Genomic DNA, 288,358 nt, shown 5'->3' on the forward strand with positions numbered 1-288,358 from the left:
GAGGACCGCAGAGGGAAGAGAATGCCAAAAGATACCCTCTTGCCTTTTCATCTCTCGCTTTCCGATTAATTACCCAAAACCCTCCTTCTGTCACATTGGAGGGAGGTATATGTGAGCAGATGGAGAGGCCGGAGGGTTGTTTGTATCTATGTTCTAATCTGCAGTCCTGTTTTAGATTTGCTAATTCATAGTGACCAATGGAAGCTCTGTTTTTGAAGCAAAAAAAGTTATATCGAGATGTAAATACGTGTCTATTTATAGATGTGTCTGGGTGTTGTATACTTTTTATATAATCTTATTCTTCAGATCTCAAATATTTTCTCAGAGAGAAATTTAGTGAATATTCATTCTAATCATGGCTCCTCACAATTAATTTCTGTCCTTTATCTTCAAGGAACCTATCAAAATTGCTGTCTGTTTAACACATAGAGTAAAGATGCAATAAATGTTTGTTGAATAAGTGAATAAAACTAATAAATATAAGTTAAATAAGTGAATATCTGGTGTGAAATTAATGAAGATGTCTAGAAATAATAGAATTCTAATAAAATTGAATTATGGGCTCCAACAGTGTGATGGAGAAGAGGATGTACATGAAAAGGAAATTTATACTGAGTTTTTGTATATTACTAATTAGGGAGTGGGAGAAAAAAAAGGGAAAAAAATGCATTAATTTTACTATTAAAAGTCTCAAGAAATAGTTTGCCAGTGTTAGGTGTTGGATAGGGCCAAAATGTGTGGACTGTAGGCCCTACAACAGTAATGTGAATATTCCTCTTTTAAAAGCTTTGAATTTGACTTAGTTGCAGCTTATCTCACTGCGATGGGCAGGAGAAAGTTATAATTGTGCCAAAGAAACTTGGAAAAATATTAGAAATTGAAAGCAGAAATAATTAAGTTTTTGGTAATGAATGAAATGATTAAAGAACAGAGAGAGAAGTCAGAATGTACAAAACCACTGGCAACCCCTTTGTTTGGGGGTAAAGATGGAATTTGTGTTACTTGTGAAGAACACAGACAGGAATAGGTCAAGGATTCTGATGGATTACATGGGCTAATGGAGATTTTTTTAAAAGGCAACAATAGCATCAAAAATACTGGATATTGTTTGATTAAAAATAATCAGTCAAAACATTTTAAAACTTGCATCATTAACTCCTCTGAGAGAATTTTTAGTAATCCAGAATACAAAGTCATATTATGTGGGATTACTCTAGGAAAGAGCTGGCAAATACATTGAGACAATGAAAACAGATTTCTCTTAAGCTGCGATGGAAAGGAGATGCATTGTCAGTTTAAGTAGGGGCAATGGAACTACGTTCCAAGTGCTTATTTGAATTAAATTTGCCTGAAAGCCCAATGGAATGAGCAGGTAGAGTATGAAAGACAGGGTGTTATTGGTAGCTCAGCTGTGCTCTGCATGTTTCATACTAGTGCATGTTAAACAGACGGCCACATTCAGAGTAGAATTTTTAACATAAAAGTCAGTTTTAAACTGTTAAATTGTGGTTTCTCTGGACATATCCAGGTCTTATTTTAGTGATCTGTGTTTTAAGGTTGGCTCCTCTCATATTAGGTAGTTTACAATTAGAAAAATGAATCCTTTTTTCTAAGTGGTGGCATAACCTGATGTTCTCCATCCTAGTATCCCCCCACAGACATTTATCTTTAGAGCTTATCTTTCAAACAATTTCTGTGACATTTTTAGCAATTGCTCCACTGACCTGGTTGGAAATCCCACGTGTACCCTTCCTGTTTCATAGGAGCATTTCATTTTGAAACAGAGAATTCGGGGTTACAGGGGGAAAGTGCTAAAGAGACTGAAAATGGGGTTGCATATTTCCCTGGAGAAGAAAAAAGCAAGCAAAACAAAACAAAACAAAAACAAAAAAAGAAAGAAAGAAATGCTGGGTTCAATTGTTTTAAAAATACAGGGGAAGTGGCTGCCGTAGCAGAACTGGCAGTGTATGTGTATATTTGCCTGCTTTTCAGTCTGGTATGTCACTTGGGTGGAAAATGGTAGATGTTTTAAATTACCAGTTTTATATTTTGCCCTTTATCCCATACTCCATAAAAAAAACACCCACAATAACAAACAAAATACACAAAAAATCAAACAACAGCAAACAAACAAAAACCTCCCTCCCCTTTGATGTGCTTTGTATTCACAGTGTGTGCTTCCATTCAAATGGCCAGCCACTTTTGTTTCCTAGAGAAAATGACATTATTTGAGGGCGCCTCATTCTGTGTGACGGCCCCCAGGTGCCTGTTTACAGGACTGGTGCACACACTTGGTTTTGGTTAGCACCCAATTTTAGCAGGAGATTCTTGGCAGAGTAGCTCTGCACACCACTCTGCTAACACAATCCTGCTCGCCACCCCTGGGTCCCTACATGCGTTGGATTGCTCTGACCCTGATGAAAGGAAAAGTTGTGAACAGATATGAGGGAACAGGTTTGTATGAAAGAATGCCTGTGAGCCAGCTGGCCCTGTGTTTGCTCATCACGACAGGGTTAGGAACCTTGTATGGTCTTAATAAGTAGAATCAACCAGCTTCATATGTATTTTGGCACTAATCTGTGGCCTATGGCCCCATTTCCTGGGGTTTAGTACAATATTAATAAAAAGGGCTATCCAGATTAGGCACAAGTCAATGAGGTATTATAAAACAGTTTTAATTTTTGCTAAAAAAGGAAAATGAAATAGGGTCACTGCCGTTTATAACATTGACTTGAATATCTCTACAACTAGTATAAATTGAGATTTGCTTGATTTTATGTTGCTATTTGTTTATGTTTACTACTTTAAGAATGCATTTTTTTTCTTAGAAATATAAGTTGAATATAGTGCATGCCTGCAGTAAATCTAGGTTTAGCCCTTGGCTTTGAAACACACTGAATTCATTACATTTGTTTGTGTAGCCTCTCTTAATCTGTTGTGACAACAATTTAGACTCTGATTTAAATGAAAGAAAATTGCAAAATAATTAGAAATGTTTTTCTTTCCTTTTCCCCCTTTCCTTCTCCAAACTAACTTTCATGAGATAATCTGTATATAAATTGGACAATCTGAAGAATGTACTCTTCCTTTCATTAAGGATTATCTTTGGGAAAACTGAATAAAACAACATCTTGTTAAGTTATGATCAGAGTAAAATAAAATATCTACTAAAATAAATAAAAACAATATTCCTTTTTATCAGAATTTTTTTTTCACTTGTGTTCCCCATTGTGATATTTACTGGTTTGTCTGTATTTTGAAGTGGCATTGGAGTAAGATGCATCGTAGTCAATAACTTTGTATAATACAGTGTGATAGCAACAAAAAGCCAGCAAGGCAAGTTGTTCCCCTGTATTTAAAATGTAAATTTTTCTTGAGTTTTCTACTTCAAAATTTATTTATTTTCTATTATAAATTTATTTAACACATTTAAAATTTGTTCTTAAATGCTCTATCTAATTAAGGTTTAAAAATGAAACTAGTGATATAGGTCATGCTATAGGAGCAAGTTCTGGAGCCCCATCACCTAAAATGCTTCACAAATCCCATCCCCAACCTCCTATTCCCCTCACCCCCACCCTGATCCCTCCCTTAACCACCACCCCAGTGCCAGCTCTGCCTGTTGAAGCCTGAGCAGGAAAGCAGCCTTTAATGGTGGCCTGGAGGAACACTTAATCAAGGAGTCAAATTTTGGAAGCAAGTGTTCATCCTTTTCTTTGAGACCCATTCGCAGCACCTTCCAGACAAGCAGGGAATATTTTGCCAGCAATCAAATTGAAAAGAGGTTTTTGGGTAAAATAGGAATTTCGGGGGATTAAAAAGGCAGGTTTAGGAAATTTTAAAAAGTAAGGTGTCCATGGAAAAAACACAGGGCTACAGAGTTGCAAAAGGGAACATTTCCATAAGAGAAGGGAGCAGGGAGCAGCAGAAGTTATATTTCCATAAGATAAGAGAACTGGGAGTAGCAAAAGGTCTATATTTACAAAATAAAGAAGGAGGAAGAAAGCCCAAAGGGAATAGGAAAACAATAAGAGAGGAGGGGAGGAGGGCCTCACCTATCCCTTGTGAGGTTTGACCTTTGAGCTCAGGAGTTGCTATAGTGACCAAATCAAAGGGGAATAGCAACAAGTCAGAGGGGATATTGAGCCACAAAAAAACTGCAGCCTTTATAAACCTTGGAAAAAGGAACTCGGTGGGATCATTTCCCCCACTTGGGAGTCTGTACTTGTTCTTCAATAAATTTCCACCTTTACTATACCATCTTCCATCCATGATTTCATTCTTAGACTCCACCAGACAAAGAGCCTGGGACAAGCCATCCTGACCAGGGGAACACCGTGCATTCCAGTCCAACATTTCCCGTATCAGAGTTGTCCTTGGGACACACCAAATGGATGAACAAATTCACTCACAGCAACAAATGTTCAATTCCCCAAAAGGGAGGCTCAGCTTGGTGTCTGAAGGAAGCAAGAAAGAATAATTTGGAGATTTCAGCTCAGACACTAGGAAAATCAAAATCAAAATGAGGATGAATGATAAGCAATCAGGACTCTTCACACACACAAGCCCCTTGCATTTTGCTAAAAAACTGGAGTCAAATGCCAAGCTTCTGAAACCCTTTTAACTTGCTCTGGGTATTAAGTGATATAGTATTCCTTGGCCCAGGGCAGGGCCAGTAAATATTAATGAATATTATTCCAAGAAGGCTGAAGCTTTGAAAAACAGTTCACACACATGCACAAATGCACATATACAAATAAAATCTCCAAATAAAAGGAAAAATAAAACACAGTTTTTATTAGTATAATATTTTTCACAATAAAATGTTAAAATCTATATATTGAACTTTCACATTAAACAAAAATAATTCTCTGAGAATGAAACTCAATAGTACTTCAGGCACCTATAAATGATAATGTGTAACGGCTGAGGGTAATAAGTAATAGACAAAAAATAAGTCCATTTATTCCACATACAAGGGAAATTATGTACCGTAGATGAGGAGGAGAATAAAGCTAGTCACAGGGCTCCTGAATAGTCTACACTAGAGTTTATTCACCATAAATGTCTGGTTCAAAACCATTATGTAACAGAGAAAAACCAATGATGTAACGGAACAGTTCTCAACTAATGAAAATTACACAATCATATAAAGAGCCACCCACTCCACACTAATTATTTAATATTAATATGTTAGCAATTATTTAATTATTATACAGAAATCTGCACACTGCAGAAATATTAGTCTCTAAAATATGTTAAAATGGACCACCATTTTCATTGTGTAGATGGGTCTAATTTCACAAAATACATCATTTTCCCATAAAGAATTGTAAGCATGAATAGGTGGGCACAAGAAAAAAAAAAAGACAACAATGGCTTGTATACCAAATTAAGAAAGTTCACAAGGGCGGGGGAAAAAAAGAAAAGAAAAGGACACATATGTAATACCCTTTGTAATACTTTAAGCAATAAAAAAAAAAAGAAAGTTCAGAGTGCATCTGAGTAAAACCCTTAGCTTTGCATGGAAACACATTTAGAAAACTCTTTTAAAGAAAGTTAGTGAAGATGATAGCAGACCACTAAGTTCCTGGAGTTCGTCTGTTTAATTAACTTGTCTTAATTTAGAATGTCTGTGCACACCAGAAGGTGAAATGTATTCCTGAAATATAAACACATTAAGACTTCATTGAATTTTATTCCTGGTTTCCTGAACCAAAAGATAAATGCAATTTTGCTTGTAATAAGAGGATTAGCAGAAAAATGATTATCACATCTTTATTAAAAGGCTGTCCCTTTCTCTGCTATCTTTCAAGACTTACACATTTTAAGTACTCAAGAATAAGAGGGATATGTATATTTACATAAAAATGAAGTCATTTGAAAAATAAGTGGAGGAATACATTTTTGCTTCAATTTCACTCTTTTCATTTTCATTTGGACTTTTGTAAGAGGTCTTAGTTTTATTTTAAAACTAGAGGCCCAATGCATGAATTCATGCATGGGTGGGGTTTGTCTGGCCTGCCCCGATCAGGGCCACTCAGGCTGGCTGGTCGGCCAGGGGGGAGGGGACACAGGAGGTTGGCCAGCCAGACCCAACCCCTGGTCGAACTCCCTGCCGAGGGGATAATTTGCATATTAGCCCTTTATTATATAGGATTACATGAGGAAATTTGTCATTTTTGACTATTAGATACTAGAAGCCAGTTGCACGAAGATTTGTGCAATAGGACTTCCTTCTCCTGGCTGCTGGCACCGGTTTTCCTCCGGCACCCAGGACCCAGGCCGTTGGTCAGGCCACAGCGTAGCTTGGCTTCTCCACTGAGGAGGCAGCAGAGAAGCCAAGCCTCTTCAGTATTAACTCGCGCTGGAGCCTGTAGTCTTCACTCCGCACCTGCATATGCAAATTAACTGCCATCTCTGTTGGGTTAATTTTCAAAGTTGCTCTGATTGGCTGATGGGGGTAGCGGAGTGACACAAATTTGCATGTTTCTCTTTTATTAGTGTAGATGAGTTTTACTTTCTAATAGTCATTGTGCAAAAGGCATCTTTTTACAGAAAATAATCAACATGTTAATATCAACTGCAACACATACAGAAATGAACATGTGCAAGAAGCCTAGGATAACACTTTACCTTTTTGTCCCACAAAACATAAATCATCCTATCTAATAAAAGAGAAACATGGTAATTAGCGTATGACCGCTACCCTTCCCATTGGCTAATCAGGGCAATATGAAAATTAACTGCCAGCCAAGATGGCAGCCGGCAGCCAGGCAGCTTAAAGTGAACATGAGGCTTCCTTGCTTTAGTGACGGAGGACTCCAACGTTCCCCGCCTACCACTGCAGTCCTCTGAGCTGCAACTCTAAGCAACTATGTAACAACTATAGAAGCAAAACAAAACCCCAGAAACCTGCTTTAGTCCGTAGGGCTTCAGCCAGGAGGATCGCAACATTGTTTCAAATAAAGAAGGTAAACAAAGGCCAGAAACCTGCTTTCAGCAGTGGAAGCCTCAAAGCTAAAGCTGGTCCAGAATAAAAAAAAAAGAAAAAAAGGAGCGGTTGGGAGCTTCAGTCACTTGCCAGCCTGAAAACAGCCCTCAGCCCCTCACCCAGACTGGCCAGGCACCCCAGTGGGGACCCCCAACCTGAAGAGTGTGTGACCAGCTGCAAACAGCCATCATCCCCTCATCCAGGCTGGCCAGGAACCCCAGTGGCGACCCCCACCCTGATCCAGGACACCCTTCAGGGCAAACCAGCTGGCCCCCACCCATGCACCAGGCCTCTATTCTATATAGTAAAAGGGTAATATGCCTCCCAGCACCGGGTCAGCAGAGCTGAGAGGCCTCCCAGTACTGAGATCAGTGTGACAGGGGTCAGTGCCCAAACACCCTGATCACCCTGCAGCTCTGTGTGTGACAGGGGGCGGGGCCAAAACCTCCCTATCTGCCCTGCTCTGTTCGTGACAGGCTAAGGCGCCCCAACCCCCTGATCAGCCCTGCTCTGTGCTTGATAGGGGGAGCTCCCCAACCCCATGATCGCCCTGCAGCTCTGTGTGTGACAGGGGGCAGTGGCCCAACTCCCCTATCAGCCCTACTCTGTGAGTGACAGCGGGGAGCTCCCCAACCCCCTGATGGGCCCTGCTCTGTGCGTGACAGGGTACGGAGCCCCAACCCCCCTGATCAGCCCTGCTCTGCACGTGACAGGGGGTGGCACCGCAACCTCCCCATCGAACCTGCCTTGAGTGTGACAGGGGGCGGTGCCCCAACCCTCCAATCGGCCCTACCCTGAGCATGACTGAGGGTGGTATCGCAACCTCCTGATCCGCCCTGCTCTGTGCATGACAGGGGGTGGCACCCCAACCCCCCAATTGGCCCTGCTCTGAGCCCGACCAGGGGCTGCACCTAGAGATTGGGCCTGCCCTCTGCCACCCGGGAGCAGGCCTAAGCCAGCAGGTCGTTATCTCCCGAGGGGTCCCAGACTGCGAGGGGGCATAGTCCGGGCTGAGGGATCCCACCTCTCCCCCGAGTGCACAAATTTTTGTGCACCGGGCCTCCAGTCCTATCTAATAAAAGAGAAACATGATAATTAGCCATACATCTGCTACCCTTCCCATTGGCTAATCAGGGAGATATGCAAATTAACTGTCAGCCAAGATGGCAGCCGGCAGCCAGGCAGCTTGAAGCTAACATGAGGCTTGCTTGCTTCAGTGACGAAGGACTCCAACGTTCCCCGCCTGCCTTGCGGGCCTCTGAGCTTGCAGTTTGAAACATAGTTACAAATATAGAAGCTAAACAAAGCCCCAGTAACCTGCTTTCAGCCAGTGGGATCTCAGAGCTGGAGTTGATACAGTGTTTCAATTATAGAACCCAAACAAACCAGATACCTGCTTTCAGCAGCAGAGGCCTCAGAGCTGGAGCCAGAGTAAAACTGGCCCAGAATTAAAAAAAAAAAGAAAAGAAGGAGCAGTTGGGAGCTTCAGTCACCCACCATCCTGAAAACAGCCCTCAGCGCCTCACCCAGGCAGGCCAGGCACCCAGTGGGGACCCCCACCCTGTTCCAGGACACCCTTCAGGGCAAACCAGCTGGCCCCCACCTGTGCACCAGGCCTATATCCTGTATAGTAAAAGGCTAATATGCCTCCCAGCACCGGGATCAGCAGAGCCACGAGGCCTCCCAAACCCGGGATCAGTGTGACGGGGGCAGCGCCCATACCCCCTGATCACCCTGCGGCTCTGTGTGTTACAGGGGGCGGGGCCACAACCTCCCTCTCTGCCCTGCTCTGATCGTGACAGGGGAAGGTGCCCCAATCCCCTGATCAGCTCTGCTCTGTGCCTGATTATGGGGAGCTCCCCAACCCCCTGATCGCTCTGCGGCTCTGTGTGTGACGGGGTGCCGCGCTCCAACCCCCCCACCCCACGGGCCTTGCTCTGTGTGTGATGGGGTAGAGCCATAACCTCCCCATCAGCCCTGCCCTGAGTGTGACAGTGGCGGCGCCCCAACCCCCTGATGGGCCCTGCTCTGTGCGTGACAGGGGGGAGCTCCCCAATCCCCTTATTGACCCTGCTCTGTGCATGACAGCGTACGGAGCCCCACCCCCATGATTGGCTCTGTTCTGTGTGTGACAAAGGTTGGCGCCGCAACCTCCCCATCGACCCTGCCTTGAGTGTGAAAGGGGGTGGTGCCCCAACTCCCCAATCGGCCCTGCACTAAGCCTGACCAGGGGCTGCACCTAGGGATTGGGCCTACCCTCTGCCACCTGGGAGCAGGCCTAAGCCAGCAGGTCGGACCTCCCTAGGGGTCCCAGACTGCGAGAGGGCACAGGCCGGGCCCCCTCCCCCTCGAGTGCACAAATTTTTGTGCACCGGGCCTCTAGTATACAATAAAAGGCTAATATGCAAATCGACCAAATGCGGAACAACCAGTTGCTATGACGCACACTGACCAACAGGGGGCAGATGCTCAACACAGGAGCTGCCCTCTGGTGGTCAGTGCGCTCCCACATGGGGAGCAGGCCTAAGCTGTCAGTCGGACATCCCCTGAGGGCTCCCCAGACTGTGAGAGGGAGCAGGCCAGGCCAAGGGACCTCCTCCTCGAGTGCACGAATTTTGTGCAGTGAGCCTCTACTTTAGATATAATAGAAAACAATGCTATGTAATGATTTTCTTCCTGTTTTCTCTCTCTTTTTTTTTATAGATAGATTTTGTAAAGGATGAATAGTTTTAAATCAATACATCTATATTTGGGAAATATTATCATATGGCATTGTTGCCTGAGCTTGTGTAGTTTTATTACCCACTAGGGGCCCAGTGCATGAATTCATGCACCTTGGAAAGGAACTTTGATCCATGAGGCTATGGTGGGCACAGGGGCAGGTCTTGGCCCAACCTCCACACCCCCACTCTGCCCCTTCCACCACAGCTCCAGTCCCCTGTCTGATGGCAGCCTTGATCCTGCCACCACTGCTCCCATGCACTGCCTGCATTGGCCCCGCTTGCACCCTCTGATGGCACGGAGTGATTAGGGCCAATGCGACCAGAGGGTGCAAAGAGGGCTGGCACAATGGGTGCAAGCAACAGCTACTGCTCCGATCACCCCTCAGGAGCTGGGGGAGGTGGAGAAGCCCTGAGGGGTGATTGGCACTGGCAGCTGTCGCTCACACCCACTAATGGCGCTGAGCAATTCGAGACCAGTGCCAGGTGCCAGCAGTGGGTGGGAGCACCCAGCAGGACTGCAGTGTGCAGGAGCAAAGAATTTTCCGAAACCACCAGAGGCTAGTCCCGATAACAGCGACTGGTGCCCAGCCTTGGTCTGGCATCCTGCTCACCTGCTTCTCCATCCCGCCATGGCCGATGTCCACCATGTTCCGTGCTCTGCCACCTGCTGCCAATGCCCACCATGTTCTGCTCATGCCCCCTGATGGTCAGTGCAGGTCATAGTGACTGGTTGTTTGGTTGTTCAGTTGTTTCACCGTTTGGTCTATTTGCATATTAAGGTTTCTATTTGCATATTAGGGTTTTATATATCCTACTAGAGGTCTGATGCACAAAATTTGTGCACTGGAGGAGGGTGTCCCTAAGCCCAGCCTGCACCCTTTCCAATCTGGGACCCATCAGGGGATGTGCAACTGCCAGTTTACACAGGCCTGTGGGATAAGGCCTAAACCGGCAGTCAGACATCACTCTCACAATCTGGGACTGCTGGCTTAACCTCTCACCTGCTTGCCTGTCTGCCTGATTGCCCCTAAACGCTTCTGCCTACCAGCATGATCACCCCCTAACCACTCTCCTGCCAGCCTGATCAATGCCTAACTGATCCTGTGTCAGCCTGGTCACCCCCACTGCACTCCCCTGCTTGCTTGGTCACCCCCAACTTCCCTCCCCTACCGGCCTGGTCACCACCAACTGCCCTCCCCTGCCGGCCTTGTCACTCACAACTGCCCTACCCCACCAGCCATCTTGTGGTGGCCCTCTTGTGACAATATGGGGGCAACGATCTTTAACCACATTGGGCAGCAATCTTGTGTGAGGGTGTGATGGTCAATTTGCACATTACCTCTTTATTATATACTAGTAGCCCTGCACATGATTCCATGCACCAGTAGGTTGCTGCTGCCCTCCTGTAGCTCTCTGCCCACTGCCCCGCCCTCCTATAGCTCCCCCCTGTCCCCTTCCTCCTCCCCCCCATAGCTTGCTGCCCTGCCCCCTCCTGTAGCTCTCCACAGCCCGCTTGTACCTCGCTGGACCACCCTCCTGCTGATCTGTCACCTGGTTGTGATGCGCTTGGTTGTTATACCTCAGGGCATAAAGGCTAATTAGCATATTTCTCTCTTATTATATAGGATATTATAAAAGCCTAATATGAAAATTTACCAAATTACTGGTTGCTATGATACTCAACACGCAGCTGCCCCCAGCCTGCAGGCCCCAACCGACAGGGGGTGGGGTTGGTGAGTAGGCGGCTGCAGGCCAGCCAAGGCGGGTGCAAGCAGGAGTCCCGATTGCTTCGCCAGTCACCCCACAGACTGGCTCTGATCGCTGGCCAGGCCTAGGGAGCCTACCTGTGCATGAATTCATGCAGTAGGCCTCTAGTATATAGATAATTGGAATTACTGTTCAGTGATAACTCATTTAAAACAAGATATCTTTCTTGAATTAACACTATAAAAACAATAAAGTCCTGAGGATTTGAAATGTCAAGACATTAGCTTTGGGCTCTGAATTAGCATATCCCTAATAAGGCAATGTTAGTCATTGTCCCTAAAAGGGTAGGAAGTACCCCTCCACACCATTGGGAAAGGTTCACAAGGAGCCCAGTCTTCGCAGGGAACAATTCCCAGCCCCTATTCCATCTACAATTACTTGAAGGCAATTCCATAGTTAGTTTGCTTGAAACAGAGCTCAGCCTCTACATTCATTTCCCTTCAACATGAGGAAGCTCCATGAGAGAGGAATCTTTTAGTTTCTTCATATGCTCTGTTATTCCCAACATGGACTTAGCTCAGATGTCCTCTTGCTTAGTCTAGACTTCCTCTCATCTGAACTCCATATCTCTTTATGTGGACCTATGAGTACCAATGATATTTTCTCCCAGGAACTCAGAAATCCATAGGGGACAAGATCACATGCTTATCAGGCATTTTATGTTATTACCCTTTCTATCTCTCCATAGAAGCTGTCACTACACTCCAAATTCAGTTACTTGTATTAAAAAATATATATATATTGTCACCAATCTTGATGTTCACAAATGTTCCCAGAATTTAAAGGAATAATTTTAGCTTTCTCATCAGGTTTCTCTTATATGGAGACATTAGATTGTCTGCAGGTCCCATCATTCTGTCTTCTCCTTTTCCTGGGGTGGCAGGGAGCATGAAGCATCCAATTTATGCCAAATAAGCACATCCACTCTGTGTAGCTCTTGCAGTGAATGGAGCCACTTGATCAGACTGAAATCTTGCTAGATATTTAAACACATGGCAAAGGGTGTTTTCCTAAAGCCACAATAATGGTTCCCATATCTACAAGGCACATTGGAATGGAAGGCCCACATCTGACATATGTGTCCACAGTGATGAGGCACCACCAGCATTCATGGTGACTAGCTGTCCAATGCAGTAGTCAGGTTGATAAACTCAGGTGGGGCTGATGCCCTGCCTGCTGTGGCCCAGATCACCACATTGTACTGCCTGGGCTCTGGACAGGAGTACCAAAACTATGTCTCTTCTTTGGCTTTATTTTTTTTTTCTAAGGGACGCCTCATGATCCGGCCCATTCTTGTATCTGGTGTGCACTTCCATGCCCCATCAGTGATGGACCCAATGTAGTAATGTAGTGATTTGCTGAGCACATACTTGATCAAGTTTTAAGTTCCATCCATGCTCTCTTTCAGATGGTATCATTCTCATTTTAAAGCTATTTCCATAGTTCTTGTCCTGACACAGGGAGCCATTAATGGTTCAGTCACAACTCTGACTCTGTAAATAAGTAGCAAGAAGTGGTATTGGAATAGGGTTTACAGCTAGCACTACAACACAGAGCTAGCTCATGGGGCAGAGTATTCTTGTCTGCTCTTATTTAAAAGGTGGCTGTCCTTGGAGCAGATGGTTGCAGTGGCCCATTGGGCTCCATCTTCTTTGAGTTTCATGGATCCATCTGTGAACCAAACCATATCATCAGCTGGACCATTTTTAAACCATGGGTCCCACTTAGCTAAGAGAGGGCAGGAGCACCTGCTAAAGGTCATTTAGTTTCATCCAGCAAGACAGTACTTATTCAGCTGAGTCAATGGGTCAGGCTTGATCTTAGATATGCCTGTTCCATTTAATGGTAGAGCTTTTCAAGACCAGCTCTATCTTATCAGTGGGATTAGTGAGTACCCTCTTGCGGATAGGCAGCTCAGGCATCTCATTATTTAATTCATAGTTGTCCACTGTCAGCCAGCCAGACTTGGCAGTTAAGCTGTGATTATGTGGTGTATAACCCTCCTGCCTGCAGCAAATCCTGAATTAGCAAAGTGATATCTTTTTCTCTACCTGATAGATAGTTCTGCATTTGTTGAAGAACTCATCAGGGCTCGAGCAATTTAAATGGTGGGCGAGAGTGGATTAACCCTACCGGTATGGCTTCAATCCTTTGTTATGAGTGGGCATATTTCCTGAGTTTATAGGGATGTTTTGTGCTGCAAGCTGTCAAAAATTGTCAATACTTATAATGTATTCAGCTGTGGGGACCACCATCACAGGCACCAGAAGTGACTTGAAGATCCCCACCCATAAACGTCTGACATGGGTGATCACATTTGTCCAAAACGCCCCCAATGACAACAACTTACCTCTGTAGGGGCCTTGGATTATTGTCACTTGTACACCAGTGAGCAACAGCCCCAGCAAAGTCTGAATCCCTACGTTTTGCTTTGCTCCCTTCACAGGAGCAAAAGCCAACCTGGAAGACCTTAGCTTGGTCCCACACTTAACTGTTGTTTCTACAGGGGAGCCTTGGCCACTCAAACTGCTCATTCCCTGCACAGTAGTCAGGGACTCTGAGAGCTTCTCTAATGTTTCTTTGTTTGCCAAGGTTATGACTACAGTATTAAGTCTTCCAATCTATGAGTACAGAATGTCTTTCCACTTATTGATGTCTTGATTTCTTTCAAGAAAATTTTGCAGTTTTCAGTGTATAAATCTTGCATTTTCCCCCCAATTATTTTATTGTTTTGGATGTTGGTGTTAGAATAGTCAGAATTATCTGCATTTAAGATCATATTTCTATCTGCAAATGGAGATACTTTTAATTATTTCTTTCTGATGTGGATACTTTTTATCTTTCTCTTGCCTAATTGCCCTGGCTAAGGTTCCCAGTACAATATTGAATAGAGTGGGAGAAAAGATATCCTTGTCTTGTTATTAGTCTTAGTGGGAAATCTTTGTTTTACACTATTAACTATTATGTAAACTGTGAGATTTTCATAAGATGTCCTTTATAAAAGTTGAGAAAGTTGCTGAAACCGGTTTGGCTCAGTGGATAGAGCGTCGGCCTGCGGACTGAAAGGTCCCAGGTTCGATTCCGGTCAAGGGCATGTACCTGGGTTGCGGGCACATCCCCAGTAGGAGATGTGCTGGAGGCAGCTGATCGATGTTTCTCTCTCATCGATGTTTCTAACTCTCTATCTCTCTCCCTTCCTCTCTGTAAAAAATCAATAAAATATATTAAAAAAAAAAAGTTGAGAAAGTTACTTTCTATTCTTAATTCTATCCTTAGTTTCTATTTATAGTTGCTATTCCTCGAGGTATTTTTTTTTTAAATTATGAAAGGGTGTTAGATTTTGTCAAATGATTTTCCTGCATCAATTGAGATGATCATTTAATTTTTAAAATTATGTTAATATTATATATTGCATGAATTGATTTTTGTATGTCAAACCAACCTTGCATTCCTGGAATAAATTCTACTTGGCCATGGTGTATAATCCTTTCAATACGTTCCTGGATTTGTTTTACTAGTATTTTGTTGAGGATTTTTTCCATGTATATTTATGATAGATGGTGTATATTTTTTGTTTGTTTGTTTTTTTCTTATGACATCTTTACCTGGCTTTGATAGTTTGATAATACTGGTTTAAGGGAATAACTTTAAAAAAGGCACTCAGTTTTTGCAGAGGGGCTCTGTGTTTGGGATAAGACACATCTTCAACACCCAGCCAGATCATTGAAAACTCTCCCTTAGCCTTTACGCCAGTCCTCCATTGTGAGTTTCAATGTCAACCAGAGGTGAGCATTTATGATTTTCTCAGGTCTTTCTTGAGCACATCTATAGCAAGGGCATGTGTGTGGCCTTCATGATTTCAAGTAATGAGTTGGAGCTTTGCAAAGGCCCTTTTCTCTAAAGCATCTCTTCCCCAACCTTTCCCCCAAAGGAAAGTCTATTTGTTCAGTCTTTTGTTTGTTCCATCTGTTATCAATTGCCTCGGGCAGCAGTGAGTAAAACATTTTTCCTCTACATATTTTGGACAAATGCTCACAGGTAGCAGCATTTTAGCATTTGGTATTCTGAGTTAAGTGAGATGAAGAGAAACCTGTTGAGCCAGTTCTCCAGGGAGTCAATAAACCAAACACATACATATAAAACAAATAAATATAAAGACACAGGATTATTTGCAAATGAGGTCAGTTCTGCTCCCTCCTGTACCTGTAATGGAATTCAGGCTGTCATTTTCAAGGCTACCACCAAGCTGGGATTTGGCACTTGGAACTAGGGTAAGTTAAAATGACACATAACTCTGTTCTTGCCAAGATGCAGACACTTTCTTGAATGAATTCTCCCTCTTTGCTGAAAGCTTTTGGATAGTTTTCAGAGTTCTGGGAAAGTTGATTCTCACATCCTCCCTCCATCCCCCATTATTTCATTACTTTTATGGAGAGGCAAACTTTAGAGTTCCTTGATTTATTATTTTTGTTACCTTTTAAGAATTTAACCACCCAATTTTGTATTAGCATCAGTGTTCATCTCAAATGGAAACAAGCCAATTTACTTAATTTGTAAAAGCCTGAAAAGATGTAATCCATATGTATATATACATGTAGATTTATGAATACTACTTTCATCAATTTCTTTTAGCAATTTTACTTATATTATGTATGGAGGTTATCTGCTTTATTTAGTCTTTATTTTTCTTAAATTAGACTTTTTGGAGTGTACTGCAAATCATAACACAAAAAATTAAATAAACATTAAAGCTATAAAGTTGGAAAAAAAAACCTCTCTATTTTCATCCACAGTAATTCAGAGAAAATCAAGGCATGTCTATTTGGGATTTTAGGATTCATGCATCAAAGTGACAGAGTGGAAAGTTAGGAAATGATGTTCTATTCCCTAAAGCCTGCCCCCAGGTTGGGACCAGATGGCCCTTGTTCTCTCCTCTGTAAGCAATTGGAGTGCTTCTGACTACAGCTGTACCATGGAGGGAAATGTCCATAGAATAGAGTCTAGAAATTAAAACCTAAAGAAAGCTAATCTTAGCAAGTTTAGACAGGTCCTACCTCTGACCTATAAGCAAAATAAAAGCAAACAAAACATAACACACACAAAAATAACTATGGTCTGTAAATTATCTAGTATTGACTTGTATGTTAGCATAGTTTGCATTGTTGATATTACAACTAGGTGACATATACACTATCAAATCTATAATGGGTTATAAAATTACTATACTGTCAAATAAAGCATAGAGCACTCATTGCTAACTCCTCCAAATGAATATATTAAATCAGTGAATGTATTACAAATTTCTTGAAGAAATAAGTAACATTCTATGTAATAAAACCCTAATATACAAATCGACTGAACAGCAGAATGACCAGTCACTATGATATGCACTGACTACCAGGGGTTGCTCCCCCTGGTGGTCAGTGTGCTATCACAGGGGGAGCACCACTCAGCAAGAAGCTGGGCTCACGGCTGGCGAGTGCAGTGGCTCCTGCCTCTAAGGCAGTACTAAGGACCCCTCAGGGAATGTCTGCTGAGGGGTCCTAGACTGCCAGAGGGCGCAGGACAGGCTGAGGGACCCCCCACGCTCGTGCACGAATGTTGTGCACTGGGCCTCTAGTTTTACAATAATCCATTTGCTGATTTGTATTGTTAAATGTGTATTGAATAACTAATATGTGGTAAGCATATTTCAAGAGCTATCAATTAAGGTTGCAAATAAAATATAAGATGTCCAGTTAAGTTTGAATTTCAGATGGCACACCCATTTTTAATGTATGTTTAAATATTGGGACATACAAACACATTTTAAAAAATGTAAACTTGAACTTGAAATGGGAATCCTCTATATTTATTTGCTAAATCTTTCAGTATTTCTGGGGATGCAACTGCAAGCAACAAATGAATACTGGCAGCTCTTATTATCAAGTATTGAGAGGAGTAATTAAATAGCTAGATATAATATAGAGAAATTAATGCAATAATGGTGGAGTGGAGGATATAAAACCCCCTTTTAGGGTGTTCAGAGAAGCTTTCTGGAAATATTGATATAGTGTCTAAGCCAAAATTAAAATATAAATCACAGGGGGAGGGTAAAAGGAAGAATGATTTAGTCAGAAGGAAGAGCTTTTATAAGCTCTAAGTGCGTAAATGAACTCATTGAGGAATTATAATTAATTTACATTTCCAGAGCATTAAACAGCAGGTAGAAACTTGATATATGGATCTTAAAACCCCATACAGACAAGATAAGTAGGTCTATGTAGGCCAAGGTTAAAGAGATGTTGTAGAAGAGCACTTTATGGGATCATTATGGAGAAAGTTCACTTTGTCTACAGTCGGGGATAAATTTGGTGGGTCAGGCCTGAACCAAGGAATAATGTTAGCAGTCTACTGTCATGCCTGAGGGTTGTTTAGACCAGAGAAATGGGAATAGAGATGGAGAAAACAGAATGCATTTATGAACAATCAATGCAAACTACTGACTGATGAAATATGGGGAAATGAATTAAAGAAAGGGGTCAAAAATGACATTTAAGTTTCTACCTTTGGCAACTGGATGTATATGCTGACCTATACTGAAACAGTGAATACCAGAGGCAATAAAGTTTTGGAAGAGTTTAATTTAGACAAGTTACAAGGGACATCAAAGACAAAACGCTCGGATATCAGCATAAATTATATATATATATATATATATATATATATATACACACACATTTATACATATGTAAATATATGCACATACCCATGCATACAATTATACTAAATATTTGCTGTGTGTGCAAAAAGTGTTCATATATTTATATACCAGAGAATATATGTATGAATCATCAGCCTGTTGATGATACTTGAAGCTTTTGGAATGGACCTGCTCACCCAGGGAAACACAGAGAAAAAGAAAAGTAGGACCCTGAGGACTCATAACCAATGTGTAATAAAGTGGCAAATGAGATATCTTACAATGTTAGAGATCTATATGCTGATGGAATATTCAAAAGAATAATGATTTAATTAAGGGGGAGCAATAAAGAGTATCAATATAAACATTCAGATAAACTAAGAAAGACACAGATGAATAAAGAATCCACTGACTTACATATCATTAAGTAAATTGGTGGCTGATATCTAGAATTTACTAGCTTACTTCAGCTACTTTCTTTTAGATTTAGGCAGAAAAATTATCTCACATTGAAATCAATTTAATTTTATATTTAATTTAGTATTTTGATTAATTTATTTCCATTATAATTATTACTATTTTGCCTAATTTTTTTCAGTAGAATTTTTTTTTTTAACAAACACCACATATCTTCCATACCTGAGGTGTGCATAAGTCATGGTCACAACTTCCAGGCTGTGACTTTATCAGGCAAATTTTCACAATTTATTTTTATTATCCAGGAGACTGTTTTTTACTTCTTTGGAAAAATAAAAGCTTATTTTATAGATGAAACATAATTTATATGTTAAGATTAGAAAAAAAATATTGTTTATTTTCTTCATCAAATTTAAGGCATTGTTTCTCCCTACCTGCCTCTTTAGAGATGAGCTCATGGGTCATATGAAGTCAGACAGCTGAGGTTGCTTCCATTGATTAAGGGTTGCTTAAGCAACTGTCTGGGAGAGGCAGGCAATATTTCCAGTTTACTGCCATTGCTGAGAGCTACAGTGAAATGAGAATCATGGAATCATTACACGTTAGATCTGGAAGGACCCCAGAGAAATCTTATGCCTCATTTTCAGTTGAAGAAACTGTAGCTTTGAGCAGTTTATTGATTTCTCCCAAGTCCCATGCTAGCTCCTGCCAAAATCAGAACTAGTCCTTCTTTCTTCAGACCTCTGCTCTTATGCTTCGCTGTATTTCATTTCTTGTCCAGATTTGCCCCAATCTCAGGATGACCGGGGCTGCAATGGCAAATTTTGGAAGCTGCCTAATGACAAAAGCAACTGAGAAATGGGGGGAAAGATAAGATCGGGGGGCAGTGGACAGATGAGCTCAGTACTGTGGAAGGTGGGGCACAGCAGTACCACATCCAGAAAGACAGGAACTACGGCCAGGAAACATGCGGCATCAGGAACAACCAAAAGGCTTCATGAAAGCTCAAAACCACACACAAACTGGGCAGAGCCCCAGGAACGACAGCTGTATGGAAACTGTATCCGAGACACACAGAAATATGGAAATGCGTGGCCGTAAGAGAGAAGATCACTAATAAACTGGAAGCATACTGAGTAGATAGGCTCAATTTTTCATTTAGTGGCTGAAGACCTGAGGCTTTAGCTGGCTGTAAACATCCCTCTGAAACCTCTTGGGCCTGCTCTTCCTGACTGAGGAGAGGGTAGTTCCATCTGAGCAGAGTGAGAAAGAGGCAGATGTGTCCTACCCTTATGGATCAACCTCCATGAGCATGGATTAGACCCTACATTAATTCTAATAAAAAATTTGGCACCATTTAAATTATTATCTCCATTTCACAGGAGGCTTAAAGATATTTAGTATTTTGTCCAAGGTTACATGTTTATAAATGAAAGAGATGGTACTCAAATCTAAGCTTGGTTAAAGGCAAATTTCAGGCATCTTCTATTTGGCGTGGTGAGTCAAACCTGAGAGGGAGAGACTGGAATTGAGCTGTCAGTGCTGCATGATAGAGGCAAACTTGCTGGATGGTAGGGAATTTAGAGGTAGAGTTTGATCTAGTTTTTAAGAAATTTTGGCTGAGGATGAAACTGGGGGTTTGAGTGAGTAGCCAATGTACATGGAAAGCATAAATTCTTAAGGATGGAACCTATTTCAGAGCACAGCATCAGAATGTGTTTACAACTGGAACCAGCTCATATGTGCTTGTAAGAGATGATGGGTAAACTTATAGGAATTTTTTAATCTTTTTTTTTAAACACAGCCATTATTACAAATTACATTATAAATAAATCTGCAAATAAGTTAATTTTACCAAAACAAAGGTTTTCAAAACTCACTATTTCCTAATCATTTCACTATATTTTCTGTTCTATGCTATTAGAATTATTGATAACTACTTTTTGCAGTGGAGATGAGGTGCTCCTTACGTGTGATGCCTCCCAGCTCTGTGTTCAGTGACGTTACATTGGTAGCATGACAGTGGACTTAATAGGAGTACTTATACAACAGAAATTGGCGAGTGCTACAAAATGAGAATTCAGTTTTTGTTTTGTGAGACTTCTGAGGCTTACAAGATTGATAAAGAGAAAAGTAAATAAGGCACAGTAAACTTAAAAGTGTGCTATGTTTCTCACTAGTTTGTAAAGAGCCCAAAATGTTGTCAAATCATGGCCAAATTGCAATCATGGGTTGGCTATGGACACAAGATCCAAGAACTTGACAAAACTAATAAATACTAGCATTCTGTGGAAATCAATTGTTTTATAGAATTTACAACAAAGGTATTGTAGATTTTGTTAGCACTTGTAAATTATTTGCCATAAATTTTACATCAATAAAATGCAAACTTACACACACACACACATTTTATTTTTTGTCTGTATAGCCAGGTCTTAAACATTCCCAGTCCACCACAGAGTGAAGGGGATGAAATTGATAAAGTAAGCTGAACAGGCTTGTACCAGTCAACATACAAAAACTCAGAACTGGAACATAGTAGATAAAGCAGAAGCCAACAGCACTATTAATAAAACAGTGGAATTAACCCTTGAAAAGATGCTGCATCAATCATGATGGTCCTCTCAATATAGCCTTTTAGTTAGAATATTGCTCAATGCCATGGATACATATTCAGGAAAAACACAACAGATATTTAAAGCTGGGGAGATCCAGTAATGCTTATGCAAAATCCATGCAAAACTTTAGAGGAAAAGGAGACACGGAAATTAAACTATGAAAATCCATGCTTTATTTGCCTGGAGTTGGACAATTATAGAGATAAAAGTCACCTGCCTTCAAATTATTAAAATTCAGAACTCTGTCAAATAGATATTTTCAAGTTCTTTTCCTCATCATTTGTCAATCCTAGCCAATATAAGTCGATGGGAAGTTGATTTTCTAGATACGATGCACCTCAGTTGAATTATGTCTGCATGTATTTTTCATTAAACTCTTCAACTTCTTAGGAAAGAGTTTGTTTGTAAATAAAATTTCTCATACAGTTTTATTAAAAATTTGGCTCCTTTGTTCATTTATCTATAGAGTGATATTGCAGAAAACTGTCATTTAAAAATAATTCTACCACTATATAAACTCCAGGAACTTTTTATATTGTACACTGCATACTTCTGCCCCAGTCATCTTAGGAACCTTCCCTCATTTGATCCTATGTCATTTCATTTTCTATTATGGGTGTAGCATTTCTGGAAGGTTTATATTTTTCCGTAAGATGTAAGAATTTTATTTACAAAGTTAGGAGATATTTCATAAATTTTTTTAAACCTTTTTTTTTTTTTTTGCTACTTTAAGACAATTGTTTTCATTCAATATCAGTTCTCTTAAGGAGAAAACTTTTTTTTTCCACTTTCCACATAAAAGTAAACCACTCATTTTATTTTCTTCTGCAAGGTTTTGAGAGAACAAGAAATACGAAGTTGTTTAAGTGCTTTTTTCTTTTTTCAATAAAATGAAGTTAACTGCAAAGAGGGAGCTGAAGCAATGATAACAAGTGCATTTTCTCTGGTTAAAAAAATCAACAGTGGTGAAACCATCCAATTACTATTTTATGGTTTCCCTAAATAATTGGATCACAGGGTTTTATCCTTATTTTTATGTGAGACTAACTATAAAACAAACACCACAAATTATGAGGAGCTCACAAATTAAATATGGAGTGGTGATATACTCACTGACATGAAGATATTAAATATAACACAAAATTGGGTTATATGACAGCAGAACTATTAATCAAAAACATTGAATTAAGCCTGATTCCTGTTACAGGGCAGTCATTTTCATAAATTTAACTGCTTAAAAGTACATACTGGTAAAATATTTAGTGAATTTATAATTGGTTAGAGTTTTATAATCCAACAGCACTATTATCATTTGGCACTTATTACATACTGGAGGCCCCATGCACGAAATTTGTGCAAGGGTGGGGGGGCATCCCTCAGCCTGGCCTGCACGCTCTCCAATCTGGGAATCATTGGGGGATGTCTGACTGCCAGTAGTCAGGCATACCTCTTGCAATCTGGGACCACTGACTCCTAACGAGTCGCCTGCCTGCCTGCCTGATTGCCCCTAACCACCTCTGCCTGCCAGCCTGATTGCCCCCTAACTGCCCTCCCCTGGTGGCTTGATCACCCCTAACTGCCCTCCCCTGCCAGCCTGATCACCCCTAAATGCCCTCCCCTGCTGGCCTGATCACCCTAACCACCTCTGCCTTGGCTCCCACCACTGTGGCTTTGTCCAGAAGGACATCCGGAAGATGTCCAGTCTAATTAGCATATTACCCTTTTATTAATATATAGATGCCTTTATTTGGGGTTGAGGACTCATCATTCCTATCCTATATAATAAAAGCCTAGTATGCTAAGTGTCTGGTCGTCCAGTCATCTGTTCAACCAATCAAAGCGTAATATGTTAATTATATACTAAGGCTGTTCAACCGCTCACTATGATGTGCCCACAAGGGGGCAGACAGTTGACTGGTAAACCAGTCGCTATGACATGCACTGACCACTAGGGGCAGATGTTAAATGCAGGAGCTGCCCCCTGGTGGTCAGTGTGCTCCCACAGGGAGACTGAGGCTCAGCCAGAAGCCAGGCTCATGGCTGGTGAGTGCAGTGGCAGTGGCGGGAGCCTCTCCCACCTCTGCGGCAGTGCTAAGAATGTCTGAATGACAGCTTAAGCCCGCTCCCCATGGGGGTGGGCCTAAACTGTCATTCAGACATCCCCCAAGGGTGATGCGAGAGGGCGCAGGCTGGGCTGAGACCCCCACCCCTACCCCCAGTGCAGGAATTTCATGCACTGGGCTTCTAGCAAGACTATAAAGCTCATTAGGTCAAAGGGGTTTTTCTTAAATGTCATTATAGTTTTTGCATATTACATGTCACCTGGCTCATGTTACCAGGAAGAATGATATTTAATTGTAAGATTAGTACCAAAAAGTCTTTTGAATAAAGTAATGTGAATGGATACATATAACATAAATTTTAAAGTATTCTTTTCATCTTTATTGGCCGAAATCAGAGTAGTGACTTCAGTTCTAGGCTAAAGAGGGGCCTGTGCAATTGCAAAAGGATCACACTAGTCACAATGTAATTTAAGGACAACATTCAGCAGAAAGTATCAAAAAACAAGGCACTTTTAGTGAAGGTGTGTACTTCTTGTGATTAAAGAGCTGTTCCCTTTGTTCTGGAAAGCAGAACAAGCGGGCTGATGATTTGAATTAAGTATGAGAAAGTAATATAATATCTTTTATTCCTAAGCTAATCAAATGATGCCATTATTTGAGATGAGAAGGCTCTCTTTGCATAGACTATTTTGGCAAGTGACTATAGCCTATTTCATAATAGCAAGGAAATCCAACTCTTTCTTGTATTCATGGAAGCTTGAAATTACACTAGTGATATTGTTTCTCTCTGTGTTAAATATAAGCCACTGCCCGTCACAACCCTTTAAAACTTAAATGATCTTATGCAATGTAATTTATATCTTGAAATCAGCTAATGCATTTTTTGTTTGTTTGTTTGTTGTTGTTTTGTGTGTTTTTTTTACTAGATTGACACCTTTTTACCTTCTGATGGGAGAAGCAGCTTGTTAGGGTGTGTGTGGTGTTGATGCATCAGAAGAGAGAACTCTAAAGAAGAAAAAAAAAATCAAAGAATAGAAAAGAATAGAAGGGCAAATATTACAATAAATAAAAAATAACTTATATTAAAGTAATTATTGTTTTACTTATGGGGCTAAAATTAAATTTATGTACTTTTACTTTTATTATTCTAGAGCTTGATGAAGTTCTTTTGGAATGAGTTATTTTATAAGATAAAAAAGCTTTCTTGCTCTTCTGCAAAAGATAAGTTAATGAGAAATGGGTTATTAAATCTTTTTAATTGTTCAGCAATGATTAGTAGCTGTAAATAATTATGGTGGTGATATTAACTGATGCAATCACAGAACAATAAATTTATACAGGGCTTTGTAAAAACAATCCCAAATATGTCTCAGTAGTAAAACACTGGCTTCTGGACAATTCATTTTGTCATTAAAGAAAAATACCCTAAACAAGTTTAATTAAAATCAGAACTTTCACTTTTATAGATGCATTATTTTTTTCCTCATTAGATCTTTTTAAGTATCTGTCTAAGATTATTGACTTACTTTATTTAGAACTTAAATGAATATTGTAACCTATTATTGATAACATTTGTGTCATTAGCCTAATTGTAGAAAGTAATATTATATAAAAGGATATATATTTAGTATTTACTTTTCATTTATTTATTTTTGATTGGCTGATCCAGCCCACAATCTGGGCATGTGCTCTGACTGAGAATCAAACCATGACCTTCTGGTTCCTAGGATGATGCTCAATCACGCAGGTCGGTCACTTTCATTTTATTTTTTAAATTTATTTTTAAATCATTTATTGGGGTGGCATTGGTTAGTAAGATTATACAAGTTTCAAAGTATACATTTCTATGATACATGGTCTGTATAAGTATTGCTTCATGTGCCCAGCACAGTCAAAGCATCTTCCATTGCAACACTATTCACAGGGGTCAAAACATGGTAATAACCAAAGTGTCCTTTGATAGATAATTGGATAAAGAAGATATGGTATGTATATACTGTGGAATACGACTCAGCCAGAAGAAAAAAATGAAGTACTGCTATTTGCAACAACATAAATGGGCCTTGAAAATATCATGCTAAGCAAAATAAGTCAGACAGAAAAAGCTTAGAATCATATGATTCTACGTATATGTTGGATATAAAACTAAAACTCATAGACAGAGACAATAGTATGATCGTAACCAAAGGGAAGGGTGTAGGCAAGTAGTAAGGGTAAAGGGGGCCAAATATATAGTGATGGAATACATACTTAGTATCTTAATTATTTTTATATTTTTTAGAGTCTATAATAAACATTTAGCTTACTTAAGAAGCCATCCCATATTACATTTAAAAACACTTCCGCAGAAATAATTTATTTATTAATGCACTTCTCCATTTATTCAACAAAGATTTATTTCATGCTTGCTATGCACCACTTGTGTGCTAGATATTATAAGGAACCGATATATATATATATATATATATATATATATTTATTTATATAACTAGAGGCCCGGTGCACAAAAATTTGTGCACTCAGGGGGGAGGAAGGGTCCCTCAGCCCGGCCTGTGCCCTCTCGCAGTCTGGGACCCCTCGGGAGATAACAACCTGTTGGCTTAGGCCTGCTCCCGGGTGGCAGAGGGAAGGCCCAATCCCTAGGTGCAGCCCCTGGTCGGGCTCAGAGCAGGGCCAATTGGGGAGCTGGGGCGCCGCCCCCTGTCATGCACAGAGCAGGGCAGATTGGGAGGTGGCAATGCCACCCTCAGTCAGGCTCAGGGCAGGGCCGATTGGGGGGTTGGGGCACCGTCCCCTGTCACACTCAAGGCAGGGTCGATGGGGAGGTTGCTGCACCACCCTCGGTCACGCACAGAGCAGGGCCAATCAGGCGGGTTGGGCCTCTGTACCCCATCACACACAGAGCAGGGCCCATCAGGGGGTTGGGGCACCGCGACTCTCACACTCAGGGCAGGGCCGATGGGGAGATTATGGCTCTACCCCATCACACACAGAGCAGGGCCCGTGGGGGGGAGGGTTGGGGAGCTCCTCCCTATCAGGCACAGAGCAGGGCTGATCAGGGGGTTGGGGCGCCTTCCCCTGTCATGAACAGAGCAGGATGGATAGGGAGGTTGTGGCCCCGCCCCCTGTCACACACAGAGCCGCAGGGCGATCAGGGGGTTTGGGCGCTGCCCCCTGTCACGCTTATCCCGGTGCCGGGAGGCATATTACCCTTTTACTATATAGGGTAGAGGCCTGGTGCAAGGGTGGGGCTGGCTGATTTGCCCTGAAGGGTGTCCTGGATCAGGGTGGGGGTCCCCACTGGGGTGCCTGGCCAGTCTGGGTGAGGGGCTGAGGGCTGTTTTCAGGCTGGGAGTGACTGAAGCTCCCAACTGCTCCTTTTTTTCTTTTTATTCTGGGCCAGCTTTAGCTTTGAGGCTTGGCTCCAGCTCTTAGGCCTCGGCTGAAAGTAGGTTTCTGGCCTTTGCTTACAATGTTGCGAATCTGCTGGCTGAAGTCCGGCGGTATTTGTTACAGAGTTTCTTAAACTGCCTGGTCAGAGGCCTGCAGCTGCAGGCGGGGATCGTTGGTTTCCTCCGTCACTGAGGCAACCAAGCCTCATGTTAGTTTCAAGCTGCCTGGCTGCCGGCTGCCATCTTGGCTGACAGTTAATTTGCATATCTTGCTGATTAGCCAATGAAAAGGGTAGCGGTCGTACGCCAATTACCATGTTTCTCTTTTATTAGTGTAGATAGCTTAGCCCTGACCGGTTTGGCTCAGTGGATAGAGCGTCGCCTGCGAACTGAAGGGTCCTGGGTTCGATTCTGGTCAAGGGCATGTACCTTGGTTGTGGCACATCCCCAGTGGGAGGTGTGCAGGAGGCAGCTGATCAATATTTCTCTCTCATCGATGTTTCTAACTCTCTATCCCTCTCCCTTTCTCTCTGTAAAAAATCAATAAAATATATGAAAAACATAATAGCTTAGTAGAGGAGACAAAGAATTTAAAAAATAGGCAAAAATGATAAGAATATGAAGAGAATGTGATGAGAGAAAGATGGAAGCAAGTTCTTAGATAAATGATCTGAGAAGGTTTACCAAGGATTTAATATTTGAACTGAAAACTGAAACAGCCAGCCAGGAAGAGCTAGGGAAGAAGCAGATGGAAGAGCCTATACAAAGCCTCCTACACAATCACAACCACCTTTCCTCCTAGAATCCTCAGTGTAGCAGCACATGGTCTAATAATGACCCATTGGCTATGGGGTGAGAAAGAGGGGAAATCAATAGCAACTCAATTTCAATAAAAAATATTTTTTAAGGAGAACCAAGATGGCGGCATAGGTTAACGCCAGAGTTTGCTGCCTTGAACAACTACTTCAAAAGTGAAACTAAAAGATGGAACGGACATCACCCAGAACCACAGGAACGCTGGCTGAGTGGAAGTCCTACGAGTAGGAGGAAAGAGAAACCCATGCGGACACTCAGAGGAGGCGCAGTGCTGAAGTCAAATTCTGAGGTGCGGAGTGCGCGGAGTGGGCTGGCGGCGGAGGGTGCGGTTGGCGTTTTCAATCGGGAGGGAGTCACAGACTCTGAACTCCAGATCCGGGCTAGTCTTTAGGGACCCAGACTCAAACTGGAGAAGCGGGACTGTCTGGCTTCCGTCAGAGTGAGTGCAACTTTCTCTCCGAGGTTTGCAGCAGTTGCTGGGACTCAGAGAGGCAGAGCCCCTGGGGACAGGACTGAGAGCCGCCATAACTGCTCTCTCCGGCCCACCCCGTTGATCCTGTGCGGCCCGCCCCGCCCAAGCCCTGAACAGAGGCATTTGCCAGATAGCCTCAGGCAAACGCCAGATTAGCACCTCCCTGGAGGACAGAAGTTCTCTCACTGCAGACACAGCTGATTCTCACAGCCACTTGGCCTGGAGGTCAAACCCTCCCTGGTATTAGCTACAACAATCAAGGCTTAACTACAAGACTCCGTACAAAGACCACTAGGGGGTGCACCAAGAAAGCATAACAAAATGCGGAGACAAAGAAACAGGACAAAATTGTCAATGGAAGATATAGAGTTCAGAACCACACTTTTAAGGTCTCTCAAGAACTGTTTAGAAGCCGCCAATAAACTTAATGAGATCTACAAGAAAACTAATGAGACCTTCGATGTTATGATGGGGAACCAACTAGAAATTAAGCATACACGGACTGAAATAACGAATATTATACAGACTCCCAACAGCAGACCAGAGGAGCGCAAGAATCAAGTCAATGATTTGAAATGCGAGGAAGCAAAAAACACCCAACCGGAGGGGCGGAATGAAAAAAGAATCCAAAAATGCCAGGATAGTGTAAGGAGCCTCTGGGACAGCTTCAAGCGTACCAACATCAGAATTATAGGGGTGCCAGAAGATGAGAGAGAGCAAGATATTGAAAACCTATTTGAAGAAATAATGACAGAAAACTTCCCCCACCTAGTGAAAGAAATAGATTTACAGGTCCAGGAAGCACAGAGAACCCCAAACAAAAGGAATCCAAAGAGGACCACACCAAGACACATCATCATTAAAATGCCTAGAGCAAAAGATAAAGAGAGAATCTTAAAAGCAGCAAGAGAAAGAAACTCAGTTACCTACAAGGGAATACCCATACGACTGTCAGCTGATTTCTCAACAGAAACTTTGCAGGCCAGAAGGGAGTGGCAAGAAATATTCAAAGTGATGAATACCAAGAACCTACAACCAAGATTACTTTATCCAGCAAAGCTATCATTCAGAATTGAAGGTCAGATAAAGAGCTTCACAGATAAGGAAAAGCTAAAGGAGTTCATCACCACCAAACCAGGATTATATGAAATGCTGAAAGGTATCCTTTAAGAAGAGGAAGAAGAAGAAAAAGGTAAAGTTACAAATTATGAACAAATACGCATCTATCACCAAGTGAATCTAAGAATCAAGTGAATAAATAATCTGGTGATCATAATAGAATCAGGGACATAGAAAGGGAATGGACTGACTATTCTTGGGGGGAAAAGGGTGTGGGAGATGCGGGAAGAGACTGGACAAAAATTGTGCATCTATGGATGAGGACAGTGGGTGGGGAGTGAGGGCGGAGGGTGGGGCAGGAACTGGGAGGAGGGGAGTTATGGGGGGAAAAAAGAGGAACATATGTAATAATCTGAACAATAAAGATTTAATTAAAAAAAGAAAAAAAATATTTTTTAAGAAATATATTTGGGGGAAAGAGAATGTGTTTTATTTGAAATTTTTCAATTTATGTAACATTTTAATGAGAAAACAAATTGGAACTCAGGAGACTAACTGAGCTGGATATATAAAGCTTGTCATCATCAGTATATTTGTGGCTATGAAACCTCAGGGAGAGTTGACATCATTGAGGCAGAGAAGGAGTTCAGATGCCCAGCCTGAGGGAGCCAGGAAATTGTGCAAAGAGCATGGAGACAGGAATAATGGGACATGGAAGAGATGTGGGAGTGCAAAAAGCATATATCTTGCTATTAAAGGCAGTTGAACATTTCAGAAGTGTGAACTACCTATGATCTCTTATTTTATTGGGTGCGGTTTTATAATACAAGATATAAATCAAATGTGGGCTGAAGGAAAGGACCCTACATAATACAATATTGTTATGTATAAAAGAGGTCACCAAAGAAAGAGTGTATAGCATCTCAAGTTCATGGTAAGTTATTACATTTTGATCACAGCATATTTTATTTTTTTTCCTTTTCACGTAGAAATGATCATAAATCAATGAGGTTATTATCACATGATGTTGACTTTTTTCTTTTTCTTTTTTTTCAATGTAGTAGAGGCAGGTGCATCAGCTTTTAAAGTGCTAGAAGTGGTAATGTTGCCAGATTTAGCAAATACAAAGCAGGATTCCCAGCAAAGTTTGAACTTCAGATGGCAATGAGACATATTTTAGTATATGTATGCCTCATGCAATATATGGAAGAATGTATCTCTATAATGAGTGGGAGGAGCTTGGGAAATGAGGGAATGTCTGTAGTAGATACTGTAGAGTGCAGAAGACAAGACTTCCTAAAAATACTAGTATACAGTAGGAGCAACAAACGTCATGTGTGTGTCCATATCAGTGACAATGAATGTAGAACTGGTTTCAGGTATCCTTAATTGAGATGGGATTCTAGGACCTTATGTGCATGCCACCAACATTAGCTGTGTATAAATTGTATCTCTTTATTTCTGTTTTTCTATAACACTAGTTGAGAGAGAGAGAGAGAGAGAGAGAGAGAGAGAGAGAGGATACTTGTTAGATAGAAATACGAGAAAATGATAAGATCTTGAAACTTCTGTATACCATTGTCAATACTTGAAGGTTCAGTGTGAATAAGATTTCAACCAGCCATTGGAAGGTTTTGAATAGAGGAGTGATTTTATTAAAAAATCTCTGTAGCAGTTGGATGGGGAATCGGCTCTTAATGGAAGAGCAAGTCTGGCAACAGGGGACTGATTGCAGGCTATTGCAGTAATAAAATCGAAAGTAATTGTGGTTTATCAGGTCATAGCTGGGAGGAAGTCACAAATAGTCAAATTCTGGACATAATTTGAGGGTGAATCTAACGCTATTTGTTGATGGATTAGATATAGGGCATAGAAGAACCTGTGCTAAATAGTTGACAAAAGTTATAACAATTTTTCAAATGGTGATCTTTAATATATTTTTATTAATATTTACTTTAGACTCATAAGACATATTTATCACCTATATAATATTATGTATAAAGGTGCACTGACTTTTCTAAAGCCAAAGAAAGGAATTAATGTCCAAGCAAAACAAACTTGGCAGGTGTAATGAAGATTAGGAATTGTTTACAAAAGACTGAGATGGTAAATGCTGACAATATTATCAGTTCTTCTCTATTCAACTTCTCATGCCAACACAATTGCCATGTTCCTTGGAGTGACTCTCATTTTAAAGAGATCTTTTCTAATGGCATGGTATAACCACTAGCTGATGTGATTTTTCACAGTGATTTCAGCTCCTAAATTTCTAAGACTAAAATTCTCATACCCTGCTTTAAAAAGCATCTTACTTAACAAACAACACTTCACTCTTTTTGAAAAATATATGAAATATTCCAGAAGAAGCGAACTTAATGTAACTTGATTTAATATCTGTGTTGGCAATGTGTTTTGGTATATTCTTATACATAGATGATCTACTTAAAATATACATGCCCCTTATGCAAGTGTTCATATATTTAGATGGGGAGATTTTAAAACTATATGTGTACCTTTTTTATTCCTGCTCTAATTAAAAATATAGTGTTTTTGTAACCCATGATTCCTCAGTAGCATAAATTTCTGTGGTATAGAAATTACCTTTAGCATGTTATCTCAATTTATTATCACAGCTACTTTAAACAATGTAGGTTGTTATAATTATGGTATTTGGGGAAATTAAAAGACTAAATGATTAATACATATAAGTTCCCCAGTTAGTATCAGTTTATTTAGGTCATTAGATTCCACATATGAGTGAGATGAGTGAGATCATGTGTTATTTATCTTCCTCTGACTGACTTATTTCACTTAGCATAATACTCTCCCGGTCCCTCCATGATGTTGCAAAGAGTTAGAGATCCTTCTTCTTTACAATTGCATAGTATTCCATGGTGTAAATATATCATAGCTTTTTTATTCACTCATCCACTGATGGGCACCTGGGCTGTTTCCAGACTCACTTCTATGAAACTTAATTAAGTTGCACAAATAGCATTTAAGTAGTTCATAAAGGCTCTGAAAAAAATGTATATATATATATATATATATATATATATATATATATATATATATATATATATATATATATATATTACATCCACAGATATAATAGAAGAACAGAGTCTTGGTGAAACATGATTTTCAACAGGTATGCCATGGCACTCACAAGAGACACACCTGTATGCTGCAAGAATTTTTGAAACATGCAATACCTGGCAATTTAGTTGGGGGCACTGACCTATTTTTCCTTGGACTGTCAAATTTTAAAAAATATGACAACAGCCAATAAAAAAATAGAAGTCCGGTGTGAATAAATCAAAATTATACCTATATTTCTGTCAGATGGGCAAAACTGTAATATATTTTTAGGTGTGCTGCAGAATTTTAGTAACTAGTTTATGTATGCCATGAGGTGAAAAAAGTTGAAAATCTCTGATGTACAGTCACAGATATTCTGCCATCAATGGATTTTAAATGGTGAAATAATGAAGACCTGGGTAAAGTGGGAATAAATGTTCCTTTTTTTACATTGCTATTTATCAGAATGCTCTGTACATTTGAGAGGATTACATAGACCTTGGTGAAATACACACTACAGCAATGCAAATCATTACAAGACAGAGCACAGAATCTATGGGGCCTGGTTAAGGAAAGTGCCATTGATAAGGGTGTGGATGGTAGGAGAGAAAATTCTAAGATTACTCCCATGCATGTAAAGAAGAATGTGAGGCTATTTTCTCATTTTGTACTAAATTTGGGAGGGGGCAGTTTAAAGGTTTGAAATAAGAAAATATAATTTCCCACTAGATATAATAGTTCAAGGACTGAGAAAGGTAAAGATCTCATTTGTTTGTGGTATCATTTTGTGGTATAAATCACAATAGAAAAAAAATGGTGTGGGAGAAAACTGTCGATGTTATTGTTTTTTAATTTGTCACCAATAGGGTGGTGAGTATACTAGTAAAGAACAGGCTTTAGCTCTCACTTTTTCATATACTATGAAGTCTCATGTGTCATTGCCCAAAGCTATTATATTTATATAGACGTTTTAAAATCAGCTTTTAGGCTTTGATTCCCCCCCCCCCCTTTGCAGAGATTATTTCTTTGTTTAGAGCAGTTTGAAGTTCATGGCAAAACTAGAGTGGAAGGTAGAGAGGTTTCACATATACTCTTTGCCTCCACACATCACAGGCTGCTCATTATTAAACTCCCACCCCCGGGTTGGACATGCATTGCAATCCAGGAACCTACATGGACACACCAATATCATGAACGCACCATTACCAACCAAAGCCATAGCTTACATTAGGGTTTATTCTTGATGTTGGACAGTCTATGAGACATGATCCTTTTATGAAGCATGAAACTCCTTCCTGCAAGTACAACAGGTGAGAGAAAAGTATGTCTTGCTTAGACCAGGGCTTAACTCAGGCCCCTTAGTCTTACCAGAGGCTTGGGAAACCTTCCAACAATGACGCCAGTTTTAAAAACACTTTTAGGAGAAAGAGAACTAAATTTAGAGTTGGACAGATCTAGGTGGTAATCCTCTCTCTAGATCTTTGGCTTTGAATAATTTAATCTAATTTTTATTGATTTATTTATCTCATCTTAAAGATGAAAATAATATTGAAATTCACAGGTTTCTGAGAAAGAATTAAATGATGTCACATATAAGAAATACTTACATAACACCTGGCATAATTAGTCATTCAGTAAATGGTAGCTTTTCCTAAATTTTCTAAATCATATTTTACTCAAGACTAATGTCATTAATGCCAGCGCTAACTTCTTTTTTTATTATTATTATTTTTTTTATTGATTTTTTACAGAGAGGAAGGGAGAGAGATAGAGAGTTAGAAACATCGATGAGAGAGAAACATCGATCAGCTGCCTCCTGCACATCTCCTACTGGGGATATGCCCGCAACCCAGGTACAAGCCCTTGACCGGAATCGAACCTGGGACCCTTCAGTCCGCAGGCCGACGCTCTATCCACTGAGCCAAACCGGTTTCGGCACCAGCTCTAACTTCTTAGAATAATGGTGAATGTATATTGACAAGCTTTAAAAAATGCAGTGTAATACATTATTACTAGAGGCCCGGTGCATGAAATTCGTTCACAGGGGCCTCCCTCAGCCTGGCCTGAAGCCTCTCCAATCCTGGACCTCTAGGGGGATATCCGACTGTCGGTTTAGGCCAGGGGTGGGCAAACTTTTTGACTCGAGGGCCACAATGGGTTCTTAAACTGGACCGGAGGGCCAGAACAAAAGCATGGATGGAGTGTTTGTGTGAACTAATATAAATTCAAAGTAAACATCATTACATAAAAGGGTACGGTCTTTTTTTTCAATAGTTTTATTCATTTCAAAAGGGGCCGGATCCGGCCCGTGGGCCGTAGTTTGCCCATGGCTGGTTTAGGCCCTGGGGGATAGAGCCTACACCAGCAGTCAGACATCCCTCTCGCAATACAGTACTGTTGGTTCCTAACCTCTTGCCTATCTGCCTGCCTGATCGCCCCTAAACACCTCTGCCTGCTGGCCTGATGCCCCTAACTGCTCTCCCATGCCAGCCTGATTGCCCCCTAACTGCCTCTGTCTCTGCCCCCACCAATGTGGATTTGTCCGGAAGGACATCAAGAAGATGTCCGGTCTAATTAGCATATTACCCTTTTATTAGTATAGATTATTCACAGAAATCATGAAGTATTATCAGATGCCAACCTCAAAAACAGGTTAACTTTGGCATGAGGTAGATGTGCTAATAAAACATGAACAATTTATGGAAATGTTCTGAAAACTGACCTTTGCATTATTGTGCCATATAGAAAATTAACTGTTTCAAATAAGAACCTAAATTTACCACCTTGTTCCATGCTTAACTTACTTACATGTGACTTTGAACTATATGGGAAAAAATAGAGAAGGCAAAAATGAGATACACTCTCTGATAATTCATTTTTGCTTCATGGGAATAAGGAGAAATTTAATATATAAAAGAAATTTATTTAATAATTAGTTTATAACACATTAGCATTTTTTTCTGAAAATTTAACATTGGAATCCAAAGTTTATGCCTATATTTTGACTATTCTTCTATTATTTAACTGAATAATTTTGAACTATATCTCTTTCTTTTGATTTTTATTTGTATTTTTCCACTTATCAAAGGAACCTTTTTTTCTACATTCCCATCCACTTTACATGAACATAAAGAGATAGAAGATTTAGTGATTATGAATGATGTTCAAATTCATGACTGTGTTGTAGTACATATCTTCTCATTATCCTTTGTTTAGATTTGCAGGATTAAACAATAAATTATGTTATTTTACTTGGCCTTCAGTTAATTATATTAGAAGCTGAGCTTATAATTTACAATGAAGTAAATTAATGTGTGAGTGTTTTGTTGTCACTGTTGCTACCATAAATAATTACCTCTATATTTTCTAATGTTGACTTCTCATTAAAGATTAACATAGAATTAGTGACAAAATGGGATTCTCACCAAATACAAAATCCCATAAAAATTAATGCTTCCCAAGCTGTAACTTGAAAATCCAAAAAGCACTTTGATTAAAATCTGTTCATTCTCATTATAAAACTTATATTTCTGCTTCAAACACACACATGAAAACACAGACACATTTTGTATAAAAGCAAGAAGTGTGAGGAAATGTCTTAATCAAGTGTAATAAACTGTTTATGATAATGCATTCAGAGATATTTTGTGTTAACACAAATCATGGGACTATCAAACTAGTATGAATCTGGGTACCTCTCTAATATTAAACCACCCTGATGTTCCAGGGGGGTCTTCTAAAGATAGCCAGGTAACTGCACATCATGTAAGGTGATTTGGAAAGTATAATACAAATAAAATACATTATTTTGAGAATTCTTGGCTTGGAAATCATTTAATCAAGAGGTCCGCATGAATGCATTTTTGCCACAAAAGTTATAAATTATACATAACACAGCATAACATTAAAGCATTAGCATAACTTAATAGCAAGGGTCTATCACTGGTTAAATAAAAAAGCTCGGAAGGCCTCCCTTCTGACAGATCTGACTTTGTTATCATATTGCTTGTATGCTAGCACAAATTGGTTGTTAAAAGCATCTCAATACTATGAATCCTAACTTTCACTTTTTGTCAATTAGGCGAGGAAATATTTGATGTATCAGCATGTTCAGGTAGTTTACATGTTGTTAACATCAACCGAACCTCACCTTTGTTCTCTATATGGTGATAAAGTTTTGTGCCAAGACATGCTTGTTCTCAAAACAGTAAAATATAACTATCTCAGGGTGAAGAATGTCATTTGTTTTGCATTTTCCCTGTGGTTTATACAACATCTTACATTTTATAAAGTGGAGTGCTACAAAACTGTCTTTTCTATAAAACTTTCTGGAAAAGCATTTACCATTTTACTATAGGTTAGCCTGGTTCATAGAAAAAAGAAAAGAATATTTTTCATACTTTCCATACCACGCCATTACAATCCATTTGCTAAGAATGCTCTAGGGCATGCAGTACCACCTTGTGTTGTGGTGCTTTAGACTGAGGACCATATGTGGTGCTATCCCAGGAAACAGCAGGGTTCAGCTCCAAGGTTGGATGCTTTCTTTTTTCCTTATCCTAACAGGCCATGCATTTATACATTGCTTTCATCAGTGCTATTTATTTAGTATAATTAGCATACTTTTGGTGCATTTGTTAAGAATACTATGTAGGACATTATTTACATGAATCTTGATAATCACAGCATTGTAATTAAAATGCAGTATTCTGCATTATATAGCTAGGTTACTCACAAGGACATTTGATCATCAACCAAATCTGATCTGGAAAAGCTGAAAATTATTTTACTGCACAAGTTGTCTTCCACCTAAAAGGTGTAAGATGAGGACACACCAGGCTTCGTTGGATACATTGATGAATGCGTATTTGAGGCAAGTGTTTATAATCCACTAGACCTGTAATGAAAATGTCCATGGTATCTTGGCCTATAAATTATGAGATTACTCTAAAAGTATTTAGTTTATTCCTGATATATGTATTTAAATTGATTTTTTTAAAATATTTTTTATTGTTGATAATATTACAAATATCTCCCATTTACCCCCCTTTACCTCCCTCCTCCCAGCTCCTGCCCACTCCCACACCCAGGTCTACACTACCCTATTGGCCGTGACCATGGGCTATGCATATAAGTATATAAGTTCTTTGGTTTATCTCTTCTCGTCCCCTCTACACCACATTGAGGTATGTCATCTGTTTCATGCCTTCACGCTTTGGGCCTTATTTTGTTGGTCAATTAATTTTGTTCATTATATCCCACAAATAAGCCAATCTGAGAAAGGCAAATATCACATGCTCTCACTTATTTAAATTTATTTGAATATATAATTCAGAATTATATATTCTGAAATTATTATACAATCTATAAATTAATACAACAATTAATTTATGTAACAAGGAATTAGGTTTCCTGCTTCCTCAGAATCAGAATCTCAGAAAACAATACCAATTTCTTTGTATTTGATTTGGATTTTGGTAACTATTTTAAATTATCTCAAATCATTTTCCATAATGAAGTGCTACTCTCCAGAAGAAAGGAACTTAGCTGAGTCTTGTGTCACCGAGGGGAAGGAATACCCTGACTCTAACACCCTATGGCCTACCTGTATAACCTAAGAAAGAAAAATAAAAACAACTAAGAAATACTTGCAAAGGTCACAGCCCATAGACTCAAATTAACTAAAAGACTGAGATTTAACCAAATATTGTAGAAAATTCACCCACTACTACCACCACCTGCTACCAAGCCAATATATTCCAGTGTAAATAGTGGTTACAACTGAAGAGGCTGTAAAACAGAGTCTTTCTCTAAAGAGAAGTTTTTAGGAAAGTCCAAAGAAAACAGGGGGGGTGGGAAGAGGGAAATAAATCTGTTAGAAATCTCTGGGTCCAACAGTTAAGACAAGCAATAAATACAATAAAAATCTTAACCAGATTACCTTGAAAACTCACAGTAAAAGCTTAATTTACCTCAGTTTCCATATATTATCTCCAGTTTTTAATAAAAATTACAATGTGTGCCAAGAAACAAGGAAAAAAACAAAACACTAAAAGCCTAAAGAAACAGAGAAAACATCAGAACCATCCTCAAATATGACACAGATGTTGTAATTGTAAGACCATGTATTTAAAAAAACAGTGACATACCTTCAACCTCAGTGATTATTTCCTTGTCTGTGTCTAGTCTACTGATGAGATCATCAAAGGGATTCTTTATTTATGTCACAATTCTTTTTTTTTCATTACTTGCATTTTATTTTTATTACATTTTAGTAATTCTATTACTTAGCTTCTCTTCCTTTTCTATTCTAGTATATTTTCCGACTTATCCATTAGAGTTCTCATGAACATAGATGCAAAAATCCTCAACAAGATATTAAAAAATTAAAGTAAGCAATGTACAAATACATTAAATATCACATTTAAGTAAAATATATTTCACATATTCAAGGCTGGCTTACCATTTGAAAGTCAATCAATTTATTCCACCACATCTACAAGAAAAATGAGAAAATTTATATGATTATAACATATGTGGAAAATATTTGACAAATTAAAACATCCATTCTTGATAACTACTCTCAACATATTAGAAATAGTATAGAACTTCCCTGACTTGATAGAAACATTTGCAAAAATGTACAATTATCTAAGATCAAGTGGAACACAAATATATGGTCTCAGCACTCGGCTTTAATTTTGTACTAGAAATCTTACCTAATTTCATCTATACTAATAATAGAGGAATATGCAAATTTTCTGGGACACTGTCACAGTAACAGTAATGACCAAACAGCAGGCTGCGTGGGGTGACCAGGCTGGCAGGGGGGTTAGTGAGGAACAACCAAATGACTGAACAGCAGGCTGTGTGGGGTGAACAGGCCAGCAGGGGGCGCTGTTGGGGGTGACCAGGCCGGCAGGCAGAGGTGCTTAGGGGTGATCAGGCTGGCAGAGGGGGGCAGTTAGGGTGATCAGGCAGGCAGACAGGTAAGCAGGGAAGAGCCAGCACTCCCAGATTGGAGAGGGAGCAGGCTGGGCTGAGTGGACGCCCCCCCCCCCCCACCAGTGCATGAATTTCATACACCGGGCCTCTAGTAAGACAATAAAGGCAATAAATCTCTATATATACAGATTGGCAAGTATGAGGAAATATGAATGAAATACTAGGGATTACCTAATCCATATATGAAATAGAGTGAATATTGTGTATCGAGGTATCTGAAATTCACACTTTGATTATATGTGTGTGCATTTGTGTATCTATATACATACAATCATGCAAAGTATGATATAATATAACATACAGTGTGCCATTTTCTTCCTTATAGTAGTTAATTTAGAGGAAGTAAAGCATGTATTTGTATTTTTCTTATAATTTTACATATCAAAACTTCCAGGGCTAATAAATAATACAGTTGAAAAATAATAACTAACGTTTTCTTGTTGAAGGAAGTAATTAAAATCTTGTGAACCATATAATTTATGATGAGTATGTATTTCTGTACTAGTTAATTAAAACTCCCATCACTTTTTATGAGTATAACTTTGAAATAAGTATAAAGATTTAAATGTTGGAAAATGCTATATATATAGTTATTGCCTCAAAGTAATTTTCATAGATTATAGTATCCAGAGAATGAGGCTCAGTAGTGAAATGAGTAAGATGAATCTTTTATAAGATATTTTACTGGATGCTTTTTTCCCCCTCAAAAAGAGTATTTCACACAAAGATAAATGAGGAACTTTATTTATTTTAAATTTCCACTAGAACTTTTCTATTTAATTTCCACCTTAAATTTTCTAAAATCATTGTCATATATCCCCATAAAAATCATATGCAAACAAAAATGAGAACAATCTATAATAGGCTTAAATGCATGTGTTAGTTCATTTCTAGGCTCAAGCAACAACTATTTCTGAGATAAAACATTATGAGACTTCAGCTGGGATATTGACAGTCTTGACACGAAGTTAAGTCCAGTAAAGGCTCTTTCTCAAGTGCAATAGAAACATAGGAGAGCATTTGGGAAATGTGATTTTCACATACTTAGGTAACATATAATAAATATTTAATATATTTTGATATTTCCTCTACATTTCCAATACTGTTAATATTGCTTCGTGCATTTTCCAAGAAAAATCCTGTCTCTGGGTAAGGGACAACCTTAGCTACGCAGTATCTTCTTTCTTCCTAAAAGTTTCCTCCCAGATCATTTCTTCCTGTTGATACCATTGAACTTCTCATAGACATACATCACCCCTCTTGCTGTTAGCAGATAAGGTAGATCTTTTGGATGTACCTTCCTCTACTTACTTTCTGCATTCAGGAGGAATTGGAGTCCAAACCGTGTTCTCTAGAAGCAAAGAACATAGTGCTCACTTCTATGAGAAGGCAAATTGCAAGTATTTGCAGATATTACTATGCTACTTGAAAATTATAAATGCTACAAAAATAAATAGAAGTGGAAAATGTTTATTTATTTATATAATGTATGCATAAGTATACATTATTGCAGATGTTTCCAGTGTGTAAATATAATATATAATTACAGAGTAACCATTTTTTATGTATTTGTGTACATTGCTGTCTTACTCTTCCTTGTCTGGCAGTCCTTATTAATACAGTTATAATGTTGAGGCTCTATCAGATGTAACTGTGATGTGGAAAATATTGAATCACTGCTTGGCTGACCCGTGAATAGCTATCATACTCATAAATATAACACATAATGCATAATTTTATGCTTCCACACAGAGGGGAGTAACAAGTTTAGAATGATTAATGTCAGTATTGACAAAATCACCTACAATAATGTTACCTGTGATTCTTATGTTTTCTTAATAGTGAGTTTTAGAGAAAATGCCATGTATTAGTTTTTTGTTGAGCATATTACAATAGATAATGAAACCATTACATATACTGTTTCTAACATTATATCATTAAAGATAAATGATAAACAGTATTATCATGTTCATAATAAAGGGCTAAATCTCCCCATATTATCCCCACAAGCTAAATATTCAATCAACTTAATCCTTAGTTCATAATAGATGCAGGAACGGTTTCAACTACTGAGAAATCTCCTCAGCATTAAAATACATTAGAGGGACATGTGTAGTACTTTCAAAAAATTTTTTAAATTAAAAAAATAAAACATTTTAGAAAAACAGGGCTTGAATGTATATGGATCCCTCACATAAACGCATAGCCTTCTATGGAAATCCAGATTTAATTGAAGTGATAATAATACAAAGTATAAATGTAGAGACCAGGATTTATTTATTTATTTATTTTTAATATATTTTATTGATTTTTTACAGAGAGGAAGGGAGAGAGATAGAGAGTTAGAAACATCGATGAGAGAGAAACATCGATCAGCTGCCTCCTGCACACCTCCCACTGGGGATGTGCCCGCAACCAAGGCACATGCCCTTGACCAGAATCGAACCTGGGACCCTTCAGTCCACAGGCCAATGCTCTATCCACTGAGCCAAACCAGTTAGGGCCAGGATTTATTTTATAATGAACTAAACCTACCTACATAGGAAATCTCTCAGCAATATGTCCCTTTCTGTTTTCAATTATAAATCAACAAACAGGAATTTAAGTCACACATAATATTTAAAAAATTAATGTATAAATGCCTGTATTATAAAAAAATTAAGTATAACTTTTAAATTTCCTTATTTAAACATAGTTTGAAAAGTGACTAAGAACTTTAATGTTGGTTTTGAACTTCAACAGAGTGAAACACACATATACAGCCTAGTCAGAGGAAATGGGTCAAACAAAATATTACCAGGTGAGACTGATACCTGTATTCTACTTTGGAGAAAAAGTGACATCTCCAGGATATGAACTTGTCCCAGGGACTCTCAGAGTCTCCCCAGTTGTTATCTGCATTTAACTCCTGTAGCACCTGTAAGTGTTTATGCCATTCTCTGAATGGCCCCTGTTCCTAAATTGAATGCATATTACTTTTATAGCTATAAACATATCTTTAAAATATGTCCAAGTAAACTTTCAATTTATCCGTCTATATCCAGATTGAATTTTATCACTTCCTGATGCCTTCCTTGTATTCTTCTGTATATATTTTTATGAAAGTTCACGTCCAAAGAATTGTCTATCTTATATTATCTTACCTAATACTAGACAAACATGTAAATTGACTGTCCCTTCGCTATGCTCACCAGCCAATCAGGAGACTATGCAAATTAATCCAACAAAGATGGCAGTTAATTTGCATACATAGGTGCCCAGCGACCTGGGTCCTGGGAACATTATTGGCACCCAGGTCACTCTGAAGTAGGCCTGTGTGGACCCTGAGCAGCATAGGAAGGGCCTGAGCCAGGGGGCTCCTGGGAAGGGGTGGAGCTGGCCATCGGAGCTGCGGGGGGGTTCTCGGCCAGAGGCATTAGGCCTGGGCAGGGGGTGGAGCCGGCGATCAGGGGGAGATGGGGGTCCCCTGCCCAGGCCTGATGCCTGGGCCAGAGGCGTGAGGCCTGGGTGAGCAGCCGATCCAGCGATTAGAGGGTGATGGGGGTCAAAGCCTCTGACCAAGGGGTCAGGCCTGGGTGGGGGGCCCAGGCGGGGATCGGAGTGAACTACAGAGGAAACACCTTTTCTGACTGCTCATTGGCTAAGATCCCTGTATGCCACTGGTAATATTCTTAGTAACTTGGGTAATAAGAATCCAAAAAGGTGATCTAGGGTTTTTCACCACACTCCTGGCAAAAAAAAATGAAGATCTGCTGCTGGAGGGCTAAGAAATGTCATATCCTGCACTAGCCGGTTTGGCTCAGTGGATAGAGCCTCGTCCTGCCGACTTCAGGGTCTGAGTTCAGTTCTGACCAACGGGATGTACCTAGGTTGCAGGCTCCTCCCTGGCCGGCGCCCAAGTCAGGGCTCATGCAGGAGGCAACCAATCAAAGTGTTCCTCTCACTTTGATGTTTCTCTCTGTCTTTCCCTTTCTCTTCCACATTCTCTAAAAGTCAATGAAAACATATCCTCAGGTGAAAATAAAAAAATAATAATAATAAAGAAATGTCATATCCTATGAAAGACACATCTTGAAAATGCCTAAAGAAAGTTGTCATTTTTTCATGGTGAAGGGACTGGAGTCTGTGTTGATGAAAACACCTTGGTGGCTGTTGTGACTGGCAGTGGCTGCAGCAGCGGGGTGATGGGCTGATGCCTTCCCCTGATCAGCCATGTCGCCTCCCACAAAGGGAGGCCAGACTGTAGCTTAGGCCCGCTCCCCAGGGCAGCAGGGAGCAGGCCTAAGCTGTCACTAGGACATCCCCTGAGGGTTCCCAGTATGTGAGAGGGGGCAAGCTGGGGTGAGGGGACCCCCCCGCCCAGTGCACAAATTTTGTGCACCGGGCCCCTAGTTATGTATACATGTCCTGAGTACCTTGTACAACATCAAGTGATTGAAGCCTATGAATTGTCTAAGCATCTTTATGCTTCCCACAGGATCTAGAAAAGTGTCACTTTTCAAAAATGTTAATTCTACTGAAATTAAAAATAGTACTCCAGATTGTTTTATCACATGTAATAGGCATTTTTTCATATTTAGTGCATAGAGACACTGGGGTTATGCTGGCTCTATTCAATTGCATTGAAAATACACAAACAAGGGGTCCATTTTTTCTGAGTCTTCTTTGCAAATCTCTGATTGCTACTTTACATCAGAGCCTTCTAAGAGCCGGATGTTATAGGCAAGGCACCGGTGTTATTTGGATTTATGGGAGATTTGAGAGAAGGTGGACTGCTGAAATAAAAACATAAAACTCTAGGTGCCTTGTGTGCAGGTGTGCTTGTAGGCCTACTTGGAAGGCTCTGTATTATACTGATAATCAAGACTCTTCGCTGGGGTTTGGTACCATATTGAATAATGTCAATACAGGAAGTTCTGCTTGACAATGTGTTTGTCATTGTGAAAATGAGCAATGGAAAACTGTTCTGAAACTGTTTCAGATCATGAAATGTGGACCCTTGACATATCTCCAAGATCAGTGAAAATTATAAGTGAATAAATGCATGTCATTACAACTGGTACACTCTTGTTGCCTAAAGAGAGGCTCAATTTATTTGAGATTGCACAAAGTTAAAAATGTCTTTTAGCTTGTTTGTCAGGGACAGCTCTAACTTTTTTTCTTATTTTTGTTATGTCATTATGTCTTTGAGATTAAATATTTTAAAAGCTAGGAAAAATAGTATATGAATGGATATGTGCTTCACTTCTTTATCAAATGTTATAATTTAGTCATATTTGTGTCAGTATGTAAAATGTAGGTTACAGTTCATGTAGTCTTTCTTTTCAAAAAAATTAATAGTTTAATTCGCTATTTATCTTTAATTAAATTGTTAAACAAGTATATATAAAATTTTCACATTTTATGTAAAAAGTATTACATATTATACATTATTATTCATCTTTTTCTTTCCTTAGATATTTATAAAATATGTATCTACATTGATGTACATGTCCCTGGGCTCATTCTATCTCACAGGTGAAAATCTGTCCATCATTACTCAGTGGGTTACCTCTTCAGATACTGATGGGAGTTCATGTGTTTTGAAAATTTCTATCCCTGAACATTCTTGCCTAAGAAATTAAGATTTTTTTTCCCCTCAATCTCAATGGCCTGGAATAATAACTTGTTTTCATTTTAATTCTCATTTCATTAAATATAGTTAGCTTTGTCATATTTTTAAATATTTGTTTTGCCATTCAATTTTCTCTTATCTGAAATACTTGTTTAGATAACTTAGCATTTTTGTATTGGGTAGTCTCGCTGCTTGTATATTTGTTTTATTGGCTTTTTAAAAAATTTTGAATATAAATCACAGTTTGATTCAATATAATTCAAATACCATTTTTGAAAACTATCTTTTTACTATGTTCAGGGATATTTTATTGAATGTAGTTTTAAATTTTGATGTCAAATTTATTGATTATATACTTAATTATTTCTGATCTAAGATAATCTACCTTACTATGAAATAATTAAGATTTTAAAAATTATTTTCTAGAGGTTTTAACAATTATTTGTCTAGAATAAATACATTTTAATGAAATAAGATAGGGGAAATTACATATTTTTTAGTAATTTTTTACAAAATACCTTATTTTTTTCACCAATTCACAATAACTTTGAGTCTATTGGTTCATTTTAATCTCTGGGCTAATACCACAGTTTCCTGTCATTTATGATATTAATTTTATTCTTAATCTTTAAGTTTATCTAAATTATTTTCAGTCCTTTAACTTTTCATCTAACTGTAGCCCAATTTTTCAAATGTATTTTTAAAATCTTTTTGGTATTTAAAACACTAAATATATAGATTAGCTTTGGGAAAAGTGGCATCTCATATTTGTAAGCATATTATAGTTCTTATTTTGGTGTATTTTTTTACATTCTTTAGTGAAATTTAGTAATATTTCTATGAATATCCCCACATATTGGTCAGTATGGTATCTTACAGTTTTGTTACTAAGGTGAATAAATCCTTTTCTTTCCTACTACAGTTTCCGTGTGTGTGTTCTGTGTGTGTGTGTGTGTGTGTGTGTGTGTGTAGATGAAATGTTTTGGGGAAGGTGGGGATCAATCTTCACTAACTACATATGGCTGATGAATTTGTAGTATTTATATTTCTTGAAATATCCATTAGTCCAAAGCAGTTTAATAGGCTCAAATAATTGGAAGATAGGCTGAATCTCTTTTGGCATTCTTTTTTTCTAAATCTTTATTATTGAAAGTATTACATATGTTCCCTTTCCCCCATTGACCTCTCTCAGCCCACATCCGCCCCCCACCCCAGGCCTTCAGCACCCTATTGTTTGTGTCCATGGGTTATGCATATATGCATAGAAGTTCATTGGTTGATCTCTTCCTACCTGCCCACTCTCCCCTGCCTTCCTTCTGAGATTTGACAGCCTGTTTGATGCTTCTATTTCTCTGGATCTATTTTTGTTCATCAGTTTATGTTGTTCATTAGATTTCACATATGAGAGAGATCATGTGACACATCTTTCTCTGACTGGCTTATTTGACTTAGCATAATACTCTCCAGGTCCATCCATGCTGTTGCAGATGGTAAGAGTTTTCTATTTTTACAGCTGTGTAGTATTCCGTTGTGCAAATGTACCATAGCTTTTTGATCCACTCATTTGCTGATGGACACTTAGGCATGATTTGGACACTCTATAAATGAGTTGGTCTGCATTTAATTCTTAGGTACATCTTTAAGGTTGAGTTAGATAAGTAAAAATGAACTTAATCCAAATAGAATATGCAAGACCCAAATTAGTATACAAATTCAGATGCAGCTGGTTTTCATAAATGCTTCTTGAATGCTTACATGGGCCAGTCATTGCTTCTACATGCCCAATATTTCAGTAATTAAATACATCCTGAAGAAGAGGTTATCTTTATTCTACTTTATTTTAGAAGAAAACTGAGGCTCATAAATCCAATCACCTTCATGGGTCATATCGTAAACGGCAGAGCTTGGCTATAAAACTAGGTTCCTTGTCTCCAAACCTAGTGCTCTTCTTATTATAACACATCTGCTGTTATGAAAATACCAACCCCAATATTCATTTTTGATATTTCTACTGCCTCTTGTTTTAGTATTAGTTACTTTCTAATGAAAATCCAATTACAGAATTTTCTTTCTTTATACTATTGTGAGAATACTTTCTCAGAAAAAAGACTCTTCTGAGTCATTGTGTTTTCTCAAAGTAGGGAACAACTACATTAAATTGTTCATTGATTTAGCAGGTCCCTGAGAAGAGCATGACTAGGTAACTTAAGGGTAGAAGGAAAGGATCAAAGATAAGGTAGAAGATCACCAAAGGCAAACGGAGGCAACTGCAGCTTAGATTTCCTACCACCGTGTAGCACAACTACCAAGGGAAAGAATAACCAAGGGACAATTTGCCCCTTACCAAAATGCCCACGAATGTCCATTACTGTGTTCTTCAGCAGGGCAGGGCTGAGTTGTTTCTGAAGTGAGGATGCGTGCTCTCAGTTACTGTAGGCTGCCAACATGGAAGAGAACTCATCAAAGGTTGCAAATGTCTTTCTAATCCTCAGAACCAAACTAAAGTCTCCTGACACTCTTCCTCTAGTGAACTCAAGGTGTGTTTTATTTTATTTGTTGCTTTTCCATCCTTAGGGAAATACTTTCACTGAGGATCCCTATCAAACACTACTGTACGTTTGCATTGTTCACTTGATTGTAAAAGCTCCGTAACATGTAAACTTTTAAAATACACATAAGATATGGCTGCATATATGAATAAACTTCCATAGATGTTGACATTTTCATTTTATTTTATGGAGAGAGAGGGGAGTACAATGGACTTAAAAACACAATATACTGCCCTAACTGGTTTAGCTCAGTGGATAGAGTGTCAGCCTGCGGACTCAAGGGTCCCAGGTTTGATTCTGGTCAAGGGCATGTACCCTGGTTGCGGGCACATCCCCTGTAGGGGGTGTGCAGGAGGCAACTGATCAATGTTTCTCTCTCATCGATGTTTCTAACTCTCTATCCCTCTCCCTTCTTCTCTGTAAAAATCAATGAAATATATTAAACACACACACACACACAATATACTCATGCTTTGACTAAAAATGTTACAAACTCTGCTTATTAATACAGTCTAAAAGCATTTATAGTTGGAGTAGCATGGAAAATCAAATCCTGCAAATGTTTATACACTTCAGTTTCCAATTTCCCCAATGACTTGGAAATTAATTGTTGAGTTTATCTGACTAAAATTGTCAGGAGTTTCTAAGCCACAGGGATAGTTAAAAATGGTTCACCTGTACATTGAAATTGATGTCATCCAACTAAATGTGAGTGGGTGGCCAGACCTAAGTCTGAGATGATAAATTTGTAGTTTCCTTTCAGCTAGCTAGACTTCCCAAATATCCATACTGACCTTTGCCCTTGGGCCGCCTGGGACTTCAGGATTGTGGTCAGAAATCTGGTATCCATGTTGAACTTCTTTCTGCTGACATGTTTCTCTTTAATTATTTTTTCTTGGATAAGGTTTTAGAATAGGATAACTTTTTAGAATGGATTACATTCTTTGAAACTACGTTAAAAAACAAAATATGCAATTTTCTATCACAAAGGACAAAACTTATAGACTTAACAGATTCGCTTGTTTACTAATGATCTCTATTTGAGATAATGGAAGTCCTATCAGGTTGTTACCTATTAAATTTCAGTAAAAAGAAGAACTTGGATAGACTGACTTAATAGGTATTATTATTATTATTATTATTATTTTATCATTTCCTATTTAATTCAGTCCAATATCTCATTATTATAAACATCAAAAGAGTATTAGAAATGGTTCAATCCTAATTTAAACTTATTTCTAAAGGCTTTCAGTATTCATATGATATAGAACAGTGATTTTTTTTCACTTAATACATGTAAATTTCAATTGCTTGATAGAATTTGTAGATAGATGTGTGAAAGGTGACTAAAATATTGACATGCCAAATCCATCATTACAAGAATGAACTATTTCCTCTGTAGCACACAGTTCTCCATGAAAAGGGACCTAAGATTATCACCTCATCTCTGCATGACTCAGTTGCTATATCTGTAAAATGAAGTGAAATAGATGGGCGATCTTGAAAATCCTTTTTAGCTTGCACAGTCTACAAAAGGTACTCAAAACCAAGGAATACATTTTCCCAAAGCCTCACATTATTCTCAGTGCTGTCATATAAAGTCATACAAAATGAAGAAGAAAAACATTGAAAAGCCAAAATAATAAAGGTCATCATCAGTGTATAACTTCTCTGTTTTGTACATTTTATATTTTTGTGATAATTACAAGTTTGATTCAGGAACAGGAGCAGAAACTTGTCTTTTTATCTCTATCATAGAACTATCTCAGGCCCTGACCTTCCTTACATTGCGCTATTTTAATTTCTTCTCTGAGTTAATCTTATCTCAATTATCTTTGGTCAATCACTCAATAAAATTAAGCTATACTTTTGCATATCTGTAGCTGGCAAATGTGATCTAAAATTGCTCATAAATAGCAAAAGTCAAGAAATATGTGCAATGTTATCCATGCCGCCTGAATTTTTTTTACACTAAATGGGTGGCTATTTTCAAGTTCGTTTTGCACTCAGACCTTTACTGTTGCTAAATGAGAGTACAAATCTCTTGGAACAAAGGGAAACATCAATTCTGAGGCAGGGCAAAGCCGTTGGGCGGAGCTGCCTTCTCTTCCCCAGGGTGGAGTGCCTCTCCTGTTCTCACTACATCTGGCAGCACAGATGGCAAGAAAATTAATAGGAGGGAGGAAGCTTTGACCTCATGTGGATATAAACAAGTCCTGAGACTACACAGGCAGGCAAATTCGATAATAGCCTTAAAAGAGACCTTGAAAGTTCATTGAGTTCAGCTCCCTGCTGCTGATAGAGCTGTACTTGACAAAGTCTGATGTCCTGGGCCAGCATCCTTGAGGTAATATGCGTAGAGATACCGGAATAGGACAGCCATGCAATGCATCTCCTTAGGTAAGTGTGGAAGTAGGATAGGAACATCTGTTTTAGGTTAGTATATCGTGATGGAGATAGGAGAGGAGGAAAATGACTTTAAGCTCTTCCTATCCCATTGATTCAACACATTAGAATCCTCAGAGACAAAGAGCCTATAAACAGATGTTCAACTCTAAACAGATTTATAGGGTTAAACCAACTAGCTTTTTCAAGAACATGGTGGTAGTTGACATTAGTCACTAAACAAATACAGAACCATTGATTACAGAACCATTGATCTGAAAAGTCATCTGGATTTTGCACATGTTGTTTGTAGCAGCCTTGAACTGACTATTCAGATGCTGTTGACGGGAGAGTGCAGAAGTATTTCCACCCTCATCGCCCTCACCATCTTCCATTAAAGGTGGCTATATGTTCCAATAAGCCTTAACCAGTGGCCATTTGGAGGGTTTTAAAGAAAGATTTGTGCCCTAACCGGTTTGGCTCAGTGGATAGAGCATCAGCCTGCGAACTGAAAGGTCCCAGGTTTGATTCCGGTCAAGGGCATGTACCTTGGTTGCGGGCACATCCCCAGTAGGGGGTGTGCAGGAGGCAGCTGATCGATGTTTCTCTCTCATCGATGTTTCTAACTCTCTATCTCTCTCCCTTCCTCTCTTAAAAAATCAATTAAAAAAAAAGAGCTTTTCTGATTCGAAGGACAAATGAATCTTATGCAGTACTTTCTCCCTTTCCACTTTTCTTGAACATGGGCTTGGTATATTGCAGTCATGGAAGCAAGCAAGAGAATTGCAAATTACCTACATTGTTCCAGCAACTTTCCTGGCAATGCATTTTTGTTACATGAAAATAATTAACTCCCATTATTATGCCAGGTTTTCTTCATTTACTCAATTTGAAAACACACCTAAAAGATGTAATTAATTGTGTCTGAATTTTTCTTTACAATATCTTAACTCCAAAAGACTATGCCAAGGTAGGCAGAGTAATATTAATTCAACTCTTATTTCAACATATTACTTCAACTATTATTATCCTACCTAATAAAAGAGAAACATGGTAATTGGCGTACGACCGCTACCTTTCCCATTGGCTAATCAGCGAGATATGCAAATTAACTGCCAGCCAAGATGGCGGCCGGCAGCCAGGCAGCTTGAAACTAACATGAGGCTTGCTTGCTTCAGTGACGGAGGAAACCAACGTTCCCCGCCTGCTTTGCCGGCCTCTGAGCCTGCAGTTTAAGAAACATTGTAATGAATATAGAAGCTAAACAAAACCCCAGAAACCTGCTTTCAGCGAGGCCGGGATCTCAGAGCTGGAGTTATACAGTGTTTCGGTTATAGAACCAAAACAAACCAGATACCTGCTTTCAGCAGCAGAAGCCTCAGAGCTGGAGCCAGAGCTAAAGCTGGCCCAGAATAAAAAAAAGAAAAAGAAAAAAAAGGAGCAGTTGGGAGCTTCAGTCGGCCTGAAAACAGCCCTCAGCCCCTCACCCAGACTGGCAAGGCACCCCAGTGGTGACCCCCACCCTGAAGGGTGTGTGACCAGCTGCAAACAGCCATCATCCCCTCACCTAGGCTGGCCAGGCACCCCAGTGGGGACCCCCACCCTGATCCAGGACACCCTTCAGGGCAAACCAGCCAGCCCCACCCATGCACCAGGCCTCTATCTTATATAGTAAAAGGGTAATATGCCTCCCAGCACCGGGATCAGCATGACAGGGGGCAGCGCCCAAACCCCCTGATCGCCCTGCAGCTCTGTGTGTGACAGGGGGCGGGGCCACAACCTCCCTATTGGCCCTGCTCTGTTCATGACAGGGGAAGGCACCCCAACCTCCTGATCAGCCCTGCTCTGTGCCTGATAGGGGGGAGCTCCCCAACCCCCTGCTCAGCCCTGCTCTGTGTGTGACAGGGTGTGGCGCCCCAACCCCCCCCCTCCCCTCCCATGGGCCCTGCTCTGTGTGTGACAGGGTAGAGCCATAACCTCCCAATCGGCCCTGCCCTGCGTGTGAGAATGGCGGCGCCCCAATCACCTGATCGGCCCTGTTTTGTGGGTGATAGAGGGCCGCGCCCCAACCGCCCCCCCCACGGGCCCTGCTCTGCATGTGATGGGGTAGAGCAATAACCTCCCCATCGGCCCTGTCCTGCGTGTGAGAATGGCGGCGCCCCAATCACCTGATTGGCACTGCTCTGTGGGTGATAGAGGGCGGCGCCCCAACCCCCTGATCCGCCCTGCCCTGAGTGATAGAGGGTGATAGGGGGCGGTGCCCCAACTCCCCTATCGGCCCTACTCAGTGAGTGACGGGGGGAGCTCCTCAACCCCCTGATTGGCCCTGCTCTGTGCTTAACAGGGGGTGGCCCCGCAACCTCCCCATCAACCCTGCCTTGAGTGTGATGGGGCGGTGCCCCAACCCCCCAATTGGCCCTACCCTGAGCGTGACTGAGGATGGCATCGCAACCTCCCAATCTGCCCTGCTCTGTGCATGACAGGGAAAGGCGCCCCAACTCCCCAATTGGCCCTGTTCTGAGCCAGACCAGGGGCTGCACCTAGGGATTGGGCCTGCCCTCTGCCACCTGGGAGCAGGCCTAAGCCAGCAGGGTGTTATCTCCTGAGGGGTCCCAGACTGCGAGAGGGCACAGGCCGGGCTGAGGGACCCCCCCGCCCCCCCCCGAGTGCACAAATTTTTGTGCACCGGGCCTCTAGTTATTATATAATATAGAGGTTTATAATCTAGAAATATTTCTCAAACACTATATCACCAAAATCCTTTTCCTTACCCTCAACAATTTTTTCTCCAGTTACTTTACATTTCGTCTCAATTAAATGAACCTCTCCACTACATATTAAAAACACAAACTTTCCATTTAAAATTAAATATGGAAAAATACTAGGTGGATACAGTTGTGTATATCTAAACCCTCTTACAAAATGAAACCTAAGAAGCATTATTTTATATGAGGGGTACTTGAAAACTACAAATGCATATATATCCATGAATCTATATATGACCAATGATTAAGAGATTGTGTTAAATTTGAATATCCAAAATATTTTACAAATAGATCCAAATACTGGTGCCCCCAAATTGCATTACCCTGTGGTTCTGTAGCATGCATACAGGTAATCTAGACAACTTGTTAAAAACCACATTCAAATATTGATCCAGTAGGTCGAGTTGTAGAGTCCAGCAATTTACATTTTTTAAACAGGTTCCAGAGGACCCTGATATTGATGGTCTGAGAACCAAATTTTCAGTAGCACAGACAGAAAAATATCTTAACTAATCTTCATTAATAACACTATTATACATGTACTTCTTCAATACGAGAGAGAGCAATTGTCTTTGGCAAAGGTGTTGCCCTATGCTCTTCAAAACCATGTTTCTATTTACTATGACCATTGCATATTATTAGCAAAGTTTTAGTGGATATTTAGATTGACAGCCAGATTTCCCAGATACATACTTAAGCTTAGGCAAATCCATGCAAATAAGTGGTCTCTACTCCAATTCTAATAACTCTTGTTTTAATGGGTCTTCACTATTTATGTCTTTGGTATTTATTATGATACATCCCAGGTACTATAGTGTGAGAATAATCTTCAAAAATATGGTAATGCCTTTTTTAATATATAGTTTTAATTGATTTCAGAGAGGAAGGGAGAGGGAGTGAGAAATAGAAATATCAATGATGAGGGCAAATCATTGATCGGCTGCTCCCTGCACACCCCACACTGGGTATTGAGCCCACAACTCAGGCATGTGCCCTGACCAGGAATGAAACCATGACCTCCTGGTTCATAGGTCGATGCTCAACCACTGAGCCACTCTGGCCAGGCAAAAATATGTTAATACTTTAATAAAAGCTCATATGGAATCCAAAATTCACAGAAAAACACATGAGCATGTTATGATGCAATAATCACATTTTCAGTTTTTTAAATCCCACTTAAATAAGGAAGAAATTGTGTTACTAATCAGTATTCTTTTCTTCTGTTTCTGATTTTAATCACACACATGCACACTGGCACATTTTGTTCATCGGATAATGCAGGGAAGATGCTACTTTGCACTTGACGGAGAGGACAGGCTGCTGTGATGAGTCTCATGCAGCAGGTGTCTGATGCACTATCATTTAATCTCTGCTTTGGGAAAGAGCAATCAAATGGTAGCTGTTGGTATTTGTTTAATAAAAACTCCAGATGTTGACAATGTTTCCCCATGGCCATTGATATATAATGATTTGCACACAGCTGCTAACAAACTATCAAGCCCAACTACTTTATGATTATCACTGGAAATAATTCTTTTTCCTTTGTGTGTTTTATGCACAGTCCTTATGGCATGACTCAAATATTTTTCAAGTGTTAAATTGAGCTAGCTAAATAAGATTTACTCACATTTTCTTTCTCATAGTTCTATGAAGAAGGCTGTCACATGTTAATGGGGTATTTTGATATGACAATAGAATGTCATCATTTTGAGTGTCGAGTTAACCTGGAAATGCAATGAGCTATGTATCTTTACATCAGGTCTTATTTTGACAAATTTTTCTTGTAAAATTATACATTTAAACTTCAAACACAGGTAAAGAGAGTAAATGAAGCAGATTATGTTGATTTGTTAAAGGACAATTTAAATCTGGACTCTCCCAGTATTTATATTTTTTCTAAAGTTAAAAATATTGTCTTTATTTTTATTTTTTGCAGTCAGCTACATAAAAGGGAGGCATCTTAAATTGTTCCACATCCACAGTAATATTTTCAGAATGATTTCTCAGTTGCTTCAGGACCGGTAGAAGATTGGTCTCCCCCCAGGGAGAAAAGACTAGTTCTCCCTGGATTTTATATGACACATATGAGGGTGATGAGCCTACAGGAATGATAATGTTAACATCAACACTTGTCACATACATTTCTTTTTTTCTCTCTCAGTTCCTTCATGATGGCTTTTTAAAAAAAGAAGATGGGGGTGATCCTTATGGGCTGTTTTAGGAGATGAGACTATGGCGTAAGGTGCAATAGCAAAGCAGATCTGTGACAATGTTCTGTAACTAAATGTGGTCCACAGATTGACAGGAAGTGAAGTTTCTGATGTATTCAGTCATCAGATGAAGGAGAGATTCAGCCCTGATTGTGGCCCTGATCTTCCCTGTCCTCTTATGTCCTCTCTCCATTACAGCAGAGTTGGCGTCTTTATCTCCACCTCTATATACCTCACTATTTGAATATGAAGGTCTACAGCTTCATAAATCAATACTGAAATCACTCACAATGTATGATGAGTGATTATAGAATATTGTGTTAGGTTGTTATTGCTGCTATAACTAATAATGTGAACTTATTACCTTAACACAAATTTATTTTCTTATAGTTCTGGAGGTCTGATTTATAAAATAGGCTTAACAAGGTAGAAATTAAGGTGTCATTTAGAGCTGTGATCCTTCTGTAGACTCCAGGGAAAATTCCATTTCCTTGCTTTTTCCAGCATCTGAAAGGCATTCCTTGGCTTTTGGCACCTTCCTCCAACTTCAACTCAATCCAGCAGAGCAGCATTTTCAAATCTCTCTCAAACACCGGCCTCCACTTTCTTTGCTACACCTCCTTTTCTCTGACTCTCCTTCCTCCCTCTTATAAAGGTCATTGTGATTACATTGAGTTAACCTGATAATTCCATCCCTTGTATAATCTCCCATTACAAGATTGTTAATTTAATCGTGTCTACAAAGATAAAGATGACATATTCATAGGTCCCATGAATTATAATATTGACACCTTGTGGGGGATTATTCTGTCTACCATAATTGCTACAAAAATTACATACCTTCCTTATAAATTTCAGATTGTTTGGGGCAGAAATGGAATAGTAGAGACTAGCTATAGTTATAAGAACTATTAATCATGCTCTGTTAAACATGATTGTTTTGTTCTGATTAAAGAAAGCATATTCTAATCTGTCTGGGAGTTGTACACCTGGAATCTAGAAGTTAACCTTGGAATGTGGTCCATTCTCCTTATCTGAGAAATGCCTATCATGGAAAGATTAACAACCTTGTTGTCCAAACAATGGAGTCCTGGAGGCACCCCCCCTTTGCAACCCCCAGCCCACATTGTAACCATTTTACCCATTATTATCCCTTTTGCTTACTTCCCTACATTATCTTTGTCCTTCTACCCAATATAAGCATCTGACTTATGGTGGAGGGGGGCGGGGTGCAGAGCAGATTTCATGGATGACCTGCTGCTCTCTCATACTTCCAGCATTATTAGAATAAATGCTCTGACATGATTCAGCCCCATTTCTGCTTAATTGGCTCAAGCAGTAACAGGTAGCCCAAACCCATTGATTGTTCGGTTTTAAGATGAGATCATTTCGTTCACCCAGGCTTTTTAGCATTAATTTTGGGGTCATTGCCAGTTTAAAAACAAAAACAAACACAAAACACCTATGACTTATGAAAAGTTTCAGTGTTTTCTTTCAAAAACATATTTTTAAGTAGTTAAATGTTGCAAAAGCCTAAGTCTTATTACAAAGAGCATATAAGATATAAGATAGTTATTTTGGGCTAGTTAAACTATACTAATTACTGCCTGATAATTAACTGATTATGATATCAAGACTAGAATATTAATACATATAATTTAACATAAACTTATTCTTAATAAAGAATATGTAATAGAACAGGTGTGATTGACATGTTTTCTTTTTTTTTTTTACTCCCTGGAGCTAATTTATGTCTTTTTTGACTTGATGGTAAAGGATAATATGATTGGGAAAGCAACGTAGGGAAGAACAGAATGTAGTGAGGGTAAAATATGGAGCATAAAGTTATTTAGGTTATCCTATGATGAGAGGGAGAGCGAAGGACATCAGGAAATAAGTAAAGGTAAATTCATGTGTGTGTGATTAATTTTCTGAGTTTCTATGTTTAAGGTGAGCGTTTTAAAATAAACATGGCATAAAGATTGGGAGAGGGGGTGACATAAACAGAGGGTCTGCCAGAAATCAAATGTAACGAGCTGTATTAGTGGAAGGTAATTATAAAATTGAGTCACCTACTAGCTGCAGTGGAGGATCCCCTGCTATCAGACCTTGGGGAGGCTACTGGACACTGATAGATCTGTGTCTGGGTTCCCAGTGAGCCTATCCACATGGAACACCCTTCAATGTATTCTCTATAACACTGAATGTGGTTTTCAAGAAATCTTCCCATACATGGCCACCCGAAGCTCTTTTTCTCCTCCGTGGAGTGACATACAGCTCTATGACTTTCCCAAATTCCAATGGTTGTGAAGATTAAAAAACATGCGTAGTAAAATATGCAACTCTTTATTTTAAAATAAGCACTATGAAGAAACAACATTTCAATGATTTTAGAACAGTAGTAAAACCATTTTAATGTGCCTCCCAGGTTCCCATCTGTTATAAAACCCTTAGGATTGAACATTCCTCTTTAGATCCTGCCTATCTGTCTTCTTTCCTTACCTCATCTATCATTGACTCCTTAACTCACAAATAATAGTTTTGAAAAACACTGTCAAAATTTAAAAATTGTTTTTGTTCCTTAAACCAATGGATTTTTATTCTCCAATTTTACTGTAATCTACAGCAACTGTGAACATACTTGACCCATCTTTATTTTTTCAAATATATTTTTGGTGCAGATGACACACACTATCTTGGATTTTCTACTAAAATTTTGCCTCCTGTTTATCAATTTCTTCACTAGTCTGTCAACTTCTATACAACCTAAAGCACCATTTTGATCTCTCAAAAGTCTCTTCTACTCTCATAGCTTCAAATATTAACGATGTACTATTGGTAGCCACATATATATCCCTTTCTCTTTCAAATTTCAGATGTCAGATTTTATATATATACATATATATATATATATACTAATAAAAGGGAAAAATGGTAATTGGCGTACGACGATACCCTTTTCATTGGCTAATCAGGGCTATATGCAAATTAACTGCCAACTAAGATTGGCAGTTAACTGCCAACAAGATGGCGGTTAATTTGCATATGTAGGCACAATGCAGGGAGGTGAAAGGGAAAGCAGGAAGAAGCCCCCTGCCACTGACAGTGATCGGAAACCCAGGGGGGAGCTAAGAGCTGGGGGGCAGGGCAAAGGCAGCCCTGCCCCCCAGCCATGATCAGAGAATCAGGTGCCTTTTCCACCCTGGCCAGTGATAGCAGGAAGTAGGGGTGGAGCCAGCGATGGGAGCTGGGCACGGTCAAAGCTGGCAGTCCCGGGAGCTAGGGGTCCCTTGCCTGGGCCTAAAGCGAAGACCAAGATCGCGGGGCGCTGCAGCTGTGGGTCCCCACTGCCCGGGCCGGACGCCTCAGCCAGAGGCTTCCTGCAGGGGCAGGGGCGGAGCCCGCGCAATCACAGCACCCCCCGCTGCCACTACAGGTCCCCGCTGCCCGGGCCGGACGCCTAGGCCAGAGGTGTCAGGCCTGGACAAGGGGCCGATCCTGCGATTGGAGGGTGATGGGGGTCAACACCTGAGGGCTTCCCAGTATGTGAGAGGGGGCAGGCTGGGCTGAGGGACACTCCCCCCCCGCCCCCCCCCCCACACCCAGTGCATGAGTTTCGTGCACCAGGCCCCTAATATATATATATATATATATATATATATATATAGATAGATATATATATATATATATATATATATATATATATATATATATATATCACATAGTTAAAATTCTACACTTATTTTAAACTAAACATGTTCTAAACTAATAGATTTTTGCCCCAAACTGGCTTCTCCAATAACATCACCCTAGTGCAAGCCAATCACATCTCTCTAGCACAGCACCTCCTAATTATTCTGCTCTCACCTCTCTCTCTAAACCAATTCGCCACTCAAGAACCTCAGTGATTAAACAAAGCAAATATAGTCTTCAAGGCTCTTTGTGGTTTGTATTCTGTTCTTTGCTCTATTCTCCAGACAACATTCATACTCCCAGACCCCTGCATCATTACTCTCCAGCCATAGTGGTCTTCTTTCTATTTCTTGAATGGTACAAAACTCTTTTCTATTTTAGGCATTTGTACTTCCCAGTCTCTGCCAGGAATATTCTGCTCACCCACCACTTTTCAAAGTACATTTTTCTGGTCTTGCAGAGTATGTGTGGCATGTTCTTCTACTCACATCATACCCTTCCTGTGTGTACATTTCAATTTGCATTGCATGATTATTTTATGTACTATGACCCAGTACATTTCCCTATTGCTCCATCCAATCACCAATACTTTTCTTTACACGTATTACTTCATGAAAAAAAGTTTAGTACATGCATATTTTGTGAGTATATAAAATTATTAAACCTTCCAAAGGCAGAGCCAATTTTGTGGTTTCCACATAATTCCCTACTAAGAATATATGTTTAATAAAAGTTAGCTGTATTCATGACACCATACAGAAGAAACAAGAGTATACTCCCAGCTTCTGGAAATAAATTGGCTATATTGCTGCTACAACTTCTTAGTCATATTAGCCATATTACTATAGTAGAATTGATACAACTGTAAAATGTCTTATATTTCTTCAATGTCTGTGGTTAGCTAATAATATGCAGCCAGGTTTGAAAACAAGTTCTCTAATTTTTGAAAATGTACCCAACAAGTTAAGGATAAGTAAAGTACTAAGTGCCTCTGATAGTGTCATAAGTCTATTCAGGGGTCTAGACCCTTGCTCTACTAGTGTGGTCCATAGAGGAATAGCTTCAGTATCACCTTAAAGTTGTTTAGAAATGCAAAATTACAGACACCTTGTTGGACCTATCTAATCAGAGAATTTATTAACAAGATTTCCAAATGATTTATATATGCATTCAAATTTGAAAGGCACAGCTAAAAACTATTAATTAGGCTATATTCAAGTACTTTCCTGAGAAAACACTTAAGCATCTAATAATGAAAATATATCAATCATTGGTCCATTTTCTAAAACAAAACAAGTATAATGAAAAACAAAACACTTTTATTAAAAATCACTTTCATAAAGATCACTTCTGTCTGATTTAACTGAAAACAGAAAAGTAAGATTATCATGAATCTTTCAACAGCCTTATTTTACATCTAATTTTCAATCCCACAATTTCACATCAATTATCCAAGGCTATATATGAGGTTAGAAACCCCAAAATTTTCTTGAGAAACAAGGGGCAGAAGACATGAGCACTGGATTCCATGGATAGATTTGGGTCCAGACATTGATTGGCTTTTGATTCTGACAAAATATCTCCATGACCTGAGAAAAAATTAATGAGCATGGCTATGCCTTAGTTTCCTAATCTGGAAAAGGAAACTACTACTCAAACATTTTTGTTTTTTTGTGAGACAAGTGAGTACATGGAAGAGAGAATTTTCTCAGTAAATTAATCCCCTCCATGATACCGTTTTTCAAATCTTACCTCTTTCAGCAGGTAAGGTTTCCTGCCAAGGATAGTTAGCTGTGACTATTTTTACACTCAACTTTCTCTACAAATACTTGATACCACAGTTTATTTTATACTTTGATTTTCTCCCGTTTTCTTTTTCTTTTCTTTTTTTGTGAAGACTTAATTCTACAGTATCTTTCTTCTGATCTCTACAATGAAAGCTTTGTTACAAACTAAAGAATATCAGAAATTTGTCTGTGAAAAATGTTTCATGTTGAGTTTTGACAAAAAGATTAGAAAACTGGAATGGATTCAGATGAAGCTATACTTTCCTGATGAACCTGCTTAATTTTACTAAAATGTAGTGGGAGTGCATGCATTTGATAATCAATAATTTCCAAGCATGTGGATTAAATATTTTAAATGAATCAATATTATGTTTAGATGCTATAAGAAAACATAAGACAGAATAAAAATTATGTATATTTTAATAATAATGATAATGCTAATGAGAAAAATATGATTATAATTAGGAACCACAAATACGATTTATAATTCAAAGCCATATGAATATCATTGAAGGCTGACCATTATTTCAGATCATACAGTATTTGAGATCCCTTCGGTTATTTGGCAAGCTTTAGCTCAAGGCTTGCATATTAAATGTTGAGATATTTCACATTCTATGAGTAATTCAAAGGTGGAAATATGGTGCCCGATTTTATTTTGTTAAATTATCGTCTCTTATATTTCTGCAGTGTATTGTTGTTATTCTTTATGTGATAAGTCTGTGTCCCTTAAAAAGAAAGCTGCAAAAGAAGCACTGGCTTCATCAGAAAAATGAAAGAAAAAAAATTGTAACTTTGTTAAAATTCCAGCTCTATGTTTTCTATCAACAAAAACAACAACAAAAATATAGAATTCAAATACGGTTGTTCCTAAGTGGATATTATCAATAAAGTCCTATGAGTAAATACAGGAAGCAAATATTTTAAATGCCTACTTAAATTTCTGTTTAGCTCCAACAGATAAGGAGATTAGAACTTTTCACTCTCATTCTTATAAGAAAAACCCTGGAAAACAAACTGAAAAATCAATGGCTTTACTTGACTCCATCAGAGATTGAGGTAGCAGGGCAAATTGCCACCCCAAAATCTGAAGAGACAGGCAAATAAAGAAAAATACCGATATCTCACCTGCAGCAGAAGCCACTGGAGTCATAAACTATTGGAAATGCTTAAATGGAAACTTTGAAGGATTGTTGGATCCAGAGCATGGACTCACATGAGAATGAGAAAATTCTAGGAGCCAAAGACTTACATTTTCATGGACTTCAATTCCAGGAATCCTATCAGGTTCTCATAAAAAGGAGTCCAGGATTTAAAAAAAAAAATCAAAAAAAAAATCTGAGTTTCTGGCAATGATTGTGGGTGTAAGCCCTGTTGTTCTCCTAGACAAAGGCCTGAGACTTTATCAGAAGCTGATCCTACCTGGAAGGAATTATGCAACTACAGAGCACTCAGACCCTTCCTGCTTCACTTAGGACAGTGGTTGGCAAACTCATTAGTCAACAGTGCCAAATATCAACAGTACAATGATTGAAATTTCTTTTGAGAGCCAAATTTTTTAAAGTTAAGCTATATAGGTAAGTACATTGTTATTAACTTAATTAGGGTACTCCTAAGCTGGCCTTTGCTAAAAACGTCCTCAATCTGATTGAGGTACATTGAGGTACCGTTCACTGAAGTCGACCCCTTCCAACTCTTCCATCCTCAACTTGTGCATGAATCGCGCTCGCCTCCCCCACGCTGCATATCCCGCGCCCCTGCCTGCTCCACATCTCCCATCGCCCAACCGACCGACCGACACCCCCCACTTCTTCTAATGCCACTTCTTCAAAATAGACTCACCCAGGCCGAAAACCGACTTCTGCCCATGGGCCATGAAGTTTCAATCGCACTGTACGTGCGTACCCGCCCATGGTATTTTGGAAGAGCCACACTCAAGGGGCCAAAGAGCCGCATGTGGCTCGCAAGCTGCGGTTTGCCGACCACTGACCTAGGGGGTTGGAAAGAAGGTGAGAAACTATAGTAAAGTTCATAACGAAGGCACACAAAAACACTAAAAGATTTACCTTTATTCATTAGATTTCAGGATATTTCTTCTACCCCTCATACCTTACCATCACACCAACTGGCTTGGCAAGCAGGGAGTGCAGTCTGAGTTTCCCCAGTGGAATGAGCCTGGGCCAGGGTGACACCTCGGGCTTGGCAGACAGGGAACACAGACGCTCATCTGCCGGACACACAAGGCCAGAGCTGACTCTGTGGTCTTGGTGGGCAGGGAGCACAGTCTGAGGCTCTCTGGCGGGACACATGGGGCCCTGGGCCCATGCTGCAGGTTTGGTGGGTGGGGAGCATAGTTTGAGACTCATGGGGTGGGGGTTTGGGGGGGGCCCTTAGTGCCTGGAACTGACACAATGAGCTGGCAGGAGAGGAAAGGGTGCACACTCCAGGATGCACAGGAGCCCGTGTCTGGGGAGGCTAGAGTCCAGCTGTCCCTTGATCTGCAGCTCAGGTATCAGTTCTTTGGCCTGAGTGCCTGTAGGGTCCTGGGTAGTGCCTAAGGCCAGTCTGGGTGGTGGTGAGACTGGGCCCTCGTCACAGCAGCTCTCCTTTCAAGACAGCGTGGTTTCCGTCAGAGCCAGCTGCCCAGTGTGATTTCACTGGTAATAGGGGCTCTCCATATAGGAGAGCTCCGTCCACCAGCCCCCCAAAGTGAGTGTCCTGCAGGATCTAACTGTCTCTCTCTCTCTCTCTCTCTCTCTCTCTCTCACACACACACACACACACACACACACACACACACACATCCACACGCTCCCCTTTTGCTCCCTCCCTCACACTCTCTTCCTCACTGCCATCCTGCCAGCTGCCAACTTCTCTCCACTTCAATGTATTAATTCAATGTCTTATAATATTCTGAGTACATGTCTTTTAAGTCCTTGGTTCAATTTATTCCTAAGTGGTTTTTGTTTTGTTTGTTTGTTTTGATGCAATTATAAATGGGATTTTTTTTCTTAGTTTCCTTTTCTGATAGTTCATTATTGGTATAATATAAATACAACTGGTCTTGGGATATTTATTTATTTTTTATCCAGAATTCATTTATCAGTTCTAGTAGGTTTTTTGTGTGGAACCTTTAGGGTTTTATATATATAGTAATATGTCCCCTATAAATAATAACAGTTTTGCTTCTGTCTTTCCAATTTGGATGCCTTTTACTTCTTGTCTGATTGCTGTAGCTAGGACTTACAGTACTATGTTAAATAAGAGTGGTGAAAGTGGATATCCCTGTCTTGTTCCTGATCTTAAGGGAAACACTTTTAGTTTTTGCCCATTAAATATGATGTTTCCTGTTGGTTTATCATATATATCTTTTAGTTTGTTAAGATTAATTCCCTCTATTCCCACTTTGCTGAGAGTTTTTATCATAAATGAGTTCTGGATTTTATCAAATATTTTTTTCCATATGTATCCATTTGATAATGCAAATTTTATTCTTCACTTTGTTTATGTGGTGTATCACATTGATTGACTTATATATATATTATACCAAACTTGCATTCCTGGATAGTCACACTCGATCATGGTGTGTGATTTTGTGAATGTATTCCTGGATCCAGTTTGCTAATATTTTGTTGAGGATTTTCACATTTATGTTCATCAGGGATATTGGCCTATAATTTTATTTCTTTTAGTGTATTTAAAAGACACTCTTAATATAATTAAAAGCCAAGTCAGAGGCTAAGAGACTATATTTTCATACCATATATTTGATGAAGAACTTGTGTTCAAAATACACTAAGAGAATTTAAGAAAACTAAGAATTGGGCATGTTTCTGAAGACACCTCACCGAATAAGATAAACAGTTTGACAAATAAACATATGAAAAATATTCAACATTATTTGTCTAGAAGGAATTGAAACCATAATGAGATACCACTACAAAGCTATTAGAAGGGTTGAAATCCAAAAACCCAGTAGCAAGTGCTAATGAGGATGTGGAGCAGCAGGAACTCTAATCAACTGCTAGTGAAAACATAAAATAGTACAGCCACTTTGGAAGACTATTTGGTAGTTTCTCCCATAGTTAAATGTTGTCTTACTATGCAATGCAACAATTGTGCTTCAAAATAGTTCTCCAATTGATTTGAAAACTATGTCTACACAAAACCTTCACATGAATATTTATGGCAGCTTTGTTCATATTTGGCCCAAACTGGAAGCAACCAAGATAGTCTTTAATAACTGAATGGATATGCAAGCTGTGTACATTCATACAATGGAATGTTATTCAGTGATAAAGAGAAATAAACTATCTAGCAACAAAGAGACATGGAGGAAACTTAAAGGGATATTGCTATGTTAAAGAAGCCAGTATGGAAAGGCTATCTACTATGTGATTCCAATAAGGCCTTCTGAAAAAGGCAAGAATATAAGACAGTAAAATAATCACTGGTTGCCAGAGATTCATTGTGAACCATGTTTGATGAATAAGAAAAGTATAGGACATTTTTAGGCTATTAGAACTATATTTATAACACTGCAATAAAGGATACATTACATTATGCATGTGTCAATACTTATGTAACTTTACTGCATAAAAAGTGAATTTTAATACATGCAAATTTATTTTGAATTAAAAAAAAATTACTCAAGAGGTCCTGTGATCTCAGGAAGAAATACAGACTGTAGCAAATAAATAGAACAAAAACAAAATCTCCAACTATATTATAAACATATAAAACAGCTCCTGAAGAGAGTTGGTTGGTGGGGGGGGGAGGAGGAGGGTGGTATGAGGGGAGACTGTGGTCCTTGAAAAAAAAGAACTTTTCAAATGACTGAAAGACTAAAAGTCAAAGGAATTAAAAATTAGGACTGTACTTTAGTTGATAAAGTTTAACCAATTTGAGCATCAGTTAACCATTCTGATACATGTTCACTGAAATAAAACAATTAAGTAAATAAAATGAATAAATGGCATATGGTGAGTGCCAGGTTCCTCACTTTTGGAAGTTTTTCATGTAAGCCTGGAAAGGAGTCTAGAATAATTCACATGAAACACTGGAGAAATTATTAACTTGTGTTTTGTTTAAAATAGACACAGATGGTTCTATATGGAAATATTTATAGACTAGAGGCCCGGAGCACAAAATTCAGAGCATGGAGGAGGGTTCCTTCAACCTGGCCTGCACCATCTCACAATCTGGGACCACTGGCTCCTAACTGCTCACCTGCCTGCCTGCCTGGTTACCCTTAATCACTCTGCCTGCCTGACTGATCACCCCTAATCGCTCATCTGCCTGCCTGATTGCCCCTAACTACCTCTACCTCAGCCCCACCATCACAGCTTTGTCCTGAAGGACGTCTGGAATGACGTCTGGAAGGTTGTTCAGCTCTACAGTCTAATTAGCATGTTACACTTTTATTATTATAGATATGTGTATAGACATATGGTGGTCTGTCAGCTGAAAGTTCCTAAAAGAAATGCTAGAATTAATATATCTTATTTTCTAATGCAATTTTTCAATAATAGTCACCAGGGCTACTTGAAAAAATGGCTAATTCTAGGACTGGGACACAGGTACACAGGCTGAGCCTAGAGCAGTGATGGTGAACCTATGACACGTGTCAGAGGTGACACAAGAACTCATTTTTTTGGTTGATTTTTCTTTGTTAAATGGCATTTAAATATATAAAACAAATATCAAAAATATAAATCTTTGTTTTGCTATGGTTGCAAATATCAAAAAATTTCTATATGTGACACGGCACCAGAGTGAAGTTAGGGTTTTTCAAAATGTTGACATGCCAAGCTCAAAAGGTTTGCCATCACTGGCCTAGAGCATGATGTAGGGCCAGAAATTAAGAAAGTGCTCAACAGAAACCAAGATGGCAGCATAGGTAAACACCGGAAATTGCTGCCTTGCACAACCACTTCAAAAATACAAAACGGACATCATCCAGGACCACAGGAAGGCTGGCTGAGTGGAAATTCTACAACTAGAAGGAAAGAGAAAAGCACATTGAGACTCAGAGGAGGTGTGGAAGTAAAGTGCATAAGTATGGAGGCGCATGTGGAAAGGGCTGGCAACTGAGGGCACGGTTGGCCTTTTCAATCGGGAGGGAGTCTCAAGCTCCTGACTGCTCTGAACTCCAGTTCCAGGAGAGTCTCTTGGGACCCAGACTTATATGGGGAGAAACTGGACTGTCTGGCTTCGGTCAAAACTTGAGGGTGGTTTTCTCTCAGAGGTGCTTGCAGGGATTACCAGGACACTGAGACTCGGGGCCTTTTAGGGTAGGACCGAGGAGCAGCCATCGCTGCTTGCTCCACCCTGTTGATCGCCTGAGACCCCACACCACCCAAGCTGTGTGCAGAGGCTTTTGCATATGAAAGGTCTGGCCCTTTGCAATCTGAAAATTACCTAACAAACTGCAGCTGGGTCAGAGAGACCCAGAACTTCCAAAAGAAGGCCCAAGGCCCCACAGAAGCTTGCATTGCTTCACAGCTGGGCCTCATCTGGGCACCACCAAACCCCAAACAAAGAAGAGGAATCTGCAGATCTCTCCATAGCTCTTGCTGGGTAGCCTCAGGCAGAGGCTAAATTACCACCTCCTTAGACATCCAAGAACCAGTGTACCCAGTGGTCAGAGTGGGACCATCCAGATTACAACTCCTCAGATCCATAAGGGACACACTCAGAGCGCAGACTCAGTGAGCACCAAAGCCCCACTGAAGCAAGTCTTGCCCCATAAGGGTGTTTCCAGGACAGAAGTTCTTCCACTGCAGACACTGCTGATTCTCACAGCCAATTGGCCTAGATGTCAATTCCTCCCAGTAATACCTACAACAATCAAGGCTTAACTACAACAAGACTGTGCACAAAGCCCACAAAGGGGTGTACCAAGAGTGTCCACCTCAGGTAATTGGGGAGGCTGAGCCACTGGGCCCTATAGGATACCTAGCACAGAAAGGCACTCTATCAACACAGGGAAGCATAAAAAATGCTGAGACAAAGAAACAGGTCACAAATTACAGATATGGAGGAAAGCAAACTACTGGATATAGAGTTTGAAACCACACTTATAAGGTTTTTTAAGAATTTTCTAGAAACAGCTGATAAATTTAGTGAGACCCTCAAGAAATCTAGTGAGACCCTCGAGGTTATGAAAAGGGACCAACTAGAAATGCCCTAACTGGTTTGGCTCAGTGGAAAAAGGACCAACTAGAAATTAAGCATACACTGACTGAAATAAAGAATATTATACAGACTCCCAACAGAAGACCAGAGGGTCGCAAGAATCAAGTCAAAGATTTGAAATAGAAGAAGCAAAAATCACCCAACTGGAAAAACAAAAAGAAAAAAGAATCCAAAAATATGAAGATAGTGTAAGGAGCCTCTGGGATAGTTTCAAGCATACCAACATCTGAATTATGGGGGTGCCAGAAGAAGAGAGAGAGCAAGATATTGAAAACCTATTTGAAGAAATAATGACAGAAAACTTTCCCCTACCTGGTGAAAGAAATAGACTTCCAAGTCCAAGAAGCACAGAGAGCCCCAAACAAAAGGAATCCAAAGAGGACTACATCAAGACACATCATAATTAAAATGCCAAGAGCAAAAGACAAAGAGAGAATCTTAAAAGCAGCAAGAGAAAAACAGTCAGTTACCTACAAGGGAGTACCCATACAGCTGATTTCTCAACAGAAACTATGCAGGCCAGAAGGAAGTGGCAAGAAATATTCAAAGTGGTGAATATCCAGGACCTACAACCAAGATTACTTTACCCAGCAAAGCTATCATTCAGAATTGAAGGTCAGATAAAGAGCTTCACAGATAAGAAAAAGCTAAAGGAGTTCATCACCACCAAACCAGTATTATATGAAACTAGGGGCCTGGTGCATGAAATTCATGCACTGGGTGTGTGTGGGGGGTGGGGGTGGGGGGAGTGTCCCTCAGCCCAGCCTGCCCCCTCTCACATACTGGGAGCCCTCAGGCGTTGACCCCCATCACCCTCCAATCGCAGGATCGGCCCCTTGCCCAGGCCCAGAGGCATCAGGCCTGGGCAGGGGACCCTCATTTCTCCCCATCACTGGTTCTTCCCCCAGCCCAGGCCTGATGCCTCTGGCCCAGCTATCAGGCCTGGGCAGGGGACCCCCAGACCCCTCTGATTGCTGGCTCTTCTCATTGCCCAGGCCTGATGCCTCGGCCAGAGGCGTAGACCCCCATCACACTCCGATCGCCTGATCAGCCCCTTGCCCAGGCCTGACGCCTCCGCCAAAGGTGTCAGGCTTGGACAGGGGACCCCCATCTCCCCCCGATCACTGGCTCTGGCCCCTGCCCAGGCCTGAGGCCTCTGGCCCAGGAATCATTCCTGGGCAGGGGACCCCCATCTCCCTCTGATCGCTTGCTCCACCCCCCGCCCAAGCCTGATGCCTCTGACCCAGGCTTCAGGCCTGGGTAAGGGGACCATCATATCCCCCCAATCCTCGGCTCCGCCCCCCACCCAGGCCTGATGCCTCTGGCCCTGGCATCAGGTCTGGGCAGGGGACCCCCAGCCCCCCGCCGAGGCCTGATGCCGCGGCCAGAGGAGTTGACCCTCAATCACTGGATCGGTCTCTTGACCAGGCCTGAGGCCTCCGGCAGAGGTGTCAGGCCTGGGCAGGGGACCCCAGCTCCCCGCGGTTGCAGGCTTCGACCGTGCCCAGCTCCCATCGCTGGCTCCACCCCTACTTCCTGCTATCACTGGCCAGGGCAGAAAAGGCACCTGATTCTCTGATCATGGCTGGGGGGCCGCCTTTGCCCTGCCTCCCAGCTCTTAGCTGCCCCCTGGGTTTCCGATCACTGTCAGTGGCAGGGGGCTTCTTCCTGCTTTCCCTTTCGCCTCCCTGCATTGTGCCTACATATGCAAATTAACCACCATCTTGTTGGCAGTTAACTGCCAATCTTAGTTGGCAGTTAATTTGCATATAGCCCTGATTAGCCAATGAAAAGGGTAGCGTCGTACGCCAATTATCATTTTTCTCTTTTATTAGTGTAGATGCTAAAAGATATCCTTTAAGAAGAGGAAGAAGAAGAAGAAAAAGGTAAAGATGCAAATATGAACAACAAATACACATCAATCAACAAGTGCATCTAAAAACCAAGTGACTAAATAACCTGATGAACAGAATAAACTGGTGATTATAATAGAATCAGGGGCATAGAAAGGGAGTGGACTGGCTATTCTTGGGGGGGAAAGGTGTGGGGGATGCGCGAAGATACTGGACAAAAATCATACACCTATGGATGATGACAGTGGCGGGGGGGTGCGGGGGAGAAGGCAGAGGGTAGGGTGGGAACCGGGTGGAGGGGAGCTATGGGGAGAAAAAAGAGGAGCAACTGTAATAATCTGAACAATAAAGATTTAATTTTAAAAAAAAAGGAGAAACCAATATGGCGGCATAGGTTAACGCCGGAGATTGCTGCCTCGAACAACCACTTCAGAGATATAACTAAAGGACAGAACAGACATCATCCAGAACCACAGGAAGGCTGGCTGAGTGGAAATTCTACAACTAGGAGGAAAAAGAATATCATACCCAGACTCAGAGGAGGCGCAGTGCTAAATTGAAATACTCAGGTGCAGAGTGCGCTCGCAGAGCGGGCTGGCGGCGGAGGGCACGGTTGTTGTTTTCAATTGGGAGGGAGTTTCAGACTCTGAGCTCCAGATCCGGGCAAGTCTCTGGGGACCCAGACTCAAACGGGAGAAGCGGGACTGTCTGGCTTCGGTCAGAACTCGAAGGCAGCTTTCTCTCCGAGATTTGCAGCAGTTGCTGGGACTCTGAGAGGCAGAGCCCCTAGGGACGGAACTGAGAGCAGCCATAACTGCTCGCTCCGCCCGTCCTGTAGATCCCCTGGGACCCACCCAGCACAAGCCCTGCGCAGAGCCATTTGCCGGATAGCCTCAGACAAAGGCTAGATTAGCACCGCCCTAGAGATCCAGAACAGAAGCTCTCCCACTGCAGACACAGCTTACTCTCATAGCCAGTTAGCCTGGAGGTCAAATCACCCCTGGTATTACCGACAACAATCAAGGCTTAACTACAAGACTGCGCACAAAGACCACTAGGGGGCGCACCAAGAAAAGATAAAAAAAATGCGGAGACAAAGAAACAGGACGCAAATGTCAGAAATGGAAGATATAGAGCTCAAAACCACACTTTTAAGGTCTCTCAATAACTGTCTAGAAGCTGCCGATAAATTTAGTAAGGCCCTCGAAAAGACTGGTGAGACCGCCAATAAATGTAGTGAGATCCTCAAGAAATCTAATGAGACCCTCGATGTTGTGATAAAGAACCAACTAGAAATTAAGCATACACTGACTGCAATAAAGAATATTATACAGCCGAAACCGGTTTGGCTCAGTGGATAGAACGTCGGCCTGTGGACTGAAAGGTCCCAGGTTCGATTCCGGTCAAGGGCATGTACCTGGGTTGCGGGCACATCCCCAGTAGGAGATGTGCAGGAGGCAGCTGATCGATGTTTCTCTCTCATCGATGTTTCTAACTCTCTATCTCTCTCCCTTCCTCTCTGTAAAAAATCAATAAAATATATTAAAAAAAAAAGAATATTATACAGACACCCAACAGCATACCAGAGGAGTGCAAGAATCAACTCAAAGATTCAAAACGCGAAGAAGCAAAAATCACCCAACTGGAAAAGCAAAATGAAAAAAGAATCCGAAAATACGAAGATAGTGTAAGGAGCCTCTGGGACAGCTTCAAGCATACCAACATCAGAATTATAGGGGTGCCAGAAGATGAGAGAGAGCAAGATATTGAAAACCTATTTGAAGAAATAATGACAGAAAACTTCCCCCACCTGGTGAAAGAAATAGACTTACAAGTCCAGGAAGCGCAGAGAACCCCAAACAAAAGGAATCCAAAGAGGACCACACCAAGACACATCATCATTAAAATGCCAAGAGCAAAAGACAAAGAGAGAATCTTAAAAGCAGCAAGAGAAAGAAACCCAGTTACCTACAAGGGAATACCCATACGACTGTCAGCTGATTTCTCAACAGAAACTTTGCAGGCCAGAAGGGAGTGGCAAGAAATATTCAAAGTGATGAATACCAAGAACCTACAACCAAGATTACTTTATCCAGCAAAGCTATCATTCAGAACTGAAGGTCAGATAAAGAGCTTCACAGATAAGGAAAAGCTAAAGGAGTTCGTCACCACCAAACCAGTATTCTATGAAATGCTGAAAGGTATCCTTTAAGAAGAGGAAGAAGAAGAAAAAGGTAAAGATACAAATTATGAACAACATGTATGCATCTATCAACAAGTGAATCTAAGAATCAAGTGAATAAATAATCTGGTGATCATAATAGAATCAGGGACATAGAAAGGGAATGGACTGACTATTCTTGGGGGGGAAAGGGGTGTGGGAGATGCGGAGAGAGACTGGACAAAAATTGTGCACCTATGGAAGAGGACAGTGGGTGGGGAGTGAGGGCGGAGGGTGGGGCGGGAACTGGGAGGAGGGGAGTTATGGGGGAAACAAAGAGGAACAAATGTAATAATCTGAACAATAAAGATTTAATTAAAAAAGAAAAGAAAAAAAAAAAGAAAAGAATGTGCTCAAAAAATTTAAAAATTCCAGTGTATAGGTATGCCTTTCCCAAAAAATACTTTGCTTACATTGAGTCAGTGCTAGCTACTTGCATTCATTTTTCTCTTTCAATCATTTTAATCAACAATGTTCAGGTATGCAAATTAGATAATTTACCTGGATCATTACAAGATACTTTACAGGTTAGAGAGCTAAATCATAGTTCAGGTAAGTTACAGAGCTAGGAATTAGACAAAAAGCTGTCTATCTCCCAATTTCACTTTTCTTTCCAAATAAAACCCAAGGCTTCTATGTTAGGATATCACACTCCGAATTATTAAGATAGGCCTGTGATAGTCACAAAAACATGGAAACCTATATGTGCAGGTAGTATAATAAATATTTTTAAGCTAAAATAAAATTTTACTGTGACTTTGAGTTGAAGGTTCCCTATTATTTTGAAGACAGGTTCCACAATTTTGGCAATTCCAGATGGACTGCCTTTTAACAAAATTTATCATATAATAAATTATGCCATGATACTGAAGTAGAAAAACAATAACTATTACATCATAATAAAGAAGTATCTTTGGCACTGAACAAATGTACTTATTCATCCTGAGAGGCAATTGTTCCTGATTCCCTATAGGATTTCATCTTATATATAACACTGAAAACAATGAACAGAAGACAAGAGCTCTGTAATCCATGAGCTGTGTTCACTGATGCTTCCTCATAGAGAATCAAGCAATTTTATTCACAAATGGGTACTTGCTCATGCAAATTAATGATAATTACAAAATAAAGCACATAAGCATCCAAGAAAACCCTATACTCTTCCAATCATATCTAATACATTCTCAATTGTTAGTTGATAGTGATTTTCAAAATATCATGAAATACTTTTTTTGTATAAAACTTTACCTTAATATTTTAAATACTGTAGCTCTTATTTATTCGCATTTTTTTTAAAGATGGTGAATATAGAATGGGGAAAGAACCATGAGAGCAACTTCTGCACAATTGCGTATCAACAGAGACAGCTGTTTGTCACTGGTTTTATGCCACCTATACAATTTTAGCAATACTTTTAGCAACACTTTTAAGCATTGATGCTGGAGGCAAAATAAAACATGGAGATCAGAGTTTCATGCAGATTCACATGAGCATATTAGATACTGTTTGTCAACAGCAATCTTCCATTTTTCATTTGAAATTTTTCTTTTTAATAATCAGTATAGGGAAAACATCTATTAACATTTAATTATTCTGTCTTTTACCATTAGTTTGGTGCATTCACTTGAATTTTATTTTCAAAAACCTAAAAGTAAAGATGAAGTAATACAAAACTCTTCTTATTAATCACAATTGCAAAATGGAATTCTGTGGTACTTCTCCCTACTTTTTGGGTTAGTGATATAATTTAATATGAGACTATTCGCTTTTTCTTCTCCTTTTGTAAAATCTTAATTTCTAAAATTATTGAACTATTTTATTTCCTTTGGTTAATTTAATTTTTCTTTTTTATTGACCTTAATGTGGTGACACTGGTTAGCAAAATTATATGTTTCAGATGCACAATTCCACAACACACCATCTGTACACTGTATTGTATGCTCACCAACACATTATGCATAATGATATATCATATGATAATTTCTTCTCTTTCTGTAGTGCAAAGGATGAAAATATCAAGCACAAGTCTAAATAATGCCAGATGCAATATTCACATGGACCTAATTCTGTTCATTTGAATTTTCTCATTATCATCATCATCCCTCTTTCAAATAATTTGTGTGGCTATTTATTACTTAAAATGTAGACTATCTTCTTTAGAATATATATATATATATATATATATATATATATATATATATATATATATATATATATATATATATAGAGAGAGAGAGAGAGAGAGAGAGAGAGAGAGAGTCATATATATATATGACCATTTCCTTTTCCATGGATTTAGAATTAGAGTTTTGCATAAATATGCTCAGTTGTTAAAAGGGAATTGTCTTTGGCCACCAATCCATAATGCTTGGAATGTTTCCAGGTGCCACACTGATTTCAACTGTTCTGCTACACAATGTAGATTGTTTTAGGGCTGTCATTGGGACACTTCCAGAGATAAAATTGCTTTAAACCATTTGGCCTGTCTTATCTTTTGTTTCTCATTATTTTAAATCTCTACCACAGCACTAACAGGAGTTTCCTATAGAAAAAAAAAAAAAAAAAAGAAGAAGAAGAAGAAGAAAAAAAAAAGCAAAAACACACACACACACACACAAAAAATACCCCATATAGACTCATATTTCTAGCAAGGTTCTCTTTCCAAGGAATGTTATCTTTTTTGCTAAATGTACTTTTGTGCTTCTAAAAAGTTTGAAATTTGATAAGAGTGAAAAAGAACTGTTACGTTTATCCTTAAAACTAACAGTAGGTGAACTATAGTTTTTCTGATGTTGACCTAAGACTAAGTCCAAAAATTAGAGTTAGAACATAAATTTAAAATTCATAGATCTTTATCTTGTAGTTAAAAAACAAATAGACAAGTGAACTTTTTAAATTCTATTTTAATACTAGGAAGAATGTTTATTTCAATTGATATCTAAGTGTTCTTTCTTTGTGGCTGTATGAAGTTCATTAATCCACTTATACAAACACTGATATAGCTATTCTTCACTATAATTTTTTTTGTTAAATACCCAGCTCAAATACAAAAGCACAACTCATAAAGAAAAAGAATCCATGTAGTAATTTTGTAAGTAATCTGAACTTACAAAAACAGAACAGAGCTCACCAATGTTCTAGCCCACAAATGATTTTCAGCTCCTTAGTCATTTATTTCATTTCCTGGTTATTAAATTATTAGGAGCCCAGTGCAAAAATTCATGCACCTTGAAAGGAACTGTGAGCCCTGAGGCTGCAGTGGGCACAGGGTGGGTCTCGGCCCATCCTCCTTACCCCAGCCCGGCTCCTCCCACCGCGGTCCCCGGTGCCCTCTCTGTGGACAGCCTGACTCCCGCTGCCACAGCTCCCACAGGCAGACAGCACTGGCCCCGCTTGCACCCACTAATGGCGGGGAGCAAATGGGGCTGGCACCAGCAGCCAATGCGAGTGGGGCAGGCGCCATCAGTGGGTCCAAACAGCTGCTGCTACCCCAATCGCCCCTCAGGAACAAGGGGAGGTGGAGAAGACCTCAGGGGCAATTGGGGCCAGCAGCCACTGCTAGCACCTCCTGATGGCACCAAGTGATTGCGACCAGCACCAGCTGGCGTGCTGGCAGCGGGTGCAAGTGGCGGCTCCAGTGCCTGCAGCAGGTGCAAGTGGTGGTGCTGGCTGCGGGTGCAAGTGGGGCTAGTGCTGGCAGTGGGTGCAAGAGATAGCTAACAGCCCTGATCACCCATGAAGAGCAGGGGGTGGTGAAGAAGTCCTCATGGGCTATCAGGGCTGGCAGCCACTGCTCACAAACCCTGACGGCACTGAGTGATTGTGTCAGCGCTGGGCGCCAGCAGCACGTGCAAGTGCCGGGTGGGACCATGGCACGCAGAAGCAAAGAATTTTCAGTCACCACCAGGGACTTGCCCCTGATGACAGCAACCAGCGCCCTGCCTTGGTTTGGCACCCCTGCTCCACCATCCAGCAGTGGCTGATGCCCCCCATGTTTCGTGCTCTGCCACCTGCTGCCAACACCCACCATGTTCCATGTGTGCCCCCTGGTGGTCAGTGCACATCATACTGACCGGTTGTACTGCCATTCAGTCCATTTGCATATTAGGGCTTTATATATATACTAGAGGCCCGGTGCACAAAAATTTGTGCACTCGGGGGGAAGAGGTGGGTCCCTCAGCCCGGCCTGTGTCCTCTAGCAGTCTGGGACCCCTCGGGAGATAACGACCTGCTGGTTTAGGCCTGCTCCCAGGTGGCAGAGGGCAGGCCCAATCCCTAGGTGCAGGCCCTGGTCAGGCTCAGAGCAGGGCCGATTGGGGAGTTGGGGTGCCACCCCCTGTCATGCACAGAGCAGGGCCGATAGGGAGTTGGGGCGCCACCCCCTGTCATGCACAGAGCAGGGCGAATCTGGAGGTTGCGATGCTACCCCTAGTCACGCTCAGGGTAGGGCCGATCAGGGGGTTGGGGCTCTGCCACTCTCACACTCAGGGCAGGGCCAATGGGGAGGTTATGGCTCTACCCCGTCACACACAGAGCAGGGCCCATGGGGGGGGAGGGGTTGGGGCGCCGCACCCTGTCACACACAGAGCCGCAGGGTGATCAGGAGGTTAGGGAGCTCCCCCCTATCAGGCACAGAGCAGGGCTGATCAGGGGGTTGGGGCGCCTTCCCCTGTCAGGAACAGAGCAGGGTGGATAGGGAGGTTGTGGCCCCGCCCCCTGTCACACACAGAGCCACAGGGCAATCAGGGGGTTTGGGCGCTGCCCCCTGTCATGCTGATCCCGGTGCCGGGAGACCTCGCGGCTCCACTGATCCCGGTGCTGGGAGGCATATTACCCTTTTACTATATAGAATAGAGGCCTGGTGCATGGGTGGGGGCTGGCTGGTTTGCCCTGAAGGGTGTCCTGGATCAGGGTGGGGGTCCCCACTGGGGTGCCTGGCCAGTCTGGATGAGGAGATGATGGCTGTTTGCAGCTGGTCACACACCCTTCAGTGTGGGGGTCCCCACGGGGATGCCTGGCCAGCCTGGGTGAGGGGCTGAGGGCTGTTTTCAGGCTGGAACTAAAGCTCCCAACTGCTCCTTTTTTCTTTTTTTTTTCTTTTTATTCTGAGCCAGCTTTAGCTGTGAGGCTCCAGCTCTTAGGCCTCCGCTCCTGAAAGCAGGTATCTGGTTTGTTTCGATTCTACAATCGAAACTCTGTATCAACTCCAGGTCTGAGATCCCGGCTAGCTGAAAGCTGGTTTCTGGGGTTTTGTTTAGCTTCTATTTTTGTAACTATGTTTCAAACTGCCAGCTCAGAGGCCTGCAGAGGCAGGCGGGGAACGTTGGAGTCATGCATCACTGAAGCAAGCAAGCCTCATGTTAGTTTCAAGCTGCCTGGCTGCCGGCCGCCATCTTGGCTTACAGTTAATTTGCATATCGCCCTGATCATCCAATGGGAAGGGTAGCGGATGTACACTAATTACCATGTTTCTCTTTTATTAGATAGGATAGACCAGATCATAAGAATTCTTAAAGAAACTATGCACTATTTACAGGTGGAGTCCCACTTGATCCAGAACAGTTATTCAACTATAAAGAGATGTAGGTATATTCAATTATTCAATAATAATAAAAAGTAGCAAAATGATTTTTAATTCAACTCGGGGACCAAGTGATGAAGAAAAATTACAAATGTTAACTGTTAACACTTTCTATATAAGCTATTAAGTTCTCAGACAAAATTGTTAGAATTTAAGACTGAAAAGATTCAGACAGATATCAGAATATAATAGTCAACTTGGAGACTAGAATGTGATGCTTCTAATGAGAATGTTTCTTAAAAAAATTAATAGTACCTGAATGATACTAGAAAAGGTTTCCTTCTGTCATGTTTGAACAGATGATAAAGGGAAAACAGGTTAATATGTAAAAGAAATATTTGAAGGAACTGGGCCATCAAATATATTAAACCATCGAGGCTTTATGTTTCTTGAAACCAGTAAAAAGTAACATCTTATAAATCAAAAAACTAATTACAAAAAGAAAATTACAAAATATAACAGGAGAGCTACTTGTGATTTATTTGGAATTTCTTCTTTGATTTAGATAAAGGTTTCCTTTGTAGTTCAGATTAAGCATCACAAGATTAATGGCACACTTAGATAAGTACTTGAACATTTTTCCAGTTACTTTCTTTGGAGATCTGGCCTTAGCAGTGCACACATAAATTGCCTATGACTTATTACAGTTACATAACCACTTAATAAATGCCGACACAGAGAATCTTCTCTCACAGATTTTTTTTTCTTCTTTCTCACTACAAACATCTAATTTCATCTCTTCAGAGAGTTTTGGGTGCTACCAGTGACTGGCAACTACAATTCTAATCCCAAATTTATATCCTTCAAATAAATTACCTTTTCTTCTTCTTCACATAACTCCCAACAACTTTTATATTGAGCTTGATTATTAATATCTAAAGAGTGCTATTGTAAACTTTTCAGATTAATTTTTGCTATAATTCCTAAACTATCTCTATTTTAAATTAATATCTAGTCAAATTAATTTTGGCTCTTGATTATATAAGATCTTGAGAACATACTAAAATGATTAAATCAGACACTTTAAATGGGTGAATTGTACATGAATTGTATCCCAATAAAGATGGTAAAAAATAAAATAGACTCCCATTTCAAGCAAATCAAAATGAGCTTAAGGACAAAGATAATTACCTAACAACAAGAATTTGTGGTTAATTGAAGTATTGTAGACTGTGTTGGGGAATCACATCAGAGGGGGCCTTTAAGATGAGGGTCAGCTAGTGAGGAGTTGAATGAATTTGAAAGGGTTTTCAAAGAAATGACAACAGGGCAAAAACCTCTAAGAATGAAGGAGGGCCCAGCATGAAAGGAATTGGAAAATGGAATTCTAGTGAGTAGGAGACATCTTACCAGAGACAGTTTTGTTCCCGAAAGATCTTGAAGCAAGAAGAAGCTAAATAAACACATGTCAATTGCTCGACATCTGATCTTTGCAAGACTTGTTGAAATAAAGTAGAAAGCAATTAGAAAATATATGTTCTAAATCGAGTTAATTTTTAAGTGTATTTAATTGATTTTAGAGTATAAAGGCACCTCTTATTAATCACAAATTTTCATATATTCATGTCTCAGAGACTTTAAGATAACCTAAATGAAAAATTATACCTTTAAAAATCTTATTTTAAATCTTGCACCAATCACATTTAGAGTCATATGAAATTTATCTGAATATACTAGTCTTCTCAGGGAACTTATGAAACATACAACAGACTGTTCTTCAAAAAAATAGCCTAAGCACATTTTGAAAAGATGAGTGAGTGCAGCTTCCTCCTTAGGCTTGAATTGAAATTAAAAATTATGCCACCTTAAGGCTAAGTTTTGGTTGTAAGAGCCAATGAGGCACTCACTCTGTAAGAGAACTCACAGAATTTGATGAATGCTAGTATTTTAATATAAATATTGTATATCAACACGTGTTTGTGGTATATTATTATGACATGTGTTTATAGTAGATGAATGCCTTCAGTAAAAAGTGAAATATTTTAATAAAAAAATAAATATAAAAATATCATAAGTTCAGTAACTTTATTTTAAAATGTATATGAGAGAGTCATGGTGCAGGAAGAGGAAGACATTCGGGACTACTATTTGAATGAGAAACAGAAGGTGACCAAGGCCAAGTATCCTCCAGTCAATCAGAAGTACCAGTATTTGGATCATACAGCGGATGTCCAGCTCCAGCCGTGGGCAAACTACGGCCCGCGGGCCGGATCCGGCCCGTTTGAAATGAATAAAACTAAAAAAAAAAAAGACCGTACCCTTTTATGTAATGATGTTTACTTTGAATTTATATTAGTTCACACAAACACTCCATCCATGCTTTTGTTCCGGCCCTTCGGTCCAGTTTAAGAACCCATTGTGGCCCTCGAGTCAAAAAGTTTGCCCACCCCTACACCCATGGGGAGATACCCTGAAGGAAGCTTTCGAGCAATGGGCGATGGCCATGTTTGGTTACATGACAGATACTGAAATACGGTGGACCCTCTCCAAGCAATAGAAGTAGAAACACAGGGAGATGATTTACAGTCTCTTCTGTTTCACTTTTTGGATGAGTGGCTTTGTAAGTTCAGTGCTGATGAATACCCCAGGAAGTGAAAGTACTTAGTCTTGATCAAATACATTTCAAATTACGGTCAATTGAGTGGAGAGAAGAATTCTCATTGTCCAAGCATCTTCAGGGAACTGAAGTCAAGGCAATAATATATTCAAACATGCAGATCCATATTGAAGAGAAACCAGACATTTTTGTGATCATTGAGATTTAAGATAAAGAAAAAACTCCTCTGAAGAATGTTTTTTTTCTCTTCCCTTTGAGACGATACCATGATATAAATTCTACAGTCTCTGATGATATATGATGATGATTTGCAGAACAGAAATTTTTGATGTAAAGTACGACTTTTCCACAAATGGGAAATCAAGGCATAGCCTTGGTCTGTATTAACCAGATATTCAAATGTCAAAGAATTCTTTAGGTAGCAAGAATGGTTCCTTATTTATTAATTCATTGCTGTAGCAACAGGTCCCTCACACCCTTCCAATGGAATGCCAGCTCTCCAGCCTCGTTCTAAGAGGGATCATTAATGTAAACAGCAGCCAAGAGATTCTGAAGCCTTCACATCTTATTGAATCCAATTTGGGAGAAAAAAATGATAATTTGAGAAATTTTACAATCAAGATTTTGCTTTCCCTACAAATTGGTTAAGACATATATTTTCTTTGTATATTTTAAGAGAGGTTGTATTTTAGAATGCTGTAGGACAGAACCATCCTACATTCCAGTTGGATATCTTAGAAGAAATAATTATAGTTGAACAATAGATACTTCTCTAGAAAGAGTCCTGATTACCTAAATCACTTTTTTTTAAAGCAGTGATGTATTGATATTTTCTTGTTTTCCCACAAGAAAAATTTAATGCTCTTAAAAATGGGCCCTTTTATCATATAATTTTATATTAAAGCCAATATATTTATTCAGTTAGGGAAAAAGGATAATTTTTAATTTTTTTAATTTTTTAAACTCTTAATTTCTGAGAAGATAGGAGGCCAGGAAAACAACTAAAATTATCTGAACTTTTGTCAAGCCACAGTAGATCAGTGGTTGAGTGTCTACCTATGAACCAGGAGGTCACAGTTAGATCCCAGTCTGGGCATATTGCCTGGGTTGTGAGCTCAATGCCCAGTAGGTGCATGAAGAAGGCAGCTAATCAATGATTCTCATCATTGATGTTTCTATCACTCCCTCCCCCTCTCTGAAATCAATAAAAATATATTTAAAATGTAAAATAAAATTATCTGAACTTTTCAAAGTAGATAACTTCTAAAAAATAAAATATATATGAGAGAAAGCATAGAACAAAAATCAAGAACCTAAGTTTTACAGTTACACTAATTTGATTTTGACATTTTATTCTAGCTGTATCTAACTATGGATATTGAAACAAATTACTTAGTCTTTCTCTGACTATTTCTTCATTTATTAGATGGAAGTATCAAAATATCTAGCCATAGCATTATAGTGAAAAAAGAAGATAATGACAAGTGCTTTTTCAGCAAAAAAGATACTTTCTAATCTAATTTTAATTTAGCTATAATTTTTATTTCTGGAACTTACTCAGTAGGCAAAATAACCAAATGACAGAAAGGTTTGGATATTTTTTCTGTTTTAATAAATATATGGTAGCAGAGAGATTGAGAATATTTGCTGATAGCAGAATGATGAAACTTGAATATGAGCTGGTATCAAGCCCTTTAAATTCCCTGAACAACAGTTTGTTATCTGTAAAATGGTTAAATATTTAAGTATACTTTTATTGATTTCAGAGAGGAAGGGGAAGTTGAGAGAGAAATAGAAACATCAATGATGAGAGAGAATCATTGATTGGCTGCTTCCTGCATGCCCCTACTGGGGATTGAGCCCACAACCTGGGCATGTGCCTTGACTGGGAATAAAACCATGACCTCTTGGTTCATAGGTTTACACTGAACCACTGAGTCACACTGGCTGGCTAAATATTTAATTATAGTGGTAGAGATTGGTAAAAAAATAAAAAATGTAAATGTAATATGGAAAACTACCCAACACTAGTATGTGGTCTACAAATGTAAATTTTTATAACTGCCTATACCACAGCATCATGATTAGCAATAAATTTTGCATAAATGCCCATCAAGAGAGACTAGACATAATAGAAACAGACATGTAATAATTCCCAATGTGGGTTGTTCTTTCAGACACAAGCTTTAAAATATCTACACTAGTTAAATTCAAGAAGAAAAATATACAAATTAAAAGTTTAGAACTATCCAAAATGGTGGCAGAGTATGTGGGAGCAACACTCACCTCCTCTCAGTACCAAACTGGAATTACAACTAGATTATAGAAAAATCATCCTGAATAATCAACTGCAGACTGTATGAAGAGAAGTCTTATAAACAAGGATTTATAGAAGAAGCCACATGGAGACTGGTAGGAAGGATAAAAAATCCAAAAAGGTTGGTCCTGCTCCCCACAGGCAGCAGTTGAGGTTTCATGGCATATTTCCTGAACTAGAACAAATAAATCAAAATTTATATGAAACCACAAGATACCTCAAATGACAACAGCAATCTTAAGAAAGAAGAACAAAGTCGAAGAAATCACACCACCAAATATCAAACTATACTACAAGGCCATTGTAATTAAAACAGCACAATGCTGTCATAAAAATATACACACAGATGAGTAGAAAAAAATAGAAAGCCCAGAAATAAACCCACGCTTTTATAGTCAATTAATATTTGACAAAGGAGGAAAAACATACAATGGGGTAAAGATAGTCTTTTCAATGAATGGTGTTGGAAGAATTGGTCGAAGAGGTGAAAAAAAGAATGAAAGAAAGGAAAGGAAAGAAAGAAAGGAACTAGACCACCTTCTTATACCATACACACAAATAAACTCAAAATGCACTAAAGACATAAAGTTTAGACTTGAAACCATAAAAAATTGAGAAGAAAACAGTATTCAGTAACAAGTTCTACCATATGGATATTGGAGTCCCTGGAGGAGAAGGCAGAGAAAAATGGGAAGGCAAAGCAATGTTTGAAGGGATAATGGCAGATTTTTAAAATGTTATGAAAGAAATCAATTTACAGATTCAAGAAGCCATATAAAATCCAAAAATATGGATTTTTTTTTTTTAGAAAAAGGAGAAGAAAAAAAAGCCACATCTAATCATATGGTAAAACAAACAACAAAGCTATAAGATATGAAATCTGACAGCTGGTTATTATGCAACAAAAATATGTAAGATAAAAGATAATAGAATTATGTATTTCATGTATTAAAGTAAACCTGTACTATATCTAAAATTTCCTACCTCAAATTTAATGTTAATTAAGATATTTATTTGACAAACAAAAACTGAGCAGGAAGAATTTATCACTAGCAGACCCATACTAAATGAAGAAACATCATGGGTGTTTTTAGGCTGAGAGAAAAGAACCCCAGATGGAGGGCTGGAGATAGAGGAAAGAATGAAGAACAATGAAATGGTAAATTTGATAAAATATAAATAGCTAAAACATAAAAACAATTTTATTATATTAATTAATAATGACAATTTAAATATGCCATCATATATACAGTAATTTAGGCTTGCTATTTTTTGAACTTTATATAAATTGAATAATATGTTACATTTTATTTTACGTCTGACATTTTAATTTTACTAAACACTAATTTTTGAGAATTATTTATTTTGTTATAAGTAGTTGTAGCTCATTAATTTTCATTACTGAGAGAATTTATTTGTAAGAATATACCATAAATGATTTATTTCAATATTGTTGGGCATTTTTATTTTTTCCAGTTTTGTTTATTAGCTATTGTAATGGGGGAAGCACAATTTTGAGGTATTTCACATTGAATCATTATATTTCAAGGAAACATGAATGTACACAAAAAAAGGTTGGCACTATTTTAATATTAGTGTAAAAATATAGATGAACTTCCATAGCTCCACTTTTTACAATAAGGAAATTACAAAAACGTTGGCAGAATCTTTCTCATCTCAAACACTGATTGATTTCTGTGGTTGATCAGGAAATTCTGAGGACATACTAAACTATTAAACCCTTCCTATTGTCTGATTTATTCAGATGGGAAAACAGGATTTAAAAAATCAGCCATTTTCTTCTCTGTTGACTCACTATGTTTGTCTGAAAGGGGTAAGCAGGTATATGGTGAAAGGTTATAGCTTACTGAAGCGATATGCTGTCCTGAGAGAATAAAATGTCAGCACTTTTCACCATGAAACTTAAGAGAATCCAGAATCACAAAATAGCATGCTTGGTATCTGTCTGAGCGAAAGTTTCTAAATACTATGGATATAATCACAAAAATCAACAGCAGAGGGAGAATTTAAGTGAACATAGCAAAAATGATATATAAAGAGTGAAATTATAAAGGGTGCACACCATGTGGAAAGTAGTAGGCAACTTGAGGGTAGCAATATACAATCTGGAAAAGTGTAACTGTTTTTTCTCTTTGTCTTGTCTCTTTAGCATAATGGTACTTTGGTCTTTCAAATATATATATATACTGTTCCCCACTGATCAATTGATAATCTACTAAATTATACATTTCACCCATCTCTTGCTACAAACCATAGCTAATACTGTCATAAACACAGGATAACTCAAACATTAAAATTGCTTCTATTTTTGCTTAAAAGGAAAATACTGTGGATCATTTCATACATTTTAGGGAAGTTACAACTCATGCTTTTTTATAATCCTAAAGTAAAAGGATCAGGTGAGCACTTAACCATAAATTTCATGAGGACAGGTGTCATATGTGTGTTTTTACCCACCATGATATATACAGATCCTGGTATACTGCTGACATATATTAGGCACTTAATGTGCTGAGTAAAAGAATAAGCATGTTTCTGAAGTATTCAGTCAAATTATAGATGAATTTTGTCAAGGTTAATTAGCAGAGGCTAGGCTATACTACTATAATAAGCATTTCAATATTGTTTTGGCTTTGAACAAAAAGGTTTATTTATTGCTCATGCTTTATGTTTCTTGCTGGTTGGCTGAGTGAAGCTACTATCATTTCCTGTGAACAGAGGCTTCACCATCTTATTATGTGTCTCAGTGACAGCATGCAAGGTTTGCCAGAGCAAGGAAAGCACCACGAAGGAAAACACCTCAGTTCTGTGAAATGCTTCCAGTTCAAGATGATGTGTTCTCATATCACACAATTCTACTTAATTTCAAAAGGGTGGAAAAGTCAAATTCTCCAAAAACCACCGAAGGAAAGAAGAACTTAAAACATTGATAAGCTAAAGTAATATCTGTCTTACCAAGAAACTATAATTACCATATGTGTTTCAGAAATGTTCTATTTAGGACTCTCTAATACACATTAGCATAGTATAATTAATTTTAATGGAAATGCCCCTGGGGAATATTATGGGATACTGGAGGCCCTGTGCATGACATTCATGCACTGGTGGTGGGGGGCGGGGCGGGATCCTCACCCTAGCCTGCACCCTCTCACAGTAGGGAACCCTTGGGGGATGTCCAACTTCAGGCTAAGGCCTGCTCCGGAGGTGGGAGAGGCTCCCGCCACCACTGCTGCAATCGCCAACCGTGAGCCCAGTTTCTGGCTGAGCAGCGCTCCCACTGTGGGAGCACACTGACCACCAAGCTGCAGCTCCTGCATTTGAGCATCTGCCCCCTAGTGGTCAGTGTGTATCATAGCAACCTGTCATTTCCCTATTTGGTCAATTTGCATAGTAGGGTTTTCTAATAAAGGATATGGAGTTTTATGGGCTGTATATATACACACACACATTCACACGCATACACACACACACACACACACACACACACACACACACACACTCCTACGTATCCTAACACATCAACAGTTTTATTGGAAAGAGTTCAAAGATCTAGATTAGAATTCTTGCTCTCATCTGCTGAGTGCCTTGAAGATATCATTTAATTTCTTAAAGTCCTCTCCAGGAATTGAGCAAAGTATAACTAAAAACCCAAGTATCTTCAGTTTGTGAAATTTGTATTTTAAATCTGAAATTGACAGCTAATTCCTCAAAAGCTATCAGTGACACTTATAAACATTTGAAACTGTAAAATGGAGATCAAGTATATATTGAATAGTCACTGTAGTCTTAAATAAAATGTTACATGTGCTTTGCCAGGTGTTCTGAATTTATAAGTTATTACCATATATTAGGAATTACACTCACTTCACAAGATTATCTAAGGTTACAATATGTCGATATAGAATATATTACTAAGGCAGCCTTTGGCATTACTAAGAACTATCTTCAGTGATCATATATTCTAGCAGCACCTTCACATGTACTCTGTAAGTGGTTGATTAATTTCTGATTGACTCAGTAATGAAGAACCTATGGGAAAGCCAATCACTCCATATCAAAGAGGCAAAATATAAATTACAAAACAAGGAGCATACTCCATAGCCAGGTGGCTCAGTTGGTTGGATCATTGTTTCATACATCAGAAAGATTGTGGCTTCAATTCCCAGTCAGAGCTCATACCTAAATTGTGGGTTCAATCCCCAGTTGAGGTGTGTGGTCTGTCTCTCTCACATTGATGTCTCTCTCTCTCCCCCTTTTCTCTCTCTCTCTAAAAATCAATGCAAACATAACCTTGGGTGAGGATTAAACAATAAATAAATAAGTAAATACATAAATAAATAAATGAATGAATGAATAAATAAATAAATAAACAAATAAATGCCTTCAAAAAAGAAAGGGAAAAAAAACACATAGATTATACCTATTTTATTTTCTAAACCAAGAAAAAGCACTAATATAAATGATACATATTCACACTAAGATATTCTTTAATTTAATATATTATCATAAGTCATGCCTAATAAAAAGAGAAAATAAATATGAAGAATGCTGTAAAATCACCTTGAATCCTTTCACACTATGGTAATCATGATTAGATTCCTTGATGCATGATTTTCAAGTTATTTATTCTTCTGTTCATAATAGCTTTTAAATAAAAGTGTGAAAATACTATATATGTTGTTATAAAACCTTTTTAAACCTTAAAACTTTTTGTGAAAATATATATGCATCAATAAATATATTTCTATCCCATTATGCTAGTAGTTTTTAGTGTGTTTTTTAAGCTGTTAGTTCATTCTAAGATTCAGAAATATATCTATACTATTCATTTGTGATAGTTCAATCTTAGTCTCTCTTCTCTTCTCTCAACTATACTGGTTAATCTTTAGTTTCTCTTTTACCATTTGAACTAGAGAACTCAAACAATAAAATATTTTTTGCCTTATTGGTTTTCATTCCATACAGATATAGGAAAGAGTTTATAGATAATGATTGAAGAGTGAAAATTGTGTAGCAAGTCTCTCACAGTGTTTGTAAATTTCAATATATGAACATCACTCTTCTAAGCACATAGCCACATATAAGAAGAAATAATATTTTCTATACTAGAAGCCCAGTGCAAGGAATTCGTGCACGGGAGGGTGTCCCTCAGCCCAGCCTGCACCCTCTCCAATCTGGGACCCCTCAGGGGATGTCTGACTGCCTGTGGATTCGGGCCTAAACTGGCAGTCAGACATTCCTCTTGCAATCCAGGACCACTGGCTTCTAATCGCTCACCTGCCTGCCTGCCTAATGTCCCCAACTGACCTCCCCTGTTGACCCGGTTGCCCCCAGTTGCCCTCCCCTGCCAGCCTGGTCACCCCCAACTGCCCTCCTGGCCTGATTGCCCCTAATCCCCTGCCAGCCTGATCTCACCCCTAACTGTCTCTGCCTTGGCCCCCACCATGGCTTTATCCAGAAGGAAGTCAGATGTCCAAAAGATGGCCAGTTCCCCTGTCTAATTAGCATATTACCCTTTTATTAGTATAGATTAGTCTTTACTCTTCTACTTGCCAGATTGCTTTGAGTCTTCTAAGGAGGTTAATTTTGTAGCTTCTCTGCCCAACATGTCTGTTTGTTCAGTATATGCTTTCTGCTCAACTGCTCAGCCTTTTTGCTATAGCCACATAGGAACTGAGGAATGACTTGAAAGAAAATTCTGAGTCAGTTACTCCACAATGAGCTTCCTAGACTTCTAGATCTTGGTTCCCCAAGCCCTATCAACTTTAGTTATTCTCCAGTGCCTCCAACCAGATCTTCTAAAATCTATTTATTTATTTTTTCTAGTTCTTCTCAGTGGGAGATCCTATTAGCTGCAATATAATCTACTTTTATAGAAAGAATTGGTATTTTGGGGTACAATTTTATTCATTCTCATGGCAACTCTCTCAATCAGAATTTATTACTTATGAGATAAATGAGAGGTTCTCTGTTTAATTGATTTGCTTGCCCAATTTAAATAATTACAAGGAATAACTGGAGTTTGGATTTACTGTGTTCTGTGTTCAATGCAAATACCCATTCCATTGTCTTATTCCCAGAGTTATATGCTTGATTAATATGACAAAGAAACTAGCATCTTTTCCATGATACACAATGATTCTTTGAATTAAAAGTTCATTAAGAAAAGATCATTGTTGCCAAAACCGGTTTGGCTCAGTGGATAGAGCGTCGGCCTGCGGACTGAAGGGTCCCAGGTTCGATTCTGGTCAAGGGCATGTACCTGGGTTGTGGGCACATCCCCAGTGGGAGATGTGCAGGAGGCAGCTGATCTATGTTTCTCTCTCATCGATGTTTCTAACTTTCTATCTCTCTCCCTTCCTCTCTGTGAAAAATCAATAACATATATTTTTTAAAAAAAAGAAAAGATCATTGTTATAGCATCCATGTCAAATTTATTACTCAGAGTTATTGAGTGATAAAATAGTGAGAACTTATTGGCAATCAATTATATTATTGTGTATCTAGTCTCCTTTGCTTGCTTTAAAAAAAATAACATAGACTTGGTGGCTTATAAACAACGGATGTTTATTTCTCAGAGAACTCCAAGATCAAGGCACTGGCAGATTCAGTGTCTGATGAGAGACCCACTTTCTGTTTCATAGTATTGCATGCTAGCATGGGCAGGTGAGGGCTCTCTTCCAGGTTGCAGATGCCTTACATGCTGCCAGGGAGAAGGAGAGCTCTCTAGAGCAGTGATGATGAACCTATGACACGCATGTCAGAGGTGACACAGGAACTCATTTTTTTGGTTGATTTTTCTTTGTTAAATGGCATTTAAATATATAAAATAAATATCAAAAATATAAGTCTTTGTTTTACTATGGTTGCAGATATCAAAAAATTTCTATATGTGACACGACACCAGAGTTAAGATAGGGTTTTTCAAAATGCCTACACTCCGAGCTCAAAAGATTCACCATCACTGCTCTAGAGTCTCTTTAATAAGGACAGTAATCCCATTTATGAGGGCTTCTTCCATGATCTAATCACTTATTAAAGGCCTCACCACAAAATACCATCATGTTGGAGATTAGGATTTCAACACATGAATTTCGTAAAGATACAAACATTCTGTGTGCTTTAACAACCTTTCAAATATAAGTAGACTTAATTCAAAAAGTGCCTAATATCAAACATAAACAGAAGTGCACAGAAAAGTGAAATAAAATAACAGGTAATACAGTTTAATGCTAACCCATATGTCTAAAATGAAACCAAATGTAAATTTCTAGTTCTTCCATCAAGTTGATCCCTGAAGAATAATATGCAGACAAACCAAATGGAGTTAGTATGATGACCAAGAATGATCTGGGCATCCTATCTAATAAAACAGTAATATGCAAATTAACCATCACTCCATCACAAAGATGGCAGCGGCCATGCAGCTGGAGTGAGCAGGAGGCTTGAGTTGCCCCAGAGATGGAGGAAGCCTAGCTTCCCACCTGCCTGGCTGGCCCTGAGCTCTGCTCAAGGCTACAAAGTTTCAATTATAGAATACTAGAGGCCAGGTGCACAAAAATTTGTGCACTCAGGGGGGTCCCTCAGCCCGGCCTGTGCCCTCTCGCAGTCTGGGACCCCTTGGGGGATGACCACCTGCTGGCTTAGGCCCACTCTCCAAGGGATTGGGTCTAAGCTGGCAGTCAGACAACCCTCTGGCAGCCCGGGAGCCATTGGGGAATGTCCACTTACCAGCAGGGAGCAGGCCTAAGTTGCAGTCAGACATATAGGATAAATAAACCCCAGATATCTACTTCCAGCCTGCCTGGCCTCCATTCAAGGAGAAGCTGGGAACGTGGGTTGCCAGGGGCAACCCAGACTTTGAGCTGGACCAAGGCAACAAAGTTTCAATTATAGAAGTTAAATAAATCCCAGATACCTGCTTCCAGCCCGCAGCCATGGCCAGCCTGAAAACGGCCATCAGCCCCTCACCCAGGCTGGACAGGCACCCCAGCGGGACCTCCACCCTGATCTGGGACACACTTAAGGGCAAACCATCTGGCCTCCACCTGTGCACTAGGCCTCTATCCTATATAATAAAAGGGTACTATGCAAACTGACCCTAACAGCAGAATGACTGGGAATGACTGGTCACTATGACACACACTGACCACCAGGGGACAGACGCTCAATGCAGGAGATGCCCCCTGGTGGTCAGTGCACTCCCACAGTGGGAGCTCTGCTCAGCCACAAGCCAGGCTGACGGCTGCCAGCACAGCAGTGGTGGCCGGAGCCTCTCCCGCCTCCTCAGCAGCGCTAAGGATGTCCAACTGCAGCTTAGGTCTGCTCCCTGCTGGCAAGTGGACATCCCCCAAGGGTTCCCTGCTGCCAGCGGGATGTCTGACTGCCATCTTAGGCCCAATCCCCAGGGGAGCAGGCCTACGCCAGCAGGTGGACATCCCCTGAGGGATCCCAGAGTGTGAGAGGGCACAGGCTGGGCTGAGGGATGCCCCCACCCCCCGAGTACACAAAATTTTGTGCACCGGGCATCTCGTGTATCATAAAATGATATGTTAAAATAAATCACTTTCAAAGTTATTGACACATTATTCAAAAGGCATAGATTTACAAACCTAATTTTTCCATCCACAGGACTTTCCCAGGGGTGGTATAGATGAGATTATTAAAAGTTCAAAGCTTAGTAGAGTCCACCGAGGGGGAAAAAAAAAAGGAAGAATGGCTTTTAAGTTTTGCATTAGTTCATGATTCTTAACACTCCTGCTTAAAATCTGGCCTACTGCAATTTTATTGTCAACTTGCTGACGATACAGTGCTTGTAGGTCAGCCTTTCCTTGTTTGTTGATGAATACATTAGTAGAGAAAAATCACAAAATAGAAAAGACAAAATTCAATCTCCTAGTGTCCGTGAGTCTGTGATTATTTATACAAGGTGGTTTGCCCTTAGCATTGGCAATGGTTTACCAAGCCAGATAATTAGAAATTGAAATCAAGAAGGATCTTTAACTTTATGAAAGGACCATGATTATAATTCTAATAACCATCTACACTTATAAAAGAGAAACATGGTAATTGGCATACGACTGCTACCCTTTTCATTGGCTAATCAGCGAGATATGCAAATTAACTGTCAGCCAAGATGGCGGCCGGCAGCCAGGCAGCTTCAAACTAACATGAGGCTTGCTTGCCTCAGTGACGGAGGAAACCAATGTTCCCCGCCTGCGGCTGCAGGCCTCTGAGCCTGCAGTTTTAAACATTGTAACAAATACCGCCCAACTTCAGCCAGCAGATTCGCGACATTGTATGCAAAGGCCAGAAACCTACTTTCAGGAGCGGAGGCCTAAGAGCTGGAGCCAAGCCTCAAGGTAAAGCTGTCCCAGAATAAAAAAAAAAAAAAAAGGAAAAAAGGAGCGTTTGGGAGTTCAGTCACCGCCAGCTTGAAAACAGCCCTCAGCCCCTCACCCAGACTGGCCAGGCACCCCAGTGGGGACCCCCACCCTGATCCAGGACACCCTTCAGGGCAAATGAGCTGGCACCCACCCATGCACCAGGCCTCTACCCTATATAGTAAAAGGGTAATATGCCTTCCAGCACTGGGATCAGCGGAGCCGAGAGGCCTCCCGGCACCGGGATCAGCGTGACAGGGGGCAGCGCCCCAACCCCCTGATCGGCCCTGCTCTGTGGGTGATAGAGGGCGGAGCCCCAATCCACTGATCCACCCTGCTCTGTGTGTGACAGGGGGCGGTGCCCCAACTCCCCTATCGGCCCTGCTCTGTGAGTGACAGGGGGGAGCTCCTCAACCCCCAGATGGGCCCCGCTCTGTGCGTGACAGGAGGGAGCTCCCCAACCCCCTGATGGGCCCTGCTCTGTGTGTGACAGGGGGCAGCACCCCAACCCCCAGATTGGCCCTGCTCTGTGCGTGACAGGGGGTGGTGCCGCAACCCCCCAATCGGCCCTGCTCTGAGCCCGACCAGGGGCTGCACCTAGGGATTGGGCCTGCCCTCTGCCACCCGGGAGCAGGCCTAAGCCAGCAGGGCATTATCTCCCGAGAGGTCCCAGACTGCGAGAGGGCACAGGCCGGGCTGAGGGACCCCCCTCCCCCCCGAGTGCACAAATTTTTGTGCACCAGGCATCTAGTAACAAATAAGAAAAGCTAGCATCTCAGAAATGTCAGTAAGAGAGAGGTCAGAGGAGACAGAGGAATGCAGAGTAAAATAGAATCACAATGGGATAAAGGAATGAAGTAGGAAACCTAGAGTTTGAGTGCACAATACTCCCCTTGACTATGCTATTGAAAAGAAAGTGATAGCTTTTCATTCTGAAATTAAGAACAGTGAAATAAAATTAAAATGATAAATTATTACTTTGAGAGGTGTCTTTATATGTATAAATGGGATCCAGCACATTATTCTGAACTGTGGAAGGGAATTCAAAAATGGATATAATTCACTATAATGAATAAAAAACAGTTTTGATAGCCAGAGTGGAGAAGGTAAGGGAATATGTTTCAGAAACATCCCCAGTTTATTGTGATAAGAAGAAATACCTGAAGAAAATCACAGACAAGTTAGTGATCTCAGGAAGAAGGATACTTTATGAGAAGTTTATTCATAACAATTGTCTGCATTTAGGCTTAGAGACAAGGCTGCCAAAGGTAAGAGTCACTTCCCAATAGAAATGTGCTTCATAAATATATATGATAACAGTAAATAAGAAACATCATTTTAGGGAGGAACAAGTGTTCGTGTATAAAGTTAGGCAAACCCTCTTTAAAAAATCCTGCTTTTTTATTTTTAAACCTTCTGGACATCTCTTAATGCTGCTTTCTTCTCAATATGTGAGGCACACTTGTTGACACTCAGAAGGCTTAATGGAATACCTTTGAATGTATAACACTCAGGCTCAGTAACCTCTTATTATACTATCACTGAAATACAGACCTGAAGAAATCAGTGTACAGAGGGTTTCACTAAGCCCTGTTACCACTTGGTCTAACATGGACCTGCATTTTTGCCATTTCTTTGGGAATAAGCAAAGTCCTGCAAGATGTGGGGGGAATGCTTAGTTCTAGCAAAATGGGGGGAGTGAGGAGAAATTCTTCATCCCCATGGATGCCACATGACTGAGAGTCCAAGTCTTAATAATGAATCTCACTCTCTTAGCTGCAATTCAAAGCCTCAGCAGGCATGCAACTCAGAATGACTTTGAGTTTAGAAAGTACATTAATAACTATTGATCTGTTCAAAATACCAAGCATCGTCAGACCCCAGGAGAAATGTCAAAACTATAGTTGGTAACAAATTTGAGGGAAACTTTGTTTTTAGGAACATGGAAAACATTTGGGACATTAAAGGGGGTTCGGTATAGGTCAGTTTATGTGTATAAAGATAGACAAATCATTAGGACAAACTCCTCCGAACATGTTTATGCATGCATGTGAGCAGCTGTTTGTTCAATAAGAATGACAAAATGAAATATGTTGTGATAATTTTGTTTTATTAACAGCAAATCTAAAAGCTATTAAGCATTCAAAAGAATGATGAAAGTTAAACATTTAACAGTAAGTTACACATTATAAAACACTAATGGCCTGGTGCACAGATTCTTGCATATCAAAAGGAAATTAATTAGAAGAAATATTTTAATATCACTATTTGTCCTTTCTCTATAATAGAAGTGTCAACCAAATTCATGATCTACAATGACAGATCGAAACACACACGTGCAATTGGCACCAGCAAGAACTTTATATGTATCGCGCATATATGAGTCAATGTAGTCTTTTATGTATATAGAATAAACTTGCTTAATTAGACCTGCTTCCTGATATAGCTAAACTTTTTCCAGCCCACTGAAGCACCCCAACTTCTCTTTTAGGTAATTGTCAGTAACACAGCAGTAAATATCAACATGAAGCAGATTATTGTCGATCACACAGGGAGAACAAAGGGTAAAATATTTAACTACATCAGTGTTTGACTATATTCTGTGCAGTGACAAAACCTAAAGCCATTTACAACGTCCACCATTTCTTACTTCTTTTTAGTTGGGTCAAGTATCTAAACTTTCTAAATCTGTTTTCTGGCTAATGCAAATAAAATAGAATGCCATCCAGTCTCATGTCTACCTGCTCCAAAACTTCTGTGAGGATCAAATGAGATGAGGCCTGGAAAAGACTTCACAGTCATTAGGTTAAAGTATGAAATGTTTGCACCTGGCTATAAAGCAAGGTGTGTTCCTGGGCTGAAGAAACTGCAAGGAGGCCAGTTATCACTAGGGAAAGGAAGTTGGGCATTGCTACGTGATGTCATTACCTGGCACCCACTGCCACCATTTCTGGGCTGGGCTGGGCTGTAGGCCGCATTTTGCACCACGGGGTCTCAGCAGCGTTGGCTGCAATTTGGTGGGGTGTTGCTCCAGGGTGGTGGCGGGGCCTGTGTCCCACTTGGGGGAAGCCGAGTGTTGATTCATGGGAACCAGGTCCGTGATGCCAGTGCGCATCACGACAGCTCCTGTGTTGACCGTCTGCCCCCTGGTGGTCAGTGCTTGTCATAGTGGCCAGTTGGATTGTCAGATACTTAGCATATTAGCCTTTTATATATATATATATATATATATATATATATATATATATATATATATATATATATATATATATATAAATTGTACAAAAAAGTGTACCACTCTCAATAATATTGTTGGAATTCAATATCTAAGGGTAAAAGGGGGATGTGAGAAAGTTAGGTAATATTTCCTCATGAATAAGTTATTCAAAATTTAATAAAAATAGTCAATTTTACTCTCAGTTGTCTATTCAAAGTTGGTGCAGATACTAAATGAAAATCAAACTCAGCTATTTTGTGCTGTTGTATTTGGAATATGTAAAAATGGCAATCTTTCTCAATGGACACATTCTAATCACAAATGAGTTTACTTAGGTCATCTGGACTTGTACAAACCAGCTTTATAAACATTGCTTACATTCTATATAATAAAACCCTAATATGTAAATTGTGCAAATTGACTGAATGGTGGAATGACTGGTTGCTATGATGCTCACTAACCACCAGAGAACAGACACTCAATGCAGGAGCCGTCCCCTGGCGGTCAGTGCACTCCCACAGGGGGAGCGCCATTCAGCCAGAAGCCGGGATCAAGGCTGGCGTGGTGGCAGGAGCCTCTCCCACTTCCATGGCAGCACTAAGGCCTTAAGCAGGGAGCGAGCCTAAGCCGCAGGTGGACATCCCCCGAGGGGTCCTGGACTATGAGAGGGTGCAGGCCAGGCTGATGTACCTCCCCACCCCCACTCCCCCCAGTCTATGAATGTTGTGCACTGACCAGGCCTCTAGTGTAACAATAAAAAGTTGTGTGCACATCCGATTTTGTGATTTGATGGATCATGTAACACCAGTTCATATTGAGTAGTTAGTTGCATAGTGATTTGATTACATGTCATGGGGTCAGATGGTCAGTTTTAGGAATTGCTTTTGAATTGGAGAATAATTATCAGCAGAAGCAGTTCAGTACTGGAATTCTTACACTGGGACTTTTCAGAGGATCTATAGAGCTTTCTTATCTGCCATTGACACTTCTGGGTCACAGAAGTAGGCCCCTTAGAGTATATCCTGGAACTCCTGGGGAGTTCTTTCTGAGTCAGGCTCCACTTAAATGTGTCAGCCTAACAAGTTTTGATCAGTGGGTCAGAGCAACCTACCAAAATATGCTTCTTTCTTTATGATAGGCAGTACAAGGTACAGAAAATTATCTCTCAGGATAGTCTTGAATTTCCCAGATCATTGAACTTGTAGGAACCTCTTTAATTTGTCATGGCTGTGGGCTTACATAGAATTTGTATATTTTATCTCCCATACATTCTTACTAAGGTTCACTGTAACCTCACCTGGTCCAATTAGCATAATATCATTATGAATGGACAGTAGGATGTTCTATGTGCTATTTAAAAATGATTACATATTTGAAATCTGCCTTGTTTCAGAAAACAGGAGAGTTTATATTATTCTGATATAAGAAAGGGCAGTTAGACTGATGTCCATGTATTATGAGTCAACATGTCTGAGTATCCATGTTAAAGGGAGTTGAAAAGAAAGTATGGTGCAAGGTCAAAAGTTGTAAGCCAGATGCCAAAAACTATCTTTATTTGATCCAGTAGAAATAACACTCCTGCAATCACAATAGGAACTGATAGTATCACTCAATTATGCTTTTAATAATTCTTAAAGACCCACCTGGCTTTTTAAAACATCATATAGAGATATGTGAGGAAAACCTCTGTACCCCTGAAGGCTTTGATGATGGCACCTAGTTCTTTTGTGCCCTCTTAGATAAAACAGTGCTTTCAGTTTGCTCTCCTGGTGTATGAGGGTGAAAGAAGACAGTTTTAGTACTTCCACTTGACCCTTCCTAACATGATAACTCTTACAGATCTGGTAACCAATGTGAAGATTCTGTATGTTCCTAAGTATACCTTGTCTCACTACACACTCTAAAATTTGGACAATGTCTATACACCAATAGTGAACTTTCAGAAAGAGAGATTATAAAAACAATCCCGTTTACCATTGCACCGAAAAAACTAAGCTACCTAGGAATAAACTTAACTAAAGAGGTAAAAGACCTCTACTCAGAAAACTACAGGACGTTGAAAAAAGACATAGAGGAAGACATAAACAGATGGAAGAACATACCGTGTTCATGGATTGGTAGAATCAACATCATCAAAATGTCCATACTACCCAAAACAATCTATAAATTCAACGCACTTCCCATTAAAGTACCAACAGCATACTTCAGAGATCTAGAACGAACTTTCCAAAAATTCATCTGGAATAAAAAAAGACCCTGAATAGCTGCAGCAATCCTGAAAAAGAACAAAGTAGGTGGGATCTCAATACCAGATATCAAGTTGTATTACAAAGCCACTGTTCTCAAAACTGCCTGGTACTGGCACAAGAATAGGCATATAGATCAATGGAATAGAATAGAGAGCCCAGAAATCGGCCCGAACCAATATGCTCAATTAATATTTGACAAAGGAGGCAAGAACATACAATGGAGCCAAGATAGTCTCTTCAATAAATGGTGTTGGGAAAATTGGACAGATATATGCAAGAAAATGAAACTAGACCACCAACTTACACCATACACAAAAATAAACTCAAAATGGATAAAGGACTTAAATGTACGACAGGATACCATAAAAATTCTAGAAGAATCCAAAGGCAAGAAAATCTCAGACATATGCCGAAGCAATTTCTTCACTGATACAGCTCCTAGGGCACTTGAAACTAAAGAAAAAATGAACAAATGGGACTACATCAAAATAAAAAGCTTCTGCACAGCAAAAGAAACCATCAACAAGACAACGAGAAAACCCACTGTGTGGGAAAACATATTTGCCAATGACATATCTGATAAGGGCCTAATCTCCAAAATTTATAGGGAACTCATACAACTTAACAAAAGAAAGATAAACAATCCAATCAAAAAATGGGCAAAGGACCTAAATAGACACCTTTTAAAAGAGGACATTCAGAAAGCCAAGAGACATATGAAAACATGCTCAAAGTCACTAATCATCCGAGAGACGCAAATCAAAACAGCAATGAGGTACCATCTCACACCTGTCAGACTGGCTATCATCAACAAATCAACAAACGACAAGTGCTGGAGAGGATGTGGAGAAAAAGGAACACTTGTGCACTGCTGGTGGGAATGCAGACTGGTGCAGCCACTATGGAAGACAGTATGGAGTTTCCTTAAAAAACTGAAAATGGAACTCCCATTTGACCCTGTGATCCCACTTCTAGGAATATATCCCAAGAAACCAGAAACACCAATCAGAAAGGATATATGCACCCCTATGTTCATAGCAGCACAATTCACCATAGCTAAGATCTGGAAACAGCCTAAGTGCCCATCAGTAGATGAATGGATTAGAAAACTGTGGTACATCTACACGATGGAATACTATGCTGCTGTAAAAAGGAAGGAACTCTTACCATTTGCAACGTCATGGATGGAACTGGAGAGCATTATGCTAAGTGAAATAAGCCAGTCAATAAAGGAAAAATACCACATGATCTCACTCATTCGTGGACAATAGAGACCATTATAAACTTTTGAACAATAATAGATACAGAGGCAGAGCTGCCTCAAACAGATTGTCGAGCTGCAGCGGGAAGGCCGGGGAGGGTTGGGGGGCAGGAGGTAGGGGGGTAAGAGATCAACTAAAGGACTTGTATGCATGCATATAAGCATAACCAATGGACATAAGACACTGGGTGATAGGGGAGGCTAGGGGACTGTCTAGGGCGGGGGGATAAAATGGATACATATGTAATACCCTTTGTAATACTTTAAGCAATAAAAAAAAAAAATAAAAAAAATAAAAAAAATAAAATAAAATAAAATAAAATTTGGACAATGACCACAGGATGGATGCGTGGTTCAATTGGTCCCCTCAGTGATAGACTTAGTCCAAGAATACATATGTCCCTTGACTTCCATAAGTTTCTATTTTGAGCAATGATTCTTGGTGGGATTTCTTCAGATTAGTGTAAAAAGAGAGACAATATATATGTGTAAAGTTTCTAGTTATTACCCTTTTACTAGTACAGTAATTCTGGTAAATTTTTACAGAATCATGTAGAGAAAAATACTTAGAGGAAGACTCTCAGATATAGAAGTGGGCTGTGATGTGGGTTCTTCCTTCAGTCACATTGTTTCCTATCAGTAGAGGAGCACTAGGTTTGTGAATTGACTTATGCTGGAAACTGAGCAAAACATCATCAATTCCCACTAATGCAACTCAAGATAATTTTAACCCAACAGATTTTGAATTATCCAATTATGTCTTTCAAAAAGGACCTAAAGGGGCTACCCATCTGTATCATCCTTGACATCTGTGAGAATGGGCTATAACCATAGATACCTAAAGCTTATTATAATAATCAGGCACAACTTATCTGATAGTGAGATGTGGCCATCTGGCCTCTACCATGTGGAATCACTGTTCTAAGAAGAGATCTTATGCAGCAAAATAAAATCAAACTAAAAGCAAAATACACTGAAAACAACCTCTCCCAACAGGAAAAAAAAAAGTACTTAAGAATTGATCATGAATAACTTAGCTTTTATAAATGTTATTTTCTTCAATTTTGTAACGTTAGTTTTATTTGACAGCTTTTAAAACATCCATTTGTTGCAATTATTTTTATCATTCTAAATCAATAAATTATTTTTGCATTATTTTCATTCATAATATTGCACATTTTACTTAAAAGATTTCAAAATTGTAGAAGCCACAGAACCCACAAAACCTTGCTCAACCACTGAGTCTAGTTTGATTGCAACTTCATCCAATGCCACCTATGGCCCTTGGAGGAGGGACATTATTTCATTTCTTCAAGTTGAAAGGGTGTTGCCAAGTCTTGCCAGGGATATGGTAGGGAAACCAGAGGAGTCACTGAGCAGTTGTATACAACTAATAAACTCCAACATTCTTTTCTGCTAGAGCTTTTGATTCTCTCCTTTAGCACAAGGGCCAGAAGACTTTTTTATATAAAGAACCAGATAATAACTATTTTGGATGTGTGGACCATATGCTCTCTGTTGTAACTACATAACTTTGCCAATTTCATGCAAAAGCATTCACAGACCATGCCTAATATGGGTGTGGCTGTGTTCCAATAACACTTTTATTTACAAAAACAAGCTGGCTAACCAGACTTGGCCCACAGGCCAACCTGTGACATACAGTGTGCCTAGCAGCTCTGGCAATTAAACCTTATTGTCTGAAAAGAATAACAATGGGCTTGACTAACTAGTAATTTATGAATGCGACTCCTAACTGCTCAAGCAAATATGTGGAAATCTTACTTTCAGGTAAGGGCTTCTACGGATTTTTTTATACTTCTTCATCTATCACCCTCAAAATTCACTTCAATATGTTTCCAGTTACCTGACACTTGAAACTGAAGATGTTCTGCCACTCCTCTGGTGTACAGACACATTTCTCCCAGAGGAGAACTTCCCTGGTATGTCTCTCTCTGGGCTCATTTGAAATCTTACTTTCATTGTGGCTCTGGGAGACAAAACATAGTGAGAAGAGACATTCCTGGTCAGGCAAGTGCTCCAGGTACAATCAGTACAAGAGTTTCATGACAAGGAAGACTCATTCCTTTATTCAAGGTCAAGAAGTTGATTTAGTAGACTAGGACCCTTTAGGGAGACTTAGAGGCTAAAAGTCTTATCCTTGATTCTGTCTGCTCGTGTGTCCCCATCCTATATCTCAGTAGCTCCCTTCTCCTCTAAGTTCTCTTACTCTCGCATAAGAATCCTGGAGGGTCACATCATCTGTGTTGCAACTCTGTGCGAATTGCAGTTGGGACCTGGGCTTAATTCTCAGCTTATCTTTCATGTAAGCTTCAGAAGATTAAGGCATCATTCAGGTTGTCTTGGTGGTCCTCTAAGTTTTTACAGATGCCCTGGGTTGGGCATACATTCATTTTTTTTTCAATTTGTCCACTTCTCTGTGTGTACTCTCTAGGTCCATCAGATCTAGACAGCCTATGCCTCGCTTATTGCACTTATTGCTGTAGTTATAGTGACTCTGAATCATGGCCATTTGCTCCAAGAACACCTTGTCCTCTGCCTGCCCTCACAATGCCACCATATGCCACAGATCATCATGCCCCATTTCCCCTGGCAAGAAGATGATCATTGTACTCATCAAGTGCGTGAGTAATCCAACACCAGAATTTCACTCTGATGTTCTGTTTCCTGAGGCCAATCATAGTGACAATGTCTATATTAGTCAAAGTTCTAGAAAAAAACAACATGTACCCTCAGGAAGGGTATTGAATATATCTAATAGAATTCAATGAAATGGGTAATTTATTGTTGTGTTACTTGTATGATGTTAGCCAAGTGTGGATAGTAATAGTCCCATTGTCAATGGGGAGAAAAGGCATAACCACCCAGGTCTGAAAGAGCAAGGAGAGGAATGTTACTAGAACACAGAAACCAGTAGCAGTAGGTACTAATAGAGGGTTGACCAGCAGAAGTTGTGTTTTCAGAAGAGGAATGCAATCACAGCCAAAATTTAGACCAACAGGAAGAAAACAGGAAAATGAACATCCAGGTTTCTCTCTCTTTCTGCAGCTATGTATGTTGCTGCCATTTATTGGTTGACACCACCCAGAAGACAGAGGACACAGCAGTGTGGTAGCTTCCTGTGGCAGAAAGCAGACAAAAAAATAAAAGAAGAAGATGAAGAAGAGTGAAGAGTAAAGTTGGTGGGCAGAATTAGAATATGTAGCACAGAGATCTCATTTCTTGGGCATGCTATTTATCTTCTACTAGTCTTCGCTGCTTTGTATGTAAAATCACATCTGTTATTTTGCTTAAGTAAGTAGCCATATGTAAACTTTGTGGCTCAAGGTATGTAATTATTAATTTATAGTTGCTCAGATTATTATTTTAAGCTCCACAAAAATAGTCCAAAGTATAGGTATTCTAGAAGTAGTGTTGCTTGATACTTAAAATAGTTTGAATGAATGTGCAACACATTTTGCATATTTATCTGTAAAACAAGTACAAATAGACATTATTTGTATTAAAAAGCAACTATATTTAAGGATGGGTAACAGATTATATGTTCATTAAATATTAAGTTCCATTTTTATTACTTGGAACTCTACACACACAAAAAAAAAACCATGCAGAAGACTCAATTCCAGAGGTGGTATATTCTGAAAACTAAAATGTTCATTATGCACAGGCAGGACAATCATCAGTGGACAATCATCATTATTTACCACCTATACAACTTACAAAATTAAATAATTTTTAAAAGGGTACATAGCTACCTAGTCCAAGAGAACTTCCAAAGAAAGTACTTTTACTTATAAACCATTGTATCAGATACTCATGCCATAGGAATAAAAATGTTTTAGTTATTGGAATATGAATTGGTAGTGATTAGTGATATCAAAGAAATTCTACAATGACTGTCTGTACAGACGTCCAATGTTAAAGATAAGAATAGGGAGAACATTACTTCAGAATGAATTAATAGCTCCTTAATGAAACTGCAATTATTAGGTTATGCTGGACATGTGTAATCAGCTTTCTTGTCTTTCTCTTATGTCATGGTCTATGCGTTAGCAAAGTAGAACATCTGCTGTTGCTCAGTAGCTCAAATTTGCTCCAGATGTGCCTTGATGTTCAGCATATTCTAGGCATGGACATTCCTAGAGGGAGGAGAAATCCTTTGTAAGAAGAAAAAACTTTTATCGAGTTATTAACTCTACCATTTGGAAGCACTTCACATGATCAATTTCTGGTTATCAGAAGGCTGTTTATAGCTCCAAAGAATTAATCCAGTGAGAAGGAAATTCTATCCATTGATTTGAGTAGCTTTGGATATTCCAAATGGTCAAGTAAGACCTCCATGACACCTTCACCAGAGGTGGGAGAATTTAAAATCAGCGTAGAACTGTTGTCCTGCTGCTCGCTTATTCTAGACTGAGGAAGACTTACTTAAGGGAAATTCCCAAATGTAGAGCAACAAGAAGTCTTGTTACCGCACCCAAATGGCTAAACTTATAACTTGCACTGTCACAATTACAATTTTGGGTCTTGATTCATTGAGTCTCAGCAATGTTCTCTGTTCTAGTCATTTCTTTGTAATCTGGGTGTTCACTAATTTAGTGTGTGACAACTATATGCAGAGCAGCGCTCTCACTCGCCTAAGGCATCACAGGGTGCTGTCACATCCTTTCATTATCAGAAATGGGCAGATCGTTTCCTTTCAATGAGAGGGCACATGGAGGTATGTCAAAGAAAGTAATATGCTCAACCTGGTTTTGAACATGCTGATTCATTTTATCCCTATTCAGGCCATAGCTGTTCACAAATGAGGCAGAGCTAATCTAAAATGCTATGAGTAAGTCATGGAAGGAGAGGGCTGCCTCTCCTCCACAGATACAGGCCATTAATGCCTGCCTGGGGAAACAGGAATTAAGTATACAGTGAAAAGAAGAGAATAATTCAGGAACTGAAATAATGTGATTATGAGTGATATGAAGATGATGCAGATCAAGACACAAAGATGGAGAGAAAAGTTGATTTTAAAAATGACCTCAGATCCTGACAAATTATCTTCCCTAGTTCTTGGTCCTTTATGTAAATTGTTAGGGGCTCTTAGTAGTTTGTTTTTTTTTTTTAAGCAAAATATCTTGGGGAGATCAAAAGTCTTCTGCAGTCATGTGTGTATCTATACCAGAGCTCTGTGCCTGGGGCTTGTATTCCTGAAAGGTTGATAAATGGCATAGGGTGATCAGAGAGGAAGAAAGATGCAGAGAGAAGAGGAAACAAGTGAATGCATAATGAGCAGAGGTTTGGTGAGAGCCATGGGGGGAATGATGCATGGGTTTAGCTGATAGAGAAAATGACCATGATATGATGTTTATAAAAACTGAGTAAATGGAATTATACTAGTCTATGTACTTTATATATAGTTGAAAGACTTTATAATATAAACTATTTTTAATGGGGCAATTGATTGAAATAGAGTGGTATGGTTTGTCTGTGGGTATATAGGCACGACTATGCATACACAGCTTCCATGGTTGGGAGAGAGCGAACTGAGAGAGCACAAGCAAAACAAAAGAAAGAGATACAAAAAAATTAAAGTGTTCTATTTGTGTAGCAATTGCCTTTGGGGCAGGAGCTTACATTTCATTGTAGAAACAACTAGGAAAGAATATGGGACCATATGAAGGAGCCCTAATGAATGGGCCCATGGATGTGATGGCAGGAAATAAGTTAGAAATTCATCCAAGTGTCCATGCGAGAAAGCAGTACAGTAGGGCCTTGACTTACGAGTTTAATTCATTCCGTGATGGAGCTCGTAACTCAAATTACTCATATGTCAAATCAAAAACTGAACGAGTGAGACACGTGATGCTGGGCTGATGTTGTGGCGTTCACTGTGACGTTCGCTGCACCAACTAGCGGTGGGGTATCATCTGAAGCTGGCTTGTAACCCGAATTTTAGCTCGCAACTCAAAGCAAAAAATTGGCCGAGAGACGGCTCGTATCTTGAAAAACTCGTTAGTCGGGACACTCATAAGTCAAGGCCCCACTGTATCTGCATCCCAGAGTTGGTGGGGAATTAAAGGGACAAACATGAGAAACATGGCACAGACGCATTCTACACCGCTACCAAACTAAATGCAAAAGATAAAGGGGGAAAGAAAAGAACAAAGACATTGTCAAAATTTTCAAAACTCATGCTGGGGAAAATTTTGAACCACTCCTAGAAATAAGAGAGCCTAAGGAAGAACCCTATTGTGATGTATGGAAGATATTAGGAAACAGAAAATTCTCACAGCCACTACAGCTAATAAATTCCTTTCAAATGTTTCTTTTAATTATTCCCTGTGTCCATTGCTTCCTTTTTTATTGCTATAGCCAATTAACTACTAACAACTCAATTTTCTTACTATTCCTAGTTGAAAATTTCTAAACCTTTATAATTGAGCAAATAAATCTTCCCCTCATTCATAATTTTATATTTTCCCACTGACTAGAGAATGAAGCCAAGAGTTTTTAATGTTATATCTTTATTAGAAGCCCAGTGCATGAAATTCGTGCATGGGTAGGGGCCCTAGGCCTGAGCAGCAATCAGGGCTGACAAGATTCCCTGCCTCCCCGCTTCCCTGCCTCCCCACCTCCCCTCCTCCTCCTTCCCTTGCCACCCACATGCCACCACCTCACGGTTCCACTTGCCTCCCTGCCTCCTCTTTCCCTCATTCTCTCAGTGCCCTGCCGCCACCACTGGTCACCCGCCATGTTCTGTGCTGCTTCTTGGTGGTCAGCACACGTCATAGGAAGCGATCAAACTCCCGGTATCCCGGTTGAACTCCCAAAAGGAAACTTTGCATATTAGCCTTATATATATATACTAGAGGCCTGATGCATGAAATTCGTGCAAGGGGCTTGGCCCCCACTGCTGCGGCTGCTGCCTCTGCCTTGGCTCCTGCCACCACAGCTTCGTCTGGAATGTCGTCTGGTCTAATTAGCATATTATGCTTTTATAATTATGGATTATTATAGATATATAGATTCTCTAACCCTTGCCTTCTTTTAAGATGTTTCCTACCCAACTCAAAATGATATGAAATTGAAGTTAAACTAGTCTACTAACTGAAGTGTGATATCATTCACATTCTTCTCAATATTCTCTTTTTCTTTCTTAAAAATATTGACCATCCTTTAAAGCTTGGCTCTGTTCTTCTTTCTTTGTGCATGTTTCTCTGAAAACTAAACCATAATAAATGTGTTATTTTCCCCTAAAGAACTTCAATATTACATGGGAATAATTAAACATCTTCTTATACATGTTATATTTGTTTAGTGCACAGGCCATGTAGATGGACCTGCATTTGCCTTTTCTCGATTTATGACCTTGAGAAAATATCTTAATTTCAGCGAGTCTCAGTTTCTACATTCCCAGTGGGTTCCCATCTTACTCCTCAGTAAATTTCATCTTGAAGTCTACAAGGCCCTACATGATTTAACTTTCCTCCAACTCTCCAATTTATCTTCTGTTAGCCCCTCCCTCACTTAGTTGTCAGCCACATTGGCCTCTTTGCTGTTCCTTGAGCTACTGAGCATCACCCATCTCAGGAAAGCCTTTTGTCTGTCTCCTGACCAGATGGCCCATGGCCCACTCCTCCCTCCCTTCAGCCTGCACCCAACTGTGTTCTTATCAAGGAGGTCTTTTCTCACTATCCTAATTATTATCTATAGCACCTCAACCTGTGCATTATCTGTTACCTTCCCTTTGCTTTTTTTTTTAATAACATTAACCTAACTTTCCATACTGTGTGTGTATGCAATTGCCTGGCTTTCATTCATGAAAGAAGAGCTCTGGGAGGAAAGCTACATTGTTTTGCTCATGATCTATCCACAGCATTAGAACAGATAATGCAGGACACTGGCTCAAATTAAGCTCTTTACAGCTATTATTATTTTTTTTTTTTGCCCTAGCTAGTTTGGCTCAGTGGATAGAGGGTCAGCCCATGGACTGAAGGGTCCTGGGTTTGATTCCTGTCAAGGACACGTACTTTGGTTACAAGCTTGATCCCCGGCCCTGGTGTGTGAGTGGGAGGCAATCAATCCATGTGTCTTTCTCTTATATCGATGTTTCTTTCTCTCTGTTTCTCTCCCTCCATTCCACTCTCTCTAAAAACACACACACATAAATAAATATTTTTCAAATAAATAGTAAGCTCACAGCTGTGTATAATAACATATTCATAGCTCTGAATAAATGGCCCATTTATTATATTAACATTAATAAAATGTTAACATTATTAATTAGCTTAGATCTTTTATTTGCAAATATATTATACCTAGTGAGCATGGATTATGAGTCTATTATCACCTTCCTTGCTAGTGGTTTGAACAGATATGCAAGCTTCTAATGTCTTCTGTTTTGGAAATATGGAAGGAAAACAAGTGACACCTATTTCCAAGTTTAGAATGTATCAGATCAAGGAGGACAACATATCATGTTTATTACTTCTATGACTTTATTCACTTTCCTTAGGTTATGAATAGGCTCACTCTATAAAACTCTTCCATCTTCTCTCCTGTTTCAGTTTCTGGACAAATTTAGATGAAGAAGGCCACTTGTGGGTTTCTGGAAAGAAATGGTGCTTAGAAAGGTTGTGAGTATTAAAAGAAGTTTAATGGAAGAGCAAGGAGGGAATTTGGACTCTGAAACTGGCCTTGCATCAAGTTCTGGCTCCCAAACATATGAGTGCACCTTTCCAAAATGAGAACAAATTAAGTAGGTTTTAGACATCAAACTCATTATAAGAAATAGGTGTTTTGCCTTCTCCGCTTCAGTAAAGAGTTCAGTTGTTCTAAAAAACTGCAATTATTATCTTATTATTTTGAAGAATAAAGTTACAGGCATAATACAGGAAAATCATTTGGGGAAACATTTATCCCTAATTTAATACAGTGTTCTCTATAATGTGATTTCAAAGCTTAACCATTTGTTTAACCAGATCATCCCAGTCTATTTCTGTGAAGGACTGAATTGAACTTTTTCAGGTGAGGAGAGGATAGAGGAGATCTTAAAGACAAGAATGACCTCTCTACTTAGTAACTGGCTAGCAATAACAAAAGCAAATTTAATAGCTGTGTTAGGCACACCTGCATGTGGGAAATATATAAACAGGCATACAATTGCATTCTGTTTCCATTTTCCCAATCTTAGCAATCTAATATGTAATACTTCTTATTCTGCTGTTTTACTCAGTTATAAATTACTCTCAGAATTGTTTTCACATCATAATCATTTAGATAATCCATTTTTGGGGCATTTCCTTTTATTTATGTTTTACCCCTAAATATTTCTTGTCTGTAGATATAAGTGAAAATTGGTAAAATGTAAACCATTAAAAACATAAAAATGCTTTCTTTCAAGGCTTTGAAGAAGTAAATGCTTATTTGAATGTTGCTCTTATCATAATGTAAATGTCAACTATCTTTGCTTTAAAAATGTACACAGTGGTGATTGAATTAAATTACAGTTACAAAATATTTTGTTAAAAGTTTGTCTTGCCCTGGCCAGGTGGCTCACTCAGTTTGTTAGAGCATCGTCCTATACACCAAAGGGTTTTAGGTTTGATTCCCAGTCAGGGCACATACCTAGATTGTGGGGTTTTCTACCAGGTTGGGTGTATATGGAAGACAACTGATTGATGTGTCTCTCTCACATCAATATTTCCTCTCTCTCTCTCTCTCTCTCTCTCTCTCTCTCTCTCTCTCTCTTTCTCTCTCTCTCTCTCTTTCTATTTCTCTCATTAAAACTCAATAAAACACATCCTCCAGTGAGGATTAAACAGTGGGGTAGCCTTATCAACAGCAGTCAGCAATGCGTTAGTCAGGGATAGGCAGCAATTGTCATTGACTGTGTCATGATTGGTCAGCATTCCTGTCATCCAGTCCTTACTTTGAAGAAAGGAATTATTCTAGACACTAGATAAATTAACCCAAATTTCCTAGACTGCAGGATGTACAAATAAATTCTGGCTTCCCAAATGCTTTTCTGCATAAAGCTTGCTCAAGTTTTGTTAACAGAAAGCCAACCCTGGGCCATCCGTCATCAGGGTGACAACAGAGAAAAAAGAAAAAGTGGTATTTAAGGCATGCTCACAGCAACTAGTGCCAAATGTAAAATAAGAAGAAAGAAGTGCAAATGACAAACACAATATTACAGGTTATAAGATGCAATGCTATTTATTTAAAAATATCACTTGTATTTAATGTTAAATAAAATCAGTTTTTAAAGGTAACATTTAGTTTGCCTAGTTTGCATATTTTTAGTAGCCCTGTTTGGCTCTCAGATACTATTTTTAATAATAAAGGGATAGAATGTGCAAATAAAAAGCATGATGCGTTCTTTGTTTGATTTCAAAATTTCAATTATTCAGATAAGTAAAATTATAAAAAACAAACAAATATACCAATATTATCTAGAAAATGCTATTTTAAAGAGGGCTTTATATACAATGTGCTTTGTCCTTAGAAGAAATTTACTTACCTCATAGATTTAAAATATAAATCTATTTAAGTATAACTGCTACAATGTAGCCATGCATTAATGATTTAATCACATAAATAAGAAACTCATTTTATTTGTTATAGTGAAAGAAAATATCACAGAATAGTTTTTGTTAATCCCCGCAAAGGATTCATTTTCTTAATTTTGGACTCTAGCATCCAGTAACATGGAGATAATTTCCTATAACTTTTGCCTCTTTTAGGCTATTAAACATTATAACCTTGTATTTAGGCTGGCTTCATTAAATATGTATGCTTTTAGCAATCTGATTCCTAATATATATTACTAACATTGTGCGCTAACAGCAGTTCTGTTCCCTCTAATGGGTCTGTAACAGTAATGCCACCAAGAGAAGGCTGGGAAGAAGCACAGTGATAAAATTAGCAGCACACCAGATTCTGCAAAGTGATAGCCCAATCATTTATATGTGGAAAAGCTACTAATGGTCTAGAATGTGACACCAGATTATGCAAGCAAGTGAAATATTGAAAGTTATCTTCATTTGAACAACCAAAAAAAAAGCAGCGGACTGCAGCAAAGCAAGCTATTAGGTCATTGCAATGTCACAGTGAATACAGCTGAAACTTGTGTCCCATTGTCAAGTACTATTAGATCTTCATAAGACATTTTCCTTTGTGTTCATTTTATTCCTGAACAATCACAGAATCAGGTACTAGGCACACACACACATTTATATACATACTTATATCTATATGACAATATATATTCATATAAACTTAAAATATATAATTACTAGAGGCCTGGTGCATGAAATTCACGCATGGTGGTGGTGGGGGGGGGGGTCCCCTCAGCCCAGCCTGCACTCTCTGCAATCCAGGACCCCTCCGAGGATGTCTGACTGCTGGTTTAGGCCCAATCCCTGTTAAGGCTCCTCCTAATCGCTCACCTGCCTGCCTACCTGGTCACCCCTAACTGCCCCCCGCCCCCTGCTGGCCTGATAGGCCCTCACTGTCTCTGTGTGCCAGCCTGATCACCCCTAACTGCACCCCCACCGTCCTGGTTGCCCCTTACTGCCCCGCCCCCCCTGCCGGCCTCATGGCCCCCAACTGCTTCTCCTGCTGGCCTGGTCGCCCCTCACTAACCCCCATGCTGGCCTGTTCTCCCCACGCAGCCTGCTTGTTCAGTCGTTTGGTCGTCCCTCACTAAATCCCCTGCCAGCCTGGTCATAGGCAGCCATTTTATGAGGCATGAGGTTTAATTTGCATATTACCGCTTTATTACATAGGATAAAAGGGGTTGTTTTTTGTTTTTTTTTTTTTCTGACAAACCAATACCACATAGACTGGCAGAAAAAAATATATCTTTATTGTTCTGAATAATATATTTTTCCTGCCTTTGATGAATGTGTGTTGACAAGTATAATTATGTGCCACATACTGTTTTTGAAACCAAAATATATTGGTCCAGAAAAAACCAGTTACAAGTTTCAGGGGAGGGGTGGTTGACTTTTTTCTCCCATCTTTGTCCTGGAATCATTGAACTTTTCCAGTGTGTCATCAGCTGCCGGCTGCCTGACATGGTCACATGGAGTCTGACAACTGGCCTGCGTTATCACGCTGCACCGTGCAGTCCACATGCAGGCCTGCATCATCAGAAAGCGAAAGCAAATGCAATCCCCCAGCATAGCAGTCACAGTGCTGTGCAGTAGCTCACTGTGGTCAGCAGAGAGCAGTTAGAATCACTTACAAAATATTTTTTAAAATAAAAAACATAAGCTTTATTCAATAGATCCTAAGATATCATTGTTTTTAAGAAAGGCATAATTGATCCCTTGAAATGTATCTGTTAGGTCATTTCTCTTAATCTACCACCCACATTATAGAAAGTCTTTTTATTTCAGCCAATTTATTCAAGGCTTCTAACTTTTTAATCATGGAATATTGTGAAAAGGGAACAAGATTCTAATCCTAGCTGTTCCATCAACAACATCCGTGACTCTTTATAAACCATATAAACTTTCAGGACCTTTGATTCTTCTGCACAGAATGAGGACTATAGAGATTTTCAAGCCATTCTCATTGTTAAACTACATAATGAATTTGCTAAGGAGTCTGGTGTGAAAACTCCAAAGAATCCAAATTGTTTTATAGAAGAAAAGGATAGAGAGACTCTTTGCACTGCTTTCTTAGTCTATTTCCCCCACCCTGCCCAGGGGCCCTTCTCTTGTGGGTTAAATGAAGTGCAAATGGAGAACTGGACTGTATGGAAATCAAGAATCTTTGCCAACTCTCCAATTTTAATTCTCAAATTTTTGCAAATATCCCCAGGCCTTTGTCTAAGTACAGAGCTGATTAAAAGCCATCTTCTGACAGAGTGATTTTGTACATGTAGACACAGTTTATAAACTTTGCTTATTCCTAAAACAAAGATTGAGTTAGTAAAAAAAAAAATAATCTGGATTATACAAGATAATTTCTTTTCAAAAGGAACCCAAGTTTTACCCCCAAATTTATATAATTTACCAAAATGATATATTTGAGGGGGTGAATTATATAGTTATATGGATAATTTGATTAGGTAAACACAACCAAATATCACCATATATTCTTTTTGGCTACTTTGAGACTTTTAATTATTACTTTTTTATATTCTTAAAACTTTAGATACATTCTAAAGAGAACAAAATTAATTAAGATAGCATTAACTTCACATAACTCATTAGAGAAAATACAATAAAGTAGACAAAAATATCTAGTTACAATGTAATGCTAATAATAGAGTGATATTTATCATTATCATTACAGAGTTTCTTTTGACACATAGTCTTTATTCCTTACCAGAATACATCAGGAATCATTTGGAAATTGGTTTGACTTTCAATTATTATGGGTGTTACTTTAAATTAAGTGTGTTTTTCTTTAATTAAAAGGAACATGAAATTTAAAACAATGAATTAACTAATTTGCATAAGGTATTAAAAATCAGTTAATTTCAGCACCATGGGAATAGGGCAGGTTTCTTTTTACCCTTGCCCTATTAAATATATCTCTGATTAAACATATATCATAATTGTTCTGCCTATAAAAGCATTTTTGGATTATTGCCATTATCTCCAAACCTCAATCTTCTTTCTTTGCTTCTCAAAAAGAGCTATGATTATCCAGATTATAACGGGAATGCTGTAAGTGGCCAAAAAGGCACCAGGTGTTAGAACAGTGGGTCACACTGGACCCGGATTCAGCAACCTTGGTACTTGAGTTCTGGCTAGGAAAGAATTCAGGGCCAAGACCCAAACTGTAAGCGAACATTTATTTATAAAATCACAGAGGTAGAAAAAGTAATTCCCAGAAGAAAGGGGCTTAGGAAACAAGTTACAGATAGAAGAACGGCCTTTGGGGCTTAGAAGTAAGGAAGATAAAGGTGATCTGCCTGGGGGGATGGGGCGGAGGAGAGGGAAGAGAAAGGCACAGGTGTGTTCCTGGGAGGGAGAGCCAGCTGGGTCCTCTGCCCTAGGGTCTTAAGGGTGGAGATTTTAGGGGAGGTCCCAGAGGAAGATCTCAATAGAATATTCAGCAGCTTTCCAAGGCCGGGGTCTTTCTAATGTAGCTGGTCCTGAAGTTCGTCATGACGTCCCGGGTCCAGTTTTGTTGCTTTCCTGGGCCGGAGCTGAAATATAACTGAGGCCTAGGTGTTATCTCTAGGGAGGAAAGGTCCAGGGGTCCAAACCTCTGGACCAGCTATATGCTAGGGGAAGACAAGTCTGCCTGGGAGTGAGGGCCCCACCTTAATCCATTGTCTGTTGCTAGGCACCAGGGGCTTTCCACCCTGGTGACCTGGACCAGGCCCATCTTCCTTGCTCTGTTCATGTCTGTCTAACTGCCGTATGTATTTATGCAGAGAATTGTGGGACCACTACCATATTCTGATGGTTCTTTTTTTTTTTTTTTTTTTTTTTTTATCTGTAAGAAAGGACCCCCATTCACAGATTTTAAAAGGTAGATACAATGTTATATAGTAAAGTAAGTGGATAGAAGCACATGCAAAAGTAATAGCTGGAATAGATAAGAAATGTCTTTATCTCTATTACCTTGGCCTTTCCTTACTCCCCAAACCTCAGTGTCATCTGCAAACGAGATGTACCCCCTTGCTGGATAATTTATGAAACCCCTAAATAATATGAGCCTTGGCAATGGCCTGTACCACCATACTGGCTGCAGTTTATGCCAGGTGAGTCTCCAGTTGTCCCTCTTTGTAATTTAAATTCATGAACTTACTCTATGAAAACCCAACAATCCATTAAGAGATATCAAGATTTCTTTTGTTAACCAGAGGGATTGGATCAATTGCTGAGAAAGCTTATGTTTTCATTGAGAATGTTCTTGTTTTTTTAATTCATAGTTGAAGAGCAAGCAATTACTAAGAATTAAAAAAAAATAAAACAAAAAGAAACAAACACAGAAATAATTAAGCTCTCTCAACAGAATTGAATTGACACACATTTCTCTCAAAAAATATCAACATTTCCGAAACAAGGCTAGTTCTTAAGTGAAACTAGAAAACTTACTTTAATTTTGAGATTTAATATTCTTAGATCCAGTCCACTTTTGTCATTTTTGGCTATTCAAATAAATACAAAAGTGATGGACATATCTATGTTCTCACTCCTAGCTGCAGTACCCTATTCACACCCTCTTCACTTCAGTGGGTGGTTGTACATAGAGGGTTTCACGTATTCGAATCAAATTAGCCACACAGAATCCTAAAATTGTGTTACCTAAAATTAGAGCTTACCTGTACATTTTCTTCTGGTAGGCTTCTCCCTCAAAAAACAAGTTTTAGCCCTGGCCAGTATTCTCAGTGGTTATAGCATCAGCCCATGCATGGAAGGGTCTCAGGTTTGATTCCTGGCCAATGGCGTGTACCTGAGTTGCAGGTCAAGACGAGATGGTGAGGTAGACAGTTGATGTTTCTCTCTCCTTCCTCCTTCCTTCCTTCCTTCCTTCCTTCCTTCCTTCCTTCCTTCCTTCCTTCCTTCCTTCCTTCCTCTCTCTCTAAAAATTAAAAATCAATGGGAAAAACTGTCCTCCTCAGGTGAGGATTAACAAAATAAAACAAAACAAAAGAACCAGCTTTAAAGAAGCTAATTTTAACAGATCCTCTAAATGGTAATGCTTTTGTATCTGCTCCTATCAATTCATTTGTTCATTGATTTGCATTCACTCAGTACTGTCTGTGCACATTCTGTGTGCTCATGATGTGCTCTGTTCTCAACACACTTTGTGCTGTCCCTTCAGCTCCTGACATCTCTTTCCTGCCTGGGTTTATTTCCTATGACATCTCATCTCTGTTCATATTGGCTGCCTGGTTTTCAATCTACTACATTTCTTGCTCATTGACAAGTAGTAAATGAATTATTACCAACCTCCTATATGGTCTGCTCCATATCCTTACTGTGACCTTGAAAAAATGGATGCAGGTCTGCAATGAATTACCCTAGTTTCACAACTCCAGCTTTTCTTAGAACATGGCCCTTCTCAGGACTGGAGCCATCCCATAAACACTATTTCCCTGGGTTTGTATGAGTGCTCAGAGCTCTAGCTCGTTGTTCAACACTAATGCCCCATGAAGCTAAACATCTACATACTGATAGTTTTACTGTGGTTAACTAGGAAGGAATGCACATAGGCAAAGTGTACCATGTTTTAATTCAGTCATTGATGAGCGTGTATTTAGAGCAATTTGCTAGACACTGTGCTATGTACTAGATGTAGGCATGTTTTCTAGAAAAAAAGCAATTTTGTTTACAAGGTTTCTTATATAATTTTATAGATATGTATGATTTTTCTCAGGAGAAACACTTGTCCAATACAAACATTCTAGAAGTTTTAAAGCTTAATATCCCTCTACCCCCATCCGACTCCCCCACCTCCCCAAAAGACAGAAAGGACTGATGGACACCAGCAACAGCATGGTGATTGCCAGTTGGGGAAGGGAGATGGGGGGAGGTTGAGGAGAGTATAGGGGAGATAAATGATAATTAACAGAAACTTGACTTGGGGTGGTAAACACAATACAGTGTACAGATGATGTGTTGTAGAATTAGGCACTGAAAACCAGTACACATTTTTAGAACAAAAAAGAAAAAAAATGAAAAAAAATTAAAGTCTGGTAGCCTTAGGAGAATGTAGAGAATAGGTTTTGTCACCATCTGGCATCTGACCTTCATGCAAATAAATCCAGTGGGTGAATGAATATGACTTACTTTCTTTTATGCTGTCTCTCACTGATAGAAAGGGAACAGTGAATGTCAAAGATTTCATCTCTCCATTTGGAGTCAGCCACTCTCATTTAGAGAGACTAAGAAGACATGGTGAAATATATATATATATATATATATATATATATATATATATATATATATATATATATATATATATATATTTTTTATCACTCCTTTATTTAGTAACTTCTTTTTTTTTTTTAAGAAGGAATATATTCTTTTTTAAAATATATTTTTATTGATTTCGGAGAGAGGAAGGGAGGGGAAGAGAAAGCTAGAAACATCAATGATGAGAGAGTATCATTGATTGGCTGCCTCCTGTGTGCCCCCTACTGGGGATCGAACCTGCAACTAGGGTATATGCCCTGAATAGGAATCGAACTGTGATCTCCTGATTCATAGTTGATGCTCAACCACTGAGACACACTGGGAAACTTCTTTTAAAATTAAATTTATTGGGGTGACATTGATTAATAAAATGTCAAATGTACAGATGACTTATTTATGGCATCTCATTTTAATTTACAAAATCCTTCAAATGAATTATTTTATTTATGATTTCTCATAACTGCATGAAATAAGTTTTACTAGTACAGATGAAAAAATGAAGGCTTACTGAGTATATGTAACTTGCACAATATTATACAGTGACTGCATGATGAAACTGAGGCATGAATTTATGTTTTCTGATTTGAAATCTGGGATACCAGGAGGTTCTTAGGATGTGATAAATAGTCATAAGCCCTTTTAACTTCCTTGAATCAAATGCAGTGCACATAAATCCCAAACTAAATAGAAGTAGTTATCAATCTATTGAAGTGCAGCAATGGGGTGATTTATATAAGCTTAAGGCATAATTTCTAGTTCAGCAAAGATATACATACTTTGCTAAAGCAGAGCTGGAATAGCCTTATCTTTTGAAATACGAATAATGCTGATAACCCTATTCCCTGTCAAGATTACCTGTGGCTCTTTTAAAGGCTGTAAGGGAGATCTAATGACCTCCGTGTTTCCAATCTATGTTCTGAATACATTAACATAAAGAGCAAATTTAATTACAGTCTTAAAATCATATCCTTTTCATTTTTAAAAACTCTGAATAAACAGTCTTACTTCAAAGTGGACAGGGGGTTCTGTAACAACCAGCCTCTGTAACATACAGACGCATAAGCACGTGAGTGTGCACACCCTGCCGTATCAAAAAGGACATGTCTGCAGGACCATGGCCACTGCTCTTAGGAGAGAATTGCCTTGAGGATCTCTGTAATTTGGTGTTCTAGAATAATGACAGACACATTTAAATCATATAAGAAAACAACAATTGCCAGGTCAAATTTTTACCTAAAAATTATTACGTAAATAATACATTACGTGCTTTCTATTTACAAAAAAAAATAATTAATTTTAAAAATGGAGAAAACAAGTGATATTTTGACAACCAAATCGATTAATCTTAGTGGAAAAATAAGCCTTTACAAGTCATTTTATACTTCACAGAGATTAGTGGGATTAAAAGAGAGAAAGACTAAAATTTCAAAGTCTCTAATCAGGTCTTCCCCTTGCTAATGGAAGAGATAATCATTTGGAACTTCAAATTAATGCGGCTGTAGATACAGTGGTAATTGTTATACATTGAGACTAAGAGGATCAAAGAGGAACACAGACCATCCTAAAGAAGAAAGATGGTGGATTAAAACAGTTCACATAACTTCTCAGTCACCCCCACTTTTACGGAGGTATTCCTACATCAAGGATGGCTGGTATAAATTAGGAAAATCTGTGGTAATGTAGTGGATAATGACATAGGGAAGAGGAAAACACATCAGGATCATGTAGATTCGTAGTCCAGGGTAACAGGGGAAAACTCAGGTCATCAGTATCTTGCCAGAATTCCCACAGATTTCTAAGGTGGAGCAGAGGAAACTCTCATTCATTCAAGAATGAGTTGATTTTGAATATCAAAGATCAGGTTACCTCAAAGGACACCTGGGTTGCACATGCATTATAACTGCTTCTCAAGCAATCCTAAAACTTGAGGTATTATTTCAGTTTTATATTCTAGGAAATTGAGGGAGTCACATAAGAAATACACTCGCGACAAGTCAGGGAGAAGGAAAAGAAGGGATAGAGGTTAATTATTACAAAATATGGGAGCAGGGCTCAGTGGTTGGTTGAATGACATGGGAAGGTAAAAACGTGCCATCTAAGAAATAAAAGTTTGAAAAGCAAACATTAGTCCCACATTTCCTCCAGTGAATCTGCTTATCCTTTTCTAACCATCTAATTATCTGACAGGAATAATTGAAAGAACTTTATAAAAGGGACAGTAACACCTCAATTTGATTGATTTTAATGATACCTATTATAACTTTGTGTGGTATGTATAAATAGATATGCACCATTTATACATTCTTATATGATAAAAATAACACCCTTCAAAAAAAAATAAAGAATAAACCTTATCAGCTAGTAAATATATTTTAATATTCACATAATATTCTATGATATCAGATTTTATGTAAATTTTTTTTACATATACCCTTAATACATACTTAACACCTAAATATTAATTTTTACCCCAGATTTTAAATAATATCCTACAAAATCAGTGAACATGGATACATAGCATCCTCATTTTATGTGCTATAATTTATTTAGTTAGACCTTTACAATTAATATGAAAATTATTTTAATAGTTAGGTTTTTAAACAACATATTGCTTTTAAATTTTCTTTACCATTAAAAATAAAATTTGGCATTAAATATACACAATTTTTAAAATTCTTGAAACATTTTTCCAAGCTGCTCACCAGAAAGACCCAATTTTAACCCTAAGTTAATATATATAAAGGAATATATTTAACCCCATCTTTGTTAATACTGAATAATTTCCATCTTATAGGCAAAACAGAACTTAATTATAGTTTTAACTTGCATGTTGCTTATTTGTCCATAATTTTTTAGGCCCAATTTTTTGCTAATGTATTCTACCTATTAATGTAGGGAGATATTTTTATTTTTTTTATTTTCATTAAATTTATCAGGGTGACATTGGTTAATAAGATCATATAGGTTTTAATAATACACTATGTACAGTTCTATGATACATTGTGTGCCCACCACCCCAAAGTAAAATTATTAATTTGTGATTAAAACACTCAATAAAATGAATATAGAAGGAAAGTACCTCAACATAGTAAGGGCCATATATTATAAAATCTCAGCCAATATCTTACTTAATGGTGAAAAACTGAAAGCTTTTCCTCTAAAATTAATAACAAAACAAGGAAGCCCACTTAAACTACTCTTATTCAACATAGTTCTGGGATGCCTATCCAAAGCCATTAGGCAAGAGAAAGAATAAAAAGCATCCAAATTGGGAAGAAAAAAGTAAAAGTGTAATTTTTTTTAGATGACATGATTCTGTATGTCAAAATCCCTAAAGGCTCCACACAAGAAAATTATTAGAAACAATAAATACAGTAAAGTTGAAAGATTCAAAATAAATATACAAAAATCCACTGCTTTCCTGTATACAAAATAATAAAACTTCAGAAAAAGAAATGGAAAAAAAAATCTTTTTGCATTTGCAACAAAAAGAAAAAAAATACCAAGGAATAAACTCTTTGACTATATTTTATTAGGTCTCATTGAGTTTTTTTAGAAATGCAATATTGAATTCCCTGTCATTTTAGTACATATTTTCATATATTTAAGTTTGTTTTCTGGAAGTTTCTTAGTTTCTTTCTAATCTGCCTCGATAACTCACTTATTCATGGTATTTGATTGATTCCTTCTCTGTCTAGGCATGTATGTATGTGTAGTATTTATCTAGCAGCTTAATACAGAGACTTTTCTCTTATTTTCTAGTAGGTGTTGATGAATCACAAGTTTCCATGGAAGGCAGGTTCCTCCCTTATGATCCAGTTATCCTGGTACCAGAGGGGGCCAACCTTGCAGGAGAATTCAGTGGGAAACAGGATTCCAAATCCCATTGCTGTCCCCCATAACTAGTTACTACCATCAATGGAGCCATGATGCATGGGTTTGGGTGGGCTGGGGGAACATGGTACCCTTCTGTATTGTTTTGGCCTCTCAGTAATGGTGACCTTGGATCTCTGTGGGTCCCCCCTTGCACTTTGACCCCAGAACCAGTCACAGAGTGTACCCTTTTCTCAGAAAAAATGTGATTCTTTAGTACCAGTGATACTGAATTTTTGGACTGGAACCCGGATTCTTTGTCCACCAGAATCAAAGAATGAATCCATGGACAGAAAGTGGTATAGCAAAGGTGGAAATTTATTGAAGAACAAGTGCAGCCGAAACCGGTTTGGCTCAGTGGATAGAGCGTCGGCCTGCAGACTGAAAGGTCCCAGGTTCGATTCCGGTCAAGGGCATGTACCTGGGTTGCGGGCACATCCCCAGTGGGAGATGTGCAGGAGGCAGCTGATCGATATTTCTCTCTCATCGATGTTTCTGACTCTCTATCTCTCTCCCTTCCTCTCTGTAAAAAATCAATAAAGTATATTAAAAAAAAAAAAAAAGAACAAGTGCAGACTCCCACATGAGGAGAGGGAAAGAGTCCCACAGAACTGACTCCCAAGTAGGGAAGGGGAAAAGTTCCCACTGAGTTCCTGTTTTCATGGTTTATAAAGGCTGCAGTTCCTGTGTCCTGATACCTCCTCTGATTGGTCAATATTTCCCTTCGAATTGGTTACTATAGTGATTCCTAAGGCCCTCCTCCCTTATAGTCCTTCCATTTCTCTGGGCTTTCTTCTTTTCCATCTGAATGAAGGGCTTCCTTATCTTTATTTTGTAAATATGGACCTTTCCTGGGTACATCCAGTTCCCTTGTCTTATGTAAATATACCGGTTGCTGCTTCCTTGTGTTATGGAGATGTAACTGCACCTGGCTTCCTTGTGTTATGGAAATGTACCTTCTCCCAGTCTGCAGCCCCTAGCTTTTCCATGGATCCCAATTCTAAAAAACCCTAAGCCTGTCTATGTTACCCTAAAATTCCTGCTTCACCAGTTCTCAGGTTTGCAGATAATGTGCTCTGCAACCTGACACCACAGGTGAAGGAAGGCAAGCTCTGGCGCTGTGGCTCTGTTACTCTGTCTGGAATGCTGACCACGCAACAACTGTGGCCACACATCTGTGTGTCCTTGCCCAGGTCTCTGGGCTGAGGTGCAGTTCATGCTGTCCACACCTGTGGAAATGCCCACCAAATCTCTGTTCCTCCTCGCTGAAGGGAGTGCCAGCCACTACCTGGTTCCTGCCCTCTCCGAGCTGGGCCTCACCATGAGCTCCCACCTACAGGGCTGTGTCTATGCCTCACTCAGCATATCTCCCTTCTCCCCTTCCCAGTTCGTTCCCATTTACCCACCTTTAGATTTTTCAGTGTGTCGCTCTCTGAGGCATGTTTGTGCATTGAGCAGGGAATCCTTTTTTGAGTTATAGCTTTTCAAATTGTTGAAACTTAAGGGGAGAGACCAAGGGGATTTATCAAGCTGCCATTTTTATAACGTTACTCCTGTGTTTTAGGAGATATTTTTAGTATCTGTGATATCGGAGATTTCAATAGTTCTGTGGTTCAATTTTTACATTTAAATGTTTAATTCATCTGAATTTTATTAGGGTACACGTTGTCAGGTAGGGTTTAACTTTATATCCCTTTTCCACATGGTTAGCCAATTGGCCCAATATCATATGTTAACTTATTTATCTTTTTTTTCTTATTGATGTAAAATGTTATGTTCATCTTTCTACCTAAAACTGCACATGTAACATATATTTGGCCTGCTCTTGGGCTCCTTTTCCATCCATTTGTCTACCTGTGTCATCTTGAAAACAGGCCTGATATTTTAACCATAGGACAGTTAGAAGACATAACATAGGACATTTCCTAAGAGTGAGGGTGTGAGCAGAGTACGGGGGCCCGAACATTGTTGACAGGAAGTACCACAGGGGAATAGTCTGAGGAGTGACAAGAAGTGAAAATTTCCAACAAGAACAAAAGCTCTCCTGTCCTTTTATGTAACTGCAATAGAAAAAAAATAAATAAATAAGACACAGGAGAAGACACAGTGGGAAGAGAAAACAAACGATCACAAGAATGAAAAAGAAAGTTTCTATTTTTTGCTCACTTTTCCCTTCTCACAGTCTTCAAGTGAGGAACATAACCAGTGTCTTTTTGAGCTTCAGAGTTAGTGAATGAAGTAAGACACAGCTAAGAGACTGTCCGGCTGTCTAAAGAGGCAGGAGGGATAGCATTCAAAACTGCTTCACAGATTTGCAGTAGAGTATTCTCTAAAGTCAGGAGCAGGTTGAAGTAAATAGAAAAGCCCTTCATCTCTTCAGTCATCTTGGTGGCCTGGGGAAAGACTTTCCTCATACTCTGACACAGCCACTGAAAATGTGGCAGTATTTTTACAAGAACATATCATGTGATGACCCATTTCCCACGTGGTTCAGGGTTTGGGCTCTGGAGAAGGGCCATGTGCAAATGACAGACAAGACAAGAAATAATAATTTGGAAAGTGGGCGGGGGAGGGGGGGGGAAGGGCGGGCAGGCGGGAGCCCAACGCAAGAAGAAGGACTCCACTTGTGCTCAGGCCTTGCCATCCTTTTATTCAGTTTGGGATACACCTACAGCCCTTAGGCAGGCAATTCCAGTAACAGACAGACTATCTTATCAGTAAGGATTTACATGACTATCTGGTCTCTGGTCAGGAAATTGCTTCAGCTACCTTTGTCTCAACTAAACAGTCAGTGCATAGCTCTGACCTTTGCCAGGGCTCAAGGGTCACCAGCATTCCGGGCTCCTTGTCCACACCTCTCTGCTAGTGAAGACAATGGGCAGCTTACCACAATGTCATATTCTATCTATTATCTATCTGTCTATCTTTCTATCTATCTATGTCACCTATCATCTTTTTATCTATCTATCATCTATTTATCTACCATTAATACTATACCTAAAATAATGTTTTGCCAAGAATGTTTGATTATATACGAAAGTTAGAGAGTTGGAGAAGTAGGGGGAGACTACTTTATTTCTGTGCAATAAATAGTTCAATATGAGAAGGGCCATGCCAATGAACATTTCTCAGTGAGAAGCAAATTTGAATCCATCAAGAACTCATACAAATGTGTTTGAGGCCTCACCCAAGTTCACAAACCATCTTCACAAGCAGAGGATATTTTTTAATGTATGGTTTTCACATGGGCTGAAAAATTCCTGGCTTGATGCCAAAGCTGCTTTGGTTGCCCAGAGAACAAGAGGGAAGAAGCGGGGCCACAGGAAGCAGGTGGCATCTTTAGCGGGCCTGGAAACTTACACCAGGTTTATGCAGGAAGAGGGGCAGGACTGTTAGAGCTCTTTGCAAAGCATAGCCTGAGGATGAGCTCATTGCTGTGGAGTAAATTACCTCTCCTCTCCAAGGGTTCACAGGCTCATTGCTGTCCAGTGCTGTTAGCCACATGCCTTTAAGAATGATTTTCAATTTTTTCACTTAATCATAAATCATATTTTTATTGTTTTCAATTAGTTAAAAAAAGAACTTGCTTCTTTCAAAACGTTTTACCTGCAGTAAAAAAATAGCTTTGGTTTTTCTTCTCTTTTAAAAATGTTATTGAGGTATAATCTATAATAATAAAAGTGCAATATGCTAATTAGACCAGACAGCCTAAGGACCTTCCGGACAGCCTTCCAGATGACCTCTGGACAAAGCCGGGGCTGCAAGGGCTAAGGCAAGCTGCCATTGCTGTGAGGACCAAGCCCTTTGCATGAATTTTGCGCATCGGGCCTCTAGTTGACAAAGTGTGGAGCATGATGATTTTGATATATTTGTATATGTGAAAGTTTTCCCCATTGAATTTATTAACAATCACCTCATATATTTATCTTTCTTTTATTTTAGTGAGAACGTGTAAGTCCTACCCTCTTAGCAAACTTCAGTTATACAATTACAGTGTTATCAACCATAGTCACCATTTATATATTAGACCCTCAGACCTTATTCATCTTATAGCTGATAGTTTGGGCTCCTTTACCAACCTTTCCCTATTTACCCCCACCCCCAGGTCCTCAACCACTTGTCTACTTTTTATTCTTATGAGGTAACTTTTCTTTACCTTTTTTTTTCTTTTAAGTTTTTATTTTAATATATTTTATTGATTTTTTACAGAGAGGAATGGAGAGAGACAGAGAGTTAGAAACATCGATGAGAGAGAAACATCGATCAGCTGCCTCCTGCACATCTCCCACTGGGGATGTGCCCACAACCCAGGTACATGCCCTTGACCGGAATCGAACCTGGGACCTTTCAGTCCCCAAGCCGACGCTCTATCCACTGAGCCAAACCAGTTCCGGCTTTTCTTTACCTTTTTAAGATTTAATATATAATTGACACCATACAGTATTTGTCTTTCTCTCTGTGTCTTATTTCATTTTGCACAATGCCCTCCAGGTTCATCCATGTTAAAAAAACACACAGAATTTCCTTATTTTGAAAGGCTGAATAATATTCATGTGATGTTTGTGTGTGTGTGTGTGTGTGTGTGTGTGTGTGTGTGTGTGTGTCCGCATATGGGTGTGTATTATATTTTCTTTATCCATTCATTCATTCAACAGACACAGGTTGTTTCCTAATGTTGGTTCTTGTAAAATAATGCTGCTATTAACAATAGATTAATGAAAGGGCGAGGGCTACGCCCTCCATCTTGCCCCAGGGTAAGGGCTACGCCCTCCATCTTACCTTGTCCATGTGCTTGGCAAAAGCTTCTTCCCGGAAGCCCAAGCCTCTGCTACTCTGCTAGCCACACCCAGGAGTTCTTTAAACTAGCCAGTGACCGTCAAGGGAGGTGCGCACCATGGATATGACCACATCCTGTGTGGCGGGACCCGACTTGCTCCTGGCCAATTGGCAGGGCCCACGGTCACCTCTCCTCCCCTTACTCCACCCCCCTATAAAATTCCTTCCCACCGGGCTAGCCCTCTCTCTGCCACTTTTACCGTTGGGTCGGTGAGTGTGGTCGGGGAGCTGAACTAGTTCGAATAAAGACTCTCTGCTTTTGCATCGGACTCAGCTGGCTCCCTGGTGTGGTCTTTTGGGGATCCTGAAATCTGGGCATAACATTATAGATATCTTTTCCAAGTATAAATTATATCTTCTTTGGATAATATCCAGGAGTGGAATTGCTGGATCATATGGAAGTTCTATTTTTAATTTCTTGAGGGACTTTATCATACAATTTTCCATAGTAGCTGTACCAGATTACATTTCTACCAACAGTGCACAAGGGCTCCTTTTTCTCTGAATCCAAACCAGCGTTTGTTATGTCTTGTCTTTTTGAGCGTAGCCATCCTAATCTGAATGAAGTGGAATCTCATTGTGATCTCGATTTGCAATTTCCTGGTGATTAGTCATGTTGAGCTTCCCCCTTTTTTGTTGTTAATCCTCACATGAGGATATTTTTCTATTGATTTTTAAAGAGAGTGGAAGGAAGAAGGAAGGGGGAGAGACAGAGAGAGAGAAACATTGGTGTGAGGAGACACATTGATTGGTTACCTCCCACATGCTCCCTGACTGGGCCCTGAGATCGAGCCTGCAACCAAGATACATGACCTTGACCTGTGATCAAACCCAAGACCCTTCAGTCCATGGGCTGATGCTCTACCCACTAAGCTAAACTGGCCAGGGCATGTTGAGCATTTTTGCATGAATTTGTTGGACATTAGTATGTCTTCTTTTTAAAATGTGTATTCAAAGTTTTTGCCCATGTTTTAATTAAGTTATTTGAGTTTTCTTTGCTATTGAATTGTGTGCATTCCTTATATATTTTTTATATATTAACCACTTATTTGGTATAAATATTCTTATTCAATTTAAAATAGTTTTTCATCATTTAATATAACCTAAAATTTTATGTAATAAATGTTGGAAATTCCAGTACATTAAAAGCGTACTTCAAAACAGATTAATGATTTCATAAGATGGAAACATTGCCATGAGAAAAAAAATGGTAGCAAGTATTACAATTATCCTAAAATGTTTAGAATGCTTTCCTTACATTTTGTGATATTCCATTGACTACCTTTCTTGAAACAAATCAGCTAAAATAAAAACTTTGTAGTTAAATATATATATTTGATAAATTAATCACTATCAAGAGATATAGGTACATGTTTTCTACTCTTTTTCAACCCGCTAGCTTAATGGAATACCCATCTAATTACATTAGAAGAAAGCATGAGTGAACAGCATACTTTGACTGTCTCATGAGTAACTGCCTACTAAAAAGGGGAATCTATATGTTCTAGCATCATGTTATTCAAAGTCTACTGGTGGAACATAGACATCAGCATTAACACAAAACTCAGGCATACAATTTGGCTAACACAACAGATTTAAAACTCATATTTTAACTGATTTTAGGGGGAAGAATTTGGACTTTCGTGGAAAATGACTTAGTAACAAAAATATAAATGGTGGAGAGAGGATCAAGAGAGATGGTGGTAGGGAAGAATTACAGAACAAAATGAAGAATCTTTTGGGTGTGATACATCTGTGTATTATCTTAAGAATGGTGGGATTTTATAAATTGATACATATAAACTCATACACATATACATTTGTATATACAAATTATACATTTTAGACATGCAGTTTATTATATGCCAATTATACCTCAATCTGTTAAACAAAGGGTAAAACTCAGTGTCCTACTTCTTTCTGCAACAGACAGAGTGACTTTTTTCTTACCTCTACTCTAACATCCCCAGTTGTCCCAGTTGGAACCTGAGTCTCCATCCTCTGTGAGCTCATTGCATGTTGTGCACACCAGAACATGTCGAATCACCTTGTAATTATTTGCTCACATCTGTCTCTGCTCATTAGGGTAAAACTCCTTAAATTCACAGACCAAATTTTGTGCCTGTCATATAGATGTTCAATGGATGGTGAATGAATGAATAATCAGTGACCCTGGCATTGAAAAGGGATGTTGTCTAGAGAACAGATAAACAAAAAAGGAAAGATGGACTATCATTCCCTCCTTGCTGCTTCCAGAGTTAAGGGACTAAATGATGTTTGACTTTGCTAACTGATGAGTAAAGAACAGGGCAAGTACTCTTGCAAATATTTAAATTCCATGTGCAAATACCAGTGGACTAGAAGAACTCTCTAGGCCAGCATGAGAGAACTTAACTAATGTAACAGGAGGTAATTAGGAAAGTAAACACTTTGGAAAAGTGAACAGAAATATCCCAGAAAGATGACCCTTTCAGGTCAAGTGCAGGAAATGTTGGCTTGTATATTTTAGCCAATGAGAATAAAATGTGAAAATGTACTTTCTAAAGTAAATATTCCTATGCCAAGCAAATAACCTGAATCATCTATAAAGCCTTTGCAAATAATAATTTTAATTGAGGTCATCTACATTTACATGTGTAAATTAATTTTGATTAGCATTGGGTATATGTAAAAAAAAACAGGCACACACAATTCTCATCATTATTTAATTTTCTCAATTAATTTCATGTCAAATGAATAACTTATGTTTTTGTAATTTATTTATGTTCATATCTTTATATACATTTAATTATTGTATATTACTTTAGAATTAACCTTACATCAGTTTTGTATAATTGCATGCTATCAACATATTTAAACAATGTAAATGGTCTATACTCTGTATCATATACCATGACCCTTGGAACCACTTACAAATCTACATTTTTTGAACTATGCCCCCAAAAGTAAAGGCTGCATACTTTCTGAGATATTTCTATTTATTTATTTTTACTTATATATTTTTAAAATAAGTCAACAAAATATTGCTTTGACAATTTATTGAGAGTATATTTTGTCTTGTTCTACTTAAACAAAGGGGCTGATAAAATGGAAAAAGTAATATATTCTAAGATCTTGGTTCTGTACTTCTATGTACCAGATACTGACTACCTGTTCCTAAAACATTCAGATTTTGTGTTTAACACTTTTCCCTTAGTATTCTTCATTATGACTTCACATTTTGGAGCTGGGGCACACTTCATTTCATTATAAAGTGAGTCTTCTTGATTAGGTGAAATTTAATTTCTGTTTTTATTGTCACTGAATTTTAAGTAACAAATGCAGCTTCATAATAATTTCTTATTTGCCTTTAACAGAACCCGTGGGCTCATTTGAACATCTATAATTCTTCCTTCCTTAGTTTGCCAGGGCTGTTGTAAAAAATTGCCACAGAATGAGGGCTTAAACCTCAGGAATTTATTTCCTCACCTTTCTGGGGTCTGGAAGTTTGTGATTAAAGTTTTGCAGAGTTGTTTCTTTTGATGCCTCTCTCTTTGGCTTGTAGAGTCTGTCTTCTGTTTCTTCACATGGTCTTCCATGCATGTTTATGTACTAATCCCATCTAATAAGGACACTGGCCATATTGAATTAAGGCCCACTCTCATTACTTTGTCTAACCTTCATTACTTCTTTAAATATGCTATTTCCAAATACAGTCACATACTAAGGTATGGGGATTAAGACTTGTTGGACACCTACAAATTTAGAGGACAGCTTAGCTTATAACATTTCTAAAGGATCAACTTCAAAGTTAACCTTATTTGGATACCTGTCATAGTTCCCTTTGTCTTTTGCAAATATCTTTGACAACTATCAATTTTTCACTGTGAAATTATTCTTGAATGCTCTTTTTTGACTTTTGGGAATCTCATTCAGTAAAATTTTACTTTTCACCACCATAGAGAGGATTAATCTTTGTTTCATTCTGGGTCCTTGACAGAAGGAAAGAGAATCCATGGGAGCTCATTTAAGGGGGGCGTTGATTAAGGGATATTAGAAAGCCCACAGAATCTTTAGAAGGAATATAGACATTGGATGAAGTATAACTTACAAACATGCTTTTGGCCTTCATTAACACTCTGGCATGAGGGGAGAACTGTGTACCTACTAATTCTCAGAGTGCCTGAATCTGCTGCCACCTATCAAAAAATAAATTAAAAATGATTAAACCACAACTCTATTTCTCTAAATTGCTACTTCAAATTCATTTCCTGTGGATATGTCTGAGGTGAAAATATTGGGATACTATTGACATTTTTTTTGTGTGGATCTAGAAGCTGTGTTCAATTCATTAAATTCATTCAACTGTTTACTTGAATGTGGTGTGTTTGTGTGTGCATGCACACACTCACTCATTATAGTAAAAACTATTGTCAAAAGTTTTGGGGCAACTATAAATGAGGATATATACAACCACACATTTCTCATACTAGCCTCACAATTATGATCATAAATTTATCTCACAAAAGATTTCCACTACAATTTTTTTAGTCCATAGCTCACATTACTTTGATAGTCAATGGTTATAGAAAACAAAATATAAAATGACTTCAGTAGGTATATTTCAGCTCAGTCCCTTTTTAGATGGTTATTACATTGCACACCCCTTGTAAAGAACTGTCCCTTCCCAATTAACCTAGTCAATGCCTTGAGGAATTGCATTGTCCCGTGAGGCTGTGACCTTGTCACTCCTTCTCTGTAGTGTTCCTTCATGTGTCACTTTAAAACTGACCTTTACTATTATCATTTCAGTTCAAGTTGTTTTATTAACTCTCTTGCTATTTTACTTCTTTGTTCTATGTTATAAGACACAACGAGTAAGACAAAAATAGTAGTAAAGTTTATTCTTGCCAGTCACCCTTTTGATAAATTCTTCTAATCTTCTTCTAAAGCATCGGACCTCCTTCTAAGAAGTACAAAGCCCAAGTTAAATTTTCAGAGGTTTCCTTCTGAATTAATTCTTACAATCTCTAGTACTGAACACGCCAACATTCCAATCAAAGTAGTATCATCATTTGGAAAGATCTTTCAACATTATGGCTATGATATGATAAATGTGTGCTTAGAAAAGTTTTATTTCTATGTATTGTTTTAATGGAGCTTAAATTTCTTACAATTGAAACATTTCTACTAATTTGCAGTTTCTATAACTTACAATATATCTGACTGTGTGAAAATAACATAAAATATTAACTATAAGAATTAACATCATCTACTGGACACCTAAAGAGTACTAAGAAATTTTATTTCCATTTTTTAAATAAGAAAAAATGTCTCAAAAATGTTTAATAGTTTTCCCAAATAAACACCAAATAAATGATAACAATATATTCATAAAAATTAGTTGGCTAACTACTATGTATATGCTAGTCATTATTCTTGTCACTGAGGATCCAATAGTGAATGTAACAAACAAACTACAATCTTTCCATTTTGAGATTGATGTTTAGTGAGGAGAAACATATTTATAATAAATAAATAAAATATAGATTATGCTAAGTGGCTTTAAGGGCTATGAAAGGAAATATAACAGGTTATGGAGATAGTGTTTGTGATGGTGGGGGAGGCGGAGTGGGGACAGGGAGGACTCACTAAGAAGACAAGAAGAAAGAAGCGTTACAGCAGAACAAGCAACAAGTGCCAACGCTTTGAGGTGGGAAAATGCCTGGTGTGCAGGAGGAAAGTGAAGGACATGGAATGTACCAGGGAGGTGAGGTCACTGAGGGAATGGGCTTGCAGGGGAGATTTTGTAGAACACTATCTTTGGGCAAGATGGGGAGCCCACTCTCACTCAGATGCAATTCTCAAGACAAGGAGTTGAGGGTAAGGCGTTTATTTGGGGAAATTTTCTAGGTAATATCAGTACTGAAGTTGGAAAGGGAGCACATTTAGAGGTCATTCACAAGCTGATTACTGTTCATGTAACTGTGATTACATTCTGTTGGAACTTTAGGGAGGTGGCATATCACCCAGACTGGTCTCATCTTCGACCTCAGAATGCTGGAATATTTATTTATCCACCATTTTCTCTGTCATTGGTTGAGGGCTGCTACAAAGAGCATTGACTTTCTTGCACTTCCAAGCTGCCCTCTCATATTGCATCATTAACTGCAAAGCAGAGTGATCCCCAAGGAAAAGAGCCACAGGTGCTTACAGGAAGGAGTGGTCCTCAGGACCTGGAGGGGGGTGGGCTGGGGCAGGGAGGAAGGGTACACGGGAAAGAGGGCAGTGATAAAATCCTGACTTCACTTTTGGGGATTCTAAGCACAGCGGTGAGGTTTTATTGTTGTTAATCCTCACTGAGGATATTTTTCCATTAATTTTGAGGGATAGTGGAAGAGAGAGGGAAAGACAAAAAGAAACATCAATGTGATAGAAATACATCAATCGGTTGCCTCCTGCACACACCCCAACCAGAGCCCGGGCTGGGAGGAGCTCGCAACCAAAGTACGTGCCCTTGACTGGAATGGAACCAGGAACCCTTTGGTCCACAGTCGAATACTCTATCCACTGAGCCAAACTGAGTAAAGCCAGGATGTCTTAATCCACTCAGGCTATTATAACAAGTACCACAAACTGGATGCCTTGTAAATGTATCTCTCACAGTTCTAGAGTCTAGAAGTTTAAGATGAGTTAGTCAGCATGGGCTGGTGAGAGCCCTGTTCTGGTTCACACACTTGTCCCTGTAGCCTCACATGGTGAAAGGGGGTAGGGCGCTCTCTAGGGTCTTGTTTTTATTAGCACTACTCCCAAACTATATAATAAAAGAGAAACACGCAAATTAGTGTCCCTCTGCTATGCTCAAGCCACGCCCACCAGCCAATGAGGAGTGGCTATGCAAATTAACCCAACAAAGATGGCAGGTAATTTGAATACACAGAGCAGAGTGGGAGAGACGTGGCTCCTTTGGTTGCTCCCTTGGGGGTGCATGGCTCCTTCAGTTGGAAAAAACCCAGAGTGTGGGGAGCACCAGGAATTCTGGGAATAGTAGTTTTGGTGGCAGCCCCAGGACCAGAAGCAAAAGAGCCCAGAGCACGGGGAGCACCAGGAATGCTGGGAATCATAGTTCTGGTGGCAGACAGCTCTCGTAGACACTAGCAAAGTGAGCCTGGAGCACTGTTTTGGTTGGGGATGGAGGGGAAGCAAAGGTGAGAGACATAAGTAAAATCAGAGTGTCTAGGAAAAATTAAAGGGAAGATATCCTAAAACTTCCAGGAAATCTCCACCAATGGAGAAAAAAAAAATGCCTCTATTGTTCTGTGAGCAACAAACCAAACTGAGTTGGGGGTCTCAGACAATTTGCTCATATGATTGCAAAGACAGACAGAAACTCCCGGATTGGAGAGGGCTCCCCTGAGGGCTCCCAGATTGGAGAGGGTGCAGGTCAGGCTGAGGGGCTCCCCTCTTCACCACCTTCCTCAGTGCATGAATCTTCGTGCACCGGGCTTCTAGTTTTATTATAAAGTCTTCATCCTCATGATTTAAAGGCTCCCCAACAGTTCTGCCTCCCACTACAATCACATTGGGCTTTAGGATTTCAAGGGAGAAATTTGGTTGGGGAATAAACATTCAAACCACAGCAAGTGGCTGCTGGTTTGAAAAGTGTGAGTGAGCTGGATGTGGTGGCAAGACAGAAATAAGGTGCAGGTGAGGAGACTGTAGGAATCATCCCAGCCAGCAAAGCATAGAATTGAATGAATGCAGTAATGATGGTAAGAAGAGAGAAGATTATGTATGTGCTGTGAAAGGAGATCTAGCAGGAATTTTTGATGAATTAAGTATGGAATGGAGGGGGAAAAAGGAGAACCTTTAAAGATGTCTCCAAAGGTTTTAACTCAAGGAAATGGAAGAATAGAGATGTCATTTACTAAGCGGGGAAAGATTGCAGGATGAGTTTCTTTTAGAGGAAAAAAGTGTGAAAACAATAATCGCAAGCCTTAAAATATCTCTAAAAGTAAATATTATTACCCCCACTTTGTAGATGAAAATAATGTGCTCAGAAAAACTGAGAGTTAGCTGGGAGACCTTCAACATGGTAGTGCCCTCAAGCAAGGACAAGCATGTTCATTTTTAACATGGTAAAGAGTAAAAGGAATAATACATAAGTGCCTGCTATTCTGTAGGTGCCAAATACATAATGATAAATTTGCTTTTATAATTTTTAATATGTTATACTTGAATCTATAGTTAGAACTTATATTCATTTTATTCATAGTATTTAATACCCAGCAAGTTTCTCAAAAATATAATTCAACAAAATGATCAAACTTGACATCTAGCAAGAAGGTTGCAGGATAGTCTGGCTGGTGTCGCTCAGTGGTTGACCTGTGAACCAGGAAGTCATAGTTCAATTCCCAGTCAGGGCACATGCCTGAGTTGCGGACTAGATCCCTATAGAGGGGTGTGCAGAAGGCCTCCAATTGATGATTCTCTCTCATCATTGATATTTCTATCTCTCACACTCTCCAAAAAAATAAAACTATATTTTTTGGGGAAAAAGTTTTAGTAGATAGAGCTCTTATTTAAAAAATAAGTTTTCTTATTTCCATCTTATATTAATGTGATTCTTAAACAATAAAATAAGTATTCTTTTGCTTATTCTCAATGTAGCATCAGATATTTATTGGAACAAAAATCCTTTACTGTCCCTAAGCATTTCTATTTAGGAAACTTAGTTTGCAGAGACATTTACCCTATTACAGTAAGATTATGTGACAAATAGGGAATGCTGGTAAAAATGTATCACTGTTGGCCTGTGCCTGCATATATCAGAGGGAGGGAGCAAGATAATGAAAGATACTCAGCAAATTCAATAAATAGACTGTTTATTTTAAATACTCCACTTATTACCATAAAGTAAATTAAGAAACACTGAAATAACCTACCTTTTCCAACATCTTGCTTATCTTAATGTATTGTCTCAATATCACTTTCAAATAACGATGTTTGAAATAGTGTCTGCAATCTACATTTTTGATCTGCCTAAATAGCTGCTGGGTTCAGCAGAACATTAATGCAAATCTAATGTACCTGCTGGTATGATTAGCTGAATCAAATGATGGCATTTAAGTAACACCTAAATAATCTTAATTAGGATCTTCATCTCATCTTAGCACTTAGAACTCTACAGATGGATAGTCTTAATTATCAGTCTTTTGATTAGGATAACAGCCCTAATCAAGTTGATGTGGGCCTGATAGACAGGGGTATCAGTAAATTAATGACTGCTGTTAAGTGGGAGCATAAGCAAAAAAAAAATAGAGCTGCTTTCTATGAGAGACAGGATGGTGTCTATGCAGAGGAATTAATATTGTTAGGGAAAAATCCAGAGTAAAGAATCATGGATTAGGCTTAATGTTATTATATTCAAATATATATGAGCCCTTATATTCAACTGATGATATACACTTAGTGTTTCATAAACATAATGCAAGTAATTTTACAAATGTTTCTATATTCTGTATTGGTAACTTGCTAAAACTTAGTAGAATTGGTATATGCGAATCAGAACTATTGGAAATGTCTGTCTTGTGATAGAAATTATGATGATAAGGGAAGACAAAAATTTAAAATATTTTGCTTACTCATTTCTTCAGAAATAATTTATTTTCTGAATTTTAAATTTTCATGTTGCCAATTGCCTGGTTAATTGGCATAAAGCAATATAGACAAGTGTTTTCTTGTTTTTGGACATGGCCTCCTTGATTCCCAAACATTATTGGCATTAAATAAATGAGAAAACAAAGCAAGTTTTGTATATAAGTTGTTTTTATTGGACTATGAATTGATGTAGAACTTATTAAAAAAGGGCCTCCACATATTTTTATTTTGCACTTTACCACCTAAATCTTCAAAATGAAGAATACTAAGGCAGTTTATATTGTGTACAGAACTTTTCCTTAGGGCTCTATCCCTAGTCCTCAGTGTCTAAGCTTCAATCTAGGCTTTTCCTCAGTACCTCCCCAAACCTCTTCTCGACCTCTTCTTTCCTCTTTTTAAGACCAAGACTGACACTTACCTCTTCTGATTATTTATTATATCTCTTCATCTAGCACAAATCTCATTCAGAGACTAGAGAAACTTCAGGGGCACCCTTACCTTTCACTGAATAAACATTTGAGCTTAGTTTCAGAATTCACAATTCATAATATGAGGAATTAGATATGCCCATTCATTCCCAGGCAAAACACAGGAGACTCTAGTTTAGGTATGAATTAATGAGTATGGCAAGAATCTATCTTTGCCTGAGAGGAAGAGAGAAGCAACATGTTTATTACTGTTTGACACTGGGTATGTTAAAAATCCACTACATTGGTGGGCTAATTAGGAATTAACCAAGTGTTTGCAAACTGTATAAAATGATCATGTTTCAGAAGGCAGTGCTTAATGTTTGTGCTTAAATGTCTTATTCCTTGAATGATGAGGGTGATGATCACATATACATTGATTATGTGCAGCTCCCTGTCTTTCATACTAACATACACAGTGAAAGGCTTCTCCATGCAAAACCACAAGCACATCACCTGCAAATTTGTTCATGAATTTATTCCAGCCCCTGAGAAAGGATTGTTGTGGAGACATGCCCTTAGACTCATACGCTATTGTACGCTTCGGGGCCTCCTACTTCCTTGACCACCATGTCTTCTCTTCATATGCCTGGCCCCTAAGGGTTTTGTTTGTTTTTTACAAAATTCTGCCCTGGGTCATTTTTCCCCACAATGAAACTCAGCTTTAGTAATCGAATCCACCCCTAATTGTCAACATTACTTCTCTATACATTATTGCATCTTCAACCCTGATCCTTTTCACGTTTCTCAACCCATATATTTAAATGACTTGAGACGTTCCTACTTGGGTACCTCCTTGCAACTTTAAGTAAAGCATATGTACATATAAATGTATTATCTTCCCTCATCATTTCATCCTCATCATTCAAGCTGAGAATCATGCGGTATTATTTATTCTCTTTTTCTTACCTCCTATTTGCAGTTTTCAAGTTCTCATAACTCTGCCTTATAAATGTTTTTGTGTCTGTTTCTTCGTTGTTATTCCCATTGTTGATTGCTCATGCTCAGCCATTTTCAAGTCATCATCTTATCTCTGAACAGCTTTCCTACAACCTTTTCCTCCTTGACCCATGCTTCATTCAGTATATAAGTTCAACTGTTACAAGTTGAATCAACAATCCTTTAGAGAGCAAGACAGATGCCCTATGGAACTGGACGAAGAACAAACATAAATGACTAAGTCTAGCTCAACACCATCTGAAAACACTCATCCATCACTGTCCATCTGGCTCTGGGGAAAGCTTTCTTCCCATATTCCCATTCCCATATCTCTGTAGTTCTTCCTTGTCTAATCTTTTCTACACATTTTCACGTCTGAAACTCGCACTTAGACTTGGCACCCACATGCAATGCTCAACACTGCTTACCACTGCTCTTTGAGGTCTCCTCCAGTCTCTGTAGTGCCTCCACACTTTTAGATGAATTTCTCATTATCCATGTTAGCTTTGGGGTTTAATTTGGTATAGCTAAATTTATTTCCAGGGCTTTCTCATTCCTGCCTGTGTTGGCTCATTCAACTTAAGGCAGAAATATGTCTTGATTAAGTAATGACTCAATTATTTTTTTATACACTTTAAAAAATATTTTGGCATAGTTTCAGTTTTATAGAAAAGTCATCAGATAGTAGAGTTTATTCCCATGTACCTCAGACTCAGTATTTCCCATTATTAACATCTGCATTGGTACAGCACAACATATGGACCATGGGAGTCGCAGAAAGGGCAGAAAAAACTTATTCTGATGACTCAATTCTGATTGTACCTTGAATTATGGTATTGGAGAAGTTACATCCAGTTGTGACCTGTAAGCTAAAATATAAAGTCTTTATTTTAATGTATGATATATTTCTTTACTACTTGGCTTTATTTTCTAATCATGAGTTGTCTAAAACTAAAATAAAATAATAAATAAATAGTTTATGTTAAACACAGATCTCATAAATAAAGGAAATGTACTCATGTAATTTAAAGGGAATTTGTTATTCAGTTATTATCAGCAAAGAACAAATTTCAATTCCTAATGGATACAGCAGGATTTCTGTATCTCATTCTATACTTGGATTTCCTTCCCATTGCTCATTGTAATCTATAATCCAATGCACATCCAGTCAATAAAGGAAAACTAGAGGTTAATATTTTAGCTTTGTTAGGAGGCATGTGGAAGATAGATCAATAATTACTACCTTAGCCCTTCCAACATATTTTTATTTAAGTAATTTTTAAGTTCCTGTACTCCTTGAAGGCATCCAGCCACCCATGGATCAGTCATTCCAAGGGAACGATGCAAGTGTATGAATACATCTACTGGATGCAATAGAAAGAGTGGACCGGGGACGGGCTGCTTGCCCGTCTGCTGCTCCTCAGATGGGGGTGGGCTGCTCACCAGGCTGCTGCTCATCGGACGGATGCAGGCTGAGTGTGGCTGCTGCTCCTCAGACCAGTGTGCATTTCCTCAAAAAAATAAAAATGGAATTCCCATTTGACCCAGTGATCCCACTTCTAGGAATATATCCCAAGGAACTAGAAACACTAGTCAGAAAGGATATATGCACCCCTATGTTCATAGCAGCACAATTTACAATAGCTAAGATTTGGAAAGAGCCTAAGTGCCCATCAGTAGATCAGTGGATTAAAAAACTGTGGTACATCTATACAATGGAATACTACACTGCAATAAAAAAAGGAGTTCTTACCATCTGCAACAGCATGGATAGAACTGGAAAGCATTATGCTAAGTGAAATAAGCTAGTCAGAGAAAGATAAATATCACATGATCTCACTCATCTGTGGAATATAATGAACAACATAAACTGATGAACAAAAATGGATCCAGAGACAGAGAAGCATCTATCAGACTGTCAAACCTCAGAGGGAAGGTAGGGGAGGGTGTGGGTTAGGGGGAAAGATCAACCAAAGGGCTTGTATGCAAGCATATAGGCCTAACCAATGGACGTAGACAATAGGGATGTAAGGGCATGAGTGGAGTGTTTGGGGGGGGTAATGGGGAGATAAGGACACATATGTAATACCTTAATCAATAAAGAAATTTAAAAGAAAAGAAAGAGTGGACTGGCTGCCACAATTGATATGATGAAAGCAGTTCAGGTAAACATTTTAAGAAGAAAGTGCTTAACAGTTTTGCACTGAAGTTTCATTGCATAAAAATATTTTTCTTTGTCTTGTTATCAGTATTAATGTGATTTATGATTTAATCAATTGATTAACACCACTGATAAAGAAATTCTTTATAAATAATATCTCTCACATTGACATGATACCTATATTTTCTTTAACTAAAAGTGTACCTCATATCTTTTATTTCATTATCTTTTAATTATTTATCCCAATATTGATTCCTATGACTTAAGATCAGCTACACTTTTCTGTTTACAAAGAAAAGGATGATAGGTGTCACCAAGGCATTCAAAATGTCCTATGTCAAGGATTTATGCCTCTTTGTAATTTGTTTGCTAGTAGTCTATGCAGGCCTTGCAAATTGCTACATAATTAACACTGGTTTTTATTGTTAATCTGATCGTATCAAAATTCTTGTCAAATATTTTCAAAATGCCCCCATAGAATAGTTAATTAAACTTGAACTCAATCTGGCACTCCTAATAAAATCTTCAAGGCTCTGCCCAGACTTTCTTTTAAGTCTTCTCTGCCTTTAATTTCTCTGCATGTAGATTCCAATTTACATTTTGTTCTGTTTTTAAGAGCATATTTGCCATGTTCCTTCTCAGTCTTTTACATCATTTCCTTCAACTAGAGTTTCTTCTCTCCTCCCAATTCTCATTTTTATAGTCAGAGTTTAGAATCTATATTAAATGTTTTCTTCTTAACATTAAACAATTAAAAATAAATAAATAAATATAATGAGTCAAATATAACTAAAAACAAATGAATCCGTATTTTATTATAAGAAAACACACAACATATACCATGAAGTATAAATTCAAACCTCTGCTATTAGAAATTATGTATACCTATATCCCACTATTCAAATAATTTTCTATTTTTTCATATAAATCACTCCTTTCCTGAAAATAGACACTTGACATTGTTCTAAAATAGCTCTTACTGAATACTTTAGGTTGAGTTTCTTCACTCTTCCAAAAGCAGTTGACCAAGAAAATCTTTCAGGTATAGTGTTCATTCTCAAACCCGCTTTCTCTCTGTGCAACATGATGCATTGATAACAGTATTTATAAGAGGCCTGAAAAGAATGTTAGTTCCAGAATTAATAATATGGCAATGAACATCCCTCATGCACATGCATTATAAAAATGCATATATTCACAGGCACAGCATCCATTTAAATTCCCTCACCACTCAAGTAAAAAGCACACACAATTCTTTTTGGCTTCTGAAGTATTGAAAAATGCCAGAGTAGCTTTCATATAAAACCTTTCAAAGATAAGGTAATAAAAAGCACATATAAAATCTGTTAGCTCAGGGTAACTAAAATGCTTGGCAAAAGTTCTCAAACTTGTGGCATCCTGTATGGAAATTATTATTTTGTTTTTCAGCTTACTCTCTGTAAATATATTTATGATCCTTTGTTCTATTCGTGTCTAATGATGCCTAAGTATAGTTGACACCAAAAATAAAATTCAGGTCATGAACTTCAGAATATAATGGGTCATTATTTCCATAGCAAAAATAAGGGGTGGGGAGATACACTGTCAAAACCCAAGAAGACCCCACCTTTGTACAACAAAGAAGATATGGGAACGAGATGCAGAAAAGAAGGGACCCACTTCACTCAGAAGTCACCTACTAGACAAACAGTTATTACACCCCCTATTTTTCACCATTTGCCAGACACTCTGTTAAGCTCTAAGGAAGTGAAAGAAAGCAAAGAGGAGGGGGAAGTGAGGGGGTGATGGGAAAAGAAGTAGGGAGAAGAGGAGGAGGAAGAGGAGAGGAAGAAGGAAGAGGAGGAGAATTGGCTGGATGTGTTCCAGTAACTGTGAAAAAGCTTTTCATGTCTTCTTTTATTAGATTGTCAGGACTCCTCGACATGGGTAGTGTAGCAATCCCAGAGACATATCCTGTAAGTAAATTTTGTTTTTTAGAGAATCTAGAAGACTGTAATATTTGGATTACAGTCTGTAACTTTACAAAAGTAGCAACTACATGAACTTGACTGTCTGAATGGATTAGTTCCAGGGTGGAAAGATGGTTGTTCTTCTCTGCCCCATCATTAGCACCTTAGAGGCTAAAAGTTATGATTATTTCCCATCCTCCCACTGACCATCCTATGATTAAAAAACAGAAATAGAAAATAGAAGGAATCTCAAAATATATAGCCCTTCTGTGTAATAGTACATTGTCTTATTCCTTTACCGCTGTGATTCTCCAAGTATAGTTTGGGACCCTGGGGGATTCCCCAAAACTTTCCAAGGGGCCCATACATTAAAACCATCCTCATAGCAATGATATTTACCTTTTACTCTCTGTAAGCAAGTTCAATGATGGTACCTTTGCAGGAGCCGGAAAAGCGGTGTCCGACTCTACTAAAACACGCTGTTTGTCACCTCTTGTGCTCCCAGAAAAAAAACAGAGTGACATTTTCACATAAGAATGTCTTGACAAAGTAGTTCAAGCTTTTAATGTAATTAATCTCGAGCCTCATATACATATCTTTTTATGCTACTTATGAAAAGCATCAGTAAACATCTTGGCTGCATATAGGCATGTGGTGTGTCCTTTTTCTTTTTTTTATAATATATTTTATTGATTTTTTACAGAGAGGAAGGGAGAGGGGTAGAGAGTTAAAAACATCGATGAGAGAGAAACATCGATCAGCTGCCTTCTGAACACTCCCCACTGGGGATGCTCCCGCAACCAAGGTACATGCCCTTGACCAGAATCGAACCTGGGACTCTTGATTCCGCAGGCTGATGCTCTATCCACTGATCCAAACCGGTTAGGGCCATGTGGTGTTTTCTTGGAAAAAAAAATACCCTTGTGATGGCGGGAATTGCGAGCCTAACTACCGGTTTTTCTTTTTATGGTACACCACTTTTACTTAAAAGAACAGCTGACAGAAAACTGAGGTTATTCACATTTGATTACAGGGTAGACTTTCTAAAGAATGAATGAAATAAGCCTATCACTTCCAGAAAAACAACTGATAGTGTTGCCAATGGAAAAGTCCACGTTTTTAAGGAATAATTAGAATTTTGGAATTCTTTTCTCTGCCAACATGAGCTTTATAACTTCAAAACATTTAAGAGCTTCTCTGATGAGAACTTGAGTATGAATTTGCTTTCTATTACATGGTAAATTATGTCAATGTTTGGAAACTTTGAATAAGCCCGTGAAGCAGTATTTTCCAATTGACCTATGCATGATGGTGTAAAATCATTGCTGGGTAAAAGACTTAATCAAAGTTAAAGACAGGTCAGTGTGTTTGCATGGAAAGGAATTTGAAAATTTATTAATTTTTTTTTCAGATTACAATGCAATGGGCATTTAACCCCCCCCCCCACTCATGCCCTCACCCCCTTGGTGTCTGTGTCCATTGGTTATGCTTATATGCATGCATACAAGTCATTTGGTTGATCTCTCCCCCTTACTCCCACCCTCCCCTACCTTCCCTGTGAGGTCCTCAATCTTTTTACAACATTTAAAGACAAAGTAGTTTGAAAATTGTAAGTGTACAGCAACCTTAAAAAACCAGAGACAAGAATGTGTTGTTTTATATTTGTATAAGAAAAATATATGTAGGCTGTTTTCAAAATGCCATTTAAAATACATTAGGGGAGATGAAACAATGTTGAGATACGTTTACTCCCTTCCTCCCATTGTAGAGTCAACACCCACTTTCAGGAAACTCACTAGAAGCCAGACTTCCTTCAAGCACCTCCTGAAAAGAGAGGCAAAGACCTTATTGTCTCTTAAAATTTAGATTGCCTATAAGTGGTTTTATAATTCTTATAGTAATTTCTCTATAAAGACATTCTAAATAATTGTGAGTATTTTTCAAACTCTTCTCTGGACTTATGTTTATATCAAGCAATTTACCACTGTTAATCAGATGTGGATTTCCGTTGCTCACTGAGTATTATTTTCCTTCTGATTATTTAATAGATCATGTTTCCAAAAGCAGATTATAGTAAACTTACTTAGAGCTTATGGGTTAGCTCTCTTTTACCCCCCGCCCCTTATGTGCCTTTCACAGTGTTCTATTTAGATGTTGCAATGACAAACATTGTTAAGAAGAAAATACCTGTGTCCTAAGTTATTGTAAATGTAGGCAATACTGACTTTTAAATATGCTCTGTTCTCCCAAGTATTTCTCCTTTTGCTTAAAATAGTTGTTTCTGTATGTTTTAAACTACTTAGGCAACTTAAAATTGATTATTTTTATATAATAGTTATGATGGTGGTAAAAGATATATATATATATATATATATATATATATATATATATATATATATATATATATATATATATATGATATATAAATTGCTATACTACCTGCAATTTAATTTCAATTATTTCAGCATGTGAAGTTTTATATATTCATATGTGGCTATTTGCAGCATTCTGCAAACTAAGGATGTTTGTTAATATTTGTTGTCACTAGTAGGTAGATTATAAGCCAAAGATTATATCCCCGTAATCTGTTACTATAAGTGCTTCAGCTATTTTTATATTGATCAACACTAGATGGCCTGACGGGGGCTCATGCTGTCTAAGCTACCCAAGTCTTCTATGAACGGTTCTCTACTGATCCAAAATCTTGCACACCTTCCAGTGGAAATGGAAACATTGCTAGAATATTATTGCATCTGCCTTTTGTGAATCTGTCATGCAAGGTAGTTTCCTAGCACAGGAAAGGTCAGAGTGCTGGCTTTCACTAGCTCACAGTCAAGTTGGATAATGATTCTGTTGACTGTGTGCTAGTAAACACTTGTATGTGTGGCAGACATTGGTTTGGAACTAGCTTTCATTCTAACTTATTCCAAAATACAGACTCTATGTGAACAGAAGACCTGTAAGCCTGCACAAAGTTCCTGAGACCTGACAGAAAGGACAGATTATAATTGTCAGTGACCAAACTGACTGAGGTGAGTTTGCAACACTATTTTATTTTGTTCCACATTGAATTCACAATTGGCTATTCTAACACATAAAATAAAAGGAAAGGTAAATAATAAAGGAAAACACTGAGTAAAAGAAAGGGTAAAATCAAGAAAAATAAATAATGCAAAATATAGTATGATGATTAATATTGCCATATATTTGGGTAAATTTACATTTTAAAGGGTATTTTAATATACTATTTAATCACTTTTATTTAACTCAGTTTTAAAATAGGTACTATTTTTATTTTAAAACCTCAGGATATAATTTTTGGTATTCTCCTTAAACATGTTATTGCATTGGTCTGGGTAATCATATTGCATTTACATAGATATGCATTTGTAAGCAGTCTTTATGCACATTGTAATTTCCACATGCAGTAGTGTAAGAATGAGTTAATTCAGAAGTGAAACAGATGGCCCAAGTCACTTACAACTTTTTATTTATTATCATAGAAATAACATCTTGTTAACTTTATATCATATTTAACCTGAAAACTGTTTTCCTTAGAAAGGTAGTGAATTGTTATTTAGGTAATTATACATTTATAATCTGTGAAATCAGTAATTAAATGCTAACTAAAATGTACTTACATGTTTACACACCATAAAATTACAGTATCTTGAACATACAGTAATTAATTTATATTTAACATACACTTATGTACGCTTGATTAAATGTCAATTAGGTACCTATTTGTAAAAAATTAACCATTACCAATTTATGTAAATATTAATATAAAGCAAATAATTTTATTCCTTTAAAAATTATGTTTGATGCTATGTCATTCTCTGATCCATTTTTCATATATATATTTCTCTCTCTCTCTCTCTCTCTCTCTCTCTCTCTCTCTATATATATATATATATATATATATATATATATATATATTTCTCATGTCAATCTAAATCATTACATCATTGAGGACAAAGGTTAACTTCCAAATAAAATGAATAACAAAGAAAATTTTCCTAACTAATAGAGATAATTTTGTTAAGATGGATCAGTTATAGACATTTCAAAAGAAAACATATTATTAGTCCTGGTATTTGTATCTGTCACTATATTTTCACCCTCATTGTTTTCTCTATATTTTCTGACTTTTTAAATAATCATTGACTTGGGTTATGTAGAAAAATTATTTTAAATATGGATTTTACAAAGCTGACATAAAATGCAATTTCAGAAATCTTCATAATTGTCTTACCACTATTTTTATGTTATTAATTGTTCTAAAATAAGTATTGCTTATATGTATAGGTAAATATCAACAAGCTAGGGTTATTTCATCAATTTTTAATGATCTACATGTCTGTAAATCATGGTGTGTGTGTGTATGTGTGTGTGTGTATGTGTACATTTGTGACATTAAAAATTCTGGAGGAAAAAAAGAACAGAGACGTAATGTAGCCCTTAATGACATTTTGACTGTGAAATGGCTTCTCATTTGCCTAAATGCTAATTGGTCTCCAGCTAAGATTGCCCATTAAAAACTATGCTTCTCTACCCAGCCATTGTTGCTCAGTGGTTGAGCATCAACCCATGAACCGGGATGTTATGGTTTGATTCAAGCCCAATCCCAGTAGGGGGCATTCAGGAGGCAGCTCAATGATGATTCTCTCATCATTGATGTTTCTACATCTCTCCCCCTCTCCCTTCTCTCTGAAATCGACAAAAACAAATTTAAAATTATTTTAAAAATAAATAAATAAAAGTCATATGCTTCTCCAAGGTGGTTATAGCTATCAATTAACTATAATAGTGAAATTTTTATAACAAAAATCCAACATCTCAAATATTTAGAAATATTATACATTTCAAAAATGGAGACCAGCCTTCTAGATGGAGACCAAATTTGGATCATGGACACACACATACACGCACTAACACCCCCCCCCCCCCCCCCCCCCCGTATATTACATCTTTTTAAATAGACTACTTTGTCTAGAGAAAGTTTGTAAAGTCCCACCATTCAGAGAGGAAGGGAGAGGGAGAGAGAGATAGAAACATCAATGATAATGAGAGTATCATTAATTGGCTGCCTCCTGCACACCCCACACGGGGGATGGAGCCTGAAACCTGGGCATGTTCCCTGGTCTGGAATGGAACCATGACCTCCTGGTACATAGGTCAATGCTCAACTACAGAGCCAAGCTGGCCAGGCTGTATTTGATTCTTTATATGGAAATCAATCACATCATTTTTTTCATTCTATATCAATAACTAAAATTGCCTATGGAAATATGAAAATTGTTTAATGAGATTTTTTTTTAGGAAACTTCCATATGATAGCTATATAGACTTTCTCAAGTGTCTTATGGAAAGTGGTCACTGAAGTACCTAATGCTCAGCTGAAAAACGATTAATATTTAGTTTTATCAATTTAAGAATGGTATATCATTATAAAATGTAATATTCTACTTTTAGCACATCTTAGTCATACCAATGTGTTACTTATGTTTATGAAGATAAGTAAAAAGTGATAAAACAAATTATGTATGTCCTACAAAAAAACAACTACTAGGTACTTTTTACTTTCATTTTCAACTGATTATACTAGTTTTAACATAGAAATTACTTGAATGTGCTCATTTATGGCTAGAACCTAATACGCGAATAAGAATAATTTGATTCAATCTATTGAGGAACCATTTAAAAGCTCCAAAGAGTAAAGGAATCTAAGGACTCATCAGGGATGTTCTCTACAATGGTGGGTTGTGTGAGGGGACAAAGTAAAGTGTGACAACCACTGACTGATTAGTGTCACTGACCCAAAAAACATGAGTACGGAGAATCATGTCCAAGATGGGCAACACCATTGTATGTCCACATAATTAGCTCTCAAAGATCCATTCATGGGTAACATTATTAAGCTGAAAGCATCCTGACGTTGAGTAACATCAGAAACAGGATTTTATCCTTTTTTGTTCACTCAGTTTTTCCAAATCCTCCAAGTATCGCATCATAGAAAACTCTCATCAATTATTCCTTATTAAATAATTTGAGTGAGATAATAGGAAGCATTCTAGAGATGAGTATGTGAAAATAATTGTACTTTTTCATAAGCCATTGTTCAGTAGTACTGATAAATTCTCCCTGATTTATTCATAGATTTGATTTATCCCTAGTGTTTTACCAAACATATCTATCCTGTAATATATGTAAATACATGCATTTAAAAGCCTTCTCAAAATTAAGATACAGAATTGTAATGAAAACTAGCCATCTATAGACTAACATATTAACAATGAAGACTGACTATTAACACTTTATAGCAGTAAAATATGGCAAAATATCACAGACAAAAATTGGTGTATGTAATTGGCAAAAAATCAAAACCTGTGGAATCTGTGTTAGGATATAAAATTTTTAAGGTATGAACTGATACACAATAAAATTTTTAATTTTCTATTAAAAAGGTAATGTGAGAGAAATTGAGCAACACCTTCTAAAAATCTTAATGTAGCTTCAGTGATTGCTTAGAGATTATATTATATTGGTATGTATATATATATATGTATATATATAGATGTAGGTATAGATATAGATAGATATATGATATACCTATCCTTCTACCTATATATTCATAGGCAATTCTCATATAGAGAAAATCTGAGTAGATGTTTGTGGCCTGTGTTTAATCATTTACTTTAAGCTTCTCTTTATGGTGGTAGTGTAGTTATTATACTGTTCTTAATTTAACTTCCTTATATTTTCACTGATAAAGGTCCCATCCCTCAATAAAACAGAGATTAAAAAAAAAAACTCTTCAGAAAGTTAAGAAAATCAATACACAATAAGGAAATGTTAAGGAGAAATGAATTTAACTGCAGCAGAAATATATTGGCAAGTGACTTTGGAAAGTCATCACTTTGTAGAAAGAAGACAAAGAAACAGTTTTTCTCAATGTCAATGAAAACAAGTAAAACAAAACAAAACAAAACAAAACAAAAAAACCAGGAGAGACATGCAACGTTCTTACCACAGCTTGGGGCAACATGAGGGGAGTTTCTGAGGTAGTTAGATTCACTCCTCTTCATCTCCTCCATCTTCTTCCAAGTATGTCTTTTATATTCAGTAGACATTGTAATTTGAAGAAAAATATAGAGATGAAAAAGATGAATGGCAATGACTCATGAAAACCTAGAATATCAGAATATAATGTTCCATTATAAACACAAAAGGTCAAAATGAAGATTCCATAGACATAGGAGAAGAGGGGGAAAGGGATTCCATGTTGAGAACTACATTTTGTGAGTAATTTATGTATAGTATGTACTATACTAAAATGTTCTTAATATCACTAAGCATTTTCTGGGTAAATTTGGTTTATCAATGAGAAGATCTATTTATCAAAAAGTATTTCAATAAAATAAAGCAATTGAAATTAAACACAAAGATTTTCCCATAGGCAATATTTTGACTTTAAAAAACATGAAAAATTATACAAGTTATAAATATAAGCTAATGGGAAAGGTGAATTTGAAAGAAAATTGTGAATTATCTCATGATTTTACACAGATTTGACAGTTACACTAGGCAAAGTAATAATATGGTTCTCTTAAAAGTCAGAACTCTGTCAAAATCTGTTTCCAAGGGAAATTATTAGATTTAATAGGTAATTCATCTGCTTATATTTTCATATTGCTTAGTGAATTCTAAGATATCTTGCAAGCCATCAAACTCAGCTTTCTTAATATTTTAATGGATATAAATAATCTCATTGAATCTCAAAATTTTTATGAAATATAGTCACATATTTTACTTGACACAGAGACAGAAATATTAGGAAATCTGATGTTTTATTTCCTATCATTTTTTTAAGCATATTCCTTCCAAATCTTATTATATAAAAACATCTGAAGAAGTAGTTTTCAAATAGTAAAAAAAAAAAAAAAAAAAAAAAAAAAAATCAATTTTATCTTGTTAATACTTCTTTTCTGTAAGTGGAAAAACAAAGAAATGGGCCTCAATCCAATTCATATGTAAATTTTAAATTTCTCATCCCAGGCAAGTACATTAAATTTTAAATATTTTACTTAGTGCATTCATTTATTCTGGGCACTGCTGCACTCTACCAAGTAATGAAACTACAACAGAACATTTAAAAATGTACCTTGGTGTTTGGCCTCTTTATTTCAAGTATCAACATTTTGTTAGATTATGCAACAGACATTTTATAAATTTATGAGGAAGTGCCAAGTAAATTACAAAAACCATTTTACCATAATTTCTAGTAATGCATAAGCAGTTTAATAGAAAAGCAATCCAATTTGCTCAACAGTATTTTAAACTTTGTGTTTACAACAAATTAAGGTTAAAATTGCATAAAATTTTAGAATTGGAAGGGACTACAGAGAGTACTTAATGACATTGCTAATTTCACAAATGAAGAAACAGAAATAAGTTAAAGTGACTTGCCCAAAGTTAATCAGAGTTAATTGTACAGGTCCCACTTGAACCTACTTTTCCCATTTTGTAGTCCAGTATAATTTTCACCAACACAGAGCTTACTGGTATACCCAGGATGCCATGAAAACACCTTGGGTATCTCTCAAAGCAAATGTTGTGAGAAGTAAAATAAAAACAAATGGGAAATTCCAAAACTATATTTTATATAATTTCATGGAAGAAATGTTGCAAATGTTATTGCCTCTAATCAAAACATTTGTGAAAACATGCTTGGATGTTTCTGACAAATACTTTGAAACTGTTTATATGTAGATCACTTAAATTTCTGTTCTTTATTATATGTTGATATAATATCTGACACACACAAAAGCTAATAATGTATATTACATACTTTAAGTTATAAAGAAGAATAATTTGTAAATCTATCATTTCATCCAAGAAATTGAGCATACTAATAGCTCGCACATACTTTTATATTTCTGTTTTATCCCATCCCCTGCCTTCAACTCATAAATTAACCCATATCTTAAGCTTTCTTTTTAGTTTTTCCTTGTCTTGGTAAATATGTATATACATGACTAAGAAATACATTTTTTAGCTTTATTTAATTCTAAGCTTTATAAAAGTGATCTTATACTGTACAAAGTCCACTGGGCATTTCTTTTTTTAACTTTGGATTTCTAATGTTTATTTGTGATGTTACAAGTAGCTATGCTATACTATCTATATTCCATTCACTTTTACTTTTATAAAATATACTAATTTATTAATATACAGGAAACAGTTTATTCTCTAATGAAGTAATGTTGCCTGAAATAGCTTATACATGATTCCTGAAGCAAATATATAGAAATTTCTTCTGTATAACTATGCATAGAATTTCTGGGTTGTTTGGTATGCAAATGCTAAACTGTTATTCCTAAACTGATGGAACAGAGCAATATATGAGAGTTCTCATTGATCCATCCCCTATGCAACACTTCTTATTGCTACATTCTTTTTTTTTTCATACTTTACAAATATAAAATGGAATTTTATTTTGGTAGTAATGGGCATTTCCATAATTAATAATAAAATGGGACATGTTTCTTCTTATGTTAAGTATCTATCCATGTCTTTTGACAAAATATCTACCAGGTAATTGTCTTAATAATTTACATATTTTGGATTCTAGTGCCTGTCAGTTTTCTATGTTGCAAATGCCTTCTCCCAGATTTTGATTCATTAGAGGGTATTTGCTCCATATATTTAGGTTCCTTTAAATGTAGTTTTAAATCATTTTCTCTGCATATATTTTATAGATCATTTATAAGACATTCTCAGGTTGCTTGTTGAATAGTAAGAGTGTTTTATTTTATTTTACTTATTTTGTTTTTAGATATCCTTATTATAGTGGCACAGGAAATAACTCAATAATACATTTTTGCCCAGACAGTGTGGCTCAGTAGTTGAGCGTTGACCTATGAACCAGGAGGTCATGCTTCGATTCCCGGTCAGGGCACATGCGTAGGTTGCCAGTTTCACTCCCATTGTGGGCATTCGGGAGGCAACCAATCATTGATGCTCTCTCATCATCGATGTTTCTATCTCTCTCTCCCTCTCCCTTCCTCTTTGAAATTAATAAAAATTATATACATTAAAAATAATAAGAATGTATTTTTTAAGTTAAGTTTTAAAACTGTTTTAGTACAAAAATGCTAAAAATAGATTTTTGTCAAACTTATCTGTATACTATGCTGTTATCATTATTGTGAGTAATTTGCTTATAGCATTTTTGTATTTTAAGGTAATTAATTATATTTTCTATATTTATTTCTTCCAAAACCTTATGCTTTTGCTTTTGCTTTCTTTTTTCTTGCACTGAAGTTCGAGTACTTGGTTGAACAACAGCTCAGAGAAGAGCATCCTTGTCTTGCTCTTAGATTTAAAGTAAGTAGTTTCCAATGAAGTCAGTAGCATTACAGGAAATTTAAATTTATTTATTTTATTTTTAATACAGTTTGCATTCAATATTATTCCATATTAGTTTCAGATGGACAGCATAGTGGTTAGAAAATCATACACTTTACAGAGTGTGCCCCCTCCACCTGATATTTCAAGTACCTACCTGGTCCCACACATAGTTAGTACAATATTATTGACTATACTGTCATTTACATCCCTGTGATATTTGGAAATTACCAATTTGTACTTCTTAACCTATTTGCCTTCTCTACTCAGCCCCCAAACACCTTCCTCTATAAACTTATTTCTATTAGCTTGAGATGCATTGTGCTTCCATATGTATAGATTCATTTTTTTCCATTAGAGACCATATTGTATTTACCCTCTTACTATTATTAACTATCACTGAAACGGCCCTATAGAAGATTGTCCGATATCTGGTGATAGCAGCTGCCTTTTGTGGTAGTGTCTTCCTCTTCCCAAAGTGGCTGCCTGTTCTGAGAATGGTTGCCTCTCATGATTGTGTCCAACCTGGAAGATGACTCTATCTGTTGTGATATCACCAGATAGCTGCCTATTGTGATAGTAGCTTTCTGTTCCAATATGACTCGGCCAGGTAGCTGCCTGTAATGATATTGTCTGACCCAATAGTTCACTGTCATGTTGTTGTATGGCTCCATAGTTGCACGTCACAAAATTTAGGAGATTATAAAGGAATATGAGGTTGTTGTTTTGTGTTTTTTTTTGTTTTGTTTTGTTTTGAGTTTATTGGGGTAACACTGGTTAATAAAAGTGTATTGGTTTAAGGTGTAGGATTCTAGACTGCATCATCTGTACTATATTACATAGTGTGTTCACAATAACAAGGCCAGAAATATTTTAAGTCATTATATCTTCAAATATTGCATCTCCTCCGTTTTCTCTATTGACTCTAGTTCTTACATATTTTGTGTTTGACCATTCCAATATTTTCAGTTTTAGGAGATGTTAAAATTTTTACTTAGCTAAATTTGCTTATTTGTGCTTGCTGATTTTCAGTCATAGTGGCTCAATCGCTCATGCATTTGTGTTCCTTGATTGGGAACTCATTGTTTGACTTTAATATACAGGAATGCTATGGGTCTATATTGGGGCACTCTACTAAAAAAATAAGATGAAAAAATAAGATGCTACAATCAATATTTATGAGATGCCACCCCTCCTAATTCGGTAGTTCGGCCTCCCTTGAGGATTCAGTTCTGTCCCTGAATCCCAGGCTCACTTTCCTATGCCTCGGATAATCCAAGTCTTCCAATTTCCATTACAAGGCTGATGGATATTGAAATTATTATATCATTTATTTGAGCACAAACTACCTTCAGTTCTTCGTTATGATTGGCAAGTGGAACATGGCAGGATATATTAAAATATTGAGGTTACAGTCCACACCTTCACATAGACAGTTTACTCTGAGAACTTTAATCTATAATAATAAAAGCATAATATGTTAATTAGACTGGATGTCCTTCCGGACAACCTTCTGGACTAAGCCGGGACTGCAAGGGTGGGCCAAGGCAGGCAGGGCTGTGAGGGCCGAGCCCCTTGCACGAATTTTGTGCATCAGGCCTCTAGTCAATTGTAAAGTACTATTTTAAAAATACAGTTAAATAGGTCACTTATGTACATAATTTTTTAATTGAACATTTACAAACAATAGTGAAAAATAGTATTTATTAATAGTCTTAATCATTCAATCAGCTTTAAAATTCTAAGGAAAAGTATGGATATCTATGAGATGATATGATAATTAATGGGCAATGACACATATTTAACTCTTGATTATATAATTACAATTTTTGAAGGTATATTATTGGTTTTATTTTATATCTATGGCCAATTTAATGTCATATTTGCATTTTTAAAAGCATCTGTATATAGTTCCTACTTTTATTACCAATATAATGCTTCCCCAAAAGTTAGCTGTAATTATATAATTTAAGCAAATAATTTTTGTTTACCTTTCCAGTCTACACAGTTGGCTTTGAAGGAATGAGATTACCTCTTAATGGAGTCTTAGCCTGGAGTAAACTGTAATCATGTGGAATCCAGTGTGGGACATTCATTGTCTTGATAACAAGACTGCTATTAATATCGCACTCAACAAAATTTTCTTGTTGATTGCACAGATATTACATGTTTTGTTTTGGTAATATATGCATGAATCTTTTCTTAATGGATTTTACATAAATAATTCAGTGAAAATATAGTTGTTTTAGTAAAAATGTTTTATGTTTTTGGAGGTAATTTATTTTGTAATTAAATTACAATATAACAAAATTAAGTGAATTTCTATATACTGAGTAAATTATATATATTGAGACTACTCTTCTCAGAAGAAAGCAAGCCTCCATAATTTATTGGAATATGTCATTTTATCTTTTATATGCTATAAAGAATTGAAATAAAAACCTGTATGAACTTTACATTCTCTTCCATACTAATTTAAGCTAATATTGCAGAACTAATGACAGCCTTGAGAAATGCTATTATCAATTCCAGCTGTCTCCTGTATCAAGATACCATGAATTAGAGCAACATTTTATGAAATGAAGCTCTGAAAAAAATATATTATGGAGGAGCTTTTGTTTGAATGCTTTGCAGACTCTTTTATATTGTGGTTATCTCCTTTCTTCACAGGAGGAAAAACAAAACAAAAACTTATGACAACCTTATGAGTTACTTTACTTCCTTTTTTCTATTAATAACTTAGTCTTACAGTTTTTTGTACTGCATCATTGGTCTTACTGAAAAACTTCCCACAGTCTCACGATTTGTACTTCCTCCAATTTGACATTTGGTGTATTTGCTAATCTATATGGTAAAGATCAACTCTTTTGGATTCTTTTTCTTAAATATGATATTATAGCTCTTTTAGATTAGACTTATCTGTTAATTTAGAGTTTTAATGAAAGTCTTATTTCATCTATGTTACAGGTTCTACTCGGTTTCCTCAGATAAAAATATATGTATGGTGCCATGCATCAAATGCAATATTTAGTATCAGGTAATATTTGTATTTACATATATGCATGTCCCTCATCGTTCAAATCCTCAAACACAAGGAATCTTTGCTATGTTATTTTTCTGTCATTAATGTTTGCAGAGTGTAATTGAAGTTATATAAACTTTCTTGTTTTATTGGTGCCATGGAGTAGGAATGTTACTTCATAGATTAACTGAATAATCTATTTTAAGAGCCTCATCAGCTTTTCCTTTAGCATGTGTTATGTACCTGCTAAATGAAAAGCATTTTTGGATTGATTTGATAATTCACAAAACAGTTTTGAAATTAAAAATGTGATAAAATATGTTAGATATAAAATTAGCAAACTATTAGCATACAAATACATGTGAAATTAACTTTCAGGGGTCAAAACCCACTAGCTTTATGCCATGTCACTTATTCTCTGTAGTTGTTGGATGTTTTAGTCTATTTTTTTTGTTTTTTACTTAAAATCCCTCATGATTATTTATGAATAACTCTTAAGCAATTATCAGATTGAAAAAGGAGACTATCCTTTTTTGCTATCAGAATTTCCTTTACAGAAGGACATATATCTTTGATTACAAATAAAGATTTTGAAGGGCTTACATTATAAATGAAACTTCAAGAAGTTTAATAGCTACCTCAGTATAAATACAATTCTAGCTTCAGTCTGCATTTTGATTAGCCCTTACGTTACATACATGAAATTTTCTCCCATTTAACTTTCTTACACCCAACTTGAGTTGGTTAGGGTAAGAAATAAAATTGGTATACATAACAATAAAAACACTGACAATAAAACAGTGTAATGCCAGTTGCAATAACTTTAAAAATATCATTTCATCTACTTTCTATATGTTCAAAATATTTTATGATTAAGTATTATTTAGAGAGTACAATGGTTTTCATTATAAATATGATGTATATATACTTATTAAATTATAACATATTTTTGAAACTATGTTTCTTATTATTCATTTCCCTCTGTGAAACTTAAGTAAATCAATTACGTCTCTTAAAGGGCTCAATTTCAAAATGCTCCTTTCCATCATACTTCCTTCTCCTCACCAGCAGACGAAATGGGAGACACCCCTTTCCTTCTTCACAGAAAAGCACACATTTTTCTTTAACATTGTAGCTTTTATCTATTACTTCATTTATTCCCTGCCTTATTTTTAAATTATCATTTTTTTTACTCACCTCTGTCCCTTTCATAACCATTACAGGTGGTTAATATAAGAGAATAGATGGATAATTAAAATCTATGTTTTACTATATTAACCTATATATTTAATTCATGTATTTTTAATTCAAGTTAATTACCTTTAACACAAATGGAACAGTAGCACCTTTGCCTGTTTTGTTCACTGTTATATCCTCACTACCTAGAAGAGAACTAATCCATAATAGCTCAATTAACATTTGTTGAATGAATGAATTGATAAACGAATAGAGTCAACCTTTCCCACAGTAATTGTAGTCAGAAATATGGAAATCAGACATAGCTATCCCATGAATATCTCATGAGCAACAAAGTTTTTTCTTTCTAAATTATAAACCTACCTAAAATCTATCCACTCCTCTCCTTCTGTATGCAATTATATATAACCGCATTCAATCCATTGTCTTCAGAACAAAATACAGATCATTTAGTATGAGATACTTGTTTGCTTATTATTCGTCCACCATCCAATAATTGCAGAAATGCATAATTTACTACCCCCTACACACACCTCTTATAAAAGCATATTAAACATTTTGTACTTTTTTGAGCTCACAGTCTCTGTATCATAAAGAAATACCCACCCGCAATTGCACCATTATACCTATTGATCAACCTCTTTCTGTGTGCTCCTAAGAACTCAATTTAGACCCTCTTCTTTTTATATAATAAAATTCTAAATGATCTCCTCAATTTGAAAGGCTATGCATTCTTTCTATATGCTATGACCTCCAAAATTTATAATTTTGACTTCAACTTCTCCCCAAGTGTATACTTGTATATGCAACTACTTACTCAAAACCTCTGCTTAAAAATCTAATACTAACTTGAAAGCACTAAAATACATTTCTTAATTAATTTATTCCTGACTATCTTATCCAGATAAAACATGGCAACACCATTTATCTAGCTGCTGAAACCAAAATCCTGGGAGTCATCTTTTGTTTCTCATTTTTACTCATAGATTGCATACAATTCATGAGGAAGCTTCATTTACTATGTCACTCTTCCATGACCTCCTTTTGCCACTGCCCTAACTGTGATCTTAATCCAGATGATTTGCATCCCTCAACCAGGCTATGGCTTTAGTTTACCAACTTGATTCCTGATTTCCTGCTTCATCTCCTGAGACCAATTTTCTACAAGGCAGCCAGAGTAATCATTTAGAAAATAGAAATCATATAAAATTATTCACTGGCCTTCCATTACATTTAAATTGTATAATACTAATTTCATATCATAGTCTATGGGATTCTTTAAGATATAAGCTCTCTCTCCCACTCGCATGCTTCCTACCACACCTGGTCTTGCTCACTGAACTTCAGCTTTATGTTTTCCTTTCAACACCTCATCTCAACAGCTTTCTTTCTTCCTCGAGGCTTTTAAAGATGTGTGTTTCTCTGCCTGGAAAATTCTTTACCCAGATTTCTGTTTTCTTAATTCTGTCAAATTCCTGCTCAAGCATGACCTCAAGAAGGTAATCTTGTATACTGCAGGGGACATAGTGTTGGCCTAACAGATTCTCCTTTTAGACCAAAGCACACACTCCCCCATTACCAGGAATATCGCTTGATGTTAGCAGTCAGCTCAGTCTTTCACAGAAAAGGGAGTTGTCTCTCTCAAGCTTATGCTAACTCCCTGGGGATAGCAAATGACTGGTAGATGTGGGGGAATAAAAGTTTGGATCCCTTGCTGCAGTTCATAAAATCCCTTGAATGGCCATCACAGCTCTAAAGCTCCATGTGGAATTCACTAATGTTTTTGTTGCCATTGCAACTTATTCAATCTTTCTGCCCAATCCTGCTTCATTCACTCCCTTCTTGGGGGGCTCCCCCATAACCTTCCCACATCCAAATGACCATTTCTTTGGAAGCCCACGTAAGGCAAGCACCCTATTTTCTATAGCAAACCTTTGCTCCATAAGACTTTATCCCAGTTACTCGATTTACTTTTATAGCTCTTCTTACTGCCTGATATTAGATTAAATATTTATAAATTATTTTTGTCTATAAATGTAACAGCACAATTAGAATGGGATACTCAAGTGGTGAGGGTTTGTCTAACTTGTTCCCCACTTTATTCCCATTATCCAGGAAATGCTCGTCAGCATCTATACATTGCCATTGAAGGTATTCCAAATGTTTATTGGACACATACTGTGTTCCAAAGTAAATCTCTATTTTAAAGATAATAGGAAAAATGTTAACTCTGAATTTCAAATGCTCACAGTACCATTAAGAGAGAGAATGGAGGACTAACAAGTAAGCACATACTTTTTTATTTTCAATGACAAGTGCAAGAGTACATTTATTTAAAAGGAGATCCAATGGACAGAGAGGAATTTGTGTAACTCTACTTGGTAGTAAAAAAAGCTTTGCTAAAGAAATGAGTTTTGAACTGAACTGACCATAATGAGTAATCACTTGTCACAAGGAAGAAAGTGTGCAAAGGAAGGGATATAAGAATCCTGTTTTGCCTGAATGTATGCAAGTAATTTGATGCCGGGGTCCAACCCCAGCGGGTCCAGGGGTCCCCAAAGGCGTAGACGGAGTCGGCGAAGAAGGAATGACACGGAGGCAGCATTCAGTTGATCAGCAACCTAGCCAGGATCTCCAGCCCGGATCTCCAGAGAGGTTCTGCTTCGGATCTCCAGTGAGGTTCTGTAGCCATGTTCCCTCGCTAGGTTCTCCAGCCAGGTTCTGTCCAGGCTCTCCAGTCAGGTTCAGTGTCCAGGTTCCAGTCAGGTTCTCCTGCCAATCTCTGTAGTCAGGTTCAGTCCAGGATCCCTTGCCATGTTCTCCCGCTAGGCTCTGTCTCTAGGCTCCGAGGCCAGTCCCGGTCCAGGATCCTCTGGCATGCTCTCGCCAGCGAAGTTCTTCTGTCTCTAGGCTCCGTGTAGGTTCTGTCTTCTGAATTCTGTCTCCTGAGTTCTGAGTGTTTCTGTCTTGTTACAACTGTATTTATACCAGTTGATTCAATCCTATCAATCTCTATTACAAAGGTTAGGGCGTTTCTTATCTCCATTCCAGGGAGAAAAGATTATGTAGTTTAAGCATGATTGTTCGTAGTTAAAGGGATTAATTACCCGCCTGGCACTTAGTTGAGGGGTTTTATTCCCTCCCTAACTTCAGGGGAAAATCCCTACCTGGGGATTCAACCTTTCTCGGAGAGGTGACTTTGGTTAAAACACAGCGCCAAGAAGGTGAGCAAACATATTAAGAAAAGTATGCCATATATGCCAGGTCCCTTGAAACAGCAAGGATGGACCGGCTCCCGGCAAATTCCCCCTTTTTTATTTTTTAAAAGCAAGCATTAAAAAGAAAAACCTGAAACACTCTCTTGTATCCATTTTAAGAGTAGGATTGGCGCTTTCTGCTATTACCTGAGTCCTGATCTATCACCCCAGGGAGAGCTTGCCAATCCTGCACTTTCCCAGGGTGGAAAGGCTGCAGTGGGGTTAAGGATAAGGCTCCTTGGGCCTACCTTCTCCCATGCCTCTACATTTACCTTTCCGGCACCTTTCCTTCCTCAGAAAAGCATGGACGTATTTCTTGTATAAAATGTTCTGTCTGACTGGGAGTAACCTTAATTCCTCTGCTAACAAGCATATATGTTAAAAGATCAATACGGAGTCTTTTTTCTTTAGACTCAGTATGGCACATCTTCTTAATCTAAAGATCAATACAGAGTCTTTTTTCTTTAGACTCAGTATGGCACATCTTCTTAATCTAAAGATCAATACAGAGTCTTCTTTCTTTGGACTCAGTATGGCACATCTTCTCAATCTAAGGATCAATACAGAGTCTTCTTTCTTTGGACTCAGTATGGCACATCTTCTCAATCTAAGTTCTGTACTATCCACCTTCTTACCCTACTTATCCTCTATAGGGGGGTCTGTAGCACCCTGGTGGAGTCCTATCCGTCCCGAGTGTGGGGTTCTCAATGGGGGGGCTTACCTAAGGGAATCCTGTTCCAGGGGTTCCCAAAGGTGTGGACGGAGTCGGCGAAGACTATCCACCCTCTTCCTACGGTGGAGTCTGATCCGTCCCGAGTGTGGGGGTTCTCAATGGGGGAGGGGGGCTTACCTAGGGGAATCCTGTTCCAGGGGTTCCCAAAGGTGTGGACGGAGTCGGCGAAGACTATCCACCTTCTTCCTACGGTGGAGTCCGATCCATCCCGGGTGCGGGGCGCTTACCTAGGGGTCCCTGTTCGGGCGCCAGATGCCGGGGTCCAACCCCAGCGGGTCCAGGGGTCCCCAAAGGCGTAGACGGAGTCGGCGAAGAAGGAATGACACGGAGGCAGCATTCAGTTGATCAGCAACCTAGCCAGGATCTCCAGCCCGGATCTCCAGAGAGGTTCTGCTTCGGATCTCCAGTGAGGTTCTGTAGCCATGTTCCCTCGCTAGGTTCTCCAGCCAGGTTCTGTCCAGGCTCTCCAGTCAGGTTCAGTGTCCAGGTTCCAGTCAGGTTCTCCTGCCAATCTCTGTAGTCAGGTTCAGTCCAGGATCCCTTGCCATGTTCTCCCGCTAGGCTCTGTCTCTAGGCTCCGAGGCCAGTCCCGGTCCAGGATCCTCTGGCATGCTCTCGCCAGCGAAGTTCTTCTGTCTCTAGGCTCCGTGTAGGTTCTGTCTTCTGAATTCTGTCTCCTGAGTTCTGAGTGTTTCTGTCTTGTTACAACTGTATTTATACCAGTTGATTCAATCCTATCAATCTCTATTACAAAGGTTAGGGCGTTTCTTATCTCCATTCCAGGGAGAAAAGATTATGTAGTTTAAGCATGATTGTTCGTAGTTAAAGGGATTAATTACCCGCCTGGCACTTAGTTGAGGGGTTTTATTCCCTCCCTAACTTCAGGGGAAAATCCCTACCTGGGGATTCAACCTTTCTCGGAGAGGTGACTTTGGTTAAAACACAGCGCCAAGAAGGTGAGCAAACATATTAAGAAAAGTATGCCATATATGCCAGGTCCCTTGAAACAGCAAGGATGGACCGGCTCCCGGCAATTTGAAATGCATGCAGTTCAAGGAATAAAGAGACAAATATTATGTAATGACATCAGAAACTGTTTCAACTGCCAAATTGTAAAGTGTTTGGGGATAATAAGCTAAGATTGTTTAGTGGTAATAGAAAGTCAATAAAGAATTTTATACAGTGGGATGACTTGGAAAGTCTTACTTTGTAATGGTCATTCCAATGCAATTTCTATATTAGAATTGAGTAATAAATTAATAAAAACATCCATGTAGAATAGCTATGTCAGATATAATCCTATATAATAAAAGCGTAACATGCAAATTGACAGAATAGCAGAACAACCAGTCAGCAGGAGGCGGGGCTGATGAGCAGGAGGCTCCAGGCCAGCCGAGGCTTGTGCCAGCAGGCAGAGGGAGGGAACGGCGATGGGCAGGCAGTGACCAGCTGCAGTGGAGAGGTGATGGGGGAGGGCTGGCACTATCCCCTGATTGCCCCATTTGGTTGCCTCCCACAGAGGGAGGCCGGGCGGCAGCGGTGGAGTGATGGGGGCAGCTCTGTCCCCTGATTGGCTGGCCCGGTCGCCTCCTGCAGAAGAAGGTCAGACTGTGGCTTAGGCCCTCTCTCCATGGGGAGCAGGTCTAAACCATCAGTAGGACATCCCCTGAGGATTCCCAGGCTGTGAGAGGGCACAGGCCGCCTGAGGGACCTCCCCTCCAGTGCACGGATTTTTGTGCACCAGGCCTCTAGTTAATAATAATAATGATAATGATAACAAGAATAATAACAGTAAACAGTACTGTTATTGAACATATACAACATGGCAAGCATTAATGCAATAGTGAGCCCCTTTCTCTCTTTTGTGTGCTCTGTCATCCCTCCTCCTGCCTAATCCACTCTTTGTCCATTTTCTTCCTCCTTCCCTTAAGGTCTTACTTCTATCTATTGCTATTTGTTTACTTTGCCCTTCTCTTTCTGTAAAAAAAAACAAAACTATCTGCCTTGAGCCACTCATCAAAGAACCTGTTCCCTTTGGTCCCTCAGCATCTGCACTCTGGACCTCTTTAAGTGCTTCCAAGCTCATTATTTCCTAACTCAAGGCCTGGACATTGGCTTCCATTTCTACCACTGGTGGATTCTCTTTCTTCTTCCATTTTCCTTCACCCCTACCATATTAAATTTCAGTCATCATTTGTATTTTAGCTGGAATATTTTTTCCTTTGGTGCTAAATAAAAAGCATAATTATATCTAACACAAAAAAGGCATTTACTAGGCTCTGTTCTATAAAATATGTATTTACATACTCAGATATGCATATATATATTTGTACACATATATGCGCATATATATATATGTATATACATTTAACATTTAATTCTAAGTACATAGACATATATATTTAATATATACTCAATTAGCCCTCACCCCAAGCTTACATAGCAGTCATTTTACACTAATAATTTCCCAGAACCCCAAACTAAAGACTCTGAGTGTTAAGGAGCTGGCGCAAGGTCACCCATCTATTATGGGCTTTAAATTTGGAAAGCTCTGAGTCACGACGCAGACTTGTGCCCTGAGTCCCTTGGGCCAGATTAGACCTCGCTGATAAAAGTTCCCACAGAAGGACCTTATCCATTCCCTCTGCACTCTTCTCTCCACAGTATTTATTGAGATAATGATGTTAATGATGTATTCAGTGCTTGCTTTTTTCTGCTGGGTTCCAGGCTGCAGGAGGACAGGGATGGCATCTGTTTCGCTCCCACTGCATCCCACACGCTGGCACAGGCCCTGGCACAGATAGGGTATCAGTAAATGCTTGTGCATGGACTATTAGAGAGTGGCTAATTAAACCAATTCACAGCAAGAAGAATGCCAACTGCTAAAGGTATCTGACTGCAAATGATCTTCCGCTTGATTGAGTTTTATGTAGAAGAGCATAGAAGTTTTATCATAGATGATGAAATAAAAAGTAATACATTCTCACAATTATCCCTCAGAAAAGTCACCTTGTATGGAGGCCTCCCAATGTCTCTCCTATTACAGGGCACTTTTTAAATGACTTTATTTTGAACCACAAAGTACTGTTTGGGGAAGACATGTGGCCTAAAAGAACCTCAATCAATGCTAGCTCAAAATGCTTCTAGAGGTCACCTGAAGTTATTGGGCAAAAGAGACAAAGAAATTGAATACACCTTTATGATTTTTTTTCTTGGGAAGGAGCTCATGATTGCAGGTGTCAGATGTCATTAGAAATAAGCACTTTAATATACGTGGAAAAGTCATACAGTAAATATGGAATTTTATTCACATTATAGAGCTTCTGAATTTACATATAGACAACAAATAAAAATGACAATAGTTTTAATGCTATGTGGGTCAGTATTTGTGACATGAGAGAAAATCTCCAGTAACAGAATCAGACATGGGTACCGGTAAGTACTGTATCTCACACCTGGATGGAAGTACAGATGATGTGTGATGTAGGGCAGTGGAAAGGACTCATTATTGACAAACTCACTGATATCTAAATGTGAGAGCAGAGTCTAATGTCTTGAATTTAATATAATGATATGAAAAGTCAATAGGTCTATATTGATGATTTATGATACAGAGATAAAATTTTGGTTTATACACATATATAATCAAATAAATATATAATTCAACACATATAATCATAATATAATTAATAACATGCTCTTTTATGTAATCACATATAACATACATATGTCATGATCAGTATATAATTATCTAAATCTTATATTTAATTATATATACATGCACAAGTGAGTATGAAACTAAATGTACTTGATATTCAATATTCCTGTTGATCTAAACCTCTCTTTGGAATTTTTTAATTGGAAAATCAGATGGGTAATTTAATATTTGTGTTTTCCTGACACTTGCTAAAACATGCAATTTCTTGTTTTCCTTCCTCCCGCACCTTTAGCAAAGTTAGTCAGAGTTAACCTTAACCACTCAGCGAGGTGGCACCTTGATGGAAATGAAGTTTGCATCAAGTCCCAGTGTCCTCTTCTGTGTGTGCATTTGTGAAACTGAGAGTAAGAAGGAAACCAGCCCCAAAATGCCTGTCCATAAACAACAAAGGATCGAGATGCTCTTTCTACTTATTTTTTTTTCTCTTCATTACATCTGAACCTTGAAATACTAAACTTGGATTATAAAAATGTTACAAATTATATTTATCAAGTAAATTTAAGCATAAATGAATAAGGATCCTTTTATGAACACTAACAATTTTGCATAAATTAAATTAGTGTCGGATTAAATTTCTTATATTATTTATTGAATTACATCACTAAAAAAATCTTTCCATGTATCTTTTGTTATTTCAGTTATTCAGGATCCATGATGATAAGCTCAAAACTGGAAGAAAAACCATGGTTGGTGTTGCTAAGTGGTTAGAGCGTTGGTCCATGCACTGAAGGGACACAGGTGGGTTCAATTCCCAGTCAAAGGCATATACCTGGGTTGCAGGTTAAATTTCTGGATCTGGTTGGTGCACATGTGAGAGGCAACCAATCTATGTGTCTCTCTCAGATCCATGTTTCTGTCTCTCCCTCACTCTCTCCCCCTCCACCCACCCTTCTACCACTCTCTCTCTAAAAATCAATGGAAAAAAAATATCCTCTAGTGAGAATTAACAACAACAAAAAAAGAGAGAAAGGAAAAGGAAAAAAAAAATCGAAACCAGAAAAGCAAACATAGCTTCTGATAGTAACAGGAATTTAAACCTATAGAGGTAAATATATAAATAATTTTAAACATACTGCTTTTTCGGTTAAGGAGCACCTTATCATTTTTCTATTTTCTATGAAATGATTTACTTTTTGCAATGTACTCAGTTATGCTTGTAACAAACAAAACATTGTATAACATCTGTTGTGTAGGTGTATTCCAGAGGTTCTATCTATAATTGCCAACACTATGAATACATTATATTCACATGGGAAATTTTTACTTTAGCTTTGCGGGGGGATGTTTTGAAGTGATTATTAAACTCCTATGTATTTTATTGTGGACAAAAACACAATTTGAGAGATCTTCTATCCAATAAATTATTTTAAATAAAATATTACATTAAAAGCATTTTTATTGTATTCATGAATATCAATTGAATATATGAACGCATTTCTAAGACAGCTGTTTTCTAAATCTAAAGATCATTTCATAGAAAATGGATAAGAAAATGTCCATGTGTGGTGAGTAGCTTCCCTTCTGGGCACCATGTAAATTGCATCCCCAGCAAAAATTGCATCCCTCAATGTGGTTTAAATTGAGTCTGTCTTTCTTGATACCTATTTTAAAAAGCAAGAGGCAGTATGTGGCTGCATGTTTCAGATTTCAACATCAGCCTTGGTTTGGTTTCCTTGGAAATGGTGAGCCTCAAGGAGAGTAGACTAATGTAATCTGTTATAAGTTCATAGAGACTTAATTCTTGCCAGGTGGGAAATCCACTGTGCTCACAACAGAATTTAGGGAAATATGTGCCCTTCTTTCTGTTTGAATAGCTATTTCTAATTCCGTGTGATATTAACTATCTCAAATGCTAACCACATAGATTCTAGTTTTTGCCTAATTTCTGGAAATAACTTTACCTACTTTTACAGGAGACCTCTACCTCCACGGAGACAGACAGCCTAGCCAACTGCATAAGAAATAGAGCCAGTGCCCTATGCTTGTGTAGGATGCACATCTCTACCATTTCTTAGTCATGGCCTTGGACAAGTTGTTTCATGCGTCTCTGTCTCAGTTTCTGCAGATATAAAATGAAGATATTAATAGTTGCTACCCCTAGATTATTTAGAGCATATAATGAGTTAACATATGACAACTTAGAACAATTCCTGACACATAGTAAGTGCTATATGAGTTTGCTTAATTATTATAGGAATTATTTATAAGGAAAAGCACATACTTGTGCCTATTTTCAGTCCCGGTGCCTTGTGATAGCTAACACAGCTCATTTTCCTTTGGTCTTCAGTGACATGCATGCCACATGCCAGAAGTTATCTTCATCGCTTTAGCAAATTCTCATTGAGCACACTATACATCCAGTCTTGTGTTAGTGACCAAGACCAAACTTGAATGAGTCAGTGACTCCAATCTTCAGGCGCTGCTAGCTCAGAGGATATATCTCACCTCTACAGGAAGATAAAAGGTGATACGTGCGTTAGGAAATCATCTTTGCAAGGTAAAGAACCCTGGAGAGTTTTAATTAAGGCCACCCTGATGTGATCACATCTGGAAGTTTAAAGTCAGTATGCCTTAGTTTGTGTTAGATATGTTAATTACCAGACTTACAAGCAAAAATAAATTCCCTTACCCTTTAAGTATCCATTTTCTTTCTGCAAAATATGGAAGATAAAATACTTCACAAAGTTGACATAGTAATATTATTTTTTTTACCACAATAGCTATTATTGATAGAATATTATGAGTCAGACACTTGGATGATGGTTTTAGGTAGATCCCTGAGAACTGTAAATAAAATAGAGAATAATGCCTGACATATTAGGAAACATTCATAACCAACCATTAGCATTTGTTTTATTCCCTTGAATGTCACATGAATCTGCATCTGAGTTGAAGTGATGAACATTTTTCAGTACTGAGTTGTCCCATTGTAGACTCTAATTTCCTACCCACTTTCTAAAGTGTCTGATTGAGTTTATTATTGGGTGAAGACAGAGGAACATAGAGATCTTTGTTTGAGGGGGTTTATGGAGTTGTGGAGTGATTTTTTCAATGAATGAAGGTAAATCACAAATTTTAAAGTAATGTCAAAGGTGTCTGAAGGTCAAAGTAATGTCTGAAGGTGTCTGACATAATATGAACACCTAGTAGGGTCAGAGGTAGGTAGTGAGCCTGAATGTAGCCTACATTAGTCTTCTTAGCTAAAAGACAAATGAGGACATGATGGCCTCTCTATCCAGAGAGAGTATACCCAGAGAAGTATTGAGTCGGACTGTTCCTAATCCATGTGCATTGGTACTTGGCTAGTTTTAGAAAATTCAGTTGTACAAAAATTTGGCTCTATAGATTAACTTCACTTTCATGTCTCAGAAAGCAAAGAAGAAAATGGTATGAGACAGGGCCAGAGCATATAGCACTGCGTAAGCAAGGGGAAGAGACCTAATTTTTGTTTTCTAAGACTGATTACAAGCTAGCTGAATGTTTCAAGTATGGGAATGTCATAATATATATTATGTGGTTTTCAAAGTTCACTTAGGTGTGGGATCGAAAGCACGCAGAAGAGATAAGATCTTAGCAGAAGTCAGATAGGAGTTTATGGTAATAGTCCAGACAAGATAGGAAAAGCACCTCGAGTCAAATAGTAATGATAAAAATGGAAATGATATGATGAGATATATGTTAGTAAGATGATTGACACTTTTTTTTTATCCCAACTGTCTTAACCTAGAAATGTTTAGTGTCAGGGAGTAAGCAAAAGACCAGAAGCAATGAAAAAGTCTTGCATTTTAGATTGAGCAATAGTTGTTTCTACGAAAATGTGGCAATCTCAGGAAGAAAATGGTTTTTAAAGTATGGAAAATGAAGTGTTGTTTTTATCAAGTTAAAATTGATATGACCACTATATATTTGCTTCAGTGTATAAGTAGGGAATTGGGTGCATGATTCTAGAGTTTTGACTTGGAAATATTTGTTAGAGATAAATTTGAAAATATTAAGTTGGATATATAAACTAGTTGGGAGTAGATATAATTGTTTTATAGGGCTGAATGAAAATATCTAACAACAGAAGATACTTAGAAGAGGGAATAGGACGCTGACGAGAACCTTGGAGAATGCCATCATTTTGAGATGAAAATGTAGAAGAGGCATCAGCAAAAAGAATGAAAGAGAGGTAGAAGGAAAAGCATGAGAATTCAGTGTTGGGGAGGCCAGGAGAAAAAAAGGAAGTTGCAGTATTGTTTGATGAATGTTGCTGAGATATTATTGAATAATAGCACAAAGACAAATGAAACTGGCAATGTGAAGGTGTTTGAGACCTTAATAAGAACAGTCTCAATGAAGTGATGTAGCCAAAGACTGTTCAGTGGCAGAGGAACTGGAACAATGTAGCTAGTAATTTCAAGAGTTTTATTGAGTAAAGGCATACAGAATTGGGTCCAGGATTGAAAAAATATGCAGAGTCGCCGAAACCGATTTGGCTCAGTGGATAGAGCATCAGCCTGCGGACTGAAAGGTCCCACGTTCGATTCCGGTCAAGGGCATGTACCTGGGTTGTGGGCATATCCCCAGTGGGAGATGTGCAGGAGGCAGCTGATTGATGTTTCCCTCTCATCGATGTTTCTAACTGTCTATCTCTCTCCCTTCCTCTCCGTAAAAAATCAATAAAATATATATATATAAAAAAAGAAAAAAATATGCAGAGTGAAGGAGCTTTTTACTTTATTTTATTTTTTAAATATTGGGTTTTTGTGAAATGATGTAAATAATCTGATGGAGAAAAAGAAATTAGAGTTGCAGAGAGAAATTGCATAATTTCTACAAAAATTCTCCTAGAAGTCAATATGGGATAGGATAGATAGACTAAGAGGAGTTTTTGGCCTCTGGTAGAAGTAGAGATATTTCATCCTTAGTATTAAGATTAAGAGTGAAAATGATAAGTTCAGAAAAAGATAGGTTAAAAGTTTTGGTGGTGGGGTGGTAAGCATACTTTTAACAGATGCCATAAAAAGTAGAACAGTAGGCTGTTCTACTTAAATCACTACTAGTATATAGAGAAATGCATGATTTCCCTGAGCATTGCCCCTTGAGACATGTCTAGGTTATCCCTACATGAGTGCTGGGCCACCAACAGGCTTGTTATCCTGTCTAATATCAATTCTCCAGCAGCCAGGTGTCCAGATGCTGGGAAACTGGTATTTGCTAGCACTCTCCTAAAGAGATAGGTGAAACCAATAAATTTGTTCCCGACTTACAATTGTACTGTCAGACAGCAATAAGATGGCGAAGTCCCTTTCCTGATGTCCACACTCACAGTACCTCTAGGCTCTCTATGGTTTCACAAAACATGAAAACCATACACCTGGTTCAACTTTGCCCTGAGCCAAGTGATACTTCCTGAGAGTCATGCATGGGAACTGATGTTAATGCCTTTGTCCTGGTACATGGCAGAGTTCTGAGGCTGAGTCACCCCAAGGGCTGAAGACATCACTTAGGGGGCAGGATAAGTTATAAGAAAGGGCAAGAATACAATGGGCATGCTGCTGTCCCTGAGCCACAACTGACTTTGAGATCATTGAAACACACATCTTCTGGAAGGCAACAGTGAGTGGTTGTGAATACCAATGGACTCAAAGGTGGATGAGTCAACTACTTCCCACTAAAGCCTGTGATAAGGCAGGTTACATAAAGGCAGGTGATGGTGTGAGTACATTATTTGCCACAGGGCTACAACACTCCAGATCACTCAGAAATGTTAAAGTTCAAGGATCACCTGGAGTGATAAGGCTGCCAACCATTCTATCATTTGGTTCCTCCTCACAAATGGGGAAGCCCTTCTGAGCCTTAGTGAGGAGGATGAAAGGATAAAAACAGTCCATTTGGAATCTTTGACAGATGTTGGCTGCTTCCCAAGGGAGTACCTATGTGGAAGAGGAATCTCTAGATCAAATGGACACATCTGGACAGTTGAGTAAAATCTGGGGGTTGGAAGTTAATTTAAAACCTTGATTGCAGATTTAGCTGTCTGAATTCAGTAATCAGAAGTGGAAAGTCATACATACTTTATTCCTGAATTAGTTGCTGGTGACTTCAAATGCACATCCCACAGAGCTTTCTGAGAAGCTTCCTGACAAACTTCAGACCCTTTACTGATACTTCAGAATCAGTGGGTCACAGTGTCATGATTATACAAAAACTACAGGTTATATAAGCAATGTCAGGAAGTGGATCTTGTAACCAGGTTTCTGAATCTCTACCCAAAGAGGATACAGGAGACAGAAGAATAGGGGAAGGAAAGTGGAGCAAAAGAGAGAAGGCTAGTGGCCTAAATCACCACGTAATTACCATTTGTTTTTGCAATATAGGCTGCAGGTGCCCTCTGACCCTTACTTGAGGTGTATCAAGTTATTAGGACAAGAGGTTAAGTAAGAGAACTAGGGTCACTTGAACCAACCAACACTCTGTCTACGCATTCCTATATAAAGTGATGCTTGCTGATGTTCCCAGCAAGACAAGAGATTGACTAAAATACATCAATGCATACATGACTGTATATTTCAAATATATTCTAATTGAGTAGTCTTATTGTAACTTACAATTTTTCAATGCTTTCAAATATGTAATTCTCACTAATTGTATTAATAATCTCTATAACCTAGGATTAGGTCACTACAAAGATATATAGCTAAAATCATCATAGTCTTTTGAAAGAGACGTAGACCTGCAGTTGGAGATATACCGATCTACTTCCAGTGATCTATTCCCTAACTGTTTATACTTGGGCTAGTCATCCAGACTTGGGCTCACTTACCAGAGTTGACAGTGCCTGGGCTCGCCTCTCCTGACTGGAGTTTACAGGTGATTGATACTCCATAGTCGCCATCATCAGCCTTCCTCAATGACAAGGCATGTTTGCAGCTTTTGTTCTATTTTATTTCATTTTGATTTTAGGTAGTCATGTTTTCCTAATACTACTGTGCCACCAGTTTATATTGCTTTTCATTAATGAAGTGTTCAGAATTTTTGTCTTTGGAAATACATTGCAAATATGTCACATTTTATTGCTACTTTTTTTTTTATGAAGGTCAGTGAAATGATTGCTTCCATTTTTAGTCTCAATAGTAAATGCAAATTCTCTTATAACCTAAAAGGAAGTGAAAACTGTTGAGAGAGAGAGAGAGAGAGAGAGAGAGAGAGAGAGAGAGAGAAGAGAACACTCTCCAAATTGAATATCCTCTTACTTCACTGCCTTTGAATAATTAAGTAAACAATGTAAATTCATCATTTATGACCATACTTGTGTTTAAACTTCAATGCTAAAATACAATCATGATAATAAATAAGCAGTATAATTTTAGAGTCTATTTAATTTCAGTTGTAGCATAATGCATGTCTAACATCAGAATTTATTGACATATTTTTAAAGATTTGGCTTTCTCTTTTACTTGCTAGTATCTATAAATTATTGGTGATACATTTAATAAAAATGTGTTGAAATCAAATAATAGTTAAGCTAGCAGAAAGATTACATTTTATTAGACATAGTATTTGGCATTCAGACTAAAATTTCTCAGGGCTATCCAACAGAATTTTACAGTTTCCATCTTGATTTTTCTCAGCATCATTTTCTACAACAGTAGCATCTAATAATTATATTATGATTCCCACATTCTTTTTCCCTTATAGTACACTATATTCATGTATGTGTATACCTTATTTCTCTCTCTCCCTCTTTCTCTATACCTGCCTCTATCTTTTGCTTTCTCCTGCATATTCACACTTTGTATAAATAGTAATTAATACAGAAGAAATAAACTTAATATATATATTTTATAGTTAGAAATAAGGAGAACACACCAAGACAAGTTCCTTTCATTTAAAAGAAGAATTTGAACCAATAGAAAAACATTCTGCAATAGAATATCATACTCATGTAAAGAATGGAAATAATTCTTTTACATACATAGATCATCTACTTTATTTTCCATAATATTGGTTTTGATATAGGAAATGAGAGTAAATCAAACCATATTACATTTTTTAAATTATTGAAATTTAAACATTAAGATATTCAGTTGGGAAGATATGAGTAATTATCTTAATGTGATATCATGCATGGCCAGTGTTGCTCAGTGATTGAGCATCAACCTAAGAACCAGGAGGTTATGGTTCAATGCCTGGTCAGGGCACATGCCCGGGTTGTGGCTCGATCCTCAGTGTGGGCGTGCAGGAGGGAGCCAACCAATGATTTTCATCATTGATGTTTCTATCTCTCTCTCCCTCTCCCTTCTTCTCTGAAATCAATAAAAATATATATATTTTTAAAAAGTGATATCATGTCATTCTAGAATTTTTATAGCTTAAAGGTATCATTTACCTTTGGTAAATAGATGGTTTTAATTATATAGTCTGTATGTAAAAGCACTTTGAGCAGGTGTTTCACATTCTCCCTTAAATAAGAATTAATATGATTTTTTAAAAAATATATTTTATTGATTTTTTACAGAGAGGAAGGGAGAGGGATAAAGAGTTAGAAACATCAATGAGAGAGAAACATTGATCAGCTGCTTCCTGTACACCCCTTACTGGGGATGTGCCCGCAACCAAGGTACATGCCTTTGACTGGATTCGAACCCGGGACCTTTCAGTCCGCATGCTGATGCTCTATCCACTGAGCCAAACAGGTTAGGGCAGAATTAATATGATTTTATTCAGAGCATAATTTTATGTCTATAAGTCAAAGAAATATACATTCACACATTGGCAAAATATTTAGTTTCATTTATTTTTCAGTAAAATACAAATCAAATGTATTGAGAAAAATATTTTAACTTTTTCATTAGCATAGAGATTTTAAGAATATGTATTCTTTATGAATATAGCAAAGATCCTATTATTAACTATTATGGGAATTGGATTTTAGTAATCATTATTTGGAGTTTAATATTCATATTAATATATTTCCACATATTTTTCTAGTTTAGTATCTTGATTTGTATTATTTTTTTAATACTACCTCACTATAATTTGGCTACAGCCTGGAGCTAGTTGCTGGCTGGGATTGGAGAGATTGCCTGTAGCCATGGAATAGAAAAACATAATTCGGATATATCTGGATTAAACAATATACTATCTTCAATAAGACCACGTGCTAAGAAAATCAGCCAAACAATTAGAATATTATTCTAACAAACTTATGAATTCTCTGCTTTCCTTGGTGATTTCTTCTACTTTTGAAATCACCCCAAATTGTTTTGTAAATTACCTTCCTATACTATAGTCATAATGATGGTGAGTGCTAGTATTATTGGTGGAAGTGGGGTGTCCTCTTCCCCACTAGGTGCTTGGGGTGGGGTCCTTATGATTAACTCCTTAAGAATTTTCTGAGACTCACACAGAGGATGAGTGATTTTTATTTGCATGGTACATCTCTGGTTTTCCAAAGTCCCACTTCCCTTAATTCAGTCCTAGAAGAGGTGTAGCTGGGGATTCAGTTGAGCTAGAATCAAAACCAGCTTCAGAGTTTCCTTTCCATGGTGGAGTTGGATCCAGTACAGTATCAGGCTAGTGGCAGTCCATTGGTCGATTGTGTGGGGTGCACTTGGCCATGAGTTACATGGGCAAATGCAAGGAAGCCGAGAGAGCACCAGGAGCCAAGAGAGCAAGAGAGCACAAGAGAGAGAACTTCTTTATTTAGGGGATTGAATAGCTCAAATCTTCCCATGCTTGCAGTGCCCACGCCTGCTCTGGCCAATGACCTGTTTCCAGGCGTGACTGGCAAAAAATGTCTTCCTATGTCAGCCAGACTTTACTGGACATGCCTCTATTTTCTACCCTGTTCGGTTTCTTCCCTCAGCAATCTGTGAGGGATAGACCCCTGGCTTCCTGGGAATATTAAACTGCAGCTTCCTGGCGAAGCTGCACAAATGGCATTCCTATAGCATTTGGCCTTCCCTGTGTTCCTTTCCTGTTATTAATAAACAGGTTAGTTACGATGGTATCACTAGAAGAGAAAAAAATAATAAGTCTATAATTTTTTTATTTTCTGATAACTTTAAAAAAAAATTAAAGTTAGTAAGCATATTTTAAAATATGCTCAAATGCTGAAAGGATGATATTGAAATGGCTTTTCTTGCACACAACTTGAGAAAGGGTAAACAAGTTCAAATTTAGGGGATCATATTTTAACAAGGTTTATAAATAGCCTTAAGTATGTCTATAAATTTAATATATTATTTCAATTCTGTGATTTTAGTCTAAGAATATATTAAAAATGCATATGAGAAATTAGAGGCAACAGATTAGAAAGAGCAAGTAGAAAACACTCTATATTCTAAATGAGATCAACTTATGAATTATAAATTTATATTGCTCTCATAGGGAACAGAAATTATTTTCCCTGTATGCTATAAAATTTACTACAATTTTGGAAAATTATTAGTATAATCATTTAATTTTAATGAATAAAATGTAAAGATTTTCTCCAAAAGCTATTTTTAGGAGACACATTCTGAAATTGAGTCCATAGATTTTATTATGAATCTTTTCTCTGTTTTTTTATTTTGCTGAATAATAAATGCAGTGGTTTCTATGTCCTAATGATAAAAACCATATTTTATAAACTTTCTGAAAATGAAAAAGTTTAATAAGTATTAAACTTTCAAGTTTCAATATTCTTAGTAAAATTATTTGAACATTTTGAAGTATTAATCTTACAATAGAATGAAGGAACCTTAGCAAATAATTTTCTTCAAGGTTATATATGTTTTATTCATCACTGGTCTTTAGAAAATAGAAATATCTTATTTAGGGCTTAGAAGCGTAGATTCAAGATGCTGACTCATTTTGAGAAGTTGAGAAGTTAGCTTCAAAAAAATTCAAATACAGAGGTTTTATTCATTTTTTTATATTTATATGAATGTGGCCATATAAATATTATGCATACTTATTCATATAATTGAAAGAAGTGTTTTGTTTTAAGTTAGATCCTAGGTTGGTTAGGGTCTTTCCCCCCCTAGATTCTTAAAAGTTCCTCAGAGTAAAACAGCTTTTGCATACAGAAAATATGAAAGGTAAATGCTTCCAAACATGGTATCTTTAAAAAATAAGAAGTTACAAAATACTAATGACCTTAATTGGAATAATTAGAAATCAATGAGTTTTGAGTAATCAAACAGGAGTTTCGGAGTGAGCACAAAATTGGGGGAGATTCACAGTAAAGTGAATACACAGTGAGAGAGTAATGCTGGGACACTTTCTGGCATTTTAATCAGCAGAACGTAAGACAATTGAAATAGAAAGAAGGGCTGGTGAAGGAGGTACAAGAATTATGAGAAGTGACACTATATTAATTAACATTAAAAAGTTCAGATAACACCTCCAACCCTCCAAACCTCTTCACACATGATGTTTAATCAGTGATTCAAGAATTAGAGGATAATGTGGTCAAATATGTTTGAAGAATATAGGAATAAACAAAATTAAAGTTATCCATCCTTATCTCTTGGGTGTACCCTTTTCTCCATCTCTCTAGCTACAGACCAAGGTTAGGCTCTTATCAAATTTTACATGACCTAAGCTAATGTCCTCCTAACAGAATTCTCACTGACAGTTTTTCTCTCTTCAAGGCACCCCTTTCTTCAGAGTTCCCTTCGCTATTTTACCATCTCTAAAACATGAGCAAATCCATTATCTTCTAGAGCAGTGCTTCTCAACCTTGGCTGCACATTAGGATCACCTGGGAATCTTTTTAAAATCCTGATTTCTGGGCCTCATCCTCTGGAAATTCTGTTTGTTACTAATGTTGTGGCCTCACCCCAGAACAAAGAAATACAATTTCTGGAGGCCCAGAAATCAAGATTTTAAAAAGATTCCCAGGTGATCCTAATGTGCAGCCAAAGTTGAGAACCACTGCTCTAGACAATCATCGCCTAACAGTTTCTTTGCTTGCAACTATTTATCCAAATGAAAAGCTGGCTTTCTAAAGTAAATGACCTGGTGTGCTAATGAGAGCCTCTAGTGAGCAGGACCACACTTGAGTCACGAAGAAACTACTGTGAGGGACCAGACACAAAGAGATTATCTCCTCACATGCTTAGAACATGCAGAAATACAGTTAAGTGTGTTCATTGGAAGGAGAGACACAGTAGTCTTTCTTCTTTAATAAAACTTGGGTGATCACTGATACTTTTGAGAACATTAATAATAAAGCCAGCTAACATTTATGGTGCATTCCCCACTGCCAGCCACTCGGCTGATTACTTTGTTATGTGGCATTTCAATTAATTCTGACAACAAGCTTATGAGGTAGGTGAGCCTATTCACTCCATTTAACAAACAAGGAAACTGAAGCAACATTGCTTCCAGGATATGAAGTAAAGAAGTCTGACTCCAGAATCTGAATCACAGCCTCCCAATCTTCCTACACACATGGATTCAACCCAGTTTGTAGCTGGCAGTATGACTGGCCAATGATAACATTGAAACTCAGAGGCAAAAGTCAGAATTTTAAAAAATCATCTTTACTATTGTGAGTTTGACAACTTCCCTGAACTTGAAGACTCTTCTCCTCCATAGCAACATTAATGAATATGAATTCTTAATTTGTGTCATGAAATATGTCAACATGTGGAAGATGTGAATAACTGAGTGAACTAATATTTTCTAAATGACTAATGCATAATTATAAAAATCATGCATGCCAGATAGATCAATGGTCTTTTTTAATATATTTTTTATTGATTTCAGAGAGGAAGGGAGAGGGAGAGAGAGATAGAAACATCAATAGTGAGAGAGTATCATTGATTGGCTGCCTCCTGCATGCCCCCTACTGGGGATCGAGCCTGCAACCTGGGCATGTGCCCTTGATTGGAATCGAACACAGGACCCTTAAGTCCAAAGGCCAACACTCTATCCACTGAGCCAAACCAACAAGGGCCTCAATAGCTTTTAATGTATCATCACCATATGAAGTGTTTATTAGTTTGGTTGCAACTAATCTTTAAAAACACACAACTTGTCACATTTTGATGTACTTATAGAAAAATTCCCAACTATTTGAAATGACCATTAAACTATTACTATCTGTTTGAAGCTGGATTTTCATCATATAATTCAATGGAAATATATATTGCTACAGAGCGAATGCAAAACAAATGTGAGAACCCAGCCAGCTTCAACTAAATCTGAAATTAAAGAGATTTGCAAATATGAAATGTAATTCCACTCATCATTATTTTATAGTTCTTTTAAATAAAAAAATATTACTGATAATAACATCTTATGGGTTTATTGTTATTTTCAATTAGTGATAAACAAATATTTAAATTTTTCTGTTTTAATGTCTAATGAGGTAAATATCTTTGGGGTTGGTTCTCAGTTATATGTAATAGTGTAAAGAAGTCCTGAGTCCCAAAAGTGAGGGGACAACTCTTCTGAAGTTTCTAACAGCGGGAACTTAATTGTCCCTAGTCGTCAGAGTAAGCCCTTGGTAGGTGACTTTGTGACCTGCACAAAAAACCCTGCGATGGAGTGGAAACAGTTCTGAGACAGAAAGAGGAAAGATTCTCTTAGCATCCATATTGCTCAAATTAATCCTCCAGACAAATGTTTTGTCATCTGGTAACGATCACATTCAAAGTCCATCTATTTGGTAATTATTACAGTTTTTATATAACCATTTATGAAGCCTTCTTCTTTTTAACCCCCCCCCCCCTTAATGAAATGCAGTCCGATAGTCTCTTACACACTCTCCAAAAACTTGCTCCTCCACCTGCTTTCTTTCTCATCACTGACAGCTGAGCTGAGACAGCCCTTAGATGCTTTCCTTTCCTGGTATGTAACTTTTTGCATCCTTTTGCTAAGTGGAAATATTTAACATCTCTCAGTGAGTCTGTGTTCTCTTTCAACTTTGAAGGGCTTTAATTTATTCTTTTCTCCTATTTTCTTTGTCATATTTATTTAATTATTTCTTAGTGGATTTGTAAAAAATAAGTTAAAAACAATTTTTGACTATTTAGAAATGATTATTTGCAGACATGTAGGAAGAATTTAGAAATTGACTAATTCAAGCTCTTTTACTGTTCAAATGCAGAAACTATAGCCGGGAGAAGCATGTGATTCAGTCATATGACAAATGGCTGAGAAAGTTGTGGGCCTGGCCGGTTGATTGGCATCTGATGCTACCTCCTCTTGCAGAGTGTTTTTCATCATGTCCCTTCCATTGGATGCTCCTGTGTCAGTTATGTACTGACTTCACTTTAGTTCAAGTCTATATATCCCTTCTCAAACTGTGGAATGAACTCAGTGGTCATAGCATGCCCTGCCAGGAAAAGTGTTAGTAAAGCAAGTGGATCATAATGTAGGCATAATAAACTTGTAACACATTATAGTTCATGCACTTGCTGTGTGCTCCATACCTTCTTCAAATCATAAGTGGATGACACATCTTATCAATTATCTAAATATCACAATTTTTGTTTCTTCAAAGATCTGTTTCCTACTGACGACAGATTTGAAATGTTAGTGCCTTTATTTTTAGGATAGTATAAAAATAGCTTAGCAGTACGTAAAGAAAAAAAGAGATCTTCTTGGAGAAGCATTTATCAGAATCACAGGAGATTCAAGAATAGCACCGTTCTACTCAAAAGGGAGAAAGAAATTGGGAGCAGATGGTTAACTAGGTCTGTGTTAAGAAAACAAAAACAAACAACTCAGTGAACAAAGCAAGATTTGCTGGTTTGGGAAAAGCCCTCAACCACACCTCATCCAAGGTGGAGTGGGATGGAGAGCAAGGGAAGGCATGTAGACAGATAATAGAAGCACGTTTGGCAAAGAATGTAGGAGGGGCAACAGGCACCACAAGAAAAGCAGAGTGAGTGAAGAGAATAGAATCACCTCCTGGGATTACAGAAGGTCTCTAGGAGTAGCTGGATATAAAAGCTACGTAAGCTTGAGTGGAGAATTAGCAAAACCATGTGATCATCCAGGCCCATTACCAGTGGTGAGGAGAGCTTGCTATCACTACTCTGGTCTTTGTAGAATCATTGTAGTTATAAAGAAATATCAAAGAGACTTGGGTTATTTTGCTTAGGATGATATTCTCAAGATCCATCCAGACTGCTGCAATGGCAATATTACATCTTTCCTTATGGCTCAATACCAGTCTATTGTACATGTGAAACCTATATAATTTTTATTTACCAATGTCACCCACCTCAACAAATGTAATTTTAAAAATGAGAGATGAGTTCATTCTATCCATCACCCTCTTCTATGTATATATGAAATGGAAAAGCACAGCACTTCTCACTAGTCACTGCCTATCCCAGAAGTTCTTTGAGAAGCACTGAATGTCAGAAGCTCTTTAGCACATAAGTGTTGAACTTTCCCAGGCTGTGCAGAGTGGGCAGGAGCTTGACTTAAGACAAGACAGGGGCGGGTGTGGGCATGGATATTGGTACAAGGCTGTGGGAGGAGGAAGACACACTCTTACTTCTGATGGGGTAAGAGATGTTTTGCTAAGAACAAGTTGTTATGTGGCTCTTAATAGAACTAAGAGAACACTGACTCAAATGTCTTCCCTCCAGCTTCTGCAAACACATAGCATCTCTGGAGTGCCAGCCTGGGAGGGATGACTCGTGTTCCCAGGAGAAGTAGAGTGGGCAGAGCCAGGTAGCGAGAAAGCCACAGAGAAAGTAAGTGAACTAGGAGGACTATGACTTTGTGCTAAAGCCACGGCACTTCTTTCTGGACAAGACAGTCCCACTGTCATGCCTGTGCTCTGTCATTGACATCTTCAAGAGCCTCCATTTCCTCAATTGAAAATAGCAATTGTGCTATTTTGCCCATGGCTTCCAGAGCAAAGTAACATGAAATGGGTGGTTCAGAACAACAACAAAAATAACATCTCACAGTTCTGGAGACTTGAAGTTCAAGATCAAGATGTCAGCAGGGTTGGTTCCTTCTGAGGGCAAATCGGTTCCATGCTTCTCCCTGTAGTTCCATGTTTTGGGTGAATTTTCTGGCAATCTTGGGTGTCCCTTGCCTTGTAGTTGCATAACCTCCATATCTGGTTTCACCTTTACATAGGTTTTCTCCCTGTGGATGTTTCTGTTTCCAAATTGTATCTTTTTGTAAGGACAGCAATCATATTGAATTAGAGGCCCACCCTCCTCCATTATAACCTCATCTTAACTACTTAAATCTACAGCGTCCCTATTTCTAAATAAGGTCAGGTTCTGAAGTGCTGTAATTAGAATCTCAATAGGCAAATTTTGAGTGGACACAATTCATCTCATTACAGTATTATTAAAACAACACCTCAGAATTTTATAAGAAGGAAATGGTGGCCCTAACCAGTTTGGCTCAGTGGATAGAGCGTTGGCCTGCAGGTTCAATTCCAGTCAAGGGCATGTACCTTGGTTGCGGGCACTTCCTCAGTAGGGGGTGTGCAGGAGGCAGCTAGTGGTTCTCTCTCATCGATGTTTCTAACTCTCTATCCTTCTCCCTTCCTCTCTGTAAAAAATCAATAAAATATATTTTTTTTTAAAAAAGAAGGAAATGGTGGTAGAATATACACAACAGGCTTGACACAACCTCAGCAACATAGTTAAAGGTCAGTAAATGAGCATTTATTTGTAAAATGTAGTTAAAGAAACTAACTTCTTAGTGTTTTCATTAAGATTTAACATATCGCCCTAACCAGTTTGGCTCAGTGGATAGAGTGTTGGCCTGTGGACTGAAAGGTCCCAGGTTCAATTCCGGTCAAGGGCATATACCTTGGTTGCGGGCACATCCCCAGTAGGGGGCTTGCAGGAGGCAGCTGATCGATGTTTCTCTCTCAGCGATGTTTCTAACTCTCTATCCCTCTCCCTTCTTCTCTGTGAAAAATCAATAAAAATATATTTTTAAAAAAGATTTAACATATCAATGTATTATAAAACACTTATTCGTGTCTAGAACATATTATTGTCCTAGAAATGGCAGCTTTAAGAGTGGTGTATTGAGCAGCAAAAATTAACCAGTCCCCTTTTACAGTACTGTGCATCAGGCAGTGACAAGCCTGAAAGGGGAGAGGAATAGTCTTCAGGAGGCAAGAAATAGTTAATAAAGATCTCCACTGGCAGCAGCCTTGTGGGATAGAGCTTGGAGAGTACAGCACAGTAAGTGAAAACAAGTCCTTATGTCCAGAACTAAGCAGAAATCAGATCAAGAAGTATGAAATGGGATTGTTAAAGTATAATATATTCACTATTAGACATGAGCATATTTTGACTATAAGCTACTAACCTACAAACTTCTTTTTGCTAACCCGGTGCACAATAAAATTAATGCTAGGCTTAACAAGCATCATAGAAATTGTTTCCAATTTTCCTTCTAGTGTTGTAAATATGTTTTTCATTAATGAGCCAAAGACTTGAGCCCCCTATGTAAATTATGCCCTCGGCAAAGTTAGCTCAATTCTAAGAATGCTAAGTCATGTGTCCTGGTTTTGGGACACATATTTTAATTAAAATTATAGATTTATATTTAAGATGGCTGAGCTAAAAGTACCATGTGTCTCAAAGAGTCTTTCCATTTTTATCACAATTCTGTTCTCTAACTTGCCCAATGTATGCTGTGATCCTCTTCCTGGTGTGAAAATGTCTGCTCCTCGGGATCATTTATGTGTTTTCTTTTATGGCAATTTTGGTCAATGCATTCCATATGCTTATTAAACCATGTTTGAAAACATTGTGTCTAAATTCTTTACATATTTTGTATCATCACTGTTTTTGTGCTATCGATGATCAGTTTCATACCCATTAAAAAAGCACTCATATGTTTTCTCCTCGAAATGTTTTTTTTTTCTTAATATAATGTGCCATTTCCCAAAGTGATGAAACCAAGGAAAACTTTACCCCTCTAAAGCCTATACGAACCTTTTGATGCTAATATTTATGAAAGTATTGGGGCTTCTGGTTGAAGTCCTGATGAAGAGAGAGGTCCATGGTCAATGTTCAAAGCAGATTAAAACCGATATAGAAGGATAAGCACAGTAAGTCTAAGTCTACACATAGGTACAGGACAGCAATGAGGCAGACAATGATTTTAAATCACACACACACAGGAGGAGTGCACGAGCCCACATGTAATTCCACCCTGTGCCACATAAATATAATAACAAAACAAGTTGGTTTTGGCCACTGGTCTACCACCAATTCAAATAAGAGTAAAGTTTTAGGGAGGATTTATACACACACACACACACACACACACACACATATATATATTTTATTAAATACAGACAGCAAAAATAATTTGGATCCTTGGTATTTGTTTCAACATCTTTATATTAATGATACTGCTCTGGCTGTCATTTTAATTTATTTTTCCAAATGTAGGAAGATTAAGTAGAAACTTAACATGCCTCTCTGACCATCTTAAAAATATGTTAAGTGAAAGTCACATTTATCATATCATTTATTTACCAGTTGGGAAATGTCTGTACTTGAAATGAGTTGAAATTGCTGATAAAATCACAGGTAAACTGTTTAAATATCTTAAAGACACCAGGTGTTTCATTAAGGTTAGTTTTTAGAGATAATTACTGTTTGGATAATTTAGAAAAGTAATGATAACTTATTTAATATACATATATTTGATTTTTTAAGAAGAAACTCAAAATATGATTGCATAGTTAAACAAAATTTATATCTGATAACTTCACTTTATATTTGTAATTCAAGAAGTGCAACATTTAAACACATCTTGAAATAAACAAACTTATAATTAAGACTCTCTATTGTCACAAAATTATACAATTACTCAGGGTTTTGTTTTTTTGTTTTCTGAATAGTCAGTTTTGTCTTTTTCTGGAGATTTTTCTTTTTTTCTTTTTTTTTTTTTAAGTCTTCTTTTTTTTTTTTAAATTTTATTTTATTTTATTTTTTTTAATTAAATCTTTATTGTTCAGATTATTACATTTGTTCCTTTTTTTCCCCCCCATAACTCCCCTCCTCCCAGTTCCCGCCCCACCCTCTGCCCTCACTCCCCACCCACTGTCCTCATCCATAGGTGCATGATTTTTGTCCAGTCTCTTCCCACATCTCCCACACCCCTTTCCCCCCCAAGAATAGTCAGTCCATTCCCTTTCTATGTCCCTGATTCTATTATAATCAACAGTTCATTCTGTTCATCAGATTATTTATTCACTTGATTCTTAGATTCACTTGTTGATAGATGCATATTTGTTGTTCATAATTTGTATCTTTACCTTTTTCTTCCTCTTCCTCTTCTTAAAGGATACCTTTCAGCATTTCATATAATCCTGGTTTGGTGGTGATGAACTCCTTTAGCTTTTCCTTATCTGTGAAGCTCTTTATCTGACCTTCAATTCTGAATGATAGCTTTGCTGGATAAAGTAATCTTGGTTGTAGGTTCTTGGTATTCATCACTTTGAATATTTCTTGCCACTCCCTTCTGGCCTGCAAAGTTTCTGTTGAGAAATCAGCTGACAGTCGTATGGGTATTCCCTTGTAGGTAACTGAGTTTCTTTCTCTTGCTGTTTTTAAGATTCTCTCTTTATCTTTTGCTCTTGGCATTTTAATGATGATGTGTCTTGGTGTGGTCCTCTTTGGATTCCTTTTGTTTGGGGTTCTCCGCGCTTCTTGGACCTGTAAGTCCATTTCTTTCACCAGGTGGGGGAAGTTTTCTGTCATTATTTCTTCAAATAGGTTTTCAATATCTTGGTCTCTCTCATCTTCTGGCACCCCTATAATTCTGATGTTGGTACGCTTGAAGCTGTCCCAGAGGCTCCTTACACTATCCTCGCATTTTTGGATTCTTTTTTCATTTTGCTTTTCCGGTTGGATGTTTTTTGCTTCCTCGCATTTCAAATCATTGACTTGATTCTTGCGCTCCTCTGGTCTGCTGTCGGGCGTCTGTATAATATTCGTTATTTCAGTCTGTGTGTGCTTACTTTCTAGTTGGTTCCCCAACATAACATCGAGGGTCTTATTAGTTTTCGTGTAGATCTCATTAAGTTTATCGGCAGCTTCTAAACAGTTCTTGAGAGACCTTAAAAGTGTGGTTCTGAACTCTATTTCTTCCATTGACAATTTTGTCCTGTTTCTTTGTCTCCGCATTTTGTTATGCTTCCTTGGTGCACCCCCTAGTGGTCTTTGTTCGCAGTCTTATAGATAAATCTTGATTGTTGTAGCTAATTCCAGGGAGGGTTTGACCTCCAGGCCAAGTGGCTATGAGAATCAGCTGTGTCAGCAGTGAGAGAACTTCTGTCCTCTAGGGAGGTGCTAATCTAGCCTTTGCCTGAGGCTATCCGGCAAATGCCTCTGTGCAGGGCTTGGGCGGGGCGGGTCGCACAGGATCAACAGGGTGGGCCGGAGAGAGCAGTTATGGCGGCTGTCAGTCCTGTCCCAAGGGGCTCTGCCTCTCTGAGTCCCAGCACCCGCTGCAAAGCTGGGAGAGAAAGCTGCACTCGCTCTGACCGAAGCCAGACAGTCCCGCTTCTCCCGTTTGAGTCTGGGTCCCTAAAGACTCGCCTGGATCTGGAGCTCAGAGTCTGCGACTCCCTCCCGATTGAAAACGCCAACCGCGCCCTCCGCCGCCAGCCCGCTCCGCGCACTCCGCACCTCAGAATTTGACTTCAGCACTGCGCCTCCTCTGAGTGTCCGTATGCGTTTCTCTTTCCTCCTAGTTGTAGGACTTCCACTCAGCCAGCGTTCCTGTGGTTCTGGGTGTTGTCCCTTCCGTTTTTTGGTTTCACTTTTGAAGTAGTTGTTCAAAGCAGCAAACTCCGGCGTTAACCTATGCCGCCATCTTGGTTCTCCCTTTTTCTGGAGATTTTTCTAACAGCTTTCATTTATTTTAATTTACTAGTACACTCAAATTCTTTCAAATTACTAAAATAATCCATGCTTTTATTTTTCCCTAATCATACTCAGCCATAGCTTCTAGCAAGTTGGTTAGAGCTCCTTATGTATGAGCCTTTTCTCCAAAACTCTTGGTTTTCTAAGTTACATCTCTTTCTTCATAATCAGTGGTTCTCAACAGGTGACAATATTGTGCCCTCAGGGACATTTGACAATGTCTAGAGACATTTATCACTGTCACTGGAATCTACTGTGTGCAGATCAAGGGTGCTGCTAAATATCTTGAAATACAAAGGATATACCCCTTCCTCCCACAAAAAAAAAAAAAAAAAAAATTATTTGGCCCTGCCCTGGCCAGGTGGCTCAGTTGAATTTTGTTGATATCATCTTCTTTTCTAACCATTACTTTCACCTCTTTTTATGACTTGATTAATTAACAATATCCCAAAATATGTAACAAGATAGTAGTAGAATGTTTTATTCAACTTATGCTTATTTCAATCATTTGGTTTTAGTCCAAACTTTATAGTAGTGAAAATACAATATAAACTAGAAGAAAATAAACCTAAATGATTATAACAACTTATACTATTATTACTGTAACTAACATTAATTTTACACCTAATAAGTGTCAAGCACAGGTGTTTGAACTTATATTAACATTTTACATTTTTTGAGGTTGAAAAGCATCAATGTTAGTCACCTTCGATTGAAATTTATCATGGACCTTTCCACTTTAGTCTCACTTCCCCACTAGCCTGAAAGATAGTAAGTATTCAATAAATATTGGATAGGTGAATATCTGCTTGATGAATTTAATCTCGTTTGTTTATTTCTATGCCACTCATTAGATTCAATGTAGAGTTCAATTGTTTTTTTTTTTATTAATAAATCTTTATTGTTCAGATTATTACAGTTGTTCCTCTTTCCGCCCCCATAACTCCCCTCTACCTGGTTCCCACCCCACCCCATGCCCTTACCCCCCCCAACTGTCCTTGTCCATAGGTGTACAATTTTTGTCCAGTCTCTTCCTTCACCCCCCACACCCCCTTCCCCCTGAGAATTGTAAGTCGACTCCCTCTCTATGCCACTGATTCTATTATATTCACCAGTTTATTCTGTTCATCAGATTTTTTATTCACTTAATTTTTAGACTCACTTTGTTGATAGGTATGTATTTCTTGTCACTTTGTTGTTCATAATTTTTATCTTTACCTTTTTTTTCTCATTCCCCTTCTTAAAGAATACCTTTCAGCATTTCATATAATAATGGTTTGGTGGTGATGAACTCCTTTAGCTTTTTCTTATCTGTGAAATTCTTTATCTGACCTTCAATTCTAAATGATAGCTTTGTTGGGTAATCTTGGTTGTAGGTTCTTGCTATTCATCACTTTCAATATTTCTTGCCACTCTCTTCTGGCCTGCATAGTTTCTGTTGAGAAATCAGCTGACAGTTGTATGGGTACTCCCTTGTAGGTAACAACTGTTTTTCTCTTGCTACTTTTAAGATTCTCTCTTTTTCTTTTGCCCTTGGCATTATAATTATGATGTGTCTTGGTGTGGTCTTCTTTGGATTCCTCTTGTTTGGAGTTCTTTGTGCTTCCTGGACTTGTAAGTCTATTTCTTTCACCAGGTAGGGAAACATTTCTGTCATTATTTCTTCAAATAGGTTTTCAATATCTTGCTCTCTCTTTCTTCTTCTGGCACCGTCATAATTCGGATGTTGGTACGCTTGAAGTTGTCCCAGCGGCTCCTTACACTATCTTCATATTTTCGGATTTTTTCTTTTTGTTTTTCTGTTTGGGTGTTTTTTGCTTCTTCGTATTTCAAATCTTTGACTTGTTTCTTGGGGTCCTCTAGTGTGCTGTTGGATCTCTGTATAATATTCTTTATTTCAGTCAGTGTATGCTTAATTTATAATTGGTCCTTTTTCATATCCTTAAGCGTCTCACTAAATTTCTCAGAGGTTTCCAGAAGATTCTTAAGTAATCTTATAACCGTGGTTTTGAACTCTATATCCAGTAGTTTGCTTTCCTCCATTTCTTTTGTTTGTGACATGGTTTTTTGTCTCCACATATTTTATGTTTCCCTGTGTTGATAGAGTGCCTTTCTGTGCTAGGTGTCTTATAGGGCCCAGTGGCTCAGCCTCCCTGATTACCTGAGGTTGACCCCTTTGTGGGCTGTGTGCACAGTCTTGTTGTAATTAAGTTTTGATTGCTGTTGGTATCACTGGGAGGAATTGACCACCAATTGGCTATGAGGAATAGCTGTGTCTACAATGGGAGAACTGCTGTGCTGGAGACACCCTTATGGAGCAGGACTTGCTTCAGTTGGGCTTTGGAGCTCACTGAGTCTGCCCCTTGAGTGTGTCTCTTTGGATGTGAAGATTTGTACTCTGGTATGGTCTCATTCTGACCACTGGGTACACTGGCTCTTGGATCTCCAAGGAGGTGCAAAGTCAGCCACTGCCTGAGGCCACCCAGCAGGAGCTACAGAGAGATCTGCAGATTCCTCCTCTTTGTTTGGGGTTTGGAAGTGCCCAGATAAGGTGCAGCTGTGAAGTAATACAGGCTGCTGAGGAGCCTTAGGCCTTCTTTTGGAAGCTTTGGCACTCTGACCCAGCAGTAGTTTGTTAGGTTTTATATTGCAAAAGAACAGGCCATTCATATGTAAAAGCCTCTGCTTACAGCTTGGGTGGGATTGTAAATTGGGTAGGGTGGGGTCTCAAGGAATCATCAGGGCGTAGCAAATCACAATGGCTGCCAGTCCGCTCTGCCTCGGAGAGGTCCCCAGGGTCTCTGTGTCCCGTGTCCCTGTGCAGGAACAATGATCGCTGCAAGTACCTCTGCGAGAAAGCCACCCTTGTGTTCCGGCCCGATGCCAGACAGTCCAGTTTCTCCCCGTATGAGTCTGGGTCTCCAGAGTCTCACCTGGAACTGGAGTTCAGAGCAATTGGGAGCTTATATCTCCCTCCTGATTGAAAAATACCACAACATACCCAGTTGCCAGCCCATTTCCATGCACACCTCTATATCTCCACACTTCTGCACCTCTGTACCTCCTACCAGTTTCAATGCGCTCTTCTCTTTCCTTCTAGTTGTAGAATTTCCACTCAGCCAGCCTTCCTGTGGTTCTGGATGATATCCGTTTTGTCTTTTAGTTGTAGTTTTGATGTGGTTGTGTCAGGCAGCAAGTACAAGTGTGTACCTATGCTGCCATCTTGCTTCTCCTGTCTGAGTTCAATTGGTTTTATTCACAAATTACTCTACTACAATAGTGCCTGGAACATACCAGTCTTTTAAAAATGTTTCAAGTACATGAACAAATAAATATCTGAACCAATGATTTTACACTTCTATCATTTTAACAGTAAGTATAAATGAGGCTAAAATTTAACCACTGGACAATGCAACATTCGGTTTCGATAAGGTTAACTTTAAAAAAATTAATTAAAAGAATAAATGTCATCCATAAAAGATTAATCTCAACTATGTGGCTTCGTTCTTTTAGACATTTTGACTAATCTATCATCTATCTACCTATTGTCTACCTATTTATCTATCATCTATCTATCTGTCGCTTTACCACTAAAATAAATGGAAGACTCTAGTTGTATCACCTCATTTGAAAATGTTTATTGTCAATACCAAATTAATTTTTCTGATAAAGTGGAAGTGCAATCAAATTTAACAAGCACCAGGTATTATAATTTATAAGAAGGAGAGTCAAATGCCATTTCTCTTTGCTTGTTAAAGGGACAGATTTCCATAAACAATTTTTTACTGTTATCCACCATCTGTGTGATGGCTTTGCATAATTACTTGCAAATCGTGTCTTTGATAGGCCTTATTTCTGATAAGCAGAAAATAAAATTAAGCTCTCATATGAGATCCATTACAGAGGAAGCTAGGAATAAATATAGTAGATTTAATTTTTCCCTTTCACAAACCTGACAAGACAGCTGCTGGAAGGCTCACTTATGAATCTTTGTTTAGAATGATATTCCAAATGATGAAGCATCAGCCTTTAATGACAAAATATGCTATATGGTCAATTGGGAAGGAAGTGTTTCCCAGGCTGCTGTCTTAGATATATCAAGAATTGAAAGAATATGAGATAATTTAGAATGATAGATAATCATTGTGTGCCACTGAATTTTAAATCAACACCTGGGATAGTTACGGCAAGTAGAATATGAAGCCAAGTACATTCAAGGAAGCAGTAGCATTTGCTTTTAATATTCATAAAGTTTTTTCCCCTAAACTGAAGCTGCACAATATGTTCTATCACAGGTGGCACTTTAGAAAATTATGTCATATAATGGCAAATTAGCAGGTGTATAACTATTCATGTGCCCAGTGAGGTGGGACACAGGTATGCTACTAAGCTCTAAAGGAAAAACAGAAGAATACATCTACAAACTGGAGGCATAAACTCCTGGAATAGAATGAAAAATAGCTAGAACATTATTGTTCATAACAATTTCATGTCATAAAATAAATTGTATTGAAAAATATGTGAAAAAAATCACACTAACAGAAAAACTATCAGCATTCATTAACATAAATGAAAATGTACAAATTGTATATGCTAAATCCTGTGACTTTTGGAAATTATTTATAACCATGAGACTAATACTCAGAAAGAAGATATTGAACATTCTCTCACTTCAGATAATTTTCTAATGCCCTTTTCAACCCACTTTAGGGAAACTCTTTGATTTCTGTCACTAATAGTTTTGCAGGTTAGTGGACATAATATAAATGAAATCAAATAGTATTTTTTTGGTGCCCAGTTGCTCTCATTTAAAATGTCCTTGCTGTGATTGTTCCATGGCATTACAAGAATCATCAGTCTGTTTGTTTGCATGGCTGACTATTGTATGGGTCTGCCACAGGAGCTGTTGTTGTCTTTGTTTATAATCCATTCTTTTGTTGATAGTTGGATTATTTCTGATTTTGAGGTCTTATTAATTAGGCTGCTATGAATTTCTCTGGATGAGTCATTTTTATGGGCATATGTTTTATTTAACTTGGGTACATGAGAAAGAGTCAATTGATGGGTCACTCATTGGCTGTATGCTTAATTTTTGTAAGAAAGTGCCATCCCTCTGTTCAAACTGGATGAACTACGTGACACTCCCACAGGAAAATTTGAGGGTGTCTGTTTTTCCACATTGCTCTGACATTGTGTTTTCACATTTTAAAAATAATATCAGACATTCCAGTGGGTGTAAAATGGTATCTCACTGCAGTTTTAATTTAAATTTCCTTGATAACGAATAATGTTGCTGATCTTTTAATGTGTATAATGGTTATTCTATCATATGTATATATTTTTTTAATGAAATACACAAGTCATTGGACTATGCCTTTTTAAAATCCTTTTTTTTGAGGTGAAAGTCACATAACATAAAATTAACCCCTTAAAATAAACAATTCAGTGGTATTTAGTATGGTCACAATGTACTATAACCACTAACTCTCTCTTATTCTAAACATTTCCATCACTCTGAATCAAAACCTCTTACCACTAAGCAATTTCCTCATTCACTTTCTCCTAAGCCCTGCAAACATCAATCTGAGTTTTGTCTTTCTGGATTTATCTATTGTGGATATTTCATATAAGTGGAATCTTATATAATAACTAGAGGCCCGGTGCACAAAATTTGTGTACTAAAGGGGTTGTACCTCAGCCCAGTCTGCACCCTCTGTAATCTGGGACCCCTCGGGGGTTGTTCGATCCCTGTGGGATTGGGCCAAAACCGGCAGTCAGACATCCCTCTCACAATCTGGGACTGCTGGCTCCCAACCACTCGCCTGCCTGCCGTATTGCCCCTAACTGCTCCTGTGCTGGCCTTGTCATCCCTAACTGCTCTCCCATGCAGGCCTGGTCCCCTCCAACTGCCCTCCCCTGCTGGCTATCTTGTGGCAGCCATCTTGTGACCACATGGGGTGGCCATCTTGTCCAAGGGTGTGATGGTCAATTTGCATATTACCTCTTTATTATTTAGGATTCTATATAATAAAAGGGTAATATGCAAATCAATTAAATGGCTGGTTGCTATGACACACACTGACCACCAGGGGGCAGGAGCTCAATGCAAGAGCTTTCCCCAGCCTACAGGCCCCAATTGGGGCCTGCTGGCCAACCTCTCAGTCCCTTCTCCTAGCTGGCAGGCTCCGATCTCCCAATGGGGAATGGGGAACTGGGGGTGGGTAGGGCCTGATGCAGGCAGCACCAGGCCAAGGTCCCCACCCTGCGGGTCGCCCCACACACAGAGGACGATGCACGCTGGGGGGCGGGGCCAGCAAGCAATCAGGGATGGCCAACCTCTCAGTCCCTCCCCCAACTGGCAGGCTCTGATCCTCCAATGGTGAACGGGGAGCTGGGGGTGGGTGGAGTCAGGGGGACGGAGCTGGCTGCCAGCAGCCGGGGAAGATGGCCCTGATTGCAAGTCAGGCCTTGGGACCATACCCGTGCACAAAATTTCATGTGCCAGGCCTCTATTTATATAATAAGTGGCCTTTCATGTATATATATATTTTTTTAGTTAACACAAAGTTTTGGAGGTTCTTCCATGTAGTATAATATGTCACTACTTCATTTATTTTTATAGTTAAATAATATTCCATTGTATGTATATACAACAGCTTGTTTATTTATTTATCCCTTTTGGACATTTTGGTTATTTCCACCTTTTGTGAATATGCTGTTATGAACATGTGTGAATGTGTACTTATTTTAAGTATTTGTTTTAAATTTGTTTGGGTCTATGCATAGGACTGGAATTACCAAGTTATAAGGTACTTCTATGTTTAACTATTTAACTATTTTTAATGCACTATTTTACTTTTAATTGTTGATTTATAAGAGTTCTTTATATAATTGGATGCAAATGTTTAACAAACAAGCTGCAAATATATTTCCAGTCTGTGGCTTAATTATATCATTAGATAAAAATACAGTTTGAGCTCTAAGAAAGTTCACTTATTTTTTTTTAATGGGTAGTGCTATGTGTATGACAGGTGATTTGAGACAGAAAGCCCTTTACAAAATCCATTGTACCACAAGTGGTAATGGCACAGGTATCAGGATGTGCGGGTAAAGTGGTAGCAAGTTTTCTGGACAGAAGTGTCATCAGTGCAGAGGAAGTGATGATGGTTTTGTTCCATGGTGGTTTTTTTTTCAGAGCAATCCTTAAGCATGGCTTGGTGTGTTATTCTTTTTTTTTTTTTAATATATTATTTTTCTCCTTGTATTTTATTTCTATTTTTAAAACCCTTACTATTTGTCCCCCAAACACCTTCTCCCACCTCCCCCACACCCCCATCCCACAGTTACCATACTGTTGTCCATGCCTCTGAGTTCTTTTCTTTTTTGCTCAATTCCTTCACATCCCCAACACCAGCATCTGGAACTTCCAGAGATGTCTGCCTGCTCTCTATGGGTCTGTCTCTATCTTTCTGTTTAGTTCAGTTTGTTCATTAGATTCCATCCATGAGCAGAATAATTTGGTACTTGTCTTTCTTTGACTGACTTATTTAACTTAGCACAATGTTCTCCAGGTCCATCCATGCAGTCCCAAAGTGTAAAATTTTCTTCCTTCTTATTTCTTACAAGGTTGGTTTTAGGCCTTGTTCTTCAATACCCCTCCTTCCCAACTCTGTGAGTTATCCAATTTGATTTTTTATCTCTGACCCTGTATTACCCAAATAAACCTAATATCTCCTGAAATAGGAGCTTTGACTAATACTCCAATTGTTAACATTGACAATTTGATGGGTAAAATCCACTATCAATTTTTAGATTACTTTTTATATCACTGATTATTGACACAGGCCATCTTTTCATATTTTATTGTTGTATTCTATCTATTGTTTTATGAATTTCATATTTTTTGTCAATTTTTATAAAAAGTTTCTTTAGAATTTTCAAAAAATGGTTTGTAAATATATTGTAAAAATATATTTATCTGCCTACTTCTACCAGTTAATTGTTAATTTGTATGATCCTGCTATATAATAACTAGGTTATTATAATGGCATCAAAATAAAGATGTAAAATACAGTATATAAAATATAGTCAATGATATCATAATACTTATGGGGCTAGTGAGTACTTGAAATATCGAAGGGACCACTCTATAAATACATAGTTGTGTAATCACTATGCTGTACATCTGAATGGTACAGAATAATCCTAACTAATAAAGAGGGAATATGATAATTGACCCTCACACTGTCACAGAGATGGCAGTGCCCACACCCAACAAGGAGGGACTATGCTAATTGACTGTCCCGCCCTCAAAGATTGTGGCACCCACAGCCAATAAGAAGGGAATATGCTAATTTACTGTCATGCCCTCAAAGATGGCAGAGCCCATAGCCACAAGATGGCCAGCCGGGGAGGGCAGTTGGGGGCAACCAGGCCAGCAGGGGAGGGTAGTTAGGGGTGACCTGGCTAGCAGGAAAGGGCAGTTGGGGGTGACCAGGCCAATAGGGGAGGGCAGTTCAACGTCGATCAGGCTGGCAGGGGAGTGTTCAAGGGGTGATCAGGCTGGCAGGCAGAAGCAGTTAGGGGCAATCAGGCAGGCAGGCGAGCGGTTAGAAGCCAGCAGTCCCGGATTGTGAGAGGGATGTTTGACTGCCGGTTTAAGTCCAATCCCACCTAAACCGGCCTTAAAGGGGCTCGGGCCTAAACCGGCAGTCGGACATCCCCTGAGAGGTCCCAGATTGGAGAGGGTGCAGGCTGGGCTGAGGGACACACCCCTCAGTGCATGAATTTCATGCACCGCACCTCTAGTATTGAATATAAACTGAAATTGTGAAATTAAAAATATTGAAAAGGAAGGAAAAAAGTGAATTCAATTCTGGCTGAGTAAATGAATAAACAAAAGTATAGATAGACCAGCTTATCTTTATAGTTTTAAGATTTTATTTATAATTAAAACTGTAGAGTAAGAACAAGACAGTTGTGTTTATATGACAATGAGGAAAACTTTATTATAACTTCTCTTGCTTAATGGGAATCACAGAATAGAACCCAAGCTCTGTATTTGATGTGTATTTAGACCACATTATTATACGTAGTCAAGAATAGTCAGGGGGAAAGAGAGGAGCATTTGGTGAAGGTATTAACCAGATGTTGACTTGATTTATTTCAGTTAACTTTCTGTGTTCAGGATCTAGTCACAGTTTACCAGTGCATCATTTTTTATCTTTTTGTAAAAAATATATTTGTATTAATTTCAGAGAGGAAGGGAGAGAGAGAGAGAGAGAGAGAGAGAGAGAGAGAGAGAGAGAGAGAGAGAGAGAAACATTAATAATGAAAGAGAATCATTGATTGGCTGCCTCCTGCTCACCACCTACTGGAGATGGAGCCCACAACCCGAGCATGTGGCCTGACCAGGAATCAAACAGTGACCTCCTGGTTCATAGGTTGATGCTCAACCACTAGTGCATATTATACAGAATTTATACTCATGGACTCCATTGGTCCTCAGTACATTAACAAGTGGAGAAGTGGTATTACAAAGAATCAGTGTTTATTAACTTTTCATGCCACCACCATAGATATGGATTGTTCATAATAGCCACTAAAATATGTTTATGCATATTTCAGACACTTGTGACAAAATAAAATTTTAATGTTTACATTATTTTTTTCATAATTTCCTTGGATATCATGCAAAAGATTATTTTTCTAGAATATAAATTCTTAGTTATAACTCCTTCTTGATTAAAAATTTTATTAATCATTAAAGATACACTATGCTTACTATTTGTCTGTCTGACAAAGTTTTGCTTAAAGTCCCTACAAAATGATGATTCGATCCTGTCCTCGTTATATTTACACATTGAAATATATCTTCTATCACTAAATATTTCTTTGTAACTATTGTTCACAAATGTCTCTAAAACCTCAATGCCATTTTTTATCTGGCCTTATTTTATTTCATCTGTAACTTCCAGAATCTATCCTCACATATTTCTTTCTTTTTCTCATCTTCTCAAACTCTGCCTTTACTTAAATTAAGAACCAAAAAAATGAAAGAAGAACTTATTGTTCATGCAAATGATGTTTTATGGTTCATTCAAACAAATATAAAGACAAAAAGGATTAGGTAAAATTCAGATTGTATGTATTACTCTTATTAGCATCTCAAATATTTTATAAATTTTTTTTCTATTCCAGAAACTAAATATGACTCTAAAACTATTTTATTGGAGCATACAGTATTTTTATGCAGGTAAAAATATATAGTGTTTTTAAAATTGGTCAACATATAAAACTTGAATTTTAATCATTTGCAACTAACAAAGTTTTAAATTTTACACCATAAATAGATATTATTAGCAACAAATAGATTAGGTAAAAGTAAGATAATATGGTTACTGAAAAATCACATTCACATATTGGGAAAAGTAAGAAATGGCTTCATTTCTAAATATTAGTATTTTCTTGGTGTCCGTTTGTCCTAAACAATTAAGAACAGCTAGTCTGCAACGTGAAGCCTTTGGTTTACAAAGGACAAACATAGCACATCTTCACTCTTAACTTGCCTTCATGGAAAAATCCTACTACTGAGTGAAAATTAATTGCATGTGTTCTCTTCTGGGAAATAGTTTGGTAACCTGTTCAAGACATCTTGAAACTCAGGCTTCCATATTCACAAACTGCCTCTTACCTGCTAGCTACAGTTGCTTTTGATCCATCTAGGAAGGTGATAGAGTCCAATTTCAGTCAGCGCTGTCCCTTTCCAAAGCCATGAGAAGTAGGGAAAAGAGAGAAGTGCTCTCCCTTCATTGCTAATTGAAACGAAAAAGAAGGCTTCCTTTCTCCACTTCAAATGACACCATCTTCAGGCTGCTGAATAAATCCATTATTGTTGACATTCAATGGAGGTGGAATTCAATTCCATACTATCACAAGGGAGTCAAGGACATTGTAATTGATACTCAGAATAACAAGGTAACCTATTTTCACAAGAAAGGTCATGAGAATGACAAAAAGAGCTTGAAAAATAGCCTGAGATACTGGAAATAGTGGCCACACAATTAGATGGTAGTTAGTATCCTGCTGCTTTTTTATTTCAGGAGCAAGTAATATTTGTAAGAAGTTTGGCTATACTACAGTTCAAATTCTATGAAAACAAATAGATACATCTTGTTAAAGACTAAGAAAATACATGCTTATATATTTTTTCCTGAAAGTGAAGTGGACCCATTTGCTATAGTCCACAAAATAAATAATTATGTGTTACATAAAATAAATGAATCCGTGTTATATGAAACAAATGACAAATATATAGCTACATACAAATGGAATTTCTATAAGAATATATGTGTTCCACAAATGTATTTAGATGATTAAGTCATGATATTAAAATTTTACAATTTCCTCAACCTAAATCTGAAAAATAATAACAAAAGGTATAAAGATGGAATAAAGGATATTTGAGTTGAAAATAGAAGCTACAATCAACAAAAATCCTTCCCCTAGTTGGTCCGATGGTTGTGGGTTATTGTTAAGCTGATTAACAAAAATCCTTCCCAAGATATATTATTTGTGTATGTAGGTATTGTGGTGTGAGAAATAACATGTTGAGGATAAAATGATACTAATTCAAATTAAATCACTTTAGTTCATTTTGTAAGTATGATATTCCTTTACTTTGGCCAACTTAAGATTTAAAAGGACATAAAAGAGAGAGAAGAAAGCAAGAAAAATTGGTCCATATCATTTAGTTAGCATCTCAGATCTTCCTTCTTTCATTGTGGTCTCAGTGACTCTCGGGGTCAAAAACAAATGCCCCTCCAAATCCCTGTAGCATTTGGTTTCCAGGTCTTTTGTGTTGCTGAATATATTGCACTATAGTTGTTGAGGCTCCCTCAATGCAGGACTGATGTCAAACTTAATTATCTCTATCTGAGATCAACTTTTTAAAATGCGTACCTAACCACAGCAATTTGCTGGAATTAGTAGCATTACTCATAGAGTAACCTGAAACTGTTAAATGAATACTATCTGTAAACACAGTCCTCACATCAATTATTGATCTTAGAGTAAACAATATATTTACAAAATAGAAATGTCTGAGAGTAAGTAGGCATTCCTTGCATACCTGTTAAAGATCAAAGCAAAACAAATATTGGCTATTTCCAAATAAAACATGAGTTGTGTTCCAAAAGAGACAGTTTATGCACTGTAATCTGGCCCCATGCTGTTTTGTGTAAATCTCCTTTATAACTTGGCCCCCTTCTGTTTTCATTCCCTGTTCTGCTTTTGTATACCACTTTTCTACTCCCAATGTGATTGTTCTGAAATCTACCCTTGGCTATTCCATTGTTGTTGTTGTTGTTTTTATGTCTTTCATGGCAATCTTGTTAAATCTTGTGGACTTCAAATCACAGTTATTTTTAGAACATTTATAAATCTTTATGCTACATCCTAACCGTTTTTCTGAGATCCAGTCCCAGACTTTGAATTGCTTGCTGGACATATACCATAGGACCTCACCAACTCTTCAAACTCAGTCTGGTCCAACTAAACTCATTCCCATACTTCTAAATTATTTTATCCAGTTCTTTTATTTCTGCATTAATTGCACCAACCTCTATTATCAACCATGTTTAAATAGTCAGCATTAACTTTGACCCTACCCTCTCCCTTGCCCCATATCCATTCATTAGCTAAGCATTAATCTTGCATCTGCAGCAGCTTTGGTGTCTAATTCTTAAAACTTCACTGACAAGGCCATATATCAACCCCTCATAATTTTTCTTAAGTCACCCCCCCCCTTCAGTGATATAACTTACAAATAATCCCCTACTTCTAGTTGTTTTTTTTTAGTCACAACACCTTTGTACTCTCCCCAAATGTAGTTGTCCTACCTCATTGCTCTCTGATCATATTGCTCCCTTACTCACGTTCAAATTCTTAGACATTATGCAGAAAGACTGGATCCATTGGAAGCCCTTGATTGTGTGTGTGTGTGTGTGTGTGTGTGTGTGTGTGTGTAACCCTGGTCTGTCTTTCTAATTTTATTTCTTACCTGTCCCTTTCAAGTACTCTTCACATAAGACATTCATAAATGATGTACTCACCACTGGGCATTTGTACTCATTTTTAAAATATTCACAAACAAGAAGAAGAGAATAAGTTTTTCTCCAACTTCACATCTCTGCAATCTTCTCTTTCTCCAATTCCTTAATTAATAATTACCTTCTCCACAATACCTTATCTACCATGAGACCAAATACAATTCCAAATTCATCTTTGAAGCTCCAGCACATAGCAAAATTTCTCACGTATCTTAACCACTCAAGAAAAATTTATTGAAAATAATTAAATCCTCTAAAATACTTTTTCTTCTGAAGTTACCTTAAAATGGAACTGTACTTTCATTGTTATATTTAATAATTTTTCTTAGATTATATTTACTTATACATTGTTCTTATCTCTCCAATTAGAAAATAAAATATTGGTTGGTAAGATTAATCTTTTTATTTCGAAAGACCCAGAATAGATTATTACAAATGGTAATAAAAATCAAACAAAAATTTAAAGACAATGTTTTGGGCATTTCCCCAAAATACATTTGTTTAAATAGATAATTGCTTATGGGGCTAGGCACAAAATCTATTTCATCATTGTTATTGATGGGTTTGCTGTACAATTTTAAAAAATGCATACTAAATTATCTCAATAATTCTAATATTTAAATGAAGTATAGAGAAGGAAAATTAAGTTCTTTTTACTATTGGTTTGTAGTAGAAAGATTGGAATAAATTAAAAAGGAATGAAAAATTTGTTGTACAGAATCTGAAGTGAACTTCTGTGCCCCTTAAGGTTCAATGATATTTAAAGCACAGGTACGTTATTATGTTAGTAATGATTTAAAAGTATTTATCTTTCATTTGCCATTATCCTTGATCAATTATTGTGGTTCTCATCTTCATTTGACATAGTTTTTTAAATGCTGTGGCTCACCACTTCAACGAAATGAAAATAATAGGGGGTTAAAAAATCTGAGCTCAAAGAAGTCACCATGTCTTATGCTTAATTGTATTTGTTAGCCCCTGTATATATGAAGGGAATGATTAATAACTATGTGTTGAGAAAAATCTAAGTTCTTTGACTTTGATATTTTTCCTTCTATTGTCTGGCTCTTAACATGCACAATAAACACTTGTGTGCATGTATTTAGTGTACCTACCAACCCCATACCCACATATACTTATTTTATCACTCCATGTTTTCTTACTTAAGTAGCCATGTAACCCACAAACCTCTTAAAATTCTATGGAAAAGGCTCATCTACACAGCATGATACAACAACAGCACAGCTGCTTAATGCTGTGACATGCTCGTTAACCTGATGGGAAATGCAAGAAGAGTGTACAATCCGAGACTCTTCTTCAAGTGGCATGTGCTATTTGGCTGTGAGAACAGGGCTTCAACATGGTGCGTATTCTAAACAAATCTCCCCTTGCCATACACTGCCTTGAAGAAAAATTTGAAAGGCTTTCTGTAATTTTATTGTCTTTAATGTGTCAATTAAAAGTAAACACTCTTCCTTCGTAATTTTATTGCATAATAATCCTTAAAAAAACTAAATAAAAATGTTAAGATTTTTCAAAGCAGACTGCTATAGCTGAATTACACACACTTGTATCTCCTTTGAACTTTAGGTACTCTATCCATTTGCCAAGAGAGAATTGTATAGCCCTTTTTATTACCCTTGTAAATGCAGCCAGAGACTATGATGTGAAGGGCACATCCAATAAAAAAGGATAAATAAGTTTATAGTAGAGCTCTTTCGGGCAACCTTAAGAAGACCAGGCAGCTGGATCATCACATGCCAGCTAGTTGCAGACTGGTACTAAAGCACTAAAACTAAGCAGGTATCTGCACGTAATCAAACTGACATTGCTCATGCAGTTGTGACTGGAAAATTTGAGGATTCTTCATCCCTTCAGACTCCTACTTCTTCTAAAATTTGATTACAATTACAGAAAGATTTCAAACCTGTCCTGTTGGAGAGAAATAAAATACCAAGATTTTGCTCTATTTAATAAGAACAACAAAAACATCTGTAAGAAAGAGCCAAAGGCTCTCATTACACAACATGAACTCAGATGTTCTATGTGGTTTAATTACCATTAGAACAAAAGTATACAAAACCTTGGTATTGCCTTTGAAGATTTAGCTTATTTTGAACTTTCCAACCAGAAATGTGTAGATAAATACACAAGAAAGTTCTGCAAAGTAGGCCAACAGTATAGCTTTGCCTCGTTGTTTTTAAAACATAAGCCTTGAGTTCAGTTTATCTGTTCTCTTAAAATGCCATCTAAGTGAGCAACAAATGATCTTAATTATATCATGTCAGCACACTTCTTACTACTTTAGAAAAGAACAAGCTACTGCTAACACACAGGTCTCCAGGAAACCTGCATACACAGGAGCTCCAGGAAAATAAATGAAAGAAAAGTCCTTACTGGATGTGTTAACCTGTCCATGATCCAAAATGTTCCTATGAATTTTCCATGTCCAAAGTTATTTTTTCACTAGAGGCCAAGTGCACGAAATTTGCACACAGGGGAGTGGGAGTGTTGCTCAGCCCAGCCTGTACCCTCTCCAATCTGGGACCCCTCGAGGGATGTCCGACTGGGATCAGGCCTAAACAGGCAGTCGGACATCACTCTCACAATCCAGGACTGCTGGCTCCCAACCGCTCATTTGCCTGCCTGCCTGCCTGATTGCCCTTAACCGCTTCTGGCTGGCAGCCTGATCACCCCCTAACCACTCCCCTGCCAGCCTGATCGATGCCTAACTGCTCCCCTGCCAGCCCGATTGCCCCTAACTGCCCTCCCCTGCTGGCCTGGTTCCCCCCAACTGCCCTCCCTCCCCTGCAGGCCTGGTCCCTCCCAACTGTCCTCCCCTGCAGGCCTGGTCCTTCCCAACAACCCTCCCCTGCCGGCCATCTTGTGTCCACATGGGGGTGGCCATTTTGACCACATGGGGGCAGCCATCTTGTGTGTTGGAGTGATGGTCAATTTGCATATTACCTCTATATTAGATAGGATACCTACAAAGAAATTGAGCTGAAGAGAATCTAACAATTGTTGAATACCTAATACATGCCTAATACTGATCTAGGTAGTGTTATAGCCTACATAATACTCCAAAGTTCAAATTTGAGAAGAATGCTATCCCTGATAAGGAGGGATAGAAATTATTATGAACGTTGTAATTAGTATGAAACAGAAGTGGTAGTTGTATATTTCCCATTTTGTTACAAAGGGTGTTTTTAAATGCCTATTCAGGTATCAAAATATAATACTATTAATATGCTTATGCTTCTGGGATAACAAGAAGAGAAAGGGAAGAACATGGTATATGAGGAAGTATAGGTGACATATGACACTGCTTTCTGATTGAGGAGATGTCCAACAACCTGGCAAAAACCTTTCCCAACTACTTGTAGTAGTGTAGTCTTTACTGGTTTAAAAAAATATTCTATGAGCCTTAAGTTTGACTACTTATAAGACACTCGAAAAGGTGCCTGGAACCTCATGTAAAGAATAATTTGGTGTTTCATCACACACCTTCTCTGACATAGGGCTGCTGATTCCAGTCCTGGGGGTTGTTAGCTCCACAAGGACTCTTGGTCCCATGTGTTCCAGGTAGATGACATTAGACCATGATTCACCCGACATACACCTGCCTTTGCCCAGATGTAGGAACAACTTCCCCCATGGAAGTTTACTGTTGTAGAAATGGGAAAGCCTGTGGCTTGCAGGCACGGCCATGGCATACTCAGCCCTACATTGGGCGCCTTATGTGCCACGCCAGCTCAGCCAGGTTTGGTGACCCAGAGAGGGGGTGGTGAAGGATTGAGAAAAGACCGACAAGAGAAGAAAGATGGGTCTGGGTGGGACGCTGTCCTTTCTGATGGAGAGCTAGCGACAGCGCCACAGACTACAAGCCGTGTCTTTATTTTATAGTCAGATTCCACAAGTCAAAGTAAGGGCCTGGTCAAGATGTTTACAGCATTCTTGTGGGTTTCGATCCTCCTCAATGACATGCACCTGAACTCTATCAAGTCCATATTACTCAGGCACATGGGGCCATACGTTCAGACCATAGGTTCAAGCTTACAACTATAGCTGTTGGCTATAATTGTGCTGGGAGGGCTCTGCCCTCCAAGCTGGGACTTGCATGTGGCAATGAGAGGACTGTACCCTCTCATTAGTCCAAGGCTTGAACCTGTCCAAACACTGTAGCCATTCTCCACAAGAAACTCTAAAAATATTCTTGAATATTCAGATATGACATGATGTTGAAGCAAAATATCAAAGTTTTCAGAAAATATAGGATTTACGTTACACATGAGAGGCGTGGACAGGAAAAAGCACTCATTCAAAGCAACAAGAAATAAAGACGTAAACATAGAGGTTGACGAAGATAAATGCTCATGAGATTGAAACTGGATAGACACACATTTGTTACATTGTCACTTCACTACCAGCAGGGATTGAGGTCTCTGACATTCCTGAAGAATAATGTGGGCATGACAGAGCAGAAGGGCCTGGGGCTGATTTAGGGGGCAATGGACTAGACACTAGCCTGGAACAATGTCTACTAGCCCAGGGCATGAAGCCAAAGGGCATGGCACTGCCCCAGAGCTGTTGATTGTGATATGGAGCTGACACAACCGGGAGTCATCTCATACTTTAGAGGACACTGTCCTACCACCTTAGAACCACGATTCTTCCATTTTGTGAGAGATTCTATAGCTCAGTTTCTTTGCTATACAATTGAAAGAACCAATTTGATTTATTTTCTTTCAATGTAAAAAATCTTGGAAATACTAGTGCTAACACAACTAGTACTAACACAACTCCAGTTCATCCTCTTACTTTGTTAAAATACTTGAATTCCCTTTAAATAGAGGCAATGAGATGTTTTACTGACCTTTTACTCAAATGAGATGTGCATAATATCATATTTATACAGCCTGGAACCCCCAGCTTTATCAAATAACATAATTATCTGTGGAGACAAAAAAAAAATCAATATCTTTTCACCAGGATTTCATGGATAGTGACTAATTTTTTAAAGCTTTCTTTTCTTTACGTAGATAAAGGACTAAGAAAGTGTGAATTTTAAAGTACTGTTATCTATAAGTGGTCAACAATACAGATATGGGAGTTTGTAAATCTTATCATTTTCCATTGAAAAATTCACCTTACCCTAAGAATTATTTTTTATTGTGTGGTTTTAGAAATGTTTCAAGGAACTCATCTTTATTACCTTTTCATAGTGGTAATCTCCTTCAATCAAGGGCCCTAAAACACAATTCCAGGGTGATGGAAGATGATTTGACTTTAGGTGGTGGGCACACAATGCACCATACAGATGATGTGTCACGGAATTGTACACTTGAAACTTAGATAATTTTATTAACCAACACCACCCCAATACATTTAAGTAAAAAATACACAATTACATTATGATGGAAGTATTTGAAATAGTATGATAATTTAGATTTTTTTCCTTCCTTCTCCTTATTTTCCAAGTTGGTGAAAATTGTTTATACAGTGCAAAAGAAAGGCACACACTGAGTTTTGTTCTATCTTTCTCTCAATAAATCAATTTTCTTTACTTAAATATAAACCAACTGAGAAAATTTTGCTCAGATATGTTACAACACATCCTATTTAGTGAGTTTGAAATTATTTCTGCTACATTAACCACTTCAGGGATTAATATTGCTGAAATTTATCAAATTATCTAATTTGTAATTAATTTGTTTATTATACAGATAAACATGCATAGAAATCAATCTATTTCATTTGACTGTCAGTACCTATTATAGAAGAAAAATCTCACCTCTATGTCATTAATGTGTATTTCTTCTTCTGCCACAAAGTCAGCATCATCTCATCTTTTACCTCCTGACTCACAACTTGTTTTACTACTTCTCTTCCTTCAAGAATCAGAACACCTGTTGCCTCTTCCTACAATATTTCTTATCGTGTTTTACAAGTACCATGTTTTTTAAGCATTCTTTTCTCCTGTGTATCAGAGCACTCAATCCATTCCATAACTGACCTCAAAATTGATTACCATTTATTTTACTTAAATATATTTCCAAATTGATTATGAAAAGTTTAAGATGTAGAATGCCCTTTTCTTTGAGTTTTTTTAATCCAAACAATGAAATGTTTATTGAACAGACACTTAATAATCAATAAACGCATCAATAATTAATAAATAATTAACTGATTAGAAATCGAATTCCATTTCCAAAAGATCATAGTTATTAATGCTGTCAAGATACTTTTCATTCCATTGTAGATAAGTTTAGCTCCATTCTCTCATTCTTTGTGTTACATACACAGGTAGGATTAACCCATCCAGCACTAAATCTTTAATATGCTTTCCAGTTGCAGCTCCTATAACAGCCCCAAACAGTTTTCTCTTCAGAAGCTATTTATAAATGACAATAAATGCAATCAGATGATGATTAAAATATTTTTTTTGTTTTGTTATAAATCTGTTGAAAATAAGATGGCCAGTGGGAGGGTGAGATATTTTAGACTAACATAGTGATTTTTGAAATGGGAACAATATCAGGGTGATTTTTCCTCTTTCTTGGGAGAAAATGGTATTTTTGAGGCACTAGTGACAAAGTTTTTAAATAATTAGAGTTTTATGAATTAGAAAAATATTCCGACTCTGGGAAACATAGGGAATAATACAATTAAACCCAATGGAACATTTTCAAAATAGGTTGAAGAAGCAGTTAATTGGCCAATTTGTACATTTACCCAAGAAAATGTCATTATGTAGATATTACGTTAGTTTTTTTAAATAAATTGGCATGCTTTTATTACTCCAGCTTAACTTGTTGCTATTGTTGCTTTCTATACTTAAAATATCAATGCTGATCTAAGTAGTTCAAGTGCAATTCTGCCTTCAAGCAAGTTGAGTGACAACTTGTGAACTCTTGGATTTCTATTTTATGTCTTTATGATGCTAGAGAGGTCTTCAAATTTATCTTTTATAATCAGAGACTTACAGACTTCAGTTAATTGAGATTTAATTTTCTCAGTCTGAGGGCCATGATTTGAGCTAAGCAAATTATTCATGTTATACAGTACTATTCCTGTGCATGGTACAATATAAATAACAATAGTGAGAATAATAGATGCATCTTTCTAGATTAAACAAGACAATTATTGAATGTTTAATTAAAAGCAAAGTGATAATAAGGACATATTTTGAGAGATTCAATCAAGTTACAATATATACACAATCTACCAAATAAGCCATATTAAGATAATTAAACATTTTAAATAATTAGTTATTGTAATAAATGCATAGTTAAGCTGATTTAATATTACCTGATCCTTTGGGGATATATTTCCATAAATTATGGGCTAGAATAATATTTAATATTAATATGGCACCAGGTATTTTTTTCATTTAAAATATGAGAAAGTGACATACTTATCTAAAGATGCAAAACATTTAATTTTAAAAAATCTTCAGTAAAATACCATTGTAGAATTAAAAATGGCACTAAGTTTTGGGTTTAGGGGCAAAGACTTTAAAAAACATCTGGAGATGCTGAAATAACCTGCATTCATTTATGTTATTTAGGTTGTAAAATCATATTCAATCTTGACCCACTCAGGAAATCTAACATAAACGTCCTGCTGATTTTGACAGTCATACAGCAAAAACACCCTCTAATGAGCATTTAATAGTCACCAAAAGTTTTGCATTAAGTACAAAGCCCTTTTGATTACTTATTCCACTAATTTAAAGTAAATGCTTTTACAGATGGCATCTGTTAGGCTGCAGAACGTGTGCTGCATTCATATGTAGTCATTGAAAATAGATTCCAGCTTTAGTAGAAAGATTGTACCAAAAAGATCAAACATGAAACACTGAGTAAACATTTACCAGTGATATATTTTCATTAATTCTCTTCATAAATACTTACCCAATAACAGAGTACAATGCTATGGGTCTGAGCAGTAATTGAGAAAGACCTTAGCAAATTAACACCTACGACAAAATGATCTAGACAAAGACAGTGAGCTCTTCATTCTACCTCTCATCTTCCTAAGTGTAGAAGCATATAATATTTCAGTCCCCTTCAAACTGTATTATATTACACACATGAAAAATGCCATGAAATGCTTTCAGATGGTAGGAGTGATCAGGAAAATAATGACACATTACAAAAGAAAACATGAGAAAGCCAATGATTGCCTTGCCAACTGATAAATGAATAATATTCTGGTTTTCTTTTAATTAATAGAGTTCTTATAGTTATTTGTTTCTTCTGATGTCAAAAGTCATTATAACAAAGGGTAGCATAAAAATAAATTATAGGATTATGTAACTGAACATCATCTATACATAAGAAATATTGTACAATCAGAAAATATTAAATGAAACCAATTTTATGAGCACCTTATTCCTTTTTCAATGCTTTGGCAAGCTTACTAGCTGACTCTGGCCCACAGAAAACAATGGAGTATAGTAGACTCCCAAATGGTACCGCTGTAAGCTTAAGGTAAGACCATGTTCCGCACTTGCTAATAAATGCAAGAAGCATCTGCTCTGCAAATTCAGAAACTAGCCATTCTGATATAGTAGTGACTCAAAATTATTAGTGAACCATCAAAAGTTGAGAAATTTACAAATTTGATTGAGTCTCAGCACCTATATTCACATTTAGTATGACTGTGAAAACTGAGTGATATTTGAAGACTCTAAGTTTTTTCATTTGCTATTATGGTAAAAAATGTAGCTTGAAAGCCACAGTTCAAGCTAAATATATGAGTTTATCAAGCTTGGCACTATTACCTTTTGGGCTGCATCATTTTTTGTTATAGAGGTTTGTTGCATGCCTTATAGGATATTTAGAAACATCCCTGGTTTCTGTCCCACTGAATAATAGTGGTATTCCCTATCCTCAGTTAGGACTATAAAAAATATTTGTAGACATTGCCAAATGTTCCCTGGAATGCAAAGCAAACCCCAGTTGAAAAATCAGTGAAATAGATGAATCTGGCTGAAATATTAGAATAATCAATTAACTGAGGCTTTCTATCTATCTATCATCTATCTATCTATCTATCTATCTATCTATCTATCTATCTATCATCTATCTATCTATCTATCTATCTATCTATCTATCTATCTCTATCTCTATCTATCTATCATCTATCCACCTATCCATCTATCATCTATCTATCTATCTATCTATCTATCTATCTATCTATCATCTATCTATCTATCCGTCTATCTATCTATCTATCTATCTATCTATCTATCTATCTATCTATCATCTATCTATCTATCTATCTATCTATCTATCTATCTATCTATTTAAGATATATATATAAAAGCCTAGTATACTAAGTGTCCAACTGATTGGTCAATGGCTCGACCAGTCACTATGATGTGCACTGACCACCAAAGGACAGATGCTCCAACCAGTAGGTTAGCTTGCTGCTGGGGTCCAACTGATCAGGACTGGGCGAGATGGGCCAGACATGGCCTGGAGCCCTCAGACTTGATGGTATGATGACTTTGCCACCCATTCGAATCCAAAAGAACTTTTTTGGTTTTTTTCTTCATCAAAACAACAACAACAAAAAAATAAAGGAAAATAAAACATAAAACTCTAAATCATTATGCACATCTTTAATAGAATTGTCACACATGATCGATTGGTGCCAGCGAGATCTTTATATGTATTGCGCATGCCTGAGTAAATGTTTATTTTTAAATTGCCAGTGAGCGTCATATGTACCACACATACATAAATAAACATTCATTTTTTTAAATTTAACAACTTTTATAAATATTTAAAGACAAAATATAACATTAAATTAATGTTATATATTTTATTTAGAAATATTATCAATATTAACATTGACTGTTTTGATTAAATTATAAATGTTTTTGGCCGTGTTTTGTGCTGTTCAGATGCTTGTCATTCATTAATTCTATACACTTTTCACTTGCTTTATTTGAAGTATCACAATTTGATGTTTATTTAATAATGTGACAATATTGCCCCACACCATTAATGAGCATATTATTATCAAATATTATTGTTCTTTTTGATCAGATTGCCAAAAAGTGTAAGCGAAAACATCTGATGCATTAACAGATAGGTGACGTTTCTATAGTAACCTCTTTTTCACATCTATAGCAAAAAGCATAACATCCTTTATGCTAGTTGGTGGGTTAGACAGTCAGAGGGACATACGGTCGGTTACTTAGCCTTTTATACTAGTATATATAGATGCCTATCTATACATATATATTAAGAATGAATACATGCATGCAAAGATACATATTAAAATTATCTAATACTATATATGTTAATGCTCCTTTACAGATAAGCTTGCATATCATGTTCCTTTATCTAATACTAGAGGCCCAGTGCACAAATTCGTGCACCAGTGGAGTCCCTTGGCCTGGCCTGCAGGATCAGGCCAAAACAGGCTCTTCGACATCCCCCAAGGGGTCCCGGATTGCCAGAGAGTGTAGGCCAGGCCGAAGGACCCCACTGGTGCACGATTGGGGCTGGGGAAGGATGCGGGAGTTTGGACAGCTAGGGAGGGACCATGGGAGGTATCCAGGGTGTGTCCAGCCCATCTTGCTCAGTCCTGATTAGCCAGAACCCAGCAGCAAGTTAACCTACCAGTTGGAGCGTGTCTGTCCCTGGTGGTCAGTGCACATCATAGTGAATGATTGAGCAACCTTAGCATATCATTAACATATTAGGCTTTTATTACATAGGATGATTTAAAAAATAGATACTTAGAATGTTTTAATAATGTGCTTGATGTAAGTTTTCACTCTCTATGTTCAATTGTAGTAACCAACTTTTATTTCCACTCACATAACAGATAGATTGAAGCTGGATTCAGTAGTAGTCTAGTTAATGGGGTCATTACTATGTTTATACTCTATTTCTTCTTTCAAAGGTTATAAGGTTAGTACATACACACATGAATGATTCAATGTACTAAGAATTCTTTCCAGTATTTTTTATCTTTATTTTTAATAAATAAAAAAATAGTAAAGACCAAAGCCTGAGTAGACAGCAATTAAAAATGAATTCCATTCACAAGAGTGAGATTCTTCTGAGAATGATCTCTATACAAATTTTGGGTCTTTATCTATTTGTTCTTTCCAATTAATATTCTCCAAGGTAAAATCTCTAAAACCAAAGTTCTAGTAAGTGTACTTATCCAAGAAAAGAGTCTGATTCATATATTAACTCTTCTGGGAAACACAGAGATTCCAGGCCAACTTGACCTTTGCATTCTTTGTTTATATTACACTGGTTGTCTGTGTCGTGTTATACAATGCAATTCTATAATGTTCTCTGGGGTCTTGACCAGACACCTTCAAGTGATCATAAACAATAGAAATCATTTTGAAGATGTATATGTAATATTGGAGTCCCAGTGCACAAAAATTTGTGCACTCTGGGGGGAGGGGGGTCCTTCAGCCCGGCCTGTTCCCTCTCGCAGTCTAGGACCCCTCGGGAGATAACGACCTGCTGGCTTAGGCCTGCTGGCTTAGGCCCGCTCCCAGGTGGCAGAGGGCAGGCCCAATCCCTAGGTGCAGCCTGTGGTCGGGCTCAGAGCAGGGCCGATTGGGGAGTTGGGGCGCCACACCATGTCATGCACAGAGCAGGGCGGATCAGGAGGTTGCGCTGCCACCCTCAGTCACGCTCAGGGTAAGGTCGATTTGGGAGTGGGGGCACTGCCCCCTGTCACACTCAAGGCAGGGTCGATGGGGAGGTTGCGGCACCACCCCCTGTCACGCACAGAGCAGGGCCAATCAGGGGGTTGGGGGCTGCCCCCTGTCACTCACAGAGCAGGGCCCATCAGGGGGGTTGGGGCTCCATACCCTGTAACGCACAGAACAGGGTGGATCAGGGGGTTGGGGAGCTCCCCCCTGTCACTCACAGAGTAGGGCCGATAGGGGAGTTGGGGCACCGCCCCCTGTCACACACAGACAGGGCAGATCAGGGGGTTGGGACAACGCACCATGTCACACTCAGGGCAGGGCCGATGGGATAGTTATGGCTCTACCCCGTCACACACAGAGCATAGCCCGTGGGGGGCGGTTGGGGCGCCGCCCTCAATCACCCACGGAGCAGGGCCGATCAGGGGGTTGGGGCGCCACCACTGTCACACTCAGGGCAGGGCTGATGAGGAGGTTATGGCTATACCCTGTCACACAAAGAGCAGGGCCTGTGGGGAGTGTTGGGGTGCCGCACCCTGTCACACACACAGAGCCGCAGGGTGATCAGGGGGTTGGGAAGCTCCCCGCTATCAGGCAGAGAGCAGGGCTGATCAGGGAGTTGGGGCGCCTTCCCCTGTCACAAACAGAGCAGGGCCGATAGGGAGGTTGTGGCCCTGACCCTTGTCACACACAGAGCCGCAGGGCGATCAGGGGGTTTGGGCCCTGCCCCCTGTCATGCTGAACCCAGTGCCGGGAGGCATACTACCCTTTTACTATATAGGATAGAGGCCTGGTGCACAGGTGGGGCCCGGCTGGTTTGCCCTGAAGGGTGTCCTGGATCAGGGTGGGCGTCCCCACTGGGGTGCCTGGCAGCCTGGTAGAGGGGAAGCTGGCTTTTTGCAGCTGCTCACACACCCTTCAGGGCGGGGGTCCCCACTGGGGTGCCTGGCCAGTCTGGGTGAGGGGCTGAGGGCTGTTTTCAGGCTGGTGGGTGACAAGGTCCCAACCGCTCCTTTTTTTCTTTTTTTTTTAAATTCTGGGCCAGCTTTAGCTCTGAAGCTTGGCTCCAGCTCTTAGACCTCTGCTGCTGAAAGCAGGTATCTGGTTTGTTTGGGTTCTATAATCGAAACACTGTTTCAACTCCAGCTCTGAGATCCGGGCTGGCTGAAAGCAGGTTTCTGGGGTTTTGTTTAGCTTCTATATTTGTAACAATGTTTCAAACTGCAAGCTCAGAGGTCGGCAGTGGCAGGCGGGGAACGTTGGAGTCCTCCGTCACTGAAGCAAGCAAGCCTCATGTTTGCTTCAAGCTGCCTGGCTGCCGGCTGCCATCTTGGCTGGCAGTTAATTTGATATCGCCCTGATTAGCCAATGGGAAGGGTAGCAGATGTATGGCTAATTCCCATGTTTCTCTTTTATTAGATAGGATGAGAAAATATGGCTATTTCTCAATAAATAAAAGTAATTCCATGCAGATTTGAAGAAAACATGGTCTTAATATATATAAACTTTGGTAATATTCCATAGATAGAAGAGATTCAGAGAAGTTTTTGGAGAGACTTGTTTATATTTTCTTTCTACCCTGAGTACAATTTTAATTAAACTCTAAATATAAAATAGTAAACTATTAATATTTCATTTAATCAACTTTTAGGGTTGACCTAATTTTAACTGTCTTATTTAACGCTAGAGGCCGGGTGCACAAAAATTTGTGCACTTGGGGGGTAGGAGGGGTCCCTCAGCCTGGCCTGTGCCCTCTCGCAGTCTGGGACCCCTCGGGAGATAATGACCTGCTGGCTTAGGCCTGCTCCCAGGTGGCAGAGGGCACGCCCAATCCCTAGGTGCAGCCCCTGGTCGGGCTCAGAGCAGGGCCGATTGCGGAGTTGGGGTGCTGCCCCATTTCATGCACAGAGCAGGGCAGATTGGGAGGTTGTGATGCCACCCTCAGTCACGCTCAGGGTAGGGCCAATTGGGGGGTTGGGGCGCCACCCACTGTCACACTCAAGGCAGGGTCGATGGGGAGGTTGCGGCTCCACCCCCTGTCATGCACAGGGCAGGGCCAACCAGGGGGTTGGGGCTCTGCCCCCTGTCATGCACAGAGCAGGGTCAATCAGAGGTTTGGGGAGCTCCCCCCTGTCATGCACAGACCAGGGCCCATCAAGGGGTTGAGGAGCTCCCCGCTGTCACTCACACAGTAGGGCCGATAGGGGAGTTGGCGCACTGCCCTCAATCACCCACAGAGCAGGGCCGATCAGGGGGTTGGGGTGCTGCCACTCTCACACTCAGGGCAGGGCCAATGGGGAGGTTATGGCTCTACCCCGTCACACACAGAGCAGGGCCCGTGGGGTGGGGGGGTTGGAGCGCCTCACCTTGTCATACACAGAGCCGCAGGGCGATCAGGGGGTTTGGGTGCTGCCCCCGTCACACTGATCCCAGTGCCGGGAGGCCTCTCAGCTCCACTGATCCTGGTGCTGGGAGGCATATTACCTTTTTACTATATAGAATAGAGGTCTAGTGCATGGGTGGGGGCTGGCTGGTTTGCCCTGAAGGGTGTCCTGGATCAGGGTGGGGGTCCCCACTGGGGTCTCTGGCCAGTCTGGGTGAGGGGCTGAGGGTTGTTTTCAGGCTGGGACTGAAGCTCCCAACTGCTCCTTTTTTTCTTTTTTCTTTTTTTATTCTTTGCCAGCTTTAGCTCTGAGGCTTGGCTTCAGCTCTGAGGCCTCAGCTGCTGAAAACAGGTATCTGGTTTGTTTCGGTTCAGTAATCGAAACTCTGTATCAACTCCAGCTCTGAGATCCCAGCTCTCTGAAAGCTGGTTTCTGGGGTTTAGTTTAGCTTGTATATTTGTTAGAATGTTTTTTAAACTGCAAACTCAGAAGCCAGCAAGGCAGGCGGGGAACGTTGCAGTCCTCCATCACTGAAGCAAGCAAGCCTCATGTTCAGTTTAAGCTGCCTGGCTGCCGGCCGCCATCTTGGCTGGCAGTTAATTTGCATATCGCCCTGATTAGCCAATGGGAAGGGTAGTGGTCGTATGCCAATTACCATGTTTCTCTTTTATTAGATAGGATAGAGAGAGAGATTACTTCAACCTGTCTTTCCTCCTTCTTTCACTTATAAGGACTCAACTAGATAATCCCCATATCAAGGTCATTCCTCATCTCAAATTCAATTTGTTAACAACCTTAATTTCCCTTGCCATCCTGTATAATAAAAGGCTAATATGCAAATCGACCAAATGGCGGAGTGACCGGTTGTTATGACATGCAAAGACCACTAGGGGGCAGACACTCAACGCAGGTGCTTCCCCCTGGTGGTCAGTCCACTCCCACAGGGGGATTTCTGCTCAGCCAGAAGCCGAGCTCATGGATGATGAGCACAGTGTCAGTGGCGGGAGCCTCTCCCACCTCCACAGCAGCACTAAGGATGTCCATGAGGAAAGGGCCTAAGCTGTCAGTTGGACATCCCCCAAGGGCTTCTGGACTGTGAGAGGGCACAGGCCGGGCTGAGGAACCCCCGCTCCCCACCCCATGTACAAATCCCGTGTACTGGGCCTCTAGTGTAATATAATGAATTAACAGTTCTGGGGACACATGTGATCATCTTTGGAGGGTCATTATTCTGCCACACCTTTCGTCTGACATCAGACATCCAGGAAAATGCAAGTTTTATAATTCATTGTGTGTGCTGGGGAGGGAAAGAAGGAGGTGGAAATTTGATGTGAGACAATGTATTATTTTATGTTTTAAAGTAGAGTTTAGAATACCCTGAAGATAGTCTGCACATCCCATAGGCTAACATTTCCCCATCAGAGAGTACATATAATGGAATATTGTGATTCTGTGAATCTGTGGAAAAGAAAAAATGTACAATTATGGCTAGACATTACTGCATCAATCCAAAATAAGTTGTCCATAGAATTTAGCTCCAAAATATGAACACTTTGAGAGTTAAAGGTGGGTGCCATTCACGGAAGGTATTAAGCAGTTTTTTTTTTTCTCCAATAAACTAGGGGTTATGTTCACCATACTCATAAAGTCCTGGCTCTCTCATCCATCAGTAAGAAATAGTTATGAATGGTACTGTCTTATGTGAATGTTATTATAGGGGTATATGATGCAGTTGTGGGTAAGTTCAGAAAACAGTCTTAACCATCCTCCAGTGATGTTTCAGTGACACTTAAAGGTAGGCAATTAAAGACTAATATTACTCTAGAAACCTAAAATTAAATGTTCCATCATAAGAATTGAATGGTATGATTGGAACACTTGTGGTATTTAGTTATATAAACTTGGTAAAACTCTCAGCCAGGACCGAGAGAAAGTGCATATTAGAAGGAAAAGCATGTATTGAAACAAATTCTTGAATCCCTGGGACATATGTAATCTTGACTATACTAAGCCTTCTTCTGAATGATTACTGTTCCCATCTCTTCTAGTATCAGCTCTAATGCAGTGGTGCTCTGTTATCAGCCCTTTACATCACCACACCACTAGTCTTTTAATCCAAGCCATAACTCCACACTTTGCACTGGTTCACCCATATGCCAACCATTATCCTCCCCAGCTAACCCCTTCTTTCAATGCTTCAGATAACCTCCTGCTCAGGCACCATCAATGAGTTTCCATTTACTAAAGGATCAAGTCCAAAATCCTCAGCTTGGTTTTAAATGCCTAACACAGTCTTCCCTAACCTACATTTAAAGTCATAGATATAGATTTTCAAAACTTAAAGATAATCAGATCTAAAGCCCTCCTTTCATAGAGGAAGAAAACAAAGCTCAGAAAGATCAAGTAACTTGACCAAGGTCATGCTGCTGGTGGCAGGTAAAGAAAAAGAACAAAGGTCATCTGACTCCCACTCTGTTCCCCCACAAAAGTCAAACACTATTTTCTATTAACCACAGTTTCACTTTAGTACTGATCTCAAAGCCTGATAAGGATGACATCTTCATGCTTTACTATTGCCTCCTTGACAAAAGACTGGAGCTTAACACTACATTATTGAAGATAGTAATATTGATATTTTACATTTAAGTCACAAATAAAAGTATGCAATCTTTTTAACATTTTTAAAATGATTTTTCATCCCTTTCTGGTGTTTTAGAATTGTTCAAGTTTCTGCTAAATTTGCAATTTATATTGACATCTTTTTCAGAAATCAAATCATTTACACTTATTATATTTATTTGCCGCAATATACTTTTCTAGAAACCATCAGAGCACTAAGGTTGCATTGTAAACATCTAACTCAATATCTGGAGAGAGAGAGGTGAATACAGGAAGAAAAGAAGGCCAGACAATCTGATTAGCAGGGATACAGATGCCCCTGAATGCCATAAGAGCTGGTAAGGCGATTCTGCTGGAAATTTTGGAAAAATTGCTAAAGATCAGTGTGGGTTAGGATGAGAACTAAAGCACCTGTGGGCCATAACATGGGAGTTCTATACCTTTCTGCAAGCTTTTCATTTATGAACCCCAGCAGGTACACATAGCTTAAGAAAATCCTGCAAAGCTTCAACCACAGCTAAAATCCACACAAACTCATCCTCACGATCTGCCCTATAAAAATGAATAGCTTAATTTTCGGAGGAAAGAACAACACAGTGCCAGTAGCCTGAGGTCAGAAATGGATTGTGGCTGGAGAAGTGAACAAACAAACAAATAGCTCTAGCCCTGGGGGAGGGACAGAAATCCATGCTAGGATTGGCATTTTATGAGGAACTTAAAAAAGTGGGCTCTGGTTCCTCATGGCATGCGGAATCCAGCAGATATTTCTCTAAGTCCCCCAGGGAGCTGGAACACTTATGAGGGCCATAATCCCATGACTATATTGGCCACCCTTGTTTAAGATGGACAGTTAATCAAAATATCAGGAAGTGCACACCACCTCTTGCCCTTCATCACCACACTGACAGTCATTGGGTGAAAGTAAATAGGAATAGATTTAGGAATGCTGCAGAGAAGAGTAAAGTGATGGAAGAGTCAAAGCTGAGCAAAGCCAACCCAAGGTGGACTACCTTCAAACTTGCCGAACTTCTGACTAGATTTATACACAATGGACACTAAAGGCTTGGCCAAGAAAATGTATGCTACAATTAACTCATTCTATACTTGTATTTATGATTTTTATATACAATCTTATAAAACATGTCTAGCTTTCAACAAAAATATTTAAGGCAAACATAATAAAAGACATAGGTTGAAGATAAAAAGCAATCATCCAGAATTAGATATGACATAGGTGTTCAAGCCATTCAAGTTTTCAAAATAACTACAATAATAGGTTAAAGGCTCTAACAAAGAAGGTAGACAACATACAAAGTCAGAGAGGCAATTTTAGTACAGGAATTAAAACCATAAGAGAGACTCAAAGGAAATGTTAAGATAGAAAAACAATTAACAAAGATGAGGAATGCCTTCAACTTGCTCATAATTAGACTTGACACAGCCCAGAAAATAATCAGTGAGCTAGAAGATAGGAAAATAAAAACAACCCAGCCCTAGCCAGTTTGGTTCAGTGAATAGAGCATCGGCCTGCGAACTGAAGGGTTATGGGTTTGATTCCAGTCAAGGGCACATGCCCAGGTTGCAGGCTCGATACCCAGTGGGGGGCATGCAAGAGGCAGCCAATCAATGATTCGTTCATCATTGATCTTTCTATCTCTCTCTTCCTCTCCATCCCTCTCTGTTAAAAAAAAAAAAAATTAAAAAAAGAAAAACCACCCAAATGGTCATTTAAAGAGAAACACAGAGCAAAATGAAAAGCACTGAGTATTCAACAACTGTGGAACAATATCAAACAATCTAGTATATTAATAATTGGAGGCTCAGAAGGAAAAGAAAGTACGTATAATACAGAAGAGATATTGGAAAAAAATAATGGCTCAGAATTTTACAAATTATAGATAGTCACGATAGGAGAGACTCAAGGATTACAGAGAACACCACACTTGATAAATAACAAACAAAACTAAAATGCCAATCACACCTCGTCATTTAAACTGCTGAAAAACCAAAGAGAGAGAAAACCCTGAAGTGAACAGAGAAAAAAGACATTTCAGCTACTGAGGAATAAGAATTTGAACAGATTTCTTAACAGCAACCACACAAGCAAGAAGTCAAAAGAATGAAGTCCTTGAAGTGCTAAAAGAAAAACAAAACTTTTAACGTAAAATTCTATATACACATTGAAAAAATACTTCAGAAGTTAAAGGAAAACTAGGACTTCCAAAAACTGAAACTGTGGGAATACATTGTCAGGGGAGCTGGTCTATAGAAAGTGTTGAAGGAAAATCTTCAAGCAGCAGAAATATGACATTGTCAGAAAGTTTGAGTCACTCAGAGAAACAGAGCTTCAAAATGATACAAACAAAGGCCAAATACATATTCCTTATTTTTATGCTTTAAAAAATACTACCATTTAAACCAAAACTTATATCAAGACATTTTGTTTTAACTGTATATGTAAACTGAAATATATAACAAAAGTGGCACAAGGGGTGGGAGGGAGGAATTATGAATATAGTGTTATAAGGCTCATACTACGTGTGAAGCTACATAATTTTTTTATATTTATGTAGTTACTTATTTTAACTTATTAGGGTGACACTGGTTAATAAGATTATAAATATTTGAGGTGTCTATTTCCATGATACATGATCTGTATGTTGCATTGTGTGCCCACCACTCAAAGTCAAATCACTTTCTGTTACTACATATTTGGCCTCTTTACTCTTTACTACCTTTACCCCTTTCCTTTGGTCGCCACCATACTGTTGTCTGTGTCTACGAGATTTTGTTTATTTGTTTATCTTATTTCTTCATTTGTTACTTTCAATTTTATATTCTACACTAGTGGCCCAGTGCATGAAATTTGTGCATGGGTGCGGGGGGGGAGCTGTGACCCTCAGCCCAGCCTGCACCCTCTCCAATCTGGGACCCCTTGGGGGGTGTCCAACTCCTGATTTAGGCCCAAACCGACAGTTGGACATCCCTCTCGCAATCCGGGACCGCTGACTCCTAACCGCTCACCTGCCTGCCTGCCTAATCACCCCTAACCATTTTGCCTGCTGGCCTGATCACACCCAACTGCCCCCCCACCCCCGCCAGCCTGCTCGCCCCCAACTGCCACCCCCTGTAGGTCTGCTTATCCCCAACGGCCCTCCCCTGCCATCCTTATCGCCCCTAACCACCTCTGCCTTGGCCTGACCACCATGGCTTTGTCTGGAAGGATGTCCGGAAGGTCTCCCTGTCTAATTAGCATATTACCTTTTTATTAGTATAGATATGAGTGAAATCATAGAATTTTTAAGTTTTTTTGTCTGCCTTATTTCACTTAGCATTATATTCTCAAGGTCTATTCATATGGTCTCAAATGGTAGTATTTCATCATTTCTTATGGAAGAGCAGTATACCATTGTGTATCTATATATGTAAAAGCCTAAGCGACTGTCTGACCATCCAACTGGTAGCTATGATGCGCACTGACCACTGCCCCGACCCGCGAGGCATGCAACGTGGGTGCCGTGAAGGTGCCTGTAAGGGAATGAGAGGATAGGAGACGTGAAGAAATGGAGGCAAGACAGGAGTCTGATCAAGCCTCAAATTTTTATTTTACAGCGGCAGAATATATATTGTTCCAGGGACGGGGGTGGGTAGCAGGGGTGGGTAGCAAAGCTTATAGTAATAGCCTATCAGCAAGTGGCAGCTATTTGCTTGTGGTGTGTGACAAGTGGTGTGTGACGGATTCTTAATTGCTGACCAAATCGCAGGACGTACGTGGTTTCTGGTAACTAGGAGTTACTACCAGAAACTTATTGTTCTTAAGATGGCTTTGACTAGGCCAGTTTCTCTGATAGCTCCCAACAGACCACCAGGGGGCAGATGCTAAACTCAGGACCTGCCGAGCTGTGGTGACTTGGCTGCTGTGGTTTTCAAGTGACGCACCTGGAACCAGAGAGGAGGAAGCCCGATTATGGGGTGCATCACCTAAGAACTACCCTCTCGCAATCTGAAACCCTTCAGGGGATTTTGGAGAGATGATTTTAGCCTGATCCCTGCAGGCTAGGTTGAGGGACCCCACAGTAAACAAATACCTGCACCAAGCCTCTAATATATCCTATCTAATAATAGACAAAGATGTAAATTGACTGTACCTTCGCTACGCCCAGCACTGGCTAATCAGAGTGATATGCAAATTAACCGCCAACAAATATGGTGGCTAATTTGAATATACTGGCTGGGAGTAGAAGGAAGCCAAGCAATGGAGCCGAGGTAGCAGAGACCGGCAGGAGAGAAGCGGCAGAGATGGGCGGGGTAAGAGTGGCAGAGATAGGAGCGAAGCTCTATTCTTGCAGGAATCTTCCTGCAAAGGGCCTCTAGTATATATATAACCACCTCTTCTTTAACCAATCATCTATCAACAGGCAACTTTGGTTGTTTCCAGGTCTTGGTCACTGTGAATAATACATAACATCATTCTTATTAAGAACCAGATTATTTAAAAATGTATATTGTAAAACTTAGGAAAAACTCTAAAGTTGACTTATTAAAACAAGTATCATAAATAAGTAAATAGAAAAGATTAAACTGGAATTATATAAAAACAAAATCTAAACAGCAGAAAAGACAGAATAAAGGAGAAAAAATAAAGAACACATGGAACAAATAGAAATTAACTAGCAGGAAGTTAAAATTTAATCTAACTATACCATAGTTACATTAAATATTATTGGTCTAACTATAGAGATTATAACATTAGAATAGATGTTATAACAGTTAAAATAGAGATTATAACATTAGGATAGATGTAAGACTAATTAACTAAATTTAACACAACATTCAAATGTAGTGGGTTAAAATGACATTGCTAAATGGCTCTTTGTGATTATTTTCTTATATTCTAAGATTTAAAGTCTATGCATGAATGCACTTTTAAAATATAGTTTTGCTCACTTCCCATTGCTCATTTGCTCACTGATACATCATAAAAATGTAACTGAAATAAAAATTTGTGTCATATTTTCTTTTTTGAACTTGTTTTCATATTTGGTACTACTAAGATGATATGAAATCATTGGAAAATGATCATATTCTATGTTTCTACTTTCTTATATTCATGGAAGAACATAAATATAATTGCAATGACCCCACTATGTAGACTGAACAATGCTGATCATTTTTACTGATAATTACAGATCAAATAATTATGAAATTATTCTTCTGAGTATAGAGAATTTGAAAAATCCCAGAAGCTAAAGCTCAAGCTATAAGAGATAATTAAATAGAGTATATTAGTACAAATTCAAGAAGTACATTCTTTCATTACACATTAATTATGTCCTAGAAAGTTTATACTCAGTACTATAGAAAACAATTGTTTTGGTAGGATTTTCCTTAACTTGGTTGCCCTAATGTTTCTTTTGGTATTGTTAGGTAACTTTGTTTTCAATACACACATCATTCAAAGTATCAAATGGGTTAAAAACACTTTCCAAACTAAAGACAATCTACAGAACTGAAGACTGAGAATTAATTTAATAATTTGATGACTACTTTAAAATGTTTAGATCATTATTATGGCATTAAGAATATTATCCTTACAAAGTATTGCCAACTGATCTTTATATGTTCACAGATATGAAACATATGTAAATTACTCAATACATTCTGTTTTTCTGTTATTATATTGAGCATATTGCTTTAGAAGCAAATGCTGTATTAGGTACAAATAATAAGTGAAAATGGTTAGCATATAAGTCCTTTTCCACAAGGGCTGTGCATTGTAGAAGAAAAAATATCTGTGAATAAAAGTGAGACATAACTGCTATACAAGGAAGCTTAAAGTAAGTGTCAAATATACTTCCTTTATTGGACAAAGGAAAAATACTATATTTGCCTAAGATAATTTCACTCTAGATGATTTTTATTTGCCCTTCTCCATGAAGAAATGTAGATATCATTCAAAGAAAACTAAATCTCTGGGCAAGTTATTAAGTGTCATTGTCAGGATATACTTTTCTGCATCCTATAATTACCTTTCTTTCTCTACCCTGGGCAATCAAATCAAATCAGAATTGAAAGCCCCAATTCAATTCTGTCATCCTGTTCCATTGTATGGGGTTGTTCCTATTGTGAATCAAAATCTAAGCAGCCTGTAAATGACAGAAACTTAAATTATTACAGTCCCAATTACTGAGGAAATAACCCTATACAGATAAGTAGAGTGAAATAGGATGGTTAGAACAAATTGAAATATTCTCATCAAAGTACATAGATTCAATTATAAGTCACCATGTTGCATAAAGCAGAGAAAGTAAACCTTATCTTTATTTATTAATATTTTATTGTTATTTTAACCTTAAAAAGGAATTATGTTATCTTTATAATCAGTTAAGGATTTTACATAAGTCAACCAAACAGGCATTTCCCAAGCACCTAGCAACTGTGACAAGCTCTGCTGAGGATATGGGGATGAACCCTAAAGATTCTCTGCCACCAAAAACTCAGAAATTATAAAGGAGAAACAAATATGAAAATAATGACAAAATATCATGGGATGTGTTCCAATAGAGACAAAAGTAAGGTGTTAAGGAAATATGAAAGACAATTCTGCCAAGGCAGGCCTTAGGATGCCATGGGAGAAGGTGTTGGATATGATGATCTGAGATTTGTGAAGCAGTAGGAGTTAGTTAGACAAGACAGAGTGGAGAGCTCTTCCTAGATGGAAGGGGCAGCCTTCCCAAAGGTCACAGAAGTGGAAGTAAAGCAAATCCAGAAATCACAAGTAATCCAATAGGAATGGGTGAAGACCAATGCAAGGAAATTGGCAATGGAGGGAAGTAGACAGAGACTACCTGAGGTTTCTATGCCCTGAAAAATGTTTGTTTTAGCTTCTATAAAACAGGGGTTGGGTTATGAGTTGTGTAACAGAATGACATGTCCACAGTCACTTATAGAGTCCTGAACTTTGGCCACAGAGATGAGTTTGGCAGGCAACAGATGAGTGGGGGCCTAAAGTCAGTCCACATTGTGCTTAGCCATCTGTGCACTTCTACCAAGTGAGGGCTGCTTCAGCCTGGGAGAAAGTGCACTTTTTTTCATATAAAAATAATTTTTGGTCAAAGGGAATGCCTCTTTGAAATGGATTTAGAGATTAGGAGAATTGATCTTTGAAATAGCCCTCTGAAGAAAGCACTTATTCTATTATATAATGGAAGCTACTGAAGCTCAATACAATCAACATTCAAGAGTGGCTAAGAAGGGCTTTGGGTTTGAAACTAATAGCCACTCCTTGGCTGTCAGATCTTTAGCAAATTCATAACTCTGTATCTCAATTTTATCATGATTAAGAGAATGATGATGACATTATCTTTCACAAAGAATTGTCTTTGGTATTAGCTTATTACTAACTAGAGGCCCAGTGCATGAAATTTGTGCATGGGTAGGGCCCTTAGGCCTGGCTGGTGATCAGGGCCAATCAGGGCCTTCTGGCTGCCAGCTGGGGCCTCCCTTTCCTGGCTGGGGCCTCCCTTCATTCTGCACCACCCCTGGTGGTCATCCCATGTCATAGGGAATGATTGAAATCCTGGTCTCCAGGTTGAACTCCTGAGGGGACAATTTGCATATTAGGCTTATATATATATATACTAGGGGCCCGGTGCACGAAATTCGTGCACTGGGTGTGTGTGGGGAGGGGAGTGTCCCTCAGCCCAGCCTGCCCCCTCTCACATACTGGGAGCCCTCAGGCGTTGACCCCCATCACCCTCCAATCCCAGGATCGGCCCCTTGCCCAGGCCTGATGCCTCGGCCAGAGGCGTAGCCCCCCATCACCCTTCGATCGCTTGATCGGCCCCTTGCCCAGGCCTGACGCCTCCGCCAGAGGCATAGACCCCCATCACCCTCCGATCGCCTGATCGGCCACTGCCCAGGCCTGATGCCTCCGCCAGAGGTGTCAGGCTTGGACAGGGGACTCCCATCTTCCCCTGATCACTGGCTCTGGCCCCCGCCCAGGCCTGAGGCCTCTGGCCCAGGAATCATGCCTGGGCAGGGGACCCTCATCTCCCTCTGATCGCTTGCTCCACCCCCCGCCCAAGCCTGACGCGTCTGACCCAGGCTTCAGGCCTGGGCAAGGGGACCATCATATCCCCCCAATCCCCGGCTCCGCCCCCCGCCCAGGCCTGATGCCTCGGCCAGAGGAGTTGACCCTCATCACCCTCCGATCACCAATCACCAGATCGGCCCCTTGACCAGGCCTGAGGCCTCTGGCAGAGGTGTCAGGCCTAGGCAAGGGACCCCCAGCTCCCCGCGGTTGCAGGCTCCGCCCCTGCCCAGGCCTAACGCCTCTGGCCTAGGTGTCCGGCCCGGGCAGCGGGGACCCGCAGCTGCAGCGGCCCCACGATCGTGGGCTCCGCTTTAGGCCCAGGCAAGGGACCCCTAGCTCCCGGGACTGCCAGCTTCGACCGTGCCCAGCTCCCATCGCTGGCTCCATCCCTACTTCCTGCTATCACTGGCCAGGGCGGAAAAGGCACCCGATTCTCCGATCATGGCTGGGGGGCAGGGCAAAGGCGGCTCCAGGGCCGCCTTTGCCCTGCCCCCCAGCTCTTAGCTCCCCCCTGGGTTTCCGATCACTGTCAGTGGCAGAGGGGGCTTCTTCCTGCTTTCCCTTTCGCCTCCCTGCATTGTGCCTACATATGCAAATTGACCGCCATCTTGTTGGCAGTTAACTGCCAATCTTAGTTGGCAGTTAACTGCCAATCATAGTTGGCAGTTAACTGCCAATCATAGTTGGCAGTTAATTTGCATATAGCCCTGATTAGCCAATGAAAAGGGTATCGTCGTACGCCAATTACCATTTTTCTCTTTTATTAGATAGGATATATATAGACTAGGGGCCTGGTGCACAAAATTCGTGCACTGTGGGGAGCATCCCTCAGCCCAGCCTGCCCTCTCTCACAAACTAGGAGCTCTCAGGGGATGCCCTACTGACAACTTAAGCCACAGTCTGGCCTCCCTCTACAGGAGGTGACCGGGCTGATCAGGGGAAAGCACCAGCCCCATCACCCTTCTGCTCCAGCCACAGCCAGACACCGCAGCCGCCAAGGTGTTTTCATCAACACGGACTCCAGTCCCTTCACCATGAAAAAATGACAACTTTCTTTAGGCATTTTCAAGATGTGTCTTTCATAAGATATGACATTTCTTTCTTTCCTTTTTTTTTTTTTTTATCCTCACCTGAGGATATGATTCCATTGATTTTTATAGAGAGTGTGGAAGAGAGAGGGGGAGACAGAGAAAAATATCAATGTGAGAGGGACACTTTGATTGGTTGCCTCCTGCATGAGCCCTGACCTGGCCTCCAGCCAGGGAGGAGCCTGTAACCTAGGTACATGCCCTTGATCATAATTGAACCCTGACCCTGCAGACAGCAGGCCGAGGCTCTATCCACTGAGCCAAACTGACTAGGGCAGGATATGACATTTCTGAGCCACTCCAGCAGCAGAACTTCATTTTTTCCTCCAGGAGTGAGGTGGAAAAACCCTAGATCACCTTCTTGGATTCTTATAACCCAAGTAACCAAGAACACTGCAAGTGGTGGCATACAGGGAGTTTGGCCAATGTGCAGTCAGAAAAGGTGTTTACATTCTAACTGGTTTGGCTCAGTGGATAGAGCATCAGCCTGCAGACTGAAGGGTCCCAGGTTTGATTCCTGTTGAGGGCATGTACCTTGGTTGGGGGCATATCCCCAGTGGGGACTGTGCAGGAGGCAGCTGATCAATGTTTCTCTCTCATCAATGTTTCTGACAGTCTATCCCTGTCCCTTCTTCTCTGTAAAAAATCAATAAAATATATTTAAAAAAGAAAAGAAAAGAAAAGGTGTTTCCTCTGCAGCCCATGCTCAGAGGATCCCCTGCGTTGTGTCCACTGGGCTAGGCGCGTGTCCCTGGCCACCAGGGGAACACCCTCAAGCCCAGCAGTCCCGGGTTTGCTGTGTCCACCGGGCTAGGGGGAGTGGACCCAGGCCGCTTGGCGTGGCCACTTGCGCTTGGCGTCCCGGCCGCTTGTCCCAGAACCCAGCCCACTTGGCACCCCCGGCCTCTTGTCTCGGGACCCAGCCCACTTCGTACCCCCAGCTGCTTGTCCTGGGACCCAGCCCGCTTGGTGTTCCGGACTCAGGCTGCTTGGCGCGGGTGCACTCACAAGCAATCGCAGGGCAGAAGTTCTCACCTTGCCCCGCGGCTGCTTCTGCTTGGCGCTCCTGGCCGCTTGTCTCGGGAACCAGCCCGCTTGGCACCCCCAGCTGCTTGTCCTGGAACCCAACCTGCTTGGTGTCCCAGGACCCAGGCTGCTTGGCTCCCGGGACCCAGGCCGCTCGGCACCTGCATATGCAAATTAACCTGCCATCTTTGTTGGGTTAATTTGCATACTCCTGATTGGGTGGTGGGTGTTGCAGAGGGATGGTCAATTTGCATCTTTCTCTTTTATTATATAGGATGAATGATTTAATGAAGAATGATTAAAACAGTGCCTGGCATATTTTAACTATTTAAGTGTTTTGTTTTCCTCAATCAATTAATAATAACAGATGGATTGCATAACCCAACTCTGACTCTTGGTTAAGTAAATTTCAATATATTTCAATTTTATAACAAAATATTGTAAATTTAAAACATTGTTTTGAGTACAAATTTTTCATCAAATGTATACATTAATTGTAGATACCTGAGAGCAACAGGTCTAAAATGAATTTCCATAAGTAAGTTCAGCAGTAGTTCAGCTTATATAAACCATATGTTCAACCTTCAAATGCTTATCAATATCATACACAAAAATCAAATAAAAAAGAAAAGGGAGAATACACCAAATAATGCAGCATGTTATTGAAACTTTTATTCAGGGGAATAATAAAAGTGTGCTTGAAAGATTTCTATTTAATACCAGCACAAGTCAACAGATCTTCTAAAGATTCTTTATCAGAGATCTACAGAGGTATAAGAGAGGATCAGAGACATAATGACTTAGAGAATCCATATTTCCTATGATAGTATTATTTTCAATTTCTGTGTGATGTTCATTTCCATACACTCTGTAGACTGAACATTGAGCATCTGGATATGTCCTTTTCCATTTTTCTTTATTAAGTTGCTCCAAATTTGCTATAGAAAAAAAACAAATACACGGAAACAATAGGAACACAAAAGCAAATCTATCCTTTGTAATTCAAGATTTAAAGTAGGAAGTATTAAGACACCTTAAATTGGTAGAACATACAAACATTCAATGTGATAAACTACTTAATGCTCATTCATTCATTTTGATTTATCTACACTAATAAAAGAGAAAGATGTAAATTGACTGTACCTTCACAATACCCACCAACCAATCAGGAGTGAGTATGCAAATTAACCCAACAAAGATGGTGGGTTAATTTGCATATTGCAGCCACCAAGCGGCCGGCGGCAGGGCGGGACTCTTGCATCATCGCCATGGTGACAATGTAGGGTTTCTGCACCACCCCAGCCACTCCGGGCCTCTGGGCAGCGTAGGAAGGTGGAAAGGCAGCTCCAGGCCAGGGTGAAGGTGGAAAGGAGGCTCTGGCCAGAGAGAAGGCGGTGCCGGCAGCCAGGGGAAGGAAAACCCATTTTTGCACGAATCTTCATGCATCGGGCCTCTAGTATATTGATAGGCACCCATTACCTGGTTGTGTCAGCATCAAGGGACCAGCACTGACCACCAGTAATTGGTGATGCCAGTACTAGTTGAGAAGCATTGCTTCTTCACACTGATACATTAATTTTATTTTCTATGTTAACACTGTTGCCTTTAGGAAATGGCTATGCTGCTTGGTTTGTACTGGTCTTGTAACTCGTGTTTTTCTAATTTATTTAAAGATTTTTTTATTAGACTTATGCTAAAAATATTCATTTTGGGAGCCACAGTTTCAATTCTGCTCAGGTTTACTCAGAAAAATACTTAAGAATCTATATCAAATTTCACTCATTAATCTTGGTAAACAGGCAATGAGTCATTGTTTTCTACTCACAATGTCTGTCCTAATGATTTCCTTTCTTGGATAGTTTAGAAGTTCAAGGGAATGGTGAATAACTGATTTATACTCTTAATGGAAGAAAACATGACAGTATTTTTTAATCTACATTTAAATGCTGAGCAATTATTCTTTTGTAAACTTTCTAACAGAAATCAGAAAAGTAGTTTGAAATAGAAATGGAGCCATTGATAAAAGATGATGATAGTCATTTGTACAGACATGGTACCCTACATAATATCACTACGCAGAGACATGATATTTGATGAAAATGTAGAAGACAATCCTTTTAATGAAATATATATCCTATCTAATAAAAGAGAAACATGGTAATTGACATACGACCGCTACCCTTCCCATTGGCTAATCAGGGTGATATGCAAATTAACTGCCAGCCAAGATGGCGGCCGGCAGCCAGGCAGCTTGAAACTAACATGAGGCTTGCTTGCTTCAGTGATAGAGGACTCCAACGTTCCCGCCTGCCGCTGCCGGCCTCTGAGCTGCAACTCTAAGCAACAATGTAACAAATATAGAAGCTAAACAAAACCCCAGAAACCTGCTTTAGTCTGCCGTGCTTCAGCCAGCAGGATCGCAACATTGTAAACAAAGGCCAGAAACGAAAGCAGCGGAGGCCTAAGAGCTGGAGCCAAGCTTCAAAGCTAAAGCTGGCCCAGAATAAAAAAAGAAAAAAAGGAGCGGTTGGGAGCTTCAGTCACTCGCCACCCTGAAAACAGCCCTCAGCCCCTCACCCAGACTGGCCAGGCACCCCAGTTGGGACCCCCACCCTGAAGGGTGTGTGACCAGCTGCAAACAGCCATCATCCCCTCACCCAGGCTGGCCAGGCACCCTAGTGGGGGCCTCCACCCTGATCCAGGACACCCTTCAGGGCAAACCAGCCAGCCCCCACCCATGCACCAGGCCTCTATCCTATATAGTAAAAGGGTAATATGCCTCTCAGCACCAGGATCAGCGGAGCCGCGAGGCCTCCCGGCACCGGGATCAGTGTGACAGGGGGAAGCGCCCAAACCCCCTGATTGCCCTGCAGCTCTGTGTGTGACAGGGGGCGGGACCACAACCTCCCTATCTGCCCTGCTCTGTTCATGACAGGGGAAGGCGCCCCAACCCCCTGATCAGCCCTGCTCTGTTCCTGATAGGGGGAGCTCCCCAACCCCATGATCGCCCTGCGGCTCTGTGTGTGACAGGGGGTGGCGCCGCAACCTCCCCATCGACCCTGCCTTGAGTGTGACAGGGGGCGGTGCCCCCACCCCCCCAATCAGCCCTACCCTGAGCGTGACTGAGGGTGGTATCACAACCTCCCGATCTGCCCTGCTCTGCGCATGACAGGGGGCGGCACCCCAAATCCCCTATCGGCCCTGCTCTGAGCCTGACCAGGGGCTGCACCTAGGGATTGGGCCTGCCCTCTGCCACCCGGGAACAGGCCTAAGCCAGCAGGTCGTTATCTCCCGAGGGGTCCCAGGCTGCGAGAGGGCACAGGCCCGGCTGAGGGACACCCCTTCCCCCTGAGTGCACAAATTTTCGTGCACCGGGGCACGAAGATTCACGTAAGAATAGGCCTTCCTTCCCCTGACTGCTGGCACCAGCTTCCCTTGGCACCCAGCACCTGATCTGCTTTGCTCCAGCCACCACCATACATCTGGGACCTAGGCTGCTTTGCTCCAGCCACTGACACAACCCACTGGGGGCATGCTCCGAGCTGCTCCCCGGCCACTGGGAGCATGCTCCCGCCTCCGGTATGTGTCTGCTGGGGCTGGGGATGGTACGCAGTCCCCTCCCACCCAATGCTCGTGCAGCTCCTCCTGAGTGGTCCTGATGCAGCCTCCTCCTGAGTCGGTCTTGACACCTGGATAATTTGCATATTACCTGTTTATATATATAGATATATACTAGAGGCCCAGTGCACAAAATTCATGCACGGGTGGGGTCCCTAGGCCTGGCCAGCAATCAGGGTCAATCACTTTCCCCACCTCTCCCCCTCCTCCTTCCTTCACCGCCCACATCCACCACCACCCACCCATGGTTTCTGCCAGCTGGGGGGAGGCGCCAACCACCACCAAGGTGGGCAGGCGGAGGGCTTATCGGGGACTGCTGACCAGGGGGAGGGACAGGGGAGGGACCTGGGAAGTTGTCCACCAGCCCCTAGGAGGGAGCCAACCTTCAGTCACCCTGGGAAAGGGGCCACATCCTCTGCCATCCACCCCCGGTTCCCTGTCCCTGCCCAGGGGCCCAGCCCCAATCAGGTGATCAAGGTCTGCTGGCCAGGGGAGGAACCGGGAGGTTGGCCAGCAGGCCCCATTGCGATTGGGGCCTGCGGACTGGGGGAAGCTCCTTCAGTGAGCATCTGGCCCCTGGTGGTCAGTGCGTGTCATAATGACTGTTCATTCTGGCCATTCCATCATAACAGTCACTTAGGCATATATATATATATATATATATATATATATATATATATATATATAAATTCAAACATGGGCTCATTATTTTAATCATGAGTCAAGTGTACTTACTGATAAGGCAACCAAAAAGATCAAGAATGTCTATAAGGAGCACAGACAGAAAGGACTAATTCCCTACAACTGGAATATATAAGATGGAAATAAAAGTAGGGCACACAATGATCAAAACTCTTCAATTATTATAAAACAGGAAAAGATAAATAGGCTTATGACATCTTGGAGAATGATCCATAGCCTGGCCAAATGAAGCTATTTGTTGACCTCTGAAACTGCCATGATACTTCCTGTCTCTGGCCTTTGTACATATGCCCTTTTTGCTTAGAATGATATCATTCAAGCTGGGAGGTTAATAATGTGTGCATCTTGGAAACTGTAAATATTATTAGACTCATGAATAAAAATCACAAATTAGCCCGGCTGGAGTAGCTCAGTTGTTCGAGCATCATCCTGTGCAACAGTTGGGGTACATTTGCAAGTTTCAGGTTCACTCTCTGGTTGTGATGTGTATGGAGGGCAACCAATCAATCTCTCTCTCTCTCTCTCTCTCTCTCTCTCTCTCTCTCTCTCTCTCTCTCTTTCTCTCTGTCTCTCAGTATGTCTTCAGGTAAGGATTCAAAAAAAATCACAAAGTAAAAGTTAACAAATCCCAAAGTGAATAGATTCATTTTAAAATGTAATAAAACATGTTATCTTAGGAAAACATAAAAGGATAGTTTACAAAAAAAGTTGTAAACACCCAAAACACTGACGATTCATAGGGATCAGTGATGTAAAGAATTTATGGACCTATAGGAGCTCAAGCAATGAATTTATGGACCTATAGGAGCTCAAGCAATTATAAAGAAAATTACATAGATATTTATACAATTTACATAATATTTGTGATTCAATTGATATAGGAAAATAGTATAGACTTTAAAAAAAAATTTGCCATGGCACCACTATTAGAAATTATACTACCCTTTGCTTTCTTTCTCCTTCTTTGTTTCTTTCTTAATTTTATTTTTCAATTATAGTTGAAATACATTATACTAGTTTCAGGTGTACAACATAGTGATTAGACATTTATATATCTTTTGAAGTGATCATTCAGATAAGACTATTCTCTTTGTTTCAAATGTAATATAATATTTTAGGTATTCTCATATTAGAATTTCTATAACTTCTTAAATTTCACAGATAAAATATAAAATAATGTTTCTCACTAACAATATTTCTATTAAAGTATTTGTCCTTATCACCATTGGTATAGCAATTTAAGTTTGCCATATATTAAATACCAGTTTGCTTTGTTAAGTCAATACTTTTATTATTTTTTGACTAAAATATTTTAAACACCTAAAATATTAACTAATATGGTAGCAATTTAACAGTATTAAGTAAGAAAAACTGTCAGTCTCCATAACTGGGTTTTTCCTGAGATAAATGGCATGAAAGTTACATCAGCTGAATTTCTGAACCATAATACTCATGGTTATACTCATATGACAGATGTAATGTGAACTATTAATCTGACTGTATGGAATTTCTCTCCAGTTACCAATCAGGATTAATCTCAGCAAGTTCCAAGGGCATTCTAACCTTCCAAGACCACTGATGTGTGTTATATAATTTGTAATTCCATCTTTAATATGTTCCCAGCAGCACCTAGAATGATATTAGTTAACATCAATATTTTAAAAAGGTGTTATTATATTGCTGACCAAGTTCCCTCAATAGAGATTAAGATGTGATAGTACAAGTTCTAAAAATAAACATTTTAATTTAAATTTTAAACTTCTCTTCTCATAATATACTCTAATTATATTTACTAAAAAAAAAAAAATTTTCTCGTGACAATTTAAACAAATTTAGATATTCAGCACCCACCTCTCTCTATCTTTTTGTCTCTCTCTCTTTCTCACCAATGAACTTGAAAATGCCCTCCAGAGCCTCTTAGAGCAGAAATCCTAAGGGTGGTCTGCTAGGGGGAAAGCATAGACTGCTGTTTTGTTTTAAATTCTTGCTAAACTATAACTTGTAAGCTCAGAACCACAGGGTTTATCAATAAAAAGCGTGAGTGAAAAAAGAGGGAGAAGAGATGCTAAAGAAGACAGAAGCACAAAGATGTGGATTTTCAGTATTCTGGACAGGCATTAACCCAATCATCTGACCAGATCTCATTACTGTACCAATAGTTTTGCCATTTCTGCACTTTAGATAATATGCCAGAAGTTGTGTGTGTGTTTAATCTATTTAATCTTTATAATCACAAGACCTGAATTTATAAAATAACAAGGGTATTCTCGAGCCAAAACTGGAATATGAAAAGTTCTGAGTTAAATCCCAGACTATCCTACTCGAGTCCTTTGCTGCTCACTGCACCAGGCATAAGTTGGTTCATAGCAGAGTTGCATTTTACATTGGTATTAAGCTCAGAAATTAGATGTTTTATAAAAATTGATAGAATTAAAAATCATGAATTAAATCTCTTCAAATCATTGTGTAATATCAAGGAACTGGGAACTTGGGATCTAATTTTGCAAGAATAACTATTTTTGTTTTTTCAATTTTTGGCATTTTCTCTTTTGCATTGGCTAAGGCGACTACAAGCAAGATGAATCGGTAAAGGGATAATAGCCAAATACATCCAATCCCTCTCTTACACTCTCTCTCTCTCTCAGACCTCTGGACGTTCTGCAGTCCTTCACAGGGATCCATTTGCACTGAGTCTGGATGGTCCATTCATTGATCCAGGACTGAATCATTTTAGGCTCTTGATTCCCAAACTATTCCTGACATTTACTGCTCATTCCATGTCAATGACAATGGCGAGCACTTTTCTTTTCTCATTTTTCATTTTAAAATATTTCTTTAATTAAAATTTGTAAGTATTTTTAAGTGAACAAAAAAGGAAATCCAGCAGAAACAGATTTAATAAATTGCTGATCTAGTTTGCTGCCAAATTAAATAAAAACAACTATCAAATGAACAAAAATTCTTTTTTTCCCCACATGTCCACATGTCTGGCATAGAAGTACATGTGATAATACCAGTAAAATTAGGGGGACGGCAAAATATAAATGTTGGGAAACTTTTTTATTTTTGTGTTTCCTACTCACAACTTTGCACTAAAATATTGCAGTTGGGCAAATCTCAAAATCCTTTATTTTTACTCAGCAGCACCTTGAATGATATTAAATTAACAATAATATTTTAGACATGCATTATATTTTTAACCATCAGAAAGTCAAATACATAACGGAATTACTTCTTGCAACATTACCATAAAAGCTGTTGCCATAATGTTCGAATTGTTTTTAAAAAGTACAATTTGTTGCTCTATCAGTTTTGTATTTTACCATATTATTTTAATGATTATTCCTGTAGAAACTTATTGTAATACAACTGATTCTCACAGTTAAATTCTTTGTCACCTGGTATTTAAAATTCCCAAATAGAAAATAACTTTTATCTGTTACTGCATAAGAAATTATCCCAAAATGTACTGGTTTAAAAGGTGGTAATCATATTGAAATATATAAGTATATTGAATCAACACACTTTATGCCTTAAACTTACACAATGTTTTATGTCAATTATCTATAATAATAAAAGCATAGTATACTAATTAGACCAGACGTCCTTCCAGATGACCTTCCGGATGAAGCCGGGGCTGCAGTCACTGGATCGCTTGCACGAATTTCATGCATTGGACCTCTAATACCTTAATAAAGATAAAAAACAACAATAACACAACAACAAACACTGTATTATGCCCAGGCAATGCTCAGCTGTGCAGTTCTGCTGCTCCATGTGGTCTCAACCAGGGTCCTTTACTCGGCTGCATTGAACTGGTGGCTGCTCATGGCCTGACTCCACGGCTGACAGCTGCTGCTGGCTGCCTGCTGAAAGGTTGGTGGGGCAAGGCAGGCAGGACCTGTCCTCCATAAGCCTGAGTGGCCTTTCTCACAGCATCACAACTGCCTTTCAAAGGAACATCCCCTGTTTGTGAAAGAGAAATCTTCATATCCCCTAAAGCCAGCCATGGAAGTAACATAAATTCCCCTCTGCCATATCATGTGCAAAGTAAGTGACAGGTGCTGCCAAGATTAAAAAGAGAAAAACCAGACCAGAGTCCCCTCTTGATGGAGAGTTTCAAGGTGATCATGCAAAAAGGCTTTAAGTTGAGAAGCACTGCTGTAGCCAATTTTAGATATACAACCTCCCAGAAAAAAATGCTTTCTCAAATATCTCTTGGCTTAAATTTTAAAAAAGTAACTGAAGATTATATATATATAATATTATTATATATATATTATTATATATATAAGTTTATTTTGTTTAATGGTATGAAAGCTTGTGCTTCAGCAATTTCTGCAAAGAAGCATGAGAAAATCTGATATCTATATTCTGCCTTTTAGAAGATGTTATCATGAGAGCAATGAGCAGTTACAGAAGTGTTCTTACCATATTAAAATGTAAAATTTGGAAAGAGCACCAAGATTGCATGGAGAAGAATAAATTGTGGTGGAATGAATCAGAGAGGAGATAAAACTCAATTTGAGGGAGATCTATTAAAAGACATAGTTCATGTGACAGCCTGTTGGTTTGTACTAAGGTCATTTGCATGGAGATGAAGACAAATGAGCATATTTTGAACAATTTATTTTATTTAATAGTATACCTTTTTCATATTATAGCATATCTAAAGTTGAGGGTGCTTCATACAACTAATAACATATCAATTCAGCATCATTGTCTTTCTCAGTGTTAAGTAAGGTATGCTATAATACATGGCATCCTCAGTGCAAAAATATATGATGCTTTGGGTGGTACTAGGCATATATATAGTAGCCAGCAGATGCTGGTTGAACTGACAGCCAAGTTGGATTAGCTTATTTTCCCCAATTATAATTTTTTAAAACACTATGTATAGAGGCAACTCAAATGTATCACACAATTGATGTGCCTGGAGTTTTAACTAAGCTGAAAAAATATATATCTAGGATTTGAGCCCAAATGACCATTTCTGGTCATACTGATCTGGCATAAGAAACTTAGCATTGTCTCTTATTCAATTTGACTCTTTTCAGTCAAAAGATTGAAGAAATACTTGACATGTTCTTTTTGCAGAACCTCTTCAGAGCAAATGCTTTCCCTTACATGGGGCAGAAAATTTTTCATTATGCTTTAAGGTTCTTCTCAAAATACAATTTAAGTAGTAGTTCACAAACAGGAACGAGTTCTAGAAGGTGAAAATGAGATAGGGAAGTGTAACCATGCATCATTCAGACCTTGTTCATTTTCACCCCAGGCCTTGCCAATCATCTACTTTTTTACTTGTCACCAACTTATCAACCCTCCTTTACAATACTCTTTTAGAAAAAGACTTAGAGATGTAAAAGACTTAAATACCTTAATAGATTAGAAAACCTTACTTTCTCAAACATATAGTTCAATATGTATTGATGAATAAGGATAAACACATGTTATATAGAATTTCAATGAGTTCAAATTAATTAACAGCTGTTATGGAAAGGTCCTCTCTGAAGAAAATCTCAAATGCTATATATTTTACCTAAATTTTTATCATATTTATTTTATCATGGGGCAATTAACAACATTATATTGTTATCAAAGTAGCATCAGATCTAGTTAGTACCTTATTTCTTTAAAAATTACATTTTATTTTCAGAAGCTGTTTTAGATGGAAGACACAAATTATAGTCAAGTTACTCTGATAGTGAACCACAAAATTTATGTTATGACTGGCTCAAGCTTTTAAAGAGTTACTTCTGGAAGTCAATTCAGCTACCTGGTATTTGGTGTTTTTTATGCTGTTAAGTAAAGCCGAATGCTCTATTATGGTCACTAGAGAGAGCTGGGTGCTAGAAGAGTTTTAACTGATTTAAACAAATAGTGTTATATGCAGGTACAAACTAGATCTTACTTGGTTTATTTTAATGCAATAATATTCTTAATGTATACATAAAGTTATTGAGCTTATGTTAAAAAGACCCCTATTAGATATGATGTATTTTTTCTCATCAGACTATACCCTTCCACAATGTCATCATTACAATTAACTAGAGGCCCAGTGCATGAAAATTTGTGCACTCAGGGGAGGTCCCTCAGCCCGGCCTGCACACTCTGGTAGCCAAGAGTCCTCAGGGGATGTCCACCTGCTGACTTAGGCCCATGGGAAGTGTGCCTATGTCAGCAGGTGGACATCCTTAACGCTGCCAAGGAGGTGGGAGGAGGTGGGAGAGGCTCCTGCCACCGTTGCTGCACTCGCAGCCATCAGCCCAGCTTGTGGCTGTGCATAGCTCCTGTGGGAGTGCGCTGACCACCAGGGGAAGCTCCTGCATTGAGTGTCTGCCCCCTGGTGGTCAGTGTGTGTCATAGCTACTGGTCATACCATGTTGTTCTGCTGTTAGGGTCAATTTGCATATTGCCCATTTATTATATAGGATAGCATTTGGCCTGGAGCTATTTGGGGTTAGGGAGAATTATAAATCCATGAATCAACATAAAACTAACCAGTTCATACAGGGGTTGAACCTGTGATCTTGGCCTTGTTAGCCCAGTGGTCAAAGTGCGCTTTGCCATCTAATCACTGTTGTTAATTCAATCAGCTGCAAGGACACCAGTAAATAAAATGGAAAAAGCCTTGGAAATTGGAATCATGCCTTATTATTTTTAATTTTAGAAGTATTTTCTACTTCAAATGACAGAACTCTGACAAGCTGCTTGACCTACTGGGCTAAACCACCAGTATAATGATGAGTACAGTCTGTAGCCCTGTGGATTTACTCAGAGGTGGGTTAGGTATTTCACCACACAGGAAATTTTGCAGAACCTCCTATTTAAACAGTTTTATATTATCTGGCATTTTTAGTACTTGTTTTGCTCTCTCTAAATAGAGAACATTTATTATAAAATTTTATTATCAGCTACAATGAAATCGCTCGCTTATCATAAGCCAATTGAATCAATAGTATTTATAAATTTTGTAAAAATAATTTTATTTTCTATTTTTTAACTAGAAAAATTAAATAAACGAATTCCATAGTAAAATTATTTAAGGAGACATATATACTGTTATTTTGATGTGTCATGACATTGAATGCTAGATATCATTAGCAAAAAAAGAATTGTTTTTCTGATTTAAACTGGCATTACTATATTTGACTAAAAAAAAATCTAACTCTATATCAATTTTGGAAATATAAATCAATTAAACCCAATGTTTTATATTTGATTTTCAAATGTAAGATGGAATGACAGACATTATTTACTTGGATTTCTTAAAGGCATCCTTCAGAATAAAATTTAATGAAGAGGGAGGCTTGGTGAAACAGGTGAAGGGATTAAACAATAATGAGAACAAATATATATATATATATATATATATATATATATATATATATATATATATATTCATATAGACACAGACAAAAATATGAATATATATATATATTCATATAGACACAGACAAAAATATGGTGATAGCCAGAAGAAAGGTGGAGCAAGGTGGAAGTAGGCAAAGGGGAGATAAATGGAGAGGGAAAGAGACTTTACTCTGGATGATGAGCACATGATGAAGTATGCAGATGATGATTTATTGAGTCATATACTTGAAACCTGTATGGTTTCATTAACCAATGTCATCCCAATACATTCAGAAAAAAAAATAGTATTAAAGCAACAGTAAAATGTTTAAAAACCTTTTCAACTGAGAGAATAAAACTTTTTATAATTATTAAAATTTTAATGAAGAAAACTATAAAGTTATATTTAAACTATGTTTATTTGCTTCATACTTCATATGCATAAATATTATTTCTATACGAACCAAATCTAATTAAAAATTTAGAGGTTTCCAGATGTGAAAATAGGGTACTCCATATTTTTTATCATACATGAACAATGGGTTTATTGAAAATTTTCAAAATTTTTGTGATTACCAATTAAAGGATATCCAGCTATCTATCTATCTATCTATCTATCTATCTATCTATCTATCTATCTATCTACCTATCTATATCAAACCTTAATATGCAACTAGAGCAAATGTTGAACAACTGAACAACCGGTTGCTATGATGTGCGCTGACCACCTGGGGGTGCATGTTGAACATAGCAGGCATTGGTAGCAGGCAATAGAGCACAGAACATGATGGGAGCGTTGGCCATGGTGGGATGGTGGAGCAGATGAGCAGGGGTGCCAGACCAAGGCGAGGTGCTTTTCGCTATTATTGGGGTGAGCCTCTGGTGGTTACTGAAAATTCTTTGCTCCCACACACCATGGTCCTCCTGGTGCTTCCATCTGCTGCTGGTGACTGGAGCCGGCCCCAATCACTTGGCGCCATCAGCGGGTGTGAGCGGTGGCGGTGGGCTCCGATTGCCCCTCAAGGCTTCTCCAACTCCCCCTGATCTTGAAAGATGATCAGGGCCAGCAGCTTCCTCTCAGACCCACTGTTGGCAATAGCCATGCTTACACTGGCTTCTGGCATTGGAGCTGCTACTCTCACCTGGTGACAGCACTGGCCCCGCTTGTGCCTGCTGCTGGCACCAACCCCAATCGCTCTGTGCCATCAGCGGGTGTAATCAGGACCAGTGCTGTAAGCATGTGGGAGCAGCAATGGCGGGAGCAGGACTGAGACCAGACAGGGGACCAGGGGCCATGGTGGGAAGGGCCAGGTGGCAGCACAGAGGATGGGCTGAGACCTGGCCCTGTGCCCACCACAGCCTTGTGGCCCACAGTTCTTTTCAAGGCACATGAATTTGTGCACTGGGCCCCTAGTTTATATATAAATGGCCATAAAATAGTTAAATAACTAAATAACATTCTCGATGTTTAAAGGGGAAGTGCGGTGGTACATACAGAAATTAAATAAAATGAGAGGTGTCTAAAGACTGGCAGACAATTGTTGAGGTAGCATTTAATAGGAAATTGTATAATGGTCAAAATACCACAGAAGCCAAGACAGAAAACTCATTTTCAGGCATTTATAAGAAACTGCAGGAGGGATTTTCACAATGGGTACTCTAAGTTCCAACTTTTGATCTGTGTGATGGCAGCTAGTGGGAATAAAAATAACCAGTTAATGAAGATTTTGCACTTTAAATTATAGACACTGGATCTGCACATACTCAGCAATTTCTTCAAATCTGCAATTAGCATGTCAAGTCTGATACATGTCATGATGAGAGAGATGCTGACCAGCCAGAAGGTTTCTGTGTAATATGCTGACTATGAGTCTTCATTGACTACAAAAGTCATGAAGTGAGATTTTCAAAAACATAATTTGAGGATCACTAATAACATTAATTATCAGTAAGCCTAAAACTGAAAAATTTGTCTTCCATCTTTCAGGATCCAAACAACAACAATTATAAAACTAGAAATTGGAGCAACTATATTCTAATGTATTTTCATAAATTGTAGTTTTCTTTCTACATCCCAGCCTTTCAATCCCCCAATTTAAGTATGTCTCCCTGAATAATCAACTGTTACTTTTAGAGCATTGAATAGGAATAACGACTAAGTGATTATACTTTATGTAGAGAGTGAGTTTCCATACAGGCAATCTTCAAACAGGTTTAGAAAAAATTTTTTGAATTAAGGATATAGGAGTTGAACTTTGTTTCAGATATCAGATAGCCTAGAAATTAGAAGAAGCTGCCATCTTATAGGAGACTAGAGGCCTGGTGCATGGAAATTCATGCACTGGAGGGGGGCGTCCCTCAGCCCGGCCTGCCCCGTCTCACAGTCCGGGAGCCCTCAGGGTCAGGAGGCGACCTGGTGATTAGAGGAAGGCGACAACCCATCACACCTATGCTGCTGCCACTGCCGGCAGTGCAAGCCTTGGCTGGCCCTGGTTACCTGAGCCTCAGGGGGTCCTGGGTGGCTGGGCAGCTGCCATGTGAGGCTTATCTGCACCTCAGGCCAGGCCTGGGTGGCTGGGGGGCTGAGGAGACTGGGGGGTCTCCAGAGACAGGCATGTGGAGTGGCCAGGTCCAATTGGGGGTAGGCCTGGCCTTGCTGCATGCCTGCCATCCCAGTGGGGCTGAGAGGACTGGGTGCCGCCATCTTGTGGTTGTGGTTGCCACCATCTTTCAGGGCATGGCAATCAATTAGCATATTCCCTCCTTATTGGCTGTGGTTGCCACCATCTTTCAGGGCAGGGCAGTCGATGGCATGAGGGTCAATTAGCATATTCCCTCTTTATTAGATAGGATGCCTATGGTAAATACTGGTGATGACTAAGGACTTCAGTCTGAGAACTGTGATCTAACGCTAAAGCTCCAAAGATGAATTAGATCATTAGAATTGTCCCAAGGAAAATCCATGCAGTGAGTACCCAAATAAAGGATGTGAATATATACTCATTTTTCCAAAAGAGCTATGAAATAAACAATACAGTCTACAATAAAATCCAATGAGGGGGAAAGAATACCATGCTGAAAATTCAAGAAAAAGGAAAAGTTTGGTGTGGAAAAAAAAAAAAAAAGATATGCATTGTAGTATTCAGAGGTAAGGTTTTTTTTGTTGTTGTTTTAATCCTCACTGGATGATATGTTTATTGATTTTATTTTTTATTAATTTATCTTTATTGTTGTAAGTATTACAGATATCCCCTTTTTTAAGTAGACATGCCTTATAAACAAGTAAGACGTAGTCATAAAGAGAACACAAAATAAAAACAAAATTGAAAAAACAAAGGCCCAGAGGGAAGGAAATTAAGATCTATTAATATTTTTAACAAAAGAAAGTGTGTTGTTACAGCAGCAGCTATTAATTTACTGAGCTAAAAAAACACAATATCCAGCATTCAATCTAAAGGAATCCCAGGATGTTCATTACTGCCCCAAAGGAGTAATTGGCATGAGAGCTATTTTCCTGTTCTGAACAAATAGAATATTGGACAAATATATAAAACAATACTTTCAGACACTGGACAATAGTCAGTGTAGGACTTTGAAACCTAAGAGAACAGAAATATTGAGTAAACTATAATCTCAACTTTTTGCTTGGAGGCAATATCTAAACTATACTGAAGTAAGAGAAAACATACTACCAGCTATGGGTTGATGACCTCTCTGAGCTCTGGAAATGGACATAGTAGTTCACAGATGCCAAAGCAGTTAGGATTTTAAGGGAAAAGTACTGATAAGAAGGGCCTAAGTAGAGACCCCCCAAACCTGCATAGCATTGTCACAAGTGATTTAACAAATAAACAATCAACCCTTTCCCCCGAAAAACAGAGCATATACAAAACAATGTATGAACACAGATCATATTATTTTTTAGTAAACATATATATATATATATATATATATTTTTATTTTCTACATTTTCTTACTCCTCTTAGGTGGCATATAATTGGACCAAAGATATCAGAAAACCAACAACCATGTAGGCCTTATAGATAGTACTGAGGAGTTCACATAGAGACGAGGAACAAGTAAGGTTAAATATATCTTAACTTCTAATCTTCCCTGTTTCAGATAACTTTCTTCTCTTCAGAATAAGATACTATTTTACCATCCTCTAGCTTACCTATGCTACCTTTAGAACTTTGTTTTTATTGGAGAGAAAGCTTTAGATCATAATGCATTTGATAAATAATAGTCATTTAGTGATGACATTTTAAATTTCAAATGATTTTCCCTTTAATTATGACTTCATAAAAGGAGTATATTTTTCCACTAAAATGTTTACTCTTTTGATTATTGTTTTCCTTAATACAGAAAAGTGACATAGTAATTGGGATAATTTTAAATATTTCTTAAAATTAATATTGAGTTGTAATATGATAGAAATTTCATAGAGAAATATAAAATGTAGGATAGGAGTGTATAAAGCAGATATGTGTCAATACCAGGTCTTTTTTATGGTAAAATATATTTCTACCTTTCAAGAAAGGAAGAATTGTACAGTATTAGTGCTCCAGAACACTTGTTAGCAATGAAAATGTAGCCAACCTAATAATTTTGAGACTCAAATAGGTTTAAAATTTTACTCAAACTTCACAGCTAAGACGTGGCAGAACCAGAACTAGGACCCACCAGAGCCACCCCTTGGGTCTCCAGGTTCTTAGGCAAATATGCTCTCTGAGATTTCTTTCTATACACACATAATTTCATAAATATTACAAAAAGATACTAAACATCACTAATAATTAGGAAAATACAAATAAAAATAACCAGATTCCATTTTACACCCAGTACATTGCTGTTATAAAACAACATCAAGCGTTGGTAAGTATGTGGAGAAATTGGAAACCTTGTGCATCGCTATTGGGAATGTAAAATGGTGCAGCTACTATATTACACAGTATGGTAATTCCTCACAAAATTAGGAAGGTAAGTACTGTTGAGTGTTTCCTTTCCACGTCCCGCGTGGGTCAGGGTTCAGGAACTGGAAGCAGAGCTGCACACAAATGAATATGAAAAGACAAGAGATAATTTGGAAATATTGGGGGACCATGTGGGCAAGTCCAACTCAAGGGGAAGGACTTCCTCCCGTGCTCAGGCCTCACCAAGCTTTTATTGATCTGGGATGCACCCATAGCATAGCCCTTAGGCAGGTGACCCCCTGCAACAGGCAGACTAGCCCATCAGCAAGGATTTACATAATAATAAATGGGGGAGTAGTTTCAGCCACTGCTGTCTGGACAAACAGAGGTGGCGCCTAGCTCCAATCTTTGCTAGGGCTTCAAAGGCACCCGGCCTTCGGGGGGTGGGGGGTTCTCTGTCTATGCTTATCAGATAGTGAAGGCAATAAACAGTTTCCCACAAAGTACCAAATGATCTAGCAACTCCACTTCTGGTATACACCCTACATAATAGAAAGCAAGTACTTCAATAGATATTTTTATACCTGTGTTTATAGCACCTTTATTCACAATAATGAATAAAAAAACTAAGTATGATACACTTATGCAATTGAATTTGATTCAGCCTTGAAAAGGAAGAAAATTGTGATAAGTGAAATGAGCCATTCACAAAGGGACACATAACTCTGATAAAGCTTATGTGAGGTACCTGGAGGAGTGACATTCAGTGAGGCAGCATAGAAGAGTAGTTCCCAAGTGCTGGGGGAAGGATCTAGAGTTTCAGTTTGGAAAGGTTAAAAAAATTCTAATGGTGATGATTGTACAACAATGTGAATGTGCTAGTGCCACAGAACTATATGGTTAAAATGGTAAATTTAGTTACATATATTTTACCATAATAAAAAGTAATTTAAAATCCATGGGTCCATGTGAGACCAGTGACTCAGTCGGAACATTTACAGCAATGAGTATAGGAGAGAGGATTATATATTTGTTTGCTATCCAGCCACCTCCTCTCCCTTGTCTGATCCAGGAACCACCTCTTAGTGTTCTTAATTGGCAAATGTTCTGGACTGGCAAAGTTTTTCCCCCACTAGTAAAAGAGTTAGCAGCCCTGTTATTCTCAGAGCCTTCAGAAAAAGTCTTACATGAAACCTCAAAAGATAAAGGTGTTAATAGAGGAATTATCTGGTTAAAGTGTGAGTGGGAACTGAAACATCACCTCAATGTCTAATTTCTCTGCAGCGACACAGTTCAGTGGCAGCTCCTGAGACATATGCAAAAGGCCCTGAGAAATATCTCAGAACTTCACAGGACATTGGGTTCCATCCCTGCTCTGAGCTCTTTGGAAGAACATATGTGACTGATCACTGAGAGCCTTACTCCCCAGTTTACCAGCTCCACCCTTGTCCAGTTTCACTTTATTAACACCTCACTCTCCTAGGAAGTAAACCTAGATTCTCATAACTCAGTTTTACAACCTAAGTCATAGATTCAGTAAATTAAACAATGCAAACACCCACAGAACCAGAACCAGAAACATTATGCCCTGAAAATGTTCTCCTCGACAACTGGGGGAAATAAAACAAAAATAAATTCATCTTGATACATTAAATTAAATGCTACAGCAGTTTCCACCTCCTATGAGATCAAGCATGTCAAACTTGAGGCCCCCAGGCCGCATGGGGCCCACACAGAATTTTGTGGCCCAGCCAGTATAATGGTATGTAAGAAACATTTTAATAAAATTTTTATAACTTCATTTTTACAATATACTGTTATACATCATTATGAATAAGGAACTACAACGTTCGCTAATGACTGATTACTATAATCGTGTTGCATTCATTTCCCTTACACTCCTTACACGCAGGCTCACCATTTCTCTCCACTAATACCAGCAGCAAATATTTTAGCAGCCGATTGCCATGTCATTAGTCTTGGGCTGACTTGTTTGGTGTGCGCAATAGGAAATATTTCACTTTTGGAGAACAAGAAAAATAGGGTTATTTGCATTACGCTTATTAATTTGTGCAGTTATTCAGTGTCTGGTAAGTTAATGCTCAAGAAAAAATATTGGGGGGAAAAAAGAACACATATGTAATACCCTTTGTAATACTTTAAGCAATAAAAAAATAATAATTAAAAAAAGAAAAAAATATTAATTTTTATTGAAATGTTCTATTATTTTATGTTAACGATTACTCATTTATTTCAGCCCTTTGTATTCAGCATATCACTATCGAAATAAACCTACATTTCTATGAAAATTTAAGCTTTTGGTTTTTTATGGCTCACATAAACTTAAACCTTGTTCATTTGGCCCGTGTTAGCCTTTGAGTTTGACATGTTTGTGTTAGATATTCTCCTAATATGAATTCCTACCTGATGTATGAATCATGATAGACTTTTACTAGTTATCAATTTTTTGGAGAATATTGATGCTTAACAAAATATAAATAATGAATATACAACTGAAGATATGCTACTTAAAATATTTGCATTCTTTGCTTTCCACATATAACTTTGGTCAACATGAGACAATACTCATTTATTTACAAACCAACAAATTGCACAACAAAATTAGCATCTATGATGGGCACTTTTGGATTAGAAAAAACTTGCTCTCTTAATTATCTGAATTAAATTTATATCTATATGTTTATTTTATAAGTGCCATTCAGCATAATATTTTTTTTCATAAACATAGGAACTTCCAATAAAGCTTTGATTTTATAATTCCATAAAAAAAGACATTTAAAATGAGGAAGCAAGAATATGCTTATATTTCTCTCTAGAAATTTTCTATTTGAGCGCCATTTCTTCCCACTCTTAGATAACATTTCAGGCAACATTTGTCCTCTTACTGCTTTAGGTGCATTTATCTGATGATAACATTGATTCTTTTTAAGTGGCAAATGCTTTTATTAAATAGTATGTAAAATGTTGTATTACTCCAGTCACTAATGATGTTTGCCTACAATACTAAAAATAAAATGTTGGCCTCTTGCAAATATAAAAAAAAACTCTCTGTATAACATGCTGTTTTGAAAACAGGACTCTCTCTCCCTCCCTTTCATTCTTTCATCATGAACTCTGCCTGAACCACTTACACAGTCAAGGCCTCAGTCTCCTCCTAGAGTTTGGAGAGAGCCCACTTCATGCTAAAAGTTGAAGAGCTCTTCTAATACACACTTTCTTTGTTTGGGGTTGTCCAAAGAGCTGAGCTCCAGTACAGAAAGCTCATTATATACACTGTAAATAAGCAGCCCTCTTTTAAGATTCCCATGTGGGATCATCATCATTGTAAACATATGTACATCTGAGTCCTTTGTAAGCTTCCCTCCCACCCCAAGAGATGCCATGTTGTTATAGATAAAAAATCATTAATAATCAGAGGTGATATGCTGCATACAAAAATGAAACTTTTCAATTCCAAAGGCCTCAATGATACTAAGAGTCAGACATTTCCAGTGAATTCTTTAACTGGGTTTTGAAATATTAAGTGGGCACGGGAAAGTCAATTAAACTTAGAGGAGATGGCTAACATCACAAAAATATGATTAGAGAGATAGAGAAATATATACCCACTTGTTTATTGAACAATCGGGTATTGTTTTCAAATATAGCTTACAACTGTGTGCATATACAGGCACATACTATATAATGTTATATATATCATTGCTTATATATGATGGATATATATGTCTAGAAATTATATAATATAATCATATAAAGAACATGTCAAAATATACATTTTATTTTTAGATAACATTTATAAGTTTAGCTTTTGGGAACACATATTGGAATCACCCATATATGTGAGATATATGGGTAAAGGACTTCCATACAGCAGACATCAGTACAGGAAGCAATTCTTATTGGTTGAAAGTGGTTGGTAAGGCTGATTATATTGGAAGTTTTGAACAAAGGACATTTAACAACGATAAATGCTTCTTGGGAAGGTCATCCAGATTTTTGTTCAAAGGTCATAGACACCTTTGACCCAACCTTACCTTCATCCAGTAGTCCACAGACCATTCTAGTGTTTTCTGATCCATCAGTGTTGATGTGTCCACTTTTTCCATGTAACTCTTCACATCATACAGTTGCAATTGCACCAGGTGGACACCTGCTCCATAGTATATGCCCATAGAAGTGCGGCAGTTACCCTAAGTGTGAACACAGAGCTGACAACATGGAGCCAGGGAAAGGTTCTGCCATGTCACCCTGCTGTTGTGTCCTGGCTCCTGGCCATAACCGTGAGGGGAAGGCCGCGCTTGCCTAAGTGTGAAACTGTAGAGCCCCGTGACCCCAGAGCAAGGGCTCTCTCCTGCATTCTGTTCCGGCGCTGCTGGTTCTCTGGGCGCCGACATAGATTCTGTGGACAAGGGGACTCCACCCACCTGCTGCTGCTTCTAATGCCCCAGGTTTTCCCTGGGCCTGATATGTGTGCTGGCTGGCTACTTGTCCTTAACATTACAGCAGGGTCACCTTTTTTCCTTCTGTGTCACTCAGCCCGTCTCCTGAAAACTAGAATTTCCTTGTGTTTCCAATATGTCCCTGACAAAAGCTTAATTTCACTTCATTGGATGATTGTATCGGGGGGGTGGGGGGTGTGATTAATGGGGGTAAAAGAGGAACACAGAAGCAGCTCAGTGCACAGAAAATGCCATTAGTTGAAGAGTGTCATTGGTTGGGTAACAGCTCACACAGCTTTCACTAAATGTCCCCATAACTCTCACTTATGTTCTTTAAGAAGTCACTGCAAGTAGTTACTTATTCTAAAGTGCTCATCACCATAGGAAATGACATCCTATCACTTGCATAGAGCAATTCTGTGTCCTTAAAATCCAGAGAATGGCAGATTCCCTGCTCTATACGTCCAAATAAAACACCACATTTGGTTGTCCATCAAAATAACTTACGCCACTCAAAATCATGAAAGAAAAAGCATATTCAGAGAATCAGTAACAAAAAGTGTGAAGAAAAAAAGTTCAAACCATCTAAAACTCATCTGTGAAAAATATTCTAAAAACACAACTTTTTTTTTTTTCGTTTCTCAGGTCATGTTACTTATGTGAGTAACTATAATGTTTTCATTCAGTAGGGACATTCATCCATAAACTCTCCTTTTTTTTACATCCTTGGTGTCATTTTAAAAAAATTAAGGTTTTTATTGTCTTCTTGTATTAAAACCCATGGTGCCTTCTGTTGGAGCTGCACAGAATTGAATGCTCAGCCATCATAACAAGAGAGTGAGGCTTTGAGGTTTTAGAAACCATTGCACATGCAAAGAGGGGCCTTCATTTAGCTTGAGCTAAAGATGGCAGAGTTTGTACCCACCAGAGGTGCCTACCTCCAAAGGACAAAAATCTTAAAGCAATCAGCATTTTACCAAATGCGCTGGATCCTTGTATTTGCAAAGAGGAGTGGTTGGTCTATAACCATTTGAAATAAAATGAAACAGTCCTGTGGGCTGTGGGCCATCAAACCACATACTAAGAAGTGATGAAGACCGTCAGCATCTGAGTCTCCCTAATGCTTCCCTTCTCCCGTCTCCACTTACCCCCCCGCCCCCCGAATCTCTTCCCACCCGCCACATAAAAACAAAACTCTCACTATAATACTGTGACAAATTTCTCTGAAAAGGCTAACCAAATAGTGGAAAAGTGCTTTTTTTGTTGTTGGATTTTTAAGAAGACTTCAGAGGATAAACTGAATCCAGAAGAGGATGAATTAGAAACATGACGCTTTTAATTTTAATAAACCATCTAATGTCCTGATCTACAAACACAACGTTTATTTTCCAGGCTAAGAAGCGCTGCTGCTGTGTGCATTTGTTTTGTGAGGTCAGTCACCTTTCCTGCTCATGCGGACAATAACATATGCAAAAAATTCAACTCATACAAATGGACCCCACAGGAAAATCAATGCCTTTTTCGGTCATGCCAACCTAGTTATTTTCCTTTAATGATTTTGGGCTAACTACACACAGTCGAACAATGTTCACTAGAAATAGATTAACTCGGCCTTTCAGTGGATGTGAGCTGGCTCCCAATGTTGCTTCTGAAGACAAAAGCTGGCCAAACAAAAGCTTCTCCCCTCTCCTCCCGGCTTTGATGCTGCTTTTCAGCCTTCCTGGGCCTTGACAACCTCAGCGCTTGTGATTGATCTGAGAACCTGTGCACTTGGATTCCTTGAAACTTTTTGTCTTGGTTTCACTGGCATCTAGTTGGCATTCAGGTCCCATATCTGTGACTTCATCATATCCATGTCCTGCCACCAGATACAGAAGCGCTTTGTTTGGCCTCTCTTCACGCTGGAGGAGTTTTTCCTAGGGGTTGCTTCTTGTTCTCAAACATGAAAATGTGCGAAGCATAAAACTCCAGCTGTGAATACTTACCTCCCTGCAGTGTTAAAAAGTTCAATATACAAAACACCTGGTTTCAAGTAAAATGTACATCAAGATATACGGCAAAGAGACAGATTTAATATACCCCATAGGGCCCTGAGGCAGTTTTTAAATTAAAGACACAACCCACTTTTTTTTTTTTTCAGATGAGGTTTTACTATTTTACAAATAATGAACCAATAAACATCATAGGGTTTGAAGGGAAAGTTGTAAGAAAAGGGTGGAAAGAATCATTGTCATGTAAATGAAAATCACAGGCAGACACTACTTAGACACTTTGTAAATGCATTCCTGGTCAGTGAAATTCTTTTTACAAGTGATAAATGTGGCCAAAAGCCTCAATGATTTAAATTCTATAGGGAATAGTAGGCCTTTTAACTTCAGTGACCTCCTAAATGTTCATCACAAATATAATTTATTTACCAGGAGTTAAAAGTGGTAGAGTGGCCATTTTAATGCGAGGAACTCTCCTATCCTTGTTTGTTGTTTTCTTCCTTTTGAGAACTCTAAAAGTGTGGGAAATTATTATTAAAAAGTAATTGAATAATTATTTTATGCACTGTCTGTCATCCTCTAAAATTAAACTTTTTTTTTTTTTTTTTAGGTGGAAAATTGGGAGGGGTAGGGTGAAGCTGTCAGGAAACATTTTAGTATGACTTGCTGCAAGTTGTTCAATAGAAGAAGATATATTTAACATTTTATTCTTCTTTCTCTGAATTTCCCATTTCAAAGAAAAAAGAACCAAGTGGCTGTTCCTAGTAAGTTTGATGAGTGTGGCTATCTGGAGATGTATAAAGAATCATGTCAGTAAGGTACAGTCTCTTTCAAAGAATGTGCCAGAAACTCCAGCAGAAAGTGTATTTGCTGTTCTTGCCCCACCCCACTCCAGTGATATCCATGCACCCTCCCCTGGCCTCTCCCTCCTGCTTTTGTGGCCTAGGTGCCTAGGACAGTTCAGTTAGCTTCTGTGCAGGCAGACAAACAGCTTCCTATTGTACTTACTGGCCGCATTGTGGGCCATTCCCCATAGTTCACTTTAATAAAGCAGGAAAGGATTAAATTCATACTCCTATACAGTAGGTCCGTGGGTTAAGTCGGAGATCCGTTCCTACGGCGTGACATAATGTGATTTTAGCCGTAAGTGGGAACCCACCTACATAAGCACCTATGTCACTCACATGGAGCACACACACAGCAGGAATGAAGTAAACAATAAAAAATAAAAGAAAGATAATATTTCCTGACCTTTACTTGTGGTAAATAAGTAATAAAAAACATAAAGCACACATGTACATACGTCGAAATGAAGGAACTTTTTTTTTTTTTTTTTTTTTTTTTATAAATAAATGGGAGATGGCGACATAACCACGAAACGGCATCGAGTCCGACTAAACCCGAGGACTGTCTGTATAGTAAAAGGCCAGGACCATAAGCATAACACCCCGAACACTGCTCATCCAGTCGCCATGAGGTGCATTGACCACCTCCCAGTCCCGCCCCTCCCCGCTCCGATTGCAGCATGGTGAACAAACAGGGAACCAGGGCGAAGAGGGGGTGGTGGAGGGGCGGGACTGGGGACTGTTGAGAGGCGGCAGGCGGTGGGTGGCAAGTGGTGATGAGCGTCTCCAGTGGCGAGCAGCGGTGAGCATCGTGGGGCTGCAGCGGTGACCTTTGCAGAGAGTTGCAAGGTGGGGAGCTTGGCAGGGAAGCTATGGAGAGTGTCCTGAGGGGTCTGGAGAGTCGCGGGATGAGGAGCTTCCTGGAACATCCTGGGGTGGTGGAGGCGAGGGTCAGAGAGCTTCGGTGAGCGTCACAGGGCGTGGGACATGTCCCTGATCACAGGCTAGGCCTAGGGACCCTACTTGTGCATGATTTCATGCACTGGGCCTCTACTTGTATTATATTCACATGCATCTGAGATACAGTTTTTAAGAAGCTCAGACCCAACCCTCTGACCAGAACTTCTGAATTCACCTCTCCCTGCTCCTTCTGCTGTCAATGTACTTTGAGCAAATAACTTTGCTGGGGTGCCCTCATCTGTAAAATGGGAAGGATGTTAGTAACAAGCTCATCATATTGTGAAGAGGATGAACTAAAATATAAAAAGTCTTAGAATAGTGCCTGCCACATAATAAAACTCAGAACTCTTAGCTGCCATATCATCAGCTGCATGATCATCATTACCATCACCATTATCATCATCATCCATTAATTTTAATAATTTTTTTGATTCTACATTATATACATACCCTAGCAACACATTTTGATTCTATTTTACTTAATGTTTTGCTGAACTTCCATTTTAAATATTTGACAAAACGGAAAATATATTAGCATTATATATAAAATATTGATGCAGCCATTCCGCAATTATGCATTCATCAAAATTCAGGGATCCTTAATCTCCAGGATATTCTCCTTTTAAAATAAGGAAGCTGCATCGGGTGTGGATTTTGGATATCTAAGTGCTGGGAATGGTTCTAGTTTTAGTATAGCATGCATAAACATGCTGTATCATTTAATATCTCTGAACCAGGAAGACGTAGTCACAATCTTACTTGTTTATGTAAGGATGCTCTGGAATAATCATAATATTTCTTTAGTCAATTAGTTCTTCTCTCTGCATTGATCATTTTTGTTGTCCTGACAAAAGTCTCCAACGCCCCTTCTCACTTTTTCCATTCAGCAAAGTTGGATGGTCTTGCCAGAGGATACTAAGGTCATTGAATGTAAGCTCTCAAGGTGTTGCTACCTGCATCAACAACTCCTGCCCTCTTGCTAAACTAAAGGGATAGCTTTTCTTTATACCACAGGCCAGTTTCAATACTTGCTAGTTTTCATGCTGCCACTTTCACCACCTTCTTGCTTATTCTGAACATAACCACAATCATCCTGTTAGTCAGATAGGGTCTTTTCTCTGCTGTAAACTTTCCAGTGACTGTCGGTCTCACTCAGAGTAAACCCCATTGCCCTTCTCACCTCACTCTCGACAAAGTCCTAGAACTATACTTCCCTGGCTGTGCTCCCTAGGGGAGCAGCATCAGCATCCCCAGGGACCTTGCTAGAAATGCAACTTTATTCTGTGCCTCAGACATACAGAAGAAGAATCCTTGGGAGCTGGAAAAAGCTGCATTTTACCAAGCCCTCCAGGTGATTCCAACGCATGTCTCATCTTTCATTCTATTCTAAACTCATAGTTCCCCTTCATTTTCATTAAATACGCAGACATGCTCCCACCTCAGGGCAATTTTACTTTTGGTTTTCTGTGCTTAAAACACCATTCACCCACATAAACTCATGGCCTAATTCCTTGCCTTCTACATGTATTTAGTCAAATGTCACCTTCCCGGTAAAGATTTTTCTCAAATACTCTATTTTAAATTTCATCTTCCCCATCAATTTGCATTTGATTTCCTGTCTCTGTTATATTTTCTCCATAGCATTTATTATTTTAGCAAATATAAAATAATGTGCTCATTAAATTCGCCTCTTCGTCTGTATCATTTTCAGCAATGTTCATGAGTCTATCTGACTAAAGGGCTGTTCCAAGATGTTGGTTTTGTGGGGGTCCATCTGAACTTCAACTTTATCTGTACAGCAGCAAAATCAGCATTTTTCAACTTTTACTGTGGCAACAAACAACTCTAAATCTTAATGTCTTGACATTCTTGTTTTTACTATATAAGGTCACATGGGGACTTTAGTTTTGAATAGCCCAAGAGAAAAATCTGTTAGCTGTGAACACTCTAATAACTATACATTAATAGGGGTGTATTCATGTCCTCTGGAAGCTAAGAAATTTTATTAAACCTGAACTAGACATTTTATTGCACTATTTATTTATAAGGCTAAACATGATATTAATGTAAAAACCTCATGCTATTTTATCAATACAGCTTTGGTTTCTAACTAATAATCCTAAATTTAGCTTTGTATTTGCTATAGTATTTATTTCTATAAATTATGTTCTAGATAGAGATGTGATACTATAGTTTGTCATTGATTTCCCAGTTTCCAAAGTGAACAAATTCATTTACCAAGGATGAAGTAAGATGACTTACTTGTCCTCACTCTGACAGTTAGTGGTATATCCAGAAACTATTTAAACAATTCAATTACTGGGTTACTATTAGAAATAAAAAATAACCCATACCTGACCTTCTAATTCAATATTCACAAAGGGGAATGGAACAAGAGCAGACAATTTGTTGCATGCTTTGTATATAGTCTCCATACCAATTTGCAAGTATAGTATTTAAAGGCATATTGGAGGAGGGGGTTCTGCTAATATGAGATTGCAGAAGAGTAAAGTTATGTTAGGTTACATTTCCAATTGACATAATGGGTCTCTTAGGACAGGTTGTTTCCATCTTCACCATCTCTACATCTTAGTTCTTCCAATGGGATGCTGCAAAGAGTTTTGTAATATAGACTACACACGTTCCCTAGTGTAACAAGAATCGTTAAACAATGATCATTTAGAAACTCCTTTCTCCTCAAGTGTTGTAAGAGATGAGCTACCCAGTAATGACTCTTACAGCTAACTCTGGAGAAAACACATTTCTTAATAACTTGATTTGATCCAAGAAACATGTACAAAATTGATATCTGGGCATTACAGATTTTAGAATCAGTGCACCACACTGACAGTCCATTCACAAACACTGCAGGCACCCTGATGCTTCCCAAAGCTCCTGAGAACAGAAATTGGATTATGCTATCGTAGTCATTTAACTCATAGTGAAAATAGGCTGATAAATGTTAGCCTGCCACTGGGCTGTTTAATTTTTCTATTTTGCCATGAGCCAATGTGATAAGGTACAATTTATTCAACATAACGTATGAACAAAATAAGTGCTGATTAAGATCCATTGCCAGATAACAATGCAGCTTCAATATCAGTGACAGCTTACACCAATTTAAGAATTTGAAGGAAGAGATAGCTTTAACTTAAGCTCATCGGAGCTCAATGCATTGAAATCACTTTACAATGCATGCTGTTAAACAACAAAAAAGTAAGAAGAAAAAGATTGAGACACAATTGACTAGAATTTCTTCATATGACGAGGAACTTTTGCAGCGAGTAAATGTTTATGTAGATCTATATTCTATGGGGAATGGCATGCAGAAGGCTATTGCCTGCAGTGCACGCTGGAGAACCACTTTATACCAGAGTGTAGAGGCTGGAATGAGTGAAGTTGACATGCAATATGGTTGCAGTCGAGTCCACAAAAAGCTTTGGAACTGACCTTTAAGAATTGTCTCAAACTGCAGCAAAGGAGCTCAAGCCTGACATCTCCATCAGTCAATCGCTGGCCATGGGCTGCCCCCTTGGAAGGAGTGTATCCTCCAATGAAGCAGTTGTCCACAGCTGAGTGCAATTCCCAGAGAGCTGTGCACCTGTGATCCCTCTGAAGCCAATATCCACAGCTGGTGGGAGATGGGTGTGTTGGTCCTGAAGTGAGTATCCGGGCAGAGGAGTTTCACAGTGTCCATTTATATCTGTCTAAACCAGTGGCTCTCAACCTTGGCTGCACATTAGAATCACCTGGGAATCTTTTTAAAATCCTGATTTCTGGGCCCCATCCTCCAGAAATTCTGTTTCTTTGTTATGGGGTGGGGCCACAACATTAGTAACAAAGAAACAGAGTTTCCAGAGGATGAGGCCCAGAAATCAGGATTTTAAAAAGATTCCCAGGTGATTCTAATGTGCAGCCAAGGTTGAGAACCACTGGTCTAAATCATCTTAGAAAGGTAATGTGTGCAGAGTGAGACTTTAGCTCTCTAGCTCAGAACCCATTAAATCTACTCAGAAGACAAACTGTTGCTAGGCAATGTGCAGTTTAATGTGGGATAGCATGGCGAGCCAGGATTCTCCCATAAAGGTTTTCACTGCCTGGTAAATGCTGACACTCCCTCTTCATAAGTAGATCAAACCTCTATGACTAATGTGAACTCTCTCATTGACTTGTGATTCTATAGTCTGGCCCATTAATAAATCACCAGTACTGCATCTTTATATATCCTTATACATAATGTGATGCCTGTAGGACACATCAAAAAGTCATGCTTCATATTCCTGAAGTTTGGAGTTCAGGTCAGATTACTGCATAAAACCCTCAAACACTTTACTTGTGCTCAAACCTGGTTTGACCAGCACCTCTAATCTATGCTTAGTCAAGCACACAATATATACATCTTCTAGAAACCAATTTTCAAGGCTGAATTCTTTAGCCCTTCTCTTCTGCAGTTGTGAAGGGGGAGGGGGGCGGTAGAGGTCGGTGTGTACATTCCAACTGATCTCTGAACCAGAAACCCTGGAACGCAGACTGTTTTTAACACAGCAGCTGGCTAGATCCTAGCCACAGAACTGTCAGTACTACGACTCCCTAGCACATGTGGGTTTGAGGTTGAGATGAGATCTGGATGTTTGGAGAACTAGTTGGAGAACAACAGTAGGGACCTCCCTTTAGATGTAGGCTATAGTTTGAATTAGCTGCATTAGTCACTTTGCATTTTACTTTCCCACAAAGACATATTTGCATACTTTGGAATTAGAACAACATATCTAATCTCTCTCAAACGTCTATAAGCTGTTGTCATATGTAATATGTGTTCTTGTTAACTTTCCAAGGAACATATGATAAGTTTCAGATGCTTAAGAGCCGTCATCCAGACCGGGCAACAGTTGTGGCTGCTGCCATGTGCCTGTGACCATAAGTATAGGCATGAAGTGGGGTGAGGGGGTTGGGGTTGCCAGTGACTGTGAACTTCTTGTTGACTGGGCTGTGCTTTATTCACCATTTATTCCTACCACTGCACACAATGAATGCTGTATAGTAGGGATGCTATTTTTTGTACTAAATAAACAGGGTATTTCTTCTGAACCTTTGTTGGCTCCTCTTTAAAATGACTCAAATCCTTGGGAAAACAGGACTCTGATGGTATTGAGAGCCAGAGTCTATACAAGGCTATGCACCTGTGAATGCACAATAAATCTTGGTTGACTGGTTGACTAGTGTATACAATACTTCTTTGGTTCTCCTAAAGATCAAGCAATGGAGTAAATAATCTTGCAAGGTCTCTTCCAGCCTAATAATTCCACTTTTGTCTTACTAGTCACAGATGAAAGATGATACTGAGAGCTATAATATTGCCTGCTTCGACATGTGAACTTTAATAAATGATGCATGGCATATTATGCTTTCTACTTGAAGCACACGTGTAGATGGCCTTTCATTAGTAACCATGGCCCAGATGCTATTTTGACACCAATGGTCAGGTGCTTCACCTCATGCACTGAATAGAACTTTAAACAAAAAAATGCAGTCTCCTATCACATTGCTTCAGGCCAGGTCTGTGGGCCGTTACCTCTCAGAAATCAGTGTGTATGGGTGATGCCTCCCAGTGCTGTATTTTCTTACATTAACGTTAATGAGTGACAATAGAATCATTTAGGGAGTGAAAGGTCCTTGGGATTGGTGGTTACGGGATGCAGAGTCAAATATTCCTTTCCACTTCTTGTTCTCACTCCTCATTTGAGTATGGAATCTGTGCCACTTTATAGAATTCCAGTAAATTATAGAAAATTATGTTTAAACCAGGAATAAATTACCCATAATCACGTTATCCAGAAGCTATTGTCTTCTATTCACATTATAGTACATTTCCTTATAATCATTTGTATATGTAATACATGTTCATCCTCTATAATAAAAGCCTAGGTGGTGTCAAGCCCGCACGTGATGCCCTCGTGCCACGTTGTCACAAGATGGCCGCCACAAGATGGCCACACACACAGCAGAGATGGGGCCCGGTGGCCACTCCGCATGGTGAGAGCTGGGGGTCCCGTGGCTCTGCGTGGCACGGAGGAAGGCGGTCCTGCTGTCTCTGCCACCTCGAGCAGAGGAGGCGGGTCCCAGTGGAGGAGGTGGCTCACGGCAGGGGAGGGCAGTTGTGGGTGGTCAGGGCAGCAGGGGAGCAGTTAGGTGTCAATCAGGCTGGCAGGGGAGCAGTTAGGGGCAATCAGGCTGGCAGGCAGGCAGGAGAGCAGTTAAGAGCCAGTGGTCCCAGATTGTGAGATGGATGTCCAACTGCTGGTTTAGGCCCAATATCGCAGTCAGACATCCCCCAAGGGGTCCCAGATTGGAGAGGGAGCAGGCCAGATTGAGGGACACCCCCCATGCATGAATTTCATGCACCGGGCATCTAGTATAAATATAAATGTAAATTATCAATTATATAAATATAAATATAAATAATATAAATACAAATATAAATATAAATATGAATATGAACATGAATATGAATATGAATATGAATAATATAAATCAGGGAATATGCTAATTAGCCGAGCATCACAACTGCTCAGGAGGAGCTGCATGCGTAGATGGGCAGGAGAGGACTGCGTGCTGCCCCCACCACAGCAGCCACGGGGAGGCTGAGGCTGGGGTTGGGCCAGAGTAGTGACACAACACACAGAGAGGCTGGGACTGGGGGTGGGCCAGAGTGGAGACACAACACACAGGAGCACCTGCCCCCACCCCAGCAGACAAAACATGGCGGCCGGGGGAGTGCTCAGAGCAGTCACTGTGGGGCTCAGGGCATGCCCCCACCCCAGTTGGCACAACACTGTAGCCAGCCAGCGCTATGCAGGTCAAGCACGGGTCCAGGCCCCCCACGGGATGCCTCCTTGCGCAATTTCCACACTGGGCCTCTAGTATAAATATAAATATATAAATATAAATAATCATTTTTGTATCCTGTGTGTGAAATTTTGTATCCTGATCTAGTTTATCATACCATACACATTTTTGCCAAATTTGCGGGGTTCTAAGTGTTTTTTTCCCCTCACAAATGGTCCTTTATAGCACACACTTTGCTTCCTTCTTTACACTGTCATTCATTCTCCAACTCCTTCTAAATCTTCATATCATCACCCTGCAGAAACTGGTAAGTCCTCTGTTTCCTACAGAACATCTTTCACTTAAATTTTTTAAAAAAATCCTCACCCAAGGACATGCTTGGAGAGATGGAGGGTGAGAGAGAGAGAGACAAACATTGATTGGTTGCCTAGCATAGGAGCCTCCACTGGGGATCGGATCAAACCCACCACCTTTTGGTGAACTGATAATGCTTCAACCAACTGAGCCATTCGGCTAGGGCAACAGCCTACTTCTTATCTTTGTCGCTACCACCATGATTTCCAAAAGCCTGTGCTCTAGATCTTTCCCCTGAATCCCAGTCATCCTAGTATTTATTGAGGTCTTGTTCATTGTCACCCATGGTTGTATTCCTTGAGAATCCTAAGGTAAGACATTGTGCCTGACAGAAGTCCTGTGGTCAAAAGATGCAATTTTACCAGAGTCTACGAGATATCAGACACTTACAACTCAAAATATATCAATCAGATGTCTTTGTTTTGAGCCCCAACCTCATTACCCTTCTGAATTCCCTACCTAGGTTAAGGACCTCTTCTCCAACCAGGCAGTAAAGGTCATCCTCCATAGTCCCCCTTCTGCATCCCAGTTAGCTACCAAATTTTCTTTTGTGCATCTTTTCAATTTAACTTTCAATATCTGAACATCTTTTTCCAGGATTACTGCAATAAAATTCTAAATGTCTTATCTTCTTTCTGCTTTGCTCCCATTACTATTTACTTCAAATTGCTAGCAGAGTGGCCCTTGCTATAAAAATAGTCATTTAACCAATTTAAAAAATGAGCAAACATAATGATAGCAAAATAATGGTGAGCTCCCACTGCCCAAGAAATGATTCACAATCTATTGATGTGTGATAGCTCAATCTATCTATTAAGCTAAGTATAAAGTACAATTAACTATAAGTGAATGAACTTTCTAACTATATCTTATAAGAAGGCGGTTTTAATAAATATTTCTGTCTTTGAGGTTTGAAGTAATATTGTTGTGAATATGTGTTATTAAATTATCTTTACTAAGGTTATCCACACTGTGGAAAACATTCTTTAAAGAGGTAATTTGGCATAGTAGCTAAAACTTTAGGCTGAGTAAAATAAAATATTTAAATCCCAGGTCTACCTCTAGCAATATAACGTTAAACAAATTATTAAACCTTTTTGTTCTTAAGTTTCTACATTGGTAAGATGGTAATTGTACAGATAAAATAATAATGTTAATTAAACAAATTAATACATTAAGACAGCTTCTTATAATCCTGGCACAGAGTAAGGGAATAATACATTTAATTACTTATTACCTGATGACAGTTTATGAAATTCACAGGTAAGAAACTAGTGAGTGCACAAGAAAAATTAAATTTTTAACAAATATATTTTAATTGATGTTAGAGAGAAAGGGAGAGGAAGAGAGAGATAGAAACATCAATAATGAAGAGAATCATTGATTGGCTACCTCCTGCCCGCCCCCTATTGGGGACTGAGCCCACAATCTGGGCATGTGCCCTGACCAAGAATCAAACCTTGACCTCCTTCATAGATCCATGCTCAATCATTGAGTTACAGTGGCCAGGCCAGAAAAAACATTTAAAGATAGTTAGGATTCTCCTTTTTTATATTTAAGTACATGTGCAGTTGATCTTTGAGAAATACTATATTATTTAGTTGTATTAACTAAAGTTGCTTCAATGCTTTCTACTGACAAAAGTGAGGTGTGCTGTTAGGGCACCAAGGTCTGAAGGGCTCGGTTCACTTCTCGCTCATTCTCAGCTACTTAGATTCTCTGGGCCTCAGTATTCTCATCTATAAAAGAGGGACAGTATCTGTCTCCATGACTCAGCTAAGATAGTGAAGTCAAAGGACAAAGTTGGCACTAAGTAAATGGTAGTGGCTATTATTATTTTTAAATAGACTGTTTCACTCTGCTCTAAAATTACAAAAAAGGATACCATTCTATACAAATAAACAATATAACCATGTTTGTAAATATTTAACATGATGTCCAAACTTATTTTTATTTAACTCAGAACAAAAGCAAGAAAAGGAGACTTTTGTAATACTTTAAACAATAACGAATTTTTAATAATTTAACAATATAATTAAAAGTTTAAAACAAAAGAAAGAAAAAGAGCAAGAGAGAAAAGCGAACACTTAAAAGATAGCATAGGTTTGCTTGCATAATCACTGGTAGTGCCTGGTCAGTGTGGCTCAGAGGTTGAATGTGGGACCATGCACCAAGAGGTCACCAGTTCGATTCCTAGTCAGGGCACATGCCCAGGCTTGATTCCCAGCAGGGACCATGTAGGAAGCAGGTAGTTGATGTTGATGTTTCTCTCTCATCAATGTTTCTATCTTTCTCTCCTTCTCCCTTCCCCTCTTTTAAAAAATCAATAAACATTAACAACAACAACAAAAAGATATAACCATCCGGAGGCCTGACACCCAGGTATAGGAGAAGCTAAGCTCCTCTATTAGGATTTTATTATTTGTCACTACCTTTGTGTGCTGTTAAGTTTGCTCTGCTCACTGCATTTCCTTCAAATAGTAGAATCTCTCAGTCTGAGATATAGGTGGCTCTAAGCCAGATCTAAGCATTTAAAAGTGATTAAGAATCATTTGGGACAATATAATGTATTTGATTTAATTTAGTTCTGGATTTTGTTTTTTCCCTTCCAAAGGAAGATTTCTGGATTATGTACAATTTTTTTTTATATCAGTAATTTTCAACTCCCTTGAATAGTGATACAAAATAATAACTAAATGACAACTTCTGACAAAATAAAAATGTATTATTGAAGGCTTCTTTACCAACATACTAAATCCATCAATGCCGGGGCCCAACCCCAGCAGGTCCAGGGGTTCCCAAAGGCGTGGACGGAGTCGGCGAAGAAGGAATGACATGGAGACAGCGTTCAGTTGATCAACAGCCCAGCCAGGATCTCTAGCCAGGATCTCCAGCCAAGTTCTGGCCTGGATCTCCAGCGAAGTTCTGGTTAGGATCTCCAGCCAGGTTCTGTGTCCATGTTCTCTTGCTAGGCTCTCCAGGTTCTCCAGCCAGGTTCTGTAGCCATGTTCCCTCGCTAGGTTCTCCAGCCAGGTTCAGTCACCAGGTTCTAGTCAGGTTCTCTTGCCAATTTCTGTAGTCAGGTTCAGTCCAGGATCTTTTGCCATGCTCTCTCGCTAGGTTCTGTCTCCAGGTTCTGAGGCCAGTTTCTGTCCAGGATCTTTTGCCATGCTCTCTCCAGCGAAGTTCCTCCGTCTCGAGAGAATGTTCTGTGTAGGTTCTGTGCCTAGGTTCTGTCTCTCTTGGATCTGTCTTCTAAGTTCTGTGTCTAGGATCTTCATCTAAGTTCTGAGTCCTGTTGTCTTGTTACATCTGTATTTATACCAGTTGAGTCCAATCCTATCAATCTCTATTCCAAAGGTTAGGGCGTTTCTTATCTCCATTCCAGGGAGTAAAGATTATGTAGCTTAAGCATGATTGTTCATAGTTAAAGTGATTAATTACCCGCCTGGCATTTGGTTAAGGGGTTTTATTCCCTCCCTAACTTCAGGGGACAATCCCTACCTGGGGATTCAACCTTTCTCAGATAGGTGACCTTGGTTAAAACACAGTGCCAAGAAGGTGAGCAAACATATTAAGAACAGTATGCCATATATGCCAGGTCCCTTGAAACATATGCTGTGCCGATGTTTCTATCCTGCAGTGACTGTGTCAAGCAGCAAGGATGGACCGGCTTCCGGCACATCAAGAAGATTTCTACAAGTCTATTTTTTTCTGTCAAATTATATGAAAAATAAATTTAGATCCTGTGGTAATCCTATTAATAAATAAAGGTAATCATGGAAAACCAATTGGAATGCTAGCTAGTTGAAATTTACTAAAACCACAGGATGGCTCATGATTTAAGTTTATACTGTTTCACTATTGGACAGCTTTAAGAGTTTTCAGAAAAAAAAAGATCCTATTTATAATCTTGATAAAAACGTAAAAGCACTGAAATTTAAATCTCAGCAATAAATTCATGTGAAATGAAAAATTATTCTCCCTAAGACTGTGCTCCACCTGAGACCAGGAACCAGGTTTTCCATTGCATCTACCAAGAAACTCCTTCAATCATTGTTTTCTCCTTACATGCTTATCTGTAAGCCATAATTCACCTCACCACACCTGAGGGTGGGAATGAAAGGCATTTAATCCTATCAAATTTCCAACAACTTTTTTTCCACCTTCCTTAATGATATTATGCATTTCCTCTCATCATACCAAACCCCTCCCTAGGTATATTGTTTAAAAATAACATTATCCTTTCTAACATCCTGTGAGATAAAGTGAAACAATTCACAGCTGTCTGCAGATGTTTCGAAGAGAATTCTGTATAATCCAGGCAAAAGCAAACTTTGTTTTGTTTTGTTTCACCAGTCCAGATTTTAATGTCAGATGGATAATACAGAATTTAAAAATAATAATAATAATTGTGCTATGCATTGGGTAGTTTAGAAGAGAAGCAGAGGTTACTGGCTCTGGGTGGTAGAGGCTCTATGGAAGTGCAAATACAAGGCCAGGGGACCTTGTAGCTCCCTTCCTTGTCCCCAGGCCAGCAGCACAGTGGGGCCAAAGGCTGCTTTTGCTTCATTATCCAGCTGCTGTCACTGAGTTTGTGACTGGGTCTCAGCCCTTTAAATATGCTTGTCTCAATTTAGACAGCTCATGCAGAAGGCCAAGGCCATTTTCATTGATTCTAGGCCACATTGACATGCACATTAAAAAATGAAAAGTGGATCCTCAGAGAGGAAAAGCCCTAAGTACACGCCCAGCATTATCAGTTCTTACACCAATTAAGTCCATGAAAGCTGGCACGCAATGGGCAGTCATTACTTCATGCAAAGGTAGCACAAAGTTCTACTTTCCTGTAGCTTTTACAGCCATTATAGTCAAAGCTAACAAATGCCATTGCTATCTCATTTCTAGTACAATTACTGCACTTTGATAAACTACTCTCGGGGTTCTTTCCCAGAAAAAGGCAGTGCAGTAATGCAGCCTTACACTAATCAAAAGCAATTCTGGACAGAAAACATTCATTTTATGAATATAAAAATGTCCTCTATTATATTCGAGACAGAGTGTAATGGTGGCATTCTGCAGAGCTACAGGGCAAATCTTAAAAGTAATTTACTGGCCATGAAATAGATTCTTAATTATAAAATAAGGTTCATTTAGATAAATTCACTATAAAATGAATGATGATGGGATGGCATATAAGTGGATTTTACCTTTATGTGTTTCTTTTCTTTTTCATTCCTTTCCTAAAATTATGATCAATACAAATGATTACATTACTCAGTGTTCTCCAATGGTTCTTAAAAGAATTATTAGGTATTCTTTATGATATTTAAGTTATAATTGTCCTCCAATAATAAGAATTTATACTATATATATATATTAGAGGCCCAGTGCATGAAATTCTTGCGGGGGAGGGGGGAAGGTTCCCTCAGCCCAGCCTGCACCCTCTCCAATCTGGGTAATTAGCATATTATCCTTTTATTAGTATAGATATATATAAAGTATATATATTTTTCTCATATATATTTGAGAAAAAACACCCCAGAACATTTTTAAAGGAAAACAATCTTTGTAGTGACTGTTTCTGGGTGTCTTACTATTTTATTTTGCTATTCTAAAGACAAACTTAGATTACTAAGGAAGGGCCAGGAACATAGCTTTGTTAAATCAAACGGAACATTGTCTTTCTTTATTTTTTCATATATATATATATATATATATATATATATATATATATATATATATAACTTTGGGGAAGAACCAACATGGAAATAATTTGCTCTGCATTTCTGCATTTAATTTTCAAAATATGAAAAGTGTTCCTGTGCTTATATTTTATTTAAAAAACTCTTACTGTTTACTACACCCTTAAATTTGCTAGTCAATGTCATTAACTAATTTCCAATTAGTAACCTAATTCATCTTTATAGTAATCCTAAAATAAATCATATTGTCATAATTATGATCATATCCATTACACAGATGAGAAAACCAAGGCACAGAAAGGCTCACTGACTACAGTCATCCAGTTAATGAGTGGTAGGGCTGGAAGTGAACCTATGCAGTACAACAACACCTAAGTTCCTGTTTTAACCCTAAATAAATGCTCTTACTTTTTTCTGTGCACTGCTGTCTCATTGTCATTTTCCCCTTTTTATAATAAAATAAAAGAGTCTGAGAAAGGTTAATAGACTAGTTATTATAGAATCAAGGTACAGAGCTTTTTTTTTTAATTCAGTATTTATTTTTTTCTCACAGCACTATATTACAGTTAATGCTTATGTCTGTGAGAAGCAACACATGTACTGTGACTATTATATAATTTTTTGACTATGAGAAAAGCATTATTTAATACATCTTGATTTAAGGTACCACACTATGTTTCTTTAGCAGCAAAAGGTTTTTAGAGGAGTTCACCAAAATAAGCAAAAGTGCTCCAAATATACATTAAGAATAAGACATTGGCATATTGTCACCCTAAATTAATTTAGTATTTGCATTATGAGCTCATGTAAGGAGACTGCTCATGAGACTTTTAGGGTGAGCACTATCAGTGTTAATTAATTGGTGTTAATTGGTATAAAAATAAGCAGAATATACTTTTTAATAAAATCAGTCAGCAAGATTAATGATGTTCTCAGGAGTGGGCTGGAAGAGGTAAGTGGGGGGAAAAGGAGGACCTATGTAATACTTTCAACAATAAAAATTAAAAAAGGAAATAAAAAACAATTTTGAAACCAATGGACACAGACACTGGGGTGGGGGAGGGGCGGGGAGTGAGAGCATGTGTTAGGGGATGGGGGTAGCCAGGGAGAGGTTAATGGGTGAAAAAGGAGACCTATGTAATACTATATGTAATACTTTAAACAATAAAGAATTTAAAAACAAAAAACAGTTTTTATTCAAATGTTTTATTAGAATTATATACAAACACACCAAAAAATTCATAATCTGTTAAAGAAAAATAAAAAAAAAAACACTTGCCAAATAGTAATAACCCCATAGTATGTGTATGTGCATGTGCAGGTTTATAGATATGACATATGAAGAAGGCTAAATATTTAATAGTCTTTCTTTCTACTCTTTAAGTTACATCATATATTTTGGTAATTTTTATAATATTTGTTTGTTTTTATTTATCTTTATTGTTGAAAGTATTACAGATGTCCCCCTTTTCCCCCATGTACCCTCCTCCCAAGCCTTCACCACACTATGTCTGTGTCCATGGGTTATGTATACATGCATATAAATTCTTTAGTTAATCTTTCCCCCTCTTTTATGGTAAGAATCCATTTTTTTTCTAACTAGAAAAAAATAACTATATAATAAATAACTATATATACATGTTTTAACAATCAAAACTATAAAGTCTATAAGTAACCATCATTTTATACAGAAAATAATATAGGTATGCATGGCTGGGAGAAATTAACTTAAAAATTAACTAAACTCCAAGGTAGTTTTCCTTTCTTTTCTTTTCTTTCTTTCTTTATTTTTTTTCTTTTTTTTTTCTTTTGCCCCATTTTCCCAAATCTCTCTCAGAACTGCACAGTTTGGTAATTGTAGAAAGCTTTTGTTGCTCCTTTTAGGTAAATCATAGTCAACAGAACAAAGAAGAAAATCACAACATTAAGAAAGTAGTGTTGGACTTACACAACTAATAAGAAAGTAAAATGGGGAGAATTATATAAAGACTTAAAGGGATTTTACTTTTGATTGCATACATACAAAATATTCTATATCCTTTATCACATTATACCACAAAAAAGCATTGTGACATATAATTTCAGATTATTTAGAAATCATAAAAGTGAGAATTGAAGACATATTGTTCTAATGAGAATTAAGCTATTAGAAATTTGAAATATGCTATATAATAAAACCCTAATATGCAAATCGACTGAACGGCGGAATGACCAGTCACTATGATGCGCACTGACCACCAGGGGGCAGATGTTCAATGCAGGAGCTACCCCCTGGTGGTCAGTGCACTCCCACAGGGGGAGCTCTGCTCAGCCACTAGCCAGGCTGACGGCTGGTGAGTGCAGCAGCGGTGGCAGGAGCCTCTCCCGCCTCCACAGTAGAGCTAAGGAGCAGTGATCCCAGCAGTAAGGAACAGCAAGCAGGCTGGTGGTAAGGAGCGAGGGGTCCCAGACTGCAAGAGGGTGCAGGCCAGGCTAAGGGACCCCCATTTCAGTGCAAGAATTTCATGCATTGGACCTCTAGTTTAAATATAATAGCAAGTCACATTGATATTTTTCTATTTAGCTTATTTCACAAAGTTTCCTGTATATTTTGAACTTCCACATCTATATGTCAATTGTTTCTATTTTCTTATGACTTATGCAAGAAGCTGGAGAACCCAACAGAATGAATATTGAGTTTATCATTGCACCATTCAGGGGTCACTAAGGATATAAGAGCCTCCAGAATTGTCATGGGGAAAGTTATATAAGGGTTTTACCCTAAACAAAAGGGGATACCTGGGACAATCAGGACCTGAAATGTAGGTGAAATCACAGCAGCAGGAGTCAATCCTCTGCAAGCTTTGGGAAGCCAATAAAGCACCAAACTGAGAATAAGAGAGAAACTGAAGGTCATGTCTGGGAAGCAGGAGCCTCTGCATGACCTAGAACCAAATCTCTGCTCATGGGATTGGGATCACTGTTGTTCAACAGGGCCAATGGACAGGAAGAAAAGTTGTGCATGGGCCAGAGAAGAGCAAAGAACAGCTAGAGCCCATCAGCCATAGTTGTGTTCCCTGTCACTACACCTGACAACAAAAATATTTAGTGAGTAATTACAATTGATTGGCTACCATCTTCCAATTTCATGCCATTCCCCTTTTTGCCAACTTTTACTAGACCATGGAGCAAAAGGTGATCCTAGGAAATATCATTCCTAGCTTAACAAAATTTATAATTTATAAACCATCAGGGTCTACCAATAAATCACACCTTTCAGTATTCCAGTCCTGGTTTACCTTCTCTGTCCATACACATCATTGATTCTAGCATGCTCATGTGATTTTCTTGGGACAATGGGCCATAAGCAAGCACAGGAATTGCTTTAAGAAACCAGCAGAAGCGAAGATAAGGAGACCATTATAGGACTCTATTCATCTCTCCTCTGATGATGACAGGCCTGCTGGGCAGAGAGTTGGGGTTCTGCTCTGGCTCTGTCAAAACTATGATCATGTGAAAGTGTGGAATGATCCAAAATAGTACCAGATCTTATCTGGTCTACACTTGCAGGTTATCTCCTGATGAACTTTGCTGCCACAAACACAATCCTCATTTTAGGAGCTTGAATATTCTATTTTGGGTTCCAGCATGACAACAGGGAAAACAGAAAGTAAGGAGCACACTGCCTTTAGTCTCCAGAAAGCTCTTCCCCTAGTGGTTGGAGAGGTTTTAATACATGGAAGAAATATCTATGAGTGAGAGCTGGTGATTTGAGCCTCTATGGAAGCTTGAGAGAAAATCTACTGGGCTGAAGAGAAGAAAACGTTAGATGGAGATGAATAAAACATAGCAGTTAAGTGCCTCAAAGAGATTACCCCATTTTGTGATACTAGGCAGATCTTTGGATGGGAGACTAGGAAGAGGGGTAAAGAGAAATGGGGGAAGAAAGAATCAAAATGGAAATGGATTAATAGGAAATCCATGTAAGCATCATGGCCCATTGTGATCATAAAAGAGGTGAATGGCTACATACCCCTAAATATGATACAAAAATATCTGCTACCTATAAGCAACCTGAAAGTGAGAATAGGTTAACAGGGTCCAGCATGGAGTCCTGTGTGATGATCTGATAACATGAAAACTTCTTTAGCGATTATCATCTTAGGCAAAGACTCAAGACTAAGTGTCACATCATGGAATGTAATCTCAACATGCAAATAGAGTTTACTTATATGGAAATAGGAGTGTTAATGTTATTTTTATTGACTACTTTATAGACACCATTTCTTATCTTTACATCTAGTGTACAGTTATCTAATACACTCTACAAAGTAGTGAGTAATTAAACAGATGCTATAAATTCAGCCTGTAAGAGTAGAGGGCTGGATTATTTTCCTCAGGAGGCATTTAGTGATGTGAGAGAAAAGAGGGCTTGCAAATATAATAGAGACAAGCAATAGATAAAAATAGGAAATACATACATTTATATGTATATATATATTATTTATTAAAAATATGGTATTAAGAAGACCATTAGATATTGGAAACTAAAAAAATTAGAATTTGAAGATAGAAGCTTGTAAAACAATGTTAAATAGAGGAAAGGTGTTTTAAAAATTGACTTAAATATTAAAACATTCTAAGATATGGAAAAATGTATAGATTATCTGGTTATCCCATATATGAGGCCATTTAGCTACCATAACAAAATACCACAAACTACGTAGCTTAAAAAACCCACATAAATTGATTTCTCAGTTCTGGAGGCTGAAGTCCTGAATAAGGACAGCATGGTTAGGTGAGGGCCTCATCTGGTTTGCAGAATGCTGACTTCTTGTATCCTTTCATGGTGGAAGGGGCTAGAACTCCCCGGGGCCTCTTTTATAAGGGCATTAATCCCATTCATGAGAGCCCTTTCTGTTCTCCTAATGTAATCACCTCCCAAAGGCCCTACTTCCTAATTGCATCACATTTGGCATTAGCATTTCAACATATGAATTTTGGAGGAACACAAACATTAAGCCTATGGTACTGAGATATCTGAGTTAGCAGTATGCTAAATTAGAAAGACTTTGCAAGCTGTTACAGAAAGTAACATGCGCTAAGGGAATAAACACAATAAAAACAAGAACACAAGTTAAAGGGTTTGACTATTAAAGACACGGGAAAACAAGAAAGCAATTTGAAAAAGAGTAACGATGGGTTTTTAAATGGAAAAGTTAGATGAAGAAATGTGTAAGATTGACACAATAGCTATCGGAGAAATAATTCATAAATATGGATATAATATTCTGCAGGAATCAAAAAAGGGGTGGGATCACTTAAAGATGAGAAGAACCATCTCTTCTTCAGAACTCTTGCAGAAGTATGCTAATGGGTGTGGAAATAGGTTACATACAAAGAAAAGATGGTGGGGCATTGGTAAGACAAACACCAGCTGTTTTTAAATTCATAATAAAAAAAGATAAAAGCAAGAATATAGATCAGTCTGTGGTGGCAAGTAATTGTGAAGGCAACTAAAAAGAACAGGCTTAGAAGAAATTTAATGAGAAACAAGGAAAAATGTGGGTGGGCTTCTTCTAAATTAATATTTACAGAAGAAAAAAATCACAAATGAAAATGACTGCCAGACATGACTGTTTTCTTTTGGTCAGTACAAACCTGTTACTCTATCTCATCGTTCATGGGAAACTCCTCAGTATCTGGCTCAGTGTAGCTTGATTACAAGTTGCAAGTGCTTTATCTACAAAATAGACATAATAGAGCTCACATTTCCCAGGGTTGTTATGGGAGTTAATTAATGTTTATAACACCCTCTAGAATACAGAATCTAATATCTGCTACTCACATATGAACTCAGGATAACCTGAAAGGCCTACTGAAGCCCATTTGCAAATACTGTATGTCAGCAATTGAGCTAATAAATGAAGAAATTTAAATCCCCTTGTGCCGGGGTCCAACCCCAGCAGGTCCAGGGGTTCCCAAAGGCGTAGACGGAGTCGGCGAAGAAGGAAGGACACGGAGACAGCGTTCAGTTGATCAGCAGCCTAGCCAGGATCTCCAGCCAAGTTCTGGTCTTGATCTCCAGAGAGGCTCTGCTTAGGCTCTCCAGAGAGGTTCTGTCCAGGTACTCCAGTCAGGTTCAGTCACCAGGTTCTAGTCAGGTTCTCTTGCCAATTTCTATAGTCAGGTTCAGTCCAGGATCCCTTGCCATGTTCTCCCGCTAGGCTCTGTCTCTAGGCTCCGAGGCCAGTCCCTCTCCAGGATCCTCCGGCATGCTCTCTCCAGCGAAGTTCTTCTGTCTCTAGAGAACGTTCTGTGTAGGTTCTGTGCCTAGGCTCTGTCTCTCTTGGTCCTGTCTTCCAAGCCCTGTCTTCTTAGTTCTGTGTTCTAAATTCTGTCTGTTGTTGTCTTGTTGCATCTGTATTTATACTAGTTGATTCTAATCCTGTCAATTTCTATTACAAAGGTTAGGGCGTTTCTTATCTCCATTCCAGGGAGAAAAGATTATGTAGTTTAAGCATGATTGTTCGTAGTTAAAGGGATTAATTACCCGCCTGGCACTTAGTTGAGGGGTTTTATTCCCTCCCTAACTTCAGGGGAAAATCCCTACCTGGGGATTCAACCTTTCTCGGAGAGGTGACCTTGGTTAAAACACAGCGCCAAGAAGGTGAGCAAGCATATTAAGAACCGTATGCCATATATGCCAGGTCCCTTGAAACAGCAAGGATGGACCGGCTCCCGGCACCCTTGTATATACTTTTACTTTATAAATGTCTATTTCTTAACCATAAATGTAAGAAATAGACAGAAAATATAACCACATACTAAGAAGGCAGGTCTCCAAAATGAATTAAACTGATAGGTTGACTCTCCAAGGGCAAGTGAAGGGTTATTTCAGAATGTTCCATATGCCAAACACAGACATCACAGAAGGACTATAAAAATAAATATTTCTAAATACTCAAAGAGGTAAATTGTGTTCTTGAAAAACATAATTATCACTTTAGGAAACAACTTATCATAATTGTAAAACCAACTGTGAATCTAAAGGGATTAATAAATAAAGGTTCAAAAATTCCACATAATTACCTCTCGAGCCCAGGATATATTGTGTTGGTAAATCCAACAAGAACAAAGTTTTCCTACAGTCCTTCTCTTAGAGAGAAGTAATACAAATTTATTCTGCTTTAAAATCAATAAACCATGATTTACATTAATTAATGATCCATTTTGTCAGTCCCATAAACTTGTTGTCAGTTCTTACTTGAGTCATCCTTTGTGAATGAGGGAAATTGCTTAAAATACTTGCAGTGTTTCAACAATATATCAGTATTTGTGCTGTACATATTTAAAAATTCAAATTGCTTGTCTTTCAGAAGCAAATGCAGAGAGGGGATGCATTCCTAGAGAAGCTAAGACAATAGAAAATTAGAACTGACCTCTGCCTCTATTACACTGTGACTGCAAAGAAAGGGAAAAGTCCTCAGGGTGCAATTACCACAACATTTTTCACTTGAATTTATATCTTGTACTTTTCATAGCAATTTCCAGTGATTAAATATTGCTTCCCCAATTTTAATATCTTTGTGAAACTGAAGTCAGAAATCTAAGTAGAAATACAACTTCTGCTTCTTTCTAACCTGAGAGTTCGGATAATCTATTATTTCTTTCAGCTTCAGCCTCCTTTTCTATAAAGTGAATTAGTACTTACATCTCAAGTCCTGAAGAGGAAATTAAGTGGGATAACATGAAACACCCACTATTGTAACAAATGCTCACTGTCACTTCAGTTGTGACAGTTTTAGGGAAATGAGGACCTGCGCTCAGTCACAATGCAATGTATTTTGGAAACTAATGAGGTAGAAATAAACAAATACATAAATTGTGAACTAAATATAAAAATAGGTACACAATAATGGCCAAATGAGCTTTTTATTAATTTATAAAAATTATTGACAGCCCATAATCTGACAGGTAAATAGCTTGGAAGTCTTCACTCTGGTACATACAAAAGAAGAAGCTGAACAACCTGAAAATAAGTACCTTTTCCTGGACTCAGAGAAACCAAGTCCAGGGCAAACCACCACCCTGAAATCTGGAGAGACAGGAAGAGCTGACAGGTGGGGTCAGCTTACCAGGGCAGAAACTGCTGGAGACATAACCTCATAGAAAACTTAAATTGTAATTGTGTTGAACTGCTGGAAGCTGAGTGTGGACTAGCATGAGGCCAAGGAACTCCCAAAGACATAGTGTTGGGAGTTGGCTCAAAGAACTCTGCTAAGCTCTCACAGTGAAGAACCAAGAAAATCCATCTTTAGCTCTGATAGGATGAGGAAGAAAGCAACCATTGTGAAATATGCTCACAGAGTTTTCCAAAACTAATGCCTACCTAACTCCAGGGAAAAAGACTTAACCAGAGCCTGATCCATCTCAGACAGAGGTCAGTTACTGACTTCAGGTCCCTCCAACCTTCCTGTCCCACATAAAGGTAGAGTGCAGAAGCTGAAAACAATAATTTGAAAGTCACATCTCAGCAATACAAGCCTGCAAACAGGGTGAATTTCAATAATGAGTCTGTAGAATATTTCCACCACCCACACTTGACCACTGCACAAAGAGTGAATTTCAGCCAAAAGAGGTAAAAGACACAGATGCTCTCTGAACAGGAGGACTTAGGGAATCCTGAAGTCACCAGGGTAAACAAGGACCCTGGGCGAATTGGAATCCTCTGATAGCAACAAATACAGCAAAAATACTTTAAAAAGTTCACAGGATAACAATTTAAAAGCAGTGCAAAAATTAAGTATGGCTAGAAAGTGTAGTACTGAATTTGCTGCTGAAAAATAGAGGGCAGTTTGAATCCCTGCAATGTTGGTTGAACTCTACAGGGAACTATTTAAAAACGTCAAAATAGGGTTGTGATATGATCACACTCACTGTTTAGAAGATTTCTCGGCCAACCCTTTGGAAAATGAATTCATAGTTGCTAAGATGAGCTAAGGTGACCAGGTGAGAAAATATGAAACCTTCAACCAGGGCAAATAACTGGGGTAGAGTGGACACACAGAGAATAAACATTTATATATTTAAAAGCCCAGCGACCAGAATGGCAGAATGACCAGAAAGACCAGAATGACCGGTGGCTATGATATGCACTGTGGCAGCCAATGAGCCTGATCCGGGCCCTGATTGCTGCCCCCCACCCCCGCCCGCCTGGCCCTGATTGACCCCCAACACCCCAATTGGGGATGGGGCTGGCTGGCCAACTGTATGTGGCCCCTCTCCCCACTGGCTTGGCCCTATAGGCCCCAATCGGGGCGGAGCAGCCAGACCCCACCTGTGCACAAATTTGTGCACTGGGCCTCTAGTATCAGATATAAATGACAGCATCTAGTAAATAAGGCTAAGAATGAAATTAGGGTAATAGTGAAATCCAGTATCAATCTTAGGGTTTCTGGATTGGATCACCATATGAATGATGCCACCAGCTTGGAGAAAAGGACATTTAAAAAGAGAAACTTGGTACATGGGTCGATACTCAACCACTAAGCCACACCAGCCAAGCATATTTTGTCTCTGTAGTTCACAGGATTTCAGACTGAGAGAACATACTGCATAGCAGTACTGAGCAATTGAACCCCAGGAGCACCTCTACACTCAGAGTTGATTGAAATGATACAATCATATACTTTAAACTGATATCCTAAGGAAATGAGCCTTGCGATTCTTAGTGGCGAGTTCAAATATATTTTGCATGTAAGAGGGGAATGGATTATTCCAGCATGAGGGCAGACTATGGTTGACTGCAATTTTGAAAGAGGTCCCCTACAAGATATCTAATCTTACATGCTTTTCTTAATAAGTTAAATTGGCATTCTTTCCAGCAAGTGGTGGTTTCTATATCCCTTCCCTTTGAACCTGGGCAGAACTGTGTAAGAAAAGCAGAAGAGATGTAATGTGACTTCCAAAGGTAGGTCATAAGAAAGCCTTGCTCGTTCACTTTACCTTCTTGGGATATTCACGTAGGAAACCAGCAAACATTCTGTCAGGAAACGGAGTAGCCACATGACAAAAACATGTGCAGGTGTTCCAGCTGACAGCCCAGCTGAAGTCCCAGCTGACATTAGCCTGCACTATCAGGCCAAGTGATCCACATAACCATTCTAATCTCAGCTGCCAAATAACTTCTCCCTGTGTGCTGGCCCAGCTGATGCCATGTGGGGGAGAGCTGAGTTATCATCTACATGGAGCCCTGATCAGACTGCAGAAGTTCAGGCAAAATAAACCTGGTTGCTTTTACACTCTTGTGGTAAAAAGACAGACAACAGACCCCTGCAATTATATCAACATTAAAAATGTATAATTAAAAATATATCCCACAGAATATTAAAGCTAATGATCAACATAAATAATAAATTTTTATAGTTAACAAAGAGTCTTCCTTAAATATGCTGACCAAGAATTCCTTAATTCCTTTGATATTATTATTTGGCATATTTTGATTAAGTAAACTATTATTTCACAATCTTAAGTAACAGGATTGCACACTGCAAACCAAAATCAATTAAACTAAGTAAAGAAAAAGGCACCCATAAGATCATAGATTTGTTCTATCTAATCTGGAAAATCTATTTTACCCAAGAAGACACCAAATAAATAAATAAGAAAATAAAAAGAAATAAACAAACAATAAAACAAACAAACAAAAAAAGCACACAGAATCCACAACATGGTCCAGAGACATAGACTGCCAACCCAAATTTGTCCCATTAGCATTACACAATCATATTATGAATGTTATTTGGAAGTGCTTGAGCTATAGCTAAGGCCTTTTTTTTTTCATTTTTAATCCTTACTGCAATAAAAATCTGGCTTAGAAGACATTTTTCATGATTTGTTTTACATTATTTTATCCTGAGAGAATTAAGGTGAAAACATATATTTTTTAAAAAATGGGGGGGAGGCATCTGTAATACTTTCAACAATGTGAATACATTTTTTTAAAAAGAAAGAAAATAAAAATAGTATTTTAAATAAGAAATGTGCTAGAAACCCAGTGTAAATATTATAATCCTCTTCCCCTCCGCCCCCCTCTCTTTCAGATTCTAATTCTGGATGTCAAGTTTTGTTTCTTTTTTTTTCTTCCTTTTTCTTTGTCCATTTTTTCAACTAGCAAGCATGTCTAAAAATTGTTAAATTTCAGATTATACTGCCAGCTGCATACTTTTCTTACTAATTTGTAGACATCACTTACTCAATAACCCTTCACACAGCTGCCTATCCCAAGGTTAAATAACTTTCCAATTTCTGAACAAGAAGTAGCTATACAAATAATAGCTTCAGACCATGGTCTTTGAGAATAATTTTATCCGCCAGGCCTGGCCTACAAAAAAAATGTTAAAAAAGGGAAGGGGGCACAGGCGGTTAATTTATATTGTGTTTACATTTTTGTCCTATCAAGTGATAAAGAATATAATTAAGGACTTGCAATATAGCATTTCACATATATATCTTAGTGTGTTTTATCTCATTTCTCTTCCCTTAGGCTTTTATCATATAGGCAAGCTTTCCTTGTTTTTCTTCTTTTACTTTTTCTTTTCCCCCCAGTAGAGTGGTACTATGATGTTGGCAACATTTTCTCCTGTTTTTTTATAACCAGAATATACCTAATCCTTCAGGCAGCTATTAATCATTATCAGCTTAAAAAATCTATCAGAAACCTGGAGTTAACGGCTTGTGTTATGGTAAGGCTCAATTATATTAACTTTTCTAACACATCCCGTAATATCATGTACAAGAAGTTATTCACTGAAAAAAATAAAGTGGTCCACATTTAAAATGATTCTCATTCAAAAAGCCAATAATAATAATAACAGCAACAATACAAAACAATTAAAAGGAGGCAAAGAATCTAATGAGACTGCAATTACAGATGTGAATAGTCAGAATTTCTTTGACATTAAGCAAAGGAACAATAATTAAAGCCTTTCTATTAAATACTAGAGGCCCAGTGCACAAAATTCATGCACTGGTCAAAGGTTGGGGGAGAGGGTGTCCCTCAGCCCAGCTTGCACCCTCTCTAATCTGGGACCCTTTGGGGGATGTCTGACTGCCGGTTTAGGCCCAATCCTTGTAACCACTCCCCTGCCAGCCTGATCGACACCTCACTGCTCCCCTGGTGGCCCAATCACCCCCAACTGCCCCCCCCTGCTGGCCTGGTTCCCCCAAACAGCCCTCACCTGCTGACGTGGTTGCCCCTTACTGCCCTCACCTGCAGGCCTGATTGCCCACAACTATCCTCCCCTGCCGGCCATCTTGTGACCACATGGGGGTGGCCATCTTGTGTGAGGATGTGATGGTCAATTTGCATATTACATCTTTATTATATAGGATGATGATATACTACTCAATAAATGCTTTAGAAAAATTACTTTATTAGTAAGAAAAAAGAAAAAAAGAAAAAGCTAAAACAGTACCAAAAATATTTGTAAGTCCTTAGGAGCAAAATGGTGGTGATCATTTCAGAATCTGTTATCTATTTACTGGCTTGTCCTGTTTTAATATCATTGACCATGAAAATGCAAAATGAATTTCATGTAAACCTGTTTTCTTTAATTATTTTTTATTTTTACCAAGTTTATTATAAGTTGTATAAAAATAGGCTATACAGTACATCTAAAATTAAAAGGAATAGCCGAAACCAGTTTGGTTCAGTGGATAGAGTGTCGGCCTGTGGACTGAAGGGTCCCAGGTTCGATTCTGGTCAAGGGCATGTACCTGGGTTGCAGTCACATCCCCAGTGGGAGATGTGCAGGAGGCAGCTGATCGATGTTTCTTTCTCATCGATGTTTCTAACTCTCTATCTCTCTACCTTCCTCTCTGTAAAAAATCAATTAAAATATATATATATATAATTAAAAGTAATAATGGCAAAATCTTATTGACCTCTTATTCCACAAAATTTTATATTATTTTTTTAAAACCTTACCTGAGAATATATTTTTATTGATTTTAAAGAGAAAGAGAGAGAGAGAGAGAGAGAGAGAGAGAGAGAGAGAGAGAGAGAGAGAGAGAAACATCTATTGGGATGGAACCCACAACCTCGGTATGTGCCCTGACTTGAAATGGAACCTGCAACCTTTAGCTGTACTGAATGATCTTCGAGCCAACTGAGCACCTGGCCGGGGCAGGTTTCCATTAATTCTTTTAAAATAACTAACTAAAACCTAGAAAAAGAATTCATTGTCACTTTAGAAATGAACTTGACAAAATATTATTTTTCTAAAATGAGGAGGCTGAATCTCAAAGTGCATTTTAAATTCAGTCCATTGCATTCTCAATAATATTTTAAAATAAGGCAATTATAGTTCCCTCCTAAATCTTCTGACTTTTCACAATGGGAATATTAAGCAAAATTATAGATAGGTCTCGAATTAGATTGCATTTATCCTGCTCTCTAGACCAAAACCAAGAGGAGCTGAGCTTGCCAATCAGAGTACTCTATGAATATGAGAATATTTTATCAAAATAAGAGAAAAGGAAACATGTCTTTTCAAGAACTAGCAGCTATGCAAATGGATTTCAACTGCCCATTTATGATAGAAGTACAAAGAAAGGAGGAGTCTTAGAAGGACAGTGGACAATACCATATTATTCCAATTTAAGAATGACGTTTCCAACTCCATTATGTTCAACCATGTGTGAATGTATAACTACTACCTAACCACCAGGTTTCTTTCAAAAGGTATGAGAAAAATCATTCAGGGATTGGTGAATATATCTTTTCTCTGTTGATATTCTTTGAAATTGCAAGCAACTTGATCATTTTTATTCTAAGATAGTATTTATATATGTATTATATTCACTTTCTCCTACAAAATTATCCATGATCCCTTGTGCTCCATTTCTGGGATAAATAAACATTGTACCTTTGGTGTTGTGTGATAAACAAGGACAGTGAATCTTTATTCACCATCTTTGGGCATTTTGCCTTACAGCTTGCCATGATAAGCCATTATTTTATTTATGTATCTATTTTTTTCTCCACTTGTATATAAGTGATCTGAGGGCATGGAGACTTATCCATAGCTGCAGTCCAAAAATTAGAAAATGTTCAATAGAGAGCAATGTTTATAGAGAGTAAATTTCAATAGATATTCGTTGAATGAGTGAAAAATGAATTATTGAATGGATGGTTGTATTGAACTCATAATTCATATTAGATGAATAAAGTATACTGCAATGCCTCAGGAATTCAACTTTTAAATATCTTAGTATAATTATTTTAAGAAAAACCTGGAGAATACAAATAGTATTCCTAAAGCTCACGTTGATTGATGAAATATTGTGATTTGATGGATTTGGTAGAAAATCATGTATTAAAATACTTGAATGTACCAGTCAAGGTTTCAAGAACATTCTGTAAATTTATCTATGCCTCGTATATGGAAAGATAGACTATCAAGTATTAAAATATGAATTATAGTAACAAAGATGCTAAGATAATGGCTTCAATGAACCAGAATTAAGATAAATTAAAAGCTAATATTACAATGGGTAGTAAAAGATTATTATGAGATATTGAAAAACAAGTGAAAATTTATGAATTATGTTCAAGCAGAATTGAGATCAATTTATGTATTTCAGAACCACTCTAGGTATTTGTGTAAACTCAAGTGTTTTGCTATGATAGAACATTCCCTCAGAGTGGTCCTTGAACCACCAGATTGATCTAATTAGTATTTTCATCTGGTTTGTTATTCATTCAATTTTTAAAACCTTCTTTGATGGAGATATGTAAAACATTCATTTTTTTTTCTCAAAACTGTATCACTTCCCATGCATTTAATCTGTTAATTTGTATATCACCAGAAAAGAAAAGAAAACATCATTTTTAAAATACACTCAGAATTTTAGTAATGCATTAAGAAAAAAAATGTACTAAAAGAAAATAATTAAAAACCCTAATCTTAGTTAATTTAGGGAAAAAAAGATAAGAATAATTGCACATAAATATAAAATCTAAATAGATCGAATAATAATTAAATTTATATTGAAAACAGCAAATCTAGCTTGCTACTTAGTACACTAAAACAAAACATGAGACATCTATGTGGAATTACAGCAGGCTCCAGAGGTTGGGGCCTGTGAATGAATACTTACACAAGTCTTTCCCAAGATTATTTAGAAAATAAAACAGAATTTTAAAAAATCAATTTTAAAGTTCTCTTTTAGTCTAAAATTCATGTTAGTCAAGATCTGATACTATTACAGTGAAGCTCAACCAAGCAGCCAAGCAAATTGCAATGGAAAGACAAGGGCTCTATAATTAGCCATGAAGAAGGCCCATGTGGAAGGAAGGAGATAACTATTTCTTCCCATAGCATGAAATCGTAGCCCTCAGGTCATCTGAAAGACATCTTTTATTACTGCTGAATACTGAAATATGCTGTAATACAGAAGCTGCCCCTGGAGAGCTGACTTATGGATTATTCTATCCATGTAGGCAACCATTCACTTTAAAGCATTGCTCTAGCTTAATATCAACAAGACTTCATTGCTTCTCCTACGGGTTCTGGAAAAACACTGGTACTTGCTGAGGGATTATACATGTTTCTGTTATAGACCCAATTTCATGGAGTTGATTTGTCTTTACAGTCATTTTAAGTTACAAATGGAACCTACTCTCACTGTACATAAGTTGCCAGAGCAACTAAAAATGTGTTTTAGAAAATAGTGCATCACCTGTAAAGAGTGGTATGGTCTTAAAAATAAAGCAACACATTTTTAAAGTCCATTAAAAATAATGATAAGGCACTCACTTCACAGTCCTGGAGTAGGGCTAACTATGTTCTTATAGTGCTCGCTTCATTTATGAAGTCAGAGGTTGTTCTGGTAGATATATGGTAGCCAAAAAAAGTGCTGGAATTATTCACAACAGAATGGAGGGAAGAAGTTTAATGTTATACCAAGTTGTTTAAAATTCTCATTACTCAGTTTTGATAATTTATGAAATTCAATCAATAGCATTTATCAAAAAACGTTGACAATTTGAGATAAGAAAAATATTAATTTACAGCCATTGTTTTTAACTGAATCCTAAGTATTCCGATAATTCTTTTAGTGATGGAATTTGTTTAGTGATGGGAGTATTTGTTTTAGTTAATATAAATGAGATAACAACAATAGAAATTCAGCTTTTTGATAAATTTAAAGCAGTAAAGATTTTCAATTACATTTCCCTAATGGGGAAAAAACAAAATATAGTACATAATACATAATTCAAAATTAATTCTAATTGAGGGTCTAAACTGAACTTTGAAATAAAGAAAAATTTAAACCATGCATTCCTTTAACACAGAGACATTTAAAATGCTAAGGGCCATTTTGGGAAATTTAGGCTGTTGGTAAATTCAGGTGTGACTATCACACACAAAGCTCTCTGGCATTTTTTTTTCTTAATGAATTTAGACATTTTGTTAGTGAGCAATGTTCTATTCAACTTACATATTACTATAATGTAAGTTCTTAAAGCTCTTTGATATAAGATCATAATGGTAAAATATTTAAATCAATAATAATTAACTATTTCAATTGAAGACTAATGGATTAATTTTCAATGGACATAAGTTTTTATTAAAATGGAGTTGGCTAGGAACAAAGAAACTTGTCAGAAAGTTCAGTATTATCTTCTAACATTTTCTTACTCTTCTCATTGTACCTACTATTTTATTATTTTTATTATTCTTCACTGTCTTTCACAGTAATACTGCAAAGTATAAGTGACCCTTCTCACTCTGTACACAAAATGCCAACATACTTCTAAACATTGGATGTAGCTTATGAATTGAAATTTATTAAGGTTAGTTTTACAGATTTCAAAACAGATTAAGAAAATAACTTAAGGTCCAAACGCTAAAAAAAAAAAATATGAAGATAGGACTCAGTAGAGTCTAGTCACAGATCCTTTCTTCTTCTAATATTTATATTGAATCCCATATAAACCAGGGCAAGAGAGGATGTACTGTCAACACTAATTGTAGTGCCAAAAAAGACTAACATTTGTAGCACTAGCTTAATAGTAGCTCTCTCTTCTAAACTTCTTAATACTATATGCCCTGTGCTGCATAGTCTCTTTTCCAATCATCACAGCAGCCCCACAAGATTGCCATGTCTACTTTACAGAAGAGGGTAACTGAGGCTTATTAAGGTAAAGCCAAAATGTCAAGTTCAAAATGTTACTTTGAAACTAAAGATCATGTTTATACCATGATAGCATAACTAATCAGAGATGATTTCATAGACTTAACAATCAAACTGTTTCAGTTCTTTTCTGTTTCTTTCCATCATTGCTTATGGTTGATTATTGAATGCTATCTAGCTAAGTAGTCAAATGGTTCAAATACAAATCCTTATTCGTACCCACAAACTCACACAGACTTTTGGCTAGGTTAGTTTTTTGAAACAAACAAATTATATGTGTTGTTTGTAATTCTACCAGTGTCTTGGCTATTGATTAATAAACATTTAATTATAGACTATTTATTAAATTTCATGTAGAACAATCCACATGGTTGATATGTGGGGCCAGGGAACTCTGTTTTGTTGCAGGGGCCTCCTATGCAGTTTAGGATATTGAGCCACATCCCTAGACTTTACCTACGAGGTGACCCCAAATCACCAGCAGCTGAGAAACCAGGTTACTTACCCATCAGTCCTGTGACACAAATAAAAATTTAGAACCTTTAATATAGAGTGGGGCAAAAGTAGGTTTATAGTTGTATTATTATTTATTAATTAAAGTATTATTTTCTATAGGAATACCAGTAAACCTACTTTGGCCTCACACTGCACTTAAAACTCAGTTTCTCCATTTTCTAATTAGGACGAGGTTTTCTTGGAATTGAGCCATGCTGGCAATATCTCTGACAGTTACCACTAAGTCACGGTGACTTCAAAGAGAAATTTGCCTTTCTTTCCTGACACTGCTTTTAGAGAGTCAGAAATCAGGCTAAGATTGCATTTCATTTATCTACAGAGGCTTAACTCTACCATTTGCACAAGGTAGATGTTTAATGTATTTTTTATTTGATGCTGTGAATTTAACTGCAGATTTGAATATAACCTGATTGGGAAAACTTTAGAAATATGACATAAATTTTAAGCAACTTATAAAATTAAATAAAGCCATGATGTACTTTATAAAGGAAATATTACCTCCAAATATGTTTGATTGAAAGAATAGGTGCACTGGTCCTTAACATTTTTTAAATGAGAATCTCTAGTCTTGCTTTAAAAAAAAATAGATTATAAATAAATAACATAGTATAACATGTACCATAAAAGTGAGCTGGGATAGTAAATCATATACCCCCATATACAGTCAGATATAAGATGTGCAAAATATAGACTCCCTTGGCAATTTTGAAATACATGGTTTTCTACTTGGGTCAATGGCTTTTCATTTGTGCTTTAATACATTCATTAGCACATGGCCAAAATGGGCCTTAAATAAATTGCTTGGAAAAGAGAAAATCACCTAAAATAAATAATTATTTATTAAATTTCATATTCTGAGCATCATTATTAGATCTGGATTCTTCCTTTTTTAAAGTAATTTGAATGTGTCAGGGGTAAAACATTTTTATTCTCCTTTCACCTTTTTTTTTTTTTTTTTGGCATGACTGATCCAACACTTGAAATGTTTTCTATTCATTGATGGAAAATAAGAAGCATATTTATAAACTTAGTTGTAGATATCTTGATCTATAATAATACTCTGCACTAAATTCCAATGTCTCTCTCTCTCTCTCTCTCTCTCTCTCTCTCTCTCTCTCCCTCGTTATTATTGAGCTATTTTATACTTCACAATATAATAAAAAGCTAAAGAACATACATTCTATCTTATCTGGAAACAAAGGAAACTGTTTCTACTTATCAGCAGCTATAATTTTGTGGCCTAAAGAAAACATGTATGTGCAAAGCACATATGGAGAAAGATCTCCAAATTTAATTTAAATACTTGGCAAATACAAGGAATCACTAGGTGGCTGATAGACACTTCAGATGGTTCACAGTCTGCTCAGTGCCTTTCTTCTATATTTTCAGATTTAATCCATCAAAAATGGTTTACAATGAGCATGTACACTATGTCCACAACATTCTTTCATTTATTGAAAATAGCAGTGGGTCTCTGGGAGCTGTCTCATGGTAGCAAAATCTTCCTGATACTAATGGAAAAAAGACATTTTTGGTTTTATCATCTGCAAAAAAAGACAATTGATTTGGCATACCCATTCTATCTATGCCCTTACTAGATATCTTTTGCATTACACATTTTTCTATTTACTTTCCTTTTTTTTTACATAAATAAAACTAAATTTGAATCAGTCAGCATTTTTAAGTCATTAGAAAGACTACAGTTTAGTTAGTGGTTACAAAAATGTTTTAAAGGTTTTCTAAATATTGTATTAAAATGATATTTGGGTCAGGTTTTATCTGCTTTAAAACTGAACTTACAAGCTAGCCTCAACATTTAAATGAAATGCTAAGACCACCAACGCGGTCAGACTTTGTGCTCTGAGGTTAATTAATTTTTACATGCACTTCAGAATATGGTTCCTCCTGTCATCACTATGCAAATAGCTCAACTGTTAGCAAATGTGTCATTTATTAGAAAAGTTGTAACTCAGCCATGGTCTTTCTTTACGATTTAGCCCTACACATGTTTGCACATGTAAAATTGGTACAGGTGAATACACTAATACATCACACGTGGGCCATGCGCTATTAAACATCAACCAAGGATAACCTTCATCTGCCTGGCATATGATCTTCACATGTGCACATTTCTGAATGAGCACCAAATGGGGTTGGCCATGATGGCAAAGGACTGAAGACAGCTTTTGCTTTAAGTTTGGGGTAATGTTGCCTTCATTTTATATTCATGACAAAATACTTTGAGCAGTGTTGAGACCTCTTAGCCATAACATTTTGAGACACAATTTCTATTACTCCTTTTTTAATCTTTTAGATTATTTGCATTCAAAATGATCCTAAGATTGAGAAGCGGTTGATAAAAAAGTTACTATAGATGACTACTTGCATGTGCAAATCAAGATCTTTTCCATCCTGTACAACCAAAACCAAAGAGAAGAGAACTTAAATATTTGCCAAAAAATACTTAAAGGAGAGATATAGCTAAAGAAAACAATGTGGGACATATCAGAGGGATAGAGTGTGGGGAGATTTTGAACAGAAGAAAAGGCACAATAGACAGATAATGTCAAGGATTATTTAAAAATGTTGGCCATGTTTAAGGCAATGACATTTTCTTAAATGTTACGTCTCACATTTTTGGGAGCATTTATCATGTTTCTGAAAGGTAGGTAAAAGAAACAATATGTCAAGATTTGAACTATGCAAAAATGATATTTTGTTTTAGTTTTATACTACATGTTTTCTTAAATGAAAAGTAGTCAAAATTGTAAATTTTACATTCAGAAATCTTGAAAAATCTCTTGGAGAAGAATCAGAATCATATTTTTAGTTACAAAATTATTAAAATATATACTTTCTTTAGGCCTTGCACATCTAAAAACAAAACAAAACCCTAAGAAATTTGAAGCACAATAACCCCAGAAATTGGGTTTTGAAACAGGAGAAATTGTTACTTGAATGAGGTAATGGGAAAGAGGTTATTAGATAGGAAAATTCCAAAGCTTCAGCCATCTAAAAATGATCTTTTGTTGTTATTGTAATAAGTTTAAGTTCCTATCAAGACTGTTAAATCCCTTTTTAGATGTTACCAAAATGTAAGAAGCTGTATTTTAAAAATTAACTAACCAATTACTTTTTTGAAAATAACAGTATTGCAGGAGTCATTCCTACAGACTAGTTAATAAGGGAAGACTGTCAAGAGTTTCACCAAGGTCCTATAGCATCAGTAAATTGAGAAGTTTAAAAATCAACCATATGTCCAGGCTACACTCCTTAATTTTCACAAAGCTGACTCCCATCCTCCAAGTCCCTTCCTTCAAGATGACAAGACCAGAACTATCTAATTCCATTCTCTTCAGGATTTTAAAATTTTCAAAGTTGCTAAGAGGTTGCCATAAATTTGGACTGAAGCTATTTAGCTATGGAGGGTCTTTTAAATTAATGATATCTCTAGCAAAAATTAATGTTAAAAATGTGTGAACTCTTGTTATTACCAAATAAATATTGAAATGTTTGGTATAATATCTATACCAAAGAAATATTTTTGTAAGTTTTCTAGGAATTTACACAAGTGGAATAGTACCTACTTATTTTGCAATTAAACTTAAAATTTCATTAATTCCTCAATATAACCTATCAAGACTTTGCCCCTAAATATTCTACATTACTTAATTATAGGATAGTCTGGAAAAGGCAGCACTATGGAGACAATAAAAGATCAGTGGTTGTAGGAATGTAGGGAGTGAAGCACAGGCAGAGAACAGATGATTTTTAGGGCAGTAAAAATACTCTCTGTTTGGTACCATGATGATTAATATTTGTCATTATACATTTGTCCAAACCCAAAGAATGTACAACACCAAGAATGAATCCTAAGATAAACTATGAGCTTTGGATAATTATGATGTGACAAATGTAGTTTCACTTTTGGTGAAAAAAAAATTACCATCCTGGTGAGTAATGTTAATAATGGGAGAGGCTATAAATGTGTGGGGACAGAGCATATATAGGAAATCTCTGTACATTCTTTTCAATTGTGGGTAAACCTAAAATTGCTCTAAAAAATAAAATATTAAAAATGAATAAATGTAATGAGAAAACTATATAAAACTAAAGGGAAAATTATCAATGAACAAGAATGTATCCCCTCCTCCCATAAAAAGGTGAAAAACAAGGAAAAAGGATAAAACAGTGAGAGAGTCATTTGACCTGGTCAAAAAATGATCATAATAACATTAAGTCACAAAGGAATTGAACCTGAAGGAAACAATATACAACCTATAATAATAAAAGCATAATATGCTAATTAGACAAGACATTCTTCCAGACGACCTTTCAGACGAAGCCAGGGCTGTGAGGGAAGCCCGGGTCCTGGGTACCAGAGGGAAGCTGGTGCCAGCAGCTGGGGGAAAAAAGGCCTACTCTTGCATGAATTTTGTGCATCAGGCCTCCCTCTAGTTTTTAATAATTAGCAATTAATGTGCACAATAAAAGTGGCATCGGTTTATCATCTTTCATTGAATGAAAACACTAATATCAAACATCAAAGAGTCACATAAACTATTAATAATGGATTTAAATGGACTGACATGGGCAGCATAAACAGAGGTATCTATGGCAGCTAATGCTTAGAGTGCTAGCTGATCTTTCTCATAGGACTCGCATCAATGCTAGAAAGAAATTCTTAGTTCCCTATCACAGAGCATGTACTTAATCACATGATAACTTCGAAATAAACAGGTTTTTTTGTGTCATTATTCACACTGCATAGCAACAATTCAAAATCAAGAAGCCAAAGGAAAGAGCTGGGAAGAAATGTTCCCATAAAAAAGTTAATATATTGTGATGTAATACATGATATGCTCTCAAAAATGCACTAGCCTAACGCTGGAGGCAGAGATCATGGAGAGGAAGAATGAGGTATGGATTTAGGAAGGTTGGATAAGAGAAGCAAAGAGCTGTCCTTCCTGAAGCAGAGCCTTTTTCAGAGACAGCTTACCTATTGCTACATTCCTAGGTCCGATGTTATGGGAGTGAAGAATCATCATAGACATCATTAATGTTTAAGTGATAAATCAATACAGAAAACAATCAACTAAGAGAAGGCTGAATGAGGTGTAAAACTTAGCTACTGGAAAAAAAGGAAAGGTTAAAAAAAAGTTAATATGAAACAGAAGATAAATTTTTCTCATTGTTGTTAATTTTCCTCATTATTATGTCAATTCCAACTGTTTAACTACATTAAAAATGCATTCTTGCCATAACTGGTTTCGGCTCAGTGGCTAAAACATCGGCTTGTGGACCAAATGGTCCCAGGTTCGATTCTGGTCAAGAGCATGTACCTAAGGTGCAAGCTCCTTCCCGGCCTGGACCCTGATATGGGCTTGTGCAGGAGGCAACCAATCGATGTGTTTCTCTCACACTGATGTTTCTATCTCTTTCCCTCTCTCTTCCACTCTCTTTAAAAAGCAATGGATATAACATTGGCAAATACGTTCTCCCATGCAGTGGGATTTCTTGTTGTTTTGTTGATGGCTTCTTTTGCTGTGCAGAAGCTTTTTATTTTGATGTAGTCCCATTTGTTTATTTTCTTCTTAGATTCCATCGTCCTAGGAGTTTATTGGTAAAGATATTGCTATGACATATGTCTGATATTTTGCCGCCTATGAATTCTTCTAAGAATTTTATGGTTTTCCATCTTACATTTGTCCGTTATCCATTTTAAGTTTGTTTTTGTGTATGGTGTAAGTTGGTGATCTAGTTTCATTTTTTTGCATGTATCTGTCCAATTTTCCCAACACCATTTATTGAAGAGACTGTCTAGACTCCATTGTATACTCTTGCCTTATTTGTTAAATATTAATTGAGCATAAGGACTTGGGTAGATTTCTGGGTTCTCTGCTCTGTTCCATTGGTCTATATGTTTCTTCTTGTGCCAGTACTAGGCAGTTTTGAGAAAGTGGCTTTGTAATATAGCTTGATATCTGTCAATGGGGGAAAAAGGAAACATATGTAATACTATATGTAATATTTAAACAATAAAAAAAAATAAATAAATACATAAATAAATTTTAAAAATTAAAAATAAAAATTAATGGAACAATATCCTAGGGTGAGGATTAACAACAACAACAACAAAATGCATTTTTGCCTGGCCAGTGTAGCTCAGTGGTTGAGCATGAACCATGAACCAAGAGGTCATGGTTCAATTCCCATCAGGGTACATGCTCAGTTGCAGACTCATCATTGGCAGAGGCAGCCAATGATGAGTCTAATCATTGATGTTTCTATCACCCTCTCCCACTCCCATCCTCTCACTGGAATCAATAAAAAACATTTTTAAAAATGCATTCTTAACCATGCCAAATTATCTACTAAAAATAAATTTATAATGTGGCTTATTGTGACTTTTAGAATTTCTCAAACCTCCTAGTAGAAAACTTTATATTTATGTAATTTCAATTAACTAAAAAATACATACATATATAAATTATATATTTATATCCTATACATCAAATAAAAATGCATACATATATTCACATTCTCAAATTTATATGAAATAAATATACGCTTTTGCCTTTTAATATTGTTTGTCTTATTATTTCAAATACTAGTGGTATGAGTTATTTCTTGATCTCACTACTTTAAAATGAAATCATCAATCCACATCCAGTTGCGTATCTTTATTTATTTTATTTTTCTGTATTTTTTGTTATGAGAAGAAGGAGGGGGAAGAAAAAGAAAAGAAAGAAATTAATCCTGAACATCCCTAACTCTTCCGATTATTTAAAATTTATAACAGGAAATATTGAAGAATGTAGTTTACAAAGCTCTCTTATCCAAAATCATGAAGAAAGTTTTTTTTTTAATTTATTTCTTTATTGATTTTTTACAGAGAGGAAGGGAGAGAGATAGAGAGTTAGAAACATCGATGAGAGAGAAACATCGATTAGCTGCCTCCCGCACATCTCCTACTGGGGATGTGCCCGCAACCCAGGTACATGCCCTTGACCGGAATCGAACCCGGGACCTTTCAGTCCGCAGGCCGATGCTCTATCCACTGAGCCAAACCGGTTTCGGCAAGAAAGTTTTTTTAGTGCTGTAAATTACTTTAAATTTTATAATATAGACTTAACAGATATATTGCACTTTAGAAGAAAGTCCAAAATGTGCTTATATTTTTGCAGATATCTTCTATGATACTTGGCAGATATGCCTTGCTCTACACAGAAAAATAATGAAACAAATGTGTTTTTCAATGGAAGACATCTTTTTAATAGTTAAATCATTCACCTAATTTTGATTAATCTATTCTTACAGATCAAACTATTCTGATTTTAAAGAGTATTACTTTGCTTTCCTAATTCATAGCTGTTTCCTCACCAATTGCCGGGTTTTTAAATGAAAGCCTTGTGAGAATCCGCACACTATTTTAGAAGTAGATGTTATCAAGCATCTCCTCCAGAATCTAAAAGGTGGCCTATATCCTAATTCGAAACTCTTGTGTAGAAGAATTTCCTTTAAATAGTAATGAGTGGAGTATATATTTTTTTTCTTGAGCAGCTGTAGAGTGTTAGCAAAAATAGTTTCACTTTATTTTCCCCCAAATCTGTGCTAAGTGCTAATCAGATAACAGATTTACATGATACAATCAAGCTAAAGGGGAAACTTAGAAATAAAATACAAGGGTTGTATAACCAGTGAACAAATAGCCTCAACATTAAAGTTATTATATCCTGTAATGTGTACATGAAAATATTCACTTTTTCCATGAATCATAGTTGCCAGGGCCTTAGCTTTCTAGAAGATGTGAGACAGCAGTCTGATTAATTCCATAGCTGCTGGAGGCAACAACTATCAGACAATAGGTAACGCATTAAATTGACTTAACTTTTAAAGACGGTGAGAAACTTTATTTAAAAATTTATTTGGGAATTTCCTGATAGAATAACTTTGCTATTTTCAGCTTTCCGTCAAGTGCTTCTTCCCTGGATGCCTAGGTAGGCACAGAAATACCTTTTAACGCTTGGGATATTGCCATTTCCTGTAAATGCAGCCACATAACTGTGTGAGGTCTACAGGTTTGTTTCCTTTACATGTTGAAGGCTCACATTTACTAGTCAGAACAAAACCAACAGATAAACAAGAGAAAGGGGAGGGACTTCTGGTCACCCTCTTTCCTATCCTGAGGCCCAGTAGTGGCTGCCTGAATTCCCGTCACAGGCATCATGAGCCTGAGGAATCATCTTCTCTGAAAAGTAATCTGTCTTGTTGGATAGAGAAAGGGCACAGAATATCCCAAACATGCTTGCTTCCTACTCAACTTCCTTGCACATATTTCATGATCCTTATTATTGTTGTAACTTCCCTCTTTGCTCAGTGGATTTGATGAAGGCTGGGTGTTGTTACTTGACATGGATGTTACTTTGTCAGTTACTCACCAATTCCCATAAGCATACCTGCGCATCTACTGGGGCTCTTTGAACAAGCAGAGCGCCTGGAAATTAATTGCTCCTTTTTAAAATCGCCTCTTCTCAGAAAGTAGAAAGCTTTTTGAAGTTTTTCACTTACAGTTCGGTTCTTTTTCTTTTCTCATTTAATATTGAATGCAAACTTTGCTACATACATTATTGTCAAATATACTCACTCTACTTGAATATATTGTGCATATTTACTATACTCAAACACCCGGCATTGCTAAACATCTTTACATTGCTTATTTGTCAGTGGTCTATAGTACACCAGACATTGCCTTAGACCTCTGGCTTAACATCATGACTTTTAATGGTATCTCCAGGCTCTAGCATTGAGTGAAGCACCCAAAAAGTGCTCAGGAAATACTTGCAGAATGAGCTGAAACAGCCTGGATTGCCTCCATGGGGCTTCTAGCAATGGTTTACTCTTTTTAGTAAAGACGCAGACCCCCTTTTCCTTTTTTCCAGGCGCTTGAGAGAATTTTATGATTGAATAGATGACCAAAGTAGCAATAATAGAGACCAGAGAGAAAACAAAATTCTCTACCAATTTGTTTTCCAGATTCACATAATCATTACTATTATCACAAAGATAATCTCCTGAGACAAAACGAAAAGCAAGGAGACTGTAGTCATCAAAGCCAAGAATCTACAACTGACCCATATTAATGAGAAGGAAATAATTAATTCAGATACATTGATGCTTATATTTTAATATAACAGAATAATAATATACTTTTAACTGCAAAATTACATTTGCTTTATCTTAATACTAAAATGCCTAAGACCTTTTAGAGAGACCAGAATTCAGTGATAAGTTATGCAACTACTCTAATAAGACTTCTTTCAGATCATCCAAATGCTGGTAAATGATAGTTAATTTGCACTCAACCATTACCTCTAAAGACCTGGTACATTAAAATAGTATGTGGAGTCTGTGAATCTCAGTCCAAAATCACAGATACAAGAATATTACATTTATCTATTTTCTACGATAGCACTTTAAGTTTCAGGTTAATCAAGTATTGTTCTTAAATTCAGAATCCTAATAAGTACAAGTGTGTGTGCGCGTGCACGTATATGTGTGTGTGGGTGTCTGTCTGTGTGTGTGTGTGTCTGTGTGTGTGTGTGTGTGTGTGTGTGTCTGTGTGTGTTTGGCCCATTGGTAGGGGAGGGTTATGGTCATTGCTGTCTTGTTCATAACAACATCCTCTGCCCCTATCTTACCGCTCCTTTGGGTCTTGCATCTTTTTTTCTGCTTCGGTGCCATATTGGGGACCCACACTTTTTTCATGAGGCCCTGTCTGCTTTGATTGCCTATTTATAGTCCTCCTCAGACACCAACAATAAGCCATCCCAGGATCCTCCCTGCTCAGCTTTCTCTTGCCATGCCTAGGGAATTCCACTCTTCCCAATCTACTTATCCCAAGACAACCTGCTTTTCCCAGCAAACTGCTTTTGCCTTTTCTATCTCTTCAAATGCTGTAAGTTCACCTATATGCTTGAAACTGTGTAAAAAATACTTGCAGAATTTTTTTTGCCTATGTGAAGAAAGAAAAATGAAACCGTTAAAAAAAGAAAAGAAATGAATCAATGCTTCAAAGCAACATTCATCCACAACTGAAATGGAAATTGGACACATATCTTTGGGTCTCAGTGCTAGCTGGGATCATTCTGGTTACTTCTCTATGTTTCATGTGTACCCCAGTGCAGTGTCTTTTAATCACTAAAACTAAAACTGCGGGGCAAGATTAGTTCCAGAAATTAAGGGAAAAACAGTGAAACAAAAATGTGCTCTAATTTTTCTTTTCCTCTTGGGTCTACTCTATTATTTACTGATATGAAATATAAAATTCAATGTACGTATTATAAAAATATACCTGTTTCTTCTCATATTTTACTAATAAAATTTACTTATTTCCTAAATTACTTGTTTTAACCAATTTCAGTTTTCTCAGCCTTATTAATTTAGCTCATAAGTTTAGCTCATAAGTTCAACCATATTAACCAAATCTAAACATTACATTAACAGTGATCAAATGAATAATAAAGTTAATACGTAACCTATAAATCCAAATATAGAAATCATTAATATATATATATATATATATATATATATATATATATATATATATATATATCTGGCAGACTGTTTGACCGACTGACTGGTAGCTATGACATGCACTGACCACCAGGGGGCAGACGCTCAACACAGGAGCTGCTGAGCTGCAGTGACTTGGCAGCTGAGGTTCTCAGGTGACCACCGAGAACCAGAGAGGGGGGAACCAATTCCGCGGTGCGTCACCCGAGAACTGCCCTCTTGCAATCCAGGACCCCTCAGGGGTTGTCCATGAACTGGTTTTGTCCTGATCCCTGCAGGCCAGGCTGAGGGACCCCACCAGTGCATGAATCCATGCACCAGGCCTCTACCCCATTGGCTCCTCACTCCAGGTCTGGCTTCGCACCGGCCTCTAACCCATTGCAAAGGTCGTGGGTCTGGC

At 38.4% G+C, this 288,358-nt stretch overlaps 1 pseudogene; it reads left to right on the top strand.

The window, feature by feature from the left end:
* Positions 1-79,366: 79,366 nt before the first annotated feature.
* Positions 79,367-79,716, top strand: LOC132226413 (protein archease-like; annotated as a pseudogene).
* The last annotated feature ends 208,642 nt before the right edge of the window (positions 79,717-288,358 follow it).

This window comes from Myotis daubentonii, chromosome 2 (assembly GCF_963259705.1).
Source record: "Myotis daubentonii chromosome 2, mMyoDau2.1, whole genome shotgun sequence".
Classification (NCBI taxonomy): Eukaryota; Metazoa; Chordata; class Mammalia; order Chiroptera; family Vespertilionidae; genus Myotis; species Myotis daubentonii.